Below are 279,574 nucleotides of genomic sequence, written 5' to 3' on the forward strand. Positions count from 1 at the left end.
GTCTACTGCAAAGAAGGTCACGCATCCTGAAAAAGCAGTCTCGCGCCACTTCTATTCTGACTTTGATCTATCGCGAGTGATTCCATTTATCATTCAGCCAGCATCCTAAATATTTATATTGATGAACTTGCTCAATAAACTATGCTCCAAGTTTTAAAGTTGTTGAGAAAGTCTGTGGCTTTTTCCGAATAACCATACATTTAGTCTTGGAAATATTCATCTCTAGCCCTTTATTCAAACTTGCCGTGTAAACTTTGTCCAATAATAGTTGCAGGCCTTCAATAATATCTGCTAGAAGGACAGTATCATCTAAAGTAACTAAAAATGAAAAAAAATCTTTGATTGTTTCATAATAAATGTATATACTTGCATAAATGTGTATACCAGGGGCGTGCGGTGGGGATTTCGATTAAAGAAGCAGTCACTACGTACTAGATACATATGTATATAGGTAAAATTTGTGCCTACTACCAACACATAAATTCAAATCAAGTGCTTTGAAATAAACTAAAAATTAATTTAATGCCATAATTTCAACGGAAAAAAATTACGGTTCATAGTTTAATATCGTTCATAGATGGCGCTTTTATGATTTTTTATTGAAAAATGCAATTTTTACGTTCATTTTCTATGGAAATTTTACAAAACTTGGTTTGCGGAAACTTTACACTTCATTGATTGTAACAAATACCATAACAATGCAATTTGGGTCCTTTTCACAAAATAGTGTCTTCTTCTTCTTCTTCTGCGCCTTATTCTCTCCACTGCTGGATAAAGGCCTCTTTCAAACGTCTTCATTCCTTCCTATCACCCGCTTTCATCATCCACGTTTTACCGGCAATAGAGGCAATGTCGTCGACCCATCTTTTCTGTGGCCTTCCAACACTTCTCACAAAATGGTGAACTAAACAAAAAATAACTTATCTTAAAAGTGGAGGTTTCAACCATTTCTCACATGTATGAAGAATGACTAGACAGGTGCCACCGTTTTGTAACAACAATTCACGGATAGTGTATACTTGAAATGCCGTATTAAACAGACTTCATGAACTCGGCAATAGTTATTCCCACGTATCTATACACGATATAATTAGTGTAGGGTATTGTTCCTATATAACAGATCTTTTGAACTTTTTCAAAGATGGTGAATTTATTTACTTATTTATTACATTATACATACATTTGTTAAGGGAGACACAGTTTATAGCGACACAATCAGGAACGACCCATGTCTGTGAACTTGCTCCGACTAGAAAATCCGTGTTGAGTCGGGGCACTTGTAATGCATTCATAACCATACATTCACACACGTATATACATATATATTCGCACATACATATTTATATTATATTTTAAACATATAAATTAAGTTTATACACATCATTGATACTTTATACATTATTTCATTTTACATTTATAGATACATATTAATCATTTACCAGTTAGTCCACATTTGATCGCAGAAATCCATTCCCGTTCGAGCAAACCAGTTACTCGAACCAGATTTGAATTTCGAAAATGACTCAGATTTCTTTGTTACCTGATCTAGTAAATTAAAAATTCTTGGACCTACTACAAAGAAATGTCTCTTGGCCAAAGTTGTTTTACTTTTTGGTACGTAGTAATTTACTTTAGAGGAATATCTTATTATTATTTCCTGTTGTGTTCTTTATATGAAGAATGACTAGACAGGTGCCACCGTTTTGTAGCAACAATTTACGGATAGTGTATACTTGTAATGCCGTATTAAACAGACTTCATGAACTCGGCAATAGTTATTCCCACGTATCTGATATATTTAGTGTACGGTATTGTTCCCATAGAACAAACCTTTTGAACTTTTTCAAAGATGGTGAATGGTAATTATATTTATTTATTCATGTATTTCATAATATATACAGTTTTTTGTTCACTTTGCCCAGCTGTATGAAACAGCACTTATGATTTTCTTGTTGAATTAATTTAGAATGTTTTATTATTTAATTTTGTTTTTTACATTTATTCTTGTATTGTTTAAACTTTCCACTGAATTTGCTGTATAATTTTTAGGTTAACTTTTAAAATATAAATCTTGTTTAATTTTTTAGGATTCATTTTTTAAATAAATCTTGGGTATAAAGAAATTTGTGTTTTCAAAATAAAATAAAAAAATACTAAGCCAAATATGTCAGTATTATAATTCTTTTTAAAAGGCAGATTTGCCGTTTATGTTAATAAAATAAAAAATAAATAAAATTTATTTGTTTTATTATTAATAATATTATTTGATTAATAATATCGAAAAATTTTAATCAAAATAAAAGTCTAAGCAACTACATTACAACATCATTATACTAAATGCTTACCCACCACATACCGCACACCGCATCTGAGGACATAAGTCTCCTTGGCGGTGCCTACATCCACGGAAAATTTACTCTTTGTCAAACGAGAAAAGCTGCCCGAAGGAGTTCTCTATAATCTGGTAGCCTTAGCATCTTTGTGCTGAAAGAAAGTAATCCAGAAGTACATAACATGTACATCATTGGATTGAGAAAAGAAGGAAGTGAATTCTTCACTGACTGGGATTAAATTGATTGGACAGAATCAATTCGCCGAAATGACTTCAAGAAGCGATTGGAAATAATTAGTTATATTTAATTATAATAATAAAAATACTTTATAGTTTTATTCCACTTTTATTTATAATTATTTTATAATTTTTTTACCAGTGACCGGGTTTCATCGTGACCGACATCGTCAGACTGGTGGGAGACTAAACAAATGTCTATGTTATATACAAGTGCAAGCAGGGGTTGTAAATCATGATTTTATATAATTATGTAAAGAAAAGAATTTAAATTAAAATCATTCAAGTATAAGGTAATAAAGAATATAAGTTTTGTTTGAATGTATATAATAAAACACCAGTTGCACCAAATTTGTTTAGTCTCCCACCAGTCTGACGATGTCGGTCACGACGAAACCCGGTCACTGGTAAAAAATTTCTAAAATAATTGTAAATAAAAGTGGAATAAAACTATAAAGTATTTTTATTATTATAATTAAAATGCAGTTCCACCAAGAAATGTCAGTAGAAAATCTCAACAGTTATATTCGTTGTACATTTTCCGATACACCAACATAATAACGTTTATCACCGTTGTAATATTTATTTAACGTTGAATGGCGACGGTTTTACACGAATAAATGTTGACCGCTGAAGGTAAGATGTCGCATTAGATTGACAATGTCGAGTGCTTAGGGGCGCTCGAAATAAAGTCTACTGGTTTTCAATCGACTTCATTCGTACGGGTGGTTCAATTGTCACTCATCAAATTGCAGATGTCGTATACAATCCTAAAGACGAATGAGCCCAGCATATGGTCCCAGGTTCTTTTTCACACACAAACTGTATTCTTTCACCGCTCCACCGCGCCTAGACACGGAATGTATAAAATATGTAAATGAGCATAAGATATGTTAATTAAACGCTCTGTAGAAACAAGTTTATGAACACAAAAATATAGGGCAAACAATATAAATTGTTGGTCACAATTGTTTCAGGATCAAAGTTATCATGCAAATTATCACCACGTTTTAATTAGTTATGGAGCTAAAAGATAGTGAAGTTTATTTATTTCTATATAAAAAACATGTGTCTTACAAGAGAAAACCAATATTTTTTTAGATTTGTACCTTTGTAGTTTTGAAAGGGGGTGTTTTTTTAAATACGAAGAATAGTACAACTCAAAACATCATTTTTTAGTTGTCGTGTTATGGATCTGAGCCATCGATATTTCGGTTTCGAGTATTATTCTGTAGAGTTTTACATTTTTTCTTAATTCTATGAAAAAGTAGGAATGAACAGTAATTTATGATTTGGATGGGGGAGGGGGCTTTTAACAACCATAGTAAACCATTGGAAACTGTTCAAAAACTTATCTTTAAAAAAATGCTTCACACAAATCGCACTTTTCCCTCTTTTCAATTGTTTCAAGAAGCTAAACTTTTGGAAATAAGACAAATATATTGTTTTCAATGTTTAAAACTAACTAACTAACCATCACGCCATTTCCCCGGAGGGGTAGGCAGAGAGGATAGAACGCCACACCACTCTGTCCTGGCACACTTCCTTTGCTTCCTTCACATTCATACATCTTCTCATGCACGCACGTCGATTATTCCGACTTTTCACATGACCACTTTCAAGAATTTGTTGTACTTGATCATGCCATGTCTTTCTCGGCCTTCCTCGACTTCTACAACCAGACACATTCGCATCATAAATCTTTTTAGCCGTTCTTTCATCATTCATTCGCTCCACATGACCGAACCATCGCAAAAGACAAATTGTAGTAAATGGAGATAGTTTGAAACAGGTCGAAGAATTTGTATATCTGGGTAGTATGTTTACTAGAGATGGAAATATGGACAAGGATATTGAAAGGAGGGTTAGTGCCGGTAACAGAGTTAATGGTGCCTTAAAGTCTGTCGTAGCAAATAAGTGTCTATCGCAAGAGGCTAAATTAGCAGTTCATAATGGAGTTCTGGTACCAACCCTAATGTATGGAAGCGAAGCATGGAGTTGGAAAAAAAGGGACGAAAGTAGACTGAATGCTGTTGAAATGCGATCCCTCAGGCGAATGTGCGGAAAAACAATGTATGATAGGTGCCCTAATGTCGAAATTAGAGCAGAATGCAAGGCTGAGTTAAGCATTATCGACAAATTAAGAAAGGTCTTTTGCGATGTTTAAAATATATATTTAATAACCAAAATTCATTTACAAGTAATTCAAATAGATCAAGTCTATGAAGGAATCGTGTGTTAGAAATACTACATTGTAAAACGAGGCTAGCGCAACAACATGCATATTTTATGGGTCCAAAAAAATTTAATCCTTTTTTCACTGATAATATTTCGTTAATCCCAAACCTTCAAAATCTTCCTTCTTTTAAAAAACACGCACTATCCTGGATTCAAACTAAAGATATTAACTCTTTTTTTTCTATAATATATTTTGTTGCCCTTTAATAATAAGGAATATTTTAATGTTTTTTTTTTAATTTTTGTTTTCTTTTTTTATTACTTTACTTTACTCTTTTTTATATTATACCTGTCTATTTATAGGAGCGAAAAATTCATAAACCTTTCTGGTATACCCACGAACAGGCCATGCCTTTGTGGGATTTTTGTCTACTATTTTTAATGTAAATATGCATTTCATTACAATGTAATTATCCTGTTTTTAACACTCTGTTTTACCTCTTTTGCATATTGTAAAAAAAACAAAAAAAATCCCTATCAACACCCAATGGGTGTATATTATCGGCCTCGTAGCGCAATAGTAAGCGCGTTAACCTACCATGCAAGAGGTCTCGGGTTCGATTCCTGACATGGTTGATACGATTTATCGACATTTTTTAATATACTTTTTTACAATATACATAAGAGGTAAAACAGAGTATTAAAAAAATAAGGATAATTACATAGCAATAAAATACACATTAACGTTAAAAATAGTAAACGAAAAAATCCCACAAAGGCATGACCGTGTTCGTGGGTATACAAAAAATGTTTATGAATTTTCGCTCCTATAATTAATAGACAGTTATAATATTTTTGTATAATATAAAAAAGAGACAAGAAAATATTGCGCAAAAGATTAGAAGGTACTTATTTTATTGTAATTAAAAAAGAAAACAAAAATAAAAAAACATTAAAATATTCCCTATTATTAAAGGGCATTTATTATGAATTTTTGCTCCCATAATAAATTGACAGTTATAATATTTTTGTGTAATATAAGAAAAAAAAATATTTACAAGATTAAAAGGTTTGTTTTATAGCAATTAAAAAAAGAAATAAAAAATTTACAAAACATAAAAATATTCCTTATTATTAAAGGACAACTAAATATATCAAAGAAAAAAAGAGTTCATATCTTTAGTTTGAATCCAGGATAGTGCGTGTTTTATAAAAGAAGAAAAATTTTGAAAGTTTGTGATCAATGAAATATCATCAGTAAAAGATAATTAAAATTTTTGGGCCTATAAAATATGCATGTCTCTGTGCTAGCCTCGTTTTACAAGGAATTATTATTAGCTATATTTATTATTGATTAATAATAATAATAATTAATTAATTATTCATCGGGAAATCGCTTCCCTTGCATATTTCGTATTTTTTGTTACTAAGATTTACAATTCTTCTTTGTTGTTAGCAAAAAGCACGGTGTCATCAGCATACAAAAGACAATTTACAGTAAAACCACCCATTTTTGCTCCCATTCTTAAACCTTTCAGTTCTTTCTTGCAGATATCGATATACACGTTGAACAGCCAGCTTTCATTTTCCCTTCTCAAAAATGTTTTTCCTCTCTGTTGCAACAAATTCCGATCTAAATAACTCCCTAGGGAGAAAATCCAGCCTTCTAAAAACATTTGGACATATTTAAAACATCATATTTTAGAGTTGTTTAAAAACTTATATGAATTCGCCTAAAGTTTTCATGCCTTTTCCAAATTCTGTACTTATACCCTTTTAAGTAAAATGAAGATATGACGGTAAAATTTCCCCTTTATTTTCTCATTATTAAAGATTCATATCTACGCGCCATGAATAAAATTGGAATATTTTAAGAAGGAAAATTGTATTATGATTTTTAATTGAGTTTAAATTCCTTTCTTGGCAGTATTACGTAAGTTTTACATTTTTCAGCAATATTTAAAAAAACGACAGAATTTCTGTTGAAATATCCTAGATCGAAGAACGGTGAGTTTTTAAATTGGTAAGCTACAAAATTATGATAAAATGTCCATAGCGGTAGTATGGACTTTTGCCAACAGGGCTGCACTTTACGTAGGAATGCGATTTAAAAAAATGTTTTAAATGTCAGTTTAAGTAACATGTATTTTTGGCATGTATATATTTACTTTTTATTTGCATAATAACGATTATATATTTCTTGCATTTGATTAGCTAGGCATTTATAATTAAGTAGTTTTTTTTTTTGTTATGGTTATATTAGTTTGGAACTATTTATTTTATTTTATTTTATTTTATTTTATTTTATTTAGAAAACATACAGTCATACAAAATCAGTATTAAAAACAACAATTTTTTAACATAAAAAGACCAATTAAGTTTTCATAAATTAAAAAGATATAAACATTAAATGTGACAAAAAATAAAAAATAAATAAGAATTTTAAGTGAAAAAAAGATAATTGTTGACATTTGCATTTTCCATGGAGGTAATAAATTAAAATAAATAAAAATACCGAATGTACACTCCGAGCCATCCACGCACACACATGAACGCACATATAAAACATACACAAACATATACATTACATGCGGCACATATGCAAGTTGGTACATAAAAAAGGGAATTTAATCTTTATGCTTTAAAAGATAAAAAATCTCCATCTTAGAACAGGCTGAGCCATGTTAGATGGAGACTATCCTAAACAGAGAACACTCCGTTTTCATCTTCTATTCCCTAGTTTTATATAGATTCCCTGTTATTAAATATGTATCCTTACTTTTTGCAATAACCTATATAATAAACCTCTCTGCTGATATTTAAAAGTATTATCGTTCCCCACATTGATTATTGCTCCAGTATTTTATATTTAAGTAATGAAGGAGATCTAAAGAGACTCCAAATAATACAAACCAAAGCGATGAGGATAATATCAAGATGTGGGAGACGAACAAAAGTTAAGAAAATGATTCAACTTCTAGATATCACGACAATTGATCAAAGAATCAAATTCAATGTTGCTAATGAAATAAACAAAATTATTAAAGGAATAGTTCCGAGATATTTTTAAAATAAACTAAAAAATAATGAGTTCTTTCATAGAAACTATGCAACAAGAGGAGCTAAAAATATAAGACTGGAAAAGAAATCAAAAGCAATGTCCCAGAACTGCCTTATGTACAAGGGAATACAATTATTTGAAGAAATGCCAGAAAGCATAAAAATGAAATAAATGTAAATATATTTCAAATTAAATTTAAAAAGTATATATGTGAAAAATATTAGGTTATTAAGTGTATAATAGTGATAAACAATAATAAGTATAGATGTAAATATTGTGTTGTAAATATATAATCTACTATGTTAATCATAGAACTAAATAAAATAAATAATAAAAAATATATTTATAAAATAAATATATTTTTGTAACATTACTAAAAAACCAGTAAAAAGAAATAAATGCGTAGAAATTAGAAATAATTTAAAGATAGAATCTGATTGGATTCGATAAAAAGTTCATGTTTTTTTAAGCATTCAAAAACAAACTTTTTTTTACGCTACTAACTTGTTTTCGACTTAACAGATTTGAGATTTTAAAAGCTATTAAAATGCCCATGGCAAAGCTCATCATTTTGCTAAAAACCGCACAACATTGCCTTTTACATATATAGACAAAGGATGGTCTTATTTTTTTCATAGCGATAGTTAGAGGGCTGGCAATCCATACAGACTACTTTTCATGCCAAAAAATATCTATACCATCTGGATTTTTCTAACTAATTTCTCCCAAATACTACATAAACAAAGCCGCGGATAACAGCTAGTAAATTAATAAATGTATTTATCAAAACTTGAAGTGACGTGCTATTCATTTTTTTCTTTGAATGCTCTAGTACATTCAACAATGTTCTGAGTATGTCTAAACGTTTGCAGACAGGCTGGATTTGCTCGCTTCCGCAAACATTTGGACATAATAAAAACATTGTTAAATTAACTAACTGGTATAAGAAGAAGTATTCAAATCGGAAAATTGTTTTCAGGCGTTGCCTTGAATTGGTACAGCCGGATGAATCTAACCCACAAAAGTCAACAGATGGAAGAGTTAAGGAAACGTGTGTGGATTTTCAAACATAGGAAGAATGGTGAATGTTACACACTGTGTAAAATGACCACTTAAACCAGCCAATGACGGGTCATAAGCCCTGTAAATGCCTAGACATCCATATTCCCTTCTCAATATGTTTTCCCCTTCTGTTGTGACAAATTTAGATCTAGTAATTAAATTTATTTCAACAGAGAGGGAAAAAGTTTTCGAGAAGGGAATATGGAAGTCTAGGCATTTACAGGGCTTATGACCTGTCATTGGCTGGTTTAAGTGGCCACTTTACACACTGTGTAACATTCACCATTCTGCCTATATTTGAACATCTATATTTCTTCATTTCTTTCATCTGTTGATGTTTGTGAAGTTAAAGAGCTGAAACCTTTATTTATGCGGGTGATATTGATCTAATTGAATTATTTCACCTACATATTAGGCAACGCCTGAAAAAATTTTTTTTTTCAATTTCTATACTTCTTCATGGACCAGGTAATTTATCAACAATATTTTGAGTTTGTCCAAATTTTTGTAGACAAGGACTGGATTCAACTCCCTGGGGAGCTGAGCAGCCAATGACAGGTCATAAGCCCTGTAAATGCCTAGACTTCCATATTCCCTTCTCGAAAACTTTTTCCCTCTCTGTTGAAATAAATTTAAATACGAACAACTCCCTAGGGAGGAAATCCAGCCAGTCTGCAAGCATTTGGACATAATCAAACATTGTTGATCTAGTAATTGTTTATATATTATTTATACATGAAAATATATTTAAAATAGACTTTATTTTGATATTTTAAAATAAAATAAAATCACTTTGTTTTTATGTACCACTTATATTTTTTATAATTTGCTAACCAACTAGTTTCGGATATACTTTGCCTACTTCAGGGTTAATTACAAACTAACACAACATATATAAATTTGTCACAGTTAAGGTAGAGTGGGCGTGGCTACGGGGGTAGAGAGAAGTGGGGGTTTGTGTGTGGATTTAGGGAGAGGGAACATATTGAAAATGGGACTATTACTAAGATTTACTTGATTATAAATAATATTCAAATATTTATTTACAGCATTTCTAATCTCTCATATTTCAAAATAATCAAGTGCATATCCTTTTTTGTATGTATGTAGAATTTTGATGTCATCTTCAAAGTTGAATGAGTGACTATTTGTTAGGATATGGTCAGCAAACTCTTGAAAAAAAAAAAATTGTTTTTAAGACATCTCATATGTTCTTAAACTCTAGTTTTAAAAGTACTTGATGTTTTTCCTATATAAAATGACTTGCAGTCATGGCACATCAACTTGTCCCTCTCCCTACATTCATACACTAATCCCCTCTCTTCTCTACCTCCGTAGCAACGCCCACTCTACCTTCACTGTGAAAATTTTATATATGAAGAAAGCATAGTATTGCCGAAACTAGTTGGTTTTTAAATTATAAAAAATATATATGGTACATAAAAACAAAGTGATTTTATTTTATTTTAATATATTAAATAATAATGTTCCACAAAATAAATGCTTCAAACATCAAAAATACTATATTTTAAGCCCTCGTGTGTCTAAAATAAACCAAAAATATTTTTTCGAAACTCTACGCTCGAACTCCTTAACACTCAACAATAAAATCCATTGTATGAACTTTTCTTTTATATTATGAAGTATGAAGTAATGGCGGGAAAATACAAATGTCACATTTTTCATAATTCTTTTGTTTTGCATTTAATTTGAATATTCTGCTAAAATTTTCGCTTTGAAGCATTTATTTTGAGTGACTGACGTATTCTTTATTTGAAAATTTATCATTAATTTTATAACAAAAGAACGAATATCATAATTGAGATTAAAAAAAACTTGATATTAGTGAAATTACTTTGTATACTAACTGGCAAGTGCGTACATGTACATAATAAGTATTTTTTGCGTATTATTAAAGCAATTGTTATTGTTTCCAATGTTTAAAATATATATTTAAGAACCAAAATTTATTTACAGGCAATTCAAATAGATCAAGTCAAAGAAGGTATTGTGTGTTAGAAATACCACATTGTAAAACGAGGCTCGCACAGAGACATGCATATTTTATTGGCCCAGATTTTTTTATTATTTTTTAACTGATAATATTTCATTGATTCGAAACTGTCAAAATTTTCCTTCTTTTAAAAAACATGCACTATCTTAGATTCAAACTAAAGATATGAATTCTTTTTTTCTGTGATTTATTTTGTTGCCCTTTAATAATAAGGAATATTTTCGTGTTTTTATTATTTTTTTAATATTCCCTTTTTTTATTACTAAAATAAAAAAATGCCATATAATCTTTTACGGAATATTTTACATTTTCTTTCTTATGTTACACAAAAGTTATAACTGTCCAGTATTTATTATAGGAGCAAAAATTCATTAACATTTTCTTGTATACCCACGAACAGGCCATGCCTTTGTGGGATTTTTTGTTTACTATTTTTACTAATCATATGTATTTCATTGCTATGTAATTATGCTTTATTTTTTTATACTCTGTTTTATCAGTTATGTTTATTGTAAAAAAACAACAAAAAAAAAAATAATTAAAAAAATTAATAAAACCACCATATTATGAATTTTACTGGAAAAACAATTTACAGTCAAAAGTTCACCTGAGAGAAGTACTTAGTACCAATCGCGAGAAAAAAACATAAATTTGTGCTTATGTATAAGTATCTACATAATATGTTAGTAATATAAATATAAATTACTATTTTTTCTGCGGTTCTGTTAAAATCAACTCAAACAACAATTATTATTGACTACGCGATATACGTAGCTTTATTCTACACTGTTTTAATATAATACTTGTAGAAAGGTTTATTTACAAATACCACAATGACATTTAGCAGTAACTGTCAACACTGAGCACTGGACGGTTCCTTTTAAAAATAATCATGCCAAAAACGGCCTCTGCGAACGCCACATGTCCTATGTGATACATATGTCAACGGTATCCTATCAAAGAAAAATATTCCTTCGGAAATAATGTTCGAAATACTAGTTTCCAAATACAGAATCTTCAAATAATATTTGTAATCTGCAAGCTTGTTTTAGTACTAAAAAAGCTGACGTGGTTTAAAGGTGTAAAATATGGAGTACTTTTTGTATGGAGAAATAAGCTGAGGTAATCGGCTAGCTTCATCGTTCACTGAGAACTGTATGGGCGCTGGGCGCACTTTTTTTGAATAATGATATAAACGGCGGTGGAGATTTATAAAAAATTACAATTATTTTATTTATTTTCGCATAACCATATGTACTATGGAACATTATTTTTGAAAGTCAAATTTATTTATTTTATTTATTTATTATCATTATATTACATGCACAAAATTATAATTTATGCAAAGTTGCTTTGACTGTTTAACTAGGGTTATTTACCCCGTTCAAAGACAGTCAAAAAAATATAAAAAACAGTAATCAATATATAGAAACTGTTATTAAGATACAGGACAAAGTGAAAAAGGAGTAAAAAATGGAGTAAACACATGGTAAAAAATGTAGTAAAACATAGCAAAAATGTAGTAAAAACATAGTAAAACTGTAGTAAAAACATAGTAAAAATGTAGTAAAAACATAATAAAAGTGTAGTGAAAACATAGTAAAAATGTAGTAAAAAAAAGTAGCAAAAACATAAAAAAAACAAAGTAATAAATGTAGTGAAAACATAGTAAAAACCATTAAAATATATAAATATGTCTTAACATATTACAACAGAGATGAAGAACATTTAAGAGAAGGTAATATAAAAGCCTAGGTATCTACAGGGCTTATGACCTGTCAATGGCTGGTTTAAGTGGCAACTTTACACACTGTTTTCACCATTCTGCCTATATTTGAACATCTTTATTCCTTCAATTCTTTCATCTGTTGATGTATGTGAAGTTAAAGAGCTGAAACCTTTATTTATGCTGGTGAGATTCATCTAATTGAATTATTTCACCTACATACTAGTCAACGCCTGAAAATGTTATTTTTTCAATTTCTATACTTCTTCATGGACCAGGTAATTTATCAACAATATTTTGAGTTTGTCCCAAACATCAACAGATGAAAGAATTGAAGGAATATAGATGTTCAAATATAGGCAGAATGGTGAATGTTACACAGTGTGTAAAGTGGCCACTTAAACCAGTCATTGACAGGTCATAAGCCCTGTAGATGCCTAGACTTCTATATTACCTTCTCTTAAATGTTCTTCATCTCTGCTGTAATATGTTAATATAAACAGCTCCCCAGGGAGTTGAATCCAGTCCTTGTCTACAAAAATTTGGACACACTCAAAATATTGTTGATAAATATGTCTATAAAAATATTTTGAAACTCAGTAAAATGCGATAATAATGGTATGCTGTGCATAATTAATAGCTTATTATGACGATTCGCATCTGCTAAGTCATAGTCTCTCCCATCCATGAAATACAATAGAAGAGCTGCTTTGTAGGCTATAAACTTCCCATGGAACAATTCACTGATAGATATCGCGGTACAAATTCGTCCAGAGTATGAAGTCAAGCATTGTTGCCACAGTATTGTTAGGTTTGCCGAGTTGTCCTTCCCTATTTATTGCAAACATTTTTCATTTATTTATGGTTAAATACGGCTTTTCTGTATTTTTGGAAATTTTTAACATTCGTTATTAACATAATAAATTATTTTTCACAAGCCAGATATTTATATCACAACTGTTTTATATCTGAATAAAAAACACAAATTTTAGGCTTTTTAATTCAATATGAGGCGTTTGATATTTCTTACCTGATACAAGAGTATTAAAAAATAGGATAATTACATAGAAAAAAATAAATTACAATAACAAATACATATTGACAGTAAAAATAGTTAACAAAAAAATCCCACAAAGGCATGGCCTTTTCGTGGGTATACAAGAAATGCTTATGAATTTTTGCTCCTATAATGAATTGACAGGTATAATATTTTTGAGTAATATAAGAAAGAAAAAATATGTTTTGTAAAAAAAAAGGAAATAAAAAATATTTTAAAAAACATAAAAATATTCCTTGTTATTAAAGGGTATCAAAATATATCATAGAAAATAAGAGTTTTCTTTATTTTGAATCCAGGATAGTGTGTGTTTTTAAAAAAATGGAAAATTTTGAATGTTTGGAATCAATGAAATATTATCAGCTAAAATATAATTTTAAAAAATTGGGATTATAAAATATGCATGTCTGTGCTAGCCTCGTTTTACAATGTGGAATTTCTAGCACAGGATTCCTTCTTTGACTAATAATAATCATGACAGAATGACGATGAGACATTAGATCATCTGTTCTTTGACTGTCCCCTCTACGACAGAAGCGAATTCCTTCAAAATATGTGTACGTTCTCTCTTAACGTAAAATTTTTACTCGCCCAGAATGATTTGGATACTTATTTACTTCTGACTAAATTCTTAAGGACAAATAATAAAAATATTTCAATTTGTTTAATATTATTTGCCAAATTTAAATAATAAGTCTAATTGAATGTCCCATTTTACTTTTGGGCCAAAATGTCATGTAATGTTTACGTTTAATTTAGACAGTTATAATATTGTATTGTCACATAACTCTTTCATACTGATTTAAACTACCTCACATTATATTATATTTTATCGTGGGTATGTTTTTTTTTTATCGTTCACTGAAGCGTATTTTATTTAAATTTCTTATTCTTGTTTCTAAGAGCCAAAATCACTCGCAAACGAGTGGAGGCGTATAATAATTTATTTATTTTTAAATCATGGCAGGATTTGATGTCATATTTTATAACGATTTAGTTTATTAGACGAACTACATACATTACAAAATAAGTTATTTTCTTTTTAATCTCATCCCAGAATAGCGGGAAATTTAGACATTAATTGAATTTAACGTCATAATTATTATTATTCACGTCATTTGTAAAAAAAGATTTATTGAATAAAAATGAAGGTAAAAGCTTGTCCCTAAAATAACATGTTTGACCAATAAATAGCAATTTAACGGGTGTGTCTAAATTTTACTTGTAACGGGAGATGATTAATTCGAATGAAAACAAACGAGTGTATTCGAATACTTAATCAATTCGAATAAAATTCCTAATGCAGAAAATCATTTGGAATTAATTAGTAATTGAATAAAAATAAATATATATAAATAAAATAATAAAGTTAATTAACAAACGAATTAATTATTTGAAAATTTAAAATATGTGTTTGGCGGAATACAGCGGAACTTTGGAACAACTATACGCAAGGAGCGTGGAATAAATTAAGGGTCACGTATAACAACTCATACAGACAATTATTCGGATTGCCTAGGTACTGCAGTGCCTCTGAAATGTTTACAGCTGGACGAATAAACACCTCCGCTGCCCTGCTTCGCCAGAGAGCCTGGAGCCTATGGGAACGCCTAAAAAACTCTAATAACGAAATTCTCCAAGCCACTGCAGGGTGGATCCATTCACCGTTGTTCGAGCGACGCGACGGCGCGATATGTTAAGACCACCATAAGTGCTGCAATATAAAATTTTATTTTATGTTTATTGTTATATTTATGTTTATTGTTATATTTATGTATATTGTTATATTTATGTTTATTGTTATATTTATGTTTATTGTTATATTTTTGTATATATTTATAATTAAGGAAATTATTAAAAAAAGGAAAAAAAAGGGGGGGGGGGTGATGTTTCTTTTATTTGTTAGATTCACCTTCGTAAACTTTTACGCTATTTTGTATTTTCTTTTAAATCTTTTTAGTATTGATAATTCAATTCCATAAATTAAAAAATACTTAAATAGGTGCGAAGGTTTTCACGGTCACTGTTATCAATATTATGTATCTTTTTTGGGTGATACCGTGTATGTTGGATTTGATCCGACGTTTCGGCTACCATTGCAGGAGCCATCTTCAGGGAAAACAGTTTTCTTTTCAGTTTTATATCAAATTGCATTGTAGTATTGGCAAATACGCATTTCATATATACATATTTTTATATCTTATTTTTTCGTGATAATTTACGCTTGCTTGTTTATTAATTTAACTTAAATTTGTCTTTCTTGCTTACCGTAACACTTGATTTACTGTTTGCTTTACAGAATTTATTTCATAAGCTTATATCTTTGCATTTTTTGTTTATATGCTTACTGTTTTTTCTTGCATACCATTGTCATTACTGTTTTTTGTTTATTACTTTGTAAAACTTTTTATTATATCCTTTCTAACTAATTTCAAATATTTTTCCTGTGTATTCTGTGTTTATTATTTAGTATGTTAGCATGTATTTCATTTTTATTTTTTGTAAATGCCTTTTGGGCGTTAATGAAAAAAAATAAAAATATATATATTTTAAAAGATTGTACGTATGTATTTATAAATATTGATGATGAATATTGTAAACGGTACTTTAAGCCGTAAATAAATAAACTATCTACAAAATTATAACTGAGTTATAAGTGATACTAATCAAACCAAATTTAATTGCTTTTATCTACAGGATATGCGGTCGGTTCAATTATATCAACCTGTTACCACAATTCATGCTGTGTTATACGGTTCAGAAAACTGGTCATAAAAATTATATATTAACAAATAACCAGAAGGATGGCGAACATTTTAGAGAAGGGAATATGGAAGTCTACGCATTTATTTATTTATTTATTATATACATAAGGCCTAAGCCAATTACAACAGTTACACGAAGAAACATAAATGCAAGAAACTGAACAAAAAGAACATAAAACTATTTAGCAAAGATAAACAAGGGCAAAACAATAATAGTATACAATATATTATTTATTTATTTATTTATTAACGGACATTGTCCATGTATACAATTTATAAGGTTTAAATATTACAATAAAAGAGTAGTTTAAAACATTTAAAGAAAAAAGAAAGAAGCATTGACAAACATAAGGGACATCGAGACAAGATCTGGACTATTTATTTAGTGCTCGTTTAAATCGTTGTAAACTTAAACCAAAAAAGTCCAGATCCTGTCTTGAGTTAACAATACGACAAAGGCGGGTCATTGGAGAATTTAGGCCATAGTTTGTTCTATGCTGATCGATGAACAGTACTTCATTGTTTCTCAATCTACGAGTCGGAATATTGAATTTTACTTGTCCCAGTAATGATGGAACATCGATTATACCATTTAGTATGCCGAACATATATATGGAGTCAATATTAGTTCTACGTTTTTGTAGACTAGAAATATTTAACATTGACTCTATTTCAGCATAAGAATAATTATCTCTCTCTAGTCCAAGCATCCACGCTATTTTTCGAAGCAAGCGATGTTGGACTGATTCAATGTGATTTATGCGATTGACATAGAATGGAGACCAGACCAGACCATATTAAAAAAAACGAAAGACCAAAAACTTTGAGCTAAACCATGCCAATCCAACTTCATCCCACACTGTTTATTCGCGAAGAGATCTACGAAAAGCCGGAAGATCTATCCCAAAAAATTCCAAGTCGTGTGATGAATTGACTAATCTACACATTCTGGACATTAGGGCATAAAAACCAAAGTTGCTCTTAGAAGATTTTATAAATAGCAGATTTTGACTTCTGGTGACACGGTTGGGAACATGAAAAGAAATTGATTGCAACAGAGATGGGACATCACTTAAAGCATTAAGTATTTTAAAAATGCATATAAGGTCCATCTCAGTTCTACGTCTCTCCAATGAAGACAGATTAAGAGGTTGCTCTATTTCAAAATAATAATAATTTCCCCTTTGTAATCCGAGCAGCCATGCCACTTTTCTTAAAAAACGGTGTTGGACAGACTCGATATGGTCAATATGAGTCCTGTAGAATGGAGGACATTTACAGGACTTATGACCTGTCATTGGCTGGTTTAAGTGGACCTTTATACCAATGATCCGAAAGTCGCCGCTCTTTACTAAAAAAAGGGGTGCTGTATTTTTTTTTGTGTAACTGGTGGTGATTTTATGTGTTATGAACTAAAAAAATATGTCATTTTCGGATTAATGTTACACGACATTTAATATAAATATTTAACGCAACAATGTTTGAGTATGTCCAAATGCTTGCAGACTGGCTGGATTTCATTACATTGCATTCCAACAGTCGTGACTGCGAAGAAGGAAAAATGTAAATGTCCCTGTGGAGCTGTTAATATTAAAATATTACAACCGAGATGAACATTTAAGAGAAGGTAATATAGAAGTCTGGCATCTACAGGGCTTATGATCTGTCATTGCCTGGTTTAAATGGCCACTTTACACACTGTGTAAAATTCACAATTTTGCCATTGTTTAAACGTCCATATTATCGCACCGAGAGTGTTTAATGTTTTGGAAGAGCTAAGCTCTTAAGCTCTTAAGCTCTTAAGCTCTAAGCTAAGAGTTTAAGCTCTCAAGGACAAAACATATTTTCAAAAAAGATTTTCAGGACTGGATTTTCCTAAGGGAGACGGACTTAATTATTATAATTATGGATTACTTATACAGCGCCATTTTCGTAATATGATACCTCAATGGCGCTTAAGTTAGAAACTCCTTGATGATTTTTCAAACATTTGAGTTGGTTTTATTTAATTTTAATTTTTTATTAATAAGCATCTAAGGGCGTGAGTAACACTGTTTTGCAATAAATGGGTAGCATTGTTTTAATGAGCCATTGTTTTCGTCAATATTAGCCTGGCGCTCACCGGAATTAGTTCCGCGGAGTGTAAACTTTTCGCGTTTCGGTAGTTTTAAAACGTGTTTGAATTTGTAATGTGATTAAGTTATATCATTACTAACAAAAAAATTATTTTATCAATATAGATAATTAACAAAATGTTCAGACAGTAATAAACTTCAAACCTTGGTTAAGCGCCAAAAATAGTACGGAATATTTTTTTCATCAATTTTTACGTTCAATGCGATCTAAAATGCAACTTTTTAGACCCCTTTCACTTTGATATCTAAAAGTTTTAAAAAACTTCATACATCATCGGCTCAGTCTAACGTATATGTTTATTGGACTAATTCTTATGACAAGCAAATTTCGTGTTTTTAAATTTTAAATAAATTAATTACCAGAATAAGGAAGCTTGCGTATCTTCGGAATTATTTGGTAAAACAAAATGGAGTGCTCCGCGCTTTATTAAAACAAAGAGGTTTTATTTTCATTTTAATTGTAAAGTTGAATCTAGTAAAGATTGCCTCACGATTCAAGATGCTCTTAATCGTTTAACTGACTATAATATTGAAAATCACCTGTTTTTAAATATTAATAAATATGTCTGTTACATTCACAAGGAAAAGAAAAACTCTTAATTTTGATTACAAACTAAACAATAATGTACTAATGAGAAAGCACGAAATTAACGATCTTGGGATTGTTTTAGACTCGGAACTACTTTTCGAATCGCATATCAATAAAATTACCTCTAAAGCATTGAGCACGTTAGGTTTCATAATTCGAATGAGTAAACACTTTGAAAATCCAAGGGCCCTAATTTCATTATATTATACGTTTGTTAGAAGCCATTTTGAATACGCATCTCAGGTATGGAATCCCCAGTATGTCATATATAACCAGAATAGAAAATATTCAAAACAAATTTATAAAATACCTTAAATACAAAACCGGTATTTCTTATGTATCAGCTCTCGCTGCCTCCACCTTCCATGGAATAATTTCTCTACAATACCGCAGAGTGTGTGCGGACCAACTACTGCTTTACAAAATTATGACAGGAATAGTTGACTGTGCAGAACTACATAGTTTAATAACAATACATGTGCCAGCCAGGATTTGTAGACGGTACCACCTGTTTTATGTACCAATAAGTAAAACATCGTATCTTGAAAACGCTTTTTTTCGTAGGACTTTTTCAGTGTACAATACAAAATTAAAAGACATAGACTACAGAAACATCACTCTGTTAGATTTAAAATTTACACTAAAAATGCATTATGTAACTTAGTAGCCATTATAATAATAAATATGTACATCTTCCTTCCCCTCCTTATCCTCTCTTCATGCATTCTTGTCGTAATCTCGCCCAATTTACAATAACTTACTTTTAATTATTTTTTTTCAATTCTTTGATTATTGAAAATTATATGCGAGTACAAAAAACTAACATTTTAATTTGTATATATATAATATGTAATATATTTTCTTTACTAACTATGTGGAAATCTGTTATTGGTTCTGAGTTTATACACTATATCTGTTTGTAAATTATAAATATGTTTGTAGACCTGTTGGTTTCCCAAATAAAATAAAACAAATATAAAGTACTAAATTACCAAAAAGTTAGTGCTTCAAACATATTTTTAAATGCGTTCTCCTAAGTATCCTGTAAAGTTTGAGAAGAAACGAACCGTAGATGCGATAATATTATAAGGATTATCCAGTGTTTTATTAATGACTTAATTAAAACTTTTAATCGTTCACTTTATTAGGAAAAGACGCCCTATTAAAGTCAATTTATAGTGGAAACGGTGAGATATATCGATAATTATTTAAATTTATACAAAAATGTTGAAAATAAATTATGATATAGATCATAATATAAACAAATAATGCTTCACTAAAATCGCACTTTTCCCTCTATCCAATTGTTCCAAGAAGTTAAGCTTTTAGATAAACGACAAATATAGAGAAAACTTATGGTATCCGTGATCAGGCACATATGTGGTTCAGTTCATATCTTAATGAGAGAGAATATGCAGTTGTGTTCCAGGGTAAAAGCTCAACCAACTTTCGGGTGCTTTTCATTTCATTTTTTCATTTATTTTTGCACCACTACAGGCAAGTAGGCCCAATTACAGTGGTGAATTTCCTCACAGAACACCCAGGCTTGAGAAAAATTCATTTTGATTTTTGTGTTCTCACAGGGAATCGAACCCGGAACCTTCCGAGCGTGAGTCAAGCGTCTTGAACACTACACCACGGAGGCCGCCTTACAGGAGTGCCTCAAGAGTCAGTACTCGGACCACTCCTCTATCTCCTTTACACTAAAGATATAGAGAACATTATCAAAGAATGTGGATTGTGTTCTCACTGCTACGCAGATGATACTCAGATTTATTTTTATTGCAAACCAGGCGAGAGAAGTGTGCTTGTCAATTTAATTGATGGATGCATCGAGAAAATAGGAAACTGGATGGCTGAAAACAGACTAACATCAAACCCATCAAAAACTGAACAACTATTGGTCGCTTCAGCCAGACGACAGAATTTGATCCAGGATACGGCCCTACCCAATGTAGGGAGTACCGCTTTACCCACCGTTAAACTACTGTGAGTTTTACTCAATTCTGACCTATCTCTTGACGCTCAAATTAGTAGAACGATAAGTTCATGCTTCTACCAGCTGAGACAAATTAAATGCATACGCAAAAATTTGCCGGTTGATGCCGCCCGTCAATCAATAAATGCGTTTGTAGTGTCTAGAGTCGATTATTGAAATGGTATCTATGCAGGTCTACCAATGAACAAAATGACTCGCCTACAATCTGTATTGAATGCCGCAGCGAGACTTATTTTCGGAATCTCTAAGTTCAGTCATATCACTCCACTACTTCGGGAACTACACTGGCTACGTTTTCCACAGAGGGTCGAATACAAACTCTGTTGGCTTGTGTATACGTCACTGCACAACTCTGCTCCGGAATATCTAAAGGAACTATGCATTCCAGATGAACTAGCTGACAGGCGTCTGACGCTTATATCAGCTACGTCTACGGCGAGAGGAAAAGTTATTTTACCTCTACGCAACCAGCGCACTAAATTTAGTGAACGCGCATTTGCGGTCGCAGGCCCTATGGCATGGAATGCTCTCACAGCAGAGGTGCGAGGCTGTGAAAGTGAAGTGATGTTTCGGAAAAAACTTAAAACACACTTATTCTCTAAATCGTTTGAATAAATCCGTAGCATGTGACAACAAAATGAATTATTTTAATTAAATTACAAATTTAAAAAAATCACTACGTGAAGCGCCCTTGAGATATTTTGTTACGAAAATGGCGCTATATAAGTTATCCTTAATAATAATAATCATAATAATAATTGTTTTCAATGTTGAAAATATGTATATATAAGAACCAAAATTTATTTACGAGTTATTCAAATAGATTAAGTCAAAGAAGGAATCGCGTGTTAGCAATACCACATTGTTTATAAAAAGAGGCTAACGCAGAGACATGCATATTTTATATGCCCAAAAATTTTCATTTTTTTTTGTACTGATTACTGAATCAAAATCAATTATAAACACCTCGCTCCCGCTTCCACTCCCACAAAGTCTACTATATACCATTGAGTCTTTCTATATTTTTATAATAATTTTCTATGTATAAATATGTCCTTAAAAATGCCCATTGGGCGTATACATGTATAAATAAATAAATAATATTTCATTGATTCCAAACATACAAAATTTTCCTTCTTTTAAAAATCACGCACTATCCTGGATTCAAACTAAAGATATGAACTCTTTTTTTCTATGATATATTTTGTTGCCTTTTAATAATAAGGAATATTTTTTTGAATTTGAATTTCCTTTTTTGATTACTATAGAAAAAGAAAATTCCTTAAACTTTTTTTACAGAATATTTTCTTTTCTCTTTCTTATGTTACACAAAAATATTATACCCGTCTATTTATTATAGGAGCAAAAATTCATAAACATTTCTTGTATACCCACGAACAGGCCATGCCTTTGTGGGATTTTTTTTGTTAACTATTTTTACTGTTAATATGTATTTCATTGCCATGTAATTATCCTTTATTTTTTTCTATACTCGGTTTTACTTCTTATGTATATTGTTAAAAATATACATAGTTTGAAAAAAATGTTTCTTAAAATTGAATTAGAATGAAAACGCGTTCATTTAATATCACATGCAGTATATCTCCATCATTCGTTACAGAAAGGTAATGTGGTTAGTCTTACGCTTCTAAGAAAAATAAAATACTTCAGTGGAAGCACTTCGTCCACATACCGGAAATTCGTCCACAGCCGCTCTGCTGAGAATATCCCGGTGGCTGAAGATGTCGCAAAGGATCCCGGAGTATCAACCAGACGACGTGCCACGTAATTGAGCATCAATCAACGGTCTGTACAGAGAATTTGGGATTGGAGAACATGTCGTTCCAACAGGAGGATCAACGGCGCATACTGCACCAGCCACAACCAATATTCTGAGGGCTGTATTTCCGGGTCGCTTAATCTCTCGTTTTAGTGATTTGCACTGGCCGGCAAGATCACCCGATTCAACCGCTCCTGACTTTTTTGTGGGGTTTCTAGAAGTCAAGAGTCTATATTAACAAGCTCTCAAAGAGAATATCCTTCAAGAATGTAGATTCATGAAAATGTGGTGGGATTGCCAGGCTGAGGAAGGTGTTAACTGCATTTTTAATCTGTATTGGTCGGAGGAAGTCAGAGAAATTGTTGTCCGATGTAGAGAAGGACGTAAGCTGGTTTCTTGTTTTACTAGCAATGACTTAGGACTTAGGATATAGACATTTTGGTATTATTTATGTTTTCATTGTATATTTATGTTTCTTATACAATAATGTTTCCTTTTTATTTCGGATGTATTAATTTGTATGTTTTTTCTTATGTACGGTACCAAATGAGTTTCTAATAACTCCTAGGATTATAATATGTAATTTTTGTATAATATGTTTTATTAATAATAAAAAATATAAAAAATTAAAAAAATTGTGTACTTTTAAGACTGAAAAAGCACACATAATAATAATACTGTAATGACCTTTTAATATTATTATAAAATACATAATTTACTGCCTTAGAACGGGAAGCTATCCCTAGTTATCCCTAATTAAAAAATATGCATGTTTACTTTTATTACTTAATTAAATGGTTGTATTAATAATTCATTGTAAATTGCTGTAATAAATATGTAAAAAATAAATAAATAAATGCGAGAACCTAGCGTCGGAAGTTCTGGAAAGATTGAAGGAAAATGCCATAAATCGGGCCCGTATAGTCATCAATTCTGGCGGTGGCTTCTTGGTCGATATCATTTTCTCCACTTAATGGAAAAAGTTAAGATATCAAATAAACACAATGAAAGAGCAGAATCAAAGTTTTTCATTCATAAAATCAATTACAGTCAAAGAACATCGGCTGACAACTATTGCGCCATTTTGTATATGTTGTTACTTCTAATCATTTACTCTACTTTTTTTCCCTGTTAATTTCTATGGCTTAAGACAGGTCTAGCCTGAAAAACAATAACGAGTTCATGTTGTATGTAACTAAATTAAAAATCATAATTTAATTGAAACCCTTGTGTGGTTTTATAATAAACTAGCGGACCCGACATACGTTGTTTTGCCCGAACGTTGGCTTGCCTGCTATTAGCTGGTTGAACAAACATTTTTTTCGTAATTAGTTACACACGTAATTTATTTTGGACTTTTTTGAGCTATTTATATATTCGTAATAGGTGTTTGTTTTTCGTTTTATCTCCACATGTGATTTGCTAAGAAGCTTCATTGTGCTTAAATCAAAATCGTGTAGAAATCACTACTCTAGTGCCACAATCTATGGGGAAAATACGTGAATGCGTGTTGATGAAGTCAGTCAACGTTTTACCCATAGCCTTCTTAAATTATGATACTATTCTTTAACCGCCAGCCGTGTTTTGACGTGAGCTCGACATTTAATTTGAAACCAAAAAAAATAATAGAAAAATGACTGATTGTGTCGCAAAAGAGTGCAAAAACTATTCAGATAAAAGGAAAAATACTTCATTGATAATTAGGTACTTGTTTTTGTTTGAATGCCACTACTAAAAAATATTAATATTTCCAAACATTGGCTTACCTGTTATAAGCTGGTCCAGAAAACGTTATTTCGTGAATAAGGACACATTTTATTAATTATTTCCTTTTTTGGGCTATTTATATATTCGTAATAAGGGTTATTTTTTCGTTTTATCTCTTCATGTGATTGGCTAAAAGACCTCGCTGTGCTCAAATCAGAAAACGTGTAAAAATAACTACTATTGTGCCATAATCTATGGAGAAAATACGGGAATACGTATTAATGAAGAAAATGCCGACCACGTTTTACCCTGAGCCTTCTAAAATTATGACACTTAACTCATGACCGTGTGCTGTTCATTGTGTTTAAGTCAAAATCGTGTAAAAATCACTACTACTACTACTCTCTAGTGCCACAATTTATGGAGAAAATACGTGAATGCGAGTTAATGAAGTCAGACAACGTTTTACCCTGAGCTTTCTAAAATGATGACACTCAACTCATGACCATCGCGAATTTAGTCATTCTTTAACCGCCAGCCAGGTTTTGACGTGATTTTGATATTTAATTCTAAACCAAAAAAAATAAAAGAAATATGACTGATTGTGTCGCAAAAGCGTGCAAAAACTGTCTGTTTAAAAGGAAAAAGACTTTTCAATGATAAGGAGGTACCTAGGTACTTGTTTCTGATTGAATTCCAAAACAAAAAATTGCCGAAGACTTGCCTGCGATAAGCTTTAGCAAACGTTTTTTCGTCAATAAGGACACACGTTATTTATTTTTACATTTTTTGAGCTATTTATTTATGATAAGGGTTTGTTTTTCGTTTTATCTCTTCGTGTGATAGGCCAAGAAGCCTCGTCGTGCTCAAATCTTGGTAAGTAAATACCTAGATACTTGTGTGTGATTGAATTCCAAAACTAAAAAAAATGAATTTAATTATGTACCTGGGTACTTGTTTCTGGTTGAATTCCAAAACATAAAAATTGATTTTCAAATATGGTATTATTTCCGCAAATATGAAACTTTGCTCTACTTACCCACAGTGATGCATTTCGTGAGAATACGAAATTTAGAAAATGTATCAAAAGTCAGATAAAATTATTAAGGCACGACTAAAAATCCATTAAAAATAACTTAATATGTAGAAATTAAAAAAATGTAAGGAAATTATTCAATTTACTATTCACTAAAAATAATTGTTGATTGTAAACGTTAAAATATTGACTTTTTTAGTACGCAAAAAAACAATATCGTCTAAATTTTTCAATATATGCATTTTAGACGAATGCAACCATGGAAAATCGATGAAAACAAATATATGCTTCGAACTTTTTTCTACTCAATATATTGAAGACATTATTATTTGTAAACCTTGCGGACGTATATTAGAAAATTTTGCAAAAAACCGCACGTAAATCTGTCAAGTCATTTTCGAGTTTTTGCGAGACAAAACACGGCGAATCATTTATATTTAAATATATATAGATTGATATATAGATTACAAACACGATCATGATGAGAGAATCAACAAATGATTCATCATAATAAATAAAAATGCTAATTTCTCATATGTATTTTTCTGTAATAGACACTATTGAAATGATAAATATCAAATTGCAGATGCCAGTTGATTAGATTACCAATCTTTTGTTTTTTCGATGGTTAAAAGTCTATGAAAATCAACGACAATAAAATTTTTCCCGTCAAGTATTGGCGCACTTATGCATGGAAGTTACCTCCGAGTCGAAAACTCTCGTCTAGGATTATGATTCTATTTTACACACAGAACTGTATTATTCATCCGCCGGGACACAGACAAGTAGCAGTACACACATTTAAAACTATAACCAACAAATTTTCACAATATGCGCGCGCTGTAATACATATATAACTCACCTGAATCAAACGCCTTCCATGCTGTGATGAAATTCTGAAAAACTTTTTTCACGGCAATATAATCACAAAAAAAACCGATGCAACCACAAAATCACTACACGACACATTCACATCCACTACACATGTATTTCGATATAACCACTCACTCACTTGCGTGTTTGCCACAGTAATTTTTAGTATTCGCGTATATTTTCGATAAATATGGGATTCGGCGCAACGCGACACGTGCACCCCACTGAGGTCGAATGCGAACTGACGCAATGTAAGGGTCTATACTCTATACTCTACGGTAAACTCGTGCGGTCCTCCTTGCTACGGCCTATGGTGTATTCGCTTTCAACTATAGGTATTATGAAGCAGATTATGTTTATTTTGTTTTTATTTATTTAAATATAAGCCCAATGGGCAATTTTAAGGACATATACATACATAGAAAATTGTTACAAAAAAAGTAGAAAGACTCAATGGTATATTGTAAACTTTATAGGAGTGGAAGCGGGAGAAAGGTGTTTATAATTGCATTTAATTCAGTGATCGTTTGCAAGAAGATAACTTGTTATCAAAGGAATCAAGACTGGTATGTTTGTTGGCATAGGTAAATAAAAACCATAGTTAGTTCTATGCTTATCGGTATGAAAGTTTTGTCTGAGGTTTCTAGTTGGGATATTTAATTTTACTAAGCTCAGTGGTTCAGGCGCATCAATGAGTGAGTTGAGAATTTTAAATAGGACTAGAAAGTTGGATTTATTTCAACGGTCTTGAAGAGAAGATACATTTAAGGTAGTTTCTAACTCATTATGCGTATATTGGTCTCTGGACAAGCCGAACCTCCAGCCTATCTTTCTCGAAAATCGATGTTGAACTGATTCAATATTCTTGATGAGAAAATCATAATATGGAGTCCAGATAACAGAGGAATACTCTAGGTGTGGGCGAACTAGGGAACAGAAGAGATATAAAGATATATTTAAGGTAGTTTCTTACTCATTATACGTATATTGGTCTCTGGATAAGCCGAACCTCCAGCCTATCTTTCTCGAAAATCGATGTTGAACTGATTCAATATTCTTGATGAGAAAATCATAATATGGAGACCAGATACCAGAGGAATACTCTAGGTGCGGGCGAACTAGGGAACAGAAGAGAGATATTATTCCCATTCAATTATTTTTATTTGTTTTCATTAAAAAGATTAATTAAAAAATATTTAAGTATGGCACACATAAACACACATTCTTATGTGTGTTCTTATAATAACAATGTACAAAATTTCCACCGACGTTTTGTGTGTGTCCAAATGTTTTTAGACAAGTTGAATTTCCTTAAACTTCCTCCAAATTTGTTGCAAGAGAAAAGTGGAAAACATTTTTGAGTCGGGAATATAGAAATCTAGGAATTTGGAGGGATTATGACCTGTTGCAGAAATAATTGGAATAAGTAACAAAAAAAAACAAATAAAGATGGATTAAGTTTTTCTACTGACATTTCTTGGTGGAACTGCATTTTAATAGGGAAATATCACATACTACGAATACTGATAAAAATATATGAAATAGATTTAGAATCAATTGTATTTTAAAAATCAATATAGACATTGTGGAGAAATGTTTTCATGCATAAATGTAAAAAAGAAATTCAATAAAAATATGTTAGAAGAAAAACACGACGTATTTGGCCATGGTTGTTGTGACGTCAAGATTCATTAAATTGTTCTACACAAATTTCAATGGCATGAACAAATAAACATAATTCAACAATTGAAGCAACAATTCACGGACAGTGTATACTTGTAATGCAGTATTAAATAGACTTCATGAACTCGGCAATAGTTATTCCCACGTATCTGATATATTTAGTGTAGGGTATTGTTCCTATAGAACTAACCCTTTGAACTTTTTCAAAGATGGTGAATTTATTTATTTATTTATTACATTATACATACATTTGTTTAAGGAAAGAGACACAGTTTATAGCGACACATTCAGGAACGACCCATGTCTGTGAACTTGCTTCGACTAGAAAATCCATGTTGAGTCGGGGCACTTGTAATGCATTCATAACCATACATTCACACACGTATATACGTATATATTCGCACATACATATTTATATTATATTTTATACTTATAAATTAAGTTTATACACATCATTGATACTTTATACATTATACATATTTTAATTAAAAAAATTCAAAGATGGTGAATGGTAATTATATTTATTTATTCATGCATTTCATAATATACACAGTTTATTGTTCACTTTGCCTAGCTGTGTGAAACAGTACTTATGATTTTCTTGTTGTTTTACTGTAGAATGTTTTATTATTTAAACTTTCTACTAAATATGCTGTATAATTTTTGGGGTTATTTTTTTAAATATAAATCTTGTTTAATTTTTAGTGTGATTTTAATTTTTTAATCTTGTTTTTTATATTCATGTTTTTGAAAAAAAAATATTAAGCCAAAAATGTTAATATTATAAATATTTGTAAAAGGGAGATTTGCCGTTTATGTTAATAAAATAAATAAATAAATAAAATAATTCGTGACGTATTAGGGGCGCAGCCAATGGAACCACCGTTTTTGAGGGAATTCAAAACTACAAATTTAAAAGTATTTTTACGCTACTAATTTTTAACTTTACGGTTGTAAATCATGATTTCATATATAATTATGGGAATATTTTTTTTTAAATTAAAATCATTTAAGAATAAAGTTATAACAATTGTATGAATTTAAGTTTTGTTTGAATGTATATAATAAAAACTGGTGAAAATTATATGAATTTGTTTAGTCTCCCACCAGTCTGACGATGTCGGTCTCGACGAAACCCGGTTACTGGTAAAAAATTATAAATAAAAGTTTAATATATTTATTGATTCATACTTTTACATTGTTTGTATTTTATTTTTCATACAGAATAATGTTCGAGGGAAACTTTTTACAAAATGTAAAACATGCCTTCAATGAGGCAGTTCAGTAGTTTTTTTTAATTTTTTTTTATTTGTTTATAGACTGTTGAACTAAGTCAGAATTTTTTTTTTTTAATTTTTATATATCGTATTATTGGCGCTACGATTTTTCAAAGTTTTGTATTTCTGAAATAACTCCGTGTGTAACGTCAGAGGTTCATTTCCGCTTATTGTCATTCAGTTCTTCCTATTGGTCCAGAAGCGACAAGCAGACCGGAAATCTTCCATAGCTCTCAGATCATAGGTTGAGTCACATGAACCAGTGACGTCATTTAAAGTAGTGCGTTTTTATCAAAATATTTTTTATCATTTTTTCTGTACATTTTCAAGAAACTTTGAACTACAATTTAATGCTTTAATTTTTACCCCGCGTAAGAAAACATTTTTTGTATCCAATTTCCCGTAGGGCTGAAATTCCTCATTAGTTATTTAACAAAGTTAACATAATAATAATAATAAAAATACGTAATTAATCTAATCAACCTAATTATCATTGACATAATAAACAATATAAACTAAAATAATCATAACAAACGTAACATATTACAACAGAGATGAAGAACATTTAAGAAAAGGTAATATGGAAGTCTAGGCATCTACAGGCCTTATGACCTGTCAATGGCTGGTTTAAGTAGCCCTTTTAAACACTGTGTAACATTCACCATTCTGCCTATATTTGAACATCTATATTCCTTCAATTCTTTTATCTGTTGATGTTTGTGAAGTTAAAGAGCTGAAACCTTTATTTATGCGGGTGAGATTCATCTAATTGAATTATTTCTCCTACATACTAGGCAACGCCTGAAAATATTATTTTTTCAATTTCTATACTTCTTCATGGACCAGGTAATTTATCAACAATATTTTGAGTTTGTCCAAATTTTTGTAGACAAGGACTGGATTCAACTCCCTGGGGAGCTGTTTATATTGACATATTACAACAGAGATGAAGAACACTTAAGAGAAGGTAATATGGAAGTCTAGGCATCTACAGGGCTTATGACCTGTCAATGGCTGGTTTAAGTGGCCACTTTACACACTGCGTAACATTCACCATTCTGCCCATATTTGAACATCTATATTCTTTCAATTCTTGAATCCAGCTCTTGTCTACAAAGATTTGGACAAACTCAAAATATTGTTGGTAAATCCTGGTCCATGGAGGAGTATAGAATTTAAAAAAATAAATAATTTCAGGCGTTGCCTAGTATGTGGGTGAAATAATTCAATTAGATGAATCTCACCAGCATAAATAAAGGTTTCAGCTCTTTAAATTCACAAATATCAACATTTGATTCTCAACTTACTCTTTGATTTAACTGTGGTTTTCATTCCTCTATGCTCAGAATTCTCAGGTCTGCCAACAAACATACCAGTCTTGATTTCTTTGATAACAAGTTGTCTTCTTTCAAACGATCACTGAATCAAATTCAATGATTAACACCTCTCCCGCTTCCACTCCCACAAAGTCTACTATATACCATTGTGTCTTTCTACTTTTATTTACAATAATTTTTATGTTTAAGTTTGTCCTAAAAATGCCTATTGGGCGTCAATATAAATAAATAAATATTTTTAAAAAAACAGTAAAAGTTCACCGAGTTTAGGATTCTGGATATATAATAAAATAATGAATTCAGGCGTTTTTTGAAGGTGGCTAGAGTAGGTGCATTTTTACATGAAGAGGTAGCTCATTTTAATCACTTATTTCCCGAACTTTTTGCATAGATTTTAAATGTCTATAAATTTTAAAAGACAGAAACTTCTTGATTATATTTCAATTGCTCACAGCAAAAAATAAATTGTGAGGCCTAAAAGGGAAATATTTCCTATGCCTGAGATCCTAATCAACCGAGGCCCGCAGGTTCGATCAACTGACACCCATAGGACCGATGAAACGCGACCTGGGGGGTTAATTACATGAAACCCGAAGAGCGGAATTGCTCATCTTAGATAAACTGGACAAGTTGGATTATTTTTTAAATAGTCAAAAATTGATAAAATGTAAAAGTTTCTTCTTTGCCTGATACTAAACTAGAGTAGTTACGTTTTCCTGTTATCGAACAATTTACACTTTGCCACTTACAGCAGTTCAAATTTTCTCCGGCGATTTATGTACCTACATATTATATTATGCAATCTGCTAGCGTTCAGACAAACTTTAATTAAATAGTTCTCAAACTAGGAGTACTGCAGGATCCCATCAGGGTACCGAGTCAATCGCTCCGATAGAATGTGCATTCTGCATTTGTCTTAGCCTTCTCTGTGTCGCTAGGTATTGCTATGGCGGCGACCACGAGACATTTAGAAAAAACAAAACATATAATTCAGGGGTCAGTCATATCAACAATTTAATTAGCAAAGTGGCGACATTATTGAGTCTTTTTTTAGAAATCAAAAACTTTGTTCCAAAAACGGATAAAATTCTAATGTATGAAGCCCATGTAAAAACTAAAATATCTTATACGCAACTACTATGGGGAGCAGGATATCAAAATTACATAAACAGACTACAAAGAAAACAAAATAAAATATTAAAGTTAGTATATGAACTATCTAACTATCTAACTGCAACTAGAGAACTTTTTAAACAAACTAAGAAATTAAATATAACTGAACTCTTTCAACTAGAATCATTAAAATTTATCCTTAAATTAGCCACTAATGTAACTGTAGACGAAGAACCAAAACTTGTAAAAAATTGTAGTCAACATGGACATAATAAGAGAATATCAGACAAATACCATATACAACTTTCTAAAACAAGACAAGGACAATCAAGACTAATGAACCAGGGACTGAAATTATATAATAAACTACCAGACAAAACCAAACAAAAGACTCAGACAAACTTTTCAAAAGATGTAAAAAATATTATTTTGAACAACAGAGTATGAATGAAAAATGTTTATATTATTTTTTGTAACTTGAATGTAATAATTTGTAACGGGTTATAAATACATTTTCAAATAAAAAAAAATTTAAAAAAAGTCCCGCTTTGACCGCGATTAAAGCGCTAAAAAATTTTAGCTAAAAAATAGCTACAAAAACGGTCAGTCCATTCACTCCATTTCCTTGTAATCCGTTTGCGCTGTGACATTTACAAAATTTAATATACGTACTGTCGAGAATCAGCTCACGCATTGCCAATTATTATATTTAATTTATTAAGCGTTGAACAACAATGAAAGAGGCCTGAAGATCAATGGAGTTGTAATCTACAATTTTAGGCACGCCGACGACACTGTTTTGTTGGCGGATACCATTACCGATCTTTAGGAACTGTAAAATAGTGTGGATGCATTTGGCAAACAACTGGGTTTAACAATTAATGTTGGGAAAACAAAATGGATAACATTTGGCCGACTTGATAACTCAGCATTTTATCTCAAATTAAAGGGTAGTGACATTGAAAGGTGGACAAATTTAAGTACCTCAGCCGCATTCTCACAGAGACCATCGACCCAGATATAGAAATTCAATGCAGAATTGAAACAGCAAGAGCTGTTTTTAATCAAATGAAATCCCTCTTCTGCAATGGTAATCTCAACTTGAAAATAATGCAAAGATTGGTAAAATGTTATGTGGGTATTGTATTGTTGTATGGCTGCGAGACTTGGACTCTGAAGGCGAACATTATGAACAGGCTGAAGGCTTTTGAGATGTGGTTTCATCGCAGAATGCTTAAGATATCTTGGACATACCTGATAACGAACTCAGAAGTCTTAAGTCGAGCTAGAACAAACAGAGAACTCTTAACCACCAAAGTTTGAAAAATTTCGTATCTGGGGCATATTATGCGTGGAGAAAAGTACCGCTTGCATCATTTAATTTTGAAAGGCAAGACTGGACTGGCTTCAGGACTGTGGAGCTGATTTTTTGGGCAGCACAGGACAGAGAGAGAGGATACCTGACAGGGCACTAGAAGAAGAGAAGATAATAGTAAAAACATACGTGTCAAAAGAGAATTATAAAAACGTACCAAATAAATACACCCTATATCACAAAAACGCATTTCAAATTTTCACTAAAAGTCAGGGCTGTCATTTACCACATATTTTTTTTAATTACTTTTTTTTTCTCATTTTGTTTTACAAAACACATTATAGAATTTATACTATGATTTCAATATGTCGGTAGAAATATATACATTAAATGTGTCTCAATTACATTATGAGGATAACTTTTATTATAACATAATAATATTTAATCTATGTACAAGTTTTAGTCACTAAAAATTTAGTGTATCAGTTTTATTATTGTGCATGTTAGTGAGGGTGAGTAGATATATTTATATTGTGTGAGGGTGTGTGTATATGTGTATGGGTGTGTGAGTATTGTATGTTTGCGAGAGTGTGTAGTGAATATAAGTGGAATTATTGAACAATGATTATTAAAAAATATCTGTTTTTTAAAACCTTAATGAGGAAATCTATTAACCACCTTATCGATCGATGTAAAATTGTAAAGATTGTTAAGATATAATCATATTCTGCATCATTATGTAATTCATATATTTTATCTTCATACATTATTTATTTGATAATTGGGGGTATTTAAAAGCAAACTTAGAAATCTCTAACAAAAATGGAAAGTTAGTTGTTGATGTCAAAATAATTTAAGCATAAAAACCTACCTTCCTAAATAATAGCGTAATTCAAAACCGTCTCTAAATCTTGCAAAAACAGATTTAAATTATAATACTTGACTCCACAAACTTAGCATTCTATATTGAGTTAGTGAAGCATAAGCATTGCAAAATGTAATAAATGTAAAGAGTAGTGTTCTTATATATAAAACAATCATATGTCCACACATCAATTACTGTTCTTCTATCCTGTTTTTATGTAATGAAGGAGAAATAAAAAATATACAAATTTTTCAATTGTTTGTCACAAGAGGCAAAATTGGCAGTTCACAACGGAGTCCTGGTCCCATCCCTGATGTATGGGAGCGAACTATGGACTTGGAAAAACAGGGATGAAAGTAGGCTGAATTCTGTCGAAATGCGATCTATCAGGTGAATGTGTGGTAAAACTATGTACGATAGATGGACAAATGTTAAGATCCGCACATTATGTAAGGCTGAGACAAGCATTATCGACAAAATCAAGAAAGGAGCTCGGCGCTGGTTCGGGCATGTAGAACGAATGGACAGCGAAAGAACGGCTAAGAATATTTACAATGCGAATGTTGATGGATGCAGAAATAGAGGAAGACCGAGAAAGACATGGCATGACCAAATCCAACAAATACTTAAAGATGGACATGTCAAAAGTCGGAATAATCGGCGCGCGTGCATGAGAAGATGTATGAATGTCGAGAAAGCGAGATCTGTGTGCAAAGATAGAGTGTTGTGGCGTTCTATCCTCTCTGGCTACCCTTACGGGGAAACGGCCTGATGGTTTGTTGTTGTTGTTCAAAATAAGGCGATGAGCCTATATTCCCTAGGCACCGTTAGGTGCTGAAAAGGAATGATGATGATTTTTCTTATTTCACTTAATAGTGATCCTATTAAATTCTTATTTAGAGGAACATGATTCCCGATCCACAATATAATTTGAATGTAAGAAATTCAATTAAAAATATATAAACAACTATCGGACCCGACAGACGTTGTCCTGCCCAAACGTTGGCTTGCCTGCTATTTTACCTTGGAAAAATACTTTTCATAGATAAATAGGCACCTAGGTACTTGTTTATGATTGAATTAAAAAATTAAAAATTATTAATATTCAAATATTGAATTTCAGTATGGTGCCTTACCGAAATAGATAAAAAAAGACTAGAGGCCTTCGAGATGTGGTGCGACAGAAAAATATTAGGAATTTGCTGGAGAGACTACATCACTAATGACGAGGTTCTCAATAGAATCGAAGAAGGTAGGCACCTAATCAAAACCATCTCAGAGAGGCGAGCCCGGTGGATCGGCCACATTATGCGCCATGAGGGTCTCCTGCACGACATCATAGAGGGGATGGCTGAGGGGACAAATTATAGAGGGCGCCCCCGACGGGAATATTTAGAGCAAGTGAGCGAAGATTTAAACTGCGCCTCATATGTCGAGCTGAGGAGGGCTGCAGAAAATAGAGACCAATGGAGGACGAGATGCAGGACTTTGCTGCAAACCAATCCCCAGGATTGAGACTGCAAAGAAGAAGGTACCGAGGTATTTGTTTACGGTTGAATTCCAAAACATAAAATAATTCATTTTCAAATATATGATTATTTTTGCTAATGTCAAACTCAACTCTTCTCACCATCGGGGGTGCACATTATCCCTGAATGCAATTTTCAAAAATGTACTGTATCTCAGTTAATATTATTTTAGTATTACCAAAAATCTAGTAAAAAGAAATAAATGGGAAGAAGTTATACGGAATGTAAGGAAAGAATCTGATTGGGATCCATAAAAAGCGAATGTTGTTTGTAAACACTCAAATAAAAAAGAATAAAAACATTAAAAACAACATCCTTCCATTTATTTGGATAAGCATTCTCGTCGAATGTTACCCTGGTAGGTCGATCAAAAAAAAGATTTACACTTTTAATTTATTTTTTTTAGATTCGATTAAAAATTTATTATCTTCGAACACGCGCAAAGCAAAGATCTACATTTCGCTGAAATCCGCACGTAAATCGGTTAAGCCGTTTAGGAGAAGTTCAGTGACATCACACGTACAGAAAATTTATGCAAATAAAGATAAGACAACATTTTTAAAACTTTGTAGAAAGATAGAATTACGAACATACTTAATTGAAAATAATGACAGTTTTTTATTAATATTCTTTTCCTTTTTTTATTTCAATAGCGAAAAATGATAATACAGTACGAGAAAAAATAGAAAAATCAATAAAATAATAATGCATTTAATAAATCTATGGTTTGAAATAATTTGTTTACAGAATTTCTATGAATTTACTATAACAGTGTATCGTTCTATGGACATTTTTGACAACAATACTATTTTTGTGTGCGTTGCTTCGGTTGATTTTAAAGTTATGTAATAATGTCATATTATTATTGAACAAAAACGATCTCTGAGGCCTCCTTGAGGTTGTGTGTCTCGTGGAAATAGAACCTTTTATGTTACACTGAAAATATTGAATAGCATCAGTGATTTTCTCAATTTTATGAAAAAATACTTAACATATCGTGAAATTCATGTCAAACTCAACTATAAACAGATGTATTCAAGGTAAAATACTATTTATTTATTTTATTGGGTAAACAAACGTGTACACAAATATTGTCAATTTCTTTGTATTTTTTATTATATTTATTTCGAATACAAACAGATGTACAGGTTAAATGAATATTTTTAAAGAAAAATTTATATAAAATGTATACATAGTAGGGCCTGCCATCCAATTATATGTATTCACTAAATAATACTGTAATAAAGCGACGACGGCTTGAAGTTTAAACTGTATAAATAATAAATATACTATTTATTAAAATAAGATAAATATGGACAAAACAAGGAGATAGTGGAAAGGAAAAGAAGTAAATTGATAAGGAGTGGTAAAGGATGATTGAAGGAAAGTGAGAGTGGAAAATTGCATTTGATTTAATGATTAAACGAATTATGAATGAAGAGCATGAATCAAGCCTATTAATTCTCTTCTGTACATATTGTATGGAGTGTTAAATATATCAAGACTTTCAATTTTTTTGTTAAATGTTTCACATATACGAGGGATCGTAGAATGTTTCCGATGATTAGTTTTAAATTTGAGAATATAGAAAATATCAGAGAGTCTAGTTGGCCTGGAGGGGACACGGTAAGCAAGTAGATTAATGAGTTCCGGGGAATCGAATTTATTATTGACAATTTTATAAAGCAGGATCTGATCAAACATATCTCTTCTGTGTGCTAATGAAACAAGGTTATAAAATTTTAATGAAGCTAAATAATTTGGAAAATGCAAATGCAAATTTTAGTGTAATAATGGGGTTTCTAATGGCATATCTATAAGGCAGACTTTGCAAAATGTTATTAAAGCAAGCCGCTTGGCACAGTTGTTCACTTGGTCAAACTGAGTTGATTAATTAACATATTACAACAGAGATGAAGAACATTTAAGAGAAGGTAATATAGAAGTCTAGGCATCTACAGGGCTTATGACCTGTCAATAGCTGGTTTAAGTGGCCACTTTACACACTGTGTAACATTCACCATTCTGCCCATATTTGAACATCTATTTTCCTTCAATTCTTCAATAATTCAATTAGATGAATCTCACCCGCATAAATAAAGGTTTCAGCTCTTTAACTTCACAAACATCAACAGATGAAAGAATTGAAGGAATATAGATGTTCAAATATGGGCAGAATGGTGAATGTTACACAGTGTGTAAAGTGGCCACTTAAACCAGCCATTGACAGGTCATAAGTCCGTAGATGCCTAGACTTCAATATTACCTTCTCTTTAGTGTTCTTCATCTCTGTTGTAATATGTAAATATAAACACCTCCCCAGGGAGTTGAATCCAGTCCTTGTCTACAAAAATTTGGACAAACTAAAAATATTGTTGAGTTGATTAAGCCCGGTTGGCAAACATATATGTTTTTTTTTGCAAGTGTTTTTTTAATGAAAGTTTTAAAAAGTACATTAAAAAAAACATAATCAGCCTATAAACGTCCAACTTCTGGAGATGAATCATTTCTTAGAGAGGGAGAAACGCTTTTTGTATGTGAGGGCTCTCAACGCGTCGCTCTGCCACGCGGCATTTATGGTATTTTAAAAGTATTTTTCACAAAATGTTTTGAAAAATTTATTTTTTATATAATAAAAAATAATGAGGCTTTTTAACCATATTTTTTATTTTGCAAATATCGAAATAATTACAAAAAAAAATGTTTTTTACTGTTTTACAGTTTTTCCCAATTTATACTCTATAAGGTCGATAAAATAGTGTTAGAAATGAATTCCTTGACCCTGATTTATGCGGAAACGATGCCAAACATGACCTAGTAGTCAAACTGGCTTTGATTTAAATCGTAGACTGACGCGCGGCAGATAGACACTTTGACCCCCTCCCTACCCTCAGCGGGGGGGTGGACGTTGCCAATCGGGCTTTATCAACTCAGTTTGACCAAGTGAACAACTGTGCCAAGCGGCTTGCTTTAATCACATTTTACGAGGTCCATGTCAATAAGACCCATACTATAGGACACTCATGCACACATTAAAAATTGTTTACACTTAATACAATAATTTAAATTACGTTAAATATAATTAATGTAATATATAAGAAATAAAAAATATGTTTATAATGATAAAGTTAATTAAATATCTGCTTCTCTCAATATTTCCATGATTTTCGACCTAAGTTTTATATAATTTCGGATCGATGAGTGGATCAAGCCAAATAGGTAAAATGTGTCTACTGTTTATGAAATTTGTTCTATTGGTCTATATAAATTGGTTACGTTTGTTATGATAATTGTAGTTTATTTTGTTTATCATGTTTATGACAATTAAGTTAATTGGATTAATTACGTTTTTTATTGTTATTATTATGTTAACTTTGTTAAAAAGCTAATTTAAGGCATTTTTCACATTTTGTAAAATGTTTCCCTCGGCACGGACACCTTAGTGAACATTATTATGTATAAAAAAGAATACAAACAATGTAAAAGTATAAATAAATTAATAATACATTGTCGTAAAAAATACTAGCCTCGGTAAATCTATTGTTGTATTGGTCACATCATATTCTAGGTATTGTAGATTGCTTCAAATAGTTTACGCGTTATCTGTGTAAAACGGAAGATTTTGTCTTGTCAGTCTAGATGACACACGCAATGGAAGTCTTTCAAGTAGATTGGGAGAATAAATTTTATCATTTATTGATTTGTATTAAAATAAATGGTCTAACATTATTCTTGGATTTTTAAGTTTGGAGTTTATTCCATGGTACTGCATATTTTCAGCATAGTTAGAGAAGTTAAGGTTTCACCGGTAGTCGACCTGTTTAAAGATTTTTCGTTGGACCCTTTCTAGTCTATTAATACTTACATTATAGCAAGGCGACCAAATACGAGTACAGTATTTTAGCTGGGGATGAACAAATTTTTTTTATGAAGTTTTTCATGTGTCTCTGAATGTTTCAATGGTTTCAATACCCTCATGATAAGTCCGACCATTTTATATGTTTTTTTAGGACTGATTCAACATTAGTTTCATATCAATAAAAACACCTAATTAACACTAATATTATGACATTTTGCATATCAACACAATAAAAAAATGGTTTTGATAATGGACAATGCTTTATAAGCCGGAGAATAATTAACAATGCGTTGAGAATTGTAAGATTTTTGGTGGTCGACATTTCTTTAATTATTTTTGAAATTTTATAAATAAATACGCACAAAATATATATAATGGAACCATACTACATATTAGTAGATCTGATTCACTTTTATCCCGAAAATATATTTCACCTTCTGCCTTCTTTTTTTTAAAATGAATAACCCGCCAATCCTCTATTTTGAGGGTTATCAGCAGGTGGGATAGAGGGCATATTTTTTTTAAAATTTTTATTTATTTGGATAACCAACAGCTATAATTATGTCATATTTATATAACAAAACAAATAACAAATAAGCCAATTACAGGTTTTCACAAGTAGCATCACAGTAAGTTAAAAAAGATTCTCGAACATAAAATGAATAGTAATTAAATGTAAATTTAAAAGAAAAGAAAAAAATACTACGAGTTATTTCGAAAGCAAACGCCGTACGTCATTAATATTATTTGCAAATAAATCTATGTTAAATTATTTATTTATTACATTAAAATTATTAAAAGTTCGCCATAAATATGAATTTTGCCTATAATTAGATGAAACAAGAGGTATGTGAAGAAGAGGGTTATTTCTTTAAACTTTGTAAGGAACATTGATAGAAAGTTTGCAAAGTAGTTCAGGACAGTCAATTGAACCAGAGGCAATTTTAAGTAAATAAATTATATCCGCTATTTCACGACGTTTTTGCAGAGGCAGTAGGTGATGTTTTTTACATATATGAATACACTGGTCAGATTTAAACTCAAGTTTCAACCGGAAACACATGAACTTTACGATTTTTTTTTGAATATCTTCAATGCGTGATATCTGCACATTGTACATAGGATTCCATATTTGTGATGCATATTCTAAGTTGCTTCGCACTAATGTACAGTAAAGGATTTTAAGTGTCTTTGCCATAGTGAACGACGTAGAGCTACGCATAACAAAGCCAAGCGCACGCGATGACTTTTTTATGATGCTGTCAACACGGGCGTCAAAAAGTAATTTACTATCATGGAAGACACCTAGATCCTTTACACATAATGAGCGTTGGAGGTTTTGACCCTTAAGCACATAGTTAGTACGTAAAAAGTTTACTTTGCGACTAAATGTAATAACTGAACACTTAGAAGGATTAAGGTTCAAGCAGCATATGGAAGGAGGTAATTAAAAATACACCACAACACCCAGACCTATTGAGGAAAATACCTTTCTTGATTTTTTTCTTGCAACTGGCGAGAATCGAACCCGCGACGTGTAAAAATATTTCCGTTTATGGTCCTTCTTCATGCGGTGCCTTGTCAGGTCCCCCCGACGATCACTACAGCGAAAGCATCTCGGTCCTGCACTACTTTTGTATTCCGCAGCCAGGACAACTGCTTATTAGATGTACTCACCATAGTAATTCCTGGGAAAAGATGACCAGAGTGGTTTCTCGTTGCCTTCTCTGGTGGATTTTTCTGTCGGGGTTACCTTCCCTTAGCTGGTTGCTTCTGGTTTGGAGGCGCCAGAAACTCACCTTTCATCCTTTTGTTATCTGCTGTTATCACATCGTTATAAGTGTGATTCCATTGCCCGGGGTTCGCGACGTGGACGCAAACGAGTAGGACTAGTCAGTAGTGTTGCCGGTGGAATGCAACTGGGCGTTCGCAGCATTTAATAGAATTACACCCTCCAGCAAGATGTGACTCACTGCGACCCTGCTGACGATTCATACCCCATTTGGTCTCAGTTTTGGTCCATACATACCTTATTCCTTTTGTTTTAGCAAACAGTTTGGTTTTTACCCGTAGAAACTTGCACTTTCATGTCAATTGTTCTGAGATAAAAATATTTATATGAGGGTTGTATTTACACACTGGTTTTTACTTTTGATGCATTTCTTATTGTACGTTTTGATTTTTTGCAGGAAAGAGTCTTTACCTTCATTGGTACGTATTGTTAAAATAATGGAGCTTGGAATATTTTGTGTTGAAATACTTTGAGCGTTCTATGGACGCCCCAGCACCTAGCTTTTACGATAACTATATTATTGATGATTGTCGACAGATAACTATTTAAATATGGAGAAATAAAACTTATACTTTGTTTTTTGATACACTCACTTTATTTTTACCAACTAGTTTCGGTAACCAACTGTTACTTTCTTCAGGGTATTTTTATAACGTTATAAAAATATTTTTAAAAAGTTATAAAAATACCCTGAAGAAGCTAACAGTTGGTTACCGAAACTAGTTGGTAAAAATAAAGTGAGTGTATCAAAAAACAAAGTATAAGTTTTATTTCTCCAAATTTAATTTAAAACGATGCACAAAGTTATTGCAGAAAATATATTTTTTTAAAATTAATAAGGTAACTATTTGTTACCTGAGGATTTTTAGGGCATTATAAATATAGACGCACAAAATATATTGAATGGAGCAATAACTCATATGACAGTTCGGAGATTTTACAAAATTATGAATTGAATAGATCTGATCAACTTTTAACCTGAAAATATCTTTCATCTTCCGCCTTACGTCTAAAAACATTTCCGTTTTTGGTCCAAACATACTTAATTTCTTTGGTTTTTGCTAACTGTTTGGGTCCTCGAGCGTTCTTTAGATGCAATTTCTTGCCCCGGTTCCCAGTTTTTACCATGGCTATATTATTGATGATTGTCAACAGGTAACTATTTGTTTCCTGAGGATTTTTAGGGGTTTATAAATAAATATTGACGCACAAAATAAATTGAATGGAGCAATAACTCATATTACAGTTCAGAGATTTTACAAGTTTATGAATTGAATAGATCTGATCAACTTTTAACCTGGAAATATCTTTCATCTTCTGCCTTACGTCTAAAAATATTTCCGTTTTTGGTCCATACATACTTTATTCCTTTGGTTTTATTTTATTTTATTAACGTAAACGGCAAATCTGCCTTTTACGAACTTATAATACTAACAAATTTGGCTTAATATATTTATTTTTTTGAAAAAACATAAATTTCCTTATGCCCAAGATTTAAAAAAAAAAACAAATCTCAAAATTATACAAGATTTATATTAAAAAAATTAACCAAAAAATTATACAGCATATTCAGTAGAATGTTTAAATAATTAAACATTCTACAGTAATACAACAATACAATCATAAGTACTGTTTCATTTAGCTGGGCAAAGTAAACAAAAAAACTGTATATATTATGAAATGCATGAATAAATAAATATAATTACCATGATTAATATGTATTTATAAATGTAAAATGTAATAATGTATTAAGTATCAATGATGTGTATAAACTTAATATATATGTATATGTATGAATAAAATATAATATAAATATGTATGTGCGAATATATATGTATATATGTGTGTGAATGTATGGTTATGAATGCATTACAAGTGCCCCGACTCAACACAGATTTTCTAATGAGTCGGAGCAAGTTCACAGACATAGGTCGTTCCTGATTGTGTCACTGTGTCTCTGTCCTTAACAAATGTATGTATAATGTAATTAATAAATAAATAAATAATAAATGTAATTCACAATCTTTAAAAAAGTTCAAAAGGTTTGTTCTATAGGAACAATACCCTACACTAAATATATCAGATACGTGGGAATTACTATTGCCAAGTTCATGAAGTCTATTTAATGCGGCATTGCAAGTATACACTGTCCGTGAATTGTTGCTGCAAAACGGTGGCACCTGTCTAGTCATTCTTCCAGGCACCCTGAAGTTGGTGAGAGATAATAGTTCAGGGCAATTTCATATGTTTCCTGTTTTTGCTAACTGTTTGGATCCTCGAGCGTTCTATGGATGCAACTTCTTGCCCCAGTTTCCAGCTTATTATCATAGCTATGTTATGAATGAGTAAACACGTAACTCTTTGTATCCTGAGGGTTTTAAGGGCATCGTCAGATTTCTATATTATTTTGAATTTAATTTTATCCTCTTTGTCTAATTTTTCTTCCAGATCTCCACCCTCTTTATCAATTCTAGTTGATTTTAATGATTTTTTAAATTCTCATTTTCTTTTTCTTCTAGTTCTGTCACGCGTTTGCTAAGTGTTTTATTCTGTTTTGCTGACAAATTCGATGGCCTCAAGAATTGTTGTGTATTGGCTAGTGACCTGATTTATTTGCGATGGATAATTTCAAAACCCTTACTCAGTCGATCGACCTCTGTCTGAAGGGCAGAGAGTACGTCTGCCAACTCCAAGTTGGCCGATAAGGGATGGGTGGCTGCGCCTGGTGATGATGGAGAAGATTCAGTTGCCTTTAATTTTGAGTCCTTCTTTGGAGCCATTTTTAAGGTAAGTAAGTTTTTGGAATCTTTAATCACTCTTTTGAACGAGCTGAAGAAAATATTTTTTTGAATGATTTTTACAATATTTGAGTTTGTCCAAATGTTTGTAGACAAAATACTGGATTTCACCCCCTCGGGAGTCATTAAAATTAACAAATTACAACGGGGTGGAGAATACCTTAGAAAACGGAATATGAAGTCTAGGCATCTACAGGGCTTATGACCTGTCATTGGCTGGTTTAAGGGGCTACTTTACACACTGTATAACATTCATCATTTTTTTATTTATTTAACTTTTTGTACATAATGTTATTTGTACATTGGCGGGCTTATTGCCAAATGGAAATTCTTTCCAACCAACCAATTAAATAAAAGTTTTATTTTTATAATTCAAGTCACAGAACATATTCAATAGAAAAAAAAGCTAAAGATATATAAAAATAGAAATAAACGTATTTGTTTATAAATTACCTTAAATCGAAACTTTTACTCAATAGGAAAGAGGAAAAAAGAGGAAAGAGGAAAAGGAAAAGAGGAGAGATTGAGGAAGAGAAAGGAGATGTTTCTTCAGACGTGATTTAAACAGAGATGATGTAGTAACATCTTTGACGGTGGATGGGAGAAGATTCCACAGTCGAGCCGCATGGACACTATATGAGTTAGAGAAGAAAGAGGAATTGTGGATGGGTATTAAGAAAGTGACTTGAGAATGAGAACGAAGAGGTAAACCATGAACTGATAGGCGTTAAAAATTTTCACGCAGGTATTTAAGAGCGTTAGGACTATGAAGTACATTGATAGTCTCTCCGCTGTCTAATTTTCAGTTGCCTACGATAATCAGAAATGTGGTGATATTTCCTAAGACCAAAAATGTACCTTATCCATGTATTCTGAAGTCGTTCAAGTTCATCGAGTTGCTCACAGCTTAAATCAGTCATGGAAACATCAGCGTAATCTAGAATGGGTAGTAGTAATGCTTGTACAAGGGAGCATTTAGTATTAATGAGTAAGATTTTGCCTATGTTTGAACATCCATAATTCTTTATTTATTCCATTTGTTGATTTTAGTGAAGTTAAAGAGCTGAAACCTTTATTGTTGTGAAGGTGAAACCTTTATTGTTGAATGGTGAATGTTACACAGTGTGTTATTTGGCCACTTAAACCAACCAATGACTGGTTTATAAGCCCTGTAAATGCCTTGACTTCCATATTCCCCTCTCTAAAATGTTCTTCATTTCTATTGTAATATATATATATATATTTTTTTATTTTTATTTATTAATAAAACATATAAGACATGAATATCATGATATTATATTCCCAGGAGTTGTACGAGAAAACTCATTTGGGACGGTACATAAAAAAAATAGTACATTTCTTGTAACAATACATAGTATACATTTAAACAATAAAAATTTAAACAAATTTTAACAATCTATGAACTTAATATTAAAAAAGGAAAGAAAACATTTAAACAATCTGTGAACTTAATATTAAAGAAGAAAATAAAAACATTCAAACAATCTGTGAACTTAATATTAAAAAAGAAAAGAAAAACATTTAAACATTCTGTGAAATTAATATTAAAAAAGAAAATAAAAACATTTAAACATTCTGTGAACTTAATATTAAAAAAAGAAAAGAAAAACATTTAAACCTAAAACACAATATATAGACTATTCACAGAAACTGAGCTAAAAACTATCACTTTCAAAAAGATTCAAGAAATAGGTCTTCATTTCTGGTCTTTGAGATTTACCACTCGACATTTCATTTTTAAGGTCATCAGGCAGTTTATTAAATTGTATACGACCAATGTATTCCAGAGACCTTTTGCCGAACTTCGTGGAACAAAATTTAGAAATGTGAAGATTTTTTGCATGTCGTGTATTATAGTTGTGAATTTCATGATTAAATGTAAGTTTTAAATTTGTGTGAGCAGAAAAGTTTATGATGTTTGAAATAGTGTTAGTGATGTCATACAGTGCCATTACCTTGAAAGGAAGTATTTTTGTGTTACGATAAATATCCTTGACATGGGAATCCCATTTCAAACCAAGAATGCTTCTCAGAGCTCGGTTTTGAAGAACTTGAATCTCAGAGATCTGGTTTTTGTTAGCGAAACCCCAAATACAGCATAAATAGGATAGGTGAAAATGTATCATAGCGTAATAGACGGCAAACAAAACAGAGTGAGGAAGCAGACCACGAAGTCTATGCAAAACGCCAGTTACGGGTACTATTTTTGATTTAACATGTTCATATTGGTATTTCCATGAAAGTTGAGAGTCAACATATAGTCCTAAGTATTTAGTAACATTGGTCTTTTCAATATAGCCAGTTCCTAGAGAAATATTAATTTTCAAATCCTGTTTGTTCCCAAAAATCATATATGATGTTTTTTTCATATTCAAACTTAATTTGTTTAATCGCATCCAGTCGGCAAGACTATCGAAATCTGTCTTCATTATTAATTCTATTTGAAGGTTAAAATAAATTATTTGGATTAAATATGCATTTTTTGAACTATTTAATTCATTGCACACCTTCCCGTTGCAATATATGAAGAAAAAAAACAGATTTCAGATGTACGTTTTCAACTTAATTTCTACCAAATGAAATATATTCACAGGAAAACATCCTGTATTTATATGAATGAAAGTTAAACTCCTTTTTTTGCTCTCCTTTTGTTTTTCTAGAGTTTTGAATATATTTGCGAAACTCCGAACAGCTCGGATATCTTCATTGTTAAAAAATCTCCAAAGCAAAACATTTTCAAAGTTTCTTAGGAAAGGTGAAATTCCCTAGACGTTTCATTACGCAGATATATATATTTATGTATGAGGCGCTATATTCCTTTTTTAGATCCAAATTCGTATTTTATTCAGACTTTCACAGAAAACTCAACTGTATTTTCCATACGAAATTCCCACTCTACTTAATAGAGATGTGGAAAAAAATTTATCGAATACTTCAGTTATTTTTATGACGCCTTTGTTTTCAATAGAACGGTTATTAGTTACGCGTGAATGTTTACTGCCATTTGTATATTTTGGTTGTCGACTTTTCCTTGAAAAGTAGGAACGTGAGTAGCCTGGCAGTACCTATCGCATTTCAACAATATACAAATTCCACATTCAAATACAAAACTGACAGCTGTATTTTCCTGAAAAACAAATGAAGATCTCTGGTACGAACCGCATGATAAACTGAAAGCAAAATAAAGTTCCTACCGCTATCCATAGAATTAAGAATAGTCCAGAAGGAGCGTAGAATCATATTTGAATACATCGGACTGTGTCCAATAATTCCCCCACTTAGACACACTTTTGCCGCGCGCATACTTAAAGTCACTGGGTAATATTGCCAGATCGCGAAGAATATAACCATAACACAAATGTAAGGTAAAAAAAATATATTTGTTAATTTTTCTAAAATTTTATTGTTTATTCGGAAACATGGATTGACACAACAGAGTAGATAAGTAAAGGGTCATTTAATAAGAGTAATTGAATTAATGAACTTTGAACTTAAAATATAACAAATTTTATTTTACATACAACAGATATTTTTATATCATGTTAAATAATATTTTATGTTTTGAAGATAATGTCAGCCAAATGTCCACCACGGCGTTGTTTAATCCGAGGTTCAATTTTCATTATTTCTCTTATAATATGAGCAAAGTAGGGTAAAAAATTTTACTACCCTGGCAACACTAACGAAAGTTCCATTTTGTTTCTTCGACAATCTGACAGGTGGAAAAGTAATTCAATTTTTAAGTAATGCATTTGCGACAAACACATTCATTTGATAATTTCACATGAAATGTGATTGCATCCTGTTTTTTTAAGATCTTAGCAGTATTTTTACACTATAAAACGACACAACGCGGTATGGTTAAATTCAAATCAGGAGTTTCGTACTGAGCGACGTCTACAAAGAAACTAATGGGCCAAAACGTGAAAAATTTCTCCATTACACATTTACGTATCGAAAGAAATAATTTGTTATTTTATAATAAGTACTTATTAGGCACAAAAAAGCATTTTATCGGAAATTGGGGATAAATTACAAATATCATCAAAAGTATACTCTCAGTCAGTCACGTAGTCCAGTATTAGTAGCTCTCGGGAAGTTAGCGTGGGTGCACGTTTCGCCCGAGTCGTAAAGCTAGGGTTTCCTAGGACAGCGGTGCCCGTATCTTAACGGCCGTAGTGAACGGTGATGCGGTGGGAAGCCGTCGTAACGTCGTCTAGAGAGTGGTTTCCTAAGGAAACGTTGTTAAATGGTGTTGATAACACCGTTTTCTTAGGAAACCACACTCTAGTCATCGTTACGACGGCTGTCCACTAGTTTTTAATTTCTGCAAAGTTATTTTTGTTAGTAAAATCTTCCTTATTTTCTAGGCTAAATTCTCTTTTCTTTTTATATTTTTTTAGTAACTTGTTAATAAAAAAAATAAATAAAGACGAACGCAAAATGTTGTTAATTTCTGCATAATTTTACAACAAAAATGCTAACCAGTAGAATTTATTATAATTTTACTACCCCCATCGAGTGGTGCACAGAGCACTGAACTAATAGGTTCCGAACGCTAGTATTTCAATAATCTTTTACATAGAAGTAATCAGCCGTACGCTTCATGTGCCGTTCCAGAAACGTTCCAGGTTTTGTCATGTTTTCAGCAGTTAGATTTGAAATACTATCATCTTTGGATTAAATTATAGTTAATTAAAGCCATTCCCTATAAATATTCCATTTTTCCCTTTTTAAATGTCTTTTTTTCTATGTGTTTAGGACAGTAAGTGAAAGGTTAAACAAGCCATAATAACATCTGTTTGCTGCTGACAGGAGACATGAGTGATAAGAGTGCTGTCTGACATTATAACGGCGGTAGACTCTGGTATCTTGATACTGTAGACCATAGCATTTTGCTTGAACGTCTGGAAAAAACTTATGGTATCCGTGATCGGCACATATGTGGTTCAGTTCATATCTCAATGAAAGAGAATATGCAGTTGTGTTCCAGGGTAATAGCTCATCCAACTTGAAGGTACCCCTGGAGTACCCCAAGGATCAGTACTCGGACCACTCCTCTATCTTCTGTACACTAAAGATATAGAGAATATTATCAAATAATGTGGATTGTGGTCTCACTGCTATGCACATGATACTCAGATTTATTTTTATTGTAAACCGAGCGAGAGAAATGTGCTTGTTAATCTGATTAATGGATGCATTGAGAAAATAGGAAACTGGATGGCTGAAAACAGACTAACACTTAACCCATCTAAAACAGAACAACTATGGATGGCTTCAGCCAGACGATAGAATTTGATTTAGGATACGGCACTACTCGATGTAAGGAGTACCGCTTTACCCACCGTTAAACTACTGGGCGTCATCCTTAATTTTGACCTTTCTCTTGACGCTCAAATTAGTAGAACGATAAGCTCATGTTTTCACCAGCTGAGATAAATTAAATGCATACGCCAAAATTTGCCAGTTGATGCCGTCCGTCAATTAATAAATGCGTTTGTAGTGTCTAGAGTCGATTATTAATTAATAAAATTACTCACTTATTAGACTTATTTTTGGAATCTCTAAGTTCAGTCATATCACTCCACTACTTCGGGAATTACACTGGCTACGTTTTCCACAGAGGGTGGAATACAAACTCTGTTGGCTAATGTATAAGTCACTTCACAACTCTGCTCCAGAATATCTAAGGGAACTCTGCATTCGAGATGAACTAGCTGACAGACGTCTTACGCTTAGATAAGCTACATCTACGTCGAAAAGACAAGTTAATTTACCTCTACGCAAACAGCGCACTAAATTCGGCGAACGTGCATTTGCGGTCGCAGGCCCTACGGCATGGAATGCTCTCCCAGCACAGGTCCGAAACTGTCAAAGTGAAGTTATGTTTCAGAAGAAACTTAAAACCCACTTGTTCTCTAAATCATTTGAATAAATTTTTAGCATGTGGTGAACGATTCATGAAAGAACATTATTTTTCTTAAATTAAAAAGTTAAAATTATATCTTTATATAATCACTTTGTAAAGCGCCCTTGAGGTATTATATTACGAAAATGGCTCTATATAAGTTATTTATAATAATGACAGCCGTGCTCTTATCTCGGTTATATAATTGTTATTATAAGTAATTTCAGTACGGATTAATTATTTGACTATTTTTACCGATGTTATGCCCATCACTACAGCAAAGCTGTATAAGCGAGGAGTTGAGTAAGGATAGTGCAGAAATGAAGATTTTTTGTAATCCTTTTAAAGGATTTTATCTCTATCTTTTAATATTGTCATTTAAAAACCGCTGCATAGAATGAATTTTTTTGGTGACATTATTGTTTTTTTTTGTATCATTCATTCGTATACATATGTATTATTTAAAAAATAATATCGTATCCATAACTCTATGAGGCCAAGAGCCATTTGTTAAGCTGGGGTACAACATAATGGAAAGTGGAAGCGTGCAAATTATTAAACAATAGCAAACATTAAAAATTATAAAATACTAGCGGACCCGACAGACGTTGTCCTGCCCCAACGTTGGCGTGCCTGCTATTATCTTGGAAAAACACTTTTCATCTAGGTACTTGTTTGTGATTAAATTCCAAAACTAAAAATTGTTGATATTAAAAAAATATTGAATTTAAGTAGGTACTTGTTTATGGTTGAATTCCCAAGCAAAAAATAAATATTTTTTCAAATATGGCATTCTTTTTGCAAACGTCAAACTCCGGTCGTCTCACCAACAAAGGGATGTACTTATGTAGGAATACGATTTTCAATAAATGTATTAAATTTAATATTATTTTAGTGTTACCAAAAATCCAATAAAAAGAAATATATTGGTAGAAATTATAAGGAATTTAAGGTAAGAATCTGATTGAAATCCACAAAAAATAAATGCTGTTTGTAAACATTCAAATATAAACTTTTTTTATACGCAAAAAAACATCTTCCCTTTTTTTTGCAAATGCATTCTCCTCAAATGCAACCCTGGTAGATCGATGAAAAAAACATTTATGTTCCTAACTTTGTTTTTACATATTCGATTGAAGATTTTGATAGCTGCGAGTACGCACGGTGCAAAGATCTATATTTCTCTGAAAACCGCACGTAAATCGGTTAAGCCGTTTAGGAGTACGGTGACATCACACGTACAGAGGAATTATATATACATAAATATAATTATTTGAATGAGCAACACGCTTAATAGTATATACTACTACTACTACCTACAACCATAACGCCATTTCCCCGTAGGGGTAGGCAGAGAGTATGGACCACCACACACGTCTATCCTGGCATACATTCTTAGCTTCTTCCACATTCATAGATCTTGTTATACATGGCCTTCTTTTGGTTTATCTGATCATGCCACGTCTTCCTTGGTCGTCCTCGTCTCACGTTACCGTTCATTTTTGCCATATTTACTTGTTTTACCATTCTTTCGTCGTCCATTCGTTCTACGTGACCAAACTATCTGAGAGACCCTTTCTTAATCTTATCAATTATACTTGACTCAGATTTACACTCTCGCCTGATTTCATCATTCGCAACCCTGTCATACATTGATTTCCCACACATTCGTCGAAGAGAACGCATTTCAACCGCGTTCACTCAGCTTTCATCCTTCCTCTACCAGTTCCATGTCTCACTTCCATACTAAAACTAAAACTCCATTTTGCACTGCCGGTTTAGCTTCGATTGACATATTTTATAAATCCGAATGATGATGATGATGATATTTCCTGATCAAAAATATTTTCCTTCTTTGTTGCAACTGTGTTTACAAGGCGGCTTTCTCTTCGTTCTAGTAACGAAAGAACCCTTTTAATACCCATTCGCCGCTCTATTTTTTTGCTCCTTTTTTACTGTAGTAGCTGCTTGACTGTGGAATAAACTACCCACTTACGTAAAAGACGCCCACTTATTAATTTACATTTAAATCAAGATTGAAAAATCTGAATACTTCGATTTTTTTTCCTCCCTCTTCTTTCCCTCCCATCCCCCCTCCACTCTTCATAGTATAGTGTAGATTTTTAGATTATTTTTGTTTCTATAAAAAAAAATGTTTTATTATATTTGTTCTTTTTTATAATTAAATTATATGAATCTGTATTAATATACAGATTCTCATAATTTAAAACAGAACATTTATACTTACACATGTTTTTTTTTATAGAAACAAAAATCGGTCGTAAGTCGATCTGGTCGTAAGTCGAAAAATGCAATAATTTCTTTATATATAAAATTGCTTACGCTGCGTGATGGTATTAGTATACGACAAAAATGAAATAGTGTGTCACTTTCATTAATCGAGTTTCTATATCGTGGTGATACAAGTAAAAGTGACCAATTGCAAAAATGACGAAATTGAGATTATTGACTTTTTGACATCGTATTAGCATATTGCTTGACTCGTAAAAATGCATAGTCGATCCGACACTCTAAAAATAATTTAATTTGTATGATATGTATGACTATTTGATAGAAGCTCACAGATTTTTGACAAGTAAAACTGACCAACACACATAGTCACTTTTATTAGTACATTTAAGATCCAAAGAATTGACCAAGTAACATTGTAGGTGATGTCACAAGTGAAGAGTTAGTTTGAGTTAGTAGTCAGTAATTAGTAAGTTAGTATACGTTTTGTATTTGACAGATACGGTTTTTTTAATAAAAAGTTCATTGATAAAATGTATTCTTCAGATTATTACGTAACACTTCTTAATTATTTGTTTATTTTCATTTATTTTGTATTTCTGTGTTTATTTAACCTTTGTAAATATGAAAAATGGATTATCGAAATAAAAGATCCCAAAAACATAATTTATAGTTATAAAATAAAATACTACCTCTCTCAATGAACGAAACAAAAATAATTATCGGCCAAATTTCATGACAAATTTTACATGTAAAATTGACCAAGTTTTTCAATTTATTTTTTTAAATAAAAGTGATAACGTTTTTTTAATATGTTTAAACTTATCATTAAAGTTGAAAGTACCGTACATATAATGTAAAATTGCCAACCACCTACTTGTAAAATCTGATCTTTAAGAAGCAATTGAACTCTAGAAAAACACTAAAAGGGCTCCCCTGAATATTATTGATTTTGTCACTTGGTCAATTTCTCTTGTATGCCCACGATATGTTTCTTTTTATATTACTCGTAATTTGGGTTGGTCTGTGTTTGAATAATTATCAACTTTTTCACAATCATAACATCGATTTTTGAGAAAGACAGGCTGGAGGTTGGGCTTATCCAGAGACCAATATACGTATAATGAGTTAGAAACTACCTTGAATATATCTTCTCTTCAAGACCATTGAAATAAATCTGACCTTCTAGTCCTATTTTAAATTCTCAACTCATTTTTTGTTGCGCCTGAGCCACTGAGCTCAATAAAATTAAACATCCCAACTAGAAACCTCAGACAAAACTTACTCTTTTATACCGATAACCATAGAACTAAGTGTGGTTTTCATTCCCCTATGCCCAGAATTCTCAGGTCTGCCAACAAACATACCAGTCTTGATTTCTTTGATAACAACTTGTCTTCTTTCAAACCATCACTAAATCGAATTCAATTATAAACACCTCTCTCCCGCTTCCACTCCCACAAAGTCTACTATAAACCATTGTGTATTTCTACTTTTCTTTATAATCATTTTCTTTCTATAAATATGTTCTAACAATGCCCTACTGACAATTTAAAATCTACTGACAGTTCTTGGTGGAACTGCATTTAAATTATAATAATAAAAATACTTTATAGTTTTATTCCACTTTTATTTATATTTTTTTCTTTTAATTTTTTACCAGTGACCGCGTTTCGTCTGACCAGTCTGACGATGTCGATTTGTTGTCTCGTTTTCCGCACCTCAAAACTGAACCGAATTAGTTATTTTTGAGAGAGTATCAAAATATTTTTTTCTGCCGAGGTATGTCTTGCGTTTTTCAAAATTAATCATAATATTATTTATTTATTTATTGTATATACGGCCTAAGCCAATTACAACAGTTACATGAAGAAACAGAAATGCAAAAAACTGAACCAAAATAACATAAAACTATTTAGCAAAGACAAAAATAAGACATTAGGGCGTAAAAACCAAAGTTGCTCTTAGAAGATTTTATAAATAGCAGATTTTGACTTCTGGTGACACGGTTGGGAACATGAAAAGAAATTGATTGCAACAGAGATGAAACATCACTTATGGCATTAAGTATTTTGAAAATGCAGATAAGGTCCATCTCAGCTCTACGTCTCTCCAATGAAGACAGATTAAGAGATTGCTCTATTTCAAAATAGGAATAATACGCGTTTCGTCTGACCAGTCTGACAATGTCGGTCACGACAAATCCCGGCCAAATGGTAAAAAAATTATTAAAAAAATATATTTATAAATAAAAGTGAAATAAAACTATTAAGTATTTTTATTATTATAATATAAATATGTCCTTGAATGTGCCCATAGCGTACATACAAATAAAATAAATCTCAATGTATTGTATTCAGCGCAGGCGAACAACTGATCGCGGATTGTGGTCGTAAATTCGAACAGTCGCAAGTTGCGTAGGCCGTAAGTCGACGAATAGCTAGACCTAGAAGATGTCCATAAACTACTTATTTTCTCTGACTGAAATGTTAGGGTGGGTGGGAAGAAATAATTGACTTAAAGCAATTTGCCCGCCCGCCCTTACATGCATATAATATATAATATGACTAAATAAATAAATGTACAGAGGTTATTTTATTCAGGTCCCGACAAGCTTGGAATTTCTGTTTTCCGGTTAGAATATGTTAGATTAGGTTAATTTAAATAAAAATAAAATATACACTATTCTATAAGTGTTATCAGTATCAAAGGAAGCGTAACGATGCACAATTTTGCATATTGCATTCATAATAAGCGTTGTAATATATTCTTCAATGTAATTTTAGAGCTGAACCCGGCAATACTTTGATAGATTTGAGTAAACAGTCGTATTTGGATTGAATGAATTTAATCTAACGGTGTTTGAACATTGAACAAAATCGACGATTTGTTGTCCCGTTTTCCGCACCTCAAAACTGAACCGAATTTGTTATTTTTGAGAGAGTATCAAATATTTTTTTCTGTCGAGGTATGTCTTGCGTTTTTCAAAATTAATCATCATATTATTTATTTATTTATTATATATACGGCCTAAGCCAATTACAACAGTTACATGAAGAAACATAAATGCAAGAAACTTAACAAAAATAACATAAAACTATTTAGCAAAGACAAAGACAAAGACAAGACATTGGGGCATTAAAACCAAAGTTGATCTTAGAAAATTTTATGAATAGCAGATTTTGACTTCTGGTGACATGGTTGGGGGAACATGAAAAGAAATTGATTGCAACAGAGATTGGACATCACTTATAGAATTAAGTATTTTGGAAATGCATATAAGGTCCATCTCAGTTCTACGTCTCTCCAATGAAGACAGATTAAGAGATTGCTCTATTTCAAAATAGGAATAATTACCCCTTTGTAATCCGCGCAACCATGCCTCTTTTCTTAGAAAACGGTGTTGGACAGACTCGATATGGTCAATATGAGTCCTGTAGAATGGAGACCAAATAAGAGAAGCGTATTCTAGATGGGGTCGAACTAGATATGATATTTTTCAACCATCTTTCTGCCAAATCAACCACCTCTAACCTGGTAGATTATACCCAGTTTATTGTTAAAGCACTTGAGGATGGTCAGCAGATTGACGTTCTCTATACTGGTTTTTCCGAGGCATTTGACAAAGTAAATCATAAAATTCTCATATTTAAATTCATGTCTTGAAAATAAGAGACCCATTACTCTCAATTATTAATTCGTATCTTACTGGTAGTAAACAAAATGTTCTGATAAATAACTATTTGTTAACCAGTGTTGATGTTACATCGGGTGTACCTCAAGGTACCCATTTGGCACCCCTGCTTTTCAATTTGTTTATTAATGATGTTGCTAAATAATTTTCCAATTCTCGCTTTTAGTTCTTTGCGGACGACAACAATCTGTTTGTGTTGTTATGTTTTCTTCTTCAATCGGACATTAAATCTTTTAACCAGTGATGAAAAGACAAGAGATTAAAATTAAATATTAAAAAATGCAAAATAATGTCATTTCACAAAATAAAACAACCGATTTCCTTCGAGTACCCAATTTTACACCAAAACTTACAACAAAATGTATGTAGTTAAGTTCATCAGAGATTTAGGAGTTGTTTTAGACTATAAACTGACATACAAGGAGCATATAGATAATACAGTCAATAAAATTACTTTAATTATTTGGCTTCATTAACAGAATATCCTCCGATTTTACTAATGTACGTACAATCAAAACTCCTTATTGCTCAACAGTTTGCCCTCGTCTTGAATATGCCTCCTAGAATAGTGGTCTGGTCTTCATTCTATGTGAATCGCATAAATTACATTAAATCAGTCCAACATCGGTTGCTTTGAAAAGTAGCGTGGATGCTCGGACTAGAGAGAGTTAATTATTCTTACGCTGAAATAGAGTCAATGTTAAATATTTCTAGTCTACAAAAACGTAGAACTAATATTGATTCCATATATATGTCCGGCATACTAAATGGTATAATCGATGTTCCATCATTACTGGGACAAGTAAAATTCCATATTCCGACTCGTAGTAATCGAAATATTCTTGTGTGAAAACACTCCTTTAAATAAATATTTCATATCAACCGTGTCGGGAATCGAACCCGAGACCTCTTGTATGGAAGACAAACGCGCTGACCACTACACCACGAGGCTGAATTGTATTTTAATTATGTAAAACTTTTAGGTAATTTTTTTTATCAGAAACACCTTAGAAAGTTACCGTTTTTATCTTTTATTTATTTACTCATAAGGTTTTTCCATTTTAAAACACCATTCTTTTAAATTTGCATAATCAAAAACATAATCTAAAAAATCTTTGATTATTGAGTACTTGAAAATACCATTTTTATATGTATAAATTGTATGTATTTATTTGATATGTAATATATTTTCTTTACTAACTTTGTATACTATGTGGAAATCTGTTATTAGTTCTGAGTTTATACACTATATCTGTTTGTTTACTAAAAATATGTATGTAGAACTGTTGATTTCCCTAATAAAATTAAATAAATAAAATAATAAAAAAGTAAATAAACATTATTAAAATAACTGTTTTCTTAGGTATTTCGCAATAATTGGCCGGTGTACCAAATATTAGTTTAAAAATGTAATATGTTTACTAGTGGATGTACATGAAACCTGCCGTCAACTTTAAATACCATTCGTAAAAAATATCAGAAATAAGATGTACATTTAAATCATATTTAAAAAATACGGTTAAACAAAGATCGTTGTCATGTTAACGGAAGGTATTTTTACAACTCAAGGATTGCACTTATTCAGCCATTAGCCTGTATTAATTTTACTGAAGTGGTATTTCTTCAGAGGGGTCAGGAAAAGGATACTTAAATTACGAGCGACCCCAGTACTTTCTAAACTTTGTGACCCTTTTCAACAAATTTTGGAAAGTCGAATTTAAAATATTATTCTGGGATAGCAAAATGGGTAGTAAATGTAGAAAAAGTGAGTAACCCACGTTTCGTTACTTGATAATGATCGAAATTATTTAAGAGCAATTGAGTACCGTTTTAACAAAGAGAAATATCTACAAAATGTACATTTTTCATGAGAAGGTTTTTTCAATAGTTTTTCAGAAGTCCCAACTCCATGGGACTAAAAGTCCTGTGTTGAGATGGGACGAGCAATTATATGACACAGACACATGAGTATATCACCACAAATATAGGATTAGAAACATAAAAAATAATTATAAAAAATATTTTTAAAAACATATATATGGCACATCAATATGGTAAACAGTAAACTCAAGCATTTGGAAATCATCAAGGAGTTTCCTACTCAAATCCCTCCCACTAAGGAAAATCCAGTCCTCAACTCCTTTCTTGAAAATATTTTTTGTCCTTGAGAGCTTAATACGTTCTTCCGAAATATTGAACACTCGGTGCGATAAATGAGAGATGTCTTTGAGCAAAAGTCGTACGGGTTTTGCGTATGACATAATTCATGCTCCGGGAAAACCTCATATTTAAAAACATTAAAATATTACCAAAATGCTAAAGTTTGAAAATCTCTGATAAATGCTTGCTTTTTGGAGAGCACTTAAATTAAATTAAGTGTTTTTATTGTTATCTCTTTTACTCGCCTAATAATGAATTTTTTTCTGAAACAGAGATAGAATTCAGAAAATAAAAAACCTTTCATTTTTCGTTTCACATTTCCACGATAACTAATATTATTTTTAATGTTTCATTTAAGTATCCGATAAAAATAATTTTGCTTCTCCGTTATTAACTGAATCATTATAATTATACTATCTGCCTCTAGTGATGCATAGGGCACTGACATCATACTCCAATTGCAGAATATTTGGATTATTTTTTGTAAGAAGGAAGGTCATTAGGTTCAATTAACTTAGAAATTTTTTAAACGATTATTAAAGCCATAATTTAAAGCACCACTTTAAACTAAATGAATCTCACCCACGTCAATAAAGTTTTCAGCTATTTTACTTCACAAAAGTGTACTGTAAAAGTATTCACTCTGCAAACTTTAGACAAGTTTATGGTCACTTTTGATTGCCCAAAAAACAATCGCGGAATTATATTTAAAAAGCCTAAATTATTTTATTGCTGAATACGAGTATGTCTTCTTTCTTTACAATTATATTTCGGGCGTTTTAAATTGGAAAAATCGTATAATTTTTTTTAAATTTAGTCTGGCTACACAACCTTAACATTTATTCCATTTTTACTCATCAATATTTAAAAGAAACTACCTGCTTTTGTAATATGAAGAGAAAGCTGTTCTTTGGCATACATAGGTTCTGGGAAATCAATATTCCTACCCATTTTAGTTAGGCAAGGTCGGAAGGGTGCAAAAGTTAAAGCCTGTATTACAACGATCGGAAAACTGAATAAAAATTAGTTAGAGAAAAAAATCAACAATTTTTGAGTTTGTCGAAATGCTTGCAGACTGGCTGGATTTCCTCCCTAGGAAGTTATTCATATTTAAATTTATTGCAACAGAGAGGGAAAACATTATTGAGAAGGGAAGGGAAAAATTGGAAAATTGACTTCAGGCGTTGCCTAGTAGGTGAATTGTTTCAGCCGGATTAATCGCCCTCACATGAAGGTTTCAGTTCTTTTACTTCACAAAAGTCAACGGAAGGAACAGTTGAGGAAATGTTGATGTTCAAACATAGGCAGAATGGTGTAAGTATTCACAATATAAAATTGCTATTAAGAAATGGATAGTAGAGGTGGGTTGCGCACGGATCGAAGAGTGGATCAAGCCACATAGGTTAAATGTGTGTACTGTTTATGAAATTTGTTCTATCGGTCTGTATAAATTGGTTATGTTTGTTATTAACAATATTTTGAGTTTGTCCAAATTTATATATCCAAATTTATATGTCCATATTACCTTCTCTTAAATGTTCTTCATCTCTGTTGTAATATGTTAATATAAACAGCTCCCCAGGGAGTTGAATCCAGTCCTTGTCTACAAAAATTTGGACAAACTCAAAATATTGTTGATAAATTACCTGGTCCATGAAGAAGTATAGAAATCGAAAAAATAATATTTTCAGGCGTTGCCTAGTATGTAGGTGAAATAATTCAATTAGATGAATCTCACCCGCATCAATAAAGGTTTCAGCTCTTTAACTTCACAAACATCAACAGATGAAAGAATTGAAGGAATATAGATGTTCAAACATAGGCAGAATGGTGAATGTTACACAGTGTGTGAAGTGGCCACTTAAACCAGCCAACTACAGGTCATAATCCCTGTAAATGCCTAGACATCCATTAAACCTTTTCAATAATGCTTTTTTTATCTATTGCAACAAATTTAAATTTAAATAATATTAACCAGTTTTCAGATTCGTGAATTATGGACTTTATGGGTTAGCCTTAGTAATATTTTAAAAGATACCTTTTGTGCTTCAAGAGCTATCCAATTAACCACAATTTATTATTTATTGAATCAAACAAATCCCTCCCGTGTCCGAACGGATGAAGAACACAGCTAACTGATCACATACTGCACACCGCATCTTAAGACACAAGTCTCCTTGGCGGCGCCCATTTACTTGGAAAAAATTCTCGTCGCCGAACGAGCAAAGCTACCCGAGGGAAGTCTCTGTAATCCGGCAGCCATGGCATCTTTGTACTAAACCAAGATAATCCATATGTACATGATATGCAGTAGTCGCGATTTTTTATTAAAAACATTAAATTTGTTAAAACTATCGAAGAAAAATTATAGACTCATTTAACTATTTCAAAATTGTAAATTCAATGTGGGATTGCCCAGAACTGTTATCTCTCATCAACTTTAGGGTGCCTGGAAGAATTACTAGACAGGTACCACCGTTTCAAAGCAACAATTCACGGACAGTGCATACTTGTAATGCTGTGTTAAATAGACTCCGAGAACTCGGCAATAGTTATTCCCACGTATCGGATATATTTAGCGTAGGATATTGTTCTTATAGATCAAACCTATTGAACGTTTTCAAAGATGCTGAATGGTAATTAAAGCTTGAGTATAACTGTTATATAAAACAGTGCATTATGATTCTCTTGTTTTATTTACCCTTTAAAAATAACAAAAATAAATATTTGAAGGGTACATAGCTAAAACGTGCTCATTGCTTTCCATTTTCGAGATATTAATGCTATTTTTTTTCTCCTGATTGAGTTGAACTAAACGGAATATTAAAAACATTCAAAATATGGCTACTTGTCTTTTAAACAGCTAGCAAAAAAACATTTTCATTTGCATATTACCATTTACCGTCTTTTCTATGTCTATCGATTTCAAAACGTATCCGTCTCTTCATCGGGACACTAATTACACGAACATGCAAAACCCACTACGGGCTTTATTGAAAAGATATATGATTTCCGATTAAAGCAAAATTTCTAATTTAAGCCATTATTATTTTTATGTTAGATTGCTCCATGACACGATGTCAATAACTGTAAAAGCACTTCATTTGAACATAGTTATGCAGAAAGCAGCCAGTCCACAATTTTGAAAAAATGAGATATTGATGTCATCGGGTGCAGTAAGGTCAATTCTATGTTCTGCTAAAAACAGCCAGATCGCTTTCATACAAAAAATCTGTATAAATCACCTTCTAAAAATGGTGTCGATCACTCTCTCAATTTGCAGAAAATACCCACAGCACTAAAAAATTATCATGGTACTTTAAAAATCAATAAACTGGTCAAATACATAATGAGGTTCTTGTACAAACAAAACATTACAAAATGTAAATGTATTTTTATATTTATTTTTAATGGTTTTAAGTTTCTACTGAATGTCATATATAATTTTTAGGTTTAATTTTTGTTTCTAAATCTGAGTAATGTATGTTTTTTTTAAATAACTAAACCAAATATATTATTGTTTGATTTGGTATTTAAAATCGAAATCAAATTGAGAGGGAGGGGGGGTAGAGGTGGATTTACCCGATTGGTTAATTTTTTATTCAAAAAGAGGGCTGTACTGAAAAGTAATTTTTTAATAATAATATTAATTGATACCGAGACTGCATAGTGCATAGGTTAGGTAACACTTATAGAACGGCTGCAGACATTCTGTCCAATTATTTACTATCTTATAAGTCCACAATATCAAGTTTATTTGTAGCTGCTCGTCAAACTGTTATTGACAATTCAATTTCATAGATTAAAAAAAATCTTACTTAAATTTGGAGAAATAAAACTTATACTTTGTTTTTTGATACACTCACTTTATTTTTACCAACTAGTTTCGGTAACCAACTGTTACCTTCTTCGGGGTATTTTTATAACTAAACATACATAAAAGAAACAGTGAACAAATTAGTGGGTGTCGATAAGGATGAGGGAGTGGGTAATTGTGTTTAAGACGGGGGAAGGGAAGGGAAGGGGGTAATTGCGTTCAGAGTAGAGTTTGATTTTATAGGAAAAATATTAAAAATGGGACTATGACTTAAGTTTAATTGATTATTAATTATGTCTAAGTTCTGTTTTACCGCTTTTTTTATTTCTAAAATTTCAAAAAGATTAATTAGTTTATTTTTATTATTTAAATAAAATATTTCAATTCCATTTTCAAAATTAAAAGAATGATTATTTGTTATAATATGGTCAGCAAATTCAGAAAAATTATTGTTATTGAGACATCTCAAATGCTTCTTGATTCGTATATTAAATGAACGCGATGCTTCCCTTCCCTTCCCCCGTCTTAAACACAATTACCCCCTCCCTCATCCTTATCGACACCCACTAATTTGTTCACTGTTTCTTTTATGTATGTTTAGTTATAAAAATACCCTGAAGAAGGTAACAGTTGGTTACCGAAACTAGTTGGTAAAAATAAAGTGAGTGTATCAAAAAACAAAGTATAAGTTTTATATCTCCAAATTTAATTTAAAATGATACACAAAGTTATTGCAGAAAATATTTTTAAAAAAAAAATCTTACTTGTTTATTTTTATTACCTTATACTTGTTTTTTTATTTTTTACTATTATATCAAATTGCATTGTAGTATTGTCAAATACGCATTTCATATATACATATTTTTATTTCTTATTTTTTCGCGATAATATATGCTTGCTTGTTTATTCAGTTAACTTATTTTTTTCTTTCTTGCTTACCGTAACACTTTATTTACTATGTTTGCTTTACCGAATTTATTTCATGAGCTTATATCTTTGCATTTTTTGTTTATATGCTTACTGTTTTTTTTCGCACACTTTTGTTGTAATTGTTTTTTTTTTACGTGTAAAACTTTTTATTTTATCCTTTTTAACTAATTTCACATATTTTTTATGTATATTCTGTGCTTATTATTTAGTATGTAAGCATGTATTTTATTTTTATTTTTTGTGAATGCCTTTTAGGCCTTAATGAACCAAATAAATAAAATAAATAAATAATGTTTTAAGCCTTTTTTGATTTGCATGTTTGGACAATTAACATTAATTAAAATATTTGACCACAAATTTAATGCTTTGAACATAAATAATATAAAAGATTTTAACTTACATATTTATCTGGAGTTTTAGTTTTATATTTTCGACTTAATTGACTAAACTAAATAACATATAATTAAATTATAACCGAAGAATACTAGTTAAAATTAACGGTGATAATTGAAATTAATTTAATTTACGTGTGTGGTGCCTCAAAAGTAGGTACTCGCAACTGTCAGTAGAATAGCCCCTTCAACCAAGATCCGAGATCTTCGCAACTCTAAATTATTGCCAACCGCGTAGTAAAAATATATAAATTCTAACTTCAGTGCTCATTTGTTTTGGGAATATATTCATTTAATATTTAATTAACAGTGTTCAGAAATCATTTTACAGACTTTTATTTTATTGTGAAGTGTATAAAAACCTTTTAAAGAGCCAAGTGAGGCCACGCGTGAAATGTTGGATGTAGAATTTCGATCGACTCCCCACACCACATTTTAGCCAGTAGCACGGGACTAATTGAATGAATTGACACATAAACTGAAGCTTTTGATAGAGAAAATCCAAAATAAGTTTCTGAGATATATATACATGAGAGAGTGTGGGTTTTTTTGGCTCTACCCGACCGAGTTTCTCCTGGGTATGCTCGGCTACAACAGTTTAAAGACTAAAAGGAATGTATATTTGACCACACATTTTTACCGATTGTTGCGTGGTATGGTTAATTATCTTGAGATAATGAGGAGCATTGGTTTGTATGTTCCTGATAATTATTTAAGACAGCGTCAGCGTAGATTGTTTCATATTCCGATATACAGGACCACCCTGCCTGTTGGAAAGGCTACCGCTATAGGGAACAATATCACTCTGGATGTTGATCTGTTCCATGTATCCGAAGGGGCTTTCTGGAGAAGGATTCTTCTACTACTTTGAACAAATTATCGTTATTGTATTTTTTTAGTTTGTAATGTTCATGTTATTTTTTAAATAAATTAATTGAATTGAATAAAAATATCTACGCGTAGTGTATACACGCCCATAGACCTACCTACAGAGCCAGTAATGTCGACAATTAGTCACATGTTATAAGTGATTAACAACGTTGTTTCAGAGAGAACTTGAATCAATGCTGAACGGAGAGAGTCTGAATTTAGTTTTTCAGTCGTTGGTGTCGTGTTGCGCTTTTGTGTTGGTCGGCCTGGCACCTGGTTGCAAGTGTCCAGTCTTGCAAGTGCCCGCAACATGTTTTAATTTTTTGTTTACGTACTTTCTGCTTTTTGTGGTTACCTTCATTCTTATTACTTCATTTATCTTTTCTATTATATTTTTTATAATTTCATATCTTTTTTATTTACATTTACTTATTAAATTATATGTTTTTTTATGTTTAAGTAAATCAGCATGTAAATGCCACTATAACAATATTCACTATTCTGCCAATGTTTAAATACCCAAATTTTTTAGTCGTTTCCATCGGTCGACTAAATTAACTGTTCGTTAAATTAATTGATAAATAAATATAAAGTTCCATTCCAGAAATTACGCGCTAATAAGGTTCAGAATCTCTCTATACCACGTGTAAGCAATAACCACTCAGCCGTACGTATTTGATTTTACACGTGGCTGATTATTTTCAAAGTCTCCCACATATAAGAGACTTAAATGAGTTTATAAAGAGAGTTTTCGTCCATTTTATAATATATATCACGACAAGATAAGTAATTAAATTATAATTAATATTTTAACTAATTGTTTTGGGATTGTCCACAATTTATTTAAAAAATATATTATCTTAAATGGGTTGATTTATATTTTAACTAAAAATCAAAGTATCATTTTATTTACAAAGAACACTGAGAAAAAAAATCGACTCAAGCCACATGCTTGCGTTTAAAAGTTATTAGGGCTAAATCTAAAGCTCATATTATATATAAGCTCATATTATTATTAAATATTATTTTTAATTGACCCAAATTTATTGTCTTATATTTCACTTAAAGATTCTTCTCATCGTTTCTTTGAATCCCTTAAAATAAAAATGTGTATTTTTGTTTTTTTCCTTTTTTTTTAAAAAATGTTATTACTATTTTATTTTATTTTTACATCTGAGCATGTTTTTCATTCTTTATATCAATTTTTAATTTTTAATTACTCTTACAAATTTTCTTCGTTTTTAATATTATTTCTATTTGTTAATACTCACTACAAACTACAAACTTTAAAATATATTTTTTTCACTTAAATTTAAATTTTTAAACAACTTTCATTTATATTTTTCTTTTTCCTTCTCTTTTTTATACTTTCACGACTAACCTTACATATAATTGCCATATAAGAAACTTCACTGGTCCATTAGAATTAAGTCTAATTGTGTAAAATATTAAACTTTGTAACTGTACTGTATGTTTCCTGAATAAAAGAAAATAAAAAAAATTAGTTTGAAGAATCTGAAAGTTCTTGACTTTAGCTACAAAATGAGTAGTATTTTTCATAACAATATTTAAGTATGTCCAAATGCTTGCAGACTGGCTGGATTTCCTCCCTAGGGAGTTATTCATATTTAAATTTATTTCAACACAGAGGAAAAACATTTTTGAGTAGGGAATATGGAAGTCTAGGCATTTACAGGGTTTATGACCTGTCATAAGCTGGTTTAAGTGGCCACTTTACACACTGTGTAACATTCACTATTTTGCCCATGTTTCAACATCCACATTTCCTCAACTCTTCCAGCTGTTGACTTTTGTGAAGTAAAAGAGCTGAAATCTTTATCACGTGGGTGAGATTCATCCGGCTGAACCAAATCACCTTCTAGGGAACGCCTGAAAACAATTTTCCAATTTTTATACTTCTTCTTTTACCAGGAAGTAATTTAACAATGTTTGTGTATGTTCAAATGCTTGCAGACTGGCTGGATTTCCTCCCTAAGGAGTTATTCATGTTTTAATTTATTTCAACAGAGAGGGAAAACATTTTTGTGTGTAAAGTGGCCACTTAAATCAGCCAATGACAGGTCATAAGCCCTGTAAATGCCTAGACTTCCATATTCCTTGGTGAGAAAAGAACAATTTATTCCTTAATGTTGACAAATGCAAAGTTTTGACTTTTTGCCGAAATAAGAACCCAATTGCTTTCAACTACTCTATAAGTTCTATAAATTTAGAGCGAGTGACTAAAATGACTGATCTTGGTATTATATTTGATGAAAAATTAAACTTCAGTAAACACATACAGAGCATAACTAATAAAAGCATGAAAACTCTCGGATTTCTGTTGCGAACGATTAGAGACTTTGACTCAGTCTATGTAATGAAAATTTTATACGTTGCTTTAGTACGTAGCCAACTTGAATACAACTCGGTTATATGGTCACCAGATTATAAAGTGCATTTTAATAATATCGAAAGAATTCTAGAAGTTAATTTTAAATTAGGTATTTCAGTTGAACATATTAGTTATACATACTTAAATAAATATTTAAATTTACACACATTAGAAACTAGAAGAAAATTAAATGATTTTTTATTTTTATTTAAAATATTAAATTCAATATTTGACTGTTCCGAGCTGTTAAAACTAATTAACTTGCGAGTGCCCGGCCGGTAACTCGATTTGATCAACTCTTCTATATAAATATATCTACAACTAACTACAGTGCACACTCGCCTATGAGGAGAATTCATGTGTTTGCAAACGAATACGCAAATGATATAGATATATTTAATACAACACTTTTGAATTTTAAAAGGCAGTGTATCAATTTATTATCTTCAAATTTAAATTCTTAAATAATACTATATGTTATTTTATATTGTATACCTTTTGTTAACTTATTTTATTTTATTTGGGAAATCAACAGTTCTACATACATATTTTTAGTAAACAAACAGATATAGTGTATAAACTCAGAACTAATAACAGATTTCCACATAGTATACAAAGTTAGTAAACAAAATACATTACATATCAAATAAATACCTACAATTTCTACATATAAAAATGTTATTTTCATGTACTTAATAATCAAAGATTTTTTAGTATTTATTTTAAGAACATTAAGTTACTGTAAATTGGGCGGGATAAGGACAAGAATGCTTGAAGAGAGGATAAGGAGGGGAAGGGGAGATGTACATATTTATTATTATAATGTCTACTAAGTTACATAATGCATTTTTAGTGTAAATTTTTAATCTGACAAAGTGATGTTTGTGTAATCTTTATTTTTAAATTTTGTATTGTACATTGAAAAAGTCCTACGAAAAAAAGCATTTTTAACATACAATGTTTTACTTGTTGGTACATGAAACAGGTGGTATCGTCTACAAATCCTGGCTGGCACATGTATTGTTATTAAACGAAGCAGCTTTGTACAGTCAACCATTCCTGTGATAATTTTGTAAAGCAGTAGTTGGTCCGCACACACTCTGCGGTATTGTAGAGAAATGATTCCATGGAAGGTGGAGGCAGTGAGAGTAGATACATAAGAAATACCGGTTTTGTATTTAAGGTACTTTATAAATTTGTTTTGAATATTTTCTATTCTACTTATATATATGGCATACTGGGGATTCCATATCTGAGAGGCGTATTCCAAATGGCTTCTGACAAATGTATAATGTAATGAAATTAGGGCCTTTGGATTATCAAAGTGTTTACTCGTTCGAATTATGAAACCTAACATGCTCAATGCTTTGGAGGTAATTATATTGATATGCGATTCAAAATGTAGTTTTAAGTCTAAAACAATCCCAAGATCTTTAATTTCGTGCTTTCTCATTAGTACATTGTTTATTGTTTAGTTTGTAATCAAAATTAAGAATTTTTCTTTTCCTTTTAAATATAATACATATCTGTATTCTTAATTATTATTTTTCTACATTCTTCTAATTTTAAGATTCTTTTAATATAGGTAACAGATAGGAAAAAATGAACTTCTGTTCTCTCTACTGGAATATATGTATGTATGTACTATATGTAAGATTATTTTTATATATTTTTATTTTCTTTTTCTTATTACTTTATTTTCAATTTTTTGCTACTTTTGTGTAAAATATGTTTGTTCTTGAAATGAATTTATGTATTTTTTATTATTATTCGTATATTTTTAAGATAAAAAACACAATTTAAAATTAGGGAGCCTAAAATCTAGAAAAAGCTTGTTAACATTGCAATGGAAATACGAATTAAAATCATCAATTTTATTAATAAAATTATATTTTCAGTACTTAGTATTACCCTTCCTGGCCTGAATGACTGCTCCTAGGCGGTTTTTCATGGACCTAATAAGTTTTTTTACATCTTCTTGAGGAACGCTACCACACTTTTCAGTGAGTGCCACTTGCAGTTTGGATTTCGTAGCTGGTGCAGGCTTCCAAGCCTGGACTTTTCTTTTGAGTTCATCCCACAAACGCTCAATAGGGTTTAAGTCCGGGCCACGCGCTGGCCAGTCCATAGTTTGAATTCCAACCTCCACCAAGTACTGCCAAACGGTAGCTGCAGTATGTGGGCGGGCATTGTCCTGCATGAGAATGAAGTTTTTTTTCCAATAAAACCGGAGTAGGGAACAACATGGCCTCCCAAGATCTCTTCGACGTATCGATTAGCCATCAAACCTGGGGACTGGCCGCCGGTTTCAATAAAAACCAGTTGGGTTTGTGCTTCTATTGTTATATTTTTTCGCTGCACGACGTGTAATTACTTGTCCGAACTGACGTTGTATCAGGTTACGCGTTGCGGGCCAAAACGGTGTTCGGCCCTGTCAACTTTGCGACTTTATGGTGGTAAATATATATGTTAAACGTCTGGTGAATCGTGTAGAAAGATTCACCTTTGTGTATTAAAAATAAATTTATGATAGCGGAATAATAAGTTAATTCTCAAAACTGACAATATGAGCTAGTGGATGCAGCCAACAATCTATTGGAAGTGTACTCAGACCAGAGAAAATCAACATGTAGTAACACTGACTAACCTGGTGTTGAGTCATCTTCCTTGTCAGCGATCAGCTCACGCTGTCAAGGAAATTGGTGATCAGGAACACTACAGGCACACATTTTCGTATGGAGGCGGCGGATGCTGAAGAACGGCGATGAATTGGTGATTTATTTGCGGCGTTGTGCGAGTTTATGCGGAGTTTTTACAACTTCCAACGCAAATAGCGGATAATCCTATTTATAATTAAAAAAGCGTGCGAACATGAAAAGCCGAAAAAGCTGAGGGAGGAGCGCGCGGGCCAAAGAGTGTACCCAAACCAAAAATGTCCCGTTAGGCGTAGCAACTTCACAAACCCAAAAGTAGCCAGTATCTACTTACATTTGATTCTTCTGTTTAAATACATCAAAACAAATTATCGGCTCAACCAATGTTTTTTAAAAAAAAACATTTTCAGTGGATCGAACGGAATAACCCCAGGGCCTTGATTATGATGGGAAGATAAAGTCGTCATACCTTCACCTTGACGGTATAGTCGAAGATAAATTCCCTGTAATGATTATAAAGATATACTACCACCCCTCACCTTTAAGTTTTGGGTAGGTACATCGATATGAATCTAGGGGAAGTGTACGTCACGGTACACATATCTACGCTCTATAATGACATAGCTTCAGTATGACGTCATAGTTGAAGGTAAAAGTCTCCTGACCGACTACAAAGGTATAGTATCGATACCTCCACCATTAAATTTTGATGTAAGTACATCATTTTATACCGACGAGTCTAGAACCCCTCGATACGTTCATCTACGCATTAAAAGTGTCAAAAATTTTGTCCCACCGAGCAATTTTTCCTTTATTATGATTTATTAAAAAATTTAATCGTTTTGAGGTTGGCACTTTTTTTCTTAAAAGCCTATTAAAAATATGAGAGAGAAATAAGTAAGTTTTGAAGTGGAATTGAATTCCGACAAAACTGTCACTTTAATATAACGAACGCCTAGATGTGGAAATAATGTCGCTAGGTTCTCTCCTATTAACAAATAAGAGTATCTAGGCGTCAGACACAGATTATAGGCGTCAGAAAGTAACCACTGTATAAAAATAATTTGGTTATTATATTTTTTCCATCTGTTTTACTATCTTCCCGAGTGTATGTATCGAGACGTTATAGGAGCCGGATTTGTAATCAATCGGTACAGATCGGTAGATACATACAGACGATCGTTAAGTGTACCGTCTAGGTGATTTCCAAAAGTCATGCACAATTCATGTTCAAGCGAGCATTTTTTGCTTGAATTGGGATTTATTTAGAGTTTATAATCGCTTTGAAGTGACCCCTTTTTATTACAGAAGCCTATTTAAACTATAAATGAGAACTATTTTAAATGTTAATGACGTAAGGAACGCGGACTAATTGTATGCGGTCATTCCATTGGCTTGTTTCGATCATATGACGTCGATATGACAGATATTCTATACTCTGATGGATATGGTCCAACTAAGTAACAAACATGGAATGACAAAAAATTTTTTTTTTTCAATTTTTCCAGGCTTTATTTATTTTAAAAGCATGGCGCGTATCAACCTCTGACTTCCCCCGACCAATTTCACGGAAGATTTACATTTCAAAATTAATGTTTAACATCAGAACCTAATGTGTCAAGGCTTAAGTGCAAAGCGTAGTAACTACATTTGTTATATGTCTCTTTTCCCGTGTTATGCGTACATTAAGTTTGAATTCTCATATGAATAATAAAGGCAACTCCATTCTACAAGAACGCAATATCGTCGGTATACTGAAATAACCCTCTAAATGAGGAAAAATGATAAAACTAGTTAAAAATTCATGTGTACTAATTTTCGAGCTTTATCGACTGATAAAACCCTCAAAATCGCCAAAACAAAATTCAAAGTTGGCTTGTAAAAAAAACGAATAAACGTATTTTTTTAATTTATTAAGGTGAAAACCATTAAATTTATTTTTTTAAACTTTTTGTACATAATTTATTGTGACCGATTGAAACAAAATCAGGAACAAGAAACCGAAACCCAAACTATGGATGTTCAAACATGTGAATGGTGAATGTTACACAAGTGTGTAAAAGTGGCCACTCACACCAGCCAATGACAGGTCAATGACTGTCTACGTTCCTCAAATATATCCAACTCCATCCACTTGAAATGAATTATTAAAAGTTATAAATGTTATTAAATATTTGTATATAACCACTTACCGACTTGTCGATGTCTACTAATTTTGAGACGTGCCCGTCTCTTCGTCAGGACACCAATTAAACCAACATGCGAACCAACATGCAAAACCCACTATACACCTTCACCATAGTTGTTTCATAAAAATATAAAACTAATACGATATGCATTTTAATAAGCACTTGCACTGATTAGGACAAACATGCACTGATTAAATTATGAAAATATTCTGTTGTTTGAGAAATAAATTTAAAAAGTAGAGGGGATGGAGGGAGGGGGTGAGCTTAATAGGTTTAATAGGGCAACCATTACAGTGGAACATCGTATAAAGGACTATATTGAAAGTTTGTTTGATTATTGATCAAAGGAACATTATTTTTTAAAGCTTTTCTAATGTGAAATATTTCCATATTTTTTACTTTTAACCCTTTATTATTTGTATGTAAGATTTGAACTCCTGTATTTTTATTACAGTCATGATTTAAATTGATTAGGTGATTTGGTTATTGGTCTCCTGACGAAGAGACGGGTACGTCTCGAAACCGGTAGACATAGAAAAGTCGGTAAATGTTTATATACAAATATTTAATAACATTTAGAAAACTGTTTTACCACAAAGTTAAAGCTTTAAATATTAATAATGTATTAAAAGTTCGTTGATTTCTTCGTAGGGGTGAGTGGTGACTTTTACATTTCGAGATGGTTTGAGTGACACCTTACACATATACAATGATAAGTTGAAGCATTTCCGTTTAATAAGTTTCGGTGAATTTTACACTCTTCCAATCAGTGGCAATATCTGGTATAATAGGATGGGGTGGTTGTGTTCAGGCAACCCATAGACCGCTCAGGATAACCCAAAAAACAAAACTAAAAATAATATATAAATTTTCTCCTACCTTTTCATCAGGTTCGTTATTCAAAGAGGCCAAAGTCCTTTCAATTAGACAAATTTACTTTAAGTCGTGTCTGATCAACTTTTGGACCACTAGTAAACAAAAAGCCCAACAAAAAATAAATATAAGATATTCCTCTAACTTAAATTACTACGTACCAAAAAGTAAAACAACTTTGGCTAAGAGGCATTTCTCTGTGGTAGGTCCAGGGATTTTTAATGTACTGGATCAGGTGTCAAAGAAGTCTGAGTCATTTCCAAAATTCAAATCTGGTTTCCATAATTGGTTTGCTCGAACGGGAATGGATTACTGCGATAGACTATGGAATAACTGTGCCTCGATTATGAACGCTATCTTTATCTGTATATATCGAGACGGTATACTTCAATTTATATTATATTTATTTTTTTAATATTTATTTTTTCCCTCTTCTTCTCTGTTCATAATAAATAATTGTAAAATCTGTAATTGGTTTTACTTTTTTTTATTGTTTTCTTGTACATTGAGTTTGTCAAAAAGACTATGATTTTCATAATATACAGGTGTTCATTAAACTCTGCCACATCCGAAAGCACGGTGATCAGTATGAGCAAGAAGACATATTGGCACATTAAAAATAATTTTTTGGAACGAAAAAAGATTTAAAAAATAAAATATCGAAAAAAGCAAATGGTTGCTTACTTCTGCAGGGGTGAAACGAGGGGGGAAGGGGGAGTCTGATACACCGACAACCGAATTCAACTCCCCTGCAGAAGTAAGCAACCATTTGTTTTTTTTAATATTTTATTTAAAAAATATATATATAAACAGCTCCCCAGGGAGTTGAATCCACTCCTTGTCTACAAAAATTTGGATAAATTCAAAATGTTGTTGAAGGTATTTTTACACTAGAATATTTCATGGTTCCTGAAACGTAAGACTGATCATCTTACCTTCGTGTCACTGAAATGATCAAGATACGCTGCGATGTGTATACCAGTGCAGTGCCCTATGCACCATTAGGTGCGGAAAGGGAATGATGAATGATGGATTATTTAGGCAGGTAATTTTTATGTAAAGTTTATTTTGGCATCAATAACTAATTTTCAATTTTATGGAGATTTCTAAGTTTGCTCTTATACCCTCAATTATATTTTTGAGAGTTGGTTCCGACAATTGGCTAATTTTATTTTATTATCTTTTTGAAAAGTTCGCTATCTCTGCCAGAGACTCCGTCAATCATGAAATTATTATCAAGTTAATTTTCCGAGCACGGCGATGGTATGAATATCGAAACAGTCTGGAGTCCCTTAGAAGGTACGCTATACGATCTAAATATAGCTTCGTTTGAGAGGGGGGTTCTGCTGGATACAGCGCTAAATATTATATTGCCTGGCGGCCCTTTAAGGGCGACCAGTCAAAGGATGTGCTACCCTGTAAATTATTTATGAAAATTAAGAATGATATTTCTCACAAAACGGTTGATTTTTTTCATCTTTTTAGACCCTTTTATTTTTTATTCATTCGTTTTTTATTTATTGTCATATCATATACATAAAATTATTATTTATACAAAGTTCCTTTGACTATCTAAATAGGGTTATTTACCCCGTTTTAAGACAGTCAAAATATAAAAACAGTAATTAATACATAGAAAAATAAATTTAAAACGATATTTTTAGAAAAGGGTATTTAAAAAATATTTTTAAAAAACTTAGTTAAATGCCTAGTAAAAATATGTATGCACTAAAAAGATATATTAAAAATACATTACAAAAAACCTAGTAAAAAAGTACAATACGTAAAAAAAAACAAAGTTAATGATCATCTTACCTTCATGTAACAACAATGATCAAGATACCCAGCAATTGGTGAACCAATACAGTGCCCTATGCACCATTAGGTGCAAAAAGGTAATTATGATGAAAAACATACAAATATGTACATGTATATTTTTATGTGTTTTAGTTTATTCAGAAGAAAATTTGAAGTACCGTATGTAACATTACAACATAATACAAATTTTATATTAATTTCATAGGTACATATATTGACATAAACGTTTCCTATCACGTAAAGGAAAAAACAATTACCTTGTACATAATGGGGAGCGACGTCTTAAAATAATATGTTTATTTTATTTTTAATTTGTAAATATTTTCCGTATAAAATATAAATTACAAAAAATAAATATGGTGTTTTGAGTAAGTGCTACACAAAAAATAATTACGAATATAAATTTTTACTTCTTTCAAAATGCGTAATCCTGTGCCTCGATTATAGTCGGTCGGGAGACTCTTGTCTTCAACTATGACGTCATACTGAAGCTCTGTCATTTTAGAGCGTAGATTTGTGTACCGCGACGTACGCTTCCCCTTGTTTCTTATCGATGTACCTACCCAAAACTTGAAGGTGGGGGGTCGGTAGTATATCTTTATAATCGCTAGAGGGAATTTATCTTCAACTATACCGTCAAGGTGAAGGTATGACGTCTTTAACCTCCAATCATAATCGAGGAACATAATGTACTTTTTATTTCCAGATCAAATAAAAAATTAGTTAAAAAGTTATTTTGTAATTAAGTGAAATTAATACCGTTTAATACTAAGGCTAATGAATAGAGAGCAGGAAAAAAAATCTACTTCCCTAGCAATAATAAAAAAATGTCCACCTTGTTTTATTTTACAATCTTATAGACCAACCTAAGCTATTAACCAGATCCAACCCTATTTTTTTTTAATCCCAGAAGTATTTTGGCACTTAAAAACAACACAATGCGGCGTAATTTAATTTAAATCGGCATTTGCGTAACTAATGGCGAAAACGTAAAACGACTTCTTATTTCTATAATAAATCACTACCTAATTTGTCGGTTAAGCTAGGGTTTCCTAGGACAGCGGTGCCCGTATCTTTACGGCCGTAGTGAACGGTGATGCGGTGGACAGCCGTCGTAACGGTGACTAGAGAGTTGTTTCCTAGGAAAACGGTGTTGATAACACCGTTAAAAAATAAAACCACTCTCTAGCAACCTCTACGACGGCTGTCCACCGCATCACCGTTCACTACGGCCGTAAAGATACGGGCACCGCTGTCCTAGGAAACAGTGAGCATGTCAAAGAAAATATTTTTGAAATACTTCTACGGCTAGCGTCACCTATTGAAATATCATTTCACTGCTCCATGTTTTCAAATGATATTTGCGTCTTAGCTAGTTATTAGAAGTTAAAAGTTTGTACGTTTCATTAACAGGTGGCTCTATATCGACATTAATTTATTTTAATTTTATGCATCCAATTATTTTTCAACTTCTACTACTACCATCACGCCATTTCGCTGCAGGGATAGGCAGAGATAATGGACCGCCACACACGTACATTCTGGCATACATTTCTATCCACTTCCACATTCATACATCTTGTCATACATGCCCTTCGGTTTTGCCTGGTTTTGACATGACCAGTTTATCTGATCATGCCACGTCTTCCTCTGTCGTCCATGTCTCACGTTACCGTTCATTTCCGCCATATATACTTGTTTTACAAATACCATAACAATATGATTTATGTCATTTTCTCAAAATGGTGTACAAAACAATAACTTTTTTGTTTTGAAAACCATTTCCGTTTAGTTGATTCGGCCCTTCTGACCTTATTCGATCAGTCCTGTGGGCTTTATTCGATCTGCCCCGTGAGCCTCAGTGAGTCTATCCTCTTGGCCTTATTGAATCGACCCTACGGGATAAAATAAATTATCGATTTTTTTGTTTTGTACACCATTTTGTGAAAAGGACCCAAATTATATTGTTATGGTATTTGTTACAATCAATATAGTATAAAGTTTCCGCTTACCAAGTTTTGTAAAGTTTCCATCTAAAATTAACGTACAAATTGCATTTCTCAATAAAGAAATAAAGAATCGCCCATCTATGAATAATTAGGTTCATTTTTTCGTTAAGCATCACCTTAAATGACATGTTCTTTACCAATTTTTAAAAATAAACCGTTCATTTGCACGGAAAAAACAGCGAGGATTTGCACAGTATTGACCTGATTAAAATAATCAATTTAATTTAATTGTATTACAAATTCAGCCCTTCGGCCTGGATATTTTTTATATTTTTTATTGAAAAACGGGTTATGCCTTGCCCACTCGTTTAAGTTACCAATTGGAATTTCAATTCGTGTCTGCTATTTATTGCGTTAATAAGGTTCAAATTTATTTTGATACGGACACTATGATAATGGAAAAAATATATAAAACTAAATATGGTTTATACTCTTTTAAAATATTATACTTTAACATTATTTTGTCAAATAAAAATTAAATTAAATTAATAATTCCGTAAATAAATACAAAATATTTCGCGAATAAGAAAACCATGTTTTATTGAATTCAGTACCTTAGAGCAACATTTGCTGGTTCTATTACATACACAGAGCTGTATTCCTTATGCGCCCGGACACAGATTGTCGTCATGTCCAAGGCAACATCAGGTTTTGGCAGCCTGAGCTTCCTCATTGAATAAATTATTTTCTTCTGCAAAGATTTCGCCAGTATTTTGCGAGTTTCGCTCTAGAGAGAGTTCCATTGACAGATCGGCAAAGGGGTCAGCTTCTTTACCGACATCACAAAGCGTCTCAGATCCGAAAGGCGCTTAGCGACATTCCTGTCGACCTTGACCGCCTTATGCACCGTATACAAAAATGCTATATTCCTGTGCGCGCAAAGAGAAAGTGACTTTATGAACACTTTTATCATTGTGACAGTAGGATTTCTAAGAACACGAAATCATGATCAAAATATTGTACCGCGTATGTCGAATTTAATTCAATTATTAAACTTATTAAACTTAGTAAAAAGAGTTAGGCAATGATCAGCAATCACAAAACCTGTTTTGCGTTTTTTACACGATTAAATGGGAATAAGGCGGGATCACATTTTATGTAGATATATGTAGCGAATTCACAAATAATGTTATTTAATAATTGGATTATTTTACCGTCTGTCAGATTGTGCAATAAAACAAGATGGACATTGAGTTAGTATTGCCTGTGAAGTCGAATTTTTTACCCGGCTTTCTTTTAATGAGCCTTAATATAATATTAAACGACATTAATTTATTATTAAAATTTAAAGCATTGACTTTGTAGTCAAACATTTTACGAAATGTTATGAAAAAAAATGTATATGACCAATTATTGACTTTTCTATGTTTACCATGTAATGGTCACCCTAAACATATTAAGCTCACCCCCTCCCTCTATCACCGCTACCTTTTTTCAACTATTTCTCAAACAACATAGAATACTTTCATAATTTAATAAGTGCACGTTTGTCCTAATCAGTGCATGTGCTTATTAAAATGCATTTCGTGTTGGTTTTATATTTTTGTGCAACAACTATGGTGAAGGTGTATAGTGGGTTTTACATGTTGGTTTGCATGTTAGTTTAATTGGTGTCCTGACGAAGAGACGGGCACGTCTCAAATCTGGTAGACATATTCAAGTCGGTAAGTGGTTTTATACAAATGTTTAGACATCAATTTACTTAATAACTTAATGACTATCAAATGTTTTTTTTTTAAGTTTGCTTTATAAAAGAACCTGTTTTTTTTTTTTATAGTCCGGTCAGTAAAATATTTTTTGTGGTAAAACATAACATAACAGACTCAAAATTATCTTATATTTTTGTAATGATAATATATCGTTCGCGGTCTGGCAACATTACGTGGCCACTTAACGCATGCGCGCAGGCGGGATGGGGGAATAGTTTGGAAACTTTTTTAAACAGTGCGATATATGCAAACATCGTGACTTCTGGTATATTACAATTCTGTATCACGGTTTTTTACCATTTTTAAGTAGTAAGAGCTTATGAAATACTGACGAGTAAAAAAAATTTTTTTTTTACTATGTAATTTTGAAATCCCGCATAAACGGTCATTGCATCAGCCACGCCCCTAATACGTCACGGTTTATGTTAATTTTGAACTTTGTTTGTTACCGTTTAAATTTTTATAGAACACCGTCACGAATCTTGACGTCACAATGATCAAGGCCAAATATATCGCGTTTTTCCAAAGACATAATTTTATGTTAACATTTCTCCACAATACCCATATTGATTTTGAAAATACAATTGATTTTTCCAAATCCATTTTATATGTTTTTATCGTTATTCGTAGATTGTAATATTTCCCTTTTATTTTCTGTCAAAATACCTTATCGTTTCAACGCAGCGTTTTCGAAAAAGAGTTATATCGACAACAAAATTCTCGATACCACAAAATATTATCACGTCGATCTTAGGCGTAATCTGTGTCCAGGCGGATGAAGAATACATTTTTGTCTGTGAAATAGATTCAGATCCCTTGACGGGTGTTTTCGATTCAATGACTACTCTCAGGTAAAAAATTCTGAATAAAGAAATCGACCGGAGATAAGTACGCCTCGTTGTGTAGTGGTTGACGTGTTCGCCTACCATACGTCGTGGGAGGATGGATATGAACCATTCAATTCGAAGGTTGTTTTAACTGATAATCGAAAAACGCTGCATTAGGTTCACCAACGCAGTGCCCTATGCTCCAATGTGTGCGGCAAGTTCAATTATGATGATTATTATTAATCATACGTATGAAATTTGTGAACGGTGTACTTAATTAATCAGTGACTTATTTCGCAAAAATCAACAGATGGAAGAATTAAGACAATGTGAATGTACAAACATAGACAGAATGGTAAATGTAACGTTCTATTTTTCACCGTTTCTTGACTTCAATATAAATATTTTTACATTGAAAAACGGGTTATGTCATTGTCCACTCGTTAAGTTTACTGTTAGGAATTTTGATTCGTATCTAGTGTTATATCACGTCAATAAGGTTCAAATTTCTTTCGGTACTGACACTTTAATTCTAGATTTATTTTATATGTATATAATTTTATATTCTTCTAACATATTGTAACAATATCATTATGTCAATATGTTTCGCGAATTAGAAAACCGTGTTGCACAAGGGAATTCGATGCCTTAGAACTACACTTGTCGCATGCATCAAAGGTCGTTTTTGCTTGCGCAAGCCTGATTGAAAAGTGAAGACTTGTACCTTTTCGCATACAAACCGACTTTACCACCAAGAATCCGACACGGGAAAATAACGCTTAAAAGCAAACGAAATAAGGGCTTCAATTCTGCATCGGGAAATTTCATTTATATGATATTTAGTTTTGTGTTGTTTTGCCGCCATGTTCAACGCAAGAAATTTGAATGCTCATTTAGTATTGAAATTTTTCTCTAGCGAACGGTTTACAATTTTAAATCATTATTTTAGTAAATATTATTTAAATTTTAAAATGTTGAACGCTGTGTGATGCATACAATATATTGTTCTTAATTGCGTATATTTTATAGTCCAAAGAAAGTTAATATCAAAGTGCTAAAATGAAAATTATTACGTGTTTTGTTTTGTGCATTTCCTGTGAGTTTACTATTTTTTTTATATTTTTCTTTGATACTTATATTTTCCGTGTCCCGTTGGAATGAAAAATACAGTTCAGTCTCTAAAATATACTTTATTACAATTAATAATGCTTCAGAGCAATACTGCCAGCATAAATGTCGTAAGAGACACAAGCTAAAGAAGTTACTGAATACTTTTGTCTTTTGAAATTGGTCGTGGAGAGTCTGAGGGGTTGATGGTGGGTGGCTATTGAATGGCCAACACATATTCTTTTTTTTATTTTAATTACATATTTTTACTTTTTTATTGATTGAATTTTTGAAGATCTTCATTACTTTTTTTTTCAAACGTGTTTTTTTACAGTAGGACATATATCTTTTTTATTCCATCTTTTACTTTGTTTTTTTTTTACTATGGTTTACTTTCTTTTCGCTAGCTATTTTGCTGTTTAAAAAAAAATTGACAAAAGAACATATGAATATTTTTTTGACTATGTCTTTTACGTATTGGTTCTCACTATGTATTTTTCTTACTATATGTTTTCTACTGTGTCTTTTACTATGTATTTTACTGGGTTTTCAAATATGATTCATACTACATTTTTTTACTATGTATTTAACCATGTTTTTCACTATATTTTCATAATGTATACTCCCTTTATTATTGTTTCTATATATTGATTACTGTTTTTTGTAAAAAAAAGTTACTGGCTCAGAACTGGGTAAATAACCCTAGTTAGATAGTCAAACCTACTTTGTATAGACGTATAATACACATTTAGAGATTACTTTTTTTCTTTTAAATGACATTTTGGAAAAAAATCTTTTTAAACTTACCATGAGGAATGTTCCTCTGAAGTTTCACGGTCTGGCCCTGAACAACCGTGTATAATATGATAATAAATAAAAAATAAACATACAAAAAAGCAGCTTTATGACAAAATTTACAAATGAGTTAAATATGAGGTAATGTTCTTCAAGAAAGTTAGAACCATTTGATATATTCGTCCCAGCTCATAAATAAAATTCAAATTAACTGTCCATCACGCGCCCTACGAAATCACCCAACCTTTCGAATACCTAGCGTCAATACGAACTATTGTCAGAATTTGTTTTTACACAGATCGTGTTCCACTTTTAACAGCTTTTTGAACCATACAGATATCTATCATACAGGATTACAATTATTCAAAAATAGTGTATTGAAAACTTTTGAATAAAACTCCCGTTGGTCCCTTTTTCTCTTATATCACTCAAATTATATACATTAATATTATTATTTTTAATCAAATTTCTCTTCTGAAATTTGTTTTACTGCTAAAATCGCTTTAATGATATTTTATCGACAACTCTTGGTTTAAAATCTTCTCCTTATATTGCTTTTTCAAATTTGAAAGATTACTTGCTATACCTGTTATTCTTTCTTCAAACTTTAAAATAACTTTTTTTACTTGGATTTTAATTTTTAAACAACTTCCTTGACTTTTTTTTTCCTTCTCTTTTTGTACTTTCATTAATAACCTTACATATAATTGCTTTATAATATGGAAACTTCACTGGTCCATTAGAGGTTTAAAATATAAGACTTTGTAACTGTACTGTATGTTCCTAAATAAAAGAAAATAAAAATAAATAAAATAAAAATAGCAATTAAAGAACTAACTTTTATGGTAAATAACTATGGACTGCATGGTTTCTACAATAAATCAATAAATTAATTTAATCAAGGGACAACAAATTATTCGAAACATTCGATAAATTTTATTTTCAGATTCAAATGCTGGATTGATTCCGATTATACCCGAAGAGCTGCCATCTCTATTATCCGTGGCGTATTCCAACATACCGCCAATCAAAAAAGGTACCCAGCTTACATTTATATGTTTTTATTTAGAAATTTACTTATACAGGGATAAAAACAAACATTCTTCAAGCATTGAGACATAATATATAGAGATAACGCTCCATCGAATCCGAGCTAAAAAGCCGTCCCGTTGTCATATCACGTCGACTTTGACAAGCAAAACAAGTAGTACAGTAAAAAGCACGCAATGTTTTTTTTTTTTTTTTTTAATATTTGGACCCCTGTATTTAGTAGCCTTACGTGTCATGTACAACGCTAAGGTACTCGGAAAAATCGTTTTTGTTTGTCTTGGAAATGGGATGTTCGATCACTGATTTTGGTTTATTACCTTTATGAGTCCAATCACCATTGTTGCAAAGTTCAAGAACAATGGCGCGTGATAACTACTTTTAACTACAGTGTGGATATCTGTTAAGGATATTCCATCTTTCCTGCATTCTGCTTCAAGATTATGGCGTTGCAAACTGAAAAATGGGCACTGAAATAACAGATGTTCGATACTCTGTGAAGAAATATCATCGCATGGACAATAGTCAGCATTCCTTAATTTAAACCTATAAAGGTAACTTCTCATGGCTCCGTGTCCGGTAAAAATTTGGGTCATTTCGAAAGTACTTTGGTGATGATGACGGAATTTTGCTGCATCAGCCAGCGTTGTGAAAAACATTTTAGTGATTTTACCTGTAGAAGAAGCGCGGTAATGATCCTCCCAGCGCTGCTGCGTATTTTGTTTTATACAGCGTTTAGCAAAGCTAAGGTCTACTGTAAGTTCTATTCAGTATGTCGCTCCCTTCCGCATACGCGTCACCTTTGTTTGTCGTTTCACTATACGCCCGACTAACTGAGCAGGACGGAGACAGAAGATAGCTCACGACTGGTAACATATTGATAAAACGTTTTTTAACATTAGAACAGCTATTTTAAACAAGTACTGATTAAGGTAAAAACATAACGTACCAATGAAAGGTTATACCATCACTTTTCCAGATCGATTTGTGCAGTATCTTAGCGTACATATAGTCATTTTAATAATTGCGAGGAGAAAAGTAGCTGGTGAACACTCGCAACAGACTAAAGTCCGTTCTATCAAACATATGCCAACTGACCGCAGGTTGAGGGCACATATTTCTAACGCTCATGTTTCATCATCATCATTCCCTTTCCGCACCTAATGGTGCATAGGACACTTCCTTGGTGCATCAATCGCAGCGTATCTTGATCATTTTTGTTGCATGAAGATAAGATGATCAGTCTTACGCTTCAGATACCAATCCAGAGGCTATGAAATATTCTGGTGTGAAAACACTCCTTTAAATAAATATTTCATATCAACCATGTCGAGAATCGAACCCGAGACCTCTCGCGTGGTAGGTCAACGCACTGTCCATCACACCACGAGGCCGACAGACGCTCATGTTTACTCTAGTTATAACCTACTTCCACTTTCTATTAAAACAATTAGTAACGAGAAAATGTTTAAAAAGGCTATAAAAAATGTATAGTGGAGCTAGGTAGAAGTAAAATGGATTGTCTCATTCGCCCAAACCAATATTGAATCAACCGCTCCACAACTGTATGGCTTATGTTAGGTTTTTGTTATTTTCATTGTGCGTTTTGTAATATAAATAATATATATGTACATCTATACCTAGTTTTAAAAACTGTGGATATTTTGTTAATGATCTCTGTTTATTAAGTTAGTCTTCTTTGTTTATTCTCAAATTTAAGAACATTTCAAAAAAAGTATATTTTTAAGTGTCCTCGGCACGGGTAACTCCAGTTAGGTCACATTATTTTTATTATTAATTATAGTTGGTAAGAGAAAAATATGAATAAATAAATAAAATACCTCAATGTATTCAAGTGGGAATGTAGAAAATCTAAATGTGTTTCAATAGGGGGGAAACATTAACGTTCTGCCTATGTTTAAACACATACATTTCTTTACCTCTTTCATCTGTTTATTCAACTAAAAAAACATTACAATATTTGAGTTTGTCCAAATGTTCGTAGACAAAAGACTGGATTTCACCCCCTCGGGAGTCATTAAGATTAACAAATTACAACAAAACTGTAACTCTAATATTGTAATGAAACCAACAAAAAAAAATTGACGTATCGTAATGGCGATGTTTCTTTATGGCGATGTACAGTAGCGGCGTTAGGGTAGGGCGCGGCTGGGCGACCACCCAGGGCGCCAGATATAAAGGGGCGCTGCAGGCGCCCCATTTTATCCTCTCGCTCATCGAGCGAGTCCAACTTACTAGTAAATTTCCTAAATCTAGCGACAACACGGAATTCTCTAACAAGTCGGGACATAAAAACATATAATTGTGTCTACGTAAAATTGTGTATTTTGTGCATTAAATAAATAAACTCGTTATAGTGGCCCATGATGAGCCTATAACTTTTCCAAAAAAGACATTTTAAGTTTAATTTTTCTACAGCCTTTTGGACACTACCTACCTTAATTTAACTCAATGAAAGATTTCAAAAGTTAAATGAGTACTCGAAATCTTGGTCTCTTCTGTTCAATATAAAAAAGATTCCGGAAAAACCAGACCTTGTCAAACTCTGTACTAATTTCCAATTGAAATTAACAGTAGATTCTAAATCCAATATGTATGGTTGTATGTTGTGTGATGAACTCATAAGTCTAAAATCATTTTTGCCTGATCAGAATGTGGTTAATCCTGTCATTATTTTGAATGTAATGTAACTTACAAGAACTGTATTGATAGCGTTGCGAATATTGATCACTGTACCTGTAACGGTTGCTAGTGGGGAAAGGAGTTTTTCTAAGCTTAAACTGATAAAAACTTATCTACGATTGACAATATCTAAATCTAGATTGACAAATTTGGCATCTTTGTCAATCGAAAACGAAATTTCGGAAGACAAGTATTTAAATAATAGAGTTCATTGATAGAAAGACTAGAAAAGTACAAGTTTATTAGTATTTTTTTAATAAATTGTTATTTCATCATAAACCTTGCCTTTTTTCGTATGGGTTTAAAGAGGTGGAAGATAGGGGGTTCCGTAGAAATCCCGCCCAGGGCGCTGGTAGTGCTAAAACCAGCCCTGGCGATGTATTTTCTTCAGAATCTGTCGCTAAATAAAATAAAAATGGGCAAAAACGTCTCCAGCGCCCAATGTTTATATATCTACGAAAGCTACCCTTCGGATATTTTTTTATCTGTTATGTTATCCATAGTGTTGAAACGGTGCTTTATCTGTTCAGTTTTTTATTGTTTACTTTTTAGCATGACACTTAACAAATTTACTATTATGCTCAATGTTTATTTTTGTAAATTTATTGTATAATTATTGGTATTAATTTAAGTAGCTAGAATTTCACTCGTCCATGCACTTTGTAGCTGCAAGACGATTAGTAATCTAGCTTCAATATGTAAATGTTATCAACTATAAATAATAAAAAAAATAGTAAATGGGGTCTAGAAGAGAGAACCAAATCACCTACTAGGCAACGCCCAAAAACTTCCTAGGGAGGAAATCCAGCCAGTCTGCAAGCATTTGGACATAATATAAAACCTATTTGATCAGTGATCAGTAATTTCCCATCACTAATGAAATTAGTTTGACAGCTGTCATTCTAATCAAGCTATAATTTAAGGACTAGAGTAATTTGTACGCGCAGATAAACACATGTTTTTATTTCTACAAAACGCTCAGTTTACCCTGAAGATGGCTCCCGCAATGGTAGCCGAAACGTCGAAACAAATCCATCACACACGGTATCACCCAAAAAAGAAACGTGTTGATAACAGTGACCGTGAAAACCTTGGCACCTAATTTTAATATGTTTAATCACAAAGTTAATGCAACAATGTTTGAGTATGTCCAAATGCTTGCAGACTGGCTGGATTTCCTCCCTAGGGAGTTATTCATATTAAAATTTATTGCAACAGAGAGGGAAAATATTATTAAGAAGGGAATATGGAAGTCTAGACATTTACAGGGCTTATGACCTGTCGTTGGCTGGTTTAAGTGACTACTTTACACACTGTGTAACATTCACCATTCGGCCCATGTTTAAACATCCACATTTCTTCAACTCTTTCATCTGTTGACTTTTGTGTAGTAAAGGAGCTGAAACCTTTATTATGCGGGTGAGATTCATCCGGCTGAACCAAATCACCTACTAAGCAACGCCTGAAAACAATTTACCAATTTTTATACTTCTTCTTTTACCGAGTAGTTAATTCAACAATGTTTGAGTATGCCCAAATGCTTGCAGACTGGCTGGATTTCCTCCCTAGCGAGTTATTCATTCATTCATTGAGAAACATGGGCAGAATGCTGAATGTTACACAGTGTGTAAAGTGGCCACTTAAACCAGTCAACGACAGGTCATAAGCCCTTATTTCGTATTTACTGCATTTTGTGGTTACCTACTGTATTGTATAGGACTCGTCGCACATTATTCATTCGATGTGTATCAATTAAATTTTTAAATAAAATGCTTTTTTTTTCAGAATACGGTTTTGAAATTTAACATACTTTAAAAAAAAAACACAATTTACATCATTTCGTCATTTGAATTTTAACAAAAAGGTTTCTAACTTTTTACTAAGCTCTTTATTGTACCATTTTTAAAACAATTTACAAGTTGTAAACAATTATTTTTTTCATACTTACGCACCCACACACACGCACCCTCTCCCTCATTCATTCCCACACGCACGTGTATCCTCTCCCTTATTCATTCACGCATACACACATTCACATACACATGAATACAAACGTCACACAAATACAATTACTAAACTTATTTTCTTGTATATTATGTGTCATTATATTTACAGTAGATTTTTTTAATTGGCTTAAGCATTGTTAAGATTTTTCTGATTATTTTGTTTATGTAATAGCTGTAAAAATCCCAAATAAAATAAAATAAAATAAAATAAATGCCTAAACTTCCGTATTACCTTCTTAATAATGTTTTCCCTCTCTGTTGCAACAAATTTTAAAAAAGTTAATGCATTAAACATGAATAAAAAGCTATTCATTCTATTTTTTAATCATATTTACGTTTCCGCTGAAAATCTACTAAAACTATTATTCTTCAGTCACTAATATTTTAATTATTTTTTAGGAACGGACTCCAGAGTAGGATTTGGCTTCAGCCTTGGAAACCATGCTGACTTTCAAGTAGTTTTTGAGTTGGGTCCACAAGTTGATACAAATCCAATAGGTCAGTTTACCCTTGTATTATTGCCGTCGAATGACCAATATGAACTCATTTTTTTTTCTAAAAAACCTGCTGCAGATCATAAACGTAGCCATCATCTCGACTAAATCCAGGAGTCTCCTCCATTCCTGCCGGTCAGCTTTTCAATTCAATTTTATTTATTTATTCATAAATATGAAAATTACAAAATGGAATATCTTAATTCATACATATGGAAATAATTATAATAATTTACGAATAACTGGCGCCCGACAAAACCGGACATCTCTCAATCACTCTTAATTAATGATTTTTTTAAACTGTATTTTTTTTTTAATTTTTTATATTTTAAATTTTTATTACTTTTTCGGGGTTGTCAAACTTTTTAAAATCATTCTTATTTTGTTGAAATTCCATTTGTCGATGCGTTTTGAAGCTGCAAGACTTTTTGTGAGTTTAGCTATCATATTATTTTTATCATATTATGTTAATATTACCAACTATCAAATATCTAAATTTAGTAAATGGGGTCTAGAATTTCAACCGTCCATGCGCTCAGTAGCTGCAAGACTTGTTGTTGTCTAACTTCTAATTTTATAAATTTGCTTTTTATTTCGTTTTTAAAATATCACTTAAACTCTAAACTTCATTGTCAAATAAAATTTTTTAAAATTAAAATGTAAATAGGGGCTAGATTTATTATTATCCATGCGCTCTGTAGCTGCAAGACGTTCTGTTATCTAGCTCATATATATCATAATTGGAGACGAGGAACTAGAATCCCAACCGTCCATGCGCTCTGTAGCTGCAAGACGTGTTGGGATATTTATTTATTGTACAGCGCCCTTGAGGTGATTTTCACAAAAATGGCGCTTTATAAATTATCCAAACATTATAAGGTAAAATTAGGTATATATAAAAATAACACATAAGCATGCATAATATCCAGAGAATAATATGTTAAAAAAGTAAGAGAATCTTGTAACGAAATACTCCCTCAGTGACGTGAAAATTGTCAACGTCCAAAGTAATATTGTTCAACATAGAGATAACCCCTCCATCGATAGGATGGTCCTGTACATATATTGGAATATGAAAGAGTCTATGCTGACGCTGTCTAAGGTAATTATCCGCAACATAAAAGCTAATGCTCCGCATAAGTTCGGGGTTGTCAATAATACCACGCAACAATTGAAAGAAGTGCGTAGTTAAATACACATTCCTTCTGATCTTCAAACTGCTGTAACCGAGCATACCCTGGAGGAACTCAGTGGGATAAAGCCGTGGATAATATCCGCACTCCTCCCTCATGTAGAGAAACCGAAGAAATTTCTTCTGAACCCTCTCCACCATAAGAGAGTACTTCAACTCACACGGTCCCCAAATCATCGAGCCACTCGAGTCTACTTCGCACCAACGAGTTAAAAAGAATTCTCAGTACTCGGGTACTGCCAAAAACCCTGGCAGTGCGCAGGACGAATCCTAACATCTTCAACGAACTACTACAAACTGTTTCGATCTGATCATGAAATGTCAGGGAACTCACAAAAGTGAGGCCTAGATCTTTAACCTTCGCAATCCGCATAAGATTCTGGTCATTCATTCTATAGCGGAAGAAAGGCGTTTTGTGGGCCCTGGTGAAAGACACAACTGAGCATTTTGAAATATTGAACAATATTTTTTTCAGATACGTTTATTATATCCGCCTGGAGAGTACGAAAATCATCCAAAGTTTTAACCCTCAAATATTTTTCGAGTCATCCGCAAATAATAAAAACCGTGATTTGACTACAACTTTTTAAATGTCATTAACTATTGTGTGGCTGTGATGTCACACTAGTCGACATAGGACACAAGACTTGATATATCTCTCTTATTTTTTTAAATGATGAATTCGTATTTTTTGTAATCTTCAAATGGACATTTTCACACCGGATTTGGAAAGTGAATTTTGTACAACTATGCTGGATGTTAATACAAAAAAATATTTATCCTCGCTACGCGAAAAAAGAGTGTCCGCTAATTCAGCAACACATATGTATAAGAAAGAGCACGAAGATAGAACTCATCACAAGGAAGACAGAAACGCTTTTCTATGGCAGGTGTTAGTGTGAAAGAGACAAAAACAAAAGTAAGTAAAGTGCAAAATAGATTCAGATTTCAGCCGGTTGATAACAGTGATGGGAAACGCACGCGCGTAATCTGAGCGGCGTATTTATGATTATTAATTTATTTTACTACAACAGGGCTAAATTATATGTTTATTTGCACAAATAATGGAAAAGGGATTATTAAACAGTATGTCTCTGTTACGGACGTCAAACGGAAAGCGGCCCTTGTAGGGACCGCCCCTGCGCTATATTAAAATGTTTAGACTTAGGGATCTCGGTATGTGTTAGAAATGAGCTGCCCCTCCAATAAAGACTAGTATTTGTCACTTTCGGGGGTGGCCTTTTCCATACCGAGACATTTAGAATAGGCATTTAGTTACAAATTAGTTTTAAGTATATTTTTGAATGTGCATCGTTTCGCGCTGCGTTGCCGCCGCAAGAATGCCGTGAGAACTGGAGGGGGTAGTGCCTATATACGTGGAGGGAGGGAGACGGATGGAGCGGGCGTGCGGCCTTCTCTATCGCTCTCTCTCTCTCCGCGCGGCATACGACGGCTAGACCCGCTCGGCGGGGTGAATGGTGGGGCACGTAGCGCGAACGGTATATAACGTGTACAAATGAAAATAAATGACACTTCTTCTCTGACGTTTGGCTTTTACTCATCTCTACTCGCTTCTCCCCGACCCGGCTTTCTACTCGATTCTTCTTCACTTCGCTTGACACCTTCGCTTCACCCTGGACTTGGATTTTGGACTTCTCTCCCTACGGATTCCTGACCACGGCGAACCGGCAACTTCAACCTGAAATAAGAGGCCCTTCTGAGGACATCTCCGGCCCTGACGAGTTAGACAAGATCGCCTAGCCTCCGCTGCCTTACAACCAGTGGATCGGGACGTGTGCGTTAGTGACTGCAGCGGAACCACAACACGACGCCGGTAGCGCGTTAGCTACATTGTTGGTCCTTCGAGAAATCCGGATCTGCTGTCGTCACACGAGTGATCATCTACCTGATGCCTGCTTCTCTTCGGTCTGGAAGAAACGCCGCCATGCAGGAAGGACGCGCCGAATCCGACTCCGGTTCATCGACTTCGGCCCAGACGACAACGGAATCTACCGCCCACTCAAGAGAGATGCGAGCCATGCAGCAGCGACTGATGCAGGACATGACGGCCGGGATGGTTGAGATTTTCAAGGAAATGAGATCTCAGCTCCCGCTCATGTTGGCCGCTACTACAACCCCAGAGAAGACCACGACGCCCGCCGGAGCGAGCGCCGCGGCGGCGGCGCCTACCTGTGCACACCTTGGGTCGTTGGAAACGACCCAACCCGGGCCTGCGTACTTGGAGGAAGCCGCTGAGCCACGACCGAACGTAGCAAGCCCTGCGGACCACGCTACATTGGACCCGACGACACTCGGCTCCATGGATTCGGAGACAAGACGACTCACCGGCGAGTGGGTTGACAACCAGAACAGTGCTTCATACCCCACAGTTGACAGGATGGCCGCAGCATTCGTGAGGGCACTGAAGGACGGTGATTCGACTGGAGTGACGTCGCAGCCACGAAGTGATGACCCAAGGATGACGTCATTCATCGCGAGGCAGACTGGTGCGAGAGACCTGCCGCAGTTCTCCGGGGATCCGCTAGAGTGGCGGATTTTTAAATCGCAGTTCAACCAGTCTACGGAGATGTGTGCATTATCCAATGCAGAAAACATCATACGGCTGCAGAGATCACTCACAGGACGGGCCAGACAGACTGTATCGGCCCTACTCGTGGACCCGGGCAGGGTTCCCGAGATCATGAAGATGTTGGAATCCGCGTTCGGACACCCTGAGCTCGTCGTGGAGACGGTCTTGGAACGGGTGCGGAGGATTCCGAAGCTGCCAGACAACGCGTCCGCGGAAGCCGTGACGGATTACGCCGTCGCAGTGAGGAACGTCGTCGCGACCGTCGAAGGATTCGACGGTGAACACCTTTCTTCGCCGAAGCTTCTCTGGGAAATGGTAGGGAAGCTTCCCTACACGCACCGATGGATGTGGATTACGTCGCGCATCGGGACGAAGAGAAAAGCGAAGTTAAGTGAATTAGCCGACTGGCTAAAGGACGTGACGGGCGTGATACCTAACGCCGGGTGCCTCGATATCAACACAGGCCCCGTCAGGGCTGAAAGGAATCGCGCCTCTAAAGGACACGTGCTGCTGAACGTACACAGTGAAAGTGAAAAATGCGCAAAGTGCAACGGAACACACAAGCTCGACGTGTGCCGCGAATATTCGGGGCTTGGCGTGAAAGACAAGTGGGCATTTGTGCGCGATTTAAGACTGTGTTTCCTGTGCTTGGGGAAACGCTGCCGAACGTCGAAATGTCGGGCAACAAGGTGCAACATAGACGAGTGCGGAGGAAGGCACCATCGCACACTACATACGCCGCGCGCCCAGTCGACGGATGAGAATGTGTTACACGTATCGCGGAAGGAGGGCTCGGTCGCCCTTAAAGTGTTACCTGTGACTCTCAGTGGACCGAAAGGTCGAGTAAATACATACGCGTTACTAGACGAAGGTTCAACTATCACACTCCTGGAAGAAGAGGTCGCCGACGCGATCGGAGCGCGCGGTCCACAGGCCGGTATACAAGTCACGGGTATAGCCGGAATCGCCGCGAGTGATGCGTCATCGCGACGCGTAAAAGTGATAATAAAAGGCGACGCCGGCGCTTATGAAGCGATCGCCTACACAGTTAAGACACTCAACTTGCCGACACAAAAAGTTAAAAGTTGCGACAACTCGGCGCGGGAAGTGACAGTGAGACCTAAGATGCTTATAGGCCTCGATAACGCCGAGTTAATAGTGCCGCACGGCCGGGCGGAGTTTCGAAGTGACGGCGTCATCATAAGTGATACGCCGCTTGGCCGCGTCGCGTTTGGCCGACACGTGAGTCATAACGATAATAACGCGAGTGCACCTACGGGTGAAAAATATAACGAAGATAAGTCAGTTTCTAATGGCATAGTGAAAACGGTCCTAGTGAGTGCTAAAGGACCGTCGCGTGATGACGCGCTAAGTGAATTAGTGAAATTTAACTTCAAAGTGGATTCGATCGGAATCACGACCGCGCCGCGGATATGTGCCGCAGAAAAAAGAGCGCTGGATATAATGCATAACTCCACAAAGCAGCTTCCCACAGGCCGGTGGGAAACGGGCCTGCTATGGAGTTCAGACAACGCATCGCTCCCCTACAACCGAGAAGCGGCAGAAAAACGCCTCTACTCGTTGGAAAGAAAATTAAAAAAGAACCCGGTACTTGAAGTTGCGTACCGGGCTAAAATCAGCGAGTATGAGGAAAAGGGATACGCCGTTGAGTTATCCAGGGAAGAAGAGGCACGAGAAAACCCAAGGAAATGGTTCCTGCCTCATTTTTCGGTATGCAATCCGAACAAGGTTGGGAAAATTCGGGTTGTGTTCGACGCGGCGAGCCCTCACAGAGGTGTGTGCCTCAACGACCACTTACTGACGGGACCGGACTTGCTCACGTCACTAGTGGGGAACATACAGAGGTTCCGAGAGGGTGGCGTAGCTATCGCCGCCGATATAAAGGAGATGTTTCTCCGCATAAAGATGACACCCGATGACACGATGTCACAATTGTTTTTGTGGCGTCGAAAACCGAACGAAGCAGTGAGGACCTTCGCTTTCACATCCATGATGTTCGGAGCCAGGTGTTCTCCGAGCAGCGCCCAGTACGTAAGAGACCGCGTGGCCGCGGCGAATGCTGAATCATTCCCGGAAGCAGCGCGGGCTGTACACGAGAAAATGTACATGGACGATTATTTGGACGCCGTGGATTCGACTGCGGAGGCTGCAAAATTGGTGAAAGACGTCACGGCCCTCCTGCTGACGGGGGGCTTTGAAATGACGGGATGGGCATCAAACAACGCCAAGGCATTGTGCTCGGTCCGCGACGAGGATCGAGCCAAGACGGCTATCATCATTGGCGAGGCCGCCACTACGGAAAGAGTACTAGGCGTGCGGTGGGACCCGCACGCAGACTATCTAGTATTCAAGTATAACCAAGAGGGCGGTGACGAACCTGAATGGCCTACAAAGAGGCAGATGTTGGGAGCCGCCATGAGGGTCTTCGATCCAATGGGATTTATTGGATGCATAACAGTGAGGGCTAAAATACTGTTACAAGCCGTGTGGCGATCGAACATACAATGGGACGAGGCTTTAAAACTAGAACACGTGCAGAGATGGCGCGAATGGCGGCAGTTACTAGCCGAAAGTAACTGCGCAATACCGAGGTGTTGTATCAACAGGAAGGCGGAGGAAATAACAATGCACGTCTTCAGCGATGCCTCGGAACAAGCCTGCTGTGCGGTGGCATATTTTGTGCACAGGGCGGGCACTAGCTTTATTATGAGCAAATGTAAAGTAGCGCCGCTAAAGCCTTTATCGATACCGCGTCTAGAACTTCAGGCGGCGCTACTCGCCGCGCGGTTAGCGGCAAGTATAAAGAGGGAAAGCCGCATGAAAATTAAAAGAACTATATTCTGGACGGACTCGAGCACGGTTCTATCCTGGATACGCACAGACCCGTTGAAGTATTCAACGTTCGTAGCGAACCGACTCGGGGAGATCGATGAAATCGCCGGAATAAACGGTTGGCGCTGGGTACCGACAAAACAAAACCCGGCGGACATCGGAACGCGAGATACACAGCCACTCGATCTGTCTTCGAACGGCATGTGGTTCCGGGGCCCAGATTTCCTCTCCCGGCCGGAGAGTGAATGGCCTCAGGAAAAAGGGACAATCTCGCCTCCTGAAGACGCGCTGGAGATAAGACCACCGCGTCACTTTGTGGGCCATTGCCACACGACGACAGGACTCCCGGACGTATCCCGCTTTTCATCGTGGGTACGACTTATACGGACGACGGCCTGGGTTATGAGGTTCGTCGGACGTTGCCGCCGTCCCAGACAACGTGACGAGCCCGAGAAGCCGGGAGGTGACTTCGAACTCCGGGCCGAAGAATTGAATAAAGCCGAAGAAATATGGGTGCGCCTGTCACAGAGGCGTGCCTTCGGCAAAGAAATAGAATGCCTACAACGGGGAGAGGCCCTACCGCCCGGAGGACGGCTACGCGCTGTCACGCCGTTTATTGATGGAAGCGGCATACTGCGTATGGGAACCAGACTACAAAGGATAGATGACCAGAACGTGAATGCCCCGCCAATACTGGACGGTGGGGATGAATATTGCAGACTGATGATAAGTTACCAGCACGCAGCATCAGGACATCCAGGGACGGAGCGCACGATAAGCGATATCAGGTCGGGCTACTTTGTCGTGCGCCTCCGTACGACGCTGCGAGGGATCATCAGGAGCTGCCGGGCGTGCCGCATGCTGAGATGCATTCCGAAGCCGCCACTGATGGGACAGCTGCCGGCGGCCAGGCTGGCTAGCGGGGAGCGGCCGTTCACTCACTGCGGCCTCGATTTCTTCGGACCGATGACCGTGACACTGGGACGGCGCACTGAGAAAAGGTACGGTGCGCTCTTCACGTGCATGACAACGCGGGCGGTGCATATGGAGTTGGCATACTCCCTATCCGCGGACTCGGCTATAATGGCTCTAAGAAGGATGGCCGCTAGGCGTGGTCACCCCGCGGTATTGTACACAGACAACGGTACAAATTTCCACGGGGCCGATCGCGAGATGAACGCGGCCATAAAGGAGCTAAGCCGAGATGAGAAAATGCTCGGTGAACTAAGCGCCAGAAGGGTGGAGTGGAAGTTCATTCCCGCCTCCTCACCACACATGGGAGGCGCCTGGGAGCGCCTAGTAAGATCAGTGAAGGTAGCGCTAAGCGCTACTATAAAAGCGCGTTCCCCACGGGAAGAGACACTGATAACGGCGCTAGCTGAGGCGGAATACAGCGTCAACAGCCGCCCGCTAACACATGTGTCTGTGGACCCGAAAGATGAGGAGCCGTTGACTCCTAACCACTTCTTGCTGGGATCAGCTGGCGGTTTACAGCCTTTGGTCCATTATAGTAAGGCGGAGGAGGCCACTTGCCTTAGGAAACAGTGGCGAGTGGCCCAACAGATGGCGGACATCTTCTGGCGACGGTGGGTGCGAGAATATCTGCCCACGCTGGCGCAGAGACCGAAATGGAGGGACCCGGCAACGCCCATACAAGAGGGAGACCTGGTATTAATAGCGGACCCAAAGCTGCCACGCAACACATGGCCCCGAGGACGAGTCACGAGGGCCAGCCCGGCCGCCGATGGACAAGTCCGCGTGGTGCAGGTCAAGACGGCGACCGGGACCTACACGAGACCAGCAGTCAAGGTGGCGGTCTTCGCCGAAGGGGGCCACTAGCAGCCGAAGGACGTCCGGATGCTTCAGCGCAGCGGAGACTGCACCGGGGGAGTGTTACGGACGTCAAACGGAAAGCGGCCCTTGTAGGGACCGCCCCTGCGCTATATTAAAATGTTTAGACTTAGGGATCTCGGTATGTGTTAGAAATGAGCTGCCCCTCCAATAAAGACTAGTATTTGTCACTTTCGGGGGTGGCCTTTTCCATACCGAGACATTTAGAATAGGCATTTAGTTACAAATTAGTTTTAAGTATATTTTTGAATGTGCATCGTTTCGCGCTGCGTTGCCGCCGCAAGAATGCCGTGAGAACTGGAGGGGGTAGTGCCTATATACGTGGAGGGAGGGAGACGGATGGAGCGGGCGTGCGGCCTTCTCTATCGCTCTCTCTCTCTCCGCGCGGCATACGACGGCTAGACCCGCTCGGCGGGGTGAATGGTGGGGCACGTAGCGCGAACGGTATATAACGTGTACAAATGAAAATAAATGACACTTCTTCTCTGACGTTTGGCTTTTACTCATCTCTACTCGCTTCTCCCCGACCCGGCTTTCTACTCGATTCTTCTTCACTTCGCTTGACACCTTCGCTTCACCCTGGACTTGGATTTTGGACTTCTCTCCCTACGGATTCCTGACCACGGCGAACCGGCAACTTCAACCTGAAATAAGAGGCCCTTCTGAGGACATCTCCGGCCCTGACGAGTTAGACAAGATCGCCTAGCCTCCGCTGCCTTACAACCAGTGGATCGGGACGTGTGCGTTAGTGACTGCAGCGGAACCACAACACGACGCCGGTAGCGCGTTAGCTACAGTCTCCATCTTTTTTTTTTCAATTTTTGAACTTTAAATTATTCCGTCTTTTACTAGTGGTAACACGATGTTACATCACCGCGCGCAAAGGGATTATTTATCACAGTCTTTTAAGAGTTAATAAAAATAAAGAACAGCTGCCCCTTCCTCTCCAATCCCTTCCACGTGACAGTCTCTCCGCCGCCTAATTTTGAGCCATTTCAGTTGCCTACGATAATCAGAAATGTGGTCATATTTCCTAAGACCAAAATGATGGCTGATGCATGTATTCTGAAGTACCTAATACAAGTTTATGATGCTCGCAGGTTAAATCAGTCATGGAAACATTGGATTGTATTTCGAGTATATTATTTTGATTTTTTATTATACTTTTATTTTGATTTCAGGAATGGCGTACCCGACAAACACAAAAAGACACGTCGGTAAAACTCAAAAAGTGTCACAATCTAAAACAAGGGTAAGTTTGAATTATTGTTAACTCACATATAAGTAAATAATATATTCAAAACATACTAGCAAAAATAAAGGCTCCCGCAAATATACTGGGGCAAGAATTTGTGTTGTGTATTTATTGAATGCGGAAATTTCACTTTTTTTAAACATTTTTAAAGTAATAAAGGTCCATAAAATTCTGCGCAGTAAAACAATTTTTATTTTTGCTAATTATCAGTGGCGTAAAAAATATTTTTCAATTTGTAATTTTGAATTCTCGCAAAAACGGTCATTCCATTGGCCACGCCCCTAATACGTCACAATTCATGTTTATTTGTTTCTGGCTATTGAAATTTGTTTCGAACCTTATCACGAATCTTGACGTCACAACAACCAAGGCCGAACACGTCGCGTTTTTCTAGCAATAATTTTTTATGAAATTTATTTTTTACATTTATGTATGAAAACATTTCTTTAAATTGATTTCGAAAATACAATTAATTATTCTTAATCCATTTCATATATTTTAGTCGGTATTCATAGTATGTGATTAATATTTAAAGCATTATCTTAGTGGTTAAATATTTTACTAAATGTTATTAAATATTTGTAACTGACTTTTCACTTTCTACCGGTTTCGAGACGTACCCGTCTCTTCCGCAAGACACCAATTAAACCAACATGCAAAACCCACTATACACCTTCACCATAGTTGTTGCACAAAAATATAAAACCAACGTGCCATGCATTTTAATAAGCACCCCTTGCTGCATTTTTTCGGCCTCGTGGTGTAGTGATCAGCGCGTTTGCCTACCATGCAAGAGGCGTCGGGTTCGATTCCCGACATGGTTGATATGAAAAAAGGGTGTTGAAATTAAATATTTATTTAAAAGGGTGTTTTTACACCAGAATATTTCATAGTCCCTGGACTGGTACCTGAAACGTAAGACTGATTATCTTACCTTTATGTAAAAAAAAAAATATTTATTATGCACCATTAGGTGCGAAAAGGATGATGATGACATTCTATTCATTAAAAAGAGAAGCTATTGCTTACCTGCTTTTTTATCCTTAATTTCAACAAAAAATTTAATCGCAGCAAATTCAAATAGATAATTAATCTCTATCAAATTGTCCTTATGAAATGCATTGAACAGTTATTAACATTTACAATACTAAAATTTATTGCAACAGTGCAATTTATTACCTATGCTTCCTTATCCCCTTCCAGTCTGTCTACAAACATTTGGACAAACTCAGAAGAAGTTCACAATTCAAATAAACAAAACGAAAATAAACAATACAAAGACAACAAAATAAAATTCTGAAACTAACATACAACCTACCCTACCTGACCTCTACGACTGAACTGTACAAAAAACACACCAGTTTGACATAAACTACTTGACTAAAATTGAGAACTTAAAAATTGTGCACAAAATAACACTGGGAAACATACAAGACGACGACATAATATTAGTTAAAAATGCTGACAAACACAAATATAACACCAGACAACAACAACACTATCATATTGAAAAAGCAAAGACAAACACAGGACAGTCAAAAATACTACATAATGGATTTAAACACTACAACGACTTACCTTACTACTTGAAAACTTTTACTGGAGACAAATTTAAAATCAATCTAAAAAGCACATGATGACTGAACTAACTAGACTAGACGAGACATAAAATGACTAGACAATATAAAATTTCTAATGTAACCCTAACGGGTTTTTTTAAATTGTAAATAAATAAACAAAATAAAAAAATCCCTCTCCCCAAGGAAATTCCAGTCCTAAACCTAATATCTTGGTGCATACATAGACCAAAACTTAAAATGGAATGACCATATTAGTGAACTAGTTAAACAAATTAGAAAATGTGTTTACATATTTATTAGATTAAAGAATATTTTAAAAAACAATCATTTAAAACTAGCTTATTACTCCATCGTACAATCTTTGTTACAATATGGTATTGTAGAATGGGGTGGTGCATATGCCAATATGTTAAACCCTCTCAAAATAGTACAAAGATTAATTATTAAAGTAATTTTAAAGAAACCCTCAACATTCAATACAGAAAGTCTATATAAAAATTTTAAGGTTCATACAGTAGACACTCTTTATAAAATAAATTCTATTATACAAATTTATAAAGAAGAAAAAATAAAAGAATTTGAGATGAATAAGTTACTCAGATACCAACATAATATTAAAATTCCTAAATTCCATACAAGTCATGGTCAAAATAGCTTTGTCTTCAAAGGTGTAAAAAATTATAATAATCTTCCCAATGAACTAAAAACTATTTAAAAGAATATATCAATAAATAAATTTAAAGTTAATCTAAAGAAATTTTTTGAACACGTGTAAAAACAACATTAAATTTTAATTAGTATGAATGTATTATTGTTTTATGTTTTTTCTTTATATATCCTGTTTTTATTTTTCTTTCTCATGTACTCGTATTAAAAAAATTATAAACTCCTGTAAATAAACAACTACAACAGTGTAAGTCACTCTCCAAGCACAAGAGTTAGTCTCTTTTTTGGAGAGTTGCAGTGATAACATTTACTAGATGTGTAAAAGTAGATATGTTTAAAATTTTACAAAAACATGTACTCTTTATGAAATTTATTTGGAAAAAAATTTAAAAAAAAAAAAAAAATCCTTACTCTTGAAAATAGATTTTGTCTTCTAAAATATCATCAAAACAGATAGACAATGCCTAGATATGTTCCATCCCTTATTCGTTTTTTAAATATTTATTTTTAGCCCCAAACAACAGATGGCAGCTCATATCTCAATAGCTGGTCTGAGAATAACAAGCAGAAAAGGCCTTTCGAACCTCTTCCGATACCTGGCGTACCACAGGGACAGGACCTCTCACCTCTAGGAACTATAAACCTTCAAGAAGCAATCGCGAATATAGACACATCTCAAGGAGTAATACCCCAGCCGCGTCCTGCAAACATGCCGAAACTAGTTCTATCCCAGTTAAAACAGCTGTACGGGGAAAAACTCGAAGAAGATACAGACGATGTCACGACATCAAAACAAAAATTCACCCAGAAACAAAAGCAGAATACCAACAGACCCGGAGTCCACAAAATTCAAAGCGTAAAAATAGGTACTAATTCAGATAGGTTGACAGAATTCCACGTGGAAGATGACAGAATCAGTGAATTGAAGAAGCGAAAGGTCACAGAAGAACTGTCTGATGTAAGCTTGGACGACGAATGAGGGAAAAAAATCAAAAAAGTCTTCAAGTGCTTTTCTGGGTTTTCATTCCCTGTCACCTGTCACGATGTTTGTCATCAGGGCTGATGAACGCTGCAATGCAGTGCTGTTTACTGACCATGAATAACAACCCAGAAAAATACCAGGACCTTAAAGACGGGGAAAGTCTACAAAGTTAAAAAAGGGATTCAACGTGAAAAGTGGTTTTTTGAAAGCTCCTTTTTCATTTGCACGCACACATCAAACTAAGCGTAGAAATATAGTTCATTTACAGCTCTCTAAACTGCTACAAAGTACTCGATCACCCTGTTTGACTGTTTTTGTAAGTTGAAAGGATTGAACGCCAAACATCCCAACATAAAATCCTAGCTACTTTCACATTTATATTTATCATCCATGTCTTTCAATAATTTAGCCTTTTGGCACAGATTTTAATCTTCAATTATCTGATCATGACAACTTTTTTGTAACTCTCACTTTGCATAATATAGGTATATAACAGGTGCTTCACTATCCTTTCATCATCCATTCGTTCCATATGACTATAAGAACCTTTTTGTATCACTTTTTTATGGGTAATAAAGATTTTTTATATCAAAGAGTCTACTTTAGCCTTTTTGGCTTTACCATTGCAATTCCTAAAGTAGTTGGGCAGTTCTGTTTACAAAAAAGGTTTGGGTAAATGTTTTCTTCTGAGTTTTTAAAATGCTTGGGGAGAATATTATGTAAAATGTGTCCTAGAATGGATGCAGCAGCTTCGTATAACGAGCATTTAGAGGGTGAGGCGGTGGACCTGACTTGCTACACATGCTACGGACACCTCAGGAGAGTCTTAACCCAAGTTACCTCTTCATCACACCTGCGGGCTCGTGCCATCCTGGAAGGAAAGAAAAGAGGCCTCAAGACCTTTGAAACAGATCCCGGTAAGTGGGTGGGTTTCAATGCCATCCTGGAAGGCCATTAATGATGATCTTTAGGCTTAATACTGCGGAATTAAGGGACGCGAAATTAACGAGAGGAGGTGAGAATGCTGGCTAGCGATAGGGTCTCCCGGAGGTGTATGGTGGTGTCCATATAGGAGAGAATTCGGAAAGAAGAAGAGTTTCATTGTTTTCAAATAGAACATTCAAAACTTTAGAATTCAGAATTCACTAACACCCCGAGAAAATAGTGGCACAACTCAAAAGACACATTAGCTCTATCAGTAAACTAACATTTATTCCCAAAAATAAAGGCACTACACTTAAAGTTCACTTACCTGTGCCATCTAGTTTTGCTAAATGAAATGCATTGAAAATATATAGAATCAAAATCCAAAATAAAGAAGCATATCGACTCTGGAAAGGAAAAAGTTACCAAGCGACGTGTAGCAACTTTACAGAAGAGTGAATTAAAGTTTTTATTTTGATTAATAAGGAATCTCGTATTTTAAATAATTAGTTAAACCATGTAGGAATCACGTCAAAATAATATGTATGTATAAGATTTTTTATTAAATAATAAAAAAATAAAAACTCAAAACTTTTATTGGATCTTCTGTAAAGTTGCTACATGTCGCTTGGTGACATTTTCCTCTCCAGCGTCGACATGAAACCAACTCCATTCTATCTCATATTCATTGATAATAAAATACATTTATAAATTATTGATGAACTAACTTTTACATTATATAAAAAATTGAACAACAGTATAAGAACAATGAAATAATGCAATTTCACCTACCAGGAATGAAACCAGGGCCTGTGATGATTTTCATTTAGAACATTATTGTGACCTCAAGCATTACTCAGAAATTTATTAGGTTGAATAGACCGAACCGTATTAGTTTTTTTCAGTTATTTACAGTTTTATACATCTCTCTGTGATTACGCCTGACTCCAGGCATGGCCCATCTGTGGACAGTCTCCCTCCATCTGGAACGGTCTTGTGCTCTTCTGTAGGCATTCGTCAGTGATAATTCTGATAATTTAGTGACTAAGCCGCTCTATCTTGTCAGTTGACTTCGACACTTCTCAGGAGGACAGTTTTCTCCAAGCTACCAGAGTTCTCCCTGGAAATATGTCCAAAGAACTGCAGGATTCTTTTTTTGCACATGGATGTAAGTCTTTCTCTCATGTCTAGTTCCCAGTCTCCCACTTCTAGTACAAATGTATGTATACTCCAGAGTATACACACATTTGTACGTCTGGCCGTCCACGGAATCCGCGGCATTCACCTCCAACACCACATTTTGATAGCTGCGATTTTTTTTCTTTTCAGATTCTCTCAGTGTCCAACACTCCACACCGTATATTAGCACTGAAAAAAAACAAAGGCCTTCACTAGTCTTTTTTTGGTGTTAATGATACTGTGATTCTTCCAAATCTTCGCCAGCCGACTCATAGTACTTTTGGCAATACCAACACATCGTTGTATTTCACCTCCACACTCACCACCATCGCTGATGAGAGAACCTAAATAAATGAAATTGTTGTCTCTTTCCAAGTTATGCAGCAAGGAAAATGGTGCTACTTAATGGTACTATACATTTTTTTAAATTTAATCACCAGCATAGCCTGCAGAATGATGAAAAGTATAGTCTCATGCATAAAATAAAAATCCGCAAATGAATCACTCTCTAGGGGCCAGGGAAGATTCAAAATAGCACCCCAGGACATGTTTAAGTAAGTTTTTATGTGATAACATCTGGCAATCATTAATCTACGTAATCAGAGTTTTACTGTAATAAATCTTTCGTAATAATTATAAAATGCAATATATTTCACAAAGATAATTCGATTGGGCAAACTTCAAATATTTATTGTTTTTTTGACAACGTTCATTATGAAATACAAAATTAATTATGAATAATTCATAAACATCTAAGGTTACTAACGAAATAAAAACATTTGTTTTTTAACCTTACAATGGTACATATGATTACACTTTATGTGCAATATTTTTTTTTAAATACAAAAACTGAAACACTAAATCAAATGGAAAATCTGTATACCCATTTAAATCTATATCCACTATTTCTCTTCTTCGGTGGCACTACGACCCAAATCGAGTCTGACATCCTTCAACTCTCGTGTGGCTGTGATGTAACACAAGCCTACATAGGATACAAGACCTGATATTTATTTATTCATATGTTTTCTCTCCATAGATCGAGAGAGAGAGAGAGAGAGAGAGAGATCGAGCATGGAAAGACAGATGCTCGGTGTATGTCTAAGAGACAAAATAAGAAATGAAGAAATAAGGCGCCGAACCGGAGTCATAGATATCATGGATCGTGCAGCGAAATCGAAATGGCAGTGGGCAGGACACTTGACGAGGCAAAACGATGGCAGGTGGACACCCAGAATAATAAAGTGGAGACCGTGGGCAAACAAAAGAAGTGTTGGAAGGCCACAGAAAAGATGGGTCGACAACATTGCCTCTATTGCCAGTAAAACGTGGATGATGAAAGCGGGTGATAGGAAGGAATGGAGACGTTTGGAAGAGGCCTTTATCCAGCAGTGGAGAGAATAAGGCTGCAGAAGAAGAAAGAAGAGGAACATGTTTTCTCTTACAAACTATAATAATAAATCAAAATAATGTGACCTCACTGGGGTTACCCGTGCCGAGGACACTAAACAATACACTTTTTTGTAATGTTTTACATTTACATGAACAAAGAAGACTAACTTAAAAAACAGAGATAATTAACAAAATATTCAGACAGTTTTAAACACTACGTATTTATGTTTATAATTAATTTATATTACAAAACGCACAATGAAAAGATAAATAACCTAACATAAGCTATACACTTGTGGAGCAGTTGATTCAATATTGGTTAGGGCGAATGAGACAATTCATTTTACTTCTACCTAGCTCCACCTTCCATTTTTGTATAGCGTTTTTGAAGATTTTCTGATTACCAATTGTTTTATTAGATTGTGGAAGAGTAGGTTATAGATTTAAATTTAATAATACTCAAAATCCCTTTGTCCGAAAGTGGTTAATACTAATTTGTATTTGTTTAAGTTGTCTTTGTGTTGAGGATCTAGTGATTATATTATTTGTAGGTGGTGTATTGTTCCATATATCTCAGTCATTTATTTAAATGATGAAGTTTTATTTTTTGTAATCTTCAAATGGAAATTTTAAATATAATAACTTGTTTATTGACCGAAAAACATTACATTTTAGTATAAGCGAAACCGTTCGGAAGACTCACAGTCCTTTAAACAGTTTTCACATACGTAGAATGAGTGCAATGCTGCATCTTTCTATACTTTGTCCTCCCATCTTTGCCAAGGTGTTCCAATTTTTCTTCCAACATACTTTAGTAAAAACTTTCTACGCTCTGTTTATGGTTTAAATCTTCGTTCGCAAATGCGAAAGCATGCAAAGCACCCATCAGCATTCATAATGCTCATTAAAAATATACCATAAAATTAGAAATTAATCCTAGAAATAAATTTTCTGCAATATGCAAATTTAAAACTCATTTTGTTCAATATTTAATTTGTGGGAAATTGCTAATTTTGCATAATCATGTATTTTTAATTGTATAAAACTGACTAATGATTTGCGTGACCCATTGTTCGTAAGACAAGATAATTTAATCATACGAAAAATTACCCATGAAAAAATTATAAATATCTTAATAATTATTAATAAAAGTTTTTTTTAATTTAAATATTAGCATTCGTGTTCTTATAATATACCCAAAATATTCCATTTTGGTAGCCATTATTCAACGAGTTGTAAATAACTTATCGGGTTGTGGTCCCGTGGCTAGTGTCTTCGACTCACGGCTCAAAGGTCCGTGGTTTTTTAAAAATATTTTTTTATATAGGAGTTGCTTTATTATTTACCTTGCTTATAATATACAAGGTTTATATTTCAAAAGTGGATTTTTCTGCAATTAAATTTCTTTAAATTTATCTAAACTGTTGGGATCAGGAGGGATATACTAATGTGGGCCAATCAGGAACTTCCTAAAAGGAGAGGAAACCACTTAAAACTCTTCAGGAGAAACCGGCCTATTGACAGTTGTCAACGGGCCTTCCGTTCCACTGGAAGAGTGTTCGGCATTTCGTTCCCTAATTTGGTTTATTTTAACAATTTCCTGCACTATATTGACCATGTATGATACTACCTCTCGTGTGAGTTCTTTATTACCTATCACCGATGAGATGTTTGTGTAATATTCATGTAAAAAGTGAATTGAACAGGAATGTTGCGTCTCATAAAATGAAATAATACAGACCAAAATGGAAACCAAGTCGTTGGAACAATAGGCATAACCCCCCAGTCTACACACGTGCGTTCCCAGAAATTCTCCCGCAGCCAGTGGGCCACATGGTGACGGTATCTACCTACTGTCTACAAAAGATTATCTTCGGACATCTATCTCCCTATGTTAACCATGGAGTTGATACAGTGCTTTATTAATTTAGTTTTTTATTGCTTACTTCTTGGCATGAACACTTGAAAAACTTACTACTATGCTCTATTTTTTGTAAATTTATTGATATCATTCTAACTTTGCTGGAATTCCACTCGTCCATGCGCTTTGTAGCTGCACAATGATTGGTTATCTAGCTTTCATATATCAACTTTAAAATACCTAAATTTTGTAAATGGCGGAAATTCCAATCCTCTATGCGCTTAGTAGCTGCAAGACGTGTTGTAATCTTACTCCTTTTTACTATTCAAATTATTTTAATTTTTTTTAGTATCATTAATACACTAAATTTATTTGTCAATTTTTAAAATGTGTAAATGGGGGCTAAATTTCTAACTGTCTATGCGCTCTGTAGCTGCAAGACGTTCTGTAATCTAGCTCCTATCTGTTATAATTTTTGATTGATCTTAATTAAAAACGAGGAACTAGAATCCCAACCGTCTATGCGCTCTGTAGCTGCAAGACGTACTGGGATATTTATTAATTGTACAGCGCCCTTGAGGTGATTTTCACAAAAATGGCGCTATATAAATTATCCAACTATATATACATATATATGTCGCATAGATCTTCACCCAGGCTTCTGCATCGCGCCTCCAGCGGTTGTCTTTGAAAGCTGAAAAAGAGGCAATGCATCAACCGGTGAGGGACATCTTGAGGAGTTTCATTGTCGCATGGGCAGCTGTCGATCTCGGAGAGCTTGGTCTGTGGTTCGAATCCCACTCTACCCCAACTCGATTCACATTTTCTAACAGTGAGTTATTTGAAAATGGCCCTCAAAATTAAATATTTAGGTAAATCATAAGAACGCAAATATTTATTTTTACTTTAAAAAAAAAACTCACTTATAGAAAATGGAAATCAAGTTGGGGTAGAGTGGGGTTCAAACCTCGGACCTCTGATCCTTGAGTCCACAACACTAGCCACGGGACCACAACCCGATTCGAAATGAAAAGTCTATCTAAAATATGTCAATATAAAATCAGTAAGGAAAAAGAAAATGATATAATTATGTATTAGGTGTTCACAAAAGTTGTCTGTTTTTTTTTTTCAAATTTAAAAATGAGCTTAAAAAGTAAAACAAAATAGTAAAAGTTTATTCTTAATTCGAAAAAAAAAATGCTCTACAAGATATTGTGTTTGCTTTTACGTTACATAAATTATTATTTGATTGCAGTCTTCAAAATGGAATGTCAAGTAGACAAAAGTTAGTATTTTCGACCTCCTCTTCCGTTGGCGTTCAATCGAAGGAATAAAGCTGCCGAAGCTGCTTGCAATATTTGCGCAGTGTGCTATGAATGTTATGACTCGAATATCTATAGGGGCCAATGTCGTGAATTGTAATATTAGAGGAAAGTAATTAATTAGGCATTTTGTGTCATAATAATGAAAACAAAGATGAAGAGCATTTTAAAGAAGGGAATATAGAAGTCTAGGCATCTACAGGGCTTATGACCTGTCATTGGATGGTTTAAGTGGCCACTTTACACACTGTGTAACATTCACCATTCTGCCCATATTTGAGCATCAATATTGATGTTTGTGAAGTTAAAGAGCTGAAACCTTTATTTATTATTATTATTATATTCAGTTGTGGCCTAGTGTGTAGGTGAAATAATTCAATCAGATGAATCTCACCCGCATAAATAAAGGTTTCAGCTCTTTAACTTCAAAAACATCAACAGATGAAAGAAGTGAAGGGATTTTTATGTTCAAATATGGGCAGAATGGTGAATGTTACACAGTGTGTAAAGTGGCCATTTAAATAATATAGATGTACATAAATACCTTGTTTTTAAAACTGTCTGAATATTTGTTACTTACGTTTGTTTTTTAAGTTAGTCTTCTTTGTTTATTCTCAAATGTAATTTAAAAAAACTAAATTGTTAAGTGTCCTCGGCACGGGAAACCCCAGTGAGGTCACATTATTTTTAGTATTAATTATAGTTTGTAAGCGAAAAATATGAATAAATAAAAATAAAATAAAAAACTAGCCAATGACATAAGCCCTGTAGATGCCTAGACTTCTATATTACCTTATCTTAAATATTCTCCATCTCTGTTGTAATTTATTATATAAATAAGTTAAATGTCGCTTCAAAAGAGCTAGTCTCTTTTTTTGGAAAGTAACAGCTTTAACATAAAAAAAAATTATAAAAATGGAATTGTATAGTAAAAGAGCTGAAACCTTTATTTATGCGGGTGAGATTCATCTAATTGAATTATTTCACCCACACACTAGGCAACGCCTGAAAAATTTATACACGGCGCCTAAAATGTTCTTAATCTCTCTTGTAATATGCCAATATAAACAGCTACCCAAGGAGTTGAATCCAGTCCTTGTCTACAAAAATTTGGATAAACTCAAAATATTGCTGATAAATCCACCTGGTCCATGAAAGAGTATAAAAATTGAAGAAAAAAATTTCAGGCGTTGCCTAGTATGTAGGTGATTTAATTCAATCAGATGAATCTCACCCGCATAAATAAAGGTTTCAACTCTTTAACCTCACAAACATGATGAATGTTTAAATATGGCAGAACAGTGAATGTTACAGTGACAGGTCATAAGTCCTGTAGATGCCTAGACTTCTATATTACCTTCTCTAAAATTTTCGTCATCTTTGTTGTCTTCCTGGGGAGTTGAATCTCTTGTTCAAAAAAATTTGGACATGCTCAAAATATTTTTCATTATGATTTTTTGGCGACAACAAATATAAATAAAAAGCATTACAACACGTGTGTACATAAAAACATCGCAACAAGAAAGGAGCTCTGCGTTGGTTTGGACATGTAGAGCGTACGGACAGCGAAAGAACGGATAAAAATATTTACAGTGCGAATGTTGATGGATGCAGAAATAGAGGAAGACCGAGAGAGATATGGCATACCCAAATTCAACATTTACTTAAAGATGGACAGGTCAAATGTCGGAATAATCGCCGCGTGTGCATGAGATGTATGAATGCAGAGGAAGCGAGACCTGTATGCAAAGGTAAAGTGGAGTGATGTGGTGTTCTATCCTCTTCGCCTACCCTTACGGGAATACGGCGTGATGGTTTTTTGTTGCACAACACATGTATGTTTATAAAATAGTTGAATACATGCGATTTTTGATTGGCAAATTTTTCGCAAGACAAATTAGTCGCAAGAAAAATATAAAATCTGACATTGATGCCACAGAATTATTGACTAATTTGTTGCAAAATGAAGGAAAATACAGTATTGAGTAATTCGGTGGCATTTTTTTATCGTGTTCTTTTCATTTGGAAAGAAACAAATTCATAGGCATCTTTACCGTACACTGCGCAAATATCGCGAGCAGCTTTGCCCCTCGAAGGATGTCAAAAATGCTCTTTAATCTACTTGACATTTCAATTTGAAGGCTTGTAATCAAAATAATATCATAATCATCCCCTTTCCGCGCCTAATGGTGCATAGGGCACTGCATTGGTACAAGAATCGCAGCATATCTTAATCATTTTAGTTATGTAAAGGTAAGATTATCAGTCTTACGCTTCAGGTCAGTCCAGGGTTGGTATTCTGAACGGAATTGCGCACTAAGAGATCGCTCTGTTAGCGTGTATTTAGACGTAAATACGCGTTAAAAAGGGGAATTATTAACCGGGCGAATAAATGAAATATCTATAATTTTCAAAAATATTCAGGAGAGCTGAAATACGTCTAAATTTCAAGACTTTAATCCACAAACTAAAATATTTTAGTGTTGCTTTTCAATAATTAATTACCATTCTAAATGACACTGATTTTTTTTTTTTGCTGCGTGTATTTACTGAAATATTAAGTAAAACTTTTGAAAACTAAAACAAAGACAAAAATACAGATGGTCCCTTCTGCCATCCGAGTACCCAGTTAATTTAAGCTAGCAACTAAAATTCCAAGTGTCCGAATTATATAATAAATTGGGTCATAAAAGGTTAGGTTACACTAGGTGCTCGCTCAAGAATTAATATACCGATCGTTCCGAATAATTCGTAAATCAAATTCGTATTTTCGAGACGCCATTTTCAATATTTGTTTTCGCCACTTAATATTTCAGTCAGCTATAATCAGTATTTTCGACACCCTTAGTTTGAATTTAAATTAGATGGCGGCCTCCGTGGTGTAGTGGTCAAGACGCTCGATTCACGCACGGAAGGTTCCGGGTTCGATTCCCGGTGAGAACACAAAAATTAAAATGTGATTTTTCTCAAGCCTGTGTGCTCTGTGATGTAATTCACCACTGTAATTAGGCCTCCTGGCCTGTTGTGGTGCAAAAAAAAAAGTAAAATGTAATGTAGATCAATAATGTTCCGAGTATGTCCAAATGAATCTCACCCACATGATAAAGGTTTCAGCTCTTTTACTTGACAAAAGCCAACAGATGGAAGAGTTGAGGAAATGTGGATGTTCAAACATAGGCAGAATGGTGAATGTTACACATTGTCTAAAGTGGCCTCTTAAACCAGCCAATGACAGGTCATAAGCCCTGTAAATGCCTAGACTCCCACATTGCCGTCTCAAAAATGTTTTACCTCTGTTGCAACAAATTTAAATTATATTAGATCATTTAAATACTACCCGTTTAAAGTTAGTTTGCTACGTACGCTTTTGCGTTCAGAATACCACCCCTGCGGTGCTATTCTGAACCGCTCTTGCCGCTGTAGAAATCACTTATCTTGCGTATTTTGTATGTAAATACGCGAGATAAAAGTGTTCTCTATGGCCGCGAGAGCGGTCCAGAATAACACCACAGGGACTATGAAATATTATAGTGTAAAAACATCATCATCATTCCCTTTCCACAGCTTATGGTGCATAGAGCACTGCATTGGTGCACCAATTGCAGCGTATCTTGAGCATTTTTGTTACATGAAAGTAAGTCCAGGGACCATGAAATATTCTAGTGTGAAAACACCCTTTCAAATAAACATTTTGTATTAACCATGTCGGGAATCGAACCCGAGACCTCTCCAATGGTAGGCAAACACGCTGACCATTACACCACGGTGCCAACAGTGTAAAAAAAAAAAACACTTTTATAAAAAAAAGTATTTCATGTCATCCTTCTCGGGAATCGAACACGAGACCTCTTGCATGGTAAGATGTGCTGACCATTACACCACAGGCTGACTAAATTATAAATGCAATGTAAAAAAGCAAATGCAATATCTTGTAGAGTAGAAAATCATCATTACAACTTCATTTTATTTTACTTAAGGTGCTCATTTTGAAATCTGGAAAAAAAAGACAGACATAAATTATGTCAATACATAAAGGTATCAAATAAATTGAAATATATGAATAGGAATAAAAGACAAATGTAGATTTTAAATTTATTTATATTAAAACATTTCACTTCTTGGCGGTTTTCTTCTTGGGTGCGACCTTTTTGGTGCGCGGGGCCTTCCTGGGCTTCTTGGGGATGCTCTTCTTGCCGAAGAGGGCGCCGTTCTTGGCCGCGCGGTTGCGCAGCGCCTGGAAAGCGGCCGTGCGCAGGCGGTTGCGCATTCTGCGCGCCTGCTGCAGCCTGAAGCGGTCCAGGTCGCTCATGGCCGCCCGCTTGTCCTTGGCCTCGAGGCGCTTGGCCCACTTGGTCTCCGCCCACAGCTCGCTGGTCTTGTTGGCCTCCCAGGCCTTGCGCACCACGCGAGTGGAGCCCGAGTAGGGGAACTTCAGGCGCAGCTTTGTCAGCTGCAGCTGGTTGATTCTCAAACCCTGAAAAGATAATTACACCATTTGAAACAAATGTGAATACATCCATTTTAAGTGAGTAAATCGACTTCTGTTTGGGCAACCAATTTCTATTTACTTTTATTTATTTACTTGAAGGCAGTTTATTACACAGTGTTTGAGACATAAGTCCCAACTCCATGGGACTAAAAGTCCTGTGTTGAGTTGGGACGAGCTAGGGAACGTTTTAACCTTTTTAGGAACGTTTTAACCATAGAAAAAAAAGAGTATAATTTGTATAAAGATGAACATGCCGGAGGTCCTGAAATACAAGTTACTACTGAAGAAAACATCCATAAAGTACACAATTTAATTGTGCAAGATCGAAGGATTACTTTGAGTCATATTGTCGAAGAAACAGGCTTTTCGTACTCAGTCCAAAATATAACATCTAATATTTTGGAGGTCAAAAAAATTACTGCAAGATGGGTCCCCCGAATGCTTTTGCCAGTTCAGAAGCGCGCTAGAATGGACATTAGTCGACAACTTTTGGACACCTTTCGAAAGGATAAAAAATCTTTTTGTGATCAATATATCACAATGGATGAAACATGGGTTCATCACTACGATCCTGAGACCAAACTGCAAAGTAAAGAGTGGCGGCATCCCGGTTCCCCACCTCCTCGCAAATTTAAAGTTGTCCCGTCCGCCGCCAAGGTTATGGCTTCAGTGTTCTGGGATGCTCGAAGATTACTGCTCATTGACTACCTGGAAAAAGGAGCTACTATAACAGGCAACTACTATGCGCAACTTATAGTTAAGTTGCGTGAAGCTGTTAAACAGAAGAGACGGGGAAAGTTGAGGAAAGGTGTTCTCTTCCATCGGGACACCGCGCCAGTACACGAGTCCCTTGTTGCGATGACCGCCATTCATGCTGCACGCTTCCAAATTGTGGATCAACCACCATATTCGCCAGACTTAGCCCCTAGTGACTTCCGGTTGTTCCCAAAACTGAAGGAAAATCTGAGGGGTAGAAAATTTTCAAGCAATGACGAAGTGATGTCCGCTGTAAACGAGTGGTTTGACTGTTGAGCTGTTGGCAAAACATTTTTTTCCAATGCGATCGAAATGTTAGAGCACCGATGGGAAAAATGTATTAACCTTCAGGGGGACTACGTTGAAAAATAAAATAATCAGAATTAACATGCGAGTATTTTTTCTGAGTCAGGGGTCAGCCCTCGTATGCATAGAATTTTTAAAAAACATGTACCTTTTATGAAATTTATCAATAAAAAAAATAAATATATAGACTGTTGACTTGATGCATTCTGTCAGTGTACGCCTTGATATATTGATGACACTTATTATGAAAAATATTCTTGATAAATTTAGTTAAAAAAATATAATGTTATTAAAAGTTTATAAGATTTTATGAACCAACTTAATAAAGCATAAATAATTATTTGTTTATAAATTTGTATAAACCCCTTTAACTTTAGAGTTCTACGTCAACCGGTTTCGAGGTTACTTCCTCATCCATAAGGACAGAACTATACGATATAAAATATTAACAATAATATAAATACAAATTTATGAACAAGTGAAAATTTTTTTTCATATTAAAAATAAATTGATCAAGTTAGTCTATGAACATCTGCTACAGGAAATAATCAGATCTCGCCACCTTACTGTCGATTAGATGGGCTGTGAAGAAAAACAGTCGGACCAAAGGAAGTGGGAGTCGGTTACCTTTCTCTGCACATTGGAGCAGGGTCCGTCAACCAGTACTCTGGTCTGGTCAATGACGTCCACGATGGTGACGAGCTTGCCCTTGTCGGGACCGTCCGACACCAGGGCGACGCGCCCCGATTGAACAAAACGCTGGAAAGGCTGCAACAGAAAACTATTGTGTTAATAGGTTAATGTAGGTGTAGCTGACGTCATAGTCCTTTCTTTATTATTGTATGTTAGAATAAATGTTTTAATCATTATTATAATTGTATTTAATATGTAACCTAGTATGTATGAGTCTGCGAGGCTAATTTAGGGTTGCCATATTTTGCTTGGGTCTGATCGGGACGTTCTGGAATACGGATATGTTGTAACAAAAAGGGGCAATTTTATAACGAATTATCAGAAATATAATAAAAATGTTTTTCTTAGATTTTATGTGGTGCTTCTTGCGGAAGAAAGACGGCTGTCCATGTTTTTTCTATGATTCCAAATTAACATATTACTGCAGTATTGATTATACAGTCCCTGGCAGCAGACAATATTTTTTATCGGTCCTTTTCACTGGGCCAACACCAAAGATATAACTTTTTCCATTATAGTTTTATGAGCAGGAATGGAACTAAAACACTCGCTCAATTTCAAAAATTTACAAAAAAAAAACATTTTTCTTTCACAGAACCTATCAACTTTCACTATATCGAGGCAAGATCAGCTTCTATAAAGTTCTTAAGATATATTAATTGCTGAAACCATTTGCCACCTTATTTTTACATTTATTGTCCGTACGGCTGTGATTTTTGTTGATTAACAGCGTTGTACTGTGCAAGTTTAAATCGGGACATTATAGGCTTCATCGGGACGTCGGGACAGAGGGCTCCATAACGGTGACAGTCCCGATATATCGGGACGGATGGCAACCCTAGGCTAATTCCGTGTCTAACCGGCTAGCGGCCCTTTCACGTCCACTCTAGTCGGCGCTCGTTTGTGCAATGGAGGAACGGGGTGAGGGTCAGGGCTTATACGTCGGCTACAGGGCGCCTATTTACGTCGGCCGCTTGGGAGAATACTTGGCAAGAGTGGGGGGCCAGCACCATTCCCATACCTAAGTTAACCGTAGGGTCAGATTTTGTAGCCTTGTATAAATATGTGCACATGTGAGAAATAAAGATATCGATCAAAAACAGAATTTGCAGAAATTATGATAGAAGATTAAATAATATAAATCTTTCGTTAATTGGATGAGAGTTGTAATATATTTTCACTACCTATTTAATTAAATGATTTGCGATTGAGAGTGATATTCATTATTTTTGAATTAAATGTTAAACACTCTCTTTTAACTCTACTCTGCCCGATTACTTCGCCACTTTGTCTTCAGATCTTCACTGCACCTTTCCTGGACTCAGCCGAATCCAGAAGTGGATTTACAACCTGCTAGCCGCCACTGTCAGCCGACAGTATTTTGAATAAATATTCATACCTACGGGCTACTGATACCTATCGCAGCTCGCAGTAGAATACCAGCGCTTTGCCGAGATTTTACAGTCTCACAATTCTTTATACGAGGCGGAAACGCGTCTCGTACAGTAGGAGATAAAACATTTGGTGATCAGTGGAAGGTATCTCCCAGTTATAAGATGTAATTTTGACAATAATTATAAACTCTCTAGTCGCATTATTGAATATACTAAGAAAAATCCATTTGGATAATTAATAATAGTAAATATTAGTGGTTCGAACCGTCAGTAGGGTCGCAGTGAGTCACATCTTGCTTAGAGGGTGTGATTCTATTAAATGCTGCGAATGCCCAGTTGCATTCCACCGGCAACACTACTGGCTAGTCCTACTCGTTAGCGTCCACGTCGCGAACCCCGGGCAATGGGATCACACTCGTAACTGTGTGATCACAGCAGATAACGAGAATGAAGGGTGAGTTTCTGGCGCCTCCGAACTAAAACCAACCAGCTAAGGTAACCCTGGCAGAAAAATCCACCAGAGAAGGCAACAGAAAACCACTCTGGTCATCTCCCTAAGGCAAGTACATCCAACAAGCAGTTGTCCTGGCCTTGGAGTAGCGTAGGAGCAAGATGCTTTCGCTGTAGTGATCGCAAACTTCCGTAACTCAACTTGTTGTAAATAAATGTGAAACAGTGTAAAAAGATGCGACATACAGCTTTGAATTCACAGTAAATAGGCACAGACAGTTAAGTCTTTTTTACTATATTTGCACGGCAATGTTGACGCGACAATGCTCATTTTTCAGAACATAATTTCAAAATTTCGTTCTATGAAGCATCATCTCTATTGAATTATACCTCAGTGGTTTGAAAAATTTTATTTGTTATAAATAAAAGTTTTTTCGAGATTAAAAATAAAAATTAGGCGAACAATAATTTTGCAATTGCACAAATATGGCAACCGATATTATCTAAATAAGAATCTATTTATATAAATATTCTTAATAACAAAAGAACGATGCATCCACGAATGAATTTGATCTATAATACTAAATAATAAATGTCAGAAATTTGACAAATAGTTTGGGAGACAATTCATGTACTTAATTATGTGCAATAACCAAGTCGGGGGCATAATGATTGCAATATTTCACTCCGAGAAATAAAAAAACTGACGTAAACGAAGATTAAAACATATTTTGTGCCGTATATGTCACCCGATCACACGTCGTCATAACCTCAACATTTTAGATGCTCAATTTTGGCGTGTAACTTTGCACAAAACACTGAAATAACTCCACCGACACATATTGTTTTATTCGATCGTGTATTCGAAGTAACTAGACTGCAGACAATTGAAAAAACAATGTTAAAATATCAATTTATCAAAACTCACCATGTTGTCCGCGTGAAAAATTTAATAGGAAGGAAACACGCCGAAAAATGACAATCAGAGTTGCCAACAGAAAAAGTTCGAAAAATATATTTTATATGGCTAGTGTGTGCCTACGTTGTGAAATGTAAGTAAGTAAGTACTTCGATTTATTTATTTTTTTAATTTTGTGGAATATTTTTGACGGGTGACATTTATTCGGAGATTTTATTCATTTCAAATTTTAAAAATCCTTTCCGTTTAAAAGAACAGATTATTTGATTATTCGAACCTAAGAAAAAAAAAATTCCGTAGATAATTTTTAAAATTCATTATAAAAACCTGAATGTAGTCCCATGGTGATGTAGCTGACAAAAAAAATCAGAAATTCCTTTTTTAATTTATATTGGTACCCTTTTTTGGTTTAAAAAACTTATTTTTTAATTATTTACCCAAATATTAAAAATTTTGGGCCATTTTAAACAAGTTATAAATAACTAACTGTTAGAAAATGGGAATCATAAATAAAATTATCAATAAAGCTTCTTGGTTAAGTTTCACTTTTATTTAATTTGACCGACTTTGAGCGCTTTCGCCTAAGACGGCATCTTCGGGACTGGCAAATTTTTTACATTTTAAACTTTTATATGGAGTCAACTATGAAATTTTATTAAGAAAGGTCTACAAAAAACATTAATAAAAAACCGTTTTCATTAGGATGATGAATTTACCTAACTGGGTAGCTCATGCCGAAATTTTATTTCTGTCAAAATTACAAGGTTTTTTTTCCCCTTTTTTTTAAACTTTGAACTAACTTTAGACAAGTAAGGCTGATAGCAGGTTATAGTTATCTACACAGTGGTAAGATTATCAGCTTATTATCAACTAACTTTTAAAATGATCGAATTTTAGTGCAATTTTACCCTGTGAACACTTGATAAAGGATTGGAAATATGATGGTCTAGGCGCTCCAAGGCTTATTTGAGGAAGTTTAGTAATTTTTTGTTTGTTTGACGCCTGCACAATACCTATTCTCCTCTATAGATGCAAATCGTGGCACCCCACTAAGGGCCCAAAACAGCAAAATACAGAGTTTTTTAAAATAGGTGTCTCAGAAGAATCTTGGGTGTGCGGTGGTTTAACTTTGTGCGGAATGAAGTAATAAGAGAACAGACGCAGCAAACTCCGGTGACAATTGTCATCAAGCGGAGGTGATACGGTTGGCTTGGCCATGCTTGCCTACTTTACAAGGCATCAGTTTCTCGACATCCACTGCTGACTGTTCGTCGGCAGTTCATATCAGAACTACGAGATGCGAATCTGACTTGGGATGCACAGGAGCTGGCAGCCGACAGAGATGCCTGGAGGATCTTCGAGGGCACCAAATGCTCCAACTAGGGAGCGGACATGGAATGATGATTAAATAATTAGCAAAATCAGTAGAAAACTATACAAGTTGGAATGACAACAAATTATTGTTATGATGGCAACACCGGACCGTAACTGAAGTAATAATGGTGATAAGTTTTTTTGGATGTTTAAAAATAAAACAAACATATAATTGTACAATATTTTAATATTTATTCTCACTTTCATCGTATTTAAATGCTTACAATATGTTTTAATAGTGTAAAATGTATTTTAAAATAATTTGAAGCGTAAATTTACAAGATTAAAGTATTTACAATTAAGATAAGGTACAAATAATGGACAGATTTGTCTTAAAACTAAGTAAAACATTTTCAGGCAGAATTTCCAATTCAGAATAAGGTATACGTGGCGTTCTATCCTCTATCTAGCGCTGTAATGTGATGCAAGCCTAAGAGGTTCTTAAGTAATGAGTAATAATAAAAAAAGCGTGCCGCTTTTTACGTATCTTAGAATAAAATTATTATGAAATGCAAAACTAGACTAATAAAATTTGCATAAAAATTCATTTAATATTGATTATAAAAATATATCAACTTTTAAAAAAGTTATTATTGATTCAATCATACCAAAAACGTTATCCTTCATACAAATTTTTCTTTACATCTACATTTTAAAGTTTTTATTATTTACCCAAACATTTTAATTTTCGATCCATTTCATCAAATTTCTAAATAAATGTCCTGGAAAATTGGAATTAATTTGGTGGTAGAGCGGGGTTTGAATCTCCGATCTCTGATTTGTGAGTCTGCGTCATTACCACTGACACAACCACATTTTTACAATTTACTATTTAAAAACTTATATTTCATCTTTACAGGGTCAAAGCCTCGGAGCTACATATTATAAATTAAATCCTGAATACATTTTTAATTGAACATGTTTTTTTTTCATCGGCCTCACGGTGTAGTGGTCGCGTTTGCCTGCCATGCGAGAGATCTCGGGTAAGATTCCTGACATGAAATATTTATTTAAAAGGGTGTTTTTACCCTTGAACATTTCATAGTTCTTGGTCTGGCACCTGAAGCGTAAGACTGATCATTTTGCATTCATGTAACACGCCTCAATTATTTAATTATATTTTTGCATAGCAGAACACTGCGCTCATAGAAAAATCTCATTGATTGGCATCATTATTTACACAGACAAAATTATTAACACTGTACCATGCTTCAAACATTCGTAGTCGTAATAAAAAACATTATTTACATACACTAGAGTTAAGGCCACTTTTCACATGCGTATTATTTTAATATTTTACAATCTATAACAATTTTAATTGATCTTAAAACCCAACGTTTAAAGTATCAATTATATACAAAAATTCATAATTTTAACAACTTTAAATTAAACATAGATTTTAATTTACGTTGTGAAACTAACAAAAATAAATAATAAACTAATGAATTGAGCAATCATAATCCATATTGTACAGATAAATTGTAAAAAACAAATACTTATTTTTATTCTTTCATTGAATTAAAATTTATTTTATATCGGTTTGAGATGTGGATATCTTTTGTTTAGACAACAAGCTGAGTTCAACACAATAAAAACTAATTCTACTAAATACAGTGGAACCTTCACATTTTTATTATTATTATTACTATGAATATTACTATTATATTATTATTATACACTATAGTCCTTAAAATGTAACATGATTAGAATGACAGCTGTCAGAAAAAGTGACAACCTAACTTTGTAGTAACGTCAAAGAGTAATTTATATTGACACACGAAAAATCATTTGTATCTGGCGTTAATTAATTTATTTAATACAATGCTTGAAATATAAATCAACATTAATATATAAAATCAGCGTTAAAACTAAAAGAAAACTAAAATAAACCTAATTATTAACGACGTTCTTACAAGGTTACATCATTTTGCAAATTGATCGAATAAAAAAATAATTCATTTGATGTTGTTCATGAAAAAAGTAAAAAATGTCTCATTTTTGGTGAATAATTGTGTTAAACGCACTATAATAGGCTTGTTTTTGCGTTTTTTATATCAATTTTCGGAAACAGAGTTTCATGATTGCATGAAATAACTGATAAAATCGATTTGATTAGTGATCAGTAATTTCCCATCACTAATGAAATTAGTTTGACAGCTGTCATTCTAATCAACCTATATTTTAAGGACTATAGCAGCTATTAAGCTGATGAGTGTATATCAGGTGTACATGGTTATTAAACATTATACATTGCTGTGTGCATCTAGTTACTTTAAAATCTCTTTATATGTAATAAATACTGGGTTAATATTTTCAATATCTCTCTGTTACACCTTTATTTGCGTAAAAATTAATATATTAGATAATAAATGGCCACAGAACAAGCATTTCACCAGAAATTGAGATAAATCAATACAATACCAATGTGCCACATTGTCACGGCGATGAAGTAAAAGAGTACCGAATATACGATTATCTTAAACACTCTTTACGTCTCACTCTTGATGCTATAGATATATTCGTGAGCGAGAGGGACAATTTCCCGCATCATACAGGCCAGTACCCAAGTAGCTACTGCTACGCCAGTTGCTCTCCGAGCTTCGTTGGGGGTGGTCCATTCGCTCTTGTTGTGAGTGTAGGAATTAGGTTGCTGAGGGTTAGAGATTGACAGAAGACACGAGGTTGCTGTTTGATGCATACTGTAGATTTTAGGTAGTGTGGTCAGCCAGACTTTAAAAAATCACCGAATTCCTTTAACACTTAAATGAATTATTTTTAAAGTTATTATAACAAAGGAATTAAGTGATTCTTTACAATCGAGTGCCCAAATATAATTATAAAAAAATATATTTAATACATAATGACACAGCAAACATCAGAGTTTTACTGGGGCTGGCTGTTAAATTCTGCAAAATGCACATTAAAACTGATGCAATACATAATTAAATTCTAAAAACATTCTTACTGTTGTGTAGATTTGATGATTCACTCTTTCCACAAAAGTACTATCTTTTTTTCACTTTTCTATGCCTGGCTGCTTTCTGCTGTTATTTCTTATGGAAAAAGAAACCAAACTGTCATTTCATTTTGACTAACTTAACGAGTTAATTAAGCAACGTCTCGGTTTATGAAATATTAGTTTAAAACGGTATTAATCATATAATTTGCAATTGTGTTGAGAGGTGATAAGCATACCATACTCCAGCTTGTCGCGAAAGGGAAAATCGAGGGACATAGAGGGGTCGGAAGAAAAGAGCTTTTCTGGCTTCGAAACATCCGAGAATGGACCAGGATTAGAACTGTGAAGGAGCTGTTTCACACTGCTCAGGACAGGGAAGCTTTCTCCCGAGTTGTCGTCAACGTCGGAGGGACACGACATGACCCGTAAAGAAGAAGAAGAATCATTTCTTTTAAATACATATTTGTAATAGCGACTTATTAAGTTTTTATCCCTTAAAAAATAATATGGCATTTTGTGTTATAAAGAGTGTGTATTCAAAATTGAATAAAAAAATAACTGGTGTTTTAGGAGACAGAGTGATTTTTATAACAGAAGTAGTTATTGAATCACGGACAGTGTATACTTGTAATGCTGTATTAAATGCTGGTATCGTAGGAAATGAGAGAAATGAACGAGCAAGAGCCGCAACTTGTAAAAGAACGGCACCTTTCTTCTCGGAATTTCCCCTTAGCTTTGCTAAACGCTGTATAAAACAAAATACGCAGCAGCGTTGGGAGGATCATTACCGCGCTTCTTCTACAGGTAAAATCACTAAACCGGACACGGAACTATGAGAAGTTACCTATTTAGGTTTAAATTAAGGAATGATGACTATTGTCCATGCAATGATATTTCTTAACAGAGTATCGAACATCTGTTATTTCAGTGCCCATTTTTCAGTTTACAATGCCATTATCTTGAAGCAGAATGCAGGAAAGATGGAATATCCTTAACAGATATCCACACTGTCGTTAAAAGTAGTTATCACGCGCCATTGTTCTTGGACTTAGCAACAATGGTGATTGGACTCATAAAGGTAATAAACCAAAATCAGTGATCGAACATCCCATTTCCAAGACAAACAAAAACGATTTTTTCCGAGTACCTTAGCCTTGTACGTGACACGTAAGGCTGCTAAATACAGGGGTCCAAATATAGATAAATAAACATTAAAAAATTGCTGTATTAAATAGACTCCAGAAACTCAGCAATAGTTATTCCCACGTATCGGATATATTTAGTGTAGGATATTGTTCGTATGGATCAAACCTATTAAACTTTTTCAAAGATTTTGAATGGTAATTTAACCTTTGGTATAATTGTTTTATGAAACAGTACTTTATGATTTTTTTGTTGTATTAATCGTTTGAAATATTTTATTACTTAAACTGAAATTGTTTTAAACTTCTACTGAACGTGTTATATGATTTGTAGGTTTAATTTTTCTTTCTAAATCTTGAGTATAAAGTAATATGTGTTTTTTGAAAAATTAATATTTATATTATAAGTTTTGTAAAAGGCAATTTTGCCGTGTATGTTAATAAAATAAAATAAATAAATAAGATTTACTTCAAACCATCAACTACAGTCCAATCGCAAGTAAAATATACAAAAAAATAAGAAATTTATTGTCCATATGAGTGGATTCTATGAGAAAAAAGTATTCACAAACGTGTTCAATTGAAATAATCAAAAGAAACTAGTTTATTGACGAAAAAAAATCATCACCATTTTAGCTCTAAGCTAATTCATTAATTAAATACAGAATGTAATCGTCTGAATTAAGAATTCACATTTAGTAAATCCAACAAAATATTTTGTACAGAATATTTGTATAACTATAATATTTTTTTAAAATGTTAATTCTCAACGAGAATCTAAAATTAATATAAAAAATAAATGAGTATATATAAAATTAAAACTGCCGCCAAAGGTTTTTAAACAAAAAAAAATAAATTATTTTAATGTTTAAATTTTGGGGGCTTTTTCAACGAGTCATAAATAACTCGGCGTTATAAAATAGGAATTAAGTTGTGGTAGAGCGGGGTTTGAGCCTCCGACCTCCGATCCTCGAGTCCATGACGCTATCACAACCCGGTTCAAAGTTCGGTTAATAGCCTAAAACAAATATCGACATTTTTATTATGTATCCAAATCTGAGTAGATAATGCGGAATTTAACCTGCGGGGGAGTCGTTTAAGTCTGACAGAGATCTTCGCAATATCCTATTTTAAAATTCATGCATAAACCTTTGGCGGTAATTTTAAAGTTAATAATATTAAAAATATTATTATGTCATCGAACACCGTCTTGATTAGAGTGTATGTCTTGATTGTGCGAAGAATTCAGTCCAATGTCGGCATGTAGTGTGGGCTACGCATTTCCGAGCAATTCACTGGAAAAAAAAAACAAAATAATAATATTGTTTATACTTTATCAATTTATTAACATTTAATTGTCGGCCCTGTGGTGTACTGGTCAGCGTGTTTGCCTATCATGCAGGAGATCTCTGGTTCAATTCCCGAAATTGTTGATATGAAATGCTCGTATTTATTTAAAATGGTGATTTCACACTAGAATATTTCATAGTCCCCTGGACTGGCACCTAAAGCGTAAGACTGATCATGTTACTTTCATGTAACAAAAATTATTAAGATGCGCTGCGATTGATGCACCAATGCAGTGCCCTATGCACCATTAAGTGTGGAAAGGGAATGATGAATTTATTTACAAGAAAATACATTTTCTGACCACATGATAATATCTGTCTGTATCCAAGCAGATGAAGAATACAAATGGATGCCCAATTTCAAAAAATGCCTAAGTCCAATTTTATCGGTTTTGAGTTGGCAACACTGCCGTGTAGAGCATTTTGTGAACTATACATTTATCTAATTAGTTTTTCAAAAAAGAATACCCATATTGAATTTTATACTTGAAAAATGATTTTAAGAATATTATTTCAATTTCAAAAAAACCTCAAGTCCTAAAAATCTCTTAGTCCGAGAGTTTATTCCCTGAGAAAAAATCCCTTAGTTCTTTAAATACTTTTGAAAAATCCTGACCTTAGGCTTAAGTCCACTTTTTTACAAGAAATAATTTTGTAACTAAACATGTAACAATTTTGTATTTTTTTTACCTTAAAATAAAGAAAAAGAAAAACTTTACAAGACGTATTTCCAATTTTCCGAAATTCTGTCATTAAACATTTCCGGAACAAAGTAAACACTTAAACATGTAAATAAAACTCAGAACTATAAAAATGAACTTAAGCATTTTTTGAAATTGAGCATCCAAATGTAATATATTCGGGAGCAGAAATGGAATGTAGTATATTTGGGAACAGATATGGAAAGAAGCATATTTGGGAACAGACATGGAAAGTAGTATATTTGGGAACAGACGTAGAAAGTAGTATATTTGGGAACAGACATGGAAAGTAGTATATTTGGAAACAGACATGGAAAGAAGTATATTCTGGAGCAGACGTGGAATGTATATTCGGGAGCAGACATTAAATGTACATTCGGGAATAGACACGGAATGTATATTTGGAAACAGACATGGGATGACAAATACATTATAACAAAATCATATATTATATCGATTGTCCAGTTGATTAGTCGGACAAGCCAGAGAAAATAAAATCAAAGTTAAGTATGCGGATTGATTTAAAATGTTCCTCTCTATCTGAGGCACTCAGATGACAAATACAGGTCTTCCAATGAACAAAATGACTCTCCTACAGTTTGTATTGAATGCTGCAGTGAGATTTATTTTCAGAATCTCTAAGTTCAGTCATATCACTCCACTACTTCGGGAATAACACTGGCTACGTTTTCCACAGAGCGTCGAATACAAACTCTGTTGGATTATGTATAAATCACTGCTCAGGAATATCTAAGGGAACTATGCATTCCAGATGAACTAGCTGACAGGCGTCTCACGCTTAGATCAGCTACGTCTACAGCGAGAGGAAAAGTATATCATACTTCCTACGCAAACAGCGCACTAAATTTAGTGAATGCGCATTTGCGGTCGCAGGTTCTATGGCATGAAATGCTCTCCCAGCAGAGGTGCGAGGCTGTAAGAGTGAAGTGATGTTTCGGAAAAAACTTAAAACCCACTTGTTCTCAAAATCAATTAAATAAATTCAAAGCATGTGACAACAAAAAAAATTGTTTTAATTAAATTACGAATTTAAAAGCTTCAATTAAAATTATTTATCTATGGAATCACTATGTAAAGCGCCCTTGAGGATATTACGAAAATGGCACTATATAAGTTATCCATAATAATAATAATATTTGCGTGTAATTATAAGTTAGTTAAATTCCTGACGATGAGGTAGTAACCTCGAAACCGGTCGAAGTGTAATTAAAAAAATTAAGTGGTTTATACAAATTTATAAACAAATAAGTGTCACAAAAGATAAATTACTCTGAGCAAAAGTCGTACGCGTCTTTGTTATTAAATAATTCAAATTACAGGAAAAACTCCTACGAAAATTCTGCTGGGATCTCCTCTTGTAACCAAATGATCAGAAGTGTATCAATGACTGTTTTAAAAATAATTGTCTAATGTATATTCGGGAGTAGACATAGAATTAGTGACGTGCGTCCCATATAGGCACAAAAGCAGTGCCTACCCTACTAGAATTTTATTAAAACAATAACAAAAAATAATTTAACATATACGGTAACTATTTGTAAAATTTGAAAAATGCGCCAAATGTTATTCGGTCAAGTAGTGTTGTGTTCCGATCGTGGTGCCGCAAAGGGCCAATGTCGGCAGAGGCACGAACTGCCAATGCCTATTTTCTTCATATGAACAAATCTGTATACTCCTACAAAACGTTTTTGTGTGGGTTTTTTTTCAGTTGTAATTACGCGTGTATGGGTAAGTTTGAAGGCACTGCTTTACAAGGGCTTGGGTTTTAGAAAGACAAAACTAACACGTTACTGACATCTAGCGTTTTTTTCGAATAATATTTAAGTCAAAGATCAAAAAATGTCAAACAAATAACCTCAAATTGATTTGTTTTATACACTAGTCCGCATTTATTTTGACAATAAAAATCGAAATGTAGTTTTGTGTTTTGTGAAACTCGTGATATTGACCAAAATGTGTGTTTAATCGTTTTAAGGACAAGTTACACGTATATTCAGTGATTAATATTATGTAAGTAATTATTTTAATCAAGAAACGGTTGAAGAAATTTTGCATGTCAATAAAAACGATTTTCGTTTAGACAATTTAGAACGATTAGGGATTAGTAAAGCCATTAATCAAATCTTTAAATAATAAATAATCAATTAAATTTAACTTCTAGTCCTCTTTTTAAAATATTCCCGATATGATTCATTTTATCTTCTTTCTCTCTCTTTCTTTCATTTTTTGTCTCTATCATACAATATTTTATAATATAAATACCAACGCGAGTAATTTAAAGTTAACAATGTTTGATCATGTCCAAATGCTTGCAGACTGGCTGGATTTCCTCCCTAGGGAGTTGTTCATATTTAAATTTATTTCAACAGAGAGGGAAAAATTTTTGAGAAGGGAATATGGAAGTCTAGGCATTTACAGGGCTTATGACCTGTCATTGGCTGGTTTAAGTGGCCACTTTACACACTGTGTAACATTCACCATTCTGCCCAAGTTTGAACATCCACATTTCCTCAACTCTTCCATCTGTTGACTTTTGTGAAGTAAAAGAGCTGAAACCTTTATCACGTGGGTGAGATTCATCCGGCTGAACCAAATCACCTACTAGGCAACGCCTGAAAACAATTTTTCAATTTTTATACTTCTTCTTTTACCAGGTAGTAATTCAACAATGTTTGATTATGTCCAAATGCTTGCAGACTGGCTAGATTTCCTCCCTAGGGAGTTGTTCATATTTAAATTTATTTCAACAGAGAGGGAAAAATTTTCGAGATAAAGGTTTCAGCTCTTTTACTTCACAAAAGTCAACAGATGGAAGAGTTGAGGAAATGTGGATGTTCAAACTTGGGCAGAATGGTGAATGTTACACAGTGTGTAAAGTGGCCACTTAAACCAGCCAATGACAGGTCATAAGCCCTGTAAATGCCTAGACTTCCATATTCCCTTCTCAAAAATTTTTCCCTCTCTGTTGAAATAAATTTAAATTTAAAGTTAGTTTAATTACTGACAATGAGGTAGTAACCTCGAAACCGGTCGAATTATAACTCTGAATTAAAGTGGTTTATATAAATTTATAAACATATAAGTAGAAAATAATATATTTTATAAATCATATAAAAAAATAAGTAATATATTTTATAGATTTAGCATTTATTTGGATTTTTAATGTGGCCTAAGTAATATCAACAATAACTACAAGTCAACAACATGGTGATTCAAACTAACGTGACGAGTGAAGGAAACTGTTTGGTAAGATTGATAACTTATATTCTATAAAACGTACTTTTTTTTTCTACTGCCTACCCTAGTTAAAAACTCTGTGCACGCGACTGCATAGAATGTAACTAACTAACCATCACGCCATTTCCCCAGAGGGGTAGGCAGAGAGGATAGAACGCCACACCACTCTGTCCTGGCACACTTCCTTTGCTTCCTTCACATTCATACATCTTCTCATGCACGCACGTCGATTATTCCGACTTTTCACATGACCACTTTCAAGAATTTGTTGTACTTGATCATGCCATGTCTTTCTCGGCCTTCCTCGACTTCTACAACCAGACACATTCGCATCATAAATCTTTTTAGCCGTTCTTTCATCATTCATTCGCTCCACATGACCGAACCATCGCAAAAGACCTTTCTTAATTTTGTCGATAATGCTTAACTCAGCCTTGCATTCTGCTCTAATTTCGACATTAGGGCACCTATCATACATTGTTTTTCCGCACATTCGCCTGAGGGATCGCATTTCAACAGCATTCAGTCTACTTTCGTCCCTTTTCTTCCAACTCCATGCTTCGCTTCCATACATTAGGGTAATGCATAGAATGTACATAATATAATGTATAAAATACTTACTTAGATAATTCTCTGGTAGATAATCCTCCGACCATACCAGATCTGGAACGACTCCGACTCAACTGAGCCCGTCTCTCCGCTGAAAGAATAAAAAAATACAAGTTAAAAGACGCATACGAGACACAGAAGGAAAATTTCAATGGGACTATCTTATAATCGGGTTTTAAAATAACTGGGTGTAGCTCAATCGCAATGGGCCCTATCATCGGTAATAATCGAGGCGAAAAAAGTTTCTCACCACGATTGTTTATCGTTTTAGCGATTCCAATGGAACATCGACATAAATTTATAGATCGATAATTTTTATATTTTTTAATCATGCCACACTACAACTTCGTGCGTGGCAACACCTAATATTAAATTTCATGGTAAAATAAATATAAAACAACTTTCTTTTGAACCATTTATTTTTGTTACAATATTTGAGTTTGTCAAAATGTTCGTAGACAAAAGACTGGATTTCACCCGGCGATTTCGGGCGTTGCCTAGTATGTGAAATAATTCAGTCAGATGAATTTCTTCACAACAATAAAGGTTTTAGTTCTTTAACTTCACTAAAATCAACAAATGGAAGAATTGAAGAAATTTGGATGTTCAAACAAAGGCAAAATGGTGAATGTTACACAGTGTGTAAAGTGGCCACTTAAACCAGCCAACGACAGGTCATAAGCCCTGTAAATGCCTAGACTTACATATTCCCTTATTTAAGGTATTTTCCATCCCTGTTGTAATTTGTTAACATTTATTTTTATTTTCCTACTGACCGGTTTCAAAGCTACACAAGCTTCTTTATCAAGGTATACATAACTATAGTCCTTAAAATATAGCTTGATTAAAATCACAGCCGCCAAACTAATGACACTAGTGATGGTAAATTACTGATCACTGATCATGTACCGATCAAATCGATTTTACCAGTTTTTTCGTGCAAACATGAAACTCTGTTTTCGAAAATTGATATAAAAGCGCAAAAACAAGCCTATTATAGGGTGTTTAAGACAATTATTTACTAAAAAATAAGACATTAAATATTTTTTTTCATGAACAACAAATGATTTTTTTTTTATTCGATCAATTTACATTGATCAATTTGTCCCATCTCCAACATTATTGCAAAATGACGTAACCTTGTAAGAATGTCGTGAATAATTACGTTTGATTTAGATTTAAAGCTGATTTTGTATAATTATGTTGATTTATATGTCAAGCATTGTATTAAAAAATAAATTAACATGCTGGTTACGAATGATTTTTCGCGTGTCAATATAAATCCCTCCTTAGACATTACTACAAAGTAACTATCATTCTAATCATGCTATATTTTAAGGATTATAAAATAGATTTAGGCTGCTTTTTGAGCTGCTCTTTTCAAATTACAATAAAAATATAATATTTTGAGTTTGTCCAAAATCAGAGATGAAGAACTTACGAGAGACAGAGGATTTCGAAGTCTAGGCATTAACAGGGCTTACGACCTGTCATTAGCTCATAAATCAACAGTTGGAAGAATTGAATAAATACGGATGTTCAAACACACAAATAGGGATGAGTAAATGTTACGTGGCATGCAAAGTGACCACTTAAACCAGCCAATGACAGGTCATAAGCCCTGTGAATCCAGCCTTTAATGTCTTATTTTTTAGTAAATGATTGTCTTAAACAAACTATAATAGGCTTATTTTTGCGTTTTTATATCAATTTTCGGAAAACAGAGATTCATGTTTGCATGGAAAACTGGTAAAATCTATTTGATCGGTACATGATCAGTGATCAGTAATTTCCCATCACTGTCTTGATGTATGGCTGCGAGACATGGTGCCTATCCGAAAGAGATAAACGGAGACTAGAGGCTTTTGAGATGTGGTCCTATAGAAGACTACTAGGAATTTCCTGGAGAGACCACATTACAAATGAGGAGGTTCTCAAAAGAATCGAAGGTGGAAGGCGCCTGCTCAGGACCTTGTCCGAAAGGCGAGCGAGATGGATCGGCCATGTGATACGTCAAGAAGGCCTCCTGCATGTCATATTAGAGGGGATGACCGAGGGGACAAATTCTAGGGGACGCCCACGCCGAGAGTACCTGGAGGACCTATTAGAGGACGTGCGCTGCTCATCATATGCTGACTTTAAAAGAGCCGCACAAGACAGGGAGGAATGGAGGAGAAGAATGAATGTAATTGCTGCCAGCCAATCCCAGGATTGAGACCAGAGAAGAAGAAGAAGTGACATTAATTTGGCAGCTGTCATTTTAATCAAGCTATATTTTATGTCCGTTCATTATTGCAAGAATTTTCAAATAAACAAACCGGCCACGTGATATTCGATGGAGAATAGCCTATTTCTTACATGTCATCTTAATCTAAACGGCACGGTAAAATTATAGTGCATTGACATTTATTAGATTCGTTAGTACCTATTTAAATTTGATAATATGGGTCTACTTGGATAGATATTTGAATTTCAAAACACATTCTCAATATGTAACAAAAATTTTTTTTTTTAAAAATCATTTATGGGAAGATTACGAAATGTAATAGATATAAAAAGTAGTATTCTTATTTACAAAACAATAATATGTCCACACATAAATTACTGTTCTTTTATTATTTTTTTATGTAATGAAGGAGAAATTAAAAATATACAAATTCTTCGAAATAAGGCGATGAGGATTATACTCAAAAGAAATATCTATTCTTATGTAGAAATAATGCACAAAGAAATTGGTTCGCTCACAGTAAAGCAGCAAATTAAATATAATGTAGCAATTTTTGTACATAAAATAATTAGGGGATGAATAAAATAAAAACAATAATAAAATTTAACCAACAATGTCATACATATGAAACAAGGGGTAAAAAAAGATAAGATTACCAATGAGAGGAAAAACAGAATCTCAAAACTCATTGTACAAGGGATTGAAGCTGTACAATGAGTTACCTGAACAAATAAAGGAAATAGAAAAAATCTAAATATTTCAAATTTATTTGAAAAAATTAGTTATTGAGAAATTTTGATAAAAAAATTTAAATATTATAACTTAATAAAGCATAAATAAACATCAATATGTTTCGTTTTTTTTATAAAACTGCATAGTTAATGATTTAAATAATAATATCAATAAAAATTCCTCAAATAATATATTATTTAAAAAATATATATATACATTTACTAGCGTTTTTATTTACCCCAAATATTTCAATTTTGGCGACCAGTTTTAATGAAATCAAGTCAAGGTAAAGTGAGGTTATAAATAACATAAATTTTATACACTAAATAACATTGTGAGCATAAATAAAATTTTAATGTGATGTATGAGCATACCATGGGGTGGAAATTCCACTATGATGTGCAATACGGGATTCGTATCATCCATTTTCTCTAGGGTTTGCAAGAAAACAGAAATTTTCATACATTCATCAAAAGGAATATTAAAGTGAAATAACTAAAAAGAAAAACATGTGCCAGAATCTATTAGGTGAATTTTCTAATATTTTTTGCTAAATTCGATCTTTATTTGTGAAAAAACTGTTGATTATTTCACTTTCAAAATATTCATTGTCGTCATAAGCTCGACAGCCCTGGGCGGGCCTTGGCTGAACCCAGGAGTCTCCTCCACTCTTGCCGGTCTGCTGCCCTTGTGGCACAGAGAGAGTTGGCGTTTTACGGGGTTTTCGTCGTCCATTCTATTTATATGGCCCAGCCCACCTCGGGCGTCCCACCTTGATGGGGTTGATCACATCGGGCGCTCGGTAGATATCGTATGGCTCTCTATTGTGCCGACGACGCCAATGGTTGTTTTCTCTCACAGGGCCATAGATAACTAACGTAGGCAACTGAAATGGCTCAAAATTAGACACAGCGGAGAGACTATCACTCCCTCTCACTTCTTTTTAATATACTTCATAGTCTTAACGCTCCTATATACCTACGTGAAAAATTTCAACGCTTATCAGTCCATGGTTTACCTCTTCGTTCTAATTCTCAAGGCACTCTCTTAATACCCATCCACAATTCCTCTTTCTTCTCTAACTCATATGGTGTCCATGTGGCTCGACTGTGGAATCATCTCCCATCCACCATCAAAGATGTTACTACATTATCTGTTTAAATCACGTCTGAAGAAACATCTCCTTTCTCTTCCTTAATCTCTTCTCCTTTTTCTTCCTTAATCTCTCCTCCTTTCCTCTTTCTTCTTTTTTCCTTTCTTCCCATTGAGTAATAGTTTCGATTTAAGGTAATTTATAAACAAATACGTTCATTTCTATTTTTATATATCTTTAGCTTTTTAATCTTTATTTTCTATTGAATATGTTTTGTAACTTTAATTATAAAAATAAAACTATTATTTTATTGGTCGGTTGAAAGAAATTGTCATTTGGCAATAAGCCCGCCAATGTACAAATAACATTATGTACAAAAAGTTAAATAAATGAAAAAAATAACTTTGAGGATTATTCTTTCGAAAGCTGCAATGGTTCCCTCGATACTCTTTGTCATAACCCAAGTTTCAAAGGCATATGTCAGGATTGGTTTAATTGAATAATTTTAGTATTTTTTCATACTAGTTTGGACCTGATTGTTTTTGAAGCGCATAGTAGCAACGGTTGACAGCAAAATTAGAGGTTGCCAATTTTTGGTATGTCCCAATCAGATTCTTTCATTAAACTCCTTATTCGAGAATGCAAAAAATAATATCGCAGCGATGTGATAAGAGTTTTCAAGAAATATAAATAGAATTTACTTTCTGGATACAACTCGTAGTATGAGTTTGGAAACAATTTTTTTTGACTAAATTAGTGCAAAATGATGTTTTCCAAAATGAATGAATTGGTCAGGCTACAAATGAAATGATTGTGAACTTGAGTTTTGTATATGGAGTCATTGAAAAGGTGTGAAATTGATAAGAATTAACAAACCTCCTGCTACTCTGGGCCCCTTTTTCCTCTGCCTCTCTCTACTGAATGCAGACCCGCTGGTAAGTGCCTCCATCAAACTGTAAATGAAGAATTATTGGATTAACAAATTTCCAATGCATATCGTTATGATATGGAAATTTCAAATACCTGGGAATTTCAAAAAGGTCATGGAAAATGGCAGCTTTCAAAAAGAACCTCAGAAACTATGTTTAAGAGGCAAATACTCTTGCTATCAGAGTATAATACCGAACCATTACTCAAGGGTTCCTGGTTTGATATTTCATCCCAATATAACGCCATCAATATTTTGTTATTTGTGGTAAAATAAATTACAGTAAAACATCATTTTTATGTTTTACCGCTTTTTGCACCAAAATGTTGAGGACACATTTTCCTTCATACATTCTCATACAAATGTTCCCCTAATTAACGTTTTTTACATTTTCATCACCCCGGTTTTACGTTTAAAATTTTTCGGAACTCATTAGATGTGTCAAAAAAGACAAAATTGCGTTGTAATGATGGTGCCGCGGTCCGCGCGCCACCGCGTATGCTACGCGAATGTAGAATAAAAACAGGTAAACAGCTAATAAAGGATAAATTATTGTCTTAACCTAAATTCAAATTCATTTTTGTTTAAGTGCCTTCCTTTAAGATTAGTTTTAGTTTTCATTTAAACAAAAACTTCACATTGACTTATACAAATCATGATACGCAGTTGACAAACGTTTAGAAACAACACAGTTTTAATATAAAAAAATTGCAATGTTTAAAATGTAACAATAGAAATATAAAAAAGATGGTTTAAAAAGTTGTCATAAAAGTGTGAAACAATTTCGCAGCGATCTATATGACAGCTGTTTTTAGTGATGCCATAAAAAAAAAATTAATACCGTATAAATAAATTTCCCAACATTTAGAGGAAAAAATATTATACTTAAAATTTTATATCCAAATTTAAAAAAATATTTTCATGCTATTTTTAAATCAAATAAAAAAACAGATCACATAATATTGTTTGAAAAAATACAAAATGCTTTCAGGGAAATCATTGAAAATATTATCAATCCCCAAGTATCACCGATTTTATAACTTTTCTGGAAGTATATGTACACTAAAGTGTGGCAAATTAATTTTATTTTTATGCAATTCCTATTTTTTCCATACATTTTTCATTCCCTCATTTTTTTGTTGCTCCCTTGAAAAACGTAAAACGGGGGTTTTACTGTAATTTGAATTTGCAGATAGATGATTTTCGAAACATTATTCAAACATTGCTTGATTGCCACACTGCAAATGCGAGAATATGCATATCTATAAACATTATTTTTATTATTATTTGATTATTTCGATAATCCCACAAAAAATCAAGGCAAAGGTGCAGAGGCATGGCTTGCCAAATGTCGCAAGACAAACGGACCGGCTCGCTATCACTACCGACCTGTCCATGACGCCCTCCTGCTGGGTGTCCATGTTGACGAGCTGCTTGTGGCGGTGCGCGCGCTCCCCGCGCTCGCGCTCCGCGGCGGCGCGCGCCTCCCGCGCCCTGCGCGCGCGCTCCTCCGTCTCTCGCACCAGCACGTTCTCCTGGTGGGCGGCCTGCGAACAGAGAGGGATATGACGTACCGTCATACATGTGTAACAATAACACAACAGTTGAAAGAATGAAGAATTTATCAGGACTTATTATTAAGTTATTAGTCTTGTATCATCTGTAAGTACTAAAGTCCTTTCAGGGCCCTGCAGATTAAACAAACACGTTGTTAGAATGAACCTTTCCGAAACTTCTAGATGTAGGTTCTGCAGTGCAGATGACCATTGGTTAAACCTGAGGATATTAAAGAGCTCGCCCCCTACCTAATAGCTCGATACTTTACGGATCTGGGCTGGGAGGGGGAGATTTAGCAAAATGTAAACTCTCGCCATCCACACAGTAGCCAGGCTCTTTATAGACTCGGGCTTGGAGGGCGAGAACTATTCACGGGAACCCGTCTTACTTGCCCTACTTTCGCCGCGCGCATGCGCGGCGAAAGTAGGGCAAAGTGGGGTTTTTTTTGGACACAGTCCGATGTATTCAAATATGATTCTACGCTCCTTCTAGACTATTCTTAATTCTGTGCTTGCGGATTAAAAAAAATCTGATTTAATAGTCACCGAATGCTACTGCTAAGGAGGCACCTTTCATATTGAAATTTTTTTTTTGTCTGAAAGACTTTTTTACAAAGTGTTACTGGGTAAATTTACTGGAGAATCCGCAAATCCTTAGATAGAACTTCTAAATGCCTGTTCTTATAAAAATTGTACCGTAGACTCGGCGCAAGGAAAACAACTCACGTGGAACGAGTCCTTGAAGATCTTGATGTCCCCGAAGAAGTCCTCCAGCGTGTATTTGGCCTGGTCAAAGGCGTAGAACTCGGCCAGGTCGGCGTACAATTGTTCCATCTTACGAAGCATGGACCCGAGGACATCACACTGCGCTCGAGACTCCTCGGCAAATGGCTGTTCAATACTCAGTCAAGGGAATATACGGTTAAAACATTTTTTTTGCATTTTTCAAAGGACCAAAAAATTTGTAAAACTGGGGAAAACGTCGCAAAAAAGGTAACATTTAATACAAAGCGAAAATATACAACAGAACCTTTTTTTATACGGGGGACACGTTAGAAAAAAATACTTCTACTTTTACATTTACTTCTTGAAAAATATATATTTTATTGGTTAGATTTTATATTTTTTTATATAAAAGGATACACCCATAACCGTGAAGAAGCAATCTTCAGCGTCTTGCGGAGTCTTGGAGTTCTGAAGATCGGTTTCCAGACCTTTGATATCGGAATCCATCTTCTTGAGGGATTTCTGTAGACTGTCCATGGAAACTCGAGAAGCCCTGAAGGAAAGAAAATAGATAAGAAAAATGTTGTTCTATTTGTGGTGATATACTTTTGTGTCTGTGTCAACTAATTGCTCGTCCCATCTCAACACAGGACTTTTAGCCCCATGGGTTGAGACTTGTGTCTCAAATAATGTGTAATTAACTACCTATAAGTAAACAAATAAATAAAAAAAATACAAAACAGCAATTTCTTAGGAAAGCGCCTATTATCATGTTTTTATCTATGAGTGTTGTGTTCGGGGTGACTTACTTGTCAACATGTGGTATTTCCTCGTTGAAGTTGAGAGCCTCGGGGAACTTGTGCTCGATAGTCTCCACCAAGTAATGCAGAAGGGTATGTTTGTTCTCCATGTCCTTAGTCGATGTTAACTGTACAAACAAAACACACTATCAGACCAGACTATTTGGTTATAGAAAAAGCTTTTGACAAAGTAGAATGGAAAACGCTTTGTGAGATGTTGAAAAAACTAGGGGTGAACTACAGAGACAGGAGAATTATATCTGCGCCAAATAAAAATTAAGCTGCTATAATTGCCTATGGAAATGACAAAAAAGAAGCCAAAATAAAACAGGGATGCTCGCTGTTTCCAGTATTATTTAATGGATATTCTTCTTCTTCCAAGTCGGTCCCTCAATGCTGAGGACCGTGATCACCATGAACATTTCTGATTAGTCTGTTCCGCTCCAGTCTGTCGTCAGCCCGACGAACTGACTCACCAAATTTAGCCCCGTAGCCACCTTTATTTGGTCAGTCCATCTATATGGGATTCTACCCCGGCTTCTCCTACCTTCAACTCGGCCAGACATTATTGCCTTTTCTAGATCTGGCTCACATCGAGCAATATGTCCACAGAAAGACATTATCCTTCTCAAACACACCACTGATAGACGAGTTGTAATATGGAGCTCTTCCAGTATCGATGCGTTCGTCATTCCGGCTGTCCACGGCACACGCAGCAGCCTTCTCCGACACCACATCTCGAATGCATCGATCCTATTCCTCTCGTAGGCACGCATTGTCCACGTTTCAGCCACACATAGGAAAACGGAGAATACCAGGGCGTCCATCAACCACTTTTTTGTGTTTATTGATATACCACGATCTCGCCAAATCTTCTCTAAACGGTTCATTGCTTCTTTGGCCGTTTGAATCCTGCGACCAATCTCAGGTCTGCAACTGCTGATGTTGGAGATAAGCGAGCCGAGGTACACAAAGTTATCTATCAGTTCAAGGTCTTGCATCTGTCTTGTCCTTAGGAGACTGCCAGCTCTGTCTACAATCATTAGCTTTGTCTTACTTTTATTTATTTTCAGACCCAGAGCCTCACTCTCCAAATCTTAATGTTAAATTATATTAATGGATATACACAGAGCGCAATGAGGAAGTTCGGTGTCTTTTTTTTATTTGTTAATGGACTATTAAACAAAAAAAGTTGTTTTTTTTACAAATTGTATTATCAGCATTACGATTTTTTTAAAGTTTTGTATTTCTGAAATAACTCCGCGTGTGACGTCAGAGGTTGTTCACTGTTAGTTCTTCTCATTGGTCCGTTTACGGTAAGCTTACCGGATATCCTTCACAGCTGTCATATATTGGTTGGTTCATATGAACCAGTGACGTCAATCAAAGTAGTGCGTTTTTATTAAAATAGTTTTTATTATTTTTTCGTACATTTTCAAGAAACTTTGTCATACCATTTAATGCTCTAATTTTTACCACAGGCAAGAAAACATTTTTTTTAATCTAATTTTCCCGTAGGGCTGAAGTTCCCCATTGATGAAATCAGGGAAAAAATGAGTCATAGAGAGGATGTTAAAACACACGGAAAAAAGATAGACATGATAAGGTTTGCCAATGATGTCACCCTGATTGCTAAATGTGAAGAAGAACTCACTGAAGCTCTGACATCCATGGAACATATATTGAATAATAAATGTAATATGAAAATAAACATGAGCAAAACCAAAGTAAAGACTGTGGCCTGTAATGAGCAGTGAATCAATGCACTAATGTCAGGAGCAACTCTGAAAAACGCGAAAGAGTTTGTGTACCTCGGAAGCAGGATCACCTGGGATGGGAGAACAAAAACAGAAGCCGACTGTCGCATGCACCAAGCGAGGCTTGAATCATTAAATTACCTTAGTCAGGAAGCTGATTTCGAAGCCGAAGGCTCCGGCGTTGTTGGAACCAGTGTTCATGTAGTTTCCAAGCAACAGAACTAGCTCCAGAATCTTCGCAAACTTCCCACTCGCCTTAATTTCTTCACAAGCCGCCGTACCAGACACTATATCCTAAACGTAGACAAACAAAACACGCATTTAAATACAATACAATTTTACAATATGACAAAATCTGGACTGTTTTTTATTAGATCAAGAAAACCAAATAAAGACAGTCTACCTCGTGGCATATTACCATCTAAATTTGTTGCAACAGAGGGAAAACATTTTTAAGAAGGAAATATGGAAGTCTCGGCATTTACAGGGCTTATGATCTGTCATTGGCTGGTTTAAGTGGCCACTTTACACACTGTGTAACATTCACCATTCTGCCCATGTTTAAACATCCACATTTCCCCAACTCTTCCATCTGTCGACTTTTGAGTAGTATAAGAGCTGAAACATTTATCACACGGGTGAGATTCATCCGGCTGAACTATTTCACCTACTAGCCAACGTTTAAAAGAATTTTTCAATTTTTATACTTCTTATACCAGTTAGTTTGATCAACAATGTTTTGAGTATGTCCAAATGTTTGCAGACAGGCTGGATTTCCTCTCCTAGGGAGTTAATCAGATCCTGCAAACATTTGGACATACTCAAAATATTGTCACGAATCTTGACCTCACAACTATCATGTCACATGTCCCGTTTTTCTAGTGACATTTAAAAAAAAAAAAAAAATTTTAAAGTTATATATGAAAATTGATTTTGAAAATACAATTGATTATTCTAAATCTATTAAATAAAATTGATCAGTATTCGTAGTATGTGATATTTCCCTATTCTTGGATTCGTTGGGCGTAGTTGTAAAAGTTATCATAAATCGTTACATAATTGAACGTAGTTATGTAGAAAGCAGCCAGTCCACAATTTTGGAAAAATAATATATTGATGTTATTGGGTGCAGTAAGGTCGATTCTATGTTTTGCTAAAAACAGCTAGACCGCTTTCATACAAAAAACTGTATTAATCACCTTCGGGAAAAGGTGTTGATCACAAAAACGGCATTTCTCAATTTGCGAAAAACACCCAAAAAAGTAGAAAAATCTTATGGTACTTTAAAAATCTTTTAAACTGGTCCAATACATAATAAGATTCTTGTTTGTAATGTATAAAAAAAACTTATGTATTCATTGTTTGTCGTTTGTTAAAGTCAAAAACATTCCAACTATTGTGTAGATTTTAAATTTCACTATTTTCACAAAATGGCTATTATCTCAGTTTCACTTTTCTATGGCTGGCTGCTTTCTGTATAATTACGTTAAATTCATAGTGAATTTCATCATGATTTCATCGTATCAAAAGTAGGTCCATTTCCGTGTTCCTTTCCTTTCCTCAAATACTTCCAACTTTTCACAAAACTGAATGAAATTAGTTTTTTCGCTACAGTCCGCTTTTCGTTAACAGTATGAAAATGTAATGTTGGTGTAAAAACTGGTAAAAGATTGAGGAACGTAAAACTAGGTTTTACCGTACCGAAAGAGTACTGAAACAGTACTGATTCATATTTTGGTTTTGCATAGTTGACATAAATTGAATGAATGTTACCGGTTTGATCTCGTTGATGAGTTCTCTATAGTGTTGTTTGAAGGAGAGACTCCTGAGTCTGGGTAGAAGTCGCTTGACGTCGGCAATAGTGACCCCAAACTGCTCGGCCTCCGTTAGTTCCTCATAGGACTCCTTCAGCTCGGACAAGCGCTTCAGTTGCTCAGGAGGAGGCAGGTACTGCAAACAAAGAGGTAACACGGAGAAAATATTTATTTGTTTACTATAGCCATCATCATTTAGTCTTTTCCGATGAAGTGAACACAGATAAAATTATCACTGTTTTACATTACGATATTTTTTTACCTGTATTAGTAGATCCAAAACAGTGGCTGTCAGGACCTGAGTATCGCAGCGCATGATACATCTTCGCACTGACGAGTAGGACATGTGTTTCAGGGCCCCGCCCAAAAGGATGGAGATGTTCTGCGCTGCCTTGCCATCCAGCACTTTGAGGTTCTTCACTTTTTTCATGGTGCCCGGCCGGAAGCTGCAAACGAAAATATTTTGCATTGCGACACAGATGGATAAGATTTTTGTAAGAGGAATATTGCAGTCAGGTAGGCATCAACAGGGCTTATGAATTGTCTGTGTCTACTACTCGTCTTTACTTAAAGCACTGCATTGTTTAAGTAAATGCAGTGTATCTTGATCATCTGTTACAGAAGGTTAGGTAATCAGTCTTACGTTTCAGGCCCCAGTCCAGGGCTGGTATTCCGAACGCAATTAAAGCGCGATATAGTGCGTTTTTACGTACTAAATACACGTTGTAACGCGCTGTAAATGTGTTTGGAATACCAGCTCTGGGACAATAAAATACGATAAGACCCCTGTTTTAAATTAAATGAAAAATTGTAAAAACAGTCATAATTAGGGATTATTCGTGTTTACCAATGATTTCATTAAAAATATTTTGTATTTTTTCAATCAATAGCACAATATGTGTTTTTTTATTGAATAAAAAAAAAACATTTTAAAATAATTTTATGTTGGTTCTTAACCTTAAAAACACGAAAAAAATAATTAATTAGCATAAAATGCATACAATGATTTTTTCCCTAAATATTGGGAAATTTTATTTATATGGTATTACTTTTTTTAGAATGGCACCACAACATTTCAACTGTCATTTACATCGCGGCAAAACTGTTTCACACTTTTATGATAACTGATTAAACCATCTTCTTTCCAAATTATGTTTATAACTTCAAATAATATTTCTATTGCCAAATTTTTTAACTTTCTGCATCGTAATTTATTGATGTAAAGACTTTATTCTTCCTAAACGTGCGTCAACCGCATGTCACAATTTAGTAAAATGTCAAAATTAGACTTAAACAACAATTTTTACACATTTTCTATGAACCTTGATTTTATTCACCATTTTGGGCAAACGCGGCGACGCGCGGCTCGGCGTCTTTTGACGGATCTAATGAATTTCAACGTAAAACCGGGGTTATGAAAAACTAAAAAAAGTAGATTAAGGGAATATTTGAATGAAAATGTATGGAATAAAATGGGACCTGAACATTTTGACGCAAAAAGCGGGAAAACGTAAAATTGAGGAAGGTAAAAACGAGGTTTTACTGTTTAAGAAGGTAAAACAGGAATTGAATCTATGTAAAACAGTACCTTCATTATCAAAAACTCTAATCAATAAGATAATAATGCAGGGGTTTGAATTGTCTCACTTCTCTGTGGAGTCCTCGGCCGGTTTGGGCCTGCCCTGCGGCCGCGAGCAGAACTTCTGCGCCAGCCCGCTCAGGATGTCGGGGGAGGCCAGGCGGTCCTCGCGCACGCCCACCCAGAAGGACTTCTCCGACATCTTCTGCGGCACGATGCTCTTCCAGTTGGCGCGCTTCAGCGGGCCCTCCACCTCCCACTTGCGCTTGGGCTTCAGCCCGTGCGGCAGCACGTCCGGCCGGGGCATCTGGAAGTTGTTTTTTATTTATTTCGGGTATAAGATTGGTAAACAAGAGATGAAAAATTGGCTTTAAAGCTTTTGGACAAGAGCGAATAACAATCAGCTTTGACTGCAAACTACGACAATAGCAAAAAAGTTTATAAGTAAGGCCGATTAAGGCTGTAGTCTGGTACAACGCACGCAAAATGCAATTTTAAACTAATGTTTTTTTTAATCACGCAATAGTAAAAAAACATAAATTAGTTATAAACAATATTTTTTAAAGGTATTTCTGTTAAAAAATAACCTTAAAAGTTTTATGTAACTAAAATATAATTACTCTTAGACCGACAGATTACGCCATTTCAAATTTAGACTAAACTTAGGTATCTGGGATCTCAATAAAGACTAAGTAATGAACAAAAATTTGTTGTAATAATTTGAAGATAATAAATTGAACATGAAAGTGGTCGAAGCCGAATTTTTTTGAAAAGAAATACGAGCATTTTAAATCACATACATTTTTGTGACTTTTTTTTATTTCATTTTATTTTTATATTTATTTCTACGTTAAATTATGCATTTGAAAAAATATTTATATTATTTAAAATATAAATTTATATATATTTTTTTTTTTTTTTAACTGCGCGATAAAAAAAAAACATTTGTTTTAAAATGGCAAAATCGTACGATTTCCTCATTTTGAGTGCGTTTTACCAGCCTTAAGTATTGAACTGAGATAATGTTAATTTCTTGAGATTATTCACACATTCTAAACAAAATATTAGGCATGTTCCGTTTGACAGGTTAGCTCAAAGTCTTAGTGCGTGGCCACAGTGGCGACCGTTTTAAGGTCTGACCACTTAGTTTGCGGGGAAGTCAAACCAGTTTGATCTTGACACGCGCGACACAACGTTTTCTGCAGAATGGTGAATGTTACACAGAGAGTAAAGTGGCCACTTAAACCAGCCATTGACAGGTCATAAGCGCTGTAAATGCCTAGACTTCCATATTCCCTTCTTAAAAATGTTTTTCCTCTCTGTTGCAACAAATTTACAGTGTTGATACACTTGTTGACTATTTTTCCACGTTTTTATTAAGTCGCCATCCCGTTAAATGCATGTGGTGAGCCGTGACACAAGCTTCTTTATGACCTACTAGAAGAACTCTCCCGTTAGCTCTTTCCCCCACTTCAGAATTGCTTGTCAGTTGAAAACTTAATTCCACCCATGCGTTCCTTCAGGGAGTTGAGAAGATGATAATCTGAAGGCGCCCAGTCAAGGGAATACGGGGGAGGTTCAAAACATCCCAACATTTTATTTTAAACAAGCAGTACGAAGCGTACACAGCAGTCAGCTAACTCATAACGGCGTCAACTCCTCAATAGTTCAGGGTAAGTACTACGCATGTGCTAAACTACAATACAAACTAAAGAAATACAAACTAAACTTAATTTCTGATTTGCCTGATATACTATTCGATAAATCACACAGTGCAAGGCTTCTGTTAACTTACCATTGGCGCCATGGGCATCATGCCCCCGGGGGGCGGCGGAGGCGGTGGGCCCCCCATGCCGGGTGGTGGGGGCGGCGGCGGGGGGCCGCCTCCCATGCCGGGGAGCGGAGGCGGCGGCGGAGGACCACCTCCACCTTGTTTCAAAAAAATTACATAAATAAGGGGAGAACAAAACGAAATAATGGCGCAGGGGAGCCATTTAAATGTCCTTACTGAGCTATTCTCAAAATTTGATTGAATTTATCTAATTTACTTGGTTCATATTTTTTCCCATTTTTCTAGAAACAAAAAAATTTGGTGGTTTTTATTTGTTAATAGACTATCAAACGAAGCTAAAAATTTTAATAAAATATTTTTATATTTCGTATTATCATCGCTATGATATTTTTAAAATTACTTCACCCATAAAGCCACTAGGTATCGTCGGTGCTTTGTACTGACATTTAAAAGCAAAACCCCATAGTTGTCAGAATACACTATATGATTTTTTAAAAAAGACTACTCGGAAAAGGGAAACTTATCACACACAAAAATTAATATGGATGTTGTGGAGAAACAAATTCGTTCATAAGTAATTTTTTAAATTAAATTATTTAAAAATATGTATTTACAAAAACGCGACATGTTTGGCCTTGACAATTGCGACGTAAAAATTCGTGATGATGTTCTATTTAAATTTTAACGGTCACAAAGTTCAAAATTTAACCGAATCGTTACATATTAGGGGCGTGGCCAATGCAATGGACCTTTTTTGTGGGAATTCAAAATTATAAAATTTAAAAATATATTTTATGCACTAATAGAAGAATTATTTTTTTACTTGACAGTATTTTATAGACCCTTATTAATTTAAAATTGTAAAAAAAAAAGGTGATATTTCCCTATAGTATTGAATCGTTACATCTCTTGCTGGGGCAATGGGGTCTAGATATCTCTTTTATTCCTTCGTTTTTTGAATGAAGTTAGTCCAAGTGCTTATAATCTCCCATGGGCAGGGCATATTTTTTTACAAATCAATAATTTCAGTGGAGCACGAAAAATTCATTTATTTACTACCTGGCATTGGAGGTGGAGGTGGCCCGCACATTCCTGGCATTGGGGGTGGTGGCGGACCCATTCCTAGAAATAAAATAACATCAGTTAACAGCGATACTACTGAAAAAAAAACCGCATAATAAATCAAAATCCGGCTCGAAGGACCAATAATAAAGTCAGGTTTGAAGGACCAATAATAAAGTCAGGTTCGAAGGACCAATAATAAAAAAGACTCAAATGAGCTATAATTAAATCAAACTTAAATGACTAACAGTAAAATCTGTCTCGAAGAACCAATAATAAAATAATACACCTTGAAAGAACAACAAATAAAATCAGGCTTAAATGACTAACAGTATAATCTGTCTCGATGGACCAATAATAAAATAATACACCTTGAAAGAACAAAAAATAAAATCAGGCTTAAATGACTAACAGTAAAATCTGCCTCGAAGGACCAATAATAAAATAATACACCTTGAAAGAACAAAAAATAAAATCAGGCTTAAATGACTAACAGTAAAATCTGCCTCGAAGGACCAATAATAAAATAATACACCTTGAAAGAACAAATAATAAAATCAGGCTTAAATGACTAACAGTACAATCTGTCTCGAAGGACGAATAATAAATTAATACACCTTGAAAGAACAAAAAATAAAATCAGGCTTGGAAGACCAATAATAATATCCGACACGAAAGACTATTAATTAAATCCGGCTCGATGGACCAGTAATAAATTTTAAATGCAAGAATCATAAATCGGTAGTCAGATGGCAGAAGAGACCATGAGTCATAAAAAAAATGTTTGGTAGAACTGAAATAAGACTTGGATTCAATCTACAAACTAAAATATTTTAGTGCTGTTTTTTAGTTTTAAACTGGACTAAACACTTTGATAGGGTGTCATTTTTGTTTTTCATCTGACTGCCGAAATATTGGTCCAATATGTATACACACATTTAGTACAATAATTATCAAAACAACACAATTAAAAACATCTAAATTCACCACGCGCATAATTATTTAAAATATTATTTATATTACCTGGCATGGGTGGAGGAGGTGGCGGCATGGGCCCACCGCCCGGAACTGATAAATTCTGAAAAAGAAAATTAAAATAATTAAAACAACATGCAATCTTGAACTAATTATTACTCCACTGTCACACAGAGGAATCAGATAACGGCGAAAGTACTGCACATAGGTATTTGATTTATCACAATCTGACTAAACTAGAGCATTATTACATTCATCCCAAATGATTGATGGATGCATCGAGAAAATATGAAACTAGATGGCTGAAAACAAACTAAAATTAAACCCATCAAAAACGGGACAACTATGGGTGGCTTCAGCCAGACGACAGAATTTGATCCAGGATACAGCCCTACCCAATGTAGGGAGTACCGCTTTACCCACCGTTAAACTACTGGGAGTTTTACTCAATTCTCACCTTTCTCTTGACACTCAAATTGGTAGAACGATAAGTTCATGCTTCTACCAGCTGAGACAAATTAAATGCATACGCAAAAATTTGCCGGTTGATGCCGCCTGTCAATTAATAAATGCGTTTGTAGTGTCTAGAGTCGATTATTGTAATGGTATCTATACAGTTCTACCAATGAACGAAATGACTCGCCTACAATCTGTATTGAATGCTGCAGTGAGACTTATTTTCGGAATCTCTAAGTTCAGTCATATCACTCCACTACTTCGGGAACTACACTGGCTACGTTTTCCACAGAGGGTCGAATACAAACTCTGTTGGCTTATGTATAAATCACTGCACAACTCTGCTCCGGAATATCTAAGGGAACTATGCATTCCAGATGAACTAGCTGAAAGGCGTCTCACGCTTAGATCTGCTACGTCTACGGCGAGAGGAAAAGTATATTATACCTCTACGCAAACAGCGCACTAAATTTAGTGAATGAGCATTTGCGGTCGCAGGCCCTATGGCATGAAATGCTCTCCCAGCAGAGGTGCGAGGCTGTGAAAGTGAAGTGATATTTCGGAAAAAACTTAAAACCCACTTGTTCTCTAAATCATTTGAATAAATCCGTAGCATGTGACAACAAAATAAATTGTTTTAATTAAATTACAAATTTAAAAGCTTCAATTAAATTTATTTTACTTTAGAATCACTATGTAAAGCGCCCTTGAGGTATTATATTATGAAAATGGCGCTATATAAGTTATCCATAATAATAATACCGATTATTCCGCTGTTGACATGTCTATCTTCAAGTATTTTTTGGATTTGGTCATCCCATGTCTTTCTCGGTCCTCCTCAATTTCTGCATCCTTCAACAATCGCATCGTAAATCTATTTAGCCATTCTTTCGTTGTCCATTCGTTCTACGTGTCCAAACTAACGCAGCACCCCTTTCTGGATTTTATTAATAATGCTCATCTCTTCTACACCTACCATGCGTAGCTTGACCACACAAAGATCGTATTTCAACAGGATTCATCCTACTTTCACCCTTGTTTTCCCAATTCCATACAAAAAGCTCAGAACCAGGACTCTTTGCTCGTTATTCTTTTCCTTCCTCTCAGTCTCCGTCGCCCCTCCGGCTTTTGCTTCCCAATCCGGACTATCGCTTTGATTACCTTGGCGATGGCCGCTATGGACGGTGAAGAGGGGTCCTTGAGCCTGGTCTCCAGGTGAGCCAACTTGGCCTCGGCCTCCTGTCGCGCAGCCAATGCGGCCTCTAGTTTCTGGTTCAGCTCCTCGGTCCTCCTCTCGTCTTCCTGTCTGGATTTTTCTGCAGTAAAAAACAAAACACTTTTAGCCGATAGAGAAATATCACATACTACGAATGGCAATAAAAAAAATCATTGCATTTTCAAAATCAAAATGGATATTGTGGAGAAAATGTTTTCATGCATAACTTGAAAAAATAAATGATTAAAAAATAATGTCTTTTAAAAACATGACGTGTTTGGCCTTAGTAATTGTAAGTCAAGACGCGTGACATTATTTTCTTTTTTTTTTAAGGAATAACCTGCAAAGCCTCTATTTCAAAGGCTTATCAGCGGTGTAGGAAAGAGAGGATGTGGAAGGAAGCTATGAAAAATACATCACAACACTCAGACCAATTGAGAAAAAAACCTTTCTTGGATTTCTTTCTTGCAACTGGCAGCAATCAAACCCCGCGATGCCAGTCTCACAGTTAGCCGTCTAACCAACTGCGCCACGGCGCCTGTCTATTTAAATTTAAATGGTCCCGAATGAAAAGACACGAAAGCATAGCGTTTTGCCGATATCGCTGAGCTGAAGAAGAAAAAAAAGAGCGCTGTCAAGCATCACAGAAAACGAATTTCAAAAATGTTGCCAACAGTGGAATGAAGATTGGACAAATACATTAGCTCCAGTGGGGAGTACTTTAAAGGCTATTAAAGGTTTTTTGTAAAATATTAGTTTAAAGACTTTGAAGTTCTAAAATAAAATACATACCTATTAAGCCTTCTATTAAAGGCTGTACGTCAATATTAAATCTAGACGTGGCTCTGAAGTCCGGGTCACATCCGTTCTTGTGAAGAACTATTTGTGTGACGCATTCTTCTATCAGCTTGTAGTAAGCCGGTCTGAAATTATATGCATATTATTGATAAGGAATCAAAATTTCATGGAGCGCAAATTATCATGAAAATCTGTTTACATATTATCATAAACTATAGTCCTTAAAATATAGCTTGATTAAATGACAGCTGCCAAACTAATGCCAATAGTGATGGAAAATTAATGATCACTGATCATGTACGGATCAAATCGATTTTATCAGTTTTTTCATGCAAACATGAAACTCTGTTTCCGAAAATTTATTTATTTGTTTATTAACGGACATTGTCCGTGTATACAATAAAAAGGGTTTAAATATTACAATAAAATAATAAAATAAATAAAACAACTTTGTTTTTGACCACTAATTTTTATTTTTCACCGACCGGTTTCAAAGCAAACAAGCTTCTTTGTCAAGGTTTACGTTACTAATGAATTAGTTCCTTTTTATTTTATTTCTATCATGTTCACTAAATACAACACGTGGACCCAATAAATTAAGTGGTTTTTTCTTACACGGGTGGTAATTTGATATCATTATTTTCGAAGTAAGCCAGGAGAGGACTAAAAGAAATATTGTTTATTTGGTTATTAATTATTGTTTTCTTATTATGAATCGCTTTTTTAATATCTAAGATTTCTAAGTTGTCTAATTTTAATATTTTATTTTCTTACTTTTAATCTTAGTACGGCCCTAAGCCAATTACAACAGTTACATGAAGAAACATAAATGCAAGAAACTGAACAAAAAGAACACAAAACTATTAAGCAAAGACAAACAAGGGCAAAACAATAATTGTATACAATATATTCATAAAAATGAAAGACCCAAGACTTCGAGCTAAACCATGCCAATCCAACTTCATCCCACACTGTTTAGTCGTGAAGAGATCTACGAAAAGCCGGAAAATCTATCCCAAAAAATTCCAAGTCGTGTGAAAAATTGACTAATCTACATATTCGGGACATTGGCGCATAAAAACCAAAGTTGCTCTTATAAATAGCAGATTTTGACTTCTGGTGACACGGTTGGGAACATGAAAAGAAATTGATTGCAACAGAGATGGGACATCACTTAAAGCATTAAGTATTTTGAAAATGCATATAAGGTCCATCTCAGTTCTACGTCTCTCCAATGAAGACAGATTAAGAGATTGCTCTATTTCAAAATAGGAATAATTACCCCTTTGTAATCCGAGCTACCATGCCACTTTTCTTAGAAAACGGTGTTGGACAGACTCGATATGGTCAATATGAGTCCTGTAGAATGGAGACCAAATAGGAGAAGCGTATTCTAGATGGGGTCGAACTAGTGAGCAATAAAGAGTTTTGATGGTATTAATATTTTTGAAGTTCGCCGTCACTCTATTGATAAAACAGAGAAGTTTGAGAGATTTGTTTACAATATTATCAATGTGTTCACGATAGGAGAGTTTACTATCTAAAGTAATGCCAAGATCCTTTATTGACGAAACTGTGGCGCCTCCGTCATAAACAATCCTCAAGGACCTACCAAGGAGCGAAACCACGCAAGCGAACGCAGCTCGTTAAGTTACCAGCCTGCGGTTCGATACCCAGCCGGAAATAGAGGGCGACCAGAACAAAGGCTATAAAAGGCGCGAAGTTCAAGGCCCGTCCTTCTCTCCTTGTCCGAAACTCGACTGCCGTACTTCCTCACATAAAATAAGTCTTCTATAAAACACGTGTTAGATATAAATTCGAAGTAAGTTAGATTTCATTGAACGTGTAATAAAATATCTTTGTATTACACGCCAGTTTTCTTATAAAATAAATAGTGTTATCCATGTAAGTAAGCCGTTCTTATTTCTTGTGTGATAATATATATGTGAATCCTTTTTCCCGCCACCTTCTGAAAAGAACGTAGTAGGGTGTTGAGCGAGAGGAAGTAAGGCACCGACGGGACCGATTGCAGGCTCCAGCAGGGACGCGAGGCCCCGAGCGGACGGATGCAGGTAAAAGGGACGATTGCCTAATCCTACCTCACGCACACGCCTGTGCGTATAAAAGTGACACACAGCGTGTACAGAGAGACCCGACAGGTAAGCCAAAGGCCACAACGACCCCCACAAAACCATTGAAAGGGAAGTATTTTTTAGTTTGTAGTTGAATTGTATAGATTTTTTTCGTTGCGAGAAAGATATTATTTTACATTTGTCAATGTTAAGTTGAAGACAATTGATGTCGCACCAATAATTGATATGATTCAGTTATCATTGAAATTTCAGGAGACTTGTAGTTATAAATGAATTTATGATCCAAAATTTTGAAAAAATGGTATTTCATTATTTTTGATATGATATGCCTTGAAAATTGATTATCTGACTTACCTAATGTCGTGATCATCTCTTATAAATAATAGATGTTGCAGTATGGACAGGAGGTAGGGTTCGGACGACGTATCCAACGTCACGTTTTTCACCAGCTCAAAGCATTCATTTATGTCGTCAAACTCCAACCTGAAACATGCGAGATAAAATTTTGAAATTTAGTGTCGACAGATAACAACCATTTTATTTTTTTATTTTTTTTCAAAATACAAAAATGTACAAAAACACAATTGTATTCCCATGAGTTAGCAAACTCATTCTGGGATTGATACAATTAAAGATTATCAGATAAAAAATAAAAATACATTTTGTTGAACATAATTAAAACAAAAATGGACATATCTCGGAGACCTTTTAAAAAACAAATTATAATATATTATTTAACATTAAATCACATGGGTTAAGGGTTATCGAGAAATAATTTGAGGAAATGATTTTTTAGTGTTATTTGATTTCCTTTCGTAGACTGGTAAGAAATTGATTTAAAGTGAATAGGCAGGAGGTTATATTGAGTAGAGGCAATGTAGAGGAGTGACCTCAATCCGAATTTAGAGGAGTGTACAGGGGGTAAATGTAGACAGTTATGAGATCGTGTGCGATGGTTATGTATATCACTGTTAAAAGTAAGCGCTAAATTTGAGTTTAATTTATGTTGCAAAATTTGTAAAAAAGTGTTAGTTATTTCATATGAAGGTAAAATACTAAAAGGAATTATATTTGTCTCGGAATATATCTCCTTTATGCTTTTATCTCTTGGAAAACGAAATACATTTCTTACGCCATATTGATGAAGAGAGATCATAAAGGATCTTTTTAACGGCTTATCATATTAACAAAATATAATAAAATTCGTTCATTAGACGTACCTGTAGAAATTATAATGGACTCGGTATCGATGTAGACATTTTTAACTGCGCGTTGCATTTGTACAGAAAACTTCTTCATGGGGTCGATTATTTGGGATAGTTGCTGAATGTGCATCTCGAGTGGTTTATGCTATGTATAAGTGCCGCATGTAATGTATATGTTTGTGTATGTTTTATATGTGCGTTCATGTGTGTGCGTGGATGGCTCGGAGTGTACATTTGGTATTTTAATTTATTACCTCCATGGAAAACGCAAATGTCAACAATTATTCTTTTCTAACTTGAAATTCTTATTTATTTATTTATTTTTTGTTTCATTTAATGTTTATATCTTTTGCATAATTTATGAAAACTTAATTGGTCTTTTTATGTTAAAAAATTGTTGTTTGTAATACTTTTTATGTGTGACTGTATGTTTTCTAAATAAAATAAAATAAAACAAAATACAGGACACTTGTGCACAACATAAAATGGTGACAAATAACAAAAGAAAAAGAACACCACTTGGTCGGCATTGTGGTGTAATGGTCATCGTGTTTGCCTACCATTCAAGAGGTCTCGGGAATCGAACCCGAGACCTACTGCATAGTAGGCCAACGTTTAGAAACCATTAGACCACGCGACGGACAACCACACATTACTGAGTACTTACAGCGAACCTAGTAATGATAGAATAATACTTACTTGACATTATCAAATTTGGTCATAAATTCGTCATGGTCTTCTTCAGCGTGCTGGTCAAAAACATTCATTTGAATCAACATGGGACCCTCGGCTGTTTTCCTCAAGTCCTCTGCAAGGAAAAATCACATTATGAACACTCACTATAGCTGCCAGAATTTGGATCGCACGTTTCAACAAAACAAAGTATCGAGGTCAGTCTCAAGATGGAGGAAACCAGATTTAACCTAAGCCCACGGAGCAATAGGGTTGTTGATGGAAGGAATGAGCTTCCACAAGAGCTGGTCTCAATGTGTAGTCTCAATGTCTTCAAAATGGACTAGATTTGTTTTGGTAAAGTTAAGATACGCCAACGACTACATAACTTTCGTTAAAATAGATTTAGGCATACCAGCTTTTTTGAGCTGCTCACTTCAAATTCAAATAAAAATATAATATTTTGAGTTTGTCCAAAATCAGAGATGAAGAACTTACTAGAGACGGGGGATTTCGAAGTCTAGGCATTAACAGGGCTTACGACCCGTCATTGGCTCACAAATCAACAGTTGGAATAATTTAAGAAAACGGATGTTCAAACACACAAATATGGATGTGTAAATGTTACACAGCGTTAAACCAACTAATAACAGGCCATAAGCCCTGTAAATGTCTAGGCTTCTCTTTTCCATTCTCAAAAATGTTTTCCCTCTCTGTTGCGATAAATTTCATTCTTGACAACTCCCCAGGGAGTGGAATCCAGCCATGTCTACAAATATTTGGTCAAAACATTATTGATTGAAGCAACTGGTCCAAGAAGTAAAAAAATATTTTCAGGCGTTTCTCAGTACGCAGGTAAATAAATTCACTCAGATGAATCTCACCGCATTAATAAAGGTTTAATTTGTTTACAAAGTTCACAAAAAAAACAGACAATCATACATAAATACAGGTAAAGAGTCCACACATACATTATACAGTAAAACCCCCTTGTTACGTTTTTCAAGGGAGCAAGATAAAAAAGTGTAAAACTGAGGAAAACGCTAAAGTGAGGAAATGAAAAATGTATGGAAAAAATAGGAATTACATAAAAATAAATTGATTTGCTACACTATAGTGTACATATACTTCCAAAAAAAAATATAAAAACGGCGATAAGTGGAAAATGTCAATATTCTTTTTACCTATTCTCAATAAATTCACTAAAAATATTTTTATATATTTTCAAACAATATTATGCAATATGTTTTTTCATTAGATTTAAAAATAGCGTGTTAAACTTATTTTATGTGTAAATAAAAAAAAAACGAAAATGGAATTTTGAATTTGCATAAAATAACACAAAATATTTTTTCCCCTGAATGTTGGGAAATTTTATTAATACGGTATCACTTTTTTTTCTATGGCATCACTAAAAACAACTGTCATATAGATCGCGGCTTTTTAAACCATATGTTTTATAACTTTAAATATTTATATTGTTATGTTTTAAGCATCGAAATTTCATGATATTAAAACGTTATTGTTTCTAAACGTTTGTCAACTGTGTATGATTTGTGCAAGACAATATGACGTATTTGTTAAAATGAAAACTAAGACTAACCCTAAAGGAAGACACTTGAACAAAAAGGTCAATACACTGCAACTGCTTTGAATTTTGATTAAGTCAATTATTTATCTTTTATTAGTTGTTTACCTGTTTTTATTCTTCATTCGCGTGACATACGCGGTGGCGCGCGGGCCGCGGCATCGTTATTGCGACATAATTTAGGATCTTTCGACACATCAAATGAATTCGGAAATTTTTTAAGCGTGAAACTGGGGTTATGAAAAATGTAAAAAACGTTAATTGGGGGGAATATTTGTATGAGAATGCGTGAAGAAAAATGGGTCCTGAACATTTCGGTGTAAAAAGCGGGAAAACGTAAAATCGAGGAACGTAAAAACGAGGTTTTACCGTATATATTTTTTATTGTATCTTCAGTTGGAAGAACTGTACGATCTTTGGAGGAATTTCCATAGATGTCAAAAGAGAAAATGCTATACTTTCATCGTAAAGTAAAATGGTGAAAATTTTGTATGAAATCAGTACAAAATACAGGTCAAAATTGCGGTACACTTACCAATTATGTCATAGAAACCCGATCTCATGACTTCGTTGCGAAGGTGCATACGGAAATCCAAGTCGTCAGGCTCCGTGATAATTGCATTTAACAGTTGCATGCAAACAACCTAGAACAAAACACGTTTGGGGTTTTTGATTAGGGAAGCAATTAGTATATAAGTTATTGGTACATAATAATATACACTGCCCTTAAGAAATTAAAGATAAACTAAACACATATATAATTAGAAATAATACCAATAATTTCACATGTCTAGTAATAAATTGAAATAACAAATTAACCAACTTCACTATATATAATATAATAAATAACTGCGAGTATTTTGTGGCGTTATATTTTATTCGACTAAAATGCAGTGAAACCAAATTGATATTATCTTGTTAAAAAACTTGACTTTTCAACAAAAAAAAATTGGTCATTATTTGAACCAGAAAAATAAAAATATGTAATAGATTATAAACTTTTTTCTTAATACAAATCAACATTATATTGATATAATGTTTAAATTAAATTCTAAATTTTATTTTGTATTCCTACTCCACCACAAAATAATAATTATAATATTGTGTTCAGCGCCAAAATACCAAAATCGCATCTGCTGCGCGGCGCGGCGCGGCGTTTCGTTCGCATCGCATCTAAACTACATGGCAAAAAACGTATTGGTGTGTTTCGATTGCTTCCGTTGCCTAGTGAGAATTGAAGTCTGCGCCTGCGCCCGGACTGCGCGGTCAGTACGGCGCTGGAACGGAATTTCGAATTTGCTTCCACCGCAATCGTTCTTTAAATCGATACCCAGCCAGCCGGTAGCAAGTATTTTTTTATTATATTCATTTTAAATTACCAGGAATCAATACTATTGCTCAATGGGAAAAAGGAACAAAGAGGAAAGAGGAAAAAGGAAAGGGGAAGAGATCAAGGATATGATAAGATAGGGTATCGTGTCCCTATAAAAAACAGTCGGCAACGGTCCCAGTATGTAGGTCAAATTAGATTAACTTCAAACCATCAACTACCGTCCAATCGGAAGTGAATGTTCCAAAAAATAATAAAATTACGATATGCGTCCATATTTTTTATATTTTTTTATTTATTTACAATTTTAAAAAACCCGTTAGGGTTACATTAGAAATTTTATATTGTCTAGTCATTTTATGTCTCGTCTAGTCTAGTTAGTTCAGTCATGTGCTTTTTCAGATTGATTTTAAATTTGTCTCCAGTAAAAGTTTTCAAGTAGTAAGGTAAGTCGTTGTAGTTTTTAAGCCCATTATGTAGTATTTTTGACTGTCCTGTGTTTGTCTTTGCTTTTTCAATATGATAGTGTTGTTGTTGTCTGGTGTTATATTTGTGTATGTCAGCATTTTTGGCTAATATTATGTCATCGTCTTGTATCTTTCCCAGTGTTATTTTGTGCACAATTTTTAAAGTCTCAATTTTAGTCAAGTAGTTTATGTCAAACTGGTGTGTTTTTTTGTACAGTTCAGTCGTAGAGGCCAGGTAGGGTAGGTTGTATGTTAGTTTAAGAATTTTATTTTGTTGTCTTTGTATTGTTGTTATGTCTGTCTTGTTACCAGTTCCCCAGAAAACGATCATGTAACTCAATTTACTATTGACATAGGCTTCGTACATCATAATTTTTTCCTTTCTCAGTATAAAATCTTTAATTTTGTAGAAGAGGCTATGTAGTGATGCCATTACTTTAGTGAGTCCGTCTATGTGTTTTGTCCATTTTTATTGTCTGTCCATTGTGAGTCCTAGGTAAGTCACATGTTCTAGTTCTTTAAGAGTTTCGTTGTTTATTTTTATGTTCATGTTATGGTTCTTCTTTTGTGTTTTGAAATGTATTATATTGCATTTCTTGGCATTAGTGTTAAGAAGTTTTTGTTTGTCCATTCTAATAGTTTTTGCACGTCATTGTTGATGGTTTTAGTCGTTTCAATGTCATTTTTGTTTTCATATAAAATTCCTAAGTCGTCCGCATAGGTTGTTTTTTTTTCCCTATGAGTGGATCTTATAAGAAGATGTGTCTACAAACATGTTAATGATCTCTATCGTAATGTAGGCATTTTTAGCAGCACATCAAAAGAGTTTTTGAGATAGTCGCAGGATGTACCGAACTCGCATTGAAAAAATATGGGTTACCTTGAGCCCATCGGAAGACTTCCTCATAGCGAGCGCCCTGACGATGGGATGGAAGCGCTCCTGATTTTTAAACTCTCCTGTGGTGGTGACGGCTTCCAGGACTCGCTCGTGGCCGTTCGGGATGAGGCAGGTTGCAGCCAATACCTGGGAACAGAAATAAATACATTACAATAAAATATTGGTTTCCGTTGTTCTCTTCGCTATACCAGATTAAATTATTTTTTTTGTATCCCAACTTGTAAAAACAATTAAACCTTAAATTGATTTATTAGATGTGACTTAAAAAAATTTAATGGACTCAGTATTAATGTAGTTATTTTTAACTGCACATTGCATTTATACAGAAAACTTCTTCATGGAGTTGATTATTTGGGATAATTGCTGAATGTACGTACATCTTGGGTAGTTTATAATACATATAAATAAATAAAAAATAAATAATAAATTAAATAAAGATACTGCAGAACTAATTTACAAAACAATCATTCTTCCACATATAGATTACTGCTCAACAATATTATTTCTAGCAAACGAAGGAAATTTAAATAAACTAGAAATTTTACAAAATAAAGCGATGAGAATAGTTCTTAAGAAAAATAAATATAGCAATGTAAAAAAAATGAGAGATGAACTAAAGTGGTTATCTGTAAGAAGGAGACTTAAATTTAATATGTTGATATTTATACATAAATTTTTTCACGATAAATTACCAAAATATTTTAAGGATAAAGTTGTCTTAAACAAAAATTGTCATGAATATGCTACTAGACAAAAGGATAAAATAAAACTACCATTATTTAAAAGAGCTGAGTCGCAAAATTGTTTGATGTATAAGGGTTTAAAAATGTATGATGAGATGCCTGAATGTATGAAGAATGAAAAGTGTCTGAAAGAATTTAAAAATAAATGTATAAGTTACTGTAAGGAAATGTAAATATATATAGATGATGTAAATGTACATAATAGTTTATATTAGTTTTAATATAAGCTAACTTAAGAAATAAAAAAATAAATAAAAAAATAAAAAAAATAAAGCCAGGTTATACATATAGCAACAGAGATGTAGAACATTTAGGAGAAGGTAATATAGAAGTCTAGGCATCTACAGGGCTTATGACCTGTCAATGGCTGGTTTAAGTGGCCACTTAAACCAGCCATTGACATTGAGCCTAGACTTCTATATTACATTATCTTAAATGTTCTTCATCTCTGTTGTAATACGTTAATATAAACAGCTCCCCAGGGAGTTGAATCCAGTCCTTGTCTACAAAAATTTGGACAAACTCAAAATATTGTTGATAAATCCACCTGGTCCACGAAGAAGTATAGAAATTGAAAAAATGACATTTTCAGGCATTGCCTAGTATGCAGGTGAAATAATTCAATTAGATGAATCTCACCCGCATACATAAAGGTTTCAGCTCTTTAACTTCACAAACATCGACAGATGAAAGAACTGAAGGAATATAGATGTTCGAATATAGGCAGAATAGTGAATGTTACACAGTGTGTAAAGTGGCCACTTAAACCAGCCATTGACAGGTCATAAGGCCTGTAAATCCCTGGACTTCTATATTACCTTCTCTTAAATGTTCTTCATGTCTGTTGTAATATGTTAATATAAACAGCTACCCGGGGAGTTGATTTTTTTAAATTTTTTAAACTTCTTCTTGGACCAGTTGGTTTCATTACAATATTTGAGTTTGTCCAAATGTTTGAGTTTGTAAAAATTGAAAAATTGTTTTCAGGCATTGCCTAGTATGTAAAATAATTCAGTCTGATGATCTCTTCACAACAGTAAAGCTTTCAGCTCTTCAACTTCACTTAAATCAACAAATGGAAGAACTGAAGAAATATGGATGTTAAAACATAGGCAAAATGGTGAATGTTACAGTGTGTAAAGTGGCCACTTAAACCAGCCAATGACAGGTCATAAGCCCTGTAAATGCCTAGACTTCCATAATCCCTTATTTAAGGTATTCTCATCCCTGTTGTAATTTGTTGATCTTAATGACTCCCGAGGGGGTGAAATCCAGTAATTTGTCTATGAACATTTGGACAAACTCAAATATTGTATGTAGAACTGTTGATTCCCCAAATAAAATAAAATAAATAAATAAAAAGTATGTAAATGTACCGCATTTAACGTATGTGTTTGTATATGTTTTATACATGCATGTAAATGTGCGTATGCATGTGTGTATATGTTTACATTCATATATGTGTGCACGAATGACTCAGAGTGTGCATTCGGTACTTTTATTTATTACCAATAATAACCTCCATGGAAAACGCAAATGTTGACAAATATTCTTTTCTCACAAGTGTTTTATTTATATATTTTTTGTCACCTTTATGTTTACATCTTTTACTTAATATATGAAAACTCAATTGATCTTTTAATGTTAGAAAATCTTTGTTTTTAATACTTATAATGTATGACTATGTTTTCTGAATACGATAAAGTGAGGAAATGTAATATGCATGCAAAAATTTAATTACATAAAAATAAAATTGACATTTAAAGTCTTTGTAGTAACACTTTGAGATTTTTTAATATTCATGGAATTTCAATAGCCTTTTTGAAAAATGTTTGTTTTAGAAGAGAAGCTTGTCTCAGAGGGATGAAGACTCCAAAGAGCAATTTTATTTTCATCTTCAAGATTTTCAAAACTCATTTCAAGCGTACCTTAGCTGCCTCCAGCATGCACTGCGGCTTTTCATAGTCGAGACTCCGGGCGAGGACAATGAGAGCATCCTTGCGTGCGAACACGGCGCGTATGCCCACTGTGTTGTTCATAATGGCGCTGAGGCATCGTATACACTCGTACTGCGGACGGTCGTACTTGGTTCTTTCCTGGACGGCTTTTTCTTCACTGCAAAATCAAACACAATTATAAAATTATTACTATTGCTCACTTGTTCGTCCTCTTTTAGAATATGCATCCGTGATCTGGTCTCCCTTCTATGCAGGCCGGATAAATCATATCGAATAGTTGCAACATCGTTTGCTAAGAAAAGTAGCATGGATGATTGGCCTCGAGAGGGGAGACTACACTCACGGAGAAATGGAGTCAATGTTAAAAATCTCAAGTCTACAAAAACGTAGAAATAACATTGACTCCGTATTTATGTTTAATTTGCTGAATGGCTTAATTGATGTGCCATCATTACTGGAACAAGTGGCATTCAATGTTCCAATCCGCCGGTTGCGAAATAATAATGTGCTGTTCCTCGATCAACACAGCACAAACTATGGCTACATGCACCAACGTCCCGATTGTGTCATATTGTAAACTCGAGACAAGATCTGGACTTTTTTGGTGCAAGTCTTTATAGATTTAAAAAATCACTAAGATAGACCGGATCTTGTCTTGAGGTAGTAATTTTATTTTTTTGTCCTAGCTTTAATTTTATTTAGTTATATTTTATTTTATTAGTGCCTGTATTTACTGAGTACTGAGAATTCTTTTTAACTCGTTGGTGCGAAGTAGACTCGAGAGTGGCTCGATGATTTGGGGACCGTGTGAGTTGAAGTACTCTCTTATGGTGGAGAGGGTTCAGAAGAAATTTCTTCGGTTTCTCTACATGAGGGAGTGCGGATACTATCCATGGCTTTATCCCACCGAGTTCCTCCAGGGTATGCTTGGTTACAGCAGTTTGAAGACTAGAAGGAATGTGTATTTAACTACGCACTTCTTTCGATTGTTGCGCGGTATTATTCACAACCCTGAAATTATGCGGAGCATTAGCTTTTATGTTCCGGATAATTATCTTAGACAGCGTCAGCATAGACTGTTTCATATTCCAATATACCGGACCAACCTGCCAATGGTTATGCCTGTTGGAAGGGCTATCTCTCTCTATGTTGAACAATATCACTTTAGACATTGACATTTTTTACGTCTCTGAGGGAGTTTTCGTTACAAAATTCATTAACTGTTTCACATATTATTCTTTGGATATTATGTATACTAATGTGTTATTTTTTATATATACCTAATTTAACCTAATATTTTAATTATTTCTATATGTATGAATTAAGATATTCCATTTTGTAATGTACATATATATGAATAAATAAATAAAATTGAAAAAAAAAAATATTATAAGAAATTGTATTTACCATCGTTAGAATGGACTGCATAAGTCCGTCAAATAAATAAATATTTTTTTTTTTAAAGTTATGAAAAATACACCACAACACCCAGACCAATTGAGATCCGTTTTCACAAAGCGAAATACCTACAAAACAGTTCCGAGTTCGATTCTCGGTGAAAATAAAAAAAATCAAAATGTGATTTTTCTCAAGCCTGGGTGCTACAATCATCATCATCATTCCAAGCCATCGTGCATCTCTATAAGCTGCCAACTCTTTTGCTTTCTCCCAAGTCAGGTTCTCGTCCCGAAGTTCTGACATAAACTGCCGACGAACAGTCAGCAGTGGACGTCCAGAACGTCGAGAACCTGATGCCTCGTAAAGTAGGCAGCGTGGTGAAGGCTCTCAGGAGGCATCCGCAGTTTATGGCCTGGCCAACCGTAACACCCTCGCTTGACGATAGTGTGCTACAATTCACCACTGTATTTGGGCCTCCTGACCCGTTGTTAAAAAAAAAAAAAAAAATTCAGGACACTGTTTTTTTATGATAAAAAAATAACTACTAGGATTACAACAAAAACAAAAATACCTTTTTATGGAAATTCTACATCCCAACTCATATACTCGAAGTCAATATTATAGAAGAGCCGTGAGCCTGTGGCGTGGTGCCTAATTTATTGTAAACTTAAAAATAAGATGCTGATTCTTTTGTGATAAAAAAAGCACCATATTCTACATAGGAAAACATACTTACTTGTAAAACCAAAATCCTAAACTTGGATGCAGCATGGAAAAAAACATTCAAATATTTAATATTTTTTTATTTAAAGAAGACAATTCTTAGTACGTGACGTTATGTCTATTGTGGCGGGTCCTCGTGAATAGTTCTCGTCCTCCAAACCCAGGTCTATAAAGAGCCTGGCTACTGTTTGGAAGGTGAGAGTTTACATTTTGCTAAATCTCCCCCTCCAAGCCTAGATCGGGCTATTAGGTAGGGGGCGAGCTCTTTAACATCCTCAGGTTTAACCAGTGGTCCCCCGAGGATGAGGCTCCTTTTATGATGCAAAGCGTCCTACTCACATACAATGTGTAGAGGTGTTTCCTCATCTGCACTGCAGAACCTACATCAAGATGTTTCATTCTAGCGCGGTGTTTGTTCAATCTGCAGTGTGCTGGGCGGGCGGCTCTAGTGATAACCGTCACTTGATTTTGGCTGATCTTTATTAGGTCAAAAGAAAAACTTTGCAAGTACCCTTTTATCAGTTGCTTCGCATGGTGCTGACCCGGTACTAATATCACATACTACGAATACCAATGAAATGGATCGGAGAAGTGGATGTATTCAACTCGAGCTAGTAATACTCAGATTAGGCTTATCAACAATGCGGGCGAAAGTTGCCGGCCTGTTGCAAAAACACTCACTTCCTGTAGCAAGAGTTGAGCGTCGCGAGCAGCTGGACCAGGCCGCTGGCCTCGACAAACTCCTCCAGCCAGGAGAGGGGGTTATTGGTGAGGGCGACGCGCAGACTCTCCAGGCACATGTGCAGCTTGCTCACGCTGAGCTCGGCCTGCCCCAGGTACGTCGTGTAGTCGGACGGCTTGTCAAACTTGGATTTACCCTCCTGGAAACAAAAATATATTGAGATATCTACAAAAGGGTTGTCATTTTAACTAGAATAAACAAATTTTTGTTGCACCACGACAAGCCAGGACGCCCAATTACAGTGGTGAATCACAGCACGAAACATCCAGGCTTGAGAAATATCATGTGTAATTTTTATCTTTTAACTGGGAATCAAACCCGGAGCCTTCCGGCGGCTGCCAATTATTGCGCCAATAAGAAAAGAAAATTCTGTATTTTAGAACACATTCGCAGTTATGGCAGATATAGCTGGCAAATCGCGTCTCTTATTTAAGACACGACGGCTATGTCCGTCAAAATCATGTTTCTTATTTAGGAAATGACGGCTATATCCGTCAAAATCGCGTCTTTTATTTAGGAAATGATGGCTATATCTGTCAAAATCGCGGCTTTTATTTAGGAAATGGCGGCTATATCTATCAAAATCGCGTCTCTTATTTCGGAAATGACTGCTATATCTGTCAAAATCGCGTCTCTTATTTAGGAAATGACGACTATATCTGTCAAAAGCACGGCTTTTATTTAGGAAATGACGGCTATACCTGTCAAAATATCGTCTTATTTAGGAAATGACGGCTATATCTGTCAAAATCGCGTCTCTTATTTAGGAAATAATGGTTATATCCGTCAAAATCGTGTCTCGTATTTAGGAAATGACTATATCCGTCAAAATGGCGTCTCTTATTTAGGAAATGATGGCTATATCTGTCAAAATCGCGGCTTTTATTTAGGAAATGGCGGCTATATCTGTCAAAATCGCGTCTCTTATTTCGGAAATGACTGCTATATCTGTCAAAATCGTGTCTTTTATTTAGGAAATGACGGCTATATCCGTCAAAACCGCGTCTTTTATTTAGGAAATGACGGCTATATCTGTCAAAATCGCGGCTCTTATTTAGGAAATAATGGCTATATCTGTCCAAATCGTGTCTCTTATTTAGGAAATGAGGGCTATATCTGTCAAAATTGCGTCTCTCATTTAAGGCATAACGGCTATATCCGTCAAAATCGTGTCTCTTATTTATGAAATGGGGGCTATATCTGTCAAAATCACGTCTCTTATTAAGGAAATGACGGTTATATCCGTCTAAATCGTGTCTCCTATTTAGGAAATGAGGGCTATATCTGTCAAGATCACGTCTCTTATTTAGGAAATGACGGCTATATCTGTCAAAATCGCGTCTCTTATTTAGAAAATTACGGCTATATCTGTCAAAATCGTGTCTCTTATTTAGGTAATGACATCAACATACTAAAGTTATTAGATGCAATTTGTACTAGCTACACATCACCGCGAAGGGAGAGGTTACCAAGTATTTGTGTTTGGCACTAAGTTAGTCTTAGAAAATATTTTGACAATAATTTTAAAAGCAAAAATAATACTAATTTAAATGAAAGTTTTAAACGCAGAGAGAAATAGTTAAAATGATGACTTACCTTGGTCACCTGTTGACTGCCACCTTTGTAGGCGACCAACATCTTTTCCTTCTGGTCCCTCGAACAGCTTTTAAGAGGGATTTTCTTCTCCTCTGAGAGATTCATATCAGCCTGAAATAAAATTAGAATACAAAAATCAGAAACCAATTGGCAGACGAAATGTTTGACACCAGAGTACTCGCGCGGACTACTATAGTGATCCAGGGTGATCCAGGGTGATCCAGGGTGACACTTTTATCGATATTTTTTTACTTGCAGAAATTGCGTCCGTGTATTTCAGGAGCAAATCGTCCAAATAAGCGACTATGCACAGCTTACAGGAAAACGGCGGTAACAAAGTCGAGCACCTAATCTACCTTCCCCGTTTGCATTCACTTACCAGCATCTCGTCGAACTTGTCGTTCAGCCTGCGGTCGTCCAGGCGGCGCAGCTGCGCGCCGACGTCGGGCGCCGCGGGCGCGCCGTCGGGGGGCGCGTCGGCGTGCGGCGCGGGCGCCGGCGGCGGGGGCGGCGCGGGCGGGCTGTCGCGCTCGTCGCCCGCGCCGCCCTTCTTCGGCCGCCCGAACAGGGTGTCCAACTGGAACAAGGAAACACGCATCAGCTTTGAATGATATAGACAGATGATTAACTCGGTTTGTTGGTTCTCGGGTTGGGAAACTCTCAGGGGTGAATGGTGGCCGGTGCCCGAGGAGATCTTGTGATTTAAAGGCTGTGTAAAATAGTCAAAAATTTATATTTTAATGAAGGCAGCCGATATCTCCGGGTGTAAACTGAACCAATATTTTTGTACTACGAGGATTCAAAAAGCAAAACTACTTCCTATCAAATTTCACACATATCGTCCTAAAAAATCCTTAGAAATGAATTCGTGTAGAAATTAGTCGACTTCACAGTGTTCCGATTATTGCATTTTCCCGGTGTAAATAACAGCATTTATCGATACTATTCCTGGCCGATTACCTTTCTTTCCCATCCTTCCCTTGACCCATCCTTATGGTACTTACCAAACATCAAAATAGAAGAAATTCAAAATTAGAAGATTCGGATTTAGAACAAAAAAAACAACATTTTTCACTTCACATAAAATTGGATAAAAAGTACTTGGAATCGTCGCGCGTCGTTGAAAACATTATTACATTGTATAGTGCATTTTGTAATACAGTGCCCGAAATTGAAGAACATTCACATCGTATTAAAGGTAGGTTTCCATTCCATGTTCCTATCCTTTCTTCAAATATTTCCCTATCACAAAACTGAATGAAATTAATAGAATTAAACTTAATGCCGTAATAATTAACCAGCAATTGGAATTATCGAACTCTCCTTTACGTAAACCATTAATTTAATATATAACTACGCTCCTTTTGATTGAATTATTTACTACTAAAATAAAATAATTAACATAAAATTAACTATCAAAATGAATAACTTCATTCCATTAACAATGTATTATCTAAGTGTGTATCTTAAAATATTTCGTCATTCATCTATAGGTGTGTAAATTTCCCTGTCAAAAATCATTAGAGACATCCATCGGTACAGTACTCGATCAAAAAACAATATTTATATTGGATCTGTGAAGTCTACGAAGTTTGGTACTAGATCTTTACAATACATAGGTTTCAAGGAATTTAATAAATTGCCACAAAAATTTAAAGTACCTATTTCAAAATATAGAAACAGGACGTGCGAATTGAAGAATTATTTATTCTAGAAGTACTTTGAATAAATAATGTTAGTTTATCCAGAGAATGCGCATCTTGAACATATATCTTTTAATATTTTACCGTTTTTGCTTGTATATGTAATTATTAATACTATTTAAATGTTATTTGTCTTTTTTTTATACTTTTTTTGGCTTGTATACATAATTTCAATACGTTTTTGATAAAAAAAAAAAACCTGTATTGGGTGTGCGCATATTTTGTTAATTAAAAAAAATGATTTTATTTTGTACTAGTACAGTATGTATATATACATACATGTAATTTTTAAACTTTTTCAATTTTCTTTCCCAGATTGCATAGTGTAAACATTATTTTGAATTTATTTCCATGCCTAGTATTCTGTTAATTTTGTTATTTTGTTATTTTCAAGTATTTTGAATACCCTTTTTAATTTGTAGTATATCATAATTTTAATTTTTCTGCTTTTGTAAATAATATTATAGTTTAAAATATAAAAACGTCTTTAAACAAATTTGTTATCTGTATGTCCCTAAATGAGTTTTTTTTTTTAAAAACTCCTTGGGAATATTGTATATAATTATGTATAATATGTTTTCAATTTAATAAAAAAAAAAAAAAAAAGTATTGTGCTAACTTTATCTATTAAAATGTGTATTTCCCACTCTGTTCTATTTCGCCATGTGTTCCTTTCCCTCCTTTTAAATAATAAAAGCTTAATCCCAATTTCGGTCCAAAAACTCCCAAAAATGAACTGTTTAGCAAACTAGTTATAAATAAAATACCCATACACAATTCCTCTTTCTTCTCTAACTCATATAGTGTCCATGCGGCTCGACTGTGGAATCATCTCCCATCCACCATCAAAGATGTCACTACATTATCTCTGTTTAAATCACGTCTGAAGAAACATCTCCTTTCTCTTCCTTAATCTCTCCTCCTTTCCTTTTTCCTCTTTCCGCTTTTTTTCCTTTTACCCATTGAGTAATAGTTTTGATTTAAGGTAATTTATAAACAAATACGTTTATTTCTATTTTTATATATTTTTAACTTTTTAATCTTTTTTTTTCTATTTAATATGTTCTGTAACTTGAATTATAAAATGAAAACTTTTATTTTATTGGTTGGTTGGAAGAAATTGCCATTTGGCAATAAGCCCGCCAATGTACAAATAACATTATGCACAAAAAGTTAAATAAATAAATATTTATGTTTCTGTCCCCTATTAAAATACTAATTTGATCTTATCCCCAAAATATGTTAAGAGTAGTATAAAAACTGTAAATGTTGTAAACAATTCACCAGTCTTGAAGATGCCTACTTAGGCGAAAGCGCTCGTTGGTCAAAATAATAAAAAGTAAAACTAAACCAAGAAGTTTCATCGATAAGTTCATTTATAATTTTATCATAATCATGAATGAAATTCGTTTTTCATTTACAGTCCGCCTTTTCGTTAACACCCGGTTATCAACCCTTTATAGGGCAAAGGCCGATATTGGTTAATGTATTAACCAGTCGCTTTAAGGGTCATATTTCCAATACCGCCCATAGAAATTTCAACTACAGTAAACGCTCTCTTAACCGACCCAGGGCTGTAGCTCAATCACAAATAACTATCGACGTGCTAATAAGCGACGTGATAACAATTTCTCACTATGATTGTTTATCGTATTCGCGATCAAAATGCAACATCCGTGAACACCTAATATTAAATGTTAAAATATTTTTGTTTCGCGACGTATAATCCTGCTGCGCAATCACATATTTGAATTTCACCGGTGTAAATATGGAAAATAATCCAAAACTGCAATTTTTACTTATTTATGTATTATTTATCATGCTATTCATTGCATTTAGCTGGCGGGTGACAAGCCAAATGTCAAGAAAAGCAGTCGCCATAGTAATTGTAATTTAATTTTCACATTTTTGTATTAGATACTCCTTGCTATTTTGCAAATGCCACATATTGCATTTTTTATAGTAAACGCCGATTTTTGCCATGTATTTATTTACGAAGAAAACAAAAAAAAACCGACACGAGCGTTGATTTAGAGATTACGCGTTGACTTATGAATGCGATAACTTAAGCATGTTCATTATTGTTCATTGTGATCGCTCAAATGTTTTGCATGTTTTTAAGCACGTCGATAGTGACTGGTGATTGAGCTACTGGATAACGAAAAAGCCGGTTAAAGAGAAGATAGTGAAAAACACATTTAAAATATCACTTTCGCAAGGAAGAAAAAAAACATATTGTTTTCATAACACCAAGAAAACAGAAATTTTATTCTGTATTAGAAACTCACACATTAAAAATTAACATTTCACAAACTGTAAAAAATATGTACAGGAAAAAGCCACACATCACTCCAAAAGAGGCATTCCTAGAAGAGGCCGGTTAAGAAAGCGTCTACTGTATATTACTTCATACGTTGTCCAAAATTATATATATGTCAAGTATTTGTTAAAACTTAACGATAGAAGAAAAATTATAGACCTTTTAAATTTATTCAAAATTGTTAATTCAAAATGGGATTGCCCTGAACTATTATCTCTCATCAACTTCAGGGCGCCTGAAAGAATGACTAGACAGGTGCCACCGTTTTGTAGCAACAATTCACGGACAGTGTATACTTGTAATGCCGTATTAAACAGACTTCATGAACTCGGCAATAGTTATTCCCACGTATCCGATATATTTAGTGTAGGGCATTGTTCCTATAGAACAAACCTTTTGAACTTTTTCAAAGATGGTGAATGGTAATTATATTTATTTATTCGTGCATTTCATAATATACACAGTTTATTGTTCACTTTGCCCAGCTGTATGAAACAGTACTTATGATTTTCTTATTGTATTACTGTAGAATGTTTTATTATTTAAACTTTCTACTGAATATGCTGTATATTTTTTAGGTTAATTTTATAAATATAAATCTTTTATAATTTTTAGGTTTAATTTTTTAAAATAAATCTTGGGTATAAGGAAATTTAAGTTTTTTTTTATTTATTTACAATTTTAAAAAACCCGTTAGGGTTACATTAGAAATTTAATATTGTCTAGTCATTTTATGTCTCGTCTAGTCTAGTTAGTTCAGTCATCAAGTGCTTTTTCAGATTGATTTTAAATTTGTCTCCAGTAAAAGTTTTCAAGTAGTAAGGTAGGTCGTTGTAGTGTTTAAGTCCATTATGTAGTATTTTTGACTGTCCTGTGTTTGTCTTTGCTTTTTCAATATGATAGTGTTGTTGTTGTCTGGTGTTATATTTGTATATGTCAGCATTTTTGACTAATATTATGTCGTCGTCTTGTATGTTTCCCAGTGTTATTTTGTGCACAATTTTTAAGGTCTCAATTTTAGTCAAATAGTTTATGTCAAACTGGTGTGTTAAAAAAAAAAATATATATATTAAGCCAAATATGTAGTATTATAAATGTTTGTAAAAGGCAGACTTGCAGTTTATGATAATGAAATGAAATGAAATAAAATAAAATAAAATAAAATAAACTAAAATAAAATAAAATAAAATAAAATAAAATAAAATAAAATAAAATAAAATAAAATAAAATAAAATAAAATAAAATAAAATAAAATAAAATAAAATAAAATAAAATAAAATAAAATAAAATAAAATAAAATAAAATAAAATAAAATAAAATAAAATAAAATAAAATAAAATAAAATAAAATAAAATAAAATAAAATAAAATAAAATAAAATAAAATAAAATAAAATAAAATAAAATAAAATAAAATAAAACGGTCGTTGGTCGGTCGGTGTTTACTTACCGGTGCCGATAAGGGCAGGTATGAAGGTAATATTGAAGATTGAATGAAGAGCTTAACTATAAATGTTTAATGAAGTAGTTAAAATTAATACGTATTAGTGATACAAGGAAAATTTCAGATTTAGTGCCGCTTTTCAAGTTATTAAATAATGTTCTTGACAGTTCCGAACTGTTAAATCGTGTTAATATTTATGCGAGACAGCGTGGGACGAGACAAAATACTTCTTTTGCTGTTGATTTGCACAGTTCAAACTATGCCAAATATTCACCTATTCCACGGTTCCACATGTTAGCAAACAAACATGAAAATTTAGATTTATTTAATTTATCTTTACATCAATTAAAATTATTACTTTTTAATCACTTCTTTTCTAAACTATAAAAATGTACTAAGTGTTATATTTGTTTTACTGTTTATGCATCGCCTCTGTTACTTCAATACTTTTTGATTTAAACCCTTTATTAATTGTTAATTTGCTGCATACCTATGTTATAATTTCTTATTGAATTTTTCTTTATTATTTCCTTATTTTCTGCTGATTTTATTTCATGTATCTATATTTTTTATACTGTGTTCAGGTGTTTTGTTTATATACAGGCGTCTTTTTCACTTTCATGTATGTTTTTAATTTGATTAAAATGATTAATTTCATGTTGTTCCTTTTTTTAAAATACTATGTTACTTAAGCAAAGTTATTATTTTTTAGCTATTCTTTCGATTGGCATCATAAAAGTAGGGTGATTTTTTTTTGACATTTAAGTCGGTTCGATTCCCAGACGAAGCAAGTAATTTTTAGAAAATCTATGAATGCAGAATTACTAACTTTTAAAAGTAACATAAAGTCTTCTTTCAGCAAAATACACTATCTACGATATTTAAGGTACTTCCCCTTCATGTCCCATAAGTTTGGGACTAAGTGTATAATTGTTTTTTAATATAATTTTATACTTTGTCAAAGGCGTAGGCCCTCGACATAAATAAATAAAAACGTAAATAAGCTATTGTTAGAAATTGAATATTATAACCAAAATTATCTTCTTTTAAAAAAAGATAAAACAATTCTATAAAAAAGGTTTCAATAAGCTATATTTTTTTAAGTATTACCGAAGGCATAATTTTACGTAGAAATAAAGGAAAATGTCACAAAAATGTATGTGATTTAAAATGCTCGTATTTCTTTTCGAAAACAAAAAATTAAGATTTTGCTTCCGCCACTTTCATATTTAATTTATTATCTTCAAATTATTACGACAAACTTTAGTTCAATACTAAGTCTTTATATGAGAACCCAGATACCTAAGTTTAGTCTAAATTTGAAATGGCGTAATCTGCCGGTCTAAAAGTAATTATATTTTAGTTACATAAAACTTTTAAGTATATTTTTAATAGAAATACCTTTAAAAATTATTGTTTTTTCAAATTTATGTTATTCTATGTTCTTATTTTTGCGCGATTAAAAAAAACATTCGTTTTAAAATGGCAAAATGATTTCCTCATTTTGCATGTGTTTTACCGGACTACAGCCTTAAAGTCCTTAAAAATATAGCTTGATTAGAATGACAGTTGTCAGCAAAAGTGAGGACATAACTTTGTAGTAACCTCTAACGAGTGATTTATATTGACACACGAAAAATCATTCGTATCTGGCATGTTAATTTATTTTTTTAATACAATGCTTGACATATAAATCAACATAATTACATAAAATCAGCTTTAAAACTAAAAAAACTCAAATAAACCTCATTATTAACGACGTTATATATATATATATAGTTTGATAATTTATATAGCGCCATTTTTGTGAAAATCACCTCAAGGGCGCTGTACAAATAATAAATATCCCAGTACGTCTTGCAGCTACAGAGCGCATGGACTTACAAGGTTACGTCATTTTGAAAAAATGTTAGAGATGAGACAAATTGATCAACGTAAATCGATCAAATAAAAAAGAGTTCATTTGTTGTTATTCATGAAAAAAAGTATTTAATGTTTTATTTTTTTGTAAATAATTGTCTTAAACACACTATAATAGGCTTGTTTTTCCGTTTCTATATCAATTTTCGGAAACAGAGTCTCATGTTTGCATGAAAAAACGGATAAAATCGATTTGATCGGTACAGTGATCAATAATTTTTCATCACTAGTAACATTAGTTTGACAGCTGTCCTTTTAATAAAGCTATATTTTAAGGACTATAAATTATTGTTCCTACTGCGTGAAGTTGGCGCGGTTACCTACAAATCCATGTATTTATGCCGTTGTCAAAACGGTTGTAAAAAATGTAATTACTGATTAAAAATGATAAAATGTGATGACTTGTGTTCGTAATTCTATAATAAAATTTTGTAAATAATATCTGTGTATTTTTATAATATAAATTTATTTTCTAACATGACTCTAAACAATCATTGGTCAATATATCGAACGATGAAAAATTTTGTTTTTCTGAAAATCAAAATTTTTTTAATTTTTTTATCGAATTTATTTTATGTGGGCAATAAGTATTTTAATTAAATACAACATTTGAAATTCAAATTATAAAATAATTAATTTGCCCTATAAAAGGTTAAATCAGCATAACTGAGCAAGAAGAAGCGGAAGAGAAATTAATACGTCACAGGCGAATTAATTTCAGAAATAAAAAATAATAATAAAATACACAGTCTATTAACAAATAAATAAAAAAATCACAAAAACTTAGTCATTTTAATTATGCAACAAAAAACCTTGTTAAAATACGATTTCAGGTAAGCGATAATCTCTCTTCAACAATGTCCAAATGGTTGCAGACTGGCTGGATTTCCTCTTTAGGGAGTTATTAATATTTAAATTTAATTCAACACAGGGGGAAAACATTATTGAGAAGGGAATATTGACGTGTCAGGCGTTGCCTAGTAGGTGATTTGGTTCAGGCCGATGAATCTCACCCACATAGTAGAGGTTTCAGCTCCTTTACTTCACAACAGTCAACATATGGAAGAGTTGAGGAAATGTGGATGTTTTAGTGTGTTAAGTGTGTAAAGTGGCCACTTAAACCAGCCAATGACAAGCCATTAGCCCTGCAAATACCTAGAAGTCCATATTCCCTTCTCGATAACGTTTTCCCCCTCTGTTGAAATAAATCTAATCTCTCTTTTCAAAAGCGTAATTTGCACAAATTCACACAGCAGACACAAACAATATAATGTTTTTACATGAAATGGCGATTTTTCTCTGATGAAATTTTCCACGGCTTTCAATCCGTCCATTTTGAACAATTTTAAAACAAAACACACACTGTAAACTTGAAATTGAAACTTTGTTTATTTGTTTTTAACAGAACCACTCGAACGTTTTATGCAAGAATGATTTGCAAAACCACAAACAGAATTGTGTTCCAGTATGACAATCGAAAATAGAACACTTTGTGGATTATAAATAGAACGGTAATGAGACAACAAAACAGGATGATTTTTTCACAATTTCCCCACGGTTTACCGACGAAACCGTCGGTAAACCGTGGGGAAATTGTGAAAAAATCATCCTGTTTTGTTGTCTCATTACCCGTTCTACTTTATAATCCACAAAGTGTTCTATTTTCGACTGCATACAGAACACAATTCTGTTTGTGGTTTTGCAAATCATTCTTGCATAAAACGTTCGAGTGGTTCTGTTAAAAACAAATAAACACAGGACAGTCAAAAATACTACAATTTAAACGCTCATACAATGTGTGTTTTGTTTAAAATTGTTCAAATGGACGGATTGAAAGCTTGGAAAAGCACATGATGACTGAACTAACTAGACTAGACGAGACATAAAATAACTAAACAATATTAAATTTCTAATGTAACCCTAACGGGTTTTTAAAATTGTAAATAAATAAAAAATAAATAAAAAAACAGTGTCAAAAATTTTGTTCCACCGAGAAAATTTTCCTTTAATTATGATTTATTAAAATTTTTAATCGTTTTGAGGTTGGCACTTTTTTCTTAAAAGCCTATATGAAAGAGAAATAAGTTCATTTTGAAGTCGAATCAAATTCTGACCTAACTGTCAGTTTCGGAACCGAGTGGCTAGATGCAGTGGCTAGACTAGCTAGATGCTGCCCTATTAACATACAAGAGCATCTAGCCGTAAAATGTTACCAATGTAAAAAATAAATTGAGTTATTACACATGTCTACGCACTAAAGTGACATACTTCATTATGACGTCAAAGTCGAAGATACACTACCGATCCTTCCCCCACATTCAAGTTTTGATGTAAGTTTGCATCATCGGTTTGTACTGACGAGTCTAGTACCCCTCGATACCCATATCTACGCATTGAAAGTGCAAATCCAACATGTCTATAAATATTTGGAGATACTCAAAGCATTGTTGATAAAGTTAGGACTTGAAATATTAATAATATAATATAATAAACTTTAAAAAAAATATTTTGCATTGTGCCAATCAATTTTGGAGTATTGTATAATCGGATAGGGTGGTGCGAGTGACACAGTTTTAAATAATGTATTTGTTGCACAAAAATCCATTATTAAAATAAAACTTAAAGAGTCTCGATACAAACATCTACTGAAGAAATATTCCACAAATCACAACTTATGAAACCAAAGCAATTATACGCTAAAAATTGTTTTTAAGGAGTATTGACTCTCTTACAGATTCAAAAACTATTCTTACTCAAATGAAAGACATAACCCCAACAATACAACACACACAATTATTATTAATTTTAATTTAAACTTTTCATTTTAATTTTAACTTTTACTTTTAATTTTAATAATTTAATTTAACTCTTAATTTATACTTACCTACATCTACTACCTGCATCGAATAATTTATTGTTACTTGTGATTTTTTTTTTTTTTACAATTAAATTGAAATGTTCATGGAAGCAGAGAGAGAGGGAGGAAAGTAGAGTAGCTTTACAATGTCTTCTCCTTTATATGAACTTTTTATGTAATATTTTTATTTTTACTTTTTTAGAATTAAATTATTTTTCCCCTCTCCTCCTGCATTCATTAGTGTGAAATCTGTAATTGGTCTTACTTTTTAAAATTGTTATTTTGTACCTTGTTGTTTATATAAAGACTGTATGATTTCATTAATAAATAAATAAATAAATTAATAAATAAATAACCATTAGGCAATAAAATAACAAAAACATAATATGAACTTTACATTTGTAGAGCAGTTGATTCAATATTGGTTTGGGTGAATGAGACAATCCATTTTACTTCTACTACCTAGCTCCACTATCCATTTTTTAAAGCCTTTTTGAACATTTTCTCATTTCTATTTTTTTTAATAGGCATTTGAAGTAGGTTATAGATTTTAATTGAATAATACTTAAAATCCCTTTGTCCGAAAGTGGTATTAGTTTGTATTTGTTTAAGTTGTCTTTGTGTTGAGGATCTAGTATTATTTGTATGTGTTGTATTGTTGGGGTTATGTCTTTCATTTGAGTAAGAATAGTTTTTGAATCTGTAAGGGAGTTAATACTCTTATTAATAATAAATAAATAAATAACCAATTAGGATTTAATGGAAACTAACCCTTGAGGACATTGGGTTATAAATTCACAACAATAAGAGTGAATTTATTCAAAAATAGACTCTAACTCCTCGAATGTCAAAGCTCAGATATAGGCTATAAATCTTGATTCCCGCTAACTGTCGGAGCTGAGATCAGTACATGGAAATCTTCAAGAAAAGTTTGCCTTATTTTCCGGATTTTAAGGCTTATATTTGATTGCACGACAAATGAATACCAGTCATCAAACAGCCTTCTTGGCGGGATTAAAATTATAAAAACCTCGTACAATGGATGGCGACTTTACTGCCCAGCTCTCTTTGATTTTGTGCTGTAAAAATTGTTTTCCCAGGAACAAAACGAAACGATAAATATAAATAAATAAAAATGAAAGAAACTTACAACATTATAAACTGCATACATTATCCGGTACACTTTTCCCTCCAGAACAGATTGTATGACATCAGCGTAATGTTAGCACAGTCATAATATTATCAACCACGTGAATACAGTATGACAACTCATAATATTATTTTATTATTTAACTCTTGTGAACCTATGATGTCACATAAATCTACATGGAATACAAGACTTGATATATAAAATCTATTATATTTAAATAAAAAATTCATATTTTGGTATAACAGGCCAAAATTACTTCATTATTTATATAAATTTTAAAAAATAGATAGTAAACAGACATTAAAGCCCAGTTTTCTAGGGGGAATTTTTAGCGGGCTTTTAAGAGTAAATTTTATGTAAATATCTATCAGGGGCGAACCGTGTATAGAAGCGATTATGCGCAGCTTACCATTATATATCTTTGCATTTTATCTTTGCATTTTTTTGTTTATATGCTCACTGTTTTTTTTTGCATACCTTTGTTATTATTGTTTTTTTTTTTACTTTGTAAAACTTTTTATTATATCCTTTCTAATTAATTTCACATATTTTTTCTGTATATTCTGTATTATTTAGTATGTTAGCATGTATTTTATTTTTTGTAAATGCCTTTTGGGCGTTAATGAACAAAATAAATAAATATTTGACTATCCATAATAACTTTTTACGGTAACTTTATTTACAGAAAAACAATCAAATAATTACTTTTTTTATGAACAATTGCCGCCATTTGTATTTTTCTCCAAATATATATGAAAATATTAATAAATCGCCAGAAATGAGCCAAGGAACTCCAGCTTATTTCTTCATACAAATAAGTGTACTATATTTTAAACATCTTAAACCAGTGGCGGGATTTTCTCCTAGAGTAAACTTGCAGATAACACAAATTTTATGAAGATTCTCGATTTAGAAAACAGTGTTTCAAACATTATTTCTCAAGGACTATTTTTCTTTGAGATGATACTTTTGACATATGACTCGCAAGACATGTGGCGCTCGACGCGGCCGTTTTTGACGTTATGATTTGCATTCGTCTGCCTCTGAGGTACAGATATACGGACATTCATATATTATGTTTGTATTATTTTAAGACTAAATAAAAAATATATTAAAAAGTTCACTATAGTCCTTAAAATGTAACATGAATAGAATGACAGCTGTCAGAAAAAGTGACGACCTAACTTTGTAGTAACGTCAAAGGAGTTATTTATATTGACACACGAAAAATCATTTGTATCTGGCGTGTTAATTTATTTTTTAATACAATGCTTGAAACATAAATCATTATTAATACATAAAATCAGCGTTAAAACTAAAAGAAAACTAAAATTAACCTAATTATTAACGACGTTCTTACAAGGTTACATCATTTTGCAAAAACGTTAGAGATGGGGCAAATTGATCAATGTAAATTAATAGAATAAAAAAATAATTCATTTGATGTTGTTCATGAAAAAAGTATAAATGTCTCATTTTTTGGTGAATAATTGTGTTAAACACACTATAATAGGCTTGTTTTTGCGTCTTTTATATCAATTTTCGGAAACAGTTTTATGATTGTATGAAATAACTGATAAAATCGATTTGAACAGTGATCAGTAATTTCCCATCACTAATGAAATTAGTTTGACAGCTTGCCACCACATACCACATACCGCACCACATACCGCACACCGCATCTGAGGACATGTCTACTTGGCGGTGCCCATATACACGGAAAATTTGCTCATTGTCAAACGAGAAAAGCTGCCCGAAGGAGCTCTCTGAAATCTAGTAGCCTTAGCATCTTTGTGCTGAAAGAAGGTAATCCAGACGTACATGATATGTACTTCATTGGATTGAGAAAAGAGGGAAATGAATTCTTCACTGACTGGGATTAAATTGATTGGACATGATCAGTTCGTCGAAATGATTACAAAACTTTTTAAAAGCCTCGAAATTCTTTTTGGAAGCCACCAGATCTGTATATCCGACAGGACCTATAACAGGGCCACGGATAGTAGCGAGAAGGTCCATTCGGTAATCAAAGAGAAGGAAGAGTAGAAAAAGATGTTGAAAGAATGCGGGCAACAAAATGAACGGAGCACTAAGCACAGTAATTTCTAATAAAAATATGTCAATCGAAGCTAAACTGGCAGTGCACAACGGAGTTTTAGTCCCAACACTTATGTATGGAAGTGAAACATGGAACAGGCAGAGGAAGGATGAAAGCCGAGTGAACGCGGTTGAAATGCGATCTCTTAGATGAATGTTGAAATCAGACGAGAGTGTAAATCTGAGACAAGTATAATTAATAAGATTAACAAAAGGTCTCTGAGATGGTTTGGTCACGTAGAACGAATGGACGACGAAAGAATGGTAAAACAAGTATATATGGCGAAAATGAACGGCAACGTTAGACGAGGACGACCAAGGAAGACGTGGCATGATCAGATAAACCAAAATCTTAAGCCTGGTCATGTCAAAAGCAGACAGAACCGAAGGGCATGTACGACAAGATGTATGAATGTGAAAGAGGCTAGGATTGTATGCCAGGATAGACGTGTGTGGCGGTCCATTCTCTCTGCCTACCCCTACGGGGAAATGGCGTGATGGTAGTAGTAGTAGTAGTAGAGAAGGGGAAAGGGACAAGACCACAAAATGTGTTCAGAAGATTGGTTAGGATATCCGCAGCAGCACGAAGGGGAGTCAACAATATTAAAAACAAAAAAAATTGATTAAATTTACCATGGCCTGATAAAAACTGCATAGTCCAGTGATCGGGGATAACCCAAGAAAATTCTAAGCGCTGACGGATTGAAGGTAAAAAAAAAGAAAGGTAACCCGCATTCTATTGACACATCTATCTATATTGACAGCTATATTTTAAGGACTATAGCTGCATGTCACCGGGAAGGCAGAGTTAACACCCAATTATTCTTTGGACCGGTTGATGCGTTGGGTGTACTTTTTATACGCCAACCTGTATCATATTTTCGACCGTATAAAAGGTTTGAAATAAACAAACAAATCACGATGTATAAAGAAAAGATTTCCAAAATAAACGTTACGAGCACATGCCGGATGTGAGTCGGTGCCAAATATTGGCAGAGTGGGCATACTGTACCATCACTGCACTTGTGACTCTAGTGATCTAGTCACCAGTACAATGAAGATGACAAAACAATTAATTGGAAACAAATATTAATCCATACTAATATTATAAATGAATAAAACTGACACAACTCGGGTACAAAATGAATATTTCAAGCCAGTGCTCCGCAACCGGTGTGCCTTGAGCCGATACAGGTGTGACGCGGTCAAATAAGACAACATTCTAACTAAATCTAACTAACTATTATCTTATCTCTTTCTGATATTAATTTATCAAATATTTTTGTGTACCGTATATTATATTATTTTCACATATATACTTACTGTTAACTAATTTTCATTATTTGTTTTTAACAGTAATTTGTTGATACCATTTTTTTATACTTATAAGTATATGAAAATGTATTTATTTTTTTGTTTGAATTCTTTACAAGTTATTTACAATTTACTTTTTAATTCAATTACTTTTATTATATCCATTTATTTCTTTTTTTTCTTTTTTACTATGTAAAGTTTCACTTTTTATTTTGCATGGCAGTATGCTTCTTATTGTTTCTAAATGTATACAAAAAAGCATTGTTTATCTTTTAATTTTTTACTCACTATGTTTGTACTTAACTGTATATTTTTTGTAAATGCCCCTTGGGCGTATTGCAAAATTAAATAAATAAATAAATGATATATATTAACTGATATTATATGTAATGACTCCCGTAAAATGCTTGGTTTTGTTCTTAGAAATGCCAAGATCTTTTCTAACACTCAGATTATGAGGACATTGTATAATTCCTTGGTAAGAAGTCGTTTGGAGTTTAGTTCCATTATTTGGTCGCCACATGAGGCTCGATACTCTTTGATGGTGGAGAGAGTGCAGAAAAAATTTCTGCTCTATCTGTACCTAAACGAGTGTGGATATTATCCTTGGCTCTTCCCAACCGACTTTTTACTGGGGATGCTAGGCTATCGGTCATTATGGAGGAGGAGGGACGTTCATTTGGGTGTTCACTTTTTCCAGGTGATCGGTGGTCGCATACATAACTCAGAAATTCTGATGGATGTAGGTCTGTTCGTACCTGATAACTATCTTCGACAAAGACAGCATCGATTGTTTTACCTACCGCGATGCAGAACCAACCTGCCAATGGTTATGCCAGTTGGTAGAGCAATCTTGCTACTTAATCGCATCGCCTCGGATGTCGACATATTTCACGGCAGTGGGCCTTCCCTTACGAAAGTACTTTCTAACTTTTAATTTTTCTTTTTACATTTTGATATATTATTTTAATAACATAACTATCTACTGTAATTTGTGATATATTATTGTATTTAGAATGAATTGGGTCTTTTTTCTGTAATGTTCTAAATATCTGAATAAATAAATGAAATGAAAAAAAATATGAAATTAACATTTTAGAGAAGGTAATATAGAAGTCTAGGCATCTACAGGGCTTATTTGTTTATTTATTTATAAATTCATTAAAAAAAATAATATACATACTTAATAACAGAGAATCTATATAAAACCAATTAATGTAAAATAAAAACGGAGTGTTCTCTGTTTATGGTCTCCATCTAACATGGCACAGCCTGTTCTAAGATGGATATTTTCTATCTTTAGAGCATAAGTAGTCCTATCCTAATAAAACAATAACATAAAAAAGAAAAATTTAAACTACTTAATTATAAATGCCTAGCTAATCAAATGTAAGACATTTAAAATCGTTATTGTACAAATATAAAGTATATATATGTGCCAAGAATACATGTTACTTAAACATAAATAATATAGTGAGATATATAATAAAACAAATATAAAGCAATGAAATACATGAAAATATAAATAATAATATGGAAAAAATAAATCTTTTTTGTGTTTGTGCTGCCATCCAGCGCTAGATAGCTTCATTACCAATCCCAAACGTTTACTTACGGAAATCTAGAGAACATTTAATGGAACTTCGGCGAAGTGAAGCCTTAACGTGCCGTCATTACGAGGGCGGATTGAAAATGAAGCTACCTAGCGCTAGGTGGCAGCACAAACACATTTTTTTTTCCAAATTGCGATTTGTCAAACGGCAGCTGTTAAAATGTCACCCAAATTTATCGATTAGTTTATTTGTTGTAGTCGTTTGAAGTAAACAACTTTTGTGTTTCTAGAAAAATGGAAAAGGGCGAATTTCGTGCAGTGATTAAACACTATTAGTTGAAAGGGAAAACGGCGAAAGAGACAAAAGAAAAGCTCGATAAACATTATGGTGAGTCTGCTCCGTCAGATTACATGGTAAAATATTTGATTGCTGAATTTAAACGCGGCCGAACAAGCACTGAAACAATACCATCAACAGGAAGGCCAAATAAGGTGGTTATTAAAGAAAATATCAAGAAAATCATCGATATAGTTATGAATGATCGCCGAGTGAAGATGCGTGAGATTGTTGAAATGGTAAACATCTCATATGAACGTGTGTTCAACATTTTGCATGAACATTTGCATACGCAAAAGCTATCGGCAAGATGTGTGCCGCGTTTGCTCAGTGTCGAACAAAAACGAGTTCGATAGACTACTTCACAGCAGTGTTTGGCCATGATAAAGCGTAATCCTGTTGATTTTTGGCGTCGATTAATAACTGCTGATGAAACGTGGGTGCGCCACTATACACCTGAAACCAAAAATCAATCGAAACAATGGGTGGACGCTGGTGGAAGTGCTCCGAAGAAGGCAAAGGCAGTGAAATCGGCTTGCAAGGTTATGGCCACTGTATTTTGGGATGCACTCGGAATATTGCTCATTGATTATCTTGAAAAAGGATCCACAATCACAGGAAAGTATTATCGTGCATTATTGGATCAATTGAATGATGCAATTAAGGAAAAATGACCACATTTAATGAAGAAAAAAGTACTCTTCGAGACAACGCACCGGTTCACACAGCATTAGATACGATTCTAAAATTACGTGGAATACACTTCGAATTGGTTGATCATCCACCTGATAGTCTAGATTTCGCTCCTAGTGACTTTTTCCTTTTTCCAAACTTGAAAAAATGGCTCGCAGGAAAAAGATTCAGCTCAAACGAAGAAGTGATTACCGAAACTAACGCGTATTTTGAGAAGTTCCCGAAATTGTATTATTCAGATCGTAAAAAAGGTTGGAATATCGTCTTACTAAGTGTGTCGAAGTAAAAGAAGACTATGTCGAGAAATAAATGATTTTTGAAAAAAAAAAGTTTTTTTCCTACCTAGGTAGCTTCATTTTCAATCCCCCCTTGTAATATAGTTTTTATGTACGTATTATTATCAAATAAAAAATAAAAATTTATTGTAAAATTTTGTATCAATTTAATATCTATATGTATATTGTATATTTTAGCTTTTGATGTGCCGCGGAATTCTAGGAAGAACTTCGGTGTGTCGTAGGTAAGAAAAGGTTGCCGAGCACTGTTTTAAGCGATGATCGAATCTATTTTGCAACGAAGGTGATTTATCGCGCATATTTACAACTTGACCCTATCAAAGAAGCTACGCCGTGGTGAGTCAGTCGATATATTAAGTTATGACGTCGATAAAATAATAATATGACGACTGGCGGCCTCTAAGACGTAATGGCTAAGACGTTTGACTTACACACGAAAGGTTCCGGGTTCAATTTCCGGTGAGAATTAAAATGATCCAGGATCTACAGTACTCTATAGTAAAGAGAATTGTACCTGCAGAGATTTACGAACAAAGAAGTAATAATGATCTCCTGTACAAAACAATCAAAACTCTGGCTGTTCGAGGACTACTGTGGCTTTGCATCATTTTGGAACAATTTAATAGTATTACATTCAAGTTTCCTCTCAAACATAACCATAATACCCGCTTCACGTATAATGATGGCTTGGTAGTACCAAAACTATGTAATAAGTATGGAAATAGAACTCTCAAATATTTAGTACCTAGTATTTTTAATTTATTACCAAAAGAACTTAAATTTAACTCACATTGTAACAAGAGCAAAATAAGAGAGTGGCTACTCGATCAAAACTTTATATATGAATAGTAGCTTATGTGTAAATATTTTAATTTTTCATATATTTTCTTGTATTTAAAAAAAAATAAATTATATTATTATTTGTAAAAACATGTTTATTCTGATCTTTCCGGCTGTTAATTTTTATCTGTTATTCATTGCTTGTATAAATGTAAATAATATTATTAAGTTAGCATAAATATATCTTCACCAACAAGCTACAGAAAGTGGCTTGGTGGGATTTTAGTTTTAGTAAAAATATAACAAGTGATTTTTTTTTTATTGTAAAAATGTATAATTATACTATTAAAATTTAAAAAAGACAAAGGAAAGTTGTTTGACAGAAAAACGAATGCCTATTCATAAAACCACTCTGCGCCGCATCAAACATCAAGACCTCAAAGGGTAAAAATGTGGTCAATAGAGAAATATCATCTTTTTTTACAATTTTAAATTAATAGTCTATAAAATACAGCCGAGTAAGAAAAAAAAAATTTATACAAAGTAGCAGCCGTAGAATTAAGAATAGTCCAGAAACCGCATACGCACATCAAACAGAAGGCGACTAAACTACTCATAAATGAGTAGGTTTACGTTTTGTCCCATTAGTTTTCTTGTAGACGTCGCTCAGTACGCAACTCCTGATTAGAATTCAACTATGCCGTGTTGTGTCCTCTTAAAGTGTAGAAATACTGCTAGGATCTTAAAGAAACAGGGTGGGATCACATTTCATATGTAATTAGCAAATGAATGTGTATGTAGCAAATGCATTAATTAAAAATTGAATTATTTTTTCATCTGTCAGATTGTCGAAGAAACGAAATTGATATTTCGTTAGTGTTGCCAGGGTAGTAATTTTTTTACCCTACTTTGCTCATCTGATGAGAGAAGTAATGAAAATTGGACCTCGGATTAAACAACTCTGCGGTGAACATTTTACTGACGTTATCTTTAAAACATCAAATATTATTTAACATGATATAAATATATATGTTTTATGTAAATTAAAATTTGTTTTATATTTTAAGTTCAAAGTTCATAAATTCAATTACTCTCATTAAATGACCATTTACTTATCCACTCTGTTGTGTCAATCAATGTTTCCGCGTGCACAATAAAATTTTAGAGAAATTAACAGATTGCTTTTTTTCAACTTTACATTTGCATTATGATTATATTTATTCCCATCGTGCAACATTACGCGGCGACATCACGAATGCCCACTTTCGTGGGGCATAGTGGGGGGATTATTGGACACAGTCCTATGTATTCTAATATGATTCTACGCTCCTTATGGACTGTTCTTAATACCATGGTAGTAGCATAAAAAATATTTTTAAATTAATAATTTTTAATTCCCGCTAAAACGGTTCGCCGCATTGGCGCGCCTCTAATACGTCACGATTCGGTTAAATTTTGAACTTTGTGACCGTTTAAATTTAAATAGAACATCGTCACGAATTTCGACGTCACAATTGTCAAGGCCAAACATGTTGCGTTTTTGTGGGGACATATTTTTTAACAATTTTATTTTTTAAATTATGTAAATATTTCGCCATCATATTCATATTGATTTTGGAAATAAAATATTTAAAAAAAAATCCATTTCATTTATTTTTATTAAATTCGTAGTATCTGTTGTTCTATTTTTTGTTTATGATAATTTCCTTTTTTTAATAATTGTATTAGAAACGCGCCGATAAACGATAATTATTTTTTTGTTTGGCGCGATCTAGATTTAGTTTATTTTATACGTTTGCATAAATAATAAAAATAAAATATTATGAGTTTATCACTGCATCAATATACACTTGAAATCACAAATTGCATTATTGCCAACATAATTGCAACCACAAACACTGCCCAAATAATGAACATAGTATACTATGCACACGCGTCCGATTCACCGCGCCTATAAAAAATACTAAAGAAATTGCAATATTTTTCATACGTAGAAAATTAGTACATTATAAAAAAATAACATGTGGTTTGTTCGAATCGATTAGCGAAATCGTCACATACTATAAATAGTAACCGACACTACTCGGAAGAACGTCGTATGCAACATTATTGACTTATTCATAATATTTTCAATACAGTGCCGTCGCGTCGGTGAGCCTGGTAAACATCCAAATGTTTGTACAGTGGTGCCTCACACAACGAACTTAATTCGTTCCAGGAGCAAGTTCGTTATGCGAAAAGTTCGTTATGTGAAACGCGTTTTCCCATAACAATACATGTTAAAAAAAATAATTCGTTCTGTAGCATAAAATATGGTAAGATGACATAAAAAAAAGATAAATTTTTTGTTATTATTTTTATTTAGATACATCTAAAAACATAATGAAAAAAACACACATTTTTTAATTTTAAGAAATAATCGAATCTTGCACATCTTCATCCATTTTCCGCTTTTTGGCCGATGGTGCAGTGAAAAACCTGTCCAAAGTCGTTTGTTTCTCTCTTTTCTTCAACATCTGCCGGAAATAACGGACAAGAGTATCGGAGTACAGGTCGTTGATCCTGTTTGCTTCAGCGGAATCCGGATAGTGGGCATTGGTAAACTCCTGAACTGCTTTCCATTTGACCAGGATGTTCTTGATGTCAGCAGTTGGAATTGGTTGATTGTTTGATTTTTGCTCCTCGTTATCAGATGACGCTTCCCTTTGAGCATTGTCCTGTTGTTGGGCCAGAAGTGTTTGGAGCTCTTCAGCTGTCAGCTCTTCTTTGTGTTCCTCAATAAGCTCCTCTACATCCTCTTCCTCTACCTCTAATTCTAACCTTTGGGCCACTGTGATGATGTCCTTCACCACTTCTGTGTCATCAACTACTGCTTCTTCTTGAATCCACGAAGGCACAAGCATCTTCCAAGCAGAAATGAGGGTCCTTTGTGACACTTCTTCCCAGGCCTTCTGTATAAGTCGTATTGCCAAAAGGATATCAAATTTCTCCTTCCAAAACATTCGGGTAATCATATTGTCTCCACCAAACTCGCATTCTTCAAACACCTTATTAAAGAGGGCTCTAGTGTAGAGTTTTTTAAAGTTCGCAATAACTTGCTGATCCATTGGCTGGAGAATGGATGTGGTGTTTGGTGGCAAATACTGCACCTTGATAAAAGGATAATTTTCGTGCGATTTTTTTGCGATACGTGCGTAAGTTAAGCGTACTACGCAGTGACTAACGAGTCTAACGACTGCCTGCGCGGGAGGATGCAATTAATCGGCAGTGATCGTAGAAGATCGGGCGACTTCGTTGTAATGATGAACGATTGCTGCGACACGTGCGTAAGTTAAGCGTACTGCTCAGTGACTAACGACTGCCTGCGCGGAAGGGTGCAATAAATCGGCAGTGATCGTGTGAAGTGGGCGACTTCGTTGTGTGAAGCGAAGTTCGTTGTGTGAAGCGAAGTTCGTTGTATGAATCGTGAAATGAACGAAAAGGAAGTTCGTTGTGTGCAGCGTTCGCTGTGCGAGGCGTTCGTTATGCGAGGCACCACTGTATGTGTAAAGCACCACCCCCCAGTAAATGACCATTGGTTAATAAAACACAATATAATAAGAATTGCTACATGTGTCCAGTCAAAAATCTTTTAACACTAGAAACTGTGACAAAAGCAGTAGGCGGACACATCTTTTGGTAAGAAACAAATCTATCAGTTTTGAACTGTGAGTTGTCAAAAGGTAATAGTGCGTTTTCCCGTTATTGTTCTGAGATTGATAGTGTTTTTATAAGGAAATGTGTCAAGCGTTTTATTTGATGCTATTTCTTATGCAATTCTTTGAATATATCCACATTCTAATGTGTTAGGGTGTTTTATAATGTTATGATGTAACTAAATCTGAGTATTATTTTTTTCTGGGGTAGTGTGAGTTGTCAAAAGGTAATAGTGCGTCTTCCCGTTATTGTTCTGAGATTGATAGTGTTTTTATAAGGAAATGTGTTAAATGTTTTATTTGATGCTATTTCTTATGCAATTCTTTGAATATGTCCATATGTAGTCAAGTCCATCAAAGATTTAGGAGTTGTTTTGGACTATAAACTGACATACAACGAGCATATAGATAATACAGTAAATAAATCACTGAAATTACTTGGCTTCATTAACAGAATATCCTCTGATTTAACTCATGTCCGTACAATCAAAACTCTTTATTGCTCAACTGTTCGTCCTCTTCTAGAATATGCCTCCGTGGTCTGGTCTCCATTCTATGTCAATCGCATAAATCACTTTTTTTTTTTTTTTTAAAGAAATATTTGCGTTCTTATGATTTACCCAAATATTTAATTTTGAGGGCCATTTTCAACGAGTTGTAAATAACTCACTATTAGAAAATGGAATCAAGTTGGGGTAGAGTGGGATTCGAACCACGGACCTTTGGTCCTTGAGTCCGAGACACTAGCCACAGGACCACAACCCGATTTAAATTGTTTAAATTGAATCAGTCCAACATCGCTTGCTTCGAAAAATAGCGTGGATGCTTGGACTAGAGAGAGATAATTATTCTTATGCTGAAATAGAGTCAATGTTAAATATTTCTAGTCTACAAAAACGTAAAACTAATATTGACTCCATATATATGTTCGGCATACTAAATGGTATAATCGATGTTCCATCATTACTGGGACAAGTAAAATTCAATATTCCGACTCGTAGATTGAGAAACAATGAAGTACTGTTCATCGATCAGCATAGAACAAACTATGGCCTAAATTCTCCAATGACCCGCCTTTGTCGTATTGTTAACTCAAGACAAGATCTGGACTTTTTTGGTTTAAGTTTACAGCGATTTAAACGAGCACTAAATAAATAGTCCAGATCTTGTCTCGATGTCCCTTATGTTTGTCAATGCTTCTTTCTTTTTTTTTAAATGTTTTAAACTATTCTTTTATTGTAATATTTAAACCTTATAAATTGTATACATGGACAATGTCCGTTAATAAATAAATAAAGGATTTCGCTACAAGCTGAACCTTAAACGGTCATTCATTGGTGCTTTGACCCTAGAATGATTTAGCGAGGAACTTCAGCCCTACGGGAAATCGGATACAATAAATGTTTTCTTGCGCGCGGTAAAAATTGGAGCAAAATTAAAATATAAAAAAAACATTTTGATAAAAACGGACTACTTTGAACGACGCCACTGGTTCATGTGAATCAACCAATGATAAGAAAGTTATGAAAGATTTCCGGTTTGCTTGCCGTGAATGAACCAATGGGCAGAACTGATCGAGAATAAGCGGAAGAGAACCTCTGACGTCACACGCGGAGTTATTTCAGAAACACAAATCTTTAAAAAATCCTAGCGGTAATAATACGATATATAAAAATTGAAAAAAAAAAATTTGGCGTAGTTTAATAGTCTTTTAACAAATCCAAAAAAAAAACCACTGAACTTCCTCATTGTATTGATGTTTTTTTGTAGATATTTCTTGATAAAACTCCATAGTTAATGATATACTCGGATATGAAAACTTATTGTCACGCACGCGTAATACGGAGACATGGCATGACCAAATCCAACAAATACAAGGATTTTGATTTAAACAAAGTATTTTGATTCCAACAAAGTATTTTGATTTAAACTAAGTATTTACATTTAAACAAAGTATTTTGATTTCATCAAAGTATTTTTATTTAAACTAAGTATTTAGATTTACACAATGTATTTAGATTTAAACGAAGTATTTTGATTTAAACAAAGTATTTTTATTTTATATTTGCGTACACAAGATATTATGTTAAACGGACACAACTTATGTTAGTCAAAATACCAAAGTACTGGGTGCTAACATAAGTTGTGCCCATTTAACACAATATCTTATAAAGCAAACATTTTCACAATTTATTTTAACGCCTAATATTTTGATTTAAAAAAATTAAATACGTAGTAATATACATTAAATTATAGGCTTGTAGTGTCTCAGATTCACGGATCGAAAATCCGTGGTTCGAATCCCACTCTATCCCAACTTGATTCCCATTTTCTAATAGTGAGTTATTTCCAACTCATTGAAAATGGCCCTTAAAACGAAATATGTGGATAAATCATAGAAACGCAAATATTTATTTTTTAATAAAAAAAAAACTTATTTATTTTATTAATTTATTTAATTTTACAATACGCTCAGGTGCACTTACAAAAATAATACAGATTAGTAGAAACATAGTAATAATTTTTAAAATATACAGAAACATTTTTTTTTTAAAGGGATGTAGAAATAAAAAAAGCATAGTGCAATGCAAAATCAAAAGTTAAACTTTGCGCAATAAAAAAGATAAAAACGTGGATATAATGTAACATTAATAGTTATAGTCCTTAAATATAGTAACGTCTAAGGAGTTATTTATATTGACACACGAAAAATCCTTCGCATCTGGAGTGTTAATTGTTTTTTTTTTTATACAATGCTTTACACATAAATCAACATAAATATATGAAATCAGCTTTGAAACTAAATATTTTGAGTTTGTCCAAATTTTTGTAGACAAGGACTGGATTCAACTCCCTGGGGAGCTGTTTATATTAACATATTACAACAGAGATGAAGAACATTTAAGAGAAGGTAATATAGAAGTCCAGGCATCTACAGGGCTTATGACCTGTCAATGGCTGGTTTAAATGGCCACTTTACATATAGGCAGAATGGTGAATGTTACACAGTGTGTAAAGTGGCCACTTAAACCAGCCATTGATAGGTCAGAAGCCCTGTAGATGCCTGGACATCTATATTACCTTCTCTTAAATGTTCTTCATCTCTGTTGTAATATGTTAATTTAAAACTAAAAACAAAAACTAATATAAACCTACTTATAAATGACGTTCTTACAAGGTTACATCATTTTGCAAAAACGATAGAGATGGACAAATCGATCAATGTAAATTGATCGAATAAAAAAATTATTCATTTGATGTTGTTCATAAAAAAATGAAAATGTCGTATTTTTTGGTAAATAATTGTCTTAGACACACTATAATAGGCTTGTTTCTGCGTTTTTATATCAATTTTCGAAAACAGAGTTTCATGATTCGGTACATGATCGGTGAACATTGATTTCCCACAGCTATATTTTAAGGACTATAGGCATAAAATTATGCATTGAAAAAAGTTATAACGAAAAACGTTAGGTATATAAAGTAAATAAGAAAAATTAAAAAGCAAATTGTAAATATTTTTTAAGTATATTTAAATAAATTTAAACAAATAAATTTAAATTTCTAAATTTTGACGGTGAATCGTTTTGCTGGATGACTAAATTAGTATTAGTATTCAATATTAAGTAACAGTGCTGCATGGTGGCACAAGGCCAGAAGTATTGGACACAGTTCATTGTTTATTGTTTTTTGATTACATCAACAATAAACATAATGGATTATTGTATTTTTGTGTACCCACCGAATCACCTGTGCACCTGTGAAAGTTGACGAAATATTCACTGTGGTTGTTTTGCGAAATTCCTTTTCCGAAAAAATATTATTACAGCTATTTTTTGATAATCAGAAACATACGAAGGCGGATTGAAAATGAAGCTACCTAAGTAGGAAAAAACTGTATTTAGCAACAAGCCAAAATAAGTAGAGTAATTAAAATTCAATTAGGGTATACTATAGTATATTAGAGGAATATTTTGGTTATATTGGGGAAAAACCTTCCATTATTTAAAAATATTTGTCTTAAAAAGACTTAAAAATTTATATTTTGGCTTGTATAGAAATCCACAAACATAAAATAGCAATTATTTTTAGTATATAAGGAAACTTTGTAAATATTTAAGTTAGTTTGTTTGAAAATGTCCTAACAAGACGAAACGCGTCACAATATACCCTTTGTATATCTTGTAAAAAATAAAGTAGAATTATAATCCAATAAACTTGTTTTATTTTGAATGCATTACCAAATTCAATAACAATGGCGCGTGATCATTACTTTTAACTACAGTGTGGATATCTGTTAAGGATATTCCATCTTTCCTGCATTCTGCTTCAAGATTATGGCGTTGCAAACTGAAAAATGGGCACTGAAATAACAGATGTTCGATACTCTGTGAAGAAATATCATCGCATGGACAATAGTCAGCATTCCTTAATTTGAACCTATATGGGTAACTTCTCATAGCTCCGTGTCCGATAAAAATTTGGGTCGTTTCGACAGTACTTTGGTGATGATGACGGAAAATGTACATTTATCTTCCATTTAAATAAATTGGTTTTACCCAGAGTGATTATTCTCTAGAGAAGCCCTTGAGCTAATTTTTACTCTAAGGGGTTTGATTTTATTATTGATACGTTGAGCAGGATTATACAATATTTACGACCATCGCTTATTATGGCGTAAATTCACCCCGGATTACGGCAGTTTATAAAATTTCAATAAATTATTCTTACCGTTTTACCCCTCCAACTCTCCTTTCTTTTTACCCTCGGCATTCTGTTTCACAAGTCACGCTGTTTCACAGTTCACACTTCAATTTTCAATCCATCACAATGAGGAACTTCAGCCCTCCGGGAAATTGGATAGAAAAAATGTTTTCTTGCGCGCTGTAAAAATTAGAGCGTCAAATTGTACGGCAAAGTTTCTTGAAAATGTACGAAAAAAATAATAATATATATTTTTATAAAAACGAACTATTTTGAACGAAGTCACTAGTTCATATTTTTTTATTTCAAAATACAAAAATGTACAAAACATAATTGTATTACCATAAGTTAGCTAACTCATTCTGGGATAGATATAATTAAAGATTATCAGGTAAAAATACATTTAGTTAAACACAATTAAAACAAAAATGGACAAATCTCGGAAACCTTTTTAAAAACAAATTATAATATATTATTTAATATTAACTTACATAGATCAAGGGTTATCGAGAAATAATTTAAGGAAATTTTCAATTAACATTTTCAATTAATATTTTCAATTAACATTTTCAGTCAAAATTTCAAATCAACCCATTGTAAGGGAGCTGTGAAAGACATCCGGTTTACTTGTGTTAAACGGACCAATCGTCAGAACCGACAGATAATAAGCGGAAGACGTCACACACGGATTAATTTCCCAAATACAAAACTTTAAAAAATCATAGCGCTGATAATACGATAAATAAATTATATACATTTTTTTAATGGCTTAGTTTAATAATATATTAACAAATAAAAATATACTGAATTTCCTCATTGGCTTTTAACTACCCTGGCAATTAAACGATCAATGGGGGGGTCTTTCCGCGTTGTTTTTATTTTGAAATAAGCATAAAAGTATTTAAGCAAAGGTGATAATATTTTTTCCGTGTGACGTTGGATAAATTTTCTACAAACGTTTGAAACACGCATATTCTGAATTACTAGAAAATGAGACGTTTCGCGCCCTATGCGACAAACGGTATGTATGACGTTTTCCCGCCATTCCTGTGCGCGATTTTTATTAGAAGAGCAGTCCGCGTCATGACGCGCGACGTCAAAATGACGTACCGCCAACTGCAAGCCGTTTTGTGGGTGTTTATTTTTAAATCAGAAAATTATATATGAAAACCTGTTTTGAATACATTGATAGTTATTTATTTATTTATTATATATACGGCCTAAGCCAATTACAACAGTTACATGAAGAAACATAAATGCAAGAAACTGAACAAAAAGAACATAAAACTATTTAGCAAGACAAACAAGGGCAAAACAATAATTATATGCAATATATTTAAAAAAACGAAAGACCTTAAACTTTGAGCTAAACCATGCCAATCCAACTACATCCCACACTGTTTAGTCGCGAAGAGATCTACGAAAAGCCGGAAGATCTATCCCAAAGAATTCCAAGTCGTGTGATGAATTGACTAATCTACACATTCTGGACATTGGGGCATAAAAACCAAAGTTGCTCTTGGAAGAATAGAAGATTTTGACTTCTGGTGACACGGTTGGGAACATGAAAATAAATTGATTGCAACAGAGATGGGACATCACTTATAGCATCAAGTATTTTGAAAATGCATATAGGGTCCATCTCAGTTCTACGTCTCTCCAATGAAGACAGATTAAGAGATTGCTCTACTTCAAAAAAGGAATAATTAAAATCGTAAAACTCCGTTCTAAATATATCTTATTCGTATTTATAACGTTATTCCCGACTTACAAAAACACCCTATCCAAACGAGTATAAATACAAACTATCATTTCTTATTAGTTCAAACGGTGAGATGAATTGAAAACAATTGAAACTATGAGCTGTCACTTATGTACCCGATTTAAACTCTGGCCCTTTTCACACATGCCACGCAAATCCACCCGGTCCGGTAAGTTTACCGCGTTCATCCTACAAACGCATTCACATCGAGTCAGCTTTTGTAGGGTGATCCCGGTAAAATTACCGCGCCGGGTGGATTGGCGTGGCATGAGTGAAAAGGGCCATACCGGGTCGTCTAGATTTTTACAGCACGTGTGAAAAGGTGACACATTTTGTATGCGTTTGTAGGATAAACGCGGTATTTGCGTGGCATGTGTGAAAAGGGACTATGAGCTGTCACTTATGTACCCGATTTAAACTATGGGCTGTCACTAAAGCAGCCGATTTAAACTATGAGCTGTCACTTATGTTCCCGATTTAAACTGTGAGCTGTCACTTATGCAGCCGATTAAAAACTTTGAGCGGTCACCTGTATAAACAAATGAAAGTAAGAGCTGTCACTTATGTGATTAAAACTATTAATTAAAATTAAAACTTATTTAAAACTAATTAATAAGCCGATTTCAACTGTGAACTGTCACTTATGTAGCCGATTTGAAGATTGAGCGGTTACATATAGAACATATTGAAGTAAGAGCAGTCACTTATATAGCCGGTTAAAACTTTAACTTGTCACTTATGTAGACTATTAAAACTACGAGTTGTCACTTGAGCAGCCGATTTCAACTTTACGCTGTCACCTCTAGAAACGAATTAAACTAATATCCGTCACTTGAGTATCCGATTTAAACTATTACTAGTCACTAATGTAATCGGATTTGTCACTTATTTAATCGATAATCGATTTAAACTTTGCGCTGTCACTTACGTAGCCGTAAACTATGATCTGTCCTAATTTTTTAGCAACAGAGAGGGAAAACATTTTTGAAAAGGGAATATGGAAGTCAAGGCAATAACAGGGCTTATGATCTGTCGTTCGCTGGTTTTAGTAGCCACTTTACACACTGTGTAACATTCACTATTCTACCCATGTTTTTATATCCACATTTCCTCAACTCTTCCATCTGTTGATTTTTGCGAAGAAGAGCTGAAACATTTATCGTGTGAGTGAGATTCATCCGGATGAACTAATTCACCAGCTGGGCAGCAACGCCTAAAAACCATTTTCCAATTTTTATACTTCTTTTTTTACCAGATATTTAAATCAACAATGTTTTGAGTATGTCTAAATGTTTGCAGACTGGCTGAATTTCCTCCTGGGAGCACTAGGAGTATAAAAATTTGAAAATTGTTTTCAGGCGTTGCCTAGTAGGTGAATTGGTTCAGCCGGATGAATCTCACGACGACGACGTTTGAAATTCTAGACCCCATTTACTAAATTTAGATATTTGATAACATTCAATTATCTATCCTTACCTCTGTTTTGTATAAATACATTGAACTCTTTAATAAAGCTACCAGTCTCGAAGATGTCGCGAAAGCGATGAAACCGGTCACTGGATATTCCAAATTTGTGGATTAAAGTATCACTCGTCTTTTATTTACATAATAAAAAGAGAAAATATGCCATTAATAGTAAAGAAATGAGACATAATTATTATAAATTAGAAAACATACCGATAATAATAAAAATTATGCTATGAGTTCTGTTTGAAAAAAATTGAGTGTCACTTTGATGCGTGACACCATTTCTATTTTTTAATCATTAACAGGAAAACCAAAAAAAAAATCAAATCTGCGGGGCGCCAATAGATATGAAATAAGGACAAAAATAAAGCATGGCTGTGATAATTTTAAAAGTACTCATTCATTGTACATATTATTATCTTAAGGCAGACGGGTTTTAGTTATTTGTTCAGCACTTTACAGACTCAACTGGTTAGAGTCTATGAAGAGATAAACTGATAAAATTACAAGGATATGCGGTGGGAGAGCGTTTTGATAAACAGGTATTTGAACACAGTTTTTCTGTCGCTCTATCGCAAACGCATCCACAATACTGCGCAAAAAATACAACTGCACATCGAACCAATTATGCATAAATAAAATCTATAAAATCAAGGTCTCGTATTCCCGATTTGTGCACCCCAAAAATGAACCGATTTTGTGATTTTTTTTTTTTTTTTTTTTAAAACAACAACAGACCATCACGCCGTTTTCTGTCGGGGTAGGCAGAGAGAACGCTATATCACTGTCTTTTAAAAAAAAAAATTTTAATTTTTTATTTTTTTTTATTTTTTAAAGAGTATTCAAAAACAAGAGAAAATTACATGGCGATGAAATACATATTAAGAGTAAAAATAGTTTTTAAAAAAACCCACAAAGGCATGGCCTGTTTGTGGGGGTATACAAAAAATGTTTATGAATTTTTTGCTCCTTTAATAGACATGTATAATATTTTTGTGTGATATAAGAAAGAGAAAAGAAAATATTCCGTAAAAGATTAGAGGGTACTTTTGTATTTTATAGTAATTAAATAAAAATATAAAAAAACATAAATATATTACTTATTATTAAAGGGCAACAAAATATATTATAGAAAAAAGAGTTCATATCTTTAGTTTGAATCCAGGATAGTGCGTGTTTTTAAAAGAAGGAAAATTTTGAAAGTTTGGGTTCGATGAAATATTATCAGTAAAAAAATAGTTTTAAAAATTTGGGCCTATAAAATATGCATGTCTCTGTGCTGGGCCTCGTTTTACAATGCATATAGTCCTCGCTACCTCTACATTCATACATCTTCCCAAGCACGCACGCCGATTATTCCTACTCTTGACATGTCCATCTTGAAGTATTTGATGGACTCGAACGTGCCATGTCTTTCTCGGTCCTCCTCGTTTCCTGCATCCATCAACATTCGCATCGTAGATTCTTTAAGCCGTTCTTTCGCTGTCCATTCGCTCTACTTGTCCAAACCAACGCAGCACCCCTTGCTCACCAAGTCTCAGCCTTACAAAAAAATATCAGAATAAAATTGGCTGTGTTTTTAAACATTTGACATTTAAAAGTAGAACCCCGTACAATTCTAAAGACAAATTATTTGTAGCCGCTAAACGTCAAAACCCGCTAAACGTTGCGAATCATGGCTACCCCGGAAACCGGAAACCCATCACAACATAACAAGGCTACAATATTGATTGGTTATTGTAATCACGTGAACCTGCGACGTTCTGAAGTGGTTTTGGAGAAACTTTGCCGTATAATTAAATGCTCTTATTTTGTCGGCCTCGTGGTGTAATGGTCAGCGCGTTCGCCTACCATGCGAGAGGTCTCGGGTTCGCTTCCCGACACGGTTGACATGAAATATTTATTTAAAGGGGTGTTTTCACACCAGAATATTTCATAGTCTCTGGACTGGCATCTGAAGCGTAAGACTGATCGTCTTACCTTCATGTAACAAAAATGATCAAGGTACGCTGTGACTGGGGCACCAATGCAGTCCCTTGTGCACCATTAGGTGCGGAAAGGGGGACGATGATGATGATGAATTTTTAGCGTGTGTAAGAAAACACTTTTTATATCCACTTTCCCATAGCACTGAACTTCCGCATTTCGAATTTCGCCACTATAGTTTTTATGTACCTGCGTTGGATTTTCAAACGCTTTCAACGACGCGCGAGTCTAGGTGAAAAGAATATTCATACATGACGAACAAAACTGACTGATAAAGAAAAATAAACGGAATTATGTTCAGCGTCATACTTACGTTGGTATGCAGTTTACATAAGATAAAAAAATCCAAATAAAATCTTATCACGCTTATCGAGGCGTATTATTATTCAGTTCTACTGAGCACAGTTTTTTTTAATTGCGAATAGTTATGAATATTTACAAAAAAAAAACGTTAAAGCCGATAGATTTTTTTTTTCATTGTATCTTTATATATATATAATTCTCATGTACGTGTGGTTTTCAGCGAAATGTAGATCTTTGCGCTGCGCGTGTTCGTAGACTTGTTCGAAAATCTTAGAGAAAACAGATCGGACCGTAATCGGTCGATAATTAGAGACGTTTTTACGGCAGTCACTTTTATGTAAGGGAACAATTTTAGATTTTACATAATCAAAATGGTGAATCCATGAGAGCTGTGAATCTATGTAGATTCCCAAATATTTTGTCACGTCAGTTCAGTGTCAGTCAGTGGTTCGAACCAAGAACCTCTGATCTGTGAGCCCGCGACACTACCACGGAACCACAACCCGGTTCCTTTTATTATTGCAACTGTACATATACAAGATAAAAATAATTTTGCGATAAAATTTTAAAATGACAAACATTTAAACATAATTATTTTCACGCCCGCATCCTGCCGATTGTCAAGGAGTTTCCCGGTAATAAGATAAGCATTTGTATTTTTCACTAAAACTAAACTAGCCCGCCTGGGGACCGGTATCTCAAGAGAGACGAGCGGAACAACATTGACAGACATCTCAACCGATATGACGTCATTTGAATCGGGTTGTGGTCCCGTGGCTGGGGGTCTCGAACTCACGGCTCAAAGGTCCGTGGTTCGAATCCCACTTCTCCCCAACTTGATTCCCATTTTCTAATAGTAAGTTATTTACATCATCATTATCATCATTCCCTTTTCGCACCTAATGATGCATAGAGCACTGCACTGGTACACCAATCGCAGCGTATCTTGGTCATTTTCTGTTACATGAAGGTAAGATGATCAGTCTTTCGCTTCAGGTACCAGTCCAGGGACTATGAAATATTCTGGTGTTTTGTATCAACCGTGTCAGGAATCGAACCCGAGACCTCTCGCATGGTAGGCAAACGCGTTGACCATTACACCACGAGGCCGACGGGTAAATCATAACGCATTTTTTAAATAGTGAATGTGAAAATCGAGACATTTACATTTAGAGGACTTATGACTTGCCATTACGTGTCCGAACGGACGAAGAATACAGTTATGTGTGTTACCCACTCGATAGCTGCTCTCAGGTAATAATCCCGAAAAAGGAAATCGAGAGGAAATAAGTCTGTCTAGTAGCGTTAGCCGACCACGCTTGGTTGAGCCGATAATTTGTTTCGATATAAACAAACAAATGAACAAACCATTACGCCGTTTCCCCGTACGGGTAGGCAGAGAGGATAGAACGCCATATCACTGTCTTTGCATACAGACCTAGCTTCCTCTACATTCATACATCTTCTCACTAACGCACGCCGATTATTCCTACTCTTGACATGTCCATCTTCAATGATGGACTTGATCGCGCCATGTCTTTCTCGGTCTTCCTCGTTTTCTGCATCCATCAACATTCGCAACGTAGATCCTTTTGGCCGCTCTTTCGCCGTCCATTCGTTCCACATGTCCAAACCAACGCAGCACCCCTTTCTTGATTCTGTCAACAATGCATGTCTCGGCCTCACACAGTTCACGGATCTCGACATTTGTGTACCTACCATATATCGTTTTACCACACATTCGCCTGAGGGAACGCATTTCGACAGCATTTAACTTACTTCGCTATCATACATTAGAGTTGGCACTAGAACTCCACTGTGAACTGCTAGTTTTGCCTCCAGCGATAAACAAACCTTTCACCCTGTTCCCGGCAATCACCCTCCTTTCAATATCTTTCTCAACAACAACAAACCATCACGCCGTTTCCCCGTAAGGGTGGGCAGAGAGGATAGAACGCCACATCACTCTATCTTTGCATACAGATCTCGCTCCCTCTACCTGCATTTACTTCTTATGCACGCGCGCCGATTATTCCGACTTTCAACAAGTCCATCTTCAAGTATTTGTTGGATTTGGTCATGCCATGTCTTTCTCGGTCTTCCTCTATTTCTGCATCCATCAACAAATCCCACAAAGGCATGGCCTGTTCGTGGGTATACAAGAAATGTTTATGAATTTTTGCTCCTATAATAAATAGACAGGTATAATATTTTTGTGTAATATAAGAAAGAGAAAATAAATTATTGTGTAAAAGATAAGAAGGTACTTTTTTATTTTATAGTAATTAAAAAAGGAAATAAAAAATATGAAAAAACCTTTAAAAAGCATTATTACAAGAATTTCCAAATAAACAAACCAGCCGCATTATACCAGATAAAGAATAGCCTATTTCACACATATCATTTTAATCTAAACGGCACGGTAAAATTATAGTGGATTGACATTTATCAGGTTCGTTTGTACCTATTTAAATTTGATAATATTTATATTTTTCATTTATTTTTACTAAATTCCATGGTTAGTGACTTTAATAAAAATATCAAGAAAAACGCCTCAAACAATATCTATTTTTTTTTTAAATATAGATATATAAACAAACCAGCTGCATTATACCAGACGAATAATAGCCTATTTCACACATATCATCTTAATCTAAACGGCACGGTAAAATTATAGTGGATTGACATTTATCAGGTTCGTTTGTACCTATTTAAATTTTATAATATTTATATTTTTCAATTATTTTTACTTAATTCCATGGTTAGTGACTTTAATAAAAATATCAAGAAAAACGCCTCAAACAATATCTATTTTTTTTTTAAATATAGATATATATTAGTGTTTTTATAATTTACCTAAATATTTCAATTTTTGTCGGCCTCGTGGTGTAATGGTCAGCGCGTTAGCCTGCCATGCAAGAGGTCTCGGGTTCGATTCCCGACATAATTGATATGAAATATTTATTCAATAGGGGTGTTTTCACACTAGAATATTACATAGTCCCTGGACTGGTAACTGAAGCGTTAGACTGATCATCTTACCTTCATGTAACAAAAATTATCAAGATACACTGCGATTGGAGTACCAATGCAGTGCCCTATGTACCATTAGGTGCGGAAAGGGAATGATGATGATGAAATATTTCAATTTTAGTGACCATTTTAGAGTTGTAACTAAAATTTTAAAAAGTTGGACTCGGACCTCTGATCCGTGAGACCGCAACACTAGCCACGGGACCACAGCCCAATTAAAATAATACAGTAAAACATAACAAAAGAGATTTTAATGATATTTTAACAAAATCATTATTTAAATTTAGTGAGTACTCTCAGGTAAAAATTCTGCAAAAGAAAATCGACTGGAGATTAGTCGATCAAATGGTGTACTGGTTATTGCGTTTTTCAGGCATTCAATAAATAAGATATTGTAAACCAATAAATATCGATCCACAGCATTCTGCAAATTTTGTGAAACATTTCAATTCAATTATCAATTAATTTATTTAAAAATAACATACACATAACAAGCTTAAATTAAAGACATACATATTTTAAAAAGAAAAAAACACATGAAAGAGACCCTAGTCGAAGTAGTAGGAGAATCCTGCTCCGGAAAACCCCTTCAGATACATGGAACAGATCAACATCCAGAGCGACGTTGTTCAGTATAGCTGTAGCCCTTCCAACAGGCACAACCATCGGCAGGTTGTTCCTGTATATTGGAATATGAAACAATATATACTGACACTGTCTTAGGTAATTATTAGGAACATACAAACCAATGCTCATCATAATCTCAAGATTATCGATCATACCGCGCAACAATCAATAAAAATGTGTAGTCAAATACACATTCCTTCTAGTCCCTAAACTGTTGTAGCCGAGCATACCCCGGAGAAACTCGGTCGGGTAGAGCCGAGGATAATACCCGCACTCTCTCATGTAGAGATATCTCAGAAGCTTCTTTTGGATTTTCTGTCATAAGAGAGTACTTCAGTTCATGTGTCCCCCAAATCATCGAGTCACTCTCGAGTCTATTTCGCACTGAGAAGTTGGAAAGAGTTCTCAGTATGCATGTATTTTCGAAAACCCTGGCAGTACGCAGAACATCTTCAGTGATCATGAAATGTCAGGGTGCTCACAAATCTTACGCCTAGATCCTTAACATTTGATGTGCGTATCAGATTCTGGTCATTTCATAAGTGGCCTTAATATTATGATTGAACGGATACCTAACTGATGAATTTGACCAACCGCTCAATTTCTTAGCCTTGTCGCGATCGACAAGCCTAATAGCCGCAATCAACCGGTTGGTCACCGCTGCTGTGAATTGGACCCTATATTTTTTATTTAATTCCAACTGATCTTAGATTTAATATTAGATGAAGCAAGAGATCGGAGGACTTACCAGAGCAGATTTGACTTTCTCATGCCTAGACATTCTTGCTGATGACATCCTAAATCATCTGTTACACGAAATCTGTAAACAAGATAATATGTTTTTAAAATTTTTTAACAATAAATCATTATGCCTTTTCCCCGTAAGGATAGGTCAGGTCTCTGCCAATCACGCCATCAATCAGCAGATATGATATAAAGTCGTGGGGACATTTGAATAAAACGAATATTGAAACGATCCTGGGTCTACAGTACTCTATAGTCAAGAGAATCGTACCAGCAGAGATTTACAGACAAAGAAGTGATAATGTTCTCCTGAACAAAACACTTAAAACTCTGCCTGTTCGAGGATTACTGAGGCTTTGCATGCAAGAACAATTTAATAAAAATAATTTCAAAGCTCCTCTGAGACATAACCATAATACACGCTTCACGTATAATGATGGTTTGGTAGTCCCAAAAGTATGTAATAAGTATGGTAATAGAACTCTCAAATATTTAGTACCTAGCATTTTTAATTTACTGCCGAAAGAACTTATTTTTAACACACAATGTAACAAGACCAAAATAAGAGAGTGGCTACTGATCAAAAGTTTATATATGAAGTAGTTATTAAACTCGCCTATGTGTAAATATTTGTATTTACATGTATATTCCTAATTTTTCCTGCTGTTAATTATATCTGTAAATTCATTGTTTTTATAAATTTAGATAATATTATATGGAGAACTGGCGTAGAATTTTGTACATTTATTCATTTTCTAATAATATAGCACAAATTTTACCTAACAATATTAGGCCAGCTTTTTATACTAATAATAACATAGGTAAAATATTAACAAATTGTAAAGATAAGGATGATAAATTAAATCATTCGGGAATTTATAAATTAAATTGTTTAAATTGCCCAAATTTCTATATTGGAAAAACTTCACGTAAATTTAAAGTTAGAATCAAAGAACATATAAGATGTCTGAGTAATAATAATTTTTCGGAATTCGCAAATCATCTTATATCCGAAAACCATGAATTTAATCAAGAAACGTGTGTAGAAATTTTGCATGTCAATAAAAATGGTTTTCATTTAGATAATTTAGAACGATTAGAAATTGGTAAAGCCATTAATCAAAAACTTCAAATAATAAATAATCAATCAAATTTAACTTCGAGTCCTCTTTTAAAACTATTCCCGTTATGATTTATTTTATCTTCTTTCTCTCTCTTTCTTTCAATTTTCTGTCTCTTTCATACAATATTTTATTATATAAATAGCAACGTGTGTAATTATAAGTTAGTTAAATTCCTGACGACGAGGTAGTAACCTCGAAACCGGTCGAAGTGTAATTAAAAAAATTAAGTGGTTTATACAAATTTATAAACAAATAAGTGTAAAATATCATACCACAAAGTAAAAAATGTTTTTGATAACAATAATATAAAATATTATATAAGTGAGTACTGATATAAATCTCCACCAACGAGCCACGGAAAGTGGCTTGGTGGGAATTCAGTTTTGGTAAAAAAAAAACATTTAAAAATTAATACTTCACTTCACTCTGTCTTTGCATACAAATCTCGCTTCCTCTATATTCGTACATCTTCTCATGCACACGCACTGATTATACTGACTTTTGACATGTTCATCTTCAAATATTTGTTTCTCAGTATCTCCGTTGAAGATGCGAATCGTGGCTCCTCACTAGGGCTCAAAACAGCAAAATACTGAGTTTCGAAAATAGGTGTGTCAGAAGAATCTTGGGTGGTATTTTTTTTTTTTGAAAAAGAAATATTTGCGTTCTTATGATTTACCCAAATATTTAATTTTGAGGGCCATTTTCAACGAGTTGTAAATAACTCACTTTTAGAAAATGGAATCCAGTTGGGGTAGAGTGGGATTCGAACCACGGACCTTTGGTCCGTGAGTCCGAGACACTAGCCACAGGACTACAACCCGATTTTTGACATTGTGAGGAATAAAGTAATAAAAGAACGGACGCAGCAAACTCTGGTGCTGGGCTATATACTGCGGATGCCTCCTGAGAGCCTTTAGCCATACTTGCCTACTTGACAAAGCATCGAGTTATCGACGTCCTAGACGCCCACTGCTAACTATTCGTCGGCAGTTTATGTCAGAACGGAGGGATGTCAAACCGACTTATGAGGACACACAGGAGCTGGTAGCCGATAGAGATGCATGGAGGTTTTTTTTGTGGACACAAATATGCTCCGACTAGAGAGCAGACATGGAATGATGATGATTAATTATAATTTATTGTTTTTGCCCCCAACTTCCAAGAAATGTAAGAATGTACAATGAACTGAAGTTGAACAGATTCAAATTGATATGATTTATTTAACTTTTTTAGTTATTTCAACGGTTTACACCTTTGACAAAGTATAAAATAATATTGAAAAACAATTATAATGAAACATAACACCATAAAAGAAAATCAGCAGAAAATAAGGAAATAATAAAGAAAAGTTAAATAAGAAATTATAACATAGATATGCAGAAAATTAACAATAATATTTAAACTCTTTATTTTAAAGAGTTTAAATATAACAAGTATTGAAGTAACAGAGGCGATGTATCATAGCATAAACAGTGAAACAAGTATAAAACTTCGTACATTTTTATAGTTTAGAAAAAAGGTGATTAAAAATTAATGATTTTAATTTGTATAAAGAATAATGAAATAAATCTAAGTTTTAATGTTTGTTTGCTAACATGTGGAACCGTGGAATAGGTGAGTATTTAGCATAGTTTAAACTATGCAAGTCAACAGCAAAAGAAGTATTTTGTCTCGTCCTACACCGTCTCACATAAACATTGACACAATTTAAAAGTTCGGGACTGTCAAGAAGATTATTTAATAACTTTAATTATACATATTAATTTTAATTGCTTCATTTTTGTACATAATGTTAATTGTAACATTGGCAAGCTTATTGCCAAATGGCAATGTCTTCCAACCAACCAATAAAATAAAAGTTTTATTTTTATAATTCAAGTTACAAAACATATTCAATAGAAAATAAAAAAAAAAAAGGTAAAGATATGTAAAAATATAAATAAATGTATTTGTGCATAAATTATCTTAAATCATACCTTTACTCAATGGAAAAGGGAAAACAAGCAAACAGGAAAGGAGGAGAGATTAAGGAAGAGAAAGGAGATGTTTCTTCAGACGTGATTTAAACAGAGATAATGTAGTAACATCTTTGATGGTGGATGGGAGATGATTCCACAGTGGAGCCACATGGACACTATATGAGTAAGAGAAGAAAGAGGAATTGTGGATGGGCACTAAGAGGATGCTTTGAGAATTAGAACGAAGAGGTAAACCGTGGACTGATAAGCGGTGAAATTTTTCACGGAGGTATATAAGAGCATTAAAACTGAAGTGCATTGAACAGAAGTGAGAGGGAGTAATAGTCTCTCCGCTGTCTAATTTTGAACCATTTTTTTGCCTACGATAATCAGAAATGTGGTCATATTTCCTAAGACCAAAAATATACCTTATGCATGTATTCTGAAGTCATTCAAGTTTATCGGGTTGCTCACGGCTTAAATCAGTCATAGAAACATCAGCGTAATCTAGAATAGGTAGCAGTAATGCTTGAACAAGAGTGCATTTAGTATTAATGGGTAAGAATAATTTTTGCAACCTTCTAGGTGAGTGAAGACTGAAAAATATTTTGCGGCTTAATTCATTAGTATGAGCTCGCCAGCATAGATGTTCATCCATTAGTACTCCTAGATTTTTTGTAAATTTCCTATATTAGATATTGGTACCATTGACATTAAGATAATTAAGTGAAAATACGTCTAACTTACTAAGCAATATTTGACTAACCGCAAACATTATGTGTTTTAGATAGGTTTATAAGTAAACCGTACTATTTGTCTAATATTGTATAAATGAATGTAAGGTATGCTATTTAACAATTAAGTACTAAATCTCATGTTGGCATTCAAAACAATCGGATTTTAAAACAGTATTTTGTTGTCAATATGGGCATTTGACACCGTTATTTTTCTCAGAACGACAATACAACAGCAACCCGCATAAAATTAAATGACGAAAATATATTACAGAAATCGTTTGTTGCAAGCCGCATGTTCGTTCCGAATTCTTTTCGGATGAATCCTAAATACTTAAACAAATAAGTAATAAACATTCCTCAGTCAAAATGTCAAACGTTCAAACTGTCAAAAGACATTCATAACCTAAAATAACGAATGTTTGCGCAAATAATGCGACATTTACAAGATAAAAAGTTAAAATAAACAGCGATCAGATAAGGTTTTTTATTCTCACCATTAATTATCATATGATTGGGTACACAAGGCACTTTATTTATTAGAAATTTATAAAAACATCACACTGAACAAAAACTACATCGGCCGCTATGTTTTTTTCCTGTGATGATGTCATTTATGTCTTTTACGTTGGCGCGACTGACAACCGCTGTATTTCAAACAAAAATCAAAACTTTTTTTACTGTTTTTATTGTTTTAATATTATTGCAGTATGTTATTGATAGAAAATTATTCGTTCATAAATTCCACATGGCTGAATATTTATGGCTGCTAAATGCTTATGTCAAATTCTAATATTTAAATGAAGAATCTAGAACTTTTAAATTGGTTCATTTTTCTTTACCTGTGGGTGGTATAGTACGTTCGTTTGAAGTAGTTTTATATATATATATATATATATTTTAATTTTATGTATTAATAACACTATTCATACGTTTATTAGGGACAGAGACTCAGTTTATAGCGACACAATCAGGAACAACCTATGCCTGTGAACTTGCCCCGACTCAATCCGTGTTGAGTCAGGGCACTTGTGACGCATTCAAAAACATACATACACCAATTTATACGTATGTATTCGCATATACATATTCATATTATATGCACACATTTTAAGTTTAAACATATCATTGATACATCATTTTACCGAGTACATTTTTTGATTTGTTATTTTTTACATTAATTTGTTGATATTATAATACTTAATAGTTAATTGTAGGTATCTTTTCCAAAACTGAGTACAATAGGGCCTCCCTAATATGGATCCCTCCTTTTTTGGTAATTACTGTATAATTTAAAGTAGGTTAGAGGTCTTGGATTAGCATGAAAGGAACAGATAGACACCTTTTTTTTTAAATAATAAAAATTAAAAATAAAATACTGCAAATGTATGGAAAAATAAAAATAAATAAAATAAAAGCGTACGTCGCGGTACACATATCTACGTCCTAAAGTGACATAGCTTCAGTATGACGTTATAGTTGAAGATAAAATACTCTCGACCAATTACGAAGATACACTACTGATCCCCCCATCATCAAGTTTTGATGTAAGTACATCAGTTTGTACCAACAGATCTAGGACTCCTCGATACGTATCTACGCAATTAAGGTGACAAAAATTTTATTCCACCTGGCAATTTTTTCTTTATTACGATTTATTTATATTTTTAATCTTTCTGAAAGTTGGCACTTTTTTTCTTAAAAGCCTATTAAAAACATGATAATAACGTAAGTTTTTAAGTCAAATTAAATTCTGACATATCTGTCAGTTTTGAAAACCAACGCCCAGATGCACAGATAATATGGCTAAATTCTGCCCTATTAACATATAACAGTATCTGGGCGTAAAAATGTTGCCATTACGGAAAATAAATTTCGTTTTTATATTTTTGCCATCTGTTTTGAACTGTAGAGAAAATGTTGAATAAATAAAAAATCAGAGTTAGTTCCTACTTATTATTTTATTTTTTTAAAAAGAGAAAACCCACTATTTCTCTTTTTTAACCCTGTATAGGACACCTGGAACAAAGTGGCACATAAATATATGTACTATCAAAATTGAGGTACACATTAACAAATCTTATGTCAGATGAGTATTGTAATAACGTACACTGGTAGATTAAGTTTCCACTCAACTTTTTTAAATGTAATAGGATTTGTTATCTTTATAAATAAAATGTTTAATTAGGTTTGCACCAATAACAGATGAACACTTTCTTTTTGAGTAGAAATTCGCGGATCGGTACCTGAAGCGTAAGACTGATCATCTTACCTTCATGTAACAAAAATGATCAAAATACGCTGCGATTGGTGCACCAATGAAGTCCCCTGTGCACCATTAGGTGAGGAAAGAGATGATGATGATGTTGCATATTTGAAATAAAAAAAAAATATAAACTATTATTAATATTTAAAGCATTAACTTTGTGGTGAAACGTTTTACTAAATGTTATTAAATATTTGTACATGACCACTTACCGACTTTTCTATGTCTGCCGGTTTCGAGACATAGTCCATAGTCGATGACACACACGTGTTAAATTAGTTCACCTGAAGTAGACTAATGACCGACGATGCAATGTCATCATTTTCTATCGAATCCAATACAACTTATATTACAACTCTAGCAACATTGCATATAAAAATGGGATCGTCGCCCTGAAGTACATTCACATCATCCCTACCATGAAGAAATGAACTACAAAGGAATATGGTCTATAAAGAGACCACAGGACGCAGCCAACATCAGTCAGTTCAGTTCACGTCAGACCAGCTCGACGACATCTCACAGTTCCAGTATGTAGTTCAAGTGCAGTCTCTTCAACCCATCATCACCGCTAAGCTCGCGCTACACAACCAAGTACTGTATCTTATTTGCCACGTAATGAATACGCATTAAACAGCAACCTCGTGTCTTCTCTGTCAATCTCTAACTGGGGTAGGAACTCCAACCAAATCCTCAACAACAAATCCTACACACCGATTATTCCGACTTTTGACATGTCAATCTTCAAGTATTTGTTGAATTTGGTCATGCCATGTCTTTCTCCGTCTTCCTCTATTTCTGCATCTATCAACATTCGCATTGTAAATATTCTTAGCCGTTCTTTCGCTGTCCATTTGCTCTACATGTCCAAACCAGCGCTGAGATCCTTTCATGATTTTGTCGATAATACTTGTCTCAGCCTTACATAATGTACGAATCTCAACACTTGTGCATCTATCGTACATAGATTTAGCACACATTCGCCTGAGAAAGCGCATTTCGACAGCATTCAGCCTACTTTCATCCCTGTTTTTCCAAGTCTATACTTCGCTCCTATACATCAGGGCCGGGACCAGGACTCCGTTGTGAAGAGCAAATATAACTCCATGATACATATGTATGAGAGAACTGGCATTCTTACTATAACTGAAAGCAGTGTTTTGAGTTTGTCCAATTTATTGTAGACAAGGACTGGATTCAACTCCCTGGGAAGCTGTCCCTGGAAAACAGAGATGAAGAACATATTAGATATCATAATAATTCAATTACATGAATCTCACCCGCATAATTAAAGGTTTCAGCTCTTTAAATTCACAATCATCAACAGATGAAAGAATTGAAGGAATATAGACGTTCAAATATGGGCAGAATGGTGAATGTTACACAAAGTGTAAAGTGGCCACTTAAACCAGCCAATGACAGGTCATAAGCCCCGTAGATGCCTAGACTTCTATATTACCTTCTCTAAAATATTTTCCCTCTCTGTGGCAGCCAATTTAAATTCTGAAATTCAGCCAATAACTATTTGTTTTATTAATTTTCAGTATAACAAAAACTACTGCTTCATAAAATTATGACAAGAACAGTTGACTGTGCAGAATTACTTAGTTTAATAACAAAATATGTGCCAGCCAGGATTTGTCGACGGTACCACCAGTTTCATGTACCAAAAAGTAAAACATCGTATGTTAAAAATGCTTTTTTTCATAGGACTTTATCAGTGTACAATACAAAATTTAAAGACATAGACTACACAAACATTACTCTGTCAGATTGAAAATTTACACTAAAAATGCATTATGTAACTTAGTAGACATTATAATAATAAATATGTAGATCTCCCGTCCCCTCCTTATCCTCTCTTTATGCATCCTTGTCCCAATCCTGTCCAATTTACAATAACTTACTGTTCTTTAAAAAAATAATGTATTTTCTTCGATTATTAAAAAATATACATAAAAATAACATTTTTATATGTAAAAACTTATATGTATTATAGTTTCTTTACTAAATTCGTACTATTTGTGGAAATCTGTTATTGGTTCTGAGTTTATACACTATATCTGTTTGTTTACTATAAATATGTATGAAGAACAGTTGGTTTTTCAAATAAAATAAAATAAAAAAGTCAGGGTTTATATCTGTTATTTACGTCAAACTGTATAAAGATGACTAAATAAGTAAGAACTGTAGCACAAATCGCGCACAAACTCCTCATGTCTATTGTAAAGAAGCCGGCCGCTTTAAACTCCAATTTGTAGTGTAGCATTTGTTGGGAGAACATCTCAACCTGGTGACAGAAATTAATATGTTATAGGAGAATGTATTATTTACACCCCCGGCAACATAAATAGCCGAATGAATAATTAAATACGAAAATTCTCATCAGCGTTCGAAGTAATTGAACCTAGGTCATGCGTTATCACTTCTAGGAACAATTAACAGCCTTTTGCCTCACGGTGCACGCGTTTAAAAATGTAATAGAACAAGTAGAAATTTGGGAAATTTCTGCAGATGGTATGAAAATTTTTGAGTAAGTTGTACAAATCCATGGCACGATGAATAAATAGTTTTGTTGAATAAGTAGTGTCGATCTGTAGTAGATAATGAAAAACTGAATGAAGTTAGTGAAATTAAATATTTGGGTGTAATGATGGATTTCAAACTTATATTTCATCAAAATACTAAGATGGTAATGAAAAAGATTGCAAAAAAATATTAAAAAATCGGAAAAATTAGAAGATTTGTAGATAAGGATTCATGCAAAATTATTTACATCACAATTATTGAACCGCACATTAACTATTGTAGCAGCTTATTATGTTTATCAAGCCAAGAAAATTTAAACAAACTAAAAACTAACCATATGACACCAAAGCAATTATACGCTAAAACAATACTCAATTACAGATTCAAAAACTATTCTAACTCAAATGAAAGACATAACTCCTAAATACATCACATACAAATAATATAATCACTAGATCCTCAACACAAAAACTAATACCACTTTCAGACAAAGGGATTTTGAGTATTATTCAATTAAAATCTATAACCTACTTTCACTATCTAATAACGCTATTGGTAACCAAGAAATCTTCAAAAAGGCTTTTAAAAAAATGATAGTGAAGTAAAATGGATCTCATTCGCCCAAACCAATATTGAATCAACTGCTCCACAAGTGTATAGCTTATGATAGGTTTTATTCTTTCATTGTGCGTTTTGTAATATAAATAATAAAGATATTCATAAATTAGTTATAAACATAAATATGTAGTGTTTAAAACTGTCTGAACATTTTGTTGATTATCTCTCTTTACTAAATGTCATTAAATATTTGTATATAACCACTTACCGACTTTTCTATGTCTACCGGTTTCGAGACGTAGCCGTCTCTTCATCAGGAGACCAATTAAACCAACATGCAAACCAACATGCAAAACCCACTATACACCTTCACCATAGTTGTTGCACAAAAATATAAAACCAACACGACATGCATTTTAATAAGCACATGCACTGACTTGGACAAACATGCACTGGTTAAAAAACAAATATTTAATAACATTTAGTAAAATGTTTGACCACTAAGTTAATGCTTTAAATATTAATAATATCTCTGTTTATTAAGTCTTCTTTGTTTATTCTCAAATGTAAACATGTTTTTTTAAAAGTATATTGTTAAGTGTCCTCGGCACGGGTAACCCCCAGCGAGGTCACATTATTTTTATTATTAATTATAGTTTGTAAAAGAAAAAAAAAAAAAAATATCACAAAACAAAGCTTTAAAAATCATTTTGAAAACAAAACATATACACAAGTGTAAATTTGATGTTAAATGAATTAAAAGTACTAACATATTAGCAAACGATATTTTACAATACAATGATGTTTGTTAATAATATTATTAATTCCAAAAAAAACACAGAAATTTGGAATAAAAAATATCAATGCTCACATGAACATAATCACAATACAAGAGGAAAGGAAAAAATCAGACTCCCATTTAGAAAAAAGTCAATGTCACAAAATTCAATTCAATTCAATTTTATATAAAGCTGTTAAAAAATATTATGAAATAGGAAAAAACATTTATGAAGGAAAAAATTAGAGCACTCACAAGAAGATATTCATTCGAGTGCCCTATTTCAAGATAAAAAATAAATGCCAAAAGCGGTCATACAAAATATTAATGTTGTTCTAATTAAATTGTAAATATTTTTTAAAGATGCTTTAGGGTGTTTTATTTACTAAATTCATGTTTTTAAAATTCAGTATTTAATTTCAAAGCATAAAAATTAAAAAAACTTTTTTTTTTCATTTTTTAAATGTTTTTTGTCTTGAATAGAAAAACTCTTAAAACTTTTTTTTAATGTAAAAATTAGTGTTTCACTGATGTAAAGTATACATATAGGTATACGTATAAGAATAAAATTTGAAGATGTGTTAGAATGGAACAGAAAAAATAAACAAAAATCCAAGTTCTATTTTTTACAGGTTCGGCTTTTTATATTGCCGGGGGTGTATGTCTTACCTATGTATATCAATTTTTAGACTTACATTTGTTCTCGCTTCATAGTTTTTTTGCAATAGATCAATCTCGTGAATCAAGTGACTCATTTTATGGGCCTAAAAAGTAAAATATTTATTTGTTATTAATAAAGTAAGTTAACATTCTATAAAAACAATATTATATTCTCTAATCAACAGATTACTCAGGCTCGGAAATGAGAATAGAGAAATTGATATATTTCATTTTCCATTATTAGTTTTGAGAATAAAAATTCTTACGGCGATAAAATAAAAATACTTTTGTTATATGAATGACTTTTCCTGTTTGGCTTACGTACACCTACTGTAAAATTCTATTTTTTGCCTAAATCTGTAATAATTTTTCAAACACATTTAATCATGTACCTACCTACCTACTTTTATGTAGTATTTTATCTTGGTAAAACAGGGATGAGATTAGGCTGAATGCTGTTGAAATGCGATCTCTCAGGCGAATATTTGGTAAAACTTTGCACGATAGATGCACAAATGTTGAGATCCGTACATTATGTAAGGCTGAGAAAAGTGTTATCGACAAAATCAAGAAAGGAGCTCTGCGTCGGTTTGGACATGTAAAGCGAATGGACAGCGAAAGAACGGCTAAAAATATTCACGATGCGAATGTTGATGGATGCAGAAAAAGAGGAAGACCGAGAGAGACATGGCATGACCAAACCCAACAAATACTTGAAGATGGACATGTTAAAAGTCGGAATAAATTGCGCGCGTGCATGTGCAGATGTATGAATGTAGAGGAAGCGAGATCTGTGTGCAAAGATAGAGTGATGTAGCGTTCTATCCTCTCTGCCTACCCTTACGGAGAAACGGCACGATGGCTTGTTTGTTTGTATGTTTGTTTTATCTTTGGTTATATACATCTATAATGTCATTCATTACTTATTCAATAAAATAAAAATAATTATTTTTTTATTTAAACACTTTTTATACATATTCAGTTTACATTAGTGATGAGCCGAGTAGGTACTTTGAGGTTATGTTGATATTTCTATTTCAACAATACTGTATTTTGTGTAACCATACAAAAATTTTATGGGTTAAAGGCATACATATTAATGAAATCACACTAAGTCACCTATGAATGCAATTCTTTTTATGCACAAAGATACATAGGTTGAACGTTTATCCATAAAATATATTCAATGATGTATAATTCGGCGGCCTCCGTGGTGTAGTGGTCAAGACGCTTGACTCACGCGCAGGAGGTTCCGGGTTCGATTCCCGGTGAGAACACAAAAATTTTAAAAATGTGATTTTTCTCAAGCCTGGGTGCTCTGTGATGTAATTCACCACTGCAATTAGGCCTCCTGTCCTGTTGTGATGCAAAAAAAAAAAATGTAAAAAAAAAAAAAAAATGTAAAAAAAAAATGATAATACCCGTTCTGTCGGTCTGGTCGGTGTAAATAGTTTTTTTTTGCAGGTAGAAGCGTCTTGCAGCATAGAGGCCCTGACATTGATGGGTATTCTCTATCTCTCTATGTCCTGGTCATTTTTACAAACATCAGTCAATCTTTGTTGTCAAACGAAATTGCCAAACAAAGAAATAATTAATATTTTAAAGTTCTTTAAATGTAAAAACTGTGAACTGCTAAAGTACTGAAAACATTGCTTAAAAGAATGATTCAACTAAATTTAAATAGATAATTAACTGAAGAAAAACCATTTTTATATAAAAGGTAATTCCCTTTCTTTCCTCTTCATAAGATAAACAAAGATGTATATGAATTTTTTAATAATGTCATTAAATTTTTTGGTCATGATTTATCATACCACAATATTATATACTTGAAAATAACCGGGAATCCTAACTAATTCATTTCATTAATTTATAATTCGTTATATACTTATGTACAATAGATAAGGAGTTTTTTTAACAATCAACAGATGGCAACCTAAGTGAGCAAACAAACAATAAATTATCATAACATGTTTTCGTTTTATTTGTATTGAAATTTTGTTCTATGGAAAAAAAAAACGAGAAAATGTTTAAAAATATGTAGAATTTCAATAGAATTCGGTAGATCGGTAGATTGCTCCTAAAATCGGTAGATCTACCGAAAAATAGGTAGTAATGGCAACGCTGGTCGTGAGTCGCGCCGGGTAGATGAAGGAACCCCCGCTTCAGAGATGGGGATCAGTAAATACATCGATATTTTTTTCAAGTACGTTTACCATTAAAAATGGCAAACTTTACGATGACAATGTCAGATTTGACATATTCTATTCACACTGGTGCTGCCATATCTCAAAACTTAAGTAGCAACCATCGTACCTACATATTAACTTGTTGAAAATTTAAAAAATGCTAAGAGTCAATTTTTGCTGTGTTCTCTACTTTCCTGCTGTTATGACGTAAAAAAAGCTTTGTATATTTTTAATTACAACAGAACAATATTATGTTTCACTAACCTCTTGAGTGGCAGTAGAGCAAAAGATAACAGGACCGACGGTCATTGAGAAAAACCAACATCCCCAGAAAAATGCCTTGAAAATTCTTTCTATTTTGTACTCATACGCCAAATCATAACTCAGAATTACATAAAAAATGTACAAATGTATCACACTGACTACAAGTGACAGTCCAATAACCAGTAATATCTGCTTGTCATATAAAGAGTTCAACAGCTCTCCCGAAAGACAGAGTCTGTCATACATTGCGCTGATTTCGGTAACTGGATTATATTTGTATTTAGTGACAGTTGCAATAGTTGTAAGTTTAGATTTATCATTTTTTTTATCTGTGTTCGTATTACTCATCATCCAGATGTTTGATTCAATGGCTAGCTTCATATTATGAAGAAGCGATAAGCTTTGGATACATTCGTTAAGTTTACCAAACCTGAAAAAGATGATTCAATTTTAATTATTTATGTTAATACATTAACAATTCAATTTCAATTCAATTTTAATTATTTATGTTAATGTACAATACAAAATAGTCATAATTCAAACATATGCAAATAATAATTAAAAAGGTCAATAAAATTAAGTATAATATATAAAATGAACATGAAGGCGTACATAATATCTTAAGAACATGGTAAATAATCAAAGAAACTTGCAACGAAAAACTCCCTCAGAGACATGAAAAATATCAATTGCCAAAGCAATATTGTTCAACATAGAGGTAGCCCTTCTAACAGGCATAACCATTGCCACGTTGGTCCTGTATATTGGAATGTGGAACAGTCTATGTTGACATTATCTAAGGTAATCATCAGGAGCATAAAAGCTAATGCTCTGCCTAATTTCACGGTTGTTGACAGTACTGCGCAGCAATCGCGAAAGAAATGTGCAGTTCAATATGCATCTCTTCTGATATTTAAACTGTTGTAACTGAGCATAACCCGGAGAAACTCAGTGGTATAAAGCCATGGATAATATCCGCACTCCCTCGTGTAGAGAAATCGAAGGAATTTCTTCCAAACCCTCTCCACCATAAGAGTACTTTAACTCACTTGGTCCCCAAGTCATCGAACCACTCTCAAGTCTACTTTGCACCAATGAGTTGTAAAGAATTCTCAGTACTCGTGTGCTCCTGAAAACCCTGGCGGAACGCAGGACGAATCCTAACATCTTTCATGAGCTACTACGAACTGTTTTGATCTGATCATAAAATGTCTGGGAACTCACAAAAATAATGCCCAAATCTTTAACCTCTGAGGTCCACATTAGATTCTGGTCATTCATTCAGTTGCGGAAAAAAAGACATGACTGAACATTTTGAAACATTGAACTCGTCTTCTCCATTCAAATACATTTTTTATATCCACAAATATATAATGAAAAAAAACGATAAGTACACTGACACGTTATTTCTTAACTAGCTCCATCTTAAATATCAAAGATTATATTTTTTTTTTTTTTTTACATTTTACATTTTTTTTTTTTTTTTTTTGCACCACAACAGGCCAGGAGGCCTAATTACAGTGGTGAATTACATCACAGAGCACCCAGGCTTGAGAAAAATCACATTTTAATTTTTGTGTTCTCACCGGGAATCGAACCCGGAACCTTCCGTGCGTGAGTCAAGCGTCTTGACCACTACACCACGGAGGCCGCCAATCCAGCCTTGATCGCCGAGACAAACTTACAGGAGAACCCTCCTACCTCTAAATTAACAAGGAAAACATTTTGAGAATCAAATTCTTTTTCGACTTCGAAACAAAGCTGGATTCTCAAAGTGTATTCCTTCATATTTGGGAAGAAGAAATATTATCCCCTAAAATATTGCTCCTGTCGCTTACGATGTTTTGGCTATCATCAAGAAGATTCCACTCCATACAATTGTTCTGTCATTTTTGTCATTCTGGGACCGCCTTTTTAAAAATCATTTGAGACTGCTTGCGGCGTCATTGACGATTAATTCCTGACCAATGAGGAACTAACCGGGCCAGATAGACTGACATACTGGCACACTTTAGTTGCTGACTGTCTTTTTCTTCAATTATGTGAGAAGAGATATTATGAAAGGACACAATATCTCTTCTCACATAATTGAAGACATGAATGGATGAAGGCGTTATGTCGCAAATTAAAAAAAAATTATTTTTTTACATTAATGACGATTTTATAAAGTGCATAGCTTTTTGGCTCTTTCATATAAAACCAACTACACCATCAAAAAGCAGTAGATTACCAATTTTGAGAGCGAATGAAGGTGTTAAATTATCAATAATTTTACTAGATTTTTAAACTTTAACCCCAGATATCTTTGCTTTCTGTTTTTGTCACATAACATCTCTATCCACTCATGAACAAAAAGAAAATAAAATAAGATAAAAATGTCTTCAATTATTTCAGTCACTATAGCCGTCTTTCTACAACCAATACCCTTTTGACTGATGGCTCTAAACGCCACTTCCAAAATGAGACACACGATTTTAACGATGGTTCTAGGCATAATCATGGAGATGTTCAAAATCAAGAAATGTAAATAATTAAAAATGAATTAATAGGATTCATAAGTGCCACCTATACAAGTGTTCTTTAAACCCTGTCACATCCGAAACCACGATGATCAGTATGGGCAAGAAGACATATTAGCATATTAAAAAAATATTTCATCATCATCATCATTCGTGTTGGTTTTATATTTTTTGTGCAACAACTATGGTGAAGATGTATAGTGGGTTTTGCATGTTGGTTAATTTGTTGTCCTGACGAAGAGACGAGCACGTCTCGAAGCTGGTAGACATAGAAAAGTCAGTAAGTTATTATAAAAATATTTATAATTGGATACAAAAAATGTTTTCTTGCGCGATAGAAATTAGAGAACTAAATTGTACAGCAAAGTTTCTTGAAAATGTACGAAAATAATAGTAATAAAGATTTTAACAAAAAATGTGAAGGATATCCGGTTGGCTTACCGTAAACGGACCAATGGGAAGAACTAACAGAGAACAACCTCTGACGTCACATGCGGAGATATTTCAGAAATACAAAACATTAAAAAGTCATAGCGCTGATAATATGATATACAGGGGGTTCTTTAAACCCTGTCACATCCAAAACCACGATGATCAGTATGGGCAAGAAGATATATTAGCATATTAAAAAAAATATTTAGAACAAAGAATTTTTTTAAAATAAAATATTTAAAAAAACAAATGGTTGCTTATTTCTGCAGGGGAGAAGTGAGGAGAGCGCGGCGCAGTGTCAGACTCCCCCCTTACCCCTCGTTTCAGCCCTGCAGAAGTAAGCAACCATTTGCTTTTTTGGTGTTTTATTTTTTTAAATTTCATTCGTTCTAAAAAAATATTTTAATGTGCCAATATGTCTTCTTACTCATACTGATCATCGTGGTTTCGGGTGTGACAGGATTTAAAGAACACCCTGTATAAAAATAAATAAATGAATGCGATTTTGGGTTAGTTTATTAGTCTATTAACAAATAAAATAATTTAAAAAAATACACTGAAACTTTCTCATTACCAAGGATATGCATAATTATGTATTTTAGTACTGGTCATGCGTTTAAAATAAAAGCTTATAAAATGACTACGGAATAATGGAAAATATGGTTTTTAGAAAAGAAAACACATCAAGTTATTGTAAAATGTATCAAAAAAATATCGATCTATTTACTGACATCTCTAAAACGGTGATTTCTCCACCCGGCCGCGAGGGTGCCGACGCCAGCTCCATCTTGCGATCGTTGTAAAAAATAATTGCTAATATTTGACAAATGACAAGTTCGTGCGTATTGTTGCCATTTTTTTGAAGACTGAAAATTACATCTGGGCTGGTATTCCGAACGCGTTTACAGCGCGCTATAATGCGTATTTAGTACGTAAAAACGCGCTATATCGCGCTATAATTTCGTTTAGAATACCAGCCCTGAAATCCTTATTCTTTCGTTTTTGACGTTTTAAGTTTAATTATCAATTTTATACTATGTTTTTAGCACATTACGTGCAAATCTCATAAGGTAACAATCGGCACAGACCGGTGAATTTTGTTGAAGTTAATCGGTGTCAAGTGTAACTGATTATCGTAATCACTATAAAACTATTATGCATGATTACTGGCAAATTAATAATGAATTATTCAATAAGCGTCTAAGTTTATAAGTGAAATACTCCTATAAAATAGATGTGAAATATAAATGAAAGTAAAATCTTATAACCTAACACTGTCACATTGAAATAAATGTTTGTAAATCGAATCCCGCATTGTGGCGTTGTAAATGTTTAATTGAATAGTGTGTAATTTCTTTTTATTCTTGAAATCGTGTTAAACTCATACAAAATGTTTTGATCAAGAATGTTTAGTTAGTTTTGTTCGGATTTCGGGGCGGGCGGCGCACCTGACTTCCCCCTCCGCACTCCCTGTTTCTCCCCCGCAGAAGTAAGCAACCATTTGTTTAAAAATGTTTTCGACCTGAAAATTTATTTTAATAAGCCAATATGTTTTCTTGCTCATACCGTCATACCGATCATCGTGGTTTCAGATGTGACAGGGTTTAACAAACACGCTGTATATTTAGATCATTCCACATGAATTATTTTTTTATTTATTATTTCACGAAAGGAAAAAAACGATTACCGAATGTTTTTTCTTATAAAGGACAAAAAAACAAAAGAAAAAAAAACCCTTTCCCTAAATCTTGACTCTGAATCAGATCTAGAAAATGTACCTTTGAATGAACTTACGTCCTCCAGCAGTGGTATTCTGATCACTCTCGACACCCACGAGATGATCTCGACTTTCGGACGAGAATATAACGTGGTGTAATTTAGGGATTTTTATTTTTTGAACGCGGTTAAACTTGGTTTTCCATATGGCAATTCTGATGATTACATGTCAAATTACGTAAATGAATTCGAACACATAAAACCAAAAATAATGATTTTCAATAGAAACATTGTTGTGACCTTAAGAACGACCCAAAATACTTAATTATGTTGAATTTACCAAACCTCAATCGTTATTTCTCGTTATTTAGACGGTTTTATAATTGACGTTTCATAGTTCGATATCTACCCGCAACAGCGTGAGTGTCGAAAATGAGAAAAAATACTCGTGCGCATGCGTCACTGACGAGATGAATATACCTATTACAAAATATAACGCTTTTGCTATCCTGATGAAAATTTATAACGTCTGCCATGTGGGGTATTTATTTTTTCTACACGTCAAACTGTACTTTTTATATTGCAACAATGCAAAACATAAACAAACATACAGTGACAGTTCAACTACTTTTGTAAATGATAAGTATGCCCCGGATCTACATGTCCTTAGGGATTTTGTTTATTTTTATAGAACCTCTGTGAAATACCTACTGTACTCTATAGAAACTTGCATACGAACCACAGCGTCCCTAAATGTACATCTTGCGCGACAACAGGAATCATCATTTGAAGGTATGTTTATCTAATTCGATATTTTAATCAAACTTATATATTGTGTACGGTTTAAACCTACCTTACGAGTTTTTTCTCAAGTTGTTAATCATTATAATATTTATAAATTGTAAAAGGTTAAGAATAAGCTAGTGTTAGTAAAAAATAAACAAACCACCAAGCCGTTTTCCCGGGGACAGCCAGAGGATATACAACACACATGCGTTTGCAGTCATACAAAATCTCATGCATATGTGCTGATTTTTCCAACTTTTGAAGTATTACCATATCCGCATGTGGTACTGCAATACCGCTACTGCGAACTGTTAGTTTTAATTGTTGATATTCGTAATGTAAATAATTATCATGCATGTAAATACTTATCGTTTCAGCGGTATTTTTGTTTGGTTAAAATCGCAAGTAATATATTAACAGCTTTTATGTTCCCCTTTAATTTTTTTTTGATAATTAGGCTTCCCGCCCACTAGGCAGCCCGGCTGCCGCAGTCAAAATTTTGCGCAGCCAGTTAAAGCAGCCAGCCTGACGGCCAGTCCAAATAAAATGGATGTGGAAGATGTTTTTGTTTACATTTTATCTCGTAAGAAACGCAAACCAAAAAGAAGATATTGAATTCATCCTTTACTTGAAAGGGTTCATTTCAAAATTATTTTATGGATCTTCTGTATCGAAAATCATTGCAAATTCGTTTCATAAAATACTTCTGGCTGTTACAACAAGTGCGCGGAGACTGAGGCAGTCACATACATTTGCTTTGTCTCGTTCTGGCTGCAGGCAGCCAGTTGGCTGCCGTGCACGTCAAACGCGTTCTTATGGCTGCCGCAGCCAGGAATTCTTGGCTGCCTAGTGTGCGGTATCTAATAAGCCGTCATATGTAGTATTAGCTGCCGCAGCCAGGCTGCCTAGTGGGAGGGGAGCCTTACAAAGTATTGCCGTACCGCCCGTACCACTGATGAGATCCTTCTCAAACAATTTGTTGGGTTCGGTCATGCCATCTCTTTCTTGGTCTTCTTTGTTCATTAGTCTTCCTCATAATTAATATTTATTTTATTAGTGGTTTGGTGGTGGTATTTCAATTTTATTTATTCATATATATGTACATTACAAAATAGAACATCTTAATTCACACATATAGAAATAATGAAAATAAAAAGGTAAAATTAGGTATTTATAAATATAACACAGGTATACATAATATCCAGAAAATAACATGTTAAAAAAGGAAGAGAATCTTGTAACGACAAACTCCCTCAGAGACGTGAAAAATTACAAATGTTTATTAAGAAACAATGAAAGACAATTGGACATGCATACACATAAGATATTTAATTTTGCTAAACCCATCACCCTTTATAATAGCTCACAGCATGTGTTATAAAAAGGATACAATATTATTAAGGTTATTGTAATATAATATAATTTATGTTATGAATAGTGGTGTTAAAATATACCTTTGTACTAAAACAAATATTATATCAATATTAATAATAATAGTAGTAAATAGTAAGCTCTATAAATGTCTAGACTTTTAATAATATTATCTTCTAAAAAAAATCTCATTCTCTTTTAGAACATCTGTAAATAATTTAACCTTTAGAAGTGTATTTTTTCAGATTATATTAAACCAGTAAAGCGGATCCTTCAAAGGGATGGTATCGATTGGCTCTTTAAATTTATGCTGTAATGGAATATATGGATATCAAACTATCGGATATATTCGTCATCTGCTTGGAGGTGGGACACGTTGTTTATTAAGTAATTCAAGTTTTTTTTGCACTCTTGAAAATTCTCATTTTAAATTGTAATTTACTAAAAAATGAAAGTTAAGTGGTACTTAAATTCACAAATCTGAAATAATCAGTAGCAAGATTCGTCGCTACACCTTTATGACTGATATCTTTATTATAAAGATAAATCTAAATAAAAAAGGATACAATACTTCAGTTATTATTATATAAATTGTAATATATATATTTTTATAGTTAAGATACCAGTCTGGGTATTAAAGATGTTGTAAAAACAATGAAATATCACTACCTACACAGTTATTATACATTTGTATATTATAATATCAATCATCATTTATTTCCATATTAAACTATTTATTAGATTTGCTTTAAATAATACCCAATTTGTTATTTTTTCAAATGTTTTTTTATTACCAAACAGAATAAGAGCCAAAGTACATAAGAATTTTTTAAAAATAAAGTAAGTACTATTAAAATATCTTATATTAGTTTAAAATTCATATTATATTAAATATTTTCTCTACAGCTCACGTTGGCATGTCCTAACAAAAGGAAATTTGTCACCATATGGAAAATACAAAGTTATACCATTACATATGACACCGCTTATATCATTTTGAATATTTAGAATTAATCAGCTTACACATATTTGAATTGCAATATCATAATCACAATACCTACAGACAACTTTATAAATATTACCTTTACTGCATAATAATTTGGTCTGAGAAATAAAACATATAAATCACAAAATATAGCCTTCAAAGTTTTTTTTTTAAAAGGTTTAACAATATGCGGAATAATTAAGGTGTTTGATTCTTGTGTGTACTGATGAACTTTTGTACAATATACAAAAATATGTATATTGGCAGGTTTATTGCAATACCTGATGAATAACTTCCAACTTACCTAAATAAGATATATTTTACTATTTTAAGTGCTTATTTTAGTATGTCATTTTGTACTAAATATAAATGTAATTAAAAATGTATTGTAAATTATATAATTTTTTGTTTTTTTATTTTTAGCAAAGAGGAAATATCAAATGTTGCAATTTGGTGTCAATTTTTAACACCTTTATGATCATCTGAGAAAATGGGAGTAAATATGTGCCAGAGCAGAAAAGCGGACTACAGAAATGAGTCTACAACAACTACATCAAACACTCAAACCTTTTCTCACAAATGTAGAGCATTAGCTAAATTCTAGTTAGTTTTTTGTAGTTTTTTTTATTATTTTATACCTAAAAACTTATAAACTACAGTGCAAGTACTGTTATTGAAAAAATATTTTGGTGTTTTAGTTTCCTTTTCACACGTAATTAAAATATAGTCATATCTCACACATAAATATTTAAACACATATTCTAAATATAAGGAACCTTAATGTGATCACTTTCACCGGGAGAAATAAGGGCTCTGGCCAAGAATTGTATTTACTTTAGTTTTAGTTAGTTAGTTTTACGAAAACAGTACATTTGAAATTATTTTTATTTATATTACCTTTTGTTACAAGAAAATGTATTCTCACATCCTCTCAACGCGTTTGCTTATCATGCAAGAGGTCTCAGGTTCAGTTCCTGACATGGTAGACATGAAATATTTATTTTAAAAGGTGATTTTACAGTACAATATTTCATAGTCCCTTGACTGGCACCCCAAGCGTACGATTGATCATTTTTTCTTTAAGTAACAAAAAGATCAAGATACGCTGCGATTGGTGTACCAATGCAGTGCCCTATGCAATTAGGTGCGGAATTGAAATGATGATGATGATTACCTGCATTTATTTATTCTACGGTATAAAAATTCACTATATATTTTTTTAAAAGAGATTTGTGTTCTTATGATTTACTTAAACATTTAATTTTGAGGGCCATTTTTGACGAGTTGTAAATAACTCTCTATTAGAAAATAGGAATCAAGTTGGGATAGAATGGGATTCTAACCTTTGAGCCGTAAGTCCATGACGATAGTCATAGGACCACAACCCGATTTAACTCAATTGATTCACAGTTTACATATTAATGTACTGATTTTTTTTAGGCTGTTGCCATAATAATAAGCATAGGGGAAAAAATCTAGTGAAATTAAAATAACAATATTAAAGTCCAAATAAAATGTTAAATACACATAAAAATTATAAAAAGTTACAAAAATTAAATTTAGTTGATTAAAAAAAAGTTTTTTTTTTTACTTTATTAATTATTTGTGCATGTTGTATTCACATTTAATTCATGAAAAATTTCTAAACATAACAAATTGTGATATTATACCAATTTATTGTATTGTTCATTATTTGTAAGCCATAAAAAATAAAATAAAAACAATCTTAAATGTTAATATGCATATTCAACATAACATTTAAAAAAAAATAATACAGACTTTATGGATATGGTACCATAGTGAAAATAAATAAAACAATGTTATGAGTACGTCCAAATACTTGCGGACTGGCTGGATTTCCTCCCTAGGGAGAAATAATTTAATAAAATTCAATTTGTTGCAACAGAGAGGGAAAACATTTTTGAGAAGGGAATATGGAAGTCTAGGCATTTACAGAGCTTATGGCCTGTCATTCATATCATCCGGCTGAAATCACCTACTAGGCAACACCTAAAAAAACAATTTTCCAATTCTTATACTTCTTCTTTTACCAGTTAGTTAATTCAACAATGTTTTGAGTATGTCCAAATTTTGCGGACTGGCTGGATTTCCTACCTAGGGAGTTATTCCAATCTAAATTTGTTGCTGGATGGATGAATCTCACCCACATGATAAAGGTTTCAGCTCTTTTACTTCACAAAAGTCAACAGATGGAAGAGTTGAGGAAATTTGGATGTTTAAACACAATAAGTAAAGTGGCCGCTTAAACCAGCCAATGACAGGTCAAAAGCCCTGTAAATGCCTATACTTCCATATTCTCTTCTCAAAAATGTTTTCCCTCTCTGTTGCAACAAATTTAGAATAAATTGATTAAATATATTATGCTCTATTATTCCTTTATGGCAACCAACAATGAACTCAAATTCTGGGAAACATAATATTGCATACCCTTTGTCCGTGTCCAAGCTGACAAAGGAAACAGACCTGTTTGAAAAATGAAAGCAGAGCCCTGGACGAGCGTTTTCGGCTTTACGGCAACTCTTATGTAAATTCTGGAAAAGGAAATTGGGTAGAGATATGTCTGCCTCGTAGGGTAGTAGTCGGAGCGTTTGCCGACCGTGCTTGAGGTCCCAAGTTCGATTCCTGGCAGGATCAACAGAAAATATTTATTCTTAACGTTCACTGCAATGTTTGAGTCCCTGGAATAGCACCTGAAGTGTAAGATTGATCACCTTACCTTCATGTAACCGATGATGAAATATGCTGCATTTGATGCGCCAATGCAGTGCCCTATGCACCACATGGTGCGGATAGGGAAATGATGAGATACCTTACACAACCTTAATGAAAATAATTAGTGACTTTATTTTTTGGTTTGACACCTTTTAATAATTGAGAATGTCAGAAGAATAAGTATATTTCAACGATATGGGATCAAACAAACAGATCTTGCACTGGTTCATTTTGTACTTACACATTCAGAGATTGTGACAGCAAATCTGAAATAAGGATTTAAAATTTATATGCATTTTGATTTGATATTTAAACCTTAGAGCTTCAATTATAATTTGAGCAAAAAATGTTCTTGCATGTATGATTCATTATGTTATCAGTATACAGACATATAATTACAGTATTACTAACCATTAGAGCGACATCTTGTCCCAAGCATTGAAATACAATAGACTTTCGCACATAATTGGTTCCTGAAAATGTGTGCGAATGTTGAATGTTCGAAAGTCGAGGGATGTAAAAAAGATGTATTTTTTAATTAAGTTAATGAGGTGTTTAAGTGCTTTCAGGTGATTCTTTATAAATTTTTCAAGAGTTAGTTAAATACTTCCATACTTTTTGTTTTCTTGATAAAGAGTTCTATATAATAACATGCTGTATTTAATTTTCAAAATAGATAAGGCTTCATTCATATTTTTTACTGTCAAAGACAATTTTATCAGCTTTTTCCTTACATTAACTGTGTATTTCATTTACCAGTTGTTGCAATTAAGCAGTCATTTGACAGAGGTTCTGAGTGATATTCAATTTACTCGTTAACATCTTCATTGTTGAAGTCCTATACTATATCATCTGTGATAGTTTCCAGAGTTTCTTCAAAATTCATCATTTGCGGGCATAATTGTTTACAGGAACCTTTCATTTTTTACTTTTTTATTTCAGCCCACAAGTATCCAATATTGCTTATTGCGTTCCATATATTATAATTCTACTGAAATTGTCTTAATGTAGGCACACCTTCCCTGTCAGTTTCCTTAATGACCTGATTCATTATTTTCCTCATAACATATTATCTTAACATAGTTATCACTAGTTAACTGAGGGAGCACCTGCATGGAAGCGAAGAATGTTTGCATTATTGATAAAAATCTGTAAAAAACATAATTTATTTAAATGCCTGAAATAGTGAATTACGCAAAAGTAGAAAGTACAAAAGCCGACGGCCGACCGTATGTCTTTGGGAATACTAAACAATCAATCAATGCATCGTCTTGTCATTCAATTAGCTTCAATATGGCAATCTTTAGGAACCTTTATAGAATGATTAAGATGCATTAAATGTGTATCCCGAGTTTCGTACGATAATTTATGTATATATAAATTAATAATTAATATAAATTAGAAACGAATTTAGTGTTAAAATATAATCAACACCGACTGACATACTCAAACTGTGCCAGATCTGGATCGAGGAAAAAAGACCTCAAATCGATCTGACTAATATTTTGACAGTATATTACGTGTTTAAATTGATTCAATGTATTAATTACGAGTACTTACCTGTATTAATTCCGTTATTTTTGACAAAGACTAAAAATGTCCCGACAAATTAAAAAAAACTTACGAACCTCCAATTTATGAGCACAAATGGATTTGTCGTAATTTGTATAATGGCGTCTTTTGAGTTTTTACAGATGACGCAATATATTTAATTGCCAATTTAGTAGCTCACAATAAAAAATAAACATACATTTTTAAAAACGAAACATCTCGCGGGTCGCATGTTTGACGTTTGCCAGATTTACAAGGTTAGTTTATTTGTGTGCTGTGCGCATGCGTGGTTTTAACGATACCTATTACGAGATTCGTTCAGGATACCAAAATGATTTTAACGAGGTAGAGAGGCCCACGAGAGTGGTTCAGAATACCACCCCAGCAGTGAAGCTCTTGTACAATACATAAAAAAAGGGGATGTTACCTAATAATTAGATATGAGGGAGAATATTTCCCAGGAATAATTGAAAACAAAGAAAAAAGTTTGTTTGAAACTAGTACAATGACGTTATCTATTGGAAACACCTTCAGATGGTCGGAAAAAACCGATAAGATTTGGTACAAAATAGAAGACATTGTGGAAAGGATAAATGATCCTGTACAACAAAATAAAAGAGGTTTTTTTTAAAGTAATGAAGATGGAAAAATATTTACCTAATATCTATATGACCTAAAGAGATTTTGTTACTCATACGTTCAATGCTGGACGTCCATTACTGGACGTTGTCCATTAATGGGTGTCCATAATTAGATTTTGTCTGTCCATCACTGATGATTAGAAGTAACTATGGTTTTTCTATTTTTTTATTTAAACCTGTAACCTGTTATTAATTTTATTATTAAAAAACGATTTCCAACATACCGTACTATTATTATTTCACATCGTCTGATTTCATTTTGTTAAAAATGGATCGTAGGGTTATGAAGTCTAAAAACATTTTCTAAAACTGTCCATCACTGGTGCCTTTACCTTATATGTGTAACTTGCGTAGTGATCTAACTAGATTACATATCTTTATTTCGAATGAATGTTATATATTTTTACTATATTATTATTATTCTTGGTATTATACTTGACACTCAACTTTCTTTTACAATCCATATTGAACATGTGATCAATAAATCCTTAAAACTCTTTGGATTTATTAACAGAAGCACAACTGACTTCGAAAATATCAATACCCTTAAAACTCTCTTCTGTTCCCTAGTTAGCCCACATCTGTACTGTATAAAATTGTAAACTCTCTTTTTGACGCACCAAAAATACTTGAATTGATTAATTTTAGAGTACCTGCTGTCAACACTAGGAGTACTTTATTGTTTCATTTCTCCAGTACTTCTTCCAACCATCAAAACAATTCATTGATACCGAGACTGCATAGGTTAGGTAACACTTATGGAACGGCTGCAGACATTCTGTCCAATTCTTTACCATCTTATAAGTCCACAATATCAAGTTTATTTGTAGCTGCTCGTCAAACTATTTTTGACAATTCAATTTCATAAATTAAAAAAAAATACTTGTTTATTTTTATTACCTTATACTTGTTTTTTATTTTTTACTCTTATATCAAATTGCATTTTAGTATTGGCAAATACGCATTTCATAGATACATATTTTTATTTCTTATTTTTTCGTGATAATATATGCTTGCTTGTTTATTAATTTAACTTAAAAATGTCTTTCTTGCTTACCGTAACACTTTATTTATTGTTTGATTTACAGAATTTATTTCATAAGCTTATATCTTTGCATTTTTTGTTTGTATGCTTACTGTTTTTTCTTGCATACCTTTGTTATTATTGTTTTTTTTTTTTAATTTGTAAAACTTTTTATCATATCCTTTTTAACTAATTTCACAATTTTTTTCTGTATATTCTGTTTATTATTTAGTATGTTAGCATGTATTTAATTTTTATTTTTTGTAAATGCCTTTTGGGCGTTAATGAACAAAATAAATAAATAAGGAGGAACTTCGGCCCTACGGGTAATCGGATACAATAAATCGGTAGTCAGATGGCACCATCTGTAATTTTTTCAGTTTTTTAGTTTTCAAAAGTTTAAATAAATATTTCAGTAAATAAAAATACAAAAAAAAACGGCATCATTTAGAATGGTTATTTATTTTTGAAAATAACACCAAAATATTTAGTTGGTCGATTAAAGTCTTGAAATCGAGTTATGGTTTAGCTTTTCTTAACATTTTTTTGAATAACGGATGGTCCATTCAGCCATCGGACTACCGATATCGATGTTTTCTTGCGCGCGGTAAAAATTGGAGCATTAAATTGTACAACAAAGTTTTCTGAAAAAGTACGATGTTTTTTAATATTAAAAAAAACGAACTACTTTGAAGACGTAATAAGAAGACGTTCATAAGAATCAACCGATGATAAAAGAGCTATGGAAGATTTGCTTGCCGGCAATGGACCAATAGGCAGAACTAATCGAGAATAAGCGGAAGAGAACCTCTGACGTCACACGCGTTATTTCAGAAATACAAAACTTTAAAAAATCACAGCGCTGATAATACGGTATACAGGGTGTTCTTTAAACCCTGTCACATCCGAAACCACGATGATCAGTATGAGCAAGAAGGTATATTACCACATTAAAATCAATTTTTAGAACGAATAAAATTTTCGAAAATAAAATATTTAATAAAACAAATGGTTGCTTACTTCTGCAGGGAAAAAACGAGGAGAGGGGAGGGGAGAGTCTGATACACCGTCAACCACGCGGCAGCGCTCCCCTTGCTTCACTCGTGCAGAAGTACGCAACCATTTGTTTTTTTTAATATTTTCTTTTTAAAAAAATGTGCGTTCTAAATATTTTTTTTAATATGCTAACATGAATGATAATCGTGGTTTCGGATGTGACAGGGTTTAAAGAACACCCTGTTTGACTTAGGTGTTTAGTATATGTTAAATAAAAATCACTGAACTTCCCCATGGTGGCCTCCGTGGTGTAGTGGTCAAGACGCTTGAATCACGCACGGAAGGTTCCGGGTTCGATTCCCGGTGAGAACACAAAAATTAAAATGTGATTTTTCTCAAGCCTGGGCTCTGTGATGTAATTCACCAGTGTAATTAGGCCTCCTGGCCTGTTGTGGTGCCAAAAAAAAATGTAAAAAATACATGCGTTGATTTGTTAACCATTTAACCATTTCAATATGATGAAAAGATACAGTGATCGGGCGATCATTTCCTAACCTCGGGTTACCAGACGTCATACCTTCACCTTGACGGTATAGTTGAAGATAAATTCCCTCTAGATAAATCAAGTTTTGATGTAAGTACATCATTTTATACCGACGGGTCTAGAACCCCTCGATACGTAGGTATCGAGGGGTAGGTACATCGATACGAATCAAGGGGAAGCATACGTCACGGCACACATATCTACGCCCTAAAATGACATAGCTTCAGTATGACGTCATAGTTGAAGATAAAAGTCTCCCGACCGACTACGAAGGTGTAGTATCGATACCCCCACCATCAAGTTTTGATGTAAGTACATCATTTTATACCGAGGAGTCTAGGACCCCTCGATACGTTTATCTACGCATTAAAAGTGTCAAAATTTTTGTTCCACCGAGCAATTTTTCCTTTGATTATGATTTATTACAATTTTTAATCGTTTTGAGGTTGGCACTTTTTTTCTTAAAAGCCTATTAAAAATATGAAAGAGAAATAAGTAAGTTTTGAAGTCGAATTACATTCCGACACAACTGTCACTTTAATAAAACGAACACCTAGATATGAAAATAATGTCGCTAGGTTCTGTCCTACTAACAAATAAAAGTATCTAGGCGTCAGACACAGATAATATGCGTCAGAAAGTTACCACTCTAAAAAAATTATTTAGTTATTATATTTTTTCCATCTGTTTTACTATCTTTCCGAGTGTTTGTATCGAGACGTTATAGGAGCCGGCTTTCTAGTCGATCGGTAGATACATACAGACGATCGCTAAGCGTACCGTCTAGGTGATTTCCAAAAGTCATGCAAAATTCATGTTCAAGCGAGCATTTTTTGCTTAAATTGGGATTTATTGGAGTTTATAATCGCTTTGAAGTGAGCACTTTTTATTACAGAAGCCTATTAAAAATATAAATGAGAACTATTTTAAATGTCAATGACGTAAGGAACGCGGTCTAATTGTTTGCAGTCATTCCATTGGCTTGTTTCGATCATATGACGTCGATATGACAAGTAGGTAGAACATACCGAGGTAAGATACAGATAGTACAGAAGTTAAGTATACCGTCTCCATATATACAGAAGATAGCGTTCATAATCGAGGCACAGTTACCACACAGCGACTCGAGGGAGTTTTTTCACGCAGTATGTCAACGGTAAAATGTAGATTTCAAAATAGAACTCACCTTGTTTTGAGCATCATCACAAAACAACAAAACTGCAGAACTGTAAAATACAAAACTATAAAATAAAATATGCAAGCCATCCAATAAACAACGATGTGATCTCCATAAACAACATACACCATAAAATCACAAACGGTTGTGAGAAAAAGGAGACTAGAAGTAATCGTGACAGTGAGAATATTATCTCTGTAGCTTTTCTCATAGTTTACAGCTACTCCGTGGCTATTTAAATCGTCGTCAAAAGAGCTCAATTCGTCCATTAATTGACATGTTTTCTGTCGGTTCAAAATTGACTGTATAACACTCAACAAACATAGGCTCACTCCGCTAAGCCTTCTACTTAAATCTGAATACTTAGCAATAACATTGTCATTTTCAGCTGCAATGATTACTTTTGCTCGCTCAATCAGAGGAATAAAAAAAACACTTAAAATTATAACTATGAAAATACTATAAAGCATCGAAGACTTCGTCGGTTTCCAAACGCTTGCATTTTTCTTGACAGATACTGAGTATGGCGCTAGGCCTAATATTCTGGTTATATTGTACACTGGAGAAAATGACCAAATCGGTGACATTTCTTCATTTTTCTTCTCCATCGTAGAAATAATTTCTGGAACGTATTAGTTGTATTAACTCATAGAATGTATTGTTTCTATAACTGGAATTTATTACACAGTATTTACTCATATTCTGTTTATATAATTAATGTAATGAATGAGTCACAGAAATTGAATAATCAGCGTTAGCGTTATGAATCCATAATGAAATACAATTAGCAATAGCATGATTTCTTTTTCAATTTAATTCAATGATTTTTTTAAAACAATACATACATTACAAACTAAAATTTAATACGTGCATATTATAAAAAGACAAAAAATACATAAAGAGACACTTGTTAAAATAGTAGGAGAATCCTGCTCCAGTAAACCCCTTCGGATACCTGGAACATATCAACATCCAGAGCGATGTTTTTCAGCATAGCGGTAGCCTTTCCAACGGCAGGGTGGTCCTGCATATCGGAATATGAAACAATCTATGCTGACGCTGTCTTAGAACAAACATATCTCAGAATTATCGATCATACCGCGCAATAATCGATAAAAATGTGTAGTCAAATACACATTCCTTCTAGTCTCTAAACTGTTGTAGCCGAGCATACCCTGGAGAGACTTATAAACACCCACCCTCATAAATAAAGGTTTCAGCTCTTTAACTTCACAAACATCAACAGATGAAATAATTTAAGGAATATAGCTATTCAAATATGGGCAGAGTTGTAAATGTAACACAGTGCGTAAAGTGGCCACTTAAACCAGTCAATGACAGGTCATAAGCCCTGTAGATGCCTAGCCTTCTATATTAACTCCTCTTAAATGTTCTTCATCTCTGTTGTAATATGTTAATATTTACAGCTCCCCAGGGAGTTGAATCCAGTCCTTGTCTACAAAAATTTGGACAAACTCAAAATAATGTTGATCATCATCATCATCATCATCAGCCGTCTCTTGTTCAGTGTTGAACATAGGCCTCCCCCTTTAGTCTCCATATTTCCCTATCCTGAGCCAACCGCATCCAACCACTTCCTGCAACTCGTCTTATCTCATCAGACCACCTTGTCTGAGGCCTGCCGACACTTCTTCTACCCGTTCTGGGTCGCCATTCCAGGACTTTTTTAGTCCATCTAGAGTCTGTGATTCTGGCTAAATGACCAGCTTAGCTCCATTTCTGGTTGGCAGCCCTATGGACCACATCGTTGATCTTTGTTCTCGCTCTAATCCATGTATTGGTTTTTCTGTCTGTCAACGAAATACCCAGCATTCTCCTTTCCATGGCTCTCTGTGTCTCTGATAATTTGTGTAAAAATTTTTTCGACACAAAAGTTTCACAGCCATAAGTCAGTACAGGGAGAACACAAGCATCAAAAAGTTTCTTCTTGAAGTAATGTGAATACTTTGGAGATTTTAGGATAAATGAGAGCTTACCAAAGGCGGCCCATGCTAAACCTCGCCTTCTTTCTATGTCTACCTCTTGATTATCTTGATAAATGGTATGAATTTACTTCATTACTAAATAATTCTTTAATGATTTTTTCAAACGTTTTCCTTATAAAAGTACCTGTTTATTTGAATATTTCAGTCAGTAAAATATTTTTTGTGGTATAACTTAATATTACACAAAATCGTCTTATATCTGTGTTATGATAACATATATTGTTCGCAGTCTGGTAACATTACGCGGCCATTTCACACATGCGCGCAGACGGGATGTCAGACGTCTGGACTCAGTGCGATGTATGCAAACATGATTCCACGCGCCTTCTGGCATATTATAATTCTATGATATAACCTTCACTCGCGTCATTACTAATTTCTGTTGCTTATATCGAATTGTATGTAAATGACCAAATAAGTTATAACTGCAGCAAAACATGCACACAAACTCCTCATGTCCATTGTGAAGAAGCCGGCCGGCCTGAACTCCAACTTGTGGTGGTGCATTTGTTGGGAGAACATCTCTACCTAGAGACAGGAAAAATAAATCATTAAATTTTTTACCATTATAACAACAATCGATACTTTTTTATTGTTATCCAGGGGTGGGCGCTCGAAGTGTTACCAAATTCACGCTGCTTTAGAAACCAAACGGCTAATGACAGTGCGACACGTGTCAATTTGTTTTATTGTTCATAATTCTACCGAAGCATATCGTTTTACGTTAAATAAACTCACGAAAATTTCAATTTCAATAGTCTTTAAAATAAAAGTTGATTTAGAATAACAGTTGTCAGCAAAAGTGACGACCTTTGTAGTAACGTCTAAGGAGTGATTTAAATTGACACGAAAAATCATTAGTATCTGGCGTGTTAATTTTTTTTTTTAATACAATGCTTGACACATAAATCAACATAATTATATAAAATCAGCTTTAAAACTAAAAAAAAAAAAACTCAATTATTAACGACGTTCTTACAAGGTTACGTCATTTCGCAAAAATGTTAGAGATGAATAAATTGATCAATGTAAATGGATCGAATAAAAAAATAACTCATTTGTTGTTGTTCATGAAAAAAAGTATAAATGTCTTATTTTTTGGTGAATAATTGTCTTAAACACACTATAATAAAAAAATAGAAGGCATTGAAATATTTCAAATTAATTTGATAAAATATTCTTGAGAGATTTTGATAAAAAAATGTAATTTTAAATATTATTAGTTATGAACCATAGTCCTTAGAATATAGCTTGATTAGAATGACAGTTGTCTACGTATCTGGCATGTTAATTTATTTTCTTAATACAATGCTTGATATATAAATCAACTTAAATATATAAAATCAGCTTTTCAACTAAAAAAAACCAAAATAAACCTAATTATTACAAGGTTACATCATTTTGCAAAAACGTTAGAGATAGGACAAATTGATCGAATAAAAAAATAATTCATCTGTTGTTGTTCATGAAAAAAAGTAAATAATGTCTTATTTTTTAGTAAATAATTGTCTTAAACACACTATAATAGGCTTGTTTTTGCGTTTTTATATGAATTTTCGGAAACAGAGTTACTTGCATGAAAAAAACTGATAAAATTTATTTGATCGGTACGTGATCAGGGATCAGTAATTTCCCATCACTAGTGACATTAGTTTGGTAGCTGTCATTTTAATAAAGCTATAATTTAAGGACTTTATTTTATTAAAATATTAAAGGACAGTTGAGTGCTCAAAGCCAACATTTTATATCTAAATGTAAAAATAATGCATAAGACCCAGACTCATAAAGCAACAAAAAAATCTACTCGGAAAGTCAAAAAGTGTACTCACGTTCATGGTTGCTTCACGGTCATTTTGAGAAATATTTATCTTGTGAATTAGGTGGCTTGTTCTCTGGGCCTAAATAAATATAATGGGCAATTATCATGGATTTTTTTATTAGCTAATAAATTAGTCTTAAAAATCAAAAGCCGATCGGTACTCTCCTTATTAAAATCTGTTAAGAAATAAGGAAGATATAAAGGATTAAATTCTAGTAATTTGAATGGTGCCAAAAACAAACAATTCGTAACGTCATCAAGTATGACGTCTTCGGATGTTTTGTGACGTCGTCGGAATTTTTTTCATCAATGTCTATGGATTTTATGGAGTATTGTAGCTAGCTTCCCTTTTCTATGTGTCGTTTGATTACATTTACGGCGTCCTGTCGCTTATCAAACGCTACGAGTTGTGATTTATAATTTTCATGATATATTTAATTAATTTAGACGAGTTTAAAAACCATAAAATAATAAAAGATATTCGAGATGTAAGATGTAATCCGTTTTTACTTTCATCTGCCAGTGCCGGGAACTGGAGTTTGGAGTGGGTAAGGGAGGGGGCTTAAGATAATATGTATAGACAACTCTCCATATATTTCTATCTGTAGCCTCTGGCATTACCAACATTAAAATGAATTCATTACTCGTAAACTTCTGTGACAAAATTTATTACCAACTTACGAAACGATCGTTTTTGAAAGACCTTATTTTCCAAATGAAAATATGAATGAAAATATTCATTATAAGGGCTTATATAAAGACTAGGAGAATTTTGAAAAAATCTTTTATTTCTAGAGTGGGTTAAATCCAATATTCCTCCCGAGTGATAATACCCTATCGTAAGCATTAACATACATGTTTTGAGTATGTACAAATGTTAGACAAAAATCAATTCATTGGTGCTTTGACCCTATCTACTTTATAGTTTAATATTTTATACAGAAATTTTATATCGAAAACAACGCAGAGTTCTATTAGAAAATCAAAATTTAAAAGAGTTAGAAGTTACTCGTAATTTAAACTTGAACGTGAGATAGAAATTTGGAACTTATACAAAGGGTACTTTAAGAACTTTTTTGAACAGATTCTATCGAGTTTTTATGATTTTGATATTGCGGACTCCATACGCATGCCGTGCGATTTCATACCATACGCTAATTTACAGATACTACACAATGAATTTTTGTGTAAAGTGAATTTTTCCACACTTCCTCTTTTCAAAATAGATGGTACAGAAATTCCATTCATGACTTCAGTCAAAAACTTAGGTAATTCATAAGCATTTGGGGTGGCACGATCAGGTTAACGAAGTTAGTCGTAAAGTTTATAGCAGTTTGCACTCACTTAAAAGATTACAGAATTTCTTGCCAATTAATGTTAAGCAAACGTTAGTCCAGAGATTACTTCTTCCACTCCTCGACTATGCGGATGTGTGTTATCTAGATGCTAACTCTGAATTACTTGAAAAGTTAGAACGATTGCAGAATATTTGTATTCGTTATATCTTTGATCTTCGCAAATTTGACCACATAACCGAGTATCGCACGCAACTACACTGGCTCAGTATCAGGCATAGAAGAAACATTCACATTCTATCACTTCTTCACAATATTTTGAAAAATCCCACTTCGCCTGTTTATCTGAGAGAGCTCATCCAACCTCTTTCACAACACGGACTATCTCTTCGTTCTAGTAACGAGGGAACCCCTTTAATACCCTGTCATCGCTTTAATTTTTTTGCCTCCTCTTTCACAGTAGTAGCCGCTCGATTGTGGAATAATCTACCCACTAATGTTAGAGACGCCCCTTCTTTATTTACATTTAAGTCAAGATTGAAATGTCATTATCTTAATATTTAAATTGTTCCTTTATCCTTCTTCTTTCCTTCCCATCCTCTCCTCTCTTCATAGTATTGTGTTATTTTTTTTTATATATTTTTTTATTTTGTTTATCTTTGTTTTTAATTTTTATATAAAATTGTAATATTCAATTTGGTTGAACGGTTTGGGTAGGTAGGAAGAAATTTCCTTAAGGCAATATGCCCGCCCTTATATGTATATATATTGTAAATGTTATTTTCATTGTGTGTTTTGTAATATAAATAATATAGATGTACATAAATACCTTGTTTTTTAAACTGTCTAAATATTTGTTAATTATCTTCGTTTTTTTTAAGTTAGTCTTCTTTGTTTATTCTCAAATGTAATTAAACAAAATATATATTGTTAAGTTTCCCCGGCACGGGAAACCCCAGTGAGGTCACATTATTTTTATTATTAATTATTGTTTGCAAGCAAAACATATGAATAAATAATTAAAATAAAATGTATCTAAAGTGTCAAATAAAAATAAAATGCGTTTGCAAGTTTTGCGAACGCGCCACCATGTAACCGACAAATAAAAGTTATTATGAGAAGCTCACCTCATGGGCAGTTTTGGAGCAAATATTAGAAATGGTCCAGATTATCGAGGAGAACCACGTGCCCCATACGCTCGCTTTGTAAATGCTTCTGATCATTTTGGTGGACTCCATTTCATAACTGAATATCATATAGACGACAAACAAATTATTGACGGTGACCGCCATCGCTAGGCCAGATATCATCAACATCTGCACGTCGTACGAGGAGTTCAGCTCTTCGGCCCAAACGCAAAGCCTGTCATGCAGCGCGCGCATGTCGGCAACTGGATTGCATTTGTATTTAACAACGACTGCAATAGTTGGAATACTATTTTTTATTATATTTTCTTTCGTTTTAGAATCACTTGTCACCCAGCTGTTGGACGAAAGTCCCAGCTTCATATTATTAGAATTTGATAGGCTTTCAACGCATTTGTTGAGTGCAACAAACCTGAAAAATAAACTTTACATAAATTCGCAAAATAAAAAAGAATTTGTATTAAACATCATGGAGGGAGGTATTTCACATTAAAAAAGCATTAAAAAATAATATTCCCCAAATAATTAATCATATATCTTTTCAATACAGCCCCCTTTTGGATTTAAAAATTAACCTTTGTTGCGACAGAGAGGGAAAACATTTTTGAGAAGGGAATATGGGAGTCTAGGCATTTACAGGGCTTATGACCTGTCATTGGCTGGTTTAAGTGTCCACTTTACACACTGTGTAACATTCACCGTTCTATCAATGTTTAAACATCCACATTTCCTCAACTCTTTCATCTGTTGACTTTTGTGAAGTAAAAGTGCTGAAACCTTTATCATGTGGGTGAGATTCATCCGGGTGAACCAGTTCACCTACAGGCAACGCCCGAAAACAATTTTCCGATTTTCATACAACAACAACAAACCATCACGGCGTTTCCCCGTAGGGGTAAGCAGAGAGATTAGAACGCCATATCATTCTGTCTTTGCATACAGACCTCGCTCCCTCTTCATTCATACATCTTCTCATGCACGCACGCCGATTATTCCTACTCTTGACATGTCCATCTTCAAGTATTTAATAGACTTGATTGTACCATGTCTTTCTTGGTCTTCCTCGTTTTCTGCATCCATCGACATTCGCGTCGTTGATTCTTTTAGCCGTTATTTCGCTGTCCATTCGCTCTACATGTCCAAACCAACGCAGCACCCCCTTCTTGATTCTGTCAATAATGCAAGTCTCACCCTTACATAGTTCACGGATCTCGACAGTTGTGCACCTATCATATATAGTTTTACTACACATTCGCCTGAGGGATCGCGTTTCGACAGCATTTAATCTACTCGGATCATTATTTTTCCAATTCCATACTTCGCTCCTAAACATTAGAGTTGGCACTAGAACTCCATTGTGAACTGCTAGTTTTGCCTCCTGCGATAAACATTTGTTTGCCAAAGTAAATTTCAGTGCACCGTTTACCCTGTTCCCGGCACCCACCCTCCTTTCAATATCTTTCTCAGTCTTTCCATCCCTAGTAAACATACTTCCCAGATACACAAATTCTTCTGCCTGATTTAGAATATCTCTGTTCACTCTGATCTCACATTTAGTTAGATTTTCATCCATTTCAAAAACCATCACTTTCGATTTACCAACATTCAAAATCAAATCGCTTTTCTTGCATACATCATAGATTTTTGTTACCAAGAATTGCGGGTCTCCTTTGCTGCTAGCAAGAAGCACGGCATCATCAGCATACAGAAGACAGTTAACAGTTGTACCACTCATTTTTGCTCCCATTTTTAATTCTTTCAGTTCTTTCATACAGCTATCGATGCCTATGTTGAACAACCATAGTGACATCACACATCCCTGTTTGACTCCTTTAGGAATGTCAAACCACGATGTGAATGACCCATTCACTTTCACACATGCTGGTCTGTCCTTGTACAGTGACGCAATAGCCCTTGTCAGGTTACCATTCACTCCATACTCCGATAAAACCTTCCACAATCTCTCTCTGTCCGCTCTATCTAATGCCTTTTGCAGATCGACAAATGTTTATACTTCTTCTTTTACCAGTTAGTTAATTTAACAATGCTTTGAGTATGTCCTAATGTTTGCAGACTGGCTAGATTTCGTCTCAAAAATGATTTTCCTCTCTGTTGCAACAAATGAAGATCTAAATAACTTGATCAGTATTTACCTTGTATGAAGCATCTTTATATAAGTAGAAAACTGTAGCACTGTAGAAAAATATATGATAAAATATAATACAGATGCCAACCAATAAGAGAGTGAATTATCTCCAAAAATTACATATAAAAAAAAGTCACACGTGAGACATATCAAAAGTAGGATGTAAATTATAGAGAACAAAACAGCATTTTTCCAAGAATCTTGTTTGTGATTTATGCCAACTCCATGGCTGCTTAAATCGCCGTCTAAGAAATGTAAATTTTCCATTAATTTAGCAATTTTGTGTCGGTTTAAAATCGATCGGACAACGCATGTGACGCATAAGATCGAGGAAGCTATCTTCCTCGAAGCATCAGAATACATAGCTATTTTGTTGTCCGACCCTCGAGAGATGATTAATCTTGAATGTAGCAATATAGGAACGAGACCAAGAATTAAAACAATAGCTATAAAGACGTTATAAACTATTAAATAACGTGTCGGCTTCCATGTCATTCTATTTTTCTCCACATATTTAGAATATGGAGCTAAACCGACGAGTCTAGTTAGGTAATACAAAGGAGAAATGGTCCAGTATATTGATGGAATTCCTTTATCACTTTTTGCCATGATTTGTTTTGAATGTCGCAATATTTGTATGTACCGTTTGGCATTTGATAAAATAATGTTTTGATGGTTTATGTACAACAGATTAAGTGATAGAATATAATAGGTCAGTCATTAATCAATACTGTGACTATGCTTTGAAAATAATATTTCAACTCAAAAGGTCATTTTCTGAATTCGTGCACCCATGACCACTTGTATTCCTGGACAACAGTTTAACGGTAACTGCAAAAGTCAAGTATCTAGGGCGCATACTGACTGATGATTGTAAAGATGATCAGGACATAGAGAGACAGAGAAGAGCCATCACGACACGGGACTTAAGGGACACGGAACTCAAGGGACACGTCTCTTGAGTTAGTGTGCGAAGTTCTGTCGCTGTGAGTGTGTCAGTACGTCTGTAAGAATTTTGAATTGAATTTTTTCCATTTCGCCGAAAACGTGATGGCCGATTGTCGAGAGCAACGCGCGGCTGTGAAATTTTGTTTCCTGTTGGGGAAATCAGCCGTGAAAACTATTGTAATGCTTAAGACTGCTTATGGGGATACTGCTCTAAGTAAAACCAGAGTCTACGAGTGGTTTTCACATTTTAAAAAAGGAGAAATGACAATTGAAGTCCAACCCCGTTTAGGACGCTCCTCAACGTCAAGAACTGACAAAAACGTCGACAAAATCAATGCTCTCGTTCGTGAAGACCGTCGCCGAGCTATTGCCACCAACTCTGTGAGATGTCTAGAATATCATGGAGTTCAATTCAGAAGATTTTATTCGAAGAGTTGCACATGAGAAGAGCTGCAGCCAAATTTGTCTCTCGCCTTCTCACAGACGAGCAAAGGGAGCGTCGACTTCAGGCATGTTTTGAGCTTCAAAATCAGCTCAAAGAGGACCCTGAATTTTTTTTCAAGGTGATGAATCGTGATGTTATGGATACGACCCTGAAACAAAGCAGCAATCAAGCCAGTGGAAGACACCTGGCTCTCCTCTTCCCGAAAAAGTTCGCCAAGTAAAGTCAAACATCAAGACAATGCTCATTTGTTTCTTCGATAACAGAGGTGTTGTACACGCGGAGTTCGTTTTCCCGAATCAAACTGTTCAATCAGAAATTCTTTTTGGAGGTTTTGAAAAGATTGAAGGAGAGTATCCGGAAGAAAAGGGCAGATCTTGGCGCACAAGCGACTGGTTCTTCCATCATGACAACGCGCCGGCCCACACCGCTCTCTTGGTAAAGCTGTTTTTGACCAAAAACGGCATGACACCAATTGTTCACCCACTCTACTCACCGGATCTAGCCCCCTGTGATTTTTTTTACTCCCCAGACTCAAAAAAGACGCAACAGGAAAACGTTTTGCCACTGTGGAGGAGGTAAAACAAAAATCATGTTGGGGAAAAAGTTATTTCGTACTTCGCGCCCTTTTTTTAAAACTAAGTATATAATATTAAACGCAACATTTTTGTAGAGCGCCCTCGAGGTTATATTACGAAAATGACGGTATATAAAGGGATAGGACTTGAGGTTGGAATTTTGGCTCGCAGAAACTCTTCTCCTTGCAAGGAATGGATAGAACTGTGACATGCCTCGAAGGACCCACTATTCATAATTTTCAGTAAACAAATGCACGCTTAGAACTGTCCCACTCAAACTATAACGTTTTGTAACCCTCACTTGGTTACACAATTGATTAGGTTTATGCATAATTGAAATAATCAAATAGATATCATTAATTTATTTTATTGGTTTCAGTTTTAACCTAAAAATAGACAATGAAAGGCGTAAATTAAATATGTACATAATATACAGGGTGTTCTTTAAAGATGATCAGTATGGGCAAGAAGACATATTAGCATATTTAAAACAATATTTAAAACGCAGAAATTAAAAAAAAAAAAATATTTAACAAAACAAATGGTTGCTTACTTCTGCAGGGGAGAAGCGAGGAGGGCGTGGACATATGGTTGACGGTGTATCAGACTCTCCCCTCCCCTCTCCTCGCTTCACCCTTGCAGAAGTAAGCAACCATTTGTTTTTTTTAATGTTTAATTTTTGTAAATTTTATTCGTTCTAAAAATTTATTTTAATGTGCCAATATGTCTTCTTGGTAATACTGATCATCTTTGCTTACCATGCAAGAGGTCTCGGGTTCGATTTCCGACTTGGTTCCCATGAAATATTTATTTTAAAAGGTGTTCTTACATTAGAATATTTCATAGTTCCTCGACTGGCACCTGAAGCGTAAGACTGATCATCTTACCTCCACGTAGCAAAAAAAATATTCAAGATACGCTGCGATTGGTGTATCAATACAGTGCCCTATGCACCATTAGGTGCGGAAAGGGAACTGATGATGATGATATATTTATCTTCAAAGAATTCACTTTTAGGTTTTTGGTCAAACATTTTAATTAATGTAAATAAATATTAGTATATGGCTACTTACCGACTTTTTATGACTACCGATTTCGAGACGTACCCGTCTCTTCGTCAGGACACTCACTACACACTCACTACAACATGCAAATACTAAAATGCACTTTCACCTTTACATAAAATATTACAACAATAATGAAATAATAAAAAAAATAAAAAAGTTTTTTGTTTAATCGAACATAAAAATCCTTTCGCCGGCGGATCCATACGGAGTAAAACGGAGCTATCAGTCCTCCCTTCTTTCTTCTTTCAAACAAGAGAAAATAATTACAATATTAAAGTGTACAAAAAAACAAATTTTAGGTAGGTACAGTTAGATCAAATTATAAATACTATTTTTAATTAGGGTGCTAGCTTTTTCTTTAAATTTGCTTAAAGTGAGGAAATATATATCTACTCGTATTTCAGAAAAAAACGTATTATAATTATTTAAAATTCTGGGCAAAGATGCATTCTTATTATTGACAAAAGGGGCAACCTTTTTTCTTTGCCTAATGGCAGTTACTTTATAGTTACATTTTTTTTCAGTGGGTAAACAAATAAATCAACTAAAGTATTGAAAAAAAAAAAAAATTAAATCATAATGTATCTTTTTTGCTTTTTTTTGTTATGCCCTCTTACAAAGTTTTTTACTACATTCCATTTAGTTATATTTTTGCATCACACGTAGGACATGTTTATTGTATTTTGAACTTTTGTCTATTTTGGAAAAAAAAACATTTCTGTTTTAAATCTTTCTGACTCTCCCCCAAAGCTGAACATTTTCTGATCAATATTATTCTTCATCTTCTTCTTCTTTGGCCTTTTGCCCTCCACTGCTGGATGGCGGCCTCTTCCAAACGCCTCCATTCCTTCCTATCACCCGCTTCCATCATCCACGTTTTACCGGCAATAGAGCCAATGTCGTCGACCCATCTTTTCTGTGGCCTTCCAACACTTCTTTTGTTTGCCTATGGTCTCCACTTTATTATTCTGAGTGTCCACCTGCCATCATTTTGCCTCGCCGAGTGTCCTGCCCACTGCCATTTCAATTTTGCTGCACGATCCATGATATCCACGACTCCGGTTCGGCGCCTTATTTCTTCATTTATTACTCTGTCTTAAGAGACATGTCTAAGGACATACACCGAGCATCTGTCTTTCCATGGATCGTGCATTTCAATACTCGCTACCTTGACCTCAACCCAGGTAATTGATGCGCAATATTATTGTGTTCTACCTCAACAAGATCGTGCAAGAACCGATGACCAAAGAAATATGTTTTATACAAAATTGTTACTTCTTGTTTTGGGCTGGTCATCTTCACAAGTTATAGCTAATTGATCCATGATTCAGAGAGTCTCAAGGTGATTTGTCCTTGACTTGAGTCTTCAGTATTAGATTTAATAGAATCAAAATCACCACCCGGTATTCTGAACGCAAAAGCGCGCGTAGAAAACGCATTTACGTACTAAATACACGCTAACACAGCGATCTCTTCGCGCGCAATTCTGTTCAGAATACCAGCCCAGTAGCTCAATCAAAAATAACTATCGACGTGCTTAAAATCATGCTAAGCATTTGAGCGATCACAATGAACAACAATGAACATGCTTAAGTTATCGCAGTCATAAGTCACCGCGTGTGTAATCTCTAAGTCAACGCTCGTGTTCGTTTGTTTTTGTTTTCCTCGTAAATTTTATTATAATATTTAAACCCTATAAATTGTATAAATGGACAATGTCCGTTTATAAGAAGCAGAATTTTACAGCTCTGGAATGATCGCTATTTAGCAGAACCCACAGGAAAGGTAACAAAAATGTTTTTTCCATCTATTTACCATGCTTTTGAATTTAGGAAACTGCAGCGTGCAGGATACGAACTTACACAAATCCTGACAGGACATGGTGGATTTATGAGTTATTTACACAGATTCAAAATATCTGAGATCAACACTTGCCCATGCGATGATGTTACTCTCCAAGATGTCTCCGATCTATTGATGCATTGCCCCTTTTTTAGTCTGCAGAGAATGCAACTGGAGGCGCGATGCAGAAGTCTAAATGAGGATTTACACGATGTGCATGTAGTGATTAGTCACAGGGACTTGTCAAGAGAGGTATCATTATACATGACAGATATAGTGAAGGCAATAAAAGGTATCAATGATAGCAGGACACCAAATGCCGAACACTGTTCAGGTGGATCGGAAGATCTGTTGACGAATAACAACGGTCCGCCTTCTTCTGACGAGTTTTCTGTGGTTTCCTCTTGAAACAGGTCACAGCCGAAACATCTTACCGATCCTTACATAAAATAACGAAATAAAGTTATTCATTAAAGTAAATATTTTTAAGTAAACAAATAAATAACTATCGCTTTGAAGTATATATTAACCTTGTACATTACAGGCAAGGTATTGAATAATGCAACTACATATAAAAAAAAATTTAAAAAATGTCCGTTAATAAATAAATAATACATTGTGTAGAAGCACGTTGGAGTATGTGTCGCCTATATGGAGTCCACAATACGGTAAATACATAAATACAAAATAAACTTTTAAAAAATCTTATTTTATTTCAAGGGTAATTGCCTTCCGTTCCTTCATTCTCTAATGGACTTTCGTCGTGATCATGCTGAGCGTGACGCTTCGTAAAATGCGCCATCGCGTGTGTCAAAGGGTTTAATTACACTGCAACAGATATATCTTTTCATAAATACAGATTTATTTTAGTCTTTAATCAATAAAATCCTTCTTCTTCTTTTCCACGTCCGCTCCTAAGTGAAGCACGTGGACATCACCAGTTGCCTCCAGGAGAACCTATCGCCAGCAATATTCACAGTACAATATTTATTATGGAAATCATACAGTCTTTTTAACAAAATCAAGGTACAAGAAAACAATTTTAAAAAGTAAAACCAAAAGTAGATTTCACATGAATTTATTATGACAACAACATAGTGACTAATTATCGATTCCTTTAACGTCAGCAGTAGATCCCCACATTTCAAAAACAAATTTTAAGCTCAAGTCTGTGTAAGTGCTGCTAAGTAACTTGTTATTGTTTCAAAGATAAACAAACATAGAAACATATTACAACAGAGATGAAGAACATTTAAGAGAAGGTAATATAGAAGTCTAGGCATCTACAGGGCTTATGACCTGTCAATGGCTGGTTTAAGTGGCCACTTTACACACTGTGTAACATTCACCATTCTGCCTATATTTGAACATCTATATTCCTTCAATTCTTTCATCTGTTGATGTTTGTGAAGTTAAAGATGTTTGATGTTTGTGAACTTCTATATTACCTTCTCTTAAATGTTCTTCATCTCTGTTGTAATATGTTAATTTAAACAGCTCCCCAGGGAATTGAATCCAGTTCTTGTCTACAAAAATTTGGACAAACTCAAAATATTGTTGTTAAACATAGAAACTTTACTCTAGTTATTGTTCATTTCTGTTGCTTATATCGAATTGTATGTAAATGACCAAATAAGTGGTAACTGCGGCGAAAATTGCACACAAACTCCTCATGTCCATTGTGTAAAAGCCAGCCGCTTTAAACTCCAACTTGTAATGGAGCATTTGTTGCGAGAACATCTCTACCTGGGGACAGGAAAAAGATGCTGCAGTTCTGTTAGCAAGCAGTAAGGATGATTGGCAACAAATTGTCTCTAGAATGTATGATGTATGCCTGGAGAGCGAATTGGTGATGAACGAAAATAAGTCAAAAGTTATGGTATTTGGAAGGGGAAGTGAGGTTACTGACAGCACAATTAATGTAAACAACGAATGTTTCGAACAAGTGGAAGAATTTGTGTATCTGGGAAGCATGTTTTCAAGAGATGAAGAGTAGAAAAAGATGTTGTAAGGAGAGTGAATGCGGGCAACAAAATGAACGGCGCGCTAAGCGCAGTAATTGCTAATAAAAATATGTCAATCGAAGCTAAACTGGCAATGCACAACGGAGCTTTAGTCCCGACACTTATGTATATAAGTGAAATATGGAACTGGCAGAGGAAGGACGAAAGCCGAAATCCAATATATTACACGAATGTGTGGGAAATCAATGTATGACAGTATTACGAATGATGAAATGAGGCGAGAGTGTAAATCTGAGTCAGATATAATTGATAAGATTAAAAAAGGGTCTCTAAGATGGTTTGGTCGCGAAGAACGAATGGACGATGAGAGAATGGTAAAACAAGTATATATGGCGAAAATGAACGGTAACGTGAGGACAAAGACAATTAAGAAAGACGTGGCATGATCAGATAAACCAAAATCTTTTGTCTGGTCATGTCAAAAGCAGGCAGAACTGAAGGGCATATATGACAAGATGTATGAATGTGGAAGAAGCTAGAAATGTATCTCAGGATAGACTGTGTGGCGGTCCATTCTCTCCTATCCTTACGGGGACATGGCGTGATGGTGGTAGTAGTAATTTTAATAACACGTAAAAAGGGCATAAACAAATATATAATATGTTACGGAAAATAGCAGCTTTCAAAAAGAGCTGGAAATGCGGCTAGGAATAGCGGGCGCGGCATTCAACAGTATGAAGGCTGTCCGGAGATCGGATATTTACTAAATGAAAACTAAATTAATAAGCACTATCGATAAAATCAAGAAAGGAGCTCTGCGTTGGTTTGGACATGTAAAGCGAAAGAAATTAATAAAAAGTTTAAGGATGAGGATGTGGGATCAGGTAATGAGTTTGGAAGGAGATAGTTAGAAGAAATAGCAAAGAGAAGGAATAAAATAAAAGAAGTTAGGGTTCTAAGGACATATTCAGTGAAACCCTGAAATTACGTCCCCGCAATTTGCTTTTTCCTGCGATTTACGCATAATTTTTAAAGTTCCGTTGCTTTTTTTTCAAATTAGTACATTTACAACCCAGTTTTACGTTTTTTTCCCCGCAATTATCGTCGGAGAAAATTGCAATCCCCACTGAAAACTGACAGCTCAAGAGTCTGAAGTTAGTCTCTATCATTTTATTATCTTTTTTTGCCGGAGTAAAGCTAGGGTTTCCTAGGACAGCGGTGCCCGTATTTTAACGGCCGTAGTGAACGGTGATGCGGTAGACAGCCGTCGTAACGTCGACTAGAGAGTGATTTCCTAGTGAAACGGTGTTAAATGGTGTTGATAACACCGTTTTCCTAGGAAACCACACTCTAGTCACCGTTACGACGGTTATCCACCGCATCACCGTTCACTACGGCCGTTAAAATACGGGCACCGCTGTCCTAGGAAACCCTAGCTTAATTTGTAATTTTAGTTGCGATTTCAAAGACAGTTTATTTGGCCTTACTTTTAAACCTGGCATGAAGTTACGCCTAGGCATAGAGGGGAAATAAGGATGGGAATATCATCCTTATCAAAGTGGTAGAATAAGGATGATATTCCCATCCGAATTATACCACTTTACTTAGGCGTTACTTTATGCCAAGTTTATGAGTAAGATCCAAGTGCTTTGCGAACATTTATTGCCGCCATTTTCATGTATTTGACAGCTCATGAATCTGAAGTTAGTCTCTATCATTCTACCAACCTCTTGGTAAGTTAAATCAATATATGAAAAAGGGAATTATCACTTTTTTAAAACAATTTTAAAGTAATAAGGGCAATACCTACTAGATCTACATCTACTTGATGTTGATAAGGGTCTATGAAATACTGTCTAGTAAAAAAATATTTTTAAACTCCTGCGAAAACGGTCATTGCATTGGGCACGCCCCTAGTACGTCACGATCCATGGTAATTGCGAACTTTGTTTGTAACCGTTTAAATTTTTATAAAGAACATCGTCAAGAATCTCTACGTCACAATTATCAAGGCCAGACATGTCGCGTTTTTCTAGGGACATGTTAAAAAAAAATCTTTTTAAAAATTATGCATGAAAACATTTCTCCACAATATTCATATTGATTTTGAACCATTACCATTAATATAATTCGTAGTATGTGATATTTCTCTATTATTGCCGCCATTTTCCTGTTTTTTTTGTTGTAATTTAAAGACAATTTGTGTGTTTCTGCTTAACATATATTTATTTCTGCAATTTTTGCGTTCTTTGGTTACAAACAGTTTGAAGTATGAACATTAAATTATTGCCGCCATTTTCGTGTTTTAGTTGTAATTTTAAAGATGCTTATAGTGTTTTACAGACATTTATTTTTTATGAATGTGATATTTCAAAAAGTTGCAGTAAAAAAATGGTTCAAGCATTGCTCCATAAATTTTTAATAAAAAAAAATTTGCTGAATTTTTTTTTCCATTTACATTTTTTTTGCCAGTCCCTTAAAAACATAATTTAGAAGTTTTACTGTACTTATATTTCAGGTTTTTTTTTAAAGTTTCTGGAGGAAGGTGTATTTTTTACAAGAAGAGGTAGCTCATTCTAAAGTCTAGGACCTTGAACAGAAAAGGAATTGCTGAAAAATGATGTGCTATGTCGAGGAATGGAAAGTGTTCTCTAAGAAGCGAAGTGATAGACCATAATCAGAAAGATATGAATTTCTCAGCAAGATATTTTGGTGCCAAGGGTTGAAAAGAATTCTGTAAAGAAGTGAGAGATTGGAAGTTTACGCGCTGATAAAAATAAAGCCACTTGAGTTCAGAGTGAAAGGGTGATATTATATCTACAAAGTTAAGATATTGCACTCACATTCATAATAGCTTCATAGTCATTTTGAGGAATATTTATCCTGTGAATTAGGTGGCTTGTTCTCTGGGCCTAAATAAATAAAATTCATACAAATCATTAATACAATTTTAAACATAATACCTTTAACCTTTAACATACTGCGTGAAAAAACTCCCTCAAGTCGCTGAGGTTAAGAAATGATCGTCTGATAATCGCTGTCTCTTTTCATCTTGTCATTATTAAAATTATGTATGAGTTTTGCTTAGTGATCTTGCAGCGGGCAACACCAAAGCTGTGAGGTTGACAGGAATGCGTAGCCAGGTAGACGTTGTTACAGGTTGGGTATAGGACGGTTCATCAAACAAGATGAAATGTAATGTGTTCTTCCAATGCACGGCGTTTAATATCTTATCTACGCTGACGCTGCAGCGGGCTATGCGTTCGGACCAGTCAACCTCACGGCTTTGGTGTTGCCCGCCACGATCGAAGCAGATTACGTATCTTTCTTTCGAATGAATTTTTTAACCCGCCCCTGCAATTTCTGGCCCTCTAGAAGGGAGCACTTCGCAGGTCAGGTCTGACTCGCCGAAGCGGATTACAGATTGTCCCAATGTGTCCTTAAAATGTTACCAAAACAGTGTGTAACCAAAAACATTATTTTTTAATAATATGAATAAAGATTTTAAATATAGATGCTGGGTATATTTTAACTTGCTATTTCAAAGTTTTGCGATTCAAAAAATTTATGAAATTTCCATGTAAGATATTCCTTTTTTTAGCAATTTTTTCTGTGCGGTATCGGAACGCATCTACCACACAAATGGAGGTTTGAGTATATAGCCATAAAATTAAAAGTTGTATAATTAACTCACCTCATAAGCAGTTTTGGAGCAAACATTAGAAGTGGTCAAGATTATCGAGCCGAACCACGTGCCCCAAACGCCCGCTTTGTAAATCTTTTTAACCACGTTGAAACTGGCCATTTCATAACTGAATACCACATAGAAGATGTACAAATGAGTGACACAGGCTACCATCGCTAGGCCAGATACCATTAACATCTGTACATCGTAAAAGGAGTTTAGCACTTCCCCCCAAATGCAAAGCCTGTCGTGCAGCAAACAAATATCAGCGATTGGATTACATTTATATTTAACAAGGGCTGCAGTAGTTATGATACTGTTTTTGATGGTATTTTCTTTTGTAAAAGAATCACTTGTCACCCAAATGTTTGATGCTAGAGCCAGCTTCATATTATATGGATTTGATAAGTTTTCGACACATTTGTTGAGTGCAACAAATCTGAAAAAACAAACACCTGAATTTATTACATTACTAAATTATTAAATAGCGAGAATATTTACTGTGCTTCTTCTTCCATGCTATAGATCTATGTAATCGGGTCTCCCGAGTATTCTTCCTTCTGTGAGATGGATTCCCAGCTGTCCTTTCATCTTTTTATAGTCCTGTGAGGCTGATTATGCAGTACAATATAATAAAGTCTGGTGGTGTCCATTCTGACATGACTGTACCAGTTTCTGTACCAGTCTCTCTATCTTACTATGTCCTCAGCCTCGCATATCTCTCTAACATTGGTGTTCCCAATGATCACTTAGAATTTCGCCTGCCATCATCCTCAGTGTCTTCATCTTGGAAGTCCTCGATACTTGTTTAGTTCAACGCCATGTTTCATTATTGGTCTTAGGCATGCTTTGTAATTTCTCATCTTACTCTAATGGTCATTTCTTTATTTTTCCATATTTTGGATTTTAGGGCACCAGAGATGGCAGCTGCCTTGTTGACACACAGATCACCTCCTTTAACTAGGTCTACCCCTAAATATCTGAAGGTGCTGATCTTATCTATGGGTTTGTGCTCCACGGTTAGGTTACGTGTGGTACTAAAGAGAGGGTTTGTTTATCTTGTCTTTTTCAATAGAAATTGCAATGTTATATATATTTTTTAAGGATTGTGCATTCTGTTTAGCATTATCAAAATGTTTTTCCCAACTAACATCCGTCATCATCACCAAACTACTTTCGAGATGACCCGAAGCTTTACCGGACACGGAGCCATGAAAAGTTACAAAATAGATTTTAAATTAGGAAATATGGCTTTTGTCAATTATATATGTAAATTAAAATTTAATATTTTGTAATGTACATGAATATAAGTCATTAAAATCGAAAGTCTACTCTCTCAGTCTACTTCTGCGAGAAAATGGTGAGATTATTTATATTGGTTACCTTGATTTCTGGATTAAATAAATAAATAACTTGAAAATAATAATAGTCACCTTGAATGAAGCATCCTTATAAAAGTACAAAACTGCAGCACCATTGAAAAATATACAATAACATATAATGTACATATCATCCAATACGCGACCGAATTTTCTCCAAAAATTGCAAATAAATACAAGTCACCCGCGTTGCAGATCCAATAAGAAATGTAAATTATGGAAAATAATACAGCATTTTTCCTAAAATCTTGTTTGTAATTTGTAACAACTCCATGGCTGCTTAAATCCTCATCCAAAGATTGCAATTCTTCCAATAATTTAGCAATATTGTCTCGGTTTAAAATAGATCGCACAATGCATGTGACGCATAAAATCGAGGAAGCTATCTTCCTCGAGGCTTCGGAATACATAGCTATGTTATTGTCTAACCTTCGAGCGATGATTGATCTTGAATACATCAATATAGGAACAAGACCAAGAATTAATACAATAACCATAAAGACGTTATAAACTATGAAATAACGTGTCGGCTTCCATGTCATTCTATTTTTCTCCACAAATTTAGAATATGGAGCTAAACCGACGAGTCTAGTTAGGTAATACAAAGGAGTAATGGTCCAGTATATTGATGGAATTTCTTTATCATTTTTTGCCATGATTTATTATGAATGTTGCAATATTTGAATGTGCCGTTTGGCATTTGATAAAAGAATGTTTTAATGGTTTGTGTTCAACATAACAAAATGCTCGAGTCATTAATCAATACTGTGACTATACTTTCTACTGAAATAAATACTAAAGGAGAACTCGCTAAGGTTTGCTTTCGACCTAAACCAAAACCGAGTGTGGGTTATCGCTAGAGCCCTCACAGGGTACCGCAGATTGAAAAAACACCATGCTAGAATGAAACTTCAAGATGTAGGTTCTGCAGTGCAGATGATGAAACACCTGTACACATAATGTGTGAATGTGATGCTTTATATCACAAAAGAAGTCGCATCCTCGGGGGCCATTGGTTAAACATCAGAATAGCCTGATACTTAATGGAGCTGGGCTTGCAGGGGGAGTTTTAGCGAAATGAGAGCATTTGTCCTCCACTCAGTAGCCAGTTCTTTAAAGACGCGGAAGGCAGGGGAACTAATTTACAGGAACCGGTCACAATAGATCTACACAGATCGCAGTGTGGAAAGACAGTTCAGAGAGGACAACTCCCATTTGCCCTAATTACTGTATTTTCTATTTTACCGCTTTTCGCATTCAAGTTGTATTGATAATTTTCTTTGTGTTTTGTATCCCTCAAATTGTATGGTAAATAAACATATTGAATAAATAAATTGAAAATAATCAATTAACTAAACTCGAGGATGTAATTCTAGCTGCCAGAAACTTTTCTGCGCGTATGGTATGGATAGAACTTAGTTATTGCATTCATCAAAGGGTGGATTAGTAATTTTTAGTAAACAAAGGCAAACTAAGAACTGTCCCACTCAAACTATAACGTTTTGTAACTCTCACCTGGTTACATAATTAATTAGATGTATGCATAATTAAAACCTTAAAATAGATGTCTTTAATTAATTTTATTTGGTTCAGTAAACCCAAAAAGAGATAATGATAGGCATAAATTCAATATGTTTTTTGATTAGAAAAACACATTAATGAAATAGGTCATTATTTAAAGTGATTTGTTTCTTTTTTATTGATTAATTTACTCAAGGACTGTACAGTCCATTAGATACAAATAAAAGCATTGTAACAACTCCGTTTATCCAAACTCAAGTCATCTGGATTGCCAAATACTCGGATCGTTTTCAGGAAATGAAAAATAAAGTTATATTAAATAAGCGCTCTAGATTACCTCAAAACAATAGATTTAAAGGGCTGTTCTTACGTGTTAGCCGACTCGTGGGATTCGGTAGAAACTGTAGCATTGAAGAGAGCATGGAAAAATCTTAATGGAATTTCGACAAAATAATAATACCAGAAAGAAAAGCAAGCCGCAAAGAAGAAGGAAGTGGAAGAAACGTGAGGAAAGCGTGAAAAATAATGAAAATAAGGCTGAACGAGAAATATCCTTATTAAAATTTCTGGCTGTTTCTTATTCATTAAAGTGGCTACAATGTCTGCGATGTAACGGACGCTTAGGGTGTTTTTTAATTTCATATTAAACCCTCTTAAAATAGTACAAAAATTAATTATTAAAGTAATTTTAAAGAAACCCTCGACATTCAATACGGAAAGTCTATTTAAAATATTTAAGGTTCATACAGTAGACACTCTTTATAAAATAAATTCTTTTATACAAATATATAAAAAAATAAAAAAAAAGAATTTGAAATGAATAAGTCACTCGGATACCAACATAACATTAAAATTCCTAAATTCCATACAAGTCATGGTCAAAATAGCTTTCTATTCAAAGGTGTAAAAAATTATAATAATCTTCCTAATGAACTAAAAACTATTAAAAATAATATATCAATAAATAAATTTAAAGTTAATCTGAAGAATTTTTTTGAACTCGTGTAAAAACAACATTAAATTTTAATTAGTATGAATGTATTATTGTTTTATGTTTTTTCTTTATATATCCTATGTTTTTCTTTTTCTTTTCTTGCACTCATATTTAAAATTATATAATCTCTTATAAATAAACAACTACAACAGTGTAAGTCACTCTCCAAGCACAAGATTTAGTCTCTTTTTTTGGAGAGTTACAGTGATAGCATTTACTAGATGTGTAAAAGTAGATGTTTAGAATTTTACAAAAACATACTTTTTATGAAATTTATGAATAAAAAATAAAAAATTATTAAGTCATTAGAAAGTGAATTGTAGAACTTCATTGCTGTATGTACAAAACTGTTTCTTTTTCTGTTAGTCCTGGGTTGTTCGCAAGTTAAATTATTTGACGCTTTTGTATTTCTTGGATGTACTCGTGACAATATTATTAATCCATATAAAAAGTGTAATTAATCCAATTATCTGGATTTCTGCATGTCCAGATAAACATCTGGCACTCATCAGTCTGGATAATTAAAGTTTTACTGTATTAACGATTAAAAGAATACAAAAATATTAAAGCGACGACAAAAAAATAAACAAGGGTCTATTTTATGCATTGTTTAAATCATTACTCAAGTTTACGATAAGACATAATCGGGATATTGGCACAAGCAACCCATAGTTTGTTCTGCGCTGATCGAAGAACAGCACATCATTATTTTGCAACCAGCGGATTGGATCATCGAATGACACTTGATCCTATAGAAGCAACTTTTATCAGTGGGTTATTTAGGTCTTCACAAAATAAAATTAAACAAATTTATAATTTAACTAAACTTTATTATAAAATAACAATATTGTAACTAATGCACATAAAATGAGGAAGGTCAGCAGTTTTTTTAATGTTTTAACAGACTATCAACCTTAGCCAAAATTTAAAAAAATGTATTTTTATGTATCGTACTTTTGGCAAGCTAAAGTATATTTTAGAAAGTAAACAAGTCCCAGTATGCTTAAAACGATGAACCCGTAAATCGTGTATATTGTCAGTGATGACATATGGACTAGAACCATGTCTGTGACACAGAACAGTAGCCGGAAACTAAAATGCACGCAATGAATTGAATTATAAAATTAATATGAATTATTAATAACATATCGCCATGTATTATTATATAACTTTTCTGCATTCCATTTTTTGACATGTATAAATTTTTATTATTTATATTTTTCTATTATTATTTTGTATATTGAATATAAGAAAAATAAGAAACCCGCTGACAAGCCGGTTTCACGGTTTAGTGGGTTTCATTATTTTTCCTTTTATATTTTCCGTTCATGTTTACCTTCTTAAATAAATATTAATACAAGAAAAATGTATCACGTCCAAAATATGTTGAAAAAACTTTTTTTTGGGATTTTACCAGTAAACAATAGCCGAACAAACCCAACCTTATTTAACTATGCATATTGATAAATTATGCCACTTAATAGTAATATCGGAGTATACATTTGGCAAAACAAAATTTGTCTATTATACAACAAAGATGAAGAACATTTTAGAGAAGGAAATATGGAAGTCTAGTCATTTACATGGCTTGTGGTGTGTCTTGGCTGGTTTAAGCTATCAATTTATTTATTTAAATTTTTGTACATAATGTAAATTGTACATTCATTGGCGGGTTTATTGCCAAATGGCAATTTCTGACTGAGAATTAACTGTATTTGTATATAAATTACTTTAAATTAATACTATTACTCAGAAAAAGGAATAAAGAGGAAAGGAGATGTTTCTTTCACTATACACACCGTGTAACACTCACCATTCTGCCTTTGTTTAAACGTCCATATTTTCTCAACTCTTCCGTGTAATGATTTTTATGGAGCATAATAAGTGAAACATAATATCGACGCTGGAAAGGCTATTTACTTTAAGCGACATCGCAGTTTTAATAATGACAGAACTAATTACATTGAGCGACACGGGACTTGTAAAATATTTTCAATAAATAGGCGAATACACATTAAAATGTGATTTACCCCGTCTACCGACGATGTTCTGAATGGAGGTATAAATTATGAGATATAATTTTTTTAAATGGCTCTCCTGTAAAGTTTGCAAAATGTCGCTTAAAGTAAATAGACTTTCCAGCCTCGATATATTGATGTGGGTGAGATTCATCTGGCTGAATACTTTTACATGCTAGGCAAATTTTATACAAAAAATAACTTATGACATACAATTAATTAGACACGTTACGAGCGCAAGGTAGTTGAGATTTTATTTGGAGGGTAATTGCATTCCATGTCTTTAATCTCTTAAAGACTTTCATCGTGATCAGACGTGATGCTACGCAGAAATATGCCATCGCGTGTGTTAAAAAAAATTATTTAATTACACTGAAAAAATATATCTTTCCACTTGTAAATATGATCCAATTCAATAAAATTGATTTAACCACAATTTTTTTTTTCTATTGACCGGTTTCAAAGCTACACAAGCTTCTTTATCAAGATATACTTAACTAATGAATTCTATCCAATTTTATTTTTTACAGTGATCTCTAAATATGACATCGATACATACAATCCAATTTATTGAATCAACAGATAATTGATATATTTTACGGTTATCTTTTCACAAATTTAAAGCAATGAGTTACACATAAATATTTATTTATTTATCCTATTATATACACACATAAATTTAAAACATTAATATAAAGTTACTTTGACTGTCCAGCAGCTTTCAAAAAGACCAGGGTACGTATTCTTATGGGAAGCTAAAATTTTTCTTCAATTTTATCTACAAAGTAAAATTAAGTTTTCTGTATGAAAAATAGAATATGTTTACAATTTTTTTTTCTAAACATGTTCAATTACCGGTTACCGGTGAATACACTTTGAATTTTTGTACAAATATACACACTTTCGTACATAAATATCAATATTAGTTTATACGGTCTCAGTATATACAGATGTGTGCAGTGTAGTGTAGATGAGTGGTGAGTGGTTGGCAGAGGTCTGACAAATGTTCTACCAGGAAATGTTAGAGCATTGCTGGAAGAAATGTAGCGCCTAATTGCTAAACCCCCTAAAACGATTTTATATGTTTTTAAGTAATGGATGAAAAACATGTTTATTTTGTAAGTTCATATATAAAACCTGCTGTTTTTCATCAGCATATTCTTAAAAGACAATCATGTGATGTTCAAAACTTATTTTTTTGATACATTTTAGAGATAATTAATTTTGAAATATTTTAAATTTGTTTTAAGGGACTTTCCGAGTAACATTTGATTTTAGACGCTTTTGAAATTAACATTAATTGTTTTTGCTTGACTTCAATAGAATGAAGTTTTGGACCCCATATTGGATTTTACTTCAAATGATCATCTACACTGACTCAATCTGACTCAAATGCTTTCAGTCATGGTGCTTTTAGAAAATATCTTTATAGATTTAAAAAAAGAGAAAACGATTGCTGCCCTTGCGATGGACTCAGCTCTCAGGACGTCCTCCATATATTACTAGATTGTCCTATGTTTGACACCGAGAGGTTAAACTGCATACAAATGTGCGCACAATACAGCAAAATTTTTGAAAACCCAGAGGAAGTTATAAAACATGAAGCTACTGCCGAAAAATACATTGACTTTCTAAAGCCCATAGTTACAAAAATGAAAAAAATTAATGAAGGAATTGACTCAGACCCGTTAAAAATAACTATTGTGCAAAATATACATACAAGGAAAAAAAGCTTTGTATGTATAAGCAAAGCAATGAAGAACGGGAACAAGAGGGAAAAGAAAATAAAAAATAAAAAAATGATCATCTATAAGCGTTGTGATTGGTTGATTACATTTTAGGGGGGGTCTGCAACTTATATTCTGCTGTTTTAGGGTGTTTTGTAATTAAGGTCAATTTTCAACATGTAAAAATCAATGTATTTAAGCGAGTTTTGCCAGAAATGAGATGATAAGTATATAGCTCACAAAAATATCTATAGAACTCCATATTCAACTCAATTTACTAAAAAAACCGTTTTAGGGGGTTTAGCAATTAGGCGCTACAAATGCATACAAGTCCGAGGGGACTATGTCAAAAAATAAGATACAAAAACTTTTTTTTATGCACTTTGAAAATGGTCAGAGGTGGAGCGTATGAATCAACCCTTGTACATACAACTTTTCTCCGTATTTTAATCTGCATCATATGAGCCGACACCCATGGGTATCGGATGTAAATATTGGGGTTTACATCACAAACTGTCTAGTACGACGTTCATAAAATCAACAGATTCATATCATTCACCATTTTGCCTATGTTTGAACATCCATATTTCTTCAATTCTTCCATTTGTTAATTTTAGTGAAGTTAAAGAGCTGAAACCTTTATTGTTGTGAAATATATTTATCTGACTAAATTATTTCACATACTAGGCAACGCCTGAAAACAATTTTTAAATTTTTAAACTACTTCTTGGTGTTTTAAACTTCCACTTTAAGTGGCCACTTAAACCAGCCAATGACAGGTCATAAGCCCTGTAAATGCGTAGACTTCCATATTCCCTTATTTAAGGTATTCTCCATCCCTGTTGTAATTTGTTAATCTTAATGACTCTCGATGGGGTGAAATCCAGTCTTTTGTCTATGAACATTTGGACAAACTCAAATATAGTAATAAAACCAACTGGTCCAAAAAGAAGTTTAAAAATTGCAAAATTGTTTTCAGGTGTTGCCTAGTATGTGAAATAATTCAGTCGGATGAATCTCTTCACAACAATAAAGGTTTCAGCTTTTTAACCTCACTAAAATCAACAAATGGAAGAATTGAAGAAATATGGATGTTCAAACATAGGCAGAATGGTGAATGTTACACGGTGTGTAAAGTGGCCAATGACAGGTCATAAGCCCTGTGAATGCCTTGACTTCCGTATTCCTTTCTCAAAAATGTTTTCCCACTGTTGCGACAAATTTGAATATTAATTAAGTACTCGCTAATGGATTGAGAAAGCTGAGAATCGGGGATAAAATTAAACTAGGGTGTCGGAGTGCGCTACGGCGCTACGCCCTACGCTACGGAGTGCGCTACGGCGGCTGCGCCAGGTTCGTGGTGACCTCCCGACATCATACCTCCTCCAGTAGGTGGAACTGGTCTTCCGAGTCTTCGGTGACGATAGCGTCGATGTTGTAGAAGGCGGCGTGAAGAGTAATCACAGTTATCGAAGCCCCTATAAATTTAGAATTTTAATTATTGCTTTGTTCGCGTACATCACAAATAACACGAAACACTGATATGACACGTCTTTTAAATAATTTAAAAAAATATATATTTGCATTTTTACGATTTATCAAAATACAGTAAAACCGCTGTTTTACGTTTTTCAAGGGAGCAACAAAAAAGGTGTAAAACTGAGGAAAACTTTAAAGTGAGGAAAGGAAAAATGTATGGGAAAAATTAAATTTCATTAAAATATAATTATTGTACAAGACTATACTAAATATACTACAGAAAAATTGTAAGAACTGTCATGATTGAGGATTATTCATATTTACTAGTAATTTAATAAAAAATACATTGTATTTTTTCAAGCCATACTACAAGATGTTATTTTTTGTTGAATAAAAAAAAAAAATGTTTAAATAATTTTATCTGGGTACTAAACCTTTAAAACACGAAAATAAACATTTGAATTTGCATAAAATGCATACAACGAATTTTTCCCTAAATATTGGGAAAATTTATTTATATGGTATCACCTTTTTAGTATGGCACCACAAAATTACAATGGTAATTTAAATTAACATATTACAACAGAGATGAAGAACATTTAAGAGAAGGTAATATAGAAGTCCAGGCATCTACAGGGCTTATGACCTGTCAATGGCTGGTTTAAGTGGCCACTTTGCACACTGTGTAACATTCACCATTCTGCCTATATTTGAACATCTATCGATCTAGTCGAGCCGCATGGACACTATATGAGTTAGAGAAGAAAGAGGAATTGTGGATGGGTATTAAGAGAGTGCCTTGAGAATTAGAACGAAGAGGTAAGTCATGAACTGATAAGCGTTGAATTTTTTTACGCAGGTATATAGGAGCGTTAGGACTATGAAGTACATTGAACAGAAGTGAGAGGAAGTGATAGTCTCTCCGCTGTCTAATTTTGAGCCATTTCAGTTGCCTACGATAATCAGAAATGTGGTCATATTTACATAAGTAATTATGGTCTTATGTCAAAAGTACCATCTCAAAGAAAAATAGTCCTTAAGAAACAATGTTTGAAATACTGTTTTCCAAATCAAGAATCTGCAAATAATTTGTGTAATCTGCAAGTTTAATCTAGGAGAAAAAACCTGCACTGGGGTTAATACATTCAAAATATAGTATACTTATTTGTATGAAAAAATAAGCTGGAATAATCGGCTAGTTTCTTGGCTCACCGCAGGCGCTGGGCGCGCTTTATTAAAATTTATATTTATATTAGGATAAAAATACAATCGGTGGAAATGATTTAAAATAAATGGTAATTATTTATTTGTTTTTTGTAAACAAAATTACAATAAAACATTAATATGGTTAGTCAAATATAATGGTAAGCTGTTCATAATCACTTCTATACGCGGTTCGCCCCCGGTGATGAATGTATATCTAGATGGAAAAACTATTGAGAAAGTGGATGAAATGAAGTATTTGGGTATAATATTAGACTCTAAATTAAATATGAATGCAAACTTTGGGCATGTTTTAAAAAAAATATTATTTCTCGGCAGATTGAGAAATAAATTAGATAGAAATACTGCAGAACTCATACATAAAACTATGATTATTTCACACATAGATTACTGCTCAACAGTATTATTTTTAGTCAATGACGGAAATTTAAATGAATTGGTAAAACTTCAAAATAGAGCCATGAGAATTGTGCTAAAGAAAAGGAGGTATAATCCAAAGTTCTAAGAGATAACCTTCTTCTCCACATACCTCTTGTTTCATCTAATTATAGGCAAAATTCATATTTATGGCGAACTTTTAATAATTTTAATGTAATAACTAAATCATTAAACATAGATTTATTTGCAAATAATCTTAATGACGTACGGCGTTTGCTTTCGAAATAATTCGTAGTATATTTTCTTTTCATTTGGATTTACATTAAATTACTATTCATTTTATGTTCGAGAATCTTTTTTAACTTACTGTGATGCTACTCGTGAAAACCTGTAATAGACTTATTTGTTATTTGTTTTGTTTTATATATAAGATAAATATAGCTGTTGGTAATCCAAATAAAGAATAAAAAAATAAAAAAATAATAATAATAAAATAGAAAACATGCGAGAGTAGTGGTCAAGACGCTTGACTCACGCACAGAAGGTTCCTGGTTCGATTCCCGGTGAGAACACAAAAATTAAAAATGTGATTTTTCTCAAGCCTGGTTGTTCTGTAATGTAATTCACCACTGTAATTGGGCCTCCTGTCCTGTTGTGGTGCAAAAAAAAATGAAATGAAAATCTTAATTGGATAGCAATAAAAGAGACTGATGTATAATATGCTTGTTTTTATATTTAAATTTTTAAACAATCGAATGCCCAAATACTTCATTAATAAGATAGTGTTAAATAAAAAAAATCATAAATAGCCTGCATTATTTTACGGGCTGTTTAACCCATCACGCAATGCAGACTGTAAATAATATAAGGTGGAAGTTAACGAATTTAAAGCAGATATTTACCGAGGACCCAGAATAGGGCGGATCCCGCGCCGGCCCACAGGAAGATGGGCATACAGCAGAGGCCGACAAGCGCATACTGATGTGCCAGACTTAATTCGTACGACCCAATCTGAAAATCACATAAGAAGTTATTAACAAAAGTTAAAAATTAATCATTTTAGTCATAGCTCTTATACCCTTGAAAAATCTTTAGATTTTAATAAATTGTGATAGTAAAAAACCTCAAATAATTAATATTGCATCGTTTTAACTATTTAGAAGCAGAAACAATTAAAAATAATGAAGATTTCTAGGAAAAATAATCATCATCATCATCATTCCCTTTCCGCACCTTTATAATTTTTTGTTATGTTTTTATATATGTATTTTTTTTTTCATATTTATGTTCAATATATGTTAAAGGAAATTTATGCCGTTTATGTAAAATAAATAAATCACATCTTCAGAACTAATAAAGCTTTTAATAACATTACAATTTTTTATCAAAATCTCTCAAGAATATTTTATCAAATTAATTTGCAATATTTCAATGCTTTCTATTTTTTTTAAAGAAGGACATGTGTGACAAAAGGTATGGAATGTGGAAGAAGCCACATAGAATATGGAATGTATGCCAGGAGAAACGTGTGTGGCAGGATTTTTTCACTTTTAACAATTTTACAATAACATGTCGTTTTCAATACTCTGGAGCATATTTGTGAAGTTGAAAAATCGCTCTCCTGCACATTTTGTGTTTTGGCGTTCAGAATTGAATAGATGTAAAATTAAAAAGTAAAAAAATTCAAAAGTTTATTTAAAATTTTTAACTCCATATCATTTTTCCCAAAGTCTGCCTAGTGGTGTAGGGGTCAGCACGTTTGCCTACCATGCAAGAAGTCTCGGGTTCGATTCCCGTCATGGTTGATATGAAATATTTATTTAACTCATGTGTGGCTATGCGGTAACGGATGTCTACCTCGGGTAAAAAACATTTAATAACTCTCTTATTTTTTTTAATAACCAACTCATATTTTTTGTAATCCTTATATGGACTTTTTTACACCAAAATAAGGAAACATTTTTATAAAAAATGCACGGGCTTTTTCTATAAAAAACAATTTCTTCATTTTGTAAAATAAATTAAAACAAACGAAAGAGATGCCAGTATTATAAGTAGTTTATTAAATTTTATAAGAAAGAGCACGAGAATATAGCATATCAGAAGACCGACAAGGACACTATTTGTTAGGGGCGGAGCTTGAGTGACCGAGAAAACAATACCGAAAGAGCACGATACAGAATTATACCACTTGTGGGACAGAGAACACATCAGTCGCGTGAAGTTTTTTGTAGTATACTGAGCTGACGCTGTATTTAACACACCGTGTTCCCGAAATGTTTCTACAATTTATTCACAGTTTATCTGATTTAAATTATTTTTTGACAATTCTTGATGGAATTTCATTGTAATGATGTAATATTTACATACATTTACATATAAGTTATTAATCAAAAATACTTGGTACACTTCAACTCATTTCCACACTTAAGATAATATTTTGATTTCTATAAATCATCCTTACATTGTATAATATTTGCCAGTCTGAAGATGTCCATTAGAGGATGAAAGCGCTAATTGGTCAAACAAATAAGTGGAAGTGTACCAAAGGAAGTGTGCAAAGTTATTTCATTTAAAGTGTTCAAAAAATTTGTTCGTAACTAGTTTTAAAAAACGTGTTTACGTTGTCATTTTTGTGTATGTTTAATTATGATTTGATTATATCACGTATTACGTACTATTATTTTATTTCTTACAAGTTTTTTTTGCTATTTTTTTAGGTTTTATTTCAACATTATTCTAAGAATATGTTTTAACAGCGTTTTTATTTATTCTAATAAAATCTAGTATTTATTTGCAATAAAAAATTGATATTCTTTTTTGCATTCAAATAAGAGTTGTATTAGCATAGCATACTTTCTAGTCTCCCGGTTGATCTATTTCCGCTAAATTCAGTTGTAAGTGTAATTCGGAATTCAGTCGACAACCAGACGCGGGCGGCAGCGCTTGCTGGCGGGATTTTAAAAGGAATGAACACAATTTCTAACTTTATTTTGCATAAATATGCTTTAATTTTATATTTTTTATGTAACATCTTTGAATAAAGATCATTTTTAACACATACCATTGTAAATAATTTGGTATTTTAGCTTACATTTCAAAATATCTCGACTTATGCTTGTGGTCACATTGTGTTACACCACCGGCTGCAAAGGGATTATTCAGCACAGTCTTTTAAGAGTTAAAGGGGTGTTTCTACACTAAAAATATTATTATGAACCATAGTCCTTAGAATATAGCTTGATTAGAATGACAGTTGTCTACGTATCTGGCATGTTAATTTATTTTCTTAATACAATGCTTGACATATAAATCAACATAAATATATAAAATAAGCTTTAAAACTAAAAAAAAAACTAAAATAAACCTAATTATTACAAGGTTACATCATTTTGCAAAAACGTTAGAGATGGGACAAATTGATCGAATAAAAAAATAATTCATTTGATGTTGTTCATGAAAAAGGTATAAATGTCTTATTTTTTGGTGAATAATTGTCTTAAAAACACTATAATAGGCTTATCTTTGCATTGTTATATCAATTTTGGGAAACAGAGTTTTATGTTTGCATGAAAAAACTGATAAAATCGATTTAATCGGTACATTTATTTAATTTATTTATACTTTTACATTGTTTGTATTCTTTTTTTTATACAGAATAATGTTCCCTCACTGGGGTGTCCCGTGCCGAGGGAAACAGGATGACCAGTGATCAGTAATTTCCCATCACTATTGACATTAGTTTGGCAGCTGTCATTTTTTAATCAAACTATATTTTAAGGACTATAGCTTAATAAAGCATAAATAAATAAAGGTGAACTTATAACTATTGCATTTTTTTTGTAATAAATTATGTCTTATGATACTATCATGTGTTTTATTTATCAAGTATTTTTTTTTATTAATAAATTAAGGGAAAAACATTTTTTTAGAATCAAAATTATATTTGATGAGTTTAGTTATTTATGGTACGAAGAGTGGGGTGTCTTTGTGGCTATCTGTTATTGGTTCTATTATTTTGATGTTTTGCAAATGTAATTTTAATATTTCAGTTGAAATTTTAAATAAATAAGTGAAAAAAACATGTCTTTAAACTCACCTTCCATTTCATAGGATTGGATTTAAACTTGTAGCAAGCAAATAAGCTTGCGGCTATTGCTAATAGCAACAGGGGAGATGTTATTCTGTAAAGAAAAAAATAATATGAATTATAATGGCTGTTTTTTTTTTTTGGATTTATAACCATCTAATGGTGACTGGTTTTTTGTACATTTGTGCTCTATTACAATACTCAAATGAATAATGGATGCCTTGCGCAAACAGCACTTGAAAAATTTTGTAGAAATTTAATTTTAAAATCAGTGTTCATTTTGTCAAATGTATGGCTCTTCAGGAGTCCATGAATTGACTACATGAGAAGTTTGGCAACAGCATTATTTCCAGAAATGGTCAGAAGTGGTGTTAATTGGCATCCACAATCCTGTGATTTAACACCGTTGGATTATTTCTTAAGGGGCTACCTTAAGTCCATGGTCTATGGCAGGGCGGTCCAAACTAGATACGATCCCGAGCCAATCCAAATAACAAAATAGATTGGAGGGCCGCAGAGACAAACAGTTCAATGTTGTAACCGACCCGTTACAGGGGAGGGGTGGCGGCTTCGTCTCCCTGGTTCCACTCAATCGGCCCACCCGGCGGGGACCTGAACCCGGCGCACCGAGAAAGCACTGACCGCTAAGTCAACCCCAGTAGCCCTGAAAAGGACTTTCCAACGGGTCCTGTTGGTGTAAAGAGGCGAGCGCAGTCAGGGCAGTCACGGCGGAGCCAGCAGCGAAGCTCGAAGTCCAGCGGGAAGCGGAGGGCGAGGAGGCGGAGAGTAATACACAATACAACTGCCTTGAGCGAACTGACTGTTTATTTCAAAGTCTACACATTATAAAGCGCCCGCGGCGCACTTCCCGACGCCTGAGCGCGCGGCCGCCGCCGTGAACGTGAGCCGCCGCCGGGGCGCGGGGGTACGGGGGACCATTCGCCCGGCCTCCCCCACCTTACTCTACCCAACGGCCAGCCACGTAAATAGCGTTGTCAGCCCGCACGGCGCGCAACATATAAAAATGCACACACATACAAATAAACATTCAACATACATACATTAAACATAAAATAATCCAATCTTTTCCTATTCTACATTTTCCGGTATAGCCAAGGCCGAACCCGAAAATGGATCAAATCGCCTTTATTATGGGTTCAGCCCTTGGCTTTCACATATACCGAGGACCTATACTTCTAAATATTAGTTATAAATTAAAGTCAAACACAAACAATTTATTTAATAAACAATGCGGCTTCCATCGTTCCAGCGCGTCTGGAACAAATGTCATTATCAACATTAATGACAGTTATTGACAGACGCAGTGCGTGTGTAAGTGTATTAACTGACAGTGAAGACCTTTATTTAGATTTTTAAAATTCATAGTAGAATAAACGCTTTCACAAAGATAGGTACTGCCCATCATCGACCCCATTTTCAAGCCAAGATTCGTCAGTTTGGAGAAACGCTCGCCAAGGCGCTTTAAAAATTCAATTCCAGATTCTGTTCTGCCATTGTAAAAGGAGTCTGATTGTAGATCACATAATTCCAATTGAACGTAGTTATGCAGAAGCCATAGAAAAGTGAAATTGATATTAGCACTTTTGTGAAAAAAGTGCATTATCAAGCCTACACAACAGTTTGAATGTTTTTGACTTTAACAAATGATTAACAATGAATACATTAGTTTTTTTTTTTATTACAAACAAGAATCTAAATATGTATTTGACCAGTTTTAATGATTTTAAAGTACCATAAGATTTTTCTGGTGCTGTGGGTGTTTTCTGCCGAACTTAGTAAGTACGGGCTCGTCATCTTTTTAAAATTTACAACTTTCTTTGTACTTTATGAATGACATCCTTGTTTGGGGGGTTTCAAAAATGTTTTTCTTTTTTTTAAAGTTCTATGGTCGATGCATAATGAACATTACTAATGAGTGATGTCAGATAAGTTCAAACCTAACCCTTGAATTGTAAACATGACTATTAACAATCGGAAGTGTTTAAATTTGTGAAAAAGTGACAATTATTTATAAAATAGACGCTTGCAAGAAAAATGCTGTGTAAAAAGTTAACTGTATCCTCATCCATAGTGTCAACATTGTAAAAAAATTCGAATGTTTATTTTTCTGGAATTGAAATTCAGAAAGTGGTATGTTTACAAGCATTTATTATAATTTTCAATAGTGACAATATGCAATGGCGATTGGATTTTAATATATTTTTTTTATTTTAAATATATTAGGACCCCTGTATTTAGTAGCCTTACGTGTCATGTGCAAGGCTAAGGTACTCAGAAAAAATCGATTTTGTTTGTCTTGGAAATGGGATGTTCGATCACTGATTTTGGTTTATTACCTTTATGAGTCCAATCACCATTGTTGCAAAGTTCAAGAACAATGGCGCGTGATAACTACTTTTAACTACAGTGTGGATATCTGTTAAGGATATTCCATTTTGCCTGCGTTCTGCTTCAAGATTATGGCATTGTAAACAGATGTTCGATACTCTGTGAAGAAATATCATCGCATGGACAATAGTCATCATTCCTTCATTTAAACCTATATAGGTAACTTCTCATAGCTCCGTGTCCGTGGCGATTGGATTTAGAAAACCAACCAGAGGAAGGTGGTAACGAGTAATGCTTACTACGAGCAAATTCAGTCGGTCCCGTCTTCCTCGTAATAACCAAGTTCGACTGTATATACAAGAGTTTAAAAGTCACACTATGCAAAAAACCTTAAAAAAAATAAAAAAGGTGAAAAATATACTTACAAACAATAGGCGAAAAGGGCGAGGAACACAAAGAGATAGTTGGCTTGGAAATATTCCACATTTCGTACAAGGCGCTTGCTCAGGCGCGGCAGAGTGGATGGAACCTTAAATGTCAAGCAGTAGCAAATATGAACAAATGTAAACGTCAGTTGTCGGTAGTAAAGAGTTTTTTTTAATTTTTAAATGCAGTAAGGTGATTAAAATCTTGATCTTGAAGATATCGATTTTAATACAGGTATGTACATAACAAAATATTACATCAATGTTTTGAGTATGTCCAAAAGAAGTATACAAATTGGAAAATTGTTTTCAGGTGTTGCCTAGTAGGTGAATTGCTTCAGCCGGATAAACCTTTTTCTGAATGTTTATATCCATACAGTGTTATTTATTATATTATATTTATTTATTACGTACTAGAAAATAATATTAAAATAATGTAAATGAATGCCTCGACACGGGTTATGCCCAGCGAGGTGTTCATAGAAAAGAAAAAACATAAAGTTTTATGTGAAATAAATAAAAATAAATTTCACCTACATGATAAAGGTTTCAGCTCTTTCACTTTACAAAAGTCAACAGATAGAAGAGTTGAGGAAATGTGGATGTTTAAACATAGGCGAATGGTGAATGTTACACAGTCTGTAAAGTGGCCACTCAAACCAGCCAATGACAGGTCATAAGCCCTGTAAATGCCTAGACTTTCATATTCTCTTCTCAAAAATATTTTCCCTCTCTGTTGCAACAAATTTAGATATTAAGTATTACATCTTAAAGATATGGGAATTTGTAAAATCAGTACCTTGAAATTGGAAGTTTGCACGAAGAGAAGCCAAGGACGAATCGCCTGACGCTGAGCCGCGATGAGAGAAGTCACTGTGGCAGGAGAAAACACACCGCTGAGCTGGCTCACATTAAAGTTGCTGGAACAAAAATATAAAGAAACTAGGGTAAGTATTTTCACAAATCGGGAATAACATTAAAAATATATAGAATTTCAAGGCTCGAGACACAAACTAGCTGCACACCGACACTAGGTGTTGTATCTCGATTATTTATCGTAGCTGCTCCAAATTTAATTTACTTTGTCCCCATTTAGATATTTTTAATACAAAATTTTGTGACTTTTTGTGACAAAAAAAACTTTTTGAAACACCAAAATAAAACATTTGTCAGTGTGTAATAAGTTTATGTTTCTTTAATTATGTTTATTTTATTATAATGTCAAAATTTTGAATTGGTCAACTATATTACGAAAATCCCTCTCCTCCACTCCTCCACTCTATTTCCTCATCCCTTAACCTTCTTAAGAGCTCTTTTTTTTTCTCTTGTCTTATATGACATATTATTTTTCTCTTTACTGTGTAACATGTTCTCTCATTATATTTGTGAAAAACTGGATGTATGTACTATTTTTTATATTCTTATATAACAACTGTTGTTTTTCCTAAATAAATAAAAATAATAAATAAAAATAAAATGTACTTAAACAGTCTCACATCCCACCTTTAATCCGACGTGTGTCCATCTCAAAGTTTGTCTCTGAACTGACAAATAAATTCATGTATTGTTAGAATGACTTAAAAATGCTAAAACTTGAGATATAAATTTGTATGGAGACAGGCGGCTTGAGCATTTTGAAATATTCCTAAAGTTTGATTGAATTACAGTGAAAATTTAATTACTTTAAGGTGGTTTCAATGCATTTTTCATCATCGTCATTCCCTTTCCGCACATAATGGTGCATAGGGCATTGCATTGGCGCATGGACCATGAACGGAAAGGCAGATTTGGGTTACACAGTATGTGTAAGAGTGGATGATTTGGAAAACCAAGGCAAAATCGAGTACAGCTGTCAAATTGTAAATAAGTAGGTATAGGTATTCAAAACACATATCATTGACATAAATAAAACAAAATAAACAAAAAATACTAACTTGAGGAAACTTTTTTTCTGCGCTGTAGCGGGAGCATCCATGTCCCCGTCGATTTCCACGTTCACGGGTTCACCCATTATGAAAATTGACTAAATAAAAGTAAAAATGCACGAACGTCGGCCTTCGTAAAACGAGAGAATGATTAGGTTAGGTGAGATCACTTCAGCGCACACGCCGAAACAGACAATTTAGGGTTGTAAATCGTAATATATAATATTATTTTCAACACGTAGGCGCGTTATGTATCACTTTAACATATTATTTCCTTGTAAAAATCGTGATTTCTAATGACTAATCGACGTGTCATCAGAAAACGAAAACATTCCCAAGCATAGACAATTTGTAGACGTAGACTAGCTGTCAAAATATGTTCCTAAAAAAAGTAGAGCAGAGAATTGGATTTTAGATAGTAAGTCAAAAAGAAAAATTCAACAATTGAACGTTGAAAGCGATCGTACTTTTACGTGATACTTTTTGCGTAGTTTTAATGTTAAACATTCTTCAGTCTGGAATTTCTTTCTAAAAATAGTTGAGGCTAGAATTGTCTATACGCCAGCGCTGTCAAAATCAAAAAATATTTAGGTTTTTGTGCTTGTTATTTATTCCGCGACGCTTTTTGACCTGCGACCCCTATCACGATGTTTTTCATGAAAATACCATTCTACGAATAATAAATTAAAATTTTCCCGCTTTGTAATGAGCATCGACGCCGAAATGAAATATAAAATAATCAACGGCTGACAAACGCTGTCGACGCGAGTTTAAGTGATAAAATTGTGATGTCTGGCAAGTGCGTTTTGATTTTACGAATAAGTGTTATTTTGACTTAAACATAATTCCTTCGACCGCAGCCTCATCTTACTGCAATTTGTGATAAACTTCTCGAAGCGAGTAAGCATAATTTGTATTATAATTATATATATTTTAGGATTTAGACTACATCTAATTGAGGTTATGTCATATAGATTTTTATATTTATATACAAATATTATTGCGCTCCTTTATTTTCCTTATTGATTGGAACATTTAAGCCGTATTTTCAATGACTGACTTAAAATTATAATTACATTTCATTTGACTAGTTGTTTCGAATCATGTCTTCTGATAACAGCCAAATTCCTTAAAAATAAGGTCCAGTTATTTGCTACCGAAGCTTAGTGTAACTAATACTCGGAACAAATTAACATAACAGCATTATTTAGTTGCGTTTACTCGCTTTAAAAACAATTGGTTAATTAAAACCCGGATAAAATAATTATTGAAAAGTAGTCAATTTATTTTTTCTTGCAGTAATAAAAGAGAAATATTTCTTCATGGGTATGTAAAACTTCAAATTATTTTTGTCCAGTCTCATAGTAATATCACGCACATATTTTTTTTAAATTTAAAATCATGATCAAAAAATACAATTTCAGAACTAAAATATTGACATCTTTTTTGACAGTTTTTCCAACGCGACAGCATTATTCTATTTTTGTTTGTGTGTGTAATATATTAAGTATAAGTACGTATGTGTGTGTTTTGTCTTGAACTTGAAAAAAGAACGCCGATATGATATTAAGATCTATTCACACACGAACGGTCTTGTGCTACTCTGCGTAGTTCTAAAAAATCTGTGACCAAGCCGCTCCATCTTTCGACCTTGCCCTTTCGACACTTCCCAGAAGGATATTTTTCTCCATACTATCAGAATTCCCTCTGGAAATATGTCTGTAGGATTTTGGTTGCGGAGTGTTGGAGCTCCTACCGCAGTTAGAGATTGACAGAAGACACGAGGTTGCCCTTTAATGTGTATTTATTACATGGCGAATAAATAGTGAATTGTGTTGCGTGAGTGTTATGGCGATGATGGGTTGAAGAGACTGCACTTAAACTACATGCTGGAACTGAGTGACTACGTTGAACTTGACTAGCTGGGCTAGACTTGTTGGGCTGACTGGGCGTTGACTGCGCCCTGTAGTCTCTTTATGGGCCACGTTCCTTTGTTCTTCATATCTCCATGGTTCGGACGATATTGCAGGACTTTGATCTCGTGTTTTGCAGAATGTAATTAATTGAATTCAATAGAAAACGCTGACTTGCTTCATCGGTTATTGCCTTATAATTTCAGGTGAAATTATTTAGCACGTGTGTGTCATCGATCATGGACTATAAACCCCTCATGCCCAAAGAACTGCAGGATTCTTTTCTCGCACATGGATGTTAGTTTTATCTTATGTCTAGTTCCTGGAGTATGAGATGGTTGAACGTCTGGCTGTCCATGGAATCCGCAGCATTCGCCGCAAACATCACATTTCGACAGCGTCGATTTGTTAAATTTTAAAGTCTTATACAATTCACACGTCATCATCATTCCTCTTTCTGCACCCAGTAGTGCATTTGATTGATCAACCAAATCCAGCACTTTTCGATCATCTGTTAGATGAGGGTAAGGTGATCAGGTTAGGCTTCAAATGCCAGTCCAGGAACAATGAAATATTGCAGTTTGAACAACCTTTAAAATCAATACTTTATGTCCACCCTGCCAGGAATCGAACCCAGGACCTCGAAAATGGTAGATGAATGCGTCAATCACTACACAATGAGGTGGACTTGTGTCCACTAGATATCTTTATTCGGGAGTTTTACCTGAGAGCGGCCATCGAGTCGAAACACTTTTCCGGGGTTCTGGTTTTATTTCATACACAGAACTGTATTCTTCATCCGCCTGGACACAGAGAAAAAATTTTAACATTCGAAAGGACAGTATGCAATCTTTTAAATTTCAGGAATTTTTCAAAGGCATTCTTATTTGCGCTAATATTAATTAGAAAATGGGAATCGTGTTTTGGTAGTGCGAGTTTTTAGTTTTGACATTTAAAAATTGAAAACAGTATTTTTTATTCATTATTTATTTGTTTAGATGATAAATTTACAGACTTACTGAAAAAAATAGTTTTTTTTAATAACTACTGGGAGTATAATATCTACTATATGTTTTATTAACAAAAAAATATTTAAAAAAAACTCCAATTTGCTTACTAGTATAACAATATGATTTATTAATAATTACTTAAATATATCTAAAAATCTACATAATACATAAATGAATTATCTCTATCCATAAAATTTACACTTCACGCTAAAAAAAAAAAAATGAATTTGGTCCCGTGAGAACCGACCTTTATGTCTGACACGTGGTTCCGCCCAATGGGAAGTTTGTAATCAAAAATCGTATGACATTTGCTCGACCAATCAGCGTGCTACAATCGCATTCCATATCTCTCGCTCTTTCTTACCAGTGGCGATAAGCATCTCCTTACTCGTTTTCGGATATTAAAATTCAAATCGATCAGTCTTCTCATTTCTGCGGGAAAAAATAACGAAGTTATGAATAATCATTTGTATAAATAATAAAGGTGACAATTGTATTTTTATTTTACGATTATACTATCATTGTTATTAAATAATTACTATCTGAGATTGTTATAATGTATAGGGTATTTCAACAATGTTTTGAGTAAATCCAAATGTCTGTAGAAAGGCTGGATTTCAATCCGTGGGATTCAATTTATTTTATTCAATTGGAAAGCCAGCAAACATTTATAAGATACAATCTGGATACAATTATATTATAAATACGTATCATAAAGTCCAATTAGAGGCTTTCGATAATATTGTTATTGTAAATGTTGTCACATCAAAATTATACATAACTTAAAAAACTAATCATACGCAACTACTTATAATATTACTAAAAATGTCAATGCATATCGCATAGAATAAAGAATAGTCCAGAAGGAGCGTAGAATCATATTTGAATACATCGGACTGTGTCCAATAATTCCCCCACTATGCCTCACTTTCGCCGCGCACATTCGTGACGCCGCAGCGTAATGTTGCACGGTAGGAAAAAATATAATTATGACACAAATGTAAGGTAAAAAAAGCAATCTGTTAATTTCTCTAAAATGTTATTGTGCACGCGGAAATATTGATTGACACAACAGAGTAGATAAGTAAAGGGTCATTTAATAAGAGTAATTGAATTAATGAACTTAAAACATAAAACAAATTTTATTTTACATAAAACTGATATGTTTATATCACGTTAAATAATATTTGATGTTTTAAAGATAATGTCGGTTGAATGTCTACTATAGAGTTGTTTAATTCGAGATCCAATTTTCATTACTTCTCTCATTAGATGAGCAAAGTAGGGTAAAAAAAATACTACTCTGGCAACACTAACGAAATGTTTGTTTGTTTTTTCGACAATCTGACAGATGGAAAAATAATTCATTTTTTTAGTCATGCATTTGTTACATACACATTCATTTGATAATTACACTTGAAATGTGATTGCATCCTGTTTCTTTAAGATCCTAGCAGTATTTCTACACTTTAAAAGGATACAACACGGCATAGTTGAATTCAAATCAGGAGTTACGTACTGAGCGACGTCTACAAAGAAACTAATGGGTCAAAACGTAAACCTACTCATTTATGAGTAGTTTAGTCGCCTTCTGTTTGATGTGCGTATGCGGTATCTGGAATATTCTTAATTATATGGTAATACATATTATTAAAAATATATCTCTACAGTGAACATTTATTATCTGCCTACATACAGAACGGCACATAACCTGCATAATATAGGCTAAGGATTCAAGGCGCAACATCATAACTTGATTTTTTTTGTACATTTAATTTTCAAAGGAAGTTAAAGATATTTTATTAATATCAATAAAATTTTATTGACGAATAAACATTAGCGTGAGCCGATGATGTATTGATTTTTTTAGACATCAAAGTGAAAGTGGTCTAAAAAGTTGCATTTTGGATCACATTGAACGTAAACATTATTTACATAAATATTCCATACCACTTTTGGCCCTCAACCGAGGTTTGATGTTTGTAACTGTCTGAATATTTTGTTAATTATCTATATTAATAAAATATTTTTTTGTTAGTAAAGATATAACTTAAATCACATTACAAATTCAAACACGTTTTCAAACTACCGAAATGCAAAAAGTTTACACTCCGCGGAACCGATTCCGTTGAGCGCCTGGCTAATATTGACGAAAACAATGGCTCATTAAAATAATGCTACCCATATTACAAAACAAAGTGAAACTCACGCCCTTAGAATGCTTATTTAATAAGGTTTAATGCACATTATACATTTTAATTGGACTGATTTTCTTATTTAAATACGAAATATTTTGTTTATTATATACATAAATGATATTGTCGAAACATTAAAATATTCAAAAATAAGACTCTTTGCAGACGACGCCTTAATATATATATCGGGAGAAAATTATAAAACAATTATGGACAGACTAAATCATGATCTTGATAGTGTATCACTGTGGCTAAAAATCATAAATTAAAATTAAATATTAACAAAACTAAATATATGAATATAGGAAACAAAAGAATAGAAATTACACGATCAATTGTAATAGAAAATGAAAAACTTAATGAAGTCACTGAAATTAAATATTTAGGTGTAATGTTGGATTCAAAACTTACATTTCACCAAAACGCTAAGATGGTAATGAATAAGATTGCAAAAAAAAAATCAATTTTGGGAAGGATCAGAAGATTTATTGATAAGGACTCCTGCAACACTATTTACAAAGCAATTATTGAACCACACGTTAACTACTGTAGTAGCATTTTATTTTTATCAAACAAAGGAAACATAGATAAACTAACTATATTACAAAATAAAGCCTTTAGAATCATTTTGAAAAAAAACAGATACACGAGGGTAAAGTCGATGGTAAATGAAATGAGATTATTAACATATAAACAAAGAATATTTTACAATACAATGATATTTGTTCATAAAATTATAAACTCTAATAAAAAAACAGAATTTTGGAAAAAAATTGATCGGAACCAGCATGAACACGATCACAATACTAGAGAAAAGAACAAAATTAGACTTCCATTTAGGAAAAAGGCAAAGTCACAAAATTCAATTTTATTTAAAGCAATTAAAAAGTATTACGAAATGGAAAAAAATATTTATGAAGAAAAAAACATATCAAAATTTAAAATAATGGTCAAGACATATGTGATAAACAACTTATAAATTAAATATATTTGCAATGTTATTATTAGAACACACATAACAATATGTATGATATGTGTGCCCTACTTTAAGATTTAAATAAAATAAAAAAATATTTAAAAAAATGACAGCCGGTTTGACGCAAAAAATCGACTTTTTCGAAAACTTCAAGCTCTGGTTGAGGGCCAAAAGTAGTAACGAATATTTTTTGCATTCTGAGTAATCCAAAGGGCTACTTTTTAGACCCCTTTCATTTCGAAGTTCGGAAAAAAAATATCGGGCCACCCTATTACACATATTGCAGGTTCTATTTACAAATTAATTTTGAAAAGATTTAGTGGAACATTTAGAAATTTTAAATAGAGATTGGTTTCTGGTCTGCGTTACTGGGACTCTAAAATTAATAAGTGATAGAATCTTAGGGCAATTATCATGTTATTTAAAGTTTTATACATAAAAATGCGAGTTTGGATAGTTTGTAATTTAGGTAAGTTTGTAGATTCATCTGGATCTGTATCCAGAGTTCCAATACGATATAAATGTTAATTGTATAGATTCAAATCGGTTAATGTATTTTTTGTTTTGAGGGCTCCAAGTGGGAGAGGCGAATTCTAATTGACTTCGAACATATATAAATTAATTATAATAATAAAAATACGTATATAGTTTCATTTCACTTTTATTTATCATTTTTACCAATGACCGGGTTTCGTCGTGGCCGACATCGTCAGACTGAACAAATTTCTATGTTATATACTAGTCAAGCAGGGGTTGTAAATCATGATTTTTGATCATTATGGAAATAAAATTATTTAATAAAAAAGTGACAAAAATTGTATGAATTTAAGTTTTGTTTGAATGCATATAAAAAAAACAGATTTGAAAAGTATATTTTGTGAAGTTTTATAGTAAAAATGTATTTAAATTTTATTAAAACTATAACAGGGGCCGCTGGTTGGTAGTTAAGGGTGCCGGTGGTATATTATATACTTAAAACCGTTATAACTTTTAAACGCAAGCAGTTAGAATAATTTGGAGTATGGCATGCTTTTGCTATCGGCGGTTGACATTTGTCGATTTTTCAGCACCGAATCACTTCCGCGCGATACAGATAAAGCTTGGCTTTGGCCACCACTGTTTACTACTGTTTCTGAAGCCTTCTATCTGTCAACTCAAATTCGCATTTATTTTATTTATTTATTTTATTAACATAAACGGCAAATCTGCCTTTTACAAAAAATTATAATACTAACATATTTTGCTTAATATATATATTTTTTTAATATAAATTTCCTTATACCCAAGATTTATAAAAAAAAATTAAACCTAAAAATTATACGTGATTTATATTTTAAAAATTAGCCTAAAAATTATACAGCATATTTAGTAGAAAGTTTAAACAATTCAAGGATAAATGGAAAGAACAAAATTAAATAATAAAACATTCTACAGTAATACAACAAGAAAGTTATAAGTACTGTTTCATACAGCTGGGCAAAGTGAACAAAAAACCGTATATATTATGAAATGCATGAATAAATAAATATAATTACCATTCACCATCTTTGAAAAAGTTAAAAAGGTTTGTTCTATAGGAACAATACCCTACACTAAATATATCAGATACGTGGGAATAACTATTGCCGAGTTCATGAAGTCTGTTGTTTGATTTATAAATAAAATTAAAAAAACATGTGCAAAAAATTAGCTGGTTATGAAACATTTGATGTTTAAAACCTAAAATGCCTCGGCTACTAATTCTGACGTGTCTGCAACTTTTTATAAGGGTGAAGAATTCGTGTTATTTACTTAAATATTTGTTTTGATTGTAAAAGGTCAAAACAACACGCAATATTGAATTTCTTCCTATGACGTCCGCGGAATGTTTCCTTGGTCAGCAGTGTCAGCACACGACCCACGATAAAGGCGCTTTTCCGATTACATTGTATATTTATATGTATTTTTATAAGTATAAATTCATCGAAATTGCAATTTCGGTAATCGACAATGAGGGGAGATACAAAAAAGAGGCTTTTTATCAACTGCGCTTAGAGAAAAGTTTAAAAAAGGATTTCGCAATGAGTGAGTTAAGTGCTACGGGGAATGAGGAACTTCAGCCCTACGGGAAATTGGATACAAAAAATGTTTTCTTACGCGGGGTAAAAATTAGAGCATTAAATTGTACCACAAAGTTTCTTGAAAATGTACAGAAAAAATAATAAAAAATACTTTGATAAAAACGCACCACTTTAAATGACGTCACTGGTTCATGTGAATCAACCTATGATCTGAGAGCTATGGAAGATTTCCGGTCTGCTTGTCGCTTCTGGACCAATAGGAAGAACTGAATGAGAATAAGCGGAAATGAACCTCTGACGTTACACGCGGAGTTATTTCAGAAATACAAAACTTTGAAAAATCGTAGCACCGATAATACGATGTATAAAAATTAAAAAAAAAAAAAAAGACTTAGTTTAACAGTCTATTAACAAATAAAATTTAAAAAAAAAAACACTGAACTTCCTCGTTGTAGAAAAATCTTTTCTTACGCGTGGTAAAAATTTGAATACTTAATTCGTGGTTTAATATTCCGAAAGAAGTCAATCAAGGCTGTGTAATGTCACCATGGTTTTTCAACATATACATCGATAGCAAAAATAATGTTTCATTTTCAAGTAGAACTGAGTCCGCTAATTTTCACAAGGTTCAAAATCTCGCAACTCGGCGTACCATGTTGGATATGAGCTTTCTCTACAAAATTGTTAATAACGTAATTGATAGTCCAGAAATTGTTAGAGGCATTTCATATCGAGTCCCTGTCCGTAGAACTCGTCAATATGTACTCTTCGACATTCCTAACTCAATGACTAATTATCTAAAAAATAGCACCCTACGAAGAATACAGATTACCTATAATGACAGTTTTAGTGACATCGACATACTACATTGTAAATACCATATTTTTATCAGATCTGTTAAAGACATTTTAAATTTATCTCCTGCTTGACTTTTAACTTTTAATTTGATTTTTAATTTTGTCTTTTAATTTTAACTTATTAATTTTAATTCTTAATTTTAACTTTTAATTTAAACTTAATTTCAAATTAAACTTTTCATTTTAACTTTAACTTTTGATTTTAATTTTAACTTTTGATTTCCACTCTTAATTTATACTTACTTACATCTACTACCTGTATCTAATAATTTATTGTTGGTTGTGATTTTTTTACAAATAAATTTAAATGTTCATGGAAGCAGAGAGAGAGGGAGGAAAGTAGAGTAGCTATACAATGTCTTCTTCTTTTTATGTACTTTTTACGTAATATTTTTATTTTTACTTTTTTAGAACACAATTATTTTGCATTCATAATAATTAGTGTGAAATCTGTAATTGGTCTTACTTTTTAAAATTGTTCTTTTGTACTTTGTTTTATACAAAGACTGTATGATTTCATTAATAAATAAATAAATAAAATAAAGATTTAAGAATGGGAGCAAAAATGAGTGGTATAACTGTTAACTGTCTTCTGTATGCGGATGATGCCGTGCTTCTTGCTTTCAGTAAAGGAGACCCGCAATTCTTGGTAACAAAAGTCTACGATGTATGCAAGAAAAGCGATTTGCTAATGAATGTTGATAAATCAAAATTGATGGTTTTTGAAAGGGGTGAAAATATAACTAATTGTGAGATCAGTGTGAACGGAGATATTCTGAATCAGGTAGAAGAATTTGTGTACCTGGGAAGTATGTTTACTAGGGACGGAAAGGCCGAGAAAGATATTGAAAGGAGGGTGAGTGCCGGGAACAGGGTGAACGGTGCACTGAAATCTACTTTGGCAAACAAATGTTTATCGCAGGAGGCTAAACTAGCAGTTCACAACGGAGTTCTAGTGCCAACTCCAATGTATGGGAGCGAAGTGTGGAATTGGAAAAATTATGATGAATGTAAGTTGAATGCTGTCGAAATGCGATCCCTCAGGCAAATGTGCGGTAAATCGATGTATGATAGGTGCACAAATGTCGAGGTCTGTGAACTGTGTAAGGCTGAGACATGCATTATCGACAGAATCAAGAAAGGGGTGCTGCGTTGGTTTGGACATGTAGAGCGAATGGACAGCGAAAGAACGGCTAAAAGGATCTACGATGCAAATGTTGATGGATGCAGAAAACGAGGAAGACCGAGAAAGACATGGCACGATCAAGTCCATCAAATACTTGAAGATGGACATGTCAAAAGTAGGAATAATCGGCGTGCGTGCATGAGAAGATGTATGAATGTAGAGGAAGCGAGGTCTGTATGCCAAGATAAAGTGTTATGGCGTTCTATCTTCTCTGCCTACCCCTACTGATAACGGCGTGATGGTTTGTTTGTTTGTTTAATTGTACTTCGAATTTTCTCGAAAATGTACAAAAAATTCATAAAAATGAACTGCTTTGCATCTTCTCATAGCAAGACATAGCATAGATTTATATACGAGTATAGTACAGGTAAACGTCGTTTTGCACCGGTTCGATTCACGTCGATTTACAACTACGCCGGTTGGTGCCGGCGTGGGATTCCCCGGTTCGGCCGACACCAGTGTCTCGATTATGAACGCTATCTTCATCTGTAAATATCGAGACGGTATACTTAACTTCTGTTCTATTTGTATCTTACCTCGGTATGTTCTACCTACTTGTCATATCGACATCATATGATCGAAACAAGCCAATGAAATGACTACGAACAATTAGTCCGCGTTCCTTACGCCATTAACATTCAAAATAATTCTTATTTATATTTTAAATAAGCTTCTTTAACAAAAAGTGCTCACTTCAAAGCGCTAGCTTGAACATGAATTTTGCATGACTTTTGGAAATCGCCTATACGGTACGCTTAGCGATCGTCTGTATGTATCTACCGATCTGTACCGATCGACTACAAAGCCGGCCCCTTTAACGTCTCGATACATACAGGCGATAGTTATTATATTTTTTCCATCTGTTTTACTATCTTTCCGAGTGCATGTATCGAGATGTTAAAGGCTTGTTTCGATTATATGATGTCGATATGACAAGTAATAATGAAGCTTTGTCACGTAGTGCGTAGATATGTGTACCGTGACGCTTCCCCTTGTTACATATCGATTTACCTACCCAAAACTTGGAGGGGCGGGGAGGGGGTCGGTAGTTTATCTTCGTAATCGCGCGGGAGAATTTATTTTCAACTATACCGTCATGTCATCATAATCGCGGCCCAGAAGCCGATAGACCACAAGGGTAATTAAAAACTATATTGAAGTAGTAACGAGCAGTAAAAAGTAGATCTCCGGTCTAATCAACTTAGCCACCCCTATCTTTATTTTTTATTTTTTTAATTATTACACCTTTTACTTTATTTTTCACAATGTTTTTTTTCTCTTTCTACTCGGTTTTTGTCTATGTTCTTTTAAATATGCTTTTTGATATGCACATAATTTTTTTTTTACTTTGACTTTAAATATGTTTCTTACTATGTATTCTGTTTTAACTTCGCATTTTACTGTGTTTTAAAATAATTTTATTTATTTATTTATTTATTTATTTATTAACGGACATTGTCCATGTATACAATTTATAAGGTTTAAATATTACAATAAAAGAATAGTTTAAAACATTTAAAGAAAAAAGAAAGAAGCATTGACAAACATAAGGGACATCGAGACAAGATCTGGACTATTTATGTAGTGCTCGTTTAAATCGTTGTAAACTTAAACCAAAAAAGTCCAGATCCTGTCTTGAGTTAACAATACGACAAAGGCGGGTCATTGGAGAATTTAGGCCATAGTTTGTTCTATGCTGATCGATGAACAGTACTTCATTGTTTCTCAATCTACGAGTCGGGATATTGAATTTTACTTGTCCCAGTAATGATGGAACATCGATTATACCATTTAGTATGCCGAACATATATATGGAGTCAATATTAGTTCTACGTTTTTGTAGACTAGAAATATTTAACATTGACTCTATTTCAGCATAAGAATAATTATCTCTCTCTAGTCCAAGCATCCACGCTATTTTTCGAAGCAAGCGATGTTGGACTGATTCAATGTGATTAATGCGATTGACATAGAATGGAGACCAGACCACTGAGGCATATTCAAGAAGAGGGCGAACAGTTGAGCAATACAGAGTTTTGATTGTACGGACATTAGTAAAATCAGAGGATATTCTGTTAATGAAGCCAAGTAATTTAAGTGATTTATTTACTGTATTATCTATATGCTCGTTGTATGTCAGTTTATAGTCCAAAACAACTCCTAAATCTCTGATGGACTTGACTACATCAATTTTGGAGTTTTCTAATAGGTACTCGAAGGAAATTGGTTGTTTTGTTCTATAAAATGACATTATTTTGCATTTTTTAATATTTAGTTCTAATTTATTGACTTTACACCATCGGTTAAAAGAGTTAATGTCTGATTGAAGAAGAAAGCAGTCTTGTAAAGTTTGAATTATTTTGAGAATTTTGTTGTCGTCCGCGAAGAGCCAAAAACGAGAGTAAGAGAATGATTTAGCAACATCATTAATAAACAAATTGAAAAGCAGGGGTGCCAAATGAGCACCCTGAGGTACACCCGATGTAACATCAATACTGGTTGATAAATAGTTATTTATCCGAACATTTTGTGTCCTACTAGTTAGATACGATTTAATAAATGATAGTAATGGATCTCTTATTCCCAAGGCATGTAATTTATACATGAGAATTTTATGATCTACTTTGTCAAATGCCTTAGAAAAATCTGTATAAAGAACATCAATCTGCTGACCATTTTCGAGTGCTTTGACAATAACCTGGGTATAATCTACCAGGTTAGAGGTGGTTGATCTGGCAGATCTAAATCCATGCTGTTCATCGATCAGTATATTCTTAAACATGGGCGTGATTTTGCTAGCAATTATAGCTTCAAACATTTTAGGGATACAAGATAATGTTGAAATAGGCCTATA

General features: G+C 33.7%; 4 protein-coding genes and 3 long non-coding RNA genes across 16 annotated transcripts; 2 read left to right on the forward strand and 5 right to left on the reverse strand.

Moving 5' to 3' along the window:
• Window positions 1–79,476: 79,476 nt before the first annotated feature.
• On the forward strand, window positions 79,477–100,349 carry LOC148280504 (uncharacterized). The gene is made up of 5 exons (XM_088228275.1): window positions 79,477–79,731; window positions 81,484–81,573; window positions 86,693–86,791; window positions 96,455–96,525; window positions 99,286–100,349. Exons 1-5 carry the CDS (start codon window positions 79,695–79,697, stop codon window positions 99,751–99,753), a joined length of 765 nt encoding a protein of 254 aa, XP_088084401.1. The 5' UTR covers window positions 79,477–79,694; the 3' UTR covers window positions 99,754–100,349.
• Window positions 100,350–110,514: 10,165 nt separating this feature from the next.
• On the reverse strand, window positions 110,515–115,483 carry LOC148280505 (large ribosomal subunit protein eL14-like). Its single transcript, XM_088228264.1, has 3 exons — window positions 115,451–115,483; window positions 112,613–112,753; window positions 110,515–110,908 (listed from the first exon to the last, which is right to left on the reverse strand). The coding sequence occupies exons 1-3, from the start codon at window positions 115,451–115,453 to the stop codon at window positions 110,546–110,548; spliced, it is 507 nt and encodes a 168-aa protein (XP_088084390.1). The 5' UTR covers window positions 115,454–115,483; the 3' UTR covers window positions 110,515–110,545.
• A 1,501-nt stretch (window positions 115,484–116,984) lies between these two features.
• LOC148280506 (protein diaphanous-like) lies at window positions 116,985–202,966 on the reverse strand. 8 transcript variants are annotated; one of them, XM_088228267.1, is made up of 26 exons: window positions 202,856–202,966; window positions 198,544–198,615; window positions 162,137–162,334; window positions 161,758–161,868; window positions 160,101–160,300; window positions 157,269–157,455; window positions 154,580–154,723; window positions 152,438–152,546; window positions 150,342–150,450; window positions 148,792–148,920; window positions 146,339–146,469; window positions 145,492–145,646; window positions 143,923–143,977; window positions 142,897–142,959; window positions 141,841–141,974; window positions 140,114–140,352; window positions 138,729–138,912; window positions 138,426–138,602; window positions 136,794–136,946; window positions 134,905–135,023; window positions 134,513–134,648; window positions 134,096–134,260; window positions 133,203–133,360; window positions 131,762–131,838; window positions 126,846–126,924; window positions 116,985–122,211 (listed from the first exon to the last, which is right to left on the reverse strand). In XM_088228267.1, the coding sequence occupies exons 2-26, from the start codon at window positions 198,589–198,591 to the stop codon at window positions 122,190–122,192; spliced, it is 3,282 nt and encodes a 1,093-aa protein (XP_088084393.1). In that variant the 5' UTR covers window positions 198,592–198,615; window positions 202,856–202,966; the 3' UTR covers window positions 116,985–122,189. The 8 variants fall into 8 exon arrangements, with proteins under 8 accessions (XP_088084393.1, XP_088084394.1, XP_088084395.1 ...); XM_088228268.1 differs by lacking the exons at window positions 198,544–198,615; window positions 202,856–202,966 and adding exons at window positions 188,645–188,835; window positions 194,022–194,068; XM_088228269.1 differs by lacking the exons at window positions 198,544–198,615; window positions 202,856–202,966 and adding exons at window positions 188,645–188,797; window positions 194,022–194,064.
• Window positions 202,967–206,746: 3,780 nt separating this feature from the next.
• On the reverse strand, window positions 206,747–211,977 carry LOC148280507 (uncharacterized). The gene is made up of 3 exons (XR_015822587.1): window positions 211,603–211,977; window positions 209,185–209,253; window positions 206,747–206,914 (listed from the first exon to the last, which is right to left on the reverse strand). It is a non-coding gene; the product is annotated as an uncharacterized LOC148280507 (long non-coding RNA).
• A 4,451-nt stretch (window positions 211,978–216,428) lies between these two features.
• LOC148280508 (uncharacterized) lies at window positions 216,429–220,880 on the forward strand. 2 transcript variants are annotated; one of them, XR_015822589.1, is made up of 3 exons: window positions 216,429–217,061; window positions 218,672–218,813; window positions 219,835–219,899. It is a non-coding gene; the product is annotated as an uncharacterized LOC148280508 (long non-coding RNA). The 2 variants fall into 2 exon arrangements; XR_015822588.1 differs by having other exon boundaries at window positions 216,444–217,061; window positions 218,672–218,792; window positions 219,835–220,880.
• Window positions 220,881–222,271: 1,391 nt separating this feature from the next.
• Window positions 222,272–224,071, reverse strand: LOC148280509 (uncharacterized). The gene is made up of 3 exons (XR_015822590.1): window positions 223,705–224,071; window positions 222,556–223,293; window positions 222,272–222,410 (listed from the first exon to the last, which is right to left on the reverse strand). It is a non-coding gene; the product is annotated as an uncharacterized LOC148280509 (long non-coding RNA).
• A 27,646-nt stretch (window positions 224,072–251,717) lies between these two features.
• On the reverse strand, window positions 251,718–266,882 carry LOC148280510 (prenylated Rab acceptor protein 1). 2 transcript variants are annotated; one of them, XR_015822591.1, is made up of 7 exons: window positions 266,533–266,882; window positions 265,398–265,518; window positions 264,599–264,702; window positions 261,834–261,918; window positions 258,637–258,745; window positions 255,778–256,131; window positions 251,718–255,242 (listed from the first exon to the last, which is right to left on the reverse strand). XR_015822591.1 is itself a non-coding variant. In XM_088228276.1 (6 exons), the coding sequence occupies exons 1-6, from the start codon at window positions 266,607–266,609 to the stop codon at window positions 256,028–256,030; spliced, it is 600 nt and encodes a 199-aa protein (XP_088084402.1). In that variant the 5' UTR covers window positions 266,610–266,882; the 3' UTR covers window positions 251,718–256,027. The 2 variants fall into 2 exon arrangements, 1 of the variants encoding a protein (XP_088084402.1); XM_088228276.1 differs by having other exon boundaries at window positions 251,718–256,131.
• Between the last annotated feature and the right edge of the window lie 12,692 nt (window positions 266,883–279,574).

Source organism: Micrasema longulum, unplaced genomic scaffold (assembly GCF_059751315.1).
Source record: "Micrasema longulum isolate JH-2025_06_02 unplaced genomic scaffold, ASM5975131v1 h1tg000574l, whole genome shotgun sequence".
NCBI lineage: Eukaryota > Metazoa > Arthropoda > Insecta > Trichoptera > Brachycentridae > Micrasema > Micrasema longulum.

Coding starts and splice junctions, on each gene's coding strand:
- LOC148280510 (XM_088228276.1), bottom strand. CDS start 266,609: ATGGGTGAACCCGTGAACGTGGAAATCGACGGGGACATGGATGCTCCC. Junction 265,519..266,532: donor CAGAAAAAAAGTTTCCTCAA/GTTAGTATTTTT, acceptor TTTTTGTTCCAG/CAACTTTAATGTGAGCCAGC. Junction 256,132..258,636: donor CGCCCTATTCTGGGTCCTCG/GTAAATATCTGC, acceptor CTAAATTTATAG/GGGCTTCGATAACTGTGATT.
- LOC148280504 (XM_088228275.1), top strand. CDS start 79,695: ATGAAAATTATTACGTGTTTTGTTTTGTGCATTTCCT. Junction 79,732..81,483: donor TTTTGTTTTGTGCATTTCCT/GTGAGTTTACTA, acceptor TTTTATTTTCAG/ATTCAAATGCTGGATTGATT. Junction 81,574..86,692: donor CATACCGCCAATCAAAAAAG/GTACCCAGCTTA, acceptor ATTATTTTTTAG/GAACGGACTCCAGAGTAGGA.
- LOC148280506 (XM_088228266.1), bottom strand. CDS start 170,476: ATGGACGGATTGAAAGCCGTGGAAAATTTCATCAGAGAAAAATCGCCA. Junction 148,921..150,341: donor ACCAAATTTGATAATGTCAA/GTAAGTATTATT, acceptor CGCATGTTTCAG/GTTGGAGTTTGACGACATAA. Junction 131,839..133,202: donor CAGGAGGGCGTCATGGACAG/GTCGGTAGTGAT, acceptor CTTCATTTACAG/TTTGATGGAGGCACTTACCA.
- LOC148280505 (XM_088228264.1), bottom strand. Junction 110,909..112,612: donor GCTCCAATGTGCAGAGAAAG/GTAACCGACTCC, acceptor TTATCTTTTCAG/GGTTTGAGAATCAACCAGCT.